Raw genomic sequence first — 288,358 nt, 5'->3', positions numbered from 1 at the left:
AGTGTACCCGTGTGTATATCTGTCTGTGAGAGAGTGTACGGCTGTCTGTGTGGAATAAGCCCTGTCTCAGTTGGGTGATGTGAGTCTGATGTTCTGATTTGCTGCAGGTTGAGCACTGGGCCCTGAGCCATGACCTGAATGGCTGCCGAGCCTGTGACTGTGATGTGGGAGGAGCATACGACAACCAGTGAGTAGAAAATTCATTCAAATTTAATATTCCTCAATAACGTATTTGAAAGGCTGAGATTTGTGAGTGGGATTCGGGAGAGAATCATCCATCCACAACGCAGCGAGGGAAGGAGTTTGAACGGTCAGAAATTGTTTGTGGGAGATTTCTGTTCTGTTTTCTGGTCAACTGCACGAGAAGATGAATGTGTTTCTTTAATTTGCTGAAACAATTGTATGATAATGTTGGTAACGGGAACTTTCCCCCTTTCGAGCACTACAGATCAAATCAAACACACTCGGGGATGGTACAGGAGAGGTAACGTACCTAAAAACATTAGAAATAGAAGCAATTCGGCCCCTCGAGTCTGCTCTGCCGTTCAGGAAGATGCCAGCTGATCCTCTATGTGAACTTCACTTTCCTGCCTATTCACATAGCCTTTGATTCTCTTCATACCTAAAAACCTATCGATGTCATCCCTGAATCTGTTTATTCTCTGAGCATCCAGAGATCTCTGAGGTAGAGAACATTCACAGCGCAGTGAGTGAATATCTCACCTTGCGTATGAACATCCCGATGAACAAGGATGAGGAGATGGCCATGCCCCTCGACCCTGCACCACTATTTAATAAGATCACAGCTGGTTGGCCAGTATTCTGAAACCTGCATCCTGCTTGCCCCCTTTGCTGACCGAGAATATATCCTCTGCCTCACAAATATTCAAACTCCGATTCCACCATCTCTTCAGAAAGAGTTGCAAAGAGTCACCATCCTCTGGGTGAAAATGGAGGCACAGTGGTTAGCACTGCTGCCTCACAAGCACCAGGGACCCGGGTTCAATTCCGGCCTTGGGTCATTGTCTTTGCACGTCCTCCCCGTGTGTGCGTGGGTTTCCTCCGGGTGCTCCGGTTTCCTCCCACAGTCCAAAGATGTGCGGGTTAGGTGGATTGGCCATGATAAATTGCCCCTCGTGTGGAGGGGCGGGGTGAATGGGAGGGTGGACCTGGGTAGGGTGCTCTTACGGTGGGTTGGTACAGATCCAGTGGGCCGAATGGCCTCCTTCTGCACTATCTGGTTTCTCTGATTCTATTAAAACAATTCTCCTCATCTATGTTTCAAATGAGTGACCCCTTGTTATTAAACAGTGATCCTAGTTCTCGATTCTCTCACAAGAGGATGTTTCCTCTCCACATCCACCCTGTTAATACCCCTCAGGATCTTACAGGGTTCAGTCAAGTCACACCTGACTCTTTCAAAATCTAGCGGACACAGGCCTAACCTCTGTGACCTCTCCTCATCAGACAACCTAGGGGCAGCATGGTAGCATTGTGGATAGCTTCACATCTCCAGGGTCACAGGTTCGATTCCAGCTTGTGTCACTGTCTGTGCGGAGTCTGCACATCCTCCCCGTGTGTGCGTGGGTTTCCTCCGGGTGCTCCGGTTTCCTCCCACAGTCCAAAGATGTGCAGGTTAGGTGGATTGGCCATGATAAATTGGCCTTAATGTCCAAAATTGCCCTTAGTGTTGGGTGGGGTTACTGGGTTATGGGGATAGGGTGGAGGTGTTGACCTTGGGTGGGGTGTGTTTTCCAAGAGCCGGTGCAGACTCGATGGGCCGAATGGCCTCCTTCTGCAGTGTAAATTCTATGATAACCCACCCAGACCTGGAATTAGTTTGGTAAACCCTCTCTGAACTTCTCCAATTCATCAAATCTTTCCTAAAATAAGGAGACCAATCCTGTGCACCGTATTCCAGGTATGGCCTCACTACTAATGTCAGCTTACATTCACACTGCAATGGAGTTACTGTGAAAATTCCCCACTGGCCACACTGTTTGACCAGCTTCCAGAGCATCTACACAACATACTCTGCCGGGTTTAAGCTCTCTGCCCTCAGTTAACCCGACAGTCCTCAGGGTTTGCTGGTGGGACCTGTTTTCTTTGTCTTCCACCTTCAATGAGCTCTCTCTGGGTTGTTACCAACCTTGCCACTTCTGCCCTCGAGCGAGGCGTCACCATCACTCTGGTCAGTGCCACTTTCTCCAGTTCCTGCACTCGCCTCCGCTCCGCGTGTCTGAGGTCTGGATCTTCCTCTACTAGCTGTGTCGTGCATGCGTGCCTGCCCATCAGTGCGCAACCCTGGAGCCAGGCGGGAAAGATCGCCCCCTCCTGACGTTAGCGTGCTCTCTCAGGAGAAGGTTTTTAAAAAAGTTTGTGCAATCTTCCTGCCTGATGGCAGAGAGCAGGTAACGCATCTCGAACATTGACGTCACGTGCTCTGGGCACGGGAGCGATTCCTCCATTTTATTCGCAGCAGGCAACAGGACTGAAGAATTTAAAATGGATCATTTTGTAATAAGGAAGAGAGGGTCAGGCACAAGAATGATCCCTGGAATGAAGAGCTTGCCGTATGAGGACCGGTTGAGGACTCCGGGTCTGTACTCGCTTGAGTTTAGAAGGATGAGGGGGATTTTATTGAAACGTACAAGATATTCCGAAGCCTGGATAGAGTGGACATGGAGAGGATGTTTCCACTTGTAGGAAAAACTAGAAGCAGAGGACACCATCTCAGACTGAAGGGACGATCCTTTAAAACAGGGATAGGGAGGAATTTCTTCAGCCAGAGGGTGGTGAATCTGTGGGACTCTTTGCCGCAGGAGGCTGTGGAGGCCAAATCACTGAGTGTCTTTAAGACAGAGATAGATAGGTTCCTGATCAATAAGGGGACCAGGGGTTATGGGGAGAAGGCAGGAGAATGGGGATGAGAAAAATATCAGCCATGGTTAAATGTGGAAGCAGGCTTGATGGGCCGAGTGGCCTAATTCTGCTCCTATGTTGTACGGTCTTATGGACACAAACAGGCCAGGATCATCACAACTAATTCTGCTGGAGAGAGCGGCTGGGGGCCTCTGGGGAGCAGCCCATTAAGAAGAAGCTGAGATCAGGAACAAAGCAGCATAAAGATGATTTCTTGAGGTATGGATTTGTTAATTGTGCCAATGCAAATCCGGATGCAAAACTCATGCGTGTTACAGGGAAGTACTGGCAAATAAAAGTTTAAAACCCTCAAAACTTCAAAGGCATTTGAAGACTAAGCGTGGCGAGTTCGAGGACAAACCTTTGGATTGTTTTCAAAGGATGCAGCGAGAACTTAAATCTTCGGCTGAAGTCCTCAGCAGGAATGTTACATTGAACGACAAAGTACAATTAGCCACTTACAGGATAGCTTACCGTGTAGCTAAAGAGAAAATGCCTCACACTGTAGCAGAGAGATTAATTCTCCCTGCAGCATTAGATATAGTTCGTACGGTCATAGATGAGAGGTTCATTGAAAAAGTGAAATGCATCCCACTTAGTGATAGCACAGTGGCTCGCCGAATTTCTGATATTGCTGAGAATTTAGAAGCCCAGCTTATTTCTCGTTTGAAATCAGCGCAGGCATTCTCAATACAACTGGATGCAAAGACGTTTCAGATTGTGAAACCTTGCTAGTTTACATTAGGTATGTTTGGCACAATGAATTTGTTGAAGATTTGCTGTGCTGTCTGAAATTACCAACCCGCACGACTGGCGCAGAGATTTATGAAGCAGCATTGAATAGTTTCACGGTTGGAAAGTGTGGACTCGACTAGGTTCATTGCAGAGGAATCACAGGCAATGAAGCAGCCAACATGATTGGGAAAAACAGTGTAGTTATGATAAGGATTAAAGAGGCAGCTGGTCAGGACATTATTTGGAATCACTATTCTATTCACTGCAAAGCATTGGCATTGAAAGGAATTTCATCCAATCTTGAAGTGAACTGTGAAAGTTGTGAATTTTGTTAAACGCAGCACACTCTATACCAGACTTTTTAACATTCTGTGTTCCGATATGAGGGCCGAGAACACATTTATTGTTCCACACAAAAGTATGTCATTTACATACATACATAGATACATAGAAGGTAGGAGCAGGAGGAGGCCTTTTGGCCCTTCCAGCCTGCTCCACCATTCATCACGATCATGGCTGATCATCCAACTCAATAGCCTAATCCTGCTTTCTCCCCATAGCCTTTATCCCATTCTCCCCAAGTGCTATATCCAGCTGCCTCTTGAATATATTCAATGTTTTAGCATCAACTACTTCCTGTGGTAATGAATTCCACAGGCTCACCACTCTGTGTGTGGAGAAATGTCTCCTTATCTCTGTCTGAAATGGTTTACCCTGAATCCTCAGACTGTGACCCCTGGTTCTGGACACACACATCATTGGTAACATCTTCCCTGCATCTACCCTGTCTAGTCCTGTTAGAATTTTATACGTCTCTATGAGATCCCCCCCTCATTCTTCTGAACTGTCCCACACAGAAGTATATTGGCTGTCGAGGGGTAGGGTGTTACTCAGAGTTTATGAACCAAGGTACCAAATCCACACTTTCCTCCTTGCGAAATTGTCCACTATCGCTGATTTGTTTGCTGATGAAACTTGGATGCTAACTCTGTCTGACCTTGCAGACATCTTTTCAATTCTAAATGAACTGACCCTCCAATTGCAAGGGAAGGATGATGATTGCTTTCAGCACTGTGAAGAAACCAAAACTTTCCAAAACTCATTGAAAGTTTGGCAATTGCGAATTCAAAGCCAAAACTGCTACAGGTTCCCCACACTGCTACGACACATCGAAGAAAACAGCGTTAGTAAGGGAACTGTCAGTAGACTGGCAAACCTTATTCAGTTGCATCTGGCTGCCCTGATCAATGGTTTTGTCTGTACTTTCCAGAGAAGTTTAGGATTTTGAGAGAGAAGAGGTGGGTGAAAACACCCTTTTGAGCCAGAGACTCCAGAATCAGTTGTTAACCTGCAGCTGACTCCAAATGAAGAAACTGAACTTCAGTGCCTCAGCTGTGACAGCACATTAAAAACACAGCACAGGTTAATGAGGCTGTCAGCATTCTGGAGCCGTTTCTCCAGGGAGTATCCAGTGCTGAGTAAAACAAGCATTTTGTTGTTTTTGCCCTTCACAATGTGCGAGGTTGGATTTTCCGTCCTCACAGGCCAGTGCAGAGGGAGCTTTACTCTGTTTCTAACCCGGTGCTGTACCTGTCCTCGGGGTTTTTCACTCTGTGTCTGTATTTTCTCCCTCCCCGCGGACACACACTGACTCCTGACCTAATCTTTCAGCTCACCCCCGCTCTGGGACGGTCAGTCCAGGGCCCCCAAAACAAGACCCACCTGAGCTGTTGCTGACGTGAATCATTAGTGCGATGGGCATAGTCCTCCTCCTGTGTTGACAGATCGCTCTTGTTTATGAACAATTTGTTTGTCTCTGTCCACACGCAGGTGCTCAATGGAAAGTGGCCAATGTCGCTGTCGGAGTCACATGGTTGGAAGACAATGTACCCAGGTGGATTCTGGGTATTTCTTCATGGCTCTAGACCAGTACACGTATGAGGCAGAGTTGGCTCAACACAGCATGGTGAGTACATCCTGTATACGGTGGAGGGTGCGGTGAGTACATCCTGTATACGGTGGAGGGTGCGGTGAGTGTGTGTCCTGTATACGGTGGAGGGTGCGGTGAGTACATCCTGTATACGGTGGAGGGTGCGGTGAGTGTGTGTCCTGTATACGGTGGGTGTTTCAGTGAGTGTGTCCTGTGTACGGTGGACTGTGCGGTGAGTGTGTCCTGTGTACGGTGGACTGTGCGGTGAGTGTGTCCTGTGTACGGTGGAGGGTGCGGTGAGTGTGTCCTGTGTACGGTGGACTGTGCGTGAGGGTGTCCTGTGTACGGTGGGTGTTTCAGTGAGAGTGTCCTGTGTACGGTGGGTGTTTCAGTGAGTGTGTCCTGTGTACGATGGGTGTTTCAGTGAGAGTGACCTGTGTACGGTAGGTGTTTCAGTGAGTGTGTCCTGTGTACGGTGGACTGTGCGTGAGTGTGTCCTGTGTACGGTGGGTGTTTCAGTAAGTGTGTCCTGTGTACGGTGGGTGTTTCAGTAAGTGTGTCCTGTGTACGGTGGGTGTTTCAGTGAGTGTGTCCTGTGTACGGTGGGTGTTTCAGTGAGTGTGTCCTGTGTACGGTGGGTGTTTCAGTAAGTGTGTCCTGTGTACGGTGGAGGGTGCGGTGAATGTGTCCTGTGTACGGTGGACTGTGCGTGAGTGTGTCCTGTGTACGGTGGGTGTTTCAGTGAGTGTGTCCCGTGTACGGGGGGTCTTTCAGTTAGTGTGTCCTGTGTACAGTGGAGGGTGCGGTGAGTGTGTCCTGTGTACGGTGGGTATTTCAGTGAGTGTGTCCTGTGTACGTTGGGTGTTTCAGTGAGTGTGTCCTGTGTACGGTGGGTGTTTCAGTGAGTGTGTCCTGTGTACGGTGGACTGTGCGGTGAGTGTGTCCTGTGTACGGTGGAGGGTGCGGTGAGTGTGTCCTGTGTACGGTGGACTGTGCGTGAGGGTGTCCTGTGTACGGTGGGTGTTTCAGTGAGAGTGTCCTGTGTACGGTGGGTGTTTCAGTGAGTGTGTCCTGTGTACGGTGGAGGGTGCAGTGAGTGTGTCCTGTGTACGATGGGTGTTTCAGTGAGTGTGTTGTGTGTACGGTGGGTGTTTCAGTGAGTGTGTCCTGTGTACGGTGGACTGTGCGGTGAGTGTGTCCTGTGTACGGTGGGTGTTTCAGTAAGTGTGTCCTGTGTACGGTGGAGGGTGCGGTGAATGTGTCCTGTGTACGGTGGACTGTGCGTGAGTGTGTCCTGTGTACGGTGGGTGTTTCAGTGAGTGTGTCCCGTGTACGGGGGGGTCTTTCAGTTAGTGTGTCCTGTGTACGGTGGAGGGTGCGGTGAGTGTGTCCTGTGTACGGTGGGTGTTTCAGTGAGTGTGTCCTGTGTACGGTGGGTGTTTCAGTGAGTGTGTCCTGTGTACGGTGGACTGTGCGGTGAGTGTGTCCTGTGTATGGTGGAGGGTGCGGTGAGTGTGTCCTGTGTACGGTGGGTGTTTCAGTGAGTGTGTCCTGTGTACGGTGGGTGTTTCAGTTAGTGTGTCCTGTGTACGGTGGGTGTTTCAGTGAGTGTGTCCTGTGTACGGTGGAGGATGCGGTGAGTGTGTCCTGTGTACGGTGGACTGTGCGTGAGTGTGTCCTGTGTGCGGTGGGTGTTTCAGTGAGTGTGTTGTGTGTACAGTGGAGGGTGCGGTGAGTGTGTCCTGTGTACGGTGGACTGTACGGTGAGTGTGTCCCGTGTACGGTGGACTGTGCGTGAGTGTGTCCTGTGTACGGTGGGTGTTTCAGTGAGTGTGTCCTGTGTACGGTGGGTGTTTCAGTGAGTGTGTCCTGTGTACGGTGGGTGTTTCAGTGAGTGTGTCCTGTGTACGGTGGAGGGTGCGGTGAATGTGTCCTGTGTACGGTGGGTGTTTCAGTGAGTGTGTCCTGTGTACGGTGGGTGTTTCAGTGAGAGTGTCCTGTGTACGGTGGGTGTTTCAGTGAGTGTGTCCTGTGTACGGTGGAGGGTGCAGTGAGTGTGTCCTGTGTACGATGGGTGTTTCAGTGAGTGTGTTGTGTGTACGGTGGGTGTTTCAGTGAGTGTGTCCTGTGTACGGTGGACTGTGCGGTGAGTGTGTCCTGTGTACGGTGGGTGTTTCAGTAAGTGTGTCCTGTGTACGGTGGAGGGTGCGGTGAATGTGTCCTGTGTACGGTGGACTGTGCGTGAGTGTGTCCTGTGTACGGTGGGTGTTTCAGTGAGTGTGTCCCGTGTACGGGGGGGTCTTTCAGTTAGTGTGTCCTGTGTACGGTGGAGGGTGCGGTGAGTGTGTCCTGTGTACGGTGGGTGTTTCAGTGAGTGTGTCCTGTGTACGGTGGGTGTTTCAGTGAGTGTGTCCTGTGTACGGTGGACTGTGCGGTGAGTGTGTCCTGTGTATGGTGGAGGGTGCGGTGAGTGTGTCCTGTGTACGGTGGGTGTTTCAGTGAGTGTGTCCTGTGTACGGTGGGTGTTTCAGTTAGTGTGTCCTGTGTACGGTGGGTGTTTCAGTGAGTGTGTCCTGTGTACGGTGGAGGATGCGGTGAGTGTGTCCTGTGTACGGTGGACTGTGCGTGAGTGTGTCCTGTGTGCGGTGGGTGTTTCAGTGAGTGTGTTGTGTGTACAGTGGAGGGTGCGGTGAGTGTGTCCTGTGTACGGTGGACTGTACGGTGAGTGTGTCCCGTGTACGGTGGACTGTGCGTGAGTGTGTCCTGTGTACGGTGGGTGTTTCAGTGAGTGTGTCCTGTGTACGGTGGGTGTTTCAGTGAGTGTGTCCTGTGTACGGTGGGTGTTTCAGTGAGTGTGTCCTGTGTACGGTGGAGGGTGCGGTGAATGTGTCCTGTGTACGGTGGGTGTTTCAGTGAGTGTGTCCTGTGTACGGTGGGTGTTTCAGTGAGTGTGTCCTGTGTACGGTGGGTGTTTCAGTGAGTGTGTCCTGTGTACGGTGGAGGGTGCGGTGAATGTGTCCTGTGTACGGTGGAGGGTGCGGTGAGTGTGTCCTGTGTACGGTGGACTGTGCGGTGAGAGTGTCCTGTGTACGGTGGACTGTGCGGTGAGAGTGTCCTGTGTACGGTGGAGGGTGCGGTGAGTGTGTCCCGTGTACGGTGGACTGTGCGTGAGTGTGTCCTGTGTACGGGGGACTGTGCGTGAGTGTGTCCTGTGTACGGTGGAGGGTGCGGTGAATGTGTCCTGTGTACGGTGGACTGTGCGTGAGTGTGTCCTGTGTACGGTGGAGGGTGCGGTGAATGTGTCCTGTGTACGGTGGACTGTGCGGTGAATGTGTCCTGTGTACGGTGGACTGTGCGTGAGTGTGTGTTCCCTTTGTGTGACACAAACCCAATAAGAGAAGGTCGCTCAGAAAAGAAAAAGTAGAATTGACTTCATCTGAATTTCCCATTATTTACCACCTACTTCCTTCGGATGCCAAATCTTGAGGTGGGCAGTGTTTTTGTTCATCGTCCCACCATCACCCTCTCGAGTGACCATTGTCCATTTGTGATCTCGGCTGGAACGAAGAGCTTCATTGTGTAATTTTTCCGTGAGGGAATCGGAATGAACCCATCTCTGTTCCTGCTCCATTCTCTCGGGAATGCAAACTCAGATACACACGCACGAACATACCTAATTACACATCTGACTGTCTTTATTTCACTGTTCTCAGAGACTAATTCTAACCTGACACTAACGTGAGACTGACCGGTCTGACCATGTCCAGGAAGGTCCACTCGGTGAATATCAATGTTTCATTGGCTCTTCCTCCTGACATTCAGACCAATACTCCCTCTGAGCTGTGCAGGGTACGTGACTGTCCGAGACTTGGGGATGTCCAGCACTGTGAACAAACAGGCCTTGCACAAACAACACTCCCGTTATTATGCCCATTAACACAGCCGTGTTTCAATTTTAAAGGGACCACATTCTGCAGCAAGTGAGCCTCACAGTAAACAGGAGTTACAGGCAACACAATTTGAATGTGCAAGGCGCGATTGTCTGTTTCGGGAATGTCTGCCTTCCAGTCTCGATCGGCAGCTCTGGGACAGGATTGACCGGAAATCCACACAGTAACAAGGCTGAATTTGTCTCACAATATTCCAGAGCAACGTCCCGCAATGTTTCAGAGGCTGAGAAAGCAGCTGGAACACAAAACGATTCTCAGTAATGATGACCATGAAACTAACGTTGATTGTTGCAAAAACCCATCTGGGTCACTAATGTCCTTTAGGGAAGGAAATCTGCCGTCCTTACCCGGTCTGGCCTACATGTCACTCCAGACCCACAGCGATGTGGGTGACTCTTAACTGCCCCTCAAGGGCAATTAGGGATGGGCAACAAATGCTGACTTTTCCAGTGACCCCCCCACATGCCGTGAAGGATTAAAGGATACAGCAAATTCCAACCACTGAGAGATAACGTGGAGCGACAGTGCGTTTACTGTCGTCTCTTTGTACCTCAGTCCCTCTAATCCCCTGATGCAGTCACAGGAGGTGTTTGATCTCAACTCTCTCTGAAAGGATTAACCTCCCTTTGTTGGGAGATCGGAATCAGATACAAAATCCACAGACTGGAAACGGTGACCCTCATTCTCAAACTAACAATATGTCAATTTAAACTTTCTGTTCTGTGACTGACTTCTTGGCTAATCACAGTGGCTGCTTGCTTTGCTCACTTAAATCCCCGATGGAGCTAAATCTCTCAAAACTTCCTAAATCTACCGACATTTCACAATTTAAATTCATTTAATGGAGGGAGTGGAGGGAAATGAAATGGAAACAAGAGTAAAAGACGGAGAGGGTGAGACAGCTGGAGTCGCAGTGGTCGAGAGAGACAGTCAGACAGACAGAGAGACAGAGAGAGATATTGAGAGAGAGAGAGAGAGATGCACCCACCATGCATCCTGCACACTCTCCCCATGCACCCTGCACCACACCCCCATGCATCCTGCACACTCTCCCCATGCATCATGCACACTCCATGCATCCTGCACATTCTCCCCATGCATCCTGCACCCCCCCCCCATGCACCCTGCACCACACCCCCATGCATCCTGCACACTCTCCCCATGCATCATGCACACTCCATGCATCCTGCACACTCTCCCCATGCATCCTGCACACTCTCCCCATGCACCCTGCACCACACCCCCATGCATCCTGCACACTCTCCCCATGCATCATGCACACTCCATGCATCCTGCACATTCTCCCCATGCATCCTGCACCCCCCCCCCATGCACCCTGCACCACACCCCCATGCATCCTGCACACTCTCCCCATGCATCCTGCACACTCTCCCCATGCATCCTGCACATTCTCCCCATGCATCCTGCACACTCTCCCCATGCATCCTGCACACTCTCCCCATGCATCCTGCACACTCTCCCCATGCATCCTGCACATTCTCCCCATGCATCCTGCACATTCTCCCCATGCATCCTGCACACTCTCCCCATGCATCCTGCCCATTTTCCCCATGCATCCTGCACATTCTCCCCATGCATCCTGCACACTCTCCCCATGCATCCTGCACACTCTCCCCATGCATCCTGCACACTCTCCCCATGCATCCTGCACACTCTCCCCATGCATCCTGCACACTCTCCCCATGCATCCTGCACATTCTCCCCATGCATCCTGCACATTCTCCCCATGCATCCTGCACCCCCCCCCCCCCCCCCCCCCCATGCATCCTACACATCAGTCCCGGTCCTGCCCAGGTGTAACCCTGGGACATCAGTCCCGGTCCTGCCCAGGTGTAACCCTGGGACATCAGTCCCGGTCCTGCCCAGGTGTAACCCTGGGACATCAGTCCCGGTCCTGCCCAGGTGTAACCCTGGGACATCAGTCCCGGTCCTGCCCAGGTGTAACCCTGGGACATCAGTCCCGGTCCTGCCCAGGTGTAACCCTGGGACATCAGTCCCGGTCCTGCCCAGGTGTAACCCTGGGACATCAGTCCCGGTCCTGCCCAGGTGTAACCCTGGGACATCAGTCCCGGTCCTGCCCAGGTGTAACCCGTCCAGTTTGTACTAGTCCGACCTCCCCATGTGGAGTGTCACAGGGATTGGTGCCAGGACCTCAACTAATTACAATCTATATGAATGACTTGGATGAAAGGGTCAATGTCTGGCTACTAGGTTTGTTGATGGCACACAGATAGGGAGGAAAGTAAGTTGTGAAGAGGACGTAAGGATTGGAGGTCAAGGGATGGAGGCAGGTGAGGTGAGTGGGCAAAATAATTTGGCAGATGGAACTTTAGAGGGAAAATGTGAACTTGTCCACAATGGCAGGAAGAGTAAAAAAGCAGCAATTTATTGAAATGGAGAGAGATTGCAGAACTCTGAGGTACAGAGGGATCTGGGTGTTCCGGTTCATGAATCACAGAAAGTTAGTTGAGCAGGATCAGCAAGAAGGCCAATGGAATGTTGCCATTTATTGTAAGGGAAATGGAATATACAAGTGTTTTGCTGCAGTTGTACAGGGCGTTGGGGAGATGACGGACAGAATCCTCTGGCGCTCGCTGGTGTCAGGATTCTCTGCTCCCACGGCTGGGAAGCTGGGAAGCTAGAGAATCCCATCCCCATCTGGAATGCGGTGTACAGTTTCAGGCTGCTTCTTTAAGGGCATGATTGGAATAGAAGCCGGTCAGAGAAGGTTCACACAACTGATTCCGCTCAGGAGGGAGCTATCTTTTGAGGAAAGGTTAGGTTGGTTGGACCTGTAATCTTTGGAGTTTAAAAGAATGAGAGGTGATGGAGTTGAAAGATATCAGATGCTGAGGTGGCTCGACTAGCGTGGATGCTGAGAGACTAGAACGAGGGGACACAGTTTAGGGTCTCCCATTAAAGACGCCGATAAAAACAATTGTGTTCTCTTACAGGGTCATTAAAAACTCCCTTCTCCAGAGAGCGGTGGAGGCAGGGTCAGTGAATATTGGTCAGGCTGAGCTACATAAGGTTCTTGACTAACAAGGGAATCACAAGATAAATGAGTCAGACGGGAAAGTGACGTTGAGGCCACGATCCAGTCAATCATGATATTGAACAGATTTGAGGGAGCGAATGGCCTCCTCGTGCTCTTAATCCATACGTTTGTATGTTCACATGAGGTGGAGTTTGATTTCTGGCCTGATGTATTGTGCGATGTTCTTAAGTCCTGTAACAATCCAACAATGTTTTGTTTGAACGATTGGCTGATAATCAGAGTAGCAGTTGTATTTCGCTGTATCTGTTTGCTTTGTTTTTTAACCATTAACTGTTTCTTATGATCAGGGAGCGACTGTTTCACATCGGGAGCACACGGGAAGTCACCCTGTCACCTGGACTGGATCTGGATTTGCTCGGGTTCCAGAACGTGGCGTGTTGCAATTCCAGATCAACAACATCCCGTATTCTATGGAGTACGACTTGGTGATTCGCTACGAACCACAGGTAATTAAAGAGGGAGTTACATTGTATTGGAAAACAGAAAGTGTCTCTGACACAAGTATGTAATGGGCGGATTCTCCCCTCTCGCCTGGTTGGAAATCTTGTGCACAGAGGCTGCTGGCACCACACCTGTGGGGCGCTGACATTGGGGCTGGAGGCTAAGGGCCTATGCCCAGGGGCAGAGATGGAAAACAGACCCACATATCGTACAGAGTAAAGCCCCCTCTATACTGTCCCCATCAAACACTCCCAGGACAGGGACAGCACGGGGTTAGATACAGAGTAAAGCTCCGTCTACACTGTCCCCATCAAACACTCCCAGGACAGGTACAGCACGGGGTTAGATACAGAGTAAAGCTCCTTCTACACTGTCCCCATCAAACACTCCCAGGACAGGGACAGCACGGGGTTAGATACAGAGTAAAGCTCCGTCTACACTGTCCCCATCAAACACTCCCAGGACAGGTACAGCATGGGGTTAGATACAGAGTAAAGCTCCCTCTACACTGTCCCCATCAAACACTCCCAGGACAGGGACAGCACGGGGTTAGATACAGAGTAAAGCTCCCTCTACACTGTCCCAATCAAACACTCCCAGGACAGGTACAGCACGGGGTTAGATACAGAGTAAAGCTCTCTCTACACTGTCCCCATCAAACACTCCCAGGACAGGTACAGCATGGGGTTAGATACAGAGTAAAGCTCCCTCTACACTGTCCCCATCAAACACTCCCAGGACAGGTACAGCACGGGGTTAGATACAGAGTAAAGCTCTCTCTACACTGTCCCCATCAAACACTCCCAGGACGGGTACAGCACGGGGTTAGATACATAGTAAAGCTCCGTCTACACTGTTCCCATCAAACACTCCCAGGACAGGTACAGCACAGGGTTAGATACATAGTAAAGCTCCGTCTACACTGTACCCATCAAACACTCCCAGGACAGGTACAGCACGGGGTTAGATACAGAGTAAAGCTCCCTCTACACTATCCCCATCAAACACTCCCAGGACAGGTACAGCACGGGGTTAGATACAGAGTAAATCTCCCTCTACACTGTCCCCATCAAACACTCCCAGGACAGGTACAGCACGGGGTTAGATACAGAGTAAAGCTCCCTCTGCACTGTCCCCATCAAACACTCCCAGGACAGGTACAGCACGGGGTTAGATACAGAGTAAAGCTCCCTCTACACTCCCCCATCAAACACTCCCAGGACAGGTACAGCACGGGGTTAGATACAGAGTAAAGCTCCCTCTACACTGTCCCCATCAAACATTCCCAGGACAGGTACAGCACGGGGTTAGATACAGAGTAAAGCTCCCTCTACACTGCCCCCATCAAACACTCCCAGGACAGGTACAGCACGGGGTTAGATACAGAGTAAAGCTCCCTCTACACTGTCCCCATCAAACACTCCCAGGACAGGTACAGCACGGGGGTTAGATACAGAGTAAAGCTCACTCTACACTGTCCCCATCAAACACTCCCAGGACAGGTACAGCACGGGGTTAGATACAGAGTAAAGCTCCCTCTACACTGTCCCCATCAAACACTCCCAGGACAGGTACAGCACGGGGTTAGATACAGAGTAAAGGTCCCACTTCTAGTGTACATAATTTTCTGTTTTCTGTCTCTTCACTGTTTTGTTTGGGATTAGAGAGAGGGAAACTAGTTTGCTAATACTTCCTGAACTATAGCCTTGGGCCATTCCCTGGATAATCTGAGTGCCAAACATCAGCCACATGGAGCTCTGCTTTCTCGCGGCATGTGAACAAAATCTGATCAAGAGCCCCACCCTGTGGATAAACTGATATTGCAACACCTTCTCTGGACTGGATTTGCAGGAGGAGCTTAGGTTACTGCAATAGTTGACACACTCCACCCAGGATGGTCAGTGAAAGACTAATTTCACCCCCGCAGCTGGTGCTGGGTTGGAACGCAGTCCCTGGTTTGAAAGGAGTGCGTTGCCTGTCGCAGCCCCTTCTGCACTGTAAATTCTATGATCTGTGATCAGTCCCTGATCTATCGGCACTGTGCACAGCGATAGACACTTTTACATTGTTCCCACAACCCCTGCATTCAGTAGCTCAAACGAACCTGGTTTCCTGATTAAACATTTTATAACCCTAATTATTCTGTAAATTTGGAATTTACAATCGGAACCGAATGCAGGGTGGATGTCCCATAATATCACCAGGGCTAAAACGTTTAATTAGGAGGAAAATTTACATATTCCTTTAGTACGATCCCAGACCATTCCACAACAGTTGCTAGGATACCTTCCAGAACCCCCAACATTTTATTTCATTGGTAGGATTGCGAAGAGAGGATAATTTGCTTCAGAAACGACTCCACGCACAAATAGAGACGTGATATATTAAAACAAATGTTATTATAAACACAGGATTAAACATTGTCCAAGAAATTACTTACAATTACCAGTTAAACAATGCTTGACAATAAAATGAACAACTTTAATTCCTTAACTGCTGTCTTTTTAAAATCTCCAATCAAGCAAAACCCATCTCAGGTCAAAACCCAATTTCAATAATAATCTTTATTAGTGTCACGGTAGGCTTACATTAACACTGCAATGAAGTTACTGTGAAAAGCCCCTAGTCGCCACACTCTGGCGCCTGTTCAGGTACACAGAGGGAGAATTCAGAATGTCCAAATTACCTAACAGCACGTCTATCAGGACTGTGGGAGGAAACCGGAGCACCCGGAGGAAACCCACGCAGACACGGGAAGAACGTGCAGACTCCGCACAGACAGTGATCCAAACCGGGAATTGAACCAGGGACCCTGGTGCTGTGAAGCAACTGTGCTAACCACTTGTGCTACGTGCTGCCTTTTTAAATACAGTTCGTATTTATATGAATACCTGCTGTATAGAGGCATCTTGGAGAAACTGTTTTGAGAGAGAGAGATCCTTCAGAGAGAAGTCTGCAGATTCCTGCTTGAGTCAAATGACAGTTAACTTCTGAGCATTTGGCAAAAAGCTCCAGTCCAGTTCACAAGAACTGCTACAGCCCCTGGGTCCTCCCATTAACTACATCATGTCTAGCCCACTAATGTGGTTCTGATCATCTTGCAAAGGCTAACCACGGGAGGTTGCTGTGTGCACATTGGCTGCCCTATTGCCTACAACACAACAATGATGACCCTTCAATTTGTGGTAAAGCACTTTGGAGCGTCCTCTGGACATATGTATGAAATAGGGACAAGAGGAGGCCATTCAGCCCCTTGATGCTATTCTGCAATTTGATAAGATCACATCTGATCTGATTGTGGCTTCGGCTCTACTTTCCTCTCTGACCCCTCATACCCTTTGGCTCCCTTGTCCAGAGGCCATCGAAATGTAAGTCTTCCTTTTAAAGTCGTTGATTAGACTTTTCTTAAAGCAAGTGCTTTATAAGACAATTCCAACAGAGATTCTGGACAAACCTCTTGAACCCGAGAATGGTGAGAGTGTGGAACTCACTCCCACAGGGAGTGGCTGACGTAAGAAGGATCGATCCACTTAATGGGCAAACGCGAGGGAGTGAGGAATAGCGGGAGAAGGAGGTAAGATGAAATGAAGTCGATTGGGAGGAAGCTCATGTGGAGTATGAATACTAGCATGGCCCTTTCGGGCTGAATGGGCTCTTCTCCTGCTGTAAATACTTGTAATTATGTGTCATTTTATGTTTTCTTATTACAGTTTCCAGAGGATTGGGAAAAAGTGTCTGTTTCCATTCTCCGACCAGGTCCAATTCCCACCAGCAGCCCGTGTGGGAATACCATTCCTGCTGATGATCTGTTAGTCACAACATTGCCATCAGGCTTCAGGTAAGGAACCTGAGGTCGTCGAAGGACTTCTGTCCGAGTTGGTGAATATTTGGGTGTGTGGGGTCACAATGTTTACAAATATCCGATTAGAGATTCCGTTAGTTTTCGAGAGCCTATTCTGTACTTCTCTCTCTCTCTCTCTTTTTCTCTCACTCTCGGCCTGAGGGACCCTCATTACCACAACTCTGAGGCTGAGGGACCCTCATTAACGCAGCTCAGTCTGAGGGACCCTCATTAACACAGCTCAGTCTGAGGGACCCTCATTAACACAGCTCAGTCTGAGGAACCCTCATTAACACAGCTCAGTCTGAGGGACCCTCATTACCACAGCTCTCAGTCCGAGGGACCCTCATTAACGCAGCTCAGTCTGAGGGACCCTCATTAACACAACTCTCAATCTGAGGAACCCTCATTAACACAGCTCAGTCTGAGGAACCCTCATTAACACAGCTCAGTCTGAGAAACCCTCATTAACACAGCTCAGTCTGAGGGACCCTCATTAACACAGCTCAGTCTGAGGAACCCTCATTAACACAGCTCAGTCTGAGGGACCTTCATTAACGCAGCTCAGTCTGAGGAACCCTCATTAACACAGCTCAGTCTGAGGAACCCTCATTAACGCAGCTCAGTCTGAGGAACCCTCATTAACGCAGTTCAGTCTGAGGAACCCTCATTAACGCAGCTCAGTCTGAGGAACCCTCATTAACGCAGTTCAGTCTGAGGAACCCTCATTAACGCAGCTCAGTCTGAGGGACCCTCATTACCACAGCTCTCAGTCTGAGGGACCCTCATTAACGCAGCTCAGTCTGAGGGACCCTCATTACCCTCATTCGCGTAGTTCTCAGTTACGATGTTGTTGCCACAATCTGAATTTATTTATTCTCAACTTTCAGATATGTGGTCCTCCCTCAGCCGGTCTGCCTTGAACGTTCAGTCAGCTACACAATCCGGCTTGAATTCAAACGTTACATTTCACGAGAAAGGATTCCTAATGCCTATATTCTTGTGGATTCTGTAAGTAACGGAATTGAATAGAGTCTGGTGTGTGTGTGTGTGTGTGTGTGTGTGTGACATGAAGAGAGTCTGGTGTGTGTGAAATGAAAATGAAAATCGCTTATTGTCATAAGTAGGCTTCAAATGAAGTTACTGTGAAAAGCCCCTAGTCGCCACATTCTGGCGCCTGTTCGGGGAGGCCGAATGGAGATGGTGTATGTATGTGTGATATGAATAGCAGCTGTTTATTCATAGAATTTACAGTGCAGAAGGAGGCCATTTGGCCCATCGAGTCTGCACCGGCTCTTCAAAAGAGCACCCGACCCAAGCCCATACCTCCACCCTATCCCCATAACCCAGAAACCCCACCTAACACTAAGGACAATTTGGACCCTGTGTGCAATTTAGCCTGGCCAATTCACCTAACCTGCACATCTTTGGACTGTGGGAGGAAACCGGAGCACCCGGAGGAAACCCACGCACACACGGGGAGAACGTGCAGACTCCACACAGACAGTGACCCAAGCCGGAATCGAACCTGCGACCCTGGAGCTGTGAAACATTTGTGCTAACCACTATGCTACCGTGCTGCCCTTTATATATATATATTTTTTTTTTAAGGGCCTAACGTATGTTTAATCATTTTTTCCTTTTATAAGATAAAGATGCATGGCATTAAGGGTAAAGTAGTAGCATGGATAGAGGATTGGTTAATTAATAGAAAGCAAAGAGTGGGGATTAATGGGTGTTTCTCTGGTTGGCAATCAGTAGCTAGTGGTGTCCCTCAGGGATCCGTGTTGGGCCCACAATTAACATAGATGATTTGGAGTTGGGGACCAAGGGCAATGTGTCCAAGTTTGCAGATGACACTAAGATGAGTGGTAAAGCGAAAAGTGCAGAGGATACTGGAAGTCTGCGGAGGGATTTGGATAGGTTAAGTGAATGGGCTCGGGTCTGGCAGATGGAATACAATGTTGACAAATGTGAGGTCATCCATTTTGGTAGGAATAACAGCAAACGGGATTATTATTTAAACAATAAAATATTAAAGCATGCCGCTGTGCAGAGAGACTTGGGTGTGCTAGTGCATGAGTCACAGAAGGTTGGTTTACAGGTGCAACAGGTGATTAAGAAGGCAAATGGAATTTTGTCCTTCATTGCTAGGGGGATGGAGTTTAAGACTAGGGAGGTTATGTTGCAATTGTATAAGGTGTTAGTGAGGCCACACCTGGAGTATTGTGTTCAGTTTTGGTCTCCTTACTTGAGAAAGGACGTACTGGCGCTGGAGGGTGTGCAGTGGAGATTCACTAGGTTAATCCCAGAGCTGAAGGGGTTGGATTATGAGGAGAGGTTGAGTAGACTGGGACTGTACTCGTTGGAATTTAGAAGTATGAGGGGGGAATCTTATAGAAACATATAAAATTATGAAGGGAATAGATAGGATAGATGCGGGCAGGTTGTTTCCACTGGCGGGTGAAAGCAGGGACATAGCCTCAAAATAAGGGGAAGTAGATTTAGGACTGAGTTTAGGAGGAACTTCTTCACCCAAAGGGTTGTGAATCTATGGAATTCCTTGCCCAGTGAAGCAGTTGAGGCTCCTTCATTACATGTTTTTAAGGTAAAGATAGATAGTTTTTTGAAGAATAAAGGGATTAAGGGTTATGGTGTTCGGGCCGGAAAGTGGAGCTGAGTCCACAAAAGATCAGCCATGATCTCATTGAATGGCGGAGCAGGCTCGAGGGGCCATATGGCCGACTCCTGCTCCTAGTTCTTATGTTCTTATGTAAATCTTGTTGGGAATTCAGATCAGAGGGGATGGAGGCTCGGGCAGTTGCATGCTCCTCCTGTAGGATGTGGGTGGTGAGGGATACCACTGGTGTCCCCGCTGACTATACCTGCGGGAAGTGCACCCAACTCCAGCTCCTCAGAGACCATGTTAGGGAACTGGAGCTGGAGCTGGATGAACTTCGGATCATCTGGGAGGCAGAGGGGGTGATAGAGAGGAGTTACAGGGAGGTAGCCACACCCAAGGTACAGGACAAGAGTAGCTGGGTTACAGTCAGGGGAGAGAAAACTAACAGGCAGACAGTGCAGGGATCCCTCGTGGCCGTTCCCCTTCAAGACAAGTATACCGTTTTGGAAGCTGTTGGGGGGATGACCTACCGGGGGATGGCCCTAGCGGCCAGGTCTCTGGCACTGAGCCTGGCTCTGTGGCTCAGAAGGGAAGTGGGGAGAATAGAAAAGCAATAGTAATAGGAGACTCAATGGTTAGGGGAATGGATAGGAGATTCTGTGGTCGCGAGCCAGACTCCCGGAAGGTATGCTGCCTCCCGGGCGCCAGGGCCAGGGTTGTCTCGGATCGTGTCTACAGGATTTTTAAGGGGGAGGGGGAGCAACCAGAGGTCGTGGTGCACATAGGCACCAACAACATAGCTAAGAAAAGGGATGTGGATCTAAAAAGTGATTTTAGGGAGTTAGGTTGGAAGCTAAAGAGCAGGACAAGCAGAGTAGTGATCTCAGGATTACTACCAGTGCCACGTGCAAGTGAGGCAAGGAACAGAGAGCGGGTGCAGCTGAACACGTGGCTACAGGGCTGGTGCAGGAGGGAAGGCTTCAGATATGTAGATCATTGGGATATCTTCTGGGGAAGGTGGGACCTGTACATGAAGGACGGATTGCACCTAAACTGGAGGGGCACCAATATCCTGGGTAGGAGGTTTGCTAGAGCTCTTCGGGAGGGTTTAAACTAGTTGGTTTAAACGTGTGTGTGTGTTGGTAAGGGACCAACTTGTGGTGAATCACAGTCCGTGTAGTTCACACTTATTATATATGATGTACTGTGTGTAAGCTCGGTATACGAGCAGTTGCGCGGCTCTGCCCCTAGGGGGAGATGAGGAGTTTGTACTGGGCTCCACTCTTGGCTCCGCCCATGGCTCCGCCCATGGCTCCTCCCACTAACCAGAAGTATAAAGCCCGGCAGTCTGAGCCTGCCTGCCAGTTCAGCTCGGCACAGGCAGGCTCCGTTGTAAGATCATTAAAACCACTGTTCACTTTCCAACTACGTGTCGTGTGAATTGATGGTCACATCACAACTCCAATTTACGCCGACGGGGCCTGCATAGAACGGGCGGGTCTTCGGCCCTTTGTGGGCTGTAGAATCGCCGGGCGAGGGGCGGGGGGGGGGGGGGGCGCCGACCGGCACGGTGCCATTCCCGCCCCAGCCACATCCCCGGCGCCGGAGAAGTTTGCAGCCGGTGGGATTCACGCCGTCCCCCGGCGATCCTCTGACCCGGCGGGGGGGGGAGGTTGGAGAATCCCACCCCAGAGATCATATCCTGGCCTCCTCCAAACCATATTACTGAGGTAATGGTCACTGGAACTGCTATCTTGTCAGTTCTTTGATGGAATGTTGAGAAGAAGCCACTCTGAGGATATTGTCAGTAGATCGGGACCACAGACTGTGGAGCAAAGAGAACTTCCAATGCTGTCATTTCTGTTTGTAGATTGTGCTGGTTCCTCGCTATTCCGCCATGGAGATGTTCATTGCTGGAGATCCTGCCTCCATCAGAAGGAAGGAGACATTCGAGCGTTATCGCTGCCATGACAATAGCATACCAGTTGTCACGCCAACAATGACTGACATCTGTGCCAAGCTGATCAGCAGCATGTCAGCTATAATCCACAATGGGGCACTGCGTAAGTACGAAGCCACGAGTCGTTTGTGTTGTTACAATAGACTGCAATCAAATGTGAATTAAACATCCCTTCCCTCCACCCCTGACACAGTCTGTCTGCAGCAACCTGTCAGGCCCTCCTCCGACAGCTCGTTCCAAACCCGTCTCCTCTCCCACTGAGAAGAAGTAGGGAAGCAGATACGTGGGAATAGCATCACCTACAATTTCCCATCCAACTCACTCAGGCTATCCTTGTCTGGAATGATGTCGCCGTTCCTTCTCTGTCACTGGGTCAAAATCCCAGACCTCGCAAACTAACAGAATGATGGGAAAACCTAAACTAGATGAACTGTTGCAATTCAAGAAAGTAGTTCATCGTCACCTTCTCCAGGGACAATTAGAGAGAGGCAATAAGTTCCGGCATTGACTCCCATATCCGGGGAATATGAATGTTTTTAAATGAGCAGACAGATGGGTCCTATTCAATTACTTCCCACAGATAGTGGCGATTGATCCTGAGGAAGATGAATATGGAATCATAAAATTGCTACACTGCAGCAGGAAGCCATTCGGCCCATCGAGTCTGCACAGACCCTCTGAAAGAACACCCTATCTCGGTCTGCCGAACTCCCCGCACTATCCCCGGAACTCCACCTAACCTCTGAACACTAAAGGGTAATTTATCCCTTGGGTTACGGGTATTGGGTGGATATGTGGGTTTGAGTAGGGTGATCATGGCTCGGCACAACATTGAGGGCCGAAGGGCCTGTTCTGTGCTGTACTGTTCTATGTTCTATGTAACCCCTGGTCCCCTTATTGATCAAGAACCTATCTATCTCTGTCTTAAAGACACTCAGTGATTTGACCCCACAGCCTTCTGCGGCAAAGAGTTCCACAGATTCACCACCCTCTGGCTGAAGAAATTCCTCCTCATCTCTGTTTTAAAGGATTGTCCCTTCAGCCTGAGATGGTGTCCTCTGTTTCTAGTTTTTACCACAAGTGGAAATGTCCTCTCCACGTTCCTGTAAGTTTCAACAAAATCCCCCCTCATCCTTCTAAACTCCAACTAGCACAGACCCAGAGTCCTCAACCGTTCCTCATACGACAAGTTCTTCATTCCAGGGATCATTCTTGTGAACCTCCTCTGGACCCTTTCCAAGGCCCAGCACATCCTTCCTTAGATACGGGGCCCAAAACTGCTCACAATACTCCAAATGGGGTCTGACTAAAGCCTTATACATCCTCAGGAGTACATCCCTGGTCTTGTATTCTAGCCCTCTCGACATGAATGCTAACATTGCATTTGCCTTCCTAACTGCCCACTGAACCTGCACATTAACCTTAAGAGAATCGTGAACAAGGACTCCCAAGTACCTTTGTGCTTCTGATTGCCGAAGCATTTGCCCATTTAGAAAATAGTCTATGCCTAAATTCCTCCTTCCGAAGTGCATAGCCTCACACTTTCCCACATTGTATTTCATTTGTCACTTCATTGCTCACTCTCCTAGCTTGCCCAAATCCTTCTGCAACTCCCCTGCTTCCTCAATACTACCTGTCCTTCTACAGATATTTGTACCATCTGCAAACTTAGCAACAGTGCCTTCAGTTCCTTCTTCCAGATCATTAATGTATATTGTGAAAAGTTGTGGTCCCAGCACAGACCCCTGAGGCACACCACTAGTCACTGGCTGCCATCCTGAAAAAGACCCCTTTATCCCCACTCTCTGTCTTCTGCCAGTCAGCCAATCCTCTATCCATGCCAGGATCTTACCCTGAACACCATGGGCTTTTAACGTATGTAACAGCCTCCTATGCAGCACCTTGCCAAAGGCCTTCTGGAAATCTCAATAAATCAGGTCCACTTGAAAAGGTCAAATTTGCAGAGCTGTATAGAAAGAGTAGGTGTGTTGGATTGGATCAAAATCCTGCAACTCCCATGGGTTTACCTACACCACATGGACTGCAACGGTTCAAGGAGGCAGCTCACCACCCCCTTCTGAAGGATATGCAGGGATGGGCAATAAATACTGGTCTAGCCAGGGACACCCACATCCCAGGAAAGAATTTCAAAAATTGGATAGCTCTCTCACAGAGTCAGCAGAAGTACAATGGGCTGGGTGACCTCTGCACTGTAAGATTCTGTGATTTATTGATGATAATGACGCATTGATTTTAAACTAGGCACAGGGAGTGAATGTCCTGATTGCTTTGTGTGATTTCAGCCTGTCAGTGTGACCCTCAAGGCTCTCTGAGTTTGGAATGCGAGTCTAACGGTGGGCAGTGCCGATGCAAGCCCAGAGTAATCGGCCAACGTTGTCAACAATGTGCTCCTGGGACGTACGGCTTCAGCACAATGGGATGCCAGGGTAAGGGATCCTGGGCATTTTGTGTTTGCGGTAACAATCTCCATTCAAAACTGCTGTGGTCTTTGTTATTGACCAGAATGTTGAGGTCAGTAGATTTTGTAGTTTGCCAATGGCATCATGGACAGTGCAGGAAGTTGAGGCACAAATCTACTGGATCACAAATGATCCAGTTCAATTGTGAAATGGGACCAAGGGGCTGAATGGTCTGCCACTGTCCCTCTGCACTGATCTTCCTGTGTAATTGTGTCCTTATGTGCTGCTGTTTTGATGAATAAACAAATATCAATGGATTCCTCTGACAGGTAAGCCTGCATTCAGAAGAAGCAAGGGCATGGAGGTTTAAGCTGATTGGTAGAGGGGACATGAGCAAAACATGTTTACCCAGAGGGTGGTGGGCGTCTGGAATTCACCGCCCGAGTTGCTGATTGAGGCTGAAACTCATGTCGGAGGTACCTGGACCTGCGTCTGAAATGCTGGAAGCTGTGGTCCAGGGGGCTGCAAAAGGGGATGAAAATGAGCGAGCTTGTTTTCCTTTTTTTGGGTCGGTGCAGAGGTGATGGGCTGAATGGCCTCTTTCTGCACCGTAACTCCTCTGTGGTTCTGTACAGCCTAAAAGAGGGGAGAGTGGGATTTACACGCACACTGAGCTGTTGCCTGAAGGGGTAGTAGAAACAGTTTCAACACTTTTTTAAAGGTGGGAATTGAAATAATATTTGAAAACTCCGGAGGAGGAGTAGGGGGAATGTGACAAACGAATGTGATGCCATTGGCAAACAACAAAATCTACTGACCTCAACATTCTGGTCAATAACAAAGACCACAGCAGTTTTGAATGGAGAATGGCTTCCTTCTATAAACTAATATTCAAAGCGATCTTCGCTTTGTGAGAATCTATGGTTTAATGGACAAACTCTTTTTCTCTCTGTCCGCAGCCTGTAACTGTCACCGGGAAGGGTCGGACATCACCATCTGTGACCAAATCAGTGGACAGTGCCAGTGCCGGATGGGGGCATTCGGCAGGCAGTGTAGCCAGTGCCAACCAGGCCACTGGGGCTTCCCAAACTGCCAGCCGTGTGAGTGCAATGGGCACACAGAGGAATGTGACCAACAGACTGGAGCTTGCATCAACTGTCGAAGTAACAGTTTGGGCCAAAACTGTGAGCGGTAAGGTCTCAATCCAACTCACTCATCTCCTTGGCTATACACGCATTGTGTACCATGTAGAGACGGAGGCTGCATCACCAACGGGATGTGGGTTACACCATTGAATGGTGAGGCTTCCACAACAGGAGAAGGCCAATGTGGCCATGCCAGCACTTGCTAAATCCAAAACTAATTCCTCTCTTCCATTCTCTCCTCATGGCCTTGTATGGATTCCAGACTTATCCCACTATCTATCCAGAGCCCTGACCAAGCCCAAACTAATCAAAGTGCCCTCAGAAGACTTTTGATAATGACGCACACAGGTTAGAAAGCAAATGTAGAGCACATGACTTAGGGGGTCTATATCGGCATTGATTGAGGATGGGGTAACGGACAGAAACTGAGAGTCTGCATAAATGGGTGTTTTTCTGATTGGATGTGACGAGTGGAGTCTCCCAGGGGTCTAAGCTGGGGCCTCCGCTTTTTACAATTTCCATCAATGACTTAGACGAGGGGAGTGAAAACACGGTAGCTAAATTTGCAGGTGGCGCAAAGATAGGTAGGAAAGTATGTTGTGAAGAAGACATACCAAGTTTGCAGATGGATAGAGATAGGTTGAATGAGTTGGTAAAACTCTAGCAGATGGAGTGTAATGTGAAGAAGTGTTCACTTTGGCAGGGAGAATAAATAGGCTGAGTATTACATCAATCAGACATGACTGCAGAATGCTGAGGTGCAGAGAGATTTGGGTGTTCTCAGGCATGAGTCACAAAGGTTAGTATGCAGATGCAGCAAGTAACCAATAAGGCTAATGGAATTGCAACTCTCTTCCCGCACCAGGCTAATGGAATGCTGTCCTTTATTATGAGAGGAACATAAAAGGATCTTCTACTTTGGTTGTACAGGCCATTGGTGAGATCATGGGTGGGGCGGAATTCTCCGCTCCCCACGCAGCCTGGGAGAATCGCGGGAGGGCCCCCTGACATTTTGCACGCCCCCCTGGCACCCCCAGCGATCCTCCCCCCCCCCCCCCCCCCCACGCTCGGGAAAATCGCCGCTCGCCGTTTTTCATGGCGAACGGCGATACTCCGAGCCCGATGGGCCGAGCGGCCAGCCCTTCACGCCCATTTCACCACAGCAGCAACCACACCTGGTCGCTGCATTCGTGAAACGGGCGCCAGATGCCCGTTCGGGGCATCTAGGGGCCCGATTGGCACGGGAGCACCACGACTGTGCTCGGGAGGGGACAGGCCTGCGATCGGTGCCCACCGATCGTCGGGCCAGCGTCCAAAACGGTCGCACTTTTTCCCCTCCGCCGCCCCGCAAGATCAAGCCGCCACGTCTTGCCGGGCGGCTGAGGAGAAAGACGGCCACCGCGCATGCACGGGTTCGTGCCGTCTGCGCGATGAAGTCATCCGCGCATGCGCGGGTTGGAACCGGCAACCCACGCATACGCGGATGACTTCACAAATGCGCCCGAAGCGCGTCATTCTCGGCGCAACGAGGTTGCTGCCGAGAAAGAAAATGAAATGAAAATCGCTTATTGTCACGAGTAGGCTTCTAATGAAGTTACTGTGAAAAGCCCCTAGTCGCCACATTCCGGCGCCTGTTCGGGGAGGCTGGTACGGGAATTGATCCCGCGCTACTGCGTAAATGTGCTCCCTGAAAGAGTGGTGGAAGCAGGTTCAACAGTAACTTGTGAAAGGAAATTAGATTAATAAATAATTGAAATGGCAAAACATGTTCTTTTAAAAGAGTTAGCACGATGATCTGAATGGCTTCCCAACTATTCTGCATTACAAGCCAGCTGTTTAGCCCACTGTGCTAAACCAGTCCCATGCAAATGGAACTGTGCTGCTAGCTTACCTTGGTCTGCCTTCAAAGCCAGCGATTAGCCCAGTGAGCTAAACAGCCTCTAAATGAAAATCGCTTATTGTCACGAGTAGGCTTCAATGAAGTTACTGTGAAAAGCCCCTAGTCGCCACATTCCGGCGCCTGTCCGGGGAGGCTGGTACGGGAAGACGGAGGCCCGCTCCTAGCCCCCCGGTTGGGGGTGAATTAGGTGCGGGGAGCGGGCTCCTAGCCCCCCGGTTGGGGGTGAATTAGGTGCGGGGAGCGGGCTCCTAGCCCCCCGGTTGGGGGTGAATTAGGTGCGGGGAGCGGGCTCCTAGCCCCCCGGTTGGGGGTGAATTAGGTGCGGGGAGCGGGCCCCAAGGCCGTCCTGAACCTCGGCCGAGTTCACGACGGCCTTCACCAATTCGGCCCCTTGCGGAGAATTCCGCCCCACATCTCAAATACAGTGTGCAGTTCAGGGCCCCTCATTTAAGGAAGGATGTGAATGAATTGGAGGTGGTTCGGAGTAGGTTTACTAGATTGATACCTGGAATGAGCGGGTTGTCTTATGCGGGAAGGTTGGACAGGCGGAGCTGGTTTCCACTGGAGTTTCGAAGAGTGAGGGGTGACTAGATTCATGTCTATAAGATTCTGAAATGTCTGGACAAGGTGGAAGGGGAAAAGATGTTTCCACTTGTGGGTGAGTCCAGAATGAGGGGGAACTGGTTTAAAATTAGGGGTCACCTCTATTGGACACAGATCAGGAGAATTTCTCTCTGAGGTTTGTGTGACTTTGGACCTCTCTGCCTCAGAAGGTGGTGGAGATGAAGTCCCTGGATATTTTTTAAGACGGAGGTAGATTGACTCTTGTTGAGAAAGGCTAGATGGGAATGTGGAACTCAACACAAACATATCAACCATGATCTTATTGAATGGCAGAGCAGGTTAGAGGGGCTGAATGACCTCCTGCTCCTATTTTGTATGTTCATAGATTGGGAAGTGTTGATGTCAAAAGGGTCCTGGGTGTCCGAGATCATCAGTCAGTAAAGCTGCAGGCAGAAGCAGCAACCAATCAAGAAGGCAAATGGTAAAGCAGCGACCGACATGAGCGACCAGGTCCCGGCCCTGGAGTGGGAAGTGGCGAGACTGGGCGCAACACAGGGGAGCCTGAAGGGCAGGGTAGACGACCAGGAGAACAGCTCGAGAAGGCAAAATGTTAGGATAGTGGGCCTGCCAAAGGGGACCGAGGGTAGAAACCCCACAGCATACGTGGCTGCGATGCTGGGCAACTTAGTGGGGAGGAACATTTTCCCCACCCCACCGGAAATGGACAGAGCACATCAGGCGCTGCGCCCGAAGCGCAAGGCAGGGGAACAACCGAGAGCAGTCATAGCCAAACTGCACCGGTACCGGGATAGGGAGACAATCCTGCGCTGGGCCAAGGAAAATAGAGCCTGCAAATGGGAAGGGCACACCATCCAAATTTATGAGGATCTTAGAGCAGACTAACTAAGAGACGGGCTGAGTTCAACAGAGCGAAAGCAGCTCTCTACAGGAGCAGAGTGCGTTTTGGTATGCTGTACCCAGCGAAACTCTGGGTCACATACCAAAACAGGGAATACTTCTTTACAGCCCCTGCTGAGGCGAATAGGTTCGTCGAGGAGCACGGGCGGGAAAACAACCAGCGGGGGGGGGGGGGGGGGGGGGGGGCGTAGGGACGAGGGGCCCCTGGTAAGGGGCAACGACATGCCGACAGGGGGGTGGGGAGGGGCGAGGCCCAGTGAAGAGATCTAGAGTCCTCACCCACCTCAGAAACATGAGGGCCGACATAGTCTTCCTCCAAGAGACGCACCTGAGAGAGCAGGACCAACTGCGGGTAAGAAAGGGCTGGGTGGGACAAACCTACCATTCCTGTTATGGGACAAGGGCCAGGGGGGTGGCGATCCTGATCGGCAAGAGGACAATGTTTAGGGCAACAAAGACGGTTACGGACCCAGGGGGACGGTATGTCATGGTCAGCGGGGCCCTGGATGGGGCGCCGGTAGTTCTAGTCAACGTGTACGCGCCCAACTGGGACGACACGAGTTTCATCCAAAAGACCATGGCAGAAATCCCGGACATAGCGACGCACCGACTAATCATGGGAGGGGACTTCAACTGTGTACAGGATCCAAAGACGGACAGATCAAACCCCAGAACGGGGAAAACCTCAAACATGGCAAGGGAACTCAGTCACTTTATGGAGCAGATGGGAGCAGTGGACCCCTGGAGATTCGCCCACCCGGGGAGAAGGAATTCTCTTTCTTTTCCCCAGTACACAATGTGTACACCAGAATTGACTTCTTTGTGGTGGGGAAAACGGTGCTTCCAGGGATAGACAAAGTGGAATATTCCGCAATTGTGATATCAGACCACGCCCCACACTACATGGACGTGCGGCTGGAGACGGGAAGGGCCCAGCGCCCCACATGGAGGTTGGACGGTGCCTTACTAGCTGACAAGGCCTTCAGCGAAAGGATAGCGCAGGCCATAGCGGAATACACGGAGATCAACCAAAACGGGGAGGTATCATCCTCCACGTTCTGGGAAGCGCTTAAGGCCGTACTAAGAGGGGAAATCATTGCCTACAAAGCGCAAAGAGATAGGGAGGAAAGGGTGGCTGGGCAGAAGCTGGTCGACTCCATACTGGAGGTAGACCATAAATACTCCGAGGCCCCGACCGTAGAGCTCCTGGCGGAGAGAAAAGAACTACAAAGGAACTTTGACCTGCTCTCCACCAGGAAAGCAGTACACCAACTCCGCCAGGCACGCGGGGCCCTGTACGAACACAGAGACAAAGCCAGCCGCCTGTTGGCACACCAGCTGAGAAAGCAGGCAGCCACCAGAGAAATTGCACAAATCAGGGGTACCGGAGGCACGTTGGAAACAGAACCAGAGAGGATTAACAAAATCTTCAAGGCCTTCTACCAAGAGCTGTACACCTCGGAGCCCCCAACGGGGAAGGCTGGGATGAACCGGTTTCTTGATGGACTGGACATACCAGTCGTGGGACAGGGCAGAAAACGGGATCTGGAAGCACCACTAGCACTGGGAGAGATCATGGAGCAGTATCAGCTCCATGCAGACGGGGAAGGCGCCGGGACCGGACGGATTCCCGGCGGACTTCTACAAAAAATTCGCGACAGCGCTGGCCCCGCACCTGCGGGAGATGTTCACAGACTCGCTAGCTAGGGGCACACTGCCACCCACGTTAGTACAGGCCTCAATCTCGCTGATACCTAAGAAAGACAAAGACCCAACGGAATGTGGGTCATACAGACCCATATCTCTGCTGAACGCAGACGCCAAAATACTGGCCAAAATCCTAGCCAAAAGGCTAGAAGACTGTGTACCTGAGGTGGTCACAGAGGACCAGACGGGCTTCGTCAAAGGTAGACAGCTTATCACGAACATCAGGCGCCTGCTGAACGTGATAATGACCCCCTCCGGGGAGAGAACACAAGAGGTGATTGTCTCCCTGGACGCAGAAAAGGCCTTCGACAGAGTCGAATGGAAATACCTCATAGAGGTACTGGAGCGGTTTGGGCTTGGAACAGGGTTCACCGCTTGGGTAAAGCTCCTATACAACGCCCCCATGGCGAGTGTACGGACCAACAATACCAACTCCCAATACTTCCAGCTGCACAGGGGCACCAGACAAGGATGCCCACTGTCCCCGCTGCTGTTCACACTAGCAATCGAACCGCTAGCAATCGCGCTCAGGGCAGCAAAAAATTGGAGGGGGATCCGAAGGGGAGGCAGAGAGCACAGAGTCTCACTCTATGCAGATGATCTGCTCCTCTACATCTCGGACCCACAAAGCAGCATGGACGGAATCATCGCGCTCCTGAAAGAGTTTGGAGCCTTCTCGGGCTACAAACTCAACATGAGAAAAAGCGAGATCTTCCCAGTACCCCCGCAGGGGGGGGGGGGGGGCAGCACTAAAGGGGCTGCCGTTCAAACAAGCCCGACACAAATTCCGCTACCTGGGGATCCAAATAGCCCATGAATGGAAAGGGATCCACAAATGGAACCTCACCAGCCTGACGGAGGAAGTTAAAAAGGACCTGCAAAGATGGAACACACTCCCACTCTCCCTCTCGGGGAGAGTCCAGACGATCAAAATGAACGTACTGCCCAGGTTCCTCTTCCTGTTTAGATCCATTCCGATCTACATCCCCAAGGCCTTTTTCAAAGCGCTGGACAAACATATCATGGCGTTCGTATGGGGGGTAAAAACGCTAGGATCCCAAAGAAGGTCCTACAAAAAACAAAATCCAGGGGGGGGCTAGCCCTCCCGAATCTACAATTCTACCACTGGGCGGCAACAGCCGAGCGAGTAAGGGGATGGATCCAGGAGCCAGAAGCCGAGTGGGTGCATGCGGAGGAGGCCTCCTGCATGGGGACCTCCCTCCGGGCCCTCGCCACGGCAGCACTCCCATCCCCACCCAAAAAACACTCCACCAGCCCAGTGGTGACAGCCACCCTCCAATCCTGGAACCAACTGCGGCAGCAATTTGGCCTGACCAAAATGTCGGACAAGGCTCCCATCTGCAACAACCATAGGTTCATACCAGCACTGACTGACGCCACCTTCAAAAGGTGGGGGCAGGACGGGGGGAACACTGACAGTCAGGGACCTATACACGGACGACAGGATCGCAACACTGGACGAACTGACAGAGAAATTTCGGCTAGCCGGGGGGAACGAGCTACGGTACCTGCAACTCAAAAACTTCCTACGAAAGGAGACAAGGACGTACCCACAACCGCCACGACAGACACTACTGGAAGACCTACTGGACGCAAGTATCCTAGAGAAGGGGAACTGTAGCGACATGTATGACCGACTGGTAGATAGGGACGACACAGTACTGGACGCAACAAGAATGAAATGGGAGGACGACCTGGGGATTGAGATAGGGTGGGGACTCTGGAGCGAAGCACTGCATAGGGTCAACTCCACCTCCATGTGCGCAAGGCTCAGCCTGACGCAACTAAAAGTGGTACATAGAGCCCACTTAACAAGAACCCGTATGAGTAGGTTCTTCCCGGAGGTGGAGGACAGATGTGAACGGTGCCAAAGAGGCCCGGCCAACCACGCGCACATGTTCTGGTCTTGCCCCAGACTTGTGGAGTACTGGACAGCCTTCTTCGAGGCTATGTCCAAAGTGGTGGGGGTGAGGGTGGAGCCATGCCCGATAGTGGCGGTCTTCGGGGTTTCAGAACAGCCAGATCTATTCCTGGGGAGGAGGGCGGACGCCCTTGCCTTTGCCTCCCTGATTGCCCGCCGTAGAATCCTGTTTGGCTGGCGGTCAGCACCACCACCCAGAGCTGCAGACTGGCTGTCCGACCTCTCGGAATCTCTCCAAATGGAGAAAATCAAATTTGCCATCCGAGGGTCGCACGACGGCTTCCACAGAACGTGGGAGCCATTCATGCAATTGTTCCGGGACCTGTTTGTGGCCAACGTACAAGAGGAAGAATAGTCGGGTGGCCAAGAATCAGGGGAAAATGGACGGGAATTGGTGGAAGGTAGCGGGGAGGGGGGGAGGGGGTGGAGAGGGCTACGGGTTCGTTATGGGGGTTTGATGGCAAGCTAAGGCCCAAAACCAAACTGTAAATAAATGCCTATAAACATGTGCCTCGGCCATATTGGGGATTGTAAAATATGTATGCCGGCTAAAGGGGGCGGCCACAGTTGTTATTATGAAGATGCTTACCTGTAAATATACATGTTAATTTTTGCGTTTTTTTTTCTAATAATTTGTCATTTGTTGGATATAAAATATGAAAACTCAATAAAAAACATTTAAAAAAAAAAAGAAGGCAAATGGTATAGAACATAGAACAGTACAGCACAGTACAGGCCCTTCAGCCCACGATGTTGTGCCGACCATTTATCCTAATCTAAGATCAACCTAACCTACACCCCTTCAATTTACTGCTGTCCATGTGCCTGTCTAAGAGTCACTTAAATGTCCCGAATGACTCTGACTCCACCACCTCTGCTGGCAGTGCATTCCACACACCCACCACTCTCTGTGTAAAGAACCGACCTCTGACATCTCCCCTATACCTTTCTTTACTCAGAGAGTAGTAAGGGCGTGGAATGCCCTGCCTGCAACAGTAGTGGACTCGCCAACACTAAACGCATCCAAATGGTCATTGGATAGGCATATGGACGATAAGGGAATAGTGTAGATGGACTTTAGAGGGGTTTCACAGGTCGGCGCAACATCGAGGGCCGAAGGGCCTGCACTGCGCTGTAATGTTCTATGTTCTATGTTCCTCCAATCACCTTAAAATTATGTGACCCTCGTGACAGCCACTTCCACCCTGGGGAAAAGTCTCTGGCTATCCACTCTATCCATGCCTCTCATCACCTTCTGCACCTCTATCAAGTCACCTCTCTGCCTTCTTCGCTCCAGTGAGAAAAGCCCTAACTCCCTCAACCTTTCTTCATAAGACATGCCTGGGTGGGAGGTTTGCTAGAGCTCTTCAGGAGGGTTTAAACTAGTTTGGCAGGGGGATGGGAACCAGGGCTATGGATCAGAGGATAGGGTATCTGTTAAACAGGCAGAAATAGTATGCAGCGAGTCTGTGAGGAAGGATAGACAGTTGTTAGGGCAAAGTTGCACTCAGTGGAATGGGTTAAAGTGCGTCTGTTTCAATGAAAGGGGTGTCAGGAATAAGGGAGATGAACTTAGAGCAATGTTCTTCAAACTTTTTTTCCGGGGACCCATTTTTACCAACCGTTCAAACTTCGCGACCCACGCCGGCCGACCTGAGCGACCCACGCCGGCCGACCTGAGCGACCCACGCCAGCCGACCTGAGCGACCCACGCCAGCCGACCTGAGCGACCCACACCGGCCGACCTGAGCGACCCACGCCAGCCGACCTGAGCGACCCACACCGGCCGACCTGAGCGACCCACGCCAGCCGACCTTAGCGACCCACGCCAGCCGACCTTCGGGACCCACGGCAGCCGACCTGAGCGACCCACAATGGCCGATCTGAGCGACCCACGCCAGCCGACCTGAGCGACCCACGCCAGCCGACCTGAGCGACCCACAATGGCCGACCTGAGCGACCCACGCCAGCCTACCTGAGCGACCCACGCCAGCCGACCTGAGCGACCCACGCCAGCCGATCTGAGCGACCCACAATGGCCGACTTAAGCGACCCACGCCAGCCGACCTGAGCGACCCACGCCAGCCGACCTGAGCGACCCACGCCAGCCGACCTTCGGGACCCACGGCAGCCGACCTGAGCGACCCACGCCAGCCGATCTGAGCGACCCACAATGGCCGACCTGAGCGACCCACGCCAGCCGACCTGAGCGACCCACGCCAGCCGACCTGAGCGACCCACGCCGGCCGACCTGAGCGACCCACAATGGCCGACCTGAGCGACCCACGCCAGCCGACCTGAGCGACCCACGCCGGCCGACCTGAGCGACCCACGCCGGCCGACCTGAGCGACCCACGCCAGCCGACCTGAGCGACCCACACCAGCCGACCTTCGGGACCCACGGCAGCCGACCTGAGCGACCCACAATGGCCGACCTGAGCGACCCACGCCAGCCGACCTGAGCGACCCACGCCAGCCGACCTGAGCGACCCACGCCAGCCGACCTGAGCGACCCACGCCAGCCTACCTGAGCGACCCACGCCAGCCGACCTGAGCGACCCACGCCAGCCGATCTGAGCGACCCACGCCAGCCGATCTGAGCGACCCACAATGGCCGACCTGAGCGACCCACGCCAGCCGACCTGAGCGACCCACGCCAGCCGACCTGAGCGACCCACGCCAGCCGATCTGAGCGACCCACAATGGCCGACCTGAGCGACCCACGCCAGCCGACCTGAGCGACCCACGCCAGCCGACCTTCGGGACCCACGCCAGCCGACCTTCGCGACCCACAATGGCCGACCTGAGCGACCCACGCCAGCCGACCTGAGCGACCCACGCCAGCCGATCTGAGCGACCCACGCCAGCCGACCTGAGCGACCCACGCCAGCCGACCTTCGGGACCCACGCCAGCCGACCTGCGCGACCCACCATTTTCTCTCACCTTGTTTGCTGCTGACAAAAATGGAGGAAATGGTTTTGGGTCCCTTTGGCCCTCATACACGCTCCTCCAATGGAACCTGTTGGATGAAGGTGAAGCCTTCCGGTGTCGGAAAGTATGGAGTCTCCATCTGTCCAAAGTTCTAAATTTTGTTCCTGGAAAATTTTATCAAATAAAACCCTCCCCCGGAACCTGTAAAAGAAAAAGCTGCGACCGTTTTAAAAAAATAGTGGCGTAGGAAGGGCCGGAGTCACGGAGAGGGGGAGGGAGCCAGGCACCGGAATGGGCACTCCGGGGGGAGGGCACACACTGGGTGGGGGCACACTGGGGGAGGGGGCACACTGGGGGGGAGGGCACACACTGGGTGGGGGCACACTGGGGGAGGGGGCACACTGGGGGAGAGGGCACACACTGGGTGGGGGGGGAGCGCACACTGGGGATGGGGGGGAGAGGGCAGGATGGGAGTGGGGGGGACAGGGCACACTGGGACTGGGGGCACACTGGGACTGGGGGCACACTGGGGGAGGGGGCACACTGGGGGAGGGGGCACACTGGGGGAGGGGGCACACTGGGACTGGGGGCACACTGGGACTGGGGGCACACTGGGGGAGGGGGCACACTGGGGGAGGGGGCACACTGGGGGAGGGGGCACAGTGGGGGTGGGGGCCGCACTGGGGGGGGGGGGGCACACTGGGACTGGGGGCACACTGGGACTGGGGGCACACTGGGGGAGGGGGCACAGTGGGGGTGGGGGGCACACTGGGGGAGGGGGCACAGTGGGGGTGGGGGCACACTGGGGGAGGGGGGGAGAGGGCAGGATGGGAGTGGGGGGGACAGGGCACACTGGGGGAGGGGGCACACTGGGGGTGGGGGCACACTTGGGGTGGGGGCACACTGGGGGTGGGGGGCACACTGGGGGTGGGGGCACACTGGGGAGGGGGCACAGTGGGGGTGGGGGGCACACTGGGGGAGGGGGCACACTGGGGGAGGGGGCACAGTGGGGGTGGGGGGCACACTGGGGGTGGGGGGGGGCCCTTAATTCCACCCGGCCGGGCGGCTGATCTGGGGAGAGAGGGGGATCGGCCCCGCCGAGAGGCCGGTGTGTTTGGGGCGGGGATGGACGGAGGTGGGGGAGCAGCGGGGCCGCCTGTCGCTTGGCAGCGCGGCTCTGGGATGAGGCGCCCCTGGGTCCGGGACAAACCCAAAACAATTCAGCACTGAGGCTTCGCTCACCACACACTGCAGCCGGAACCCCGGCCCCACTCCGTTCCCCGCCCGTTCATATACCTGCCCAGGTGCATCTTAAATGATGCTAACGTACCCGCCCCCACCACCTCCGCTGGTAAAGCGTTCCAGGCACCCACCACCCTCTGCGTAAAAAACTTCCCACGCACATCTCCCTTAAACTTTCCCCTCTCACCTTGAAATCGTGACCCCTTGTAACTGACACCCCCACTCTTGGAAAAAGCTTGTTGCTATCCACCCTGTCCATACCTCTCATAATTTTGTAGACCTCAATCAGGTCCCCCCTCAACCTCCGTCTTTCCAACAAAAACAATCCTAATCTACTCAACCTTTCTTCATAGCTAGCACCCTCCATACCAGGCAACATCCTGGTGAACCTCCTCTGCACCCTCTCTAAGGCATCCACATATTTCTGGTAATGTGGTGACCAGAACTGCACGCCGTATTCCAAATGTGGCCGAACCAAAGTCCTATACAACTGTAACATGACCTGCCAACTCTTGTACTCAATACCCCGTCCGTTGAAGGCAAGCATGCTGTATGCCTTCTTGACCACACTATCAACCTGCGTTGCCACCTCCAGGGTACAATGGACCTGAACTCCCAGATCTCTCTGTACATCAATTTTCCCCAAGACCCTTCCATTGACCATATAGTTCGCTCTTGAATTAGATCTTCCAAAATGCATCACCTCGCATTTGCCTGGATTGAACTCCATCTGCCATTTCTCTGCCCAACTCTCCAATCTATCTATATTTGTTGTATTCTCTGACAGTCCTCCTCGCTATCTGCAACTCCACCAATCTTAGTATCATCTGCAAACTTGGTAATCAGACCACCTATACCTTCCTCCAGGTCATTTATGTAGATCACAAACAACACTGGTCCGAGCACGGATCCCTGTGGAACACCACTAGTCACCCTTCTCCATTTTGAGACACTCCCTTCCACCACTACTCTCTGTCTCCTGTTGCCCAGCCAGTTCTTTATCCATCTAGCTAGTACACCCTGAACCCCATACGACTTCACTTTTTCCATCAACAAAGGTCTTGTTTATTGACGTTTTATGTGGTGCACTGTTAAACGAAATAAGGATATCTAAAGAATTATAATTTTCAAAATTTTAATTTCTCACACAGTAATTAAGTTTACTAATTTTGGAATTAGGCCTCCCATTAATTTATTTAAAATGTGTATCTTTAAGACAAGGGATACCATCCTAACCTTTAACCCTTCCTCCAACAGTAATATTGAAAAAGGTTTGTCAAATTGCTACTTTTCTCCATCCTTTCTTGACCAACAGATGTGCCTCTGGTTACTATGGAAACCCTGTCCTGGGCTCTGGAGGGCAATGCCGCCCTTGCCCATGCCCCGGAGGCCCCAACAGTGGCCGACATTTTGCCACCTCCTGTTACCAGGATGCTAGAATGAGACAAGTGGTGTGTAACTGCGACCAAGGATACACAGGTGGGTACGGGAGGAACGTGCCCTGGGTGCTGGGCGCTGGGACCTTCACTGCCCCAGAGAGGCTCAGGTGGGTACGGGAGGAACGTGCCCTGGGCGCTGGGTCCTTCACTGCCCCAGAGAGGCTCAGGTGGGTACGGGAGGAACGTGCCCTGGGCCCTGGGCGCTGGGTCCTTCACTGCCCCAGAGAGGCTCAGGTGGGTACGGGAGGAACGTGCCCTGGGCGCTGGGTCCTTCACTGCCCCAGAGAGGCTCAGGTGGGTACGGGAGGAACGTGCCCTGGGCGCTGGGCGCTGGGTCCTTCACTGCCCCAGAGAGGCTCAGGTGGGTACGGGAGGAACGTGCCCTGGGCGCTGGGTCCTTCACTGCCCCAGAGAGGCTCAGGTGGGTACGGGAGGAACGTGCCCTGGGCGCTGGGTCCTTCACTGTCTCAGAGAGGCTCAGGTGGGTACGGGAGGAACGTGCCCTGGGCCCTGGGCGCTGGGTCCTTCACTGTCTCAGAGAGGCTCAGGTGGGTACGGGAGGAACGTGCCCTGGGCGCTGGGTCCTTCACTGCCCCAGAGAGGCTCAGGTGGGTACGGGAGGAACGTGCCCTGGGCGCTGGGTCCTTCACTGCCCCAGAGAGGCTCAGGTGGGTGGCCTGAGGAACGTGCCCTGGGCCCTGGGCGCTGGGTCCTTCACTGTCTCAGAGAGGCTCAGGTGGGTACGGGAGGAACGTGCCCTGGGCGCTGGGTCCTTCACTGTCTCAGAGAGGCTCAGGTGGGTACGGGAGGAACGTGCCCTGGGCGCTGGGACCTTCACTGCCCCAGAGAGGCTCAGGTGGGTACGGGAGGAACGTGCCCTGGGCGCTGGGTCCTTCACTGCCCCAGAGAGGCTCAGGTGGGTACGGGAGGAACGTGCCCTGGGCCCTGGGCGCTGGGTCCTTCACTGCCCCAGAGAGGCTCAGGTGGGTACGGGAGGAACGTGCCCTGGGCGCTGGGTCCTTCACTGCCCCAGAGAGGCTCAGGTGGGTACGGGAGGAACGTGCCCTGGGCGCTGGGTCCTTCACTGCCCCAGAGAGGCTCAGGTGGGTACGGGAGGAACGTGCCCTGGGCGCTGGGCGCTGGGTCCTTCACTGCCCCAGAGAGGCTCAGGTGGGTACGGGAGGAACGTGCCCTGGGCGCTGGGTCCTTCACTGCCCCAGAGAGGCTCAGGTGGGTACGGGAGGAACGTGCCCTGGGCGCTGGGTCCTTCACTGTCTCAGAGAGGCTCAGGTGGGTACGGGAGGAACGTGCCCTGGGCCCTGGGCGCTGGGTCCTTCACTGTCTCAGAGAGGCTCAGGTGGGTACGGGAGGAACGTGCCCTGGGCGCTGGGACCTTCACTGCCCCAGAGAGGCTCAGGTGGGTACGGGAGGAACGTGCCCTGGGCGCTGGGTCCTTCACTGCCCCAGAGAGGCTCAGGTGGGTGGCCTGAGGAACGTGCCCTGGGCCCTGGGCGCTGGGTCCTTCACTGTCTCAGAGAGGCTCAGGTGGGTACGGGAGGAACGTGCCCTGGGCGCTGGGCGCTGGGTCCTTCACTGTCTCAGAGAGGCTCAGGTGGGTACGGGAGGAACGTGCCCTGGGCGCTGGGTCCTTCACTGCCCCAGAGAGGCTCAGGTGGGTACGGGAGGAACGTGCCCTGGGCCCTGGGCGCTGGGTCCTTCACTGCCCCAGAGAGGCTCAGGTGGGTACGGGAGGAACGTGCCCTGGGCGCTGGGTCCTTCACTGCCCCAGAGAGGCTCAGGTGGGTACGGGAGGAACGTGCCCTGGGCGCTGGGTCCTTCACTGCCCCAGAGAGGCTCAGGTGGGTACGGGAGGAACGTGCCCTGGGCCCTGGGCGCTGGGTCCTTCACTGTCTCAGAGAGGCTCAGGTGGGTACAGGAGGAACGTGCCCTGGGCGCTGGGTCCTTCACTGCCCCAGAGAGGCTCAGGTGGGTACGGGAGGAACGTGCCCTGGGCCCTGGGTGCTGGGTCCTTCACTGCCCCAGAGAGGCTCAGGTGGGTACGGGAGGAACGTGCCCTGGGCGCTGGGCGCTGGGTCCTTCACTGCCCCAGAGAGGCTCAGGTGGGTACGGGAGGAACGTGCCCTGGGCCCTGGGCGCTGGGACCTTCACTGTCTCAGAGAGGCTCAGGTGGGTACGGGAGGAACGTGCCCTGGGCCCTGGGCGCTGGGTCCTTCACTGCCCCAGAGAGGCTCAGGTGGGTGGCCTGAGGAACGTGCCCTGGGTGCTGGGTCCTTCACTGCCCCAGAGAGGCTCAGGTGGGTACGGGAGGAACGTGCCCTGGGCGCTGGGTCCTTCACTGCCCCAGAGAGGCTCAGGTGGGTGGCCTGAGGAACGTGCCCTGGGCCCTGGGCGCTGGGTCCTTCACTGTCTCAGAGAGGCTCAGGTGGGTACGGGAGGAACGTGCCCTGGGCGCTGGGCGCTGGGTCCTTCACTGTCTCAGAGAGGCTCAGGTGGGTACGGGAGGAACGTGCCCTGGGCGCTGGGTCCTTCACTGCCCCAGAGAGGCTCAGGTGGGTACGGGAGGAACGTGCCCTGGGCCCTAGGCGCTGGGTCCTTCACTGCCCCAGAGAGGCTCAGGTGGGTACGGGAGGAACGTGCCCTGGGCGCTGGGTCCTTCACTGCCCCAGAGAGGCTCAGGTGGGTACGGGAGGAACGTGCCCTGGGCGCTGGGTCCTTCACTGCCCCAGAGAGGCTCAGGTGGGTACGGGAGGAACGTGCCCTGGGCGCTGGGTCCTTCACTGCCCCAGAGAGGCTCAGGTGGGTACGGGAGGAACGTGCCCTGGGCGCTGGGACCTTCACTGCCCCAGAGAGGCTCAGGTGGGTACGGGAGGAACGTGCCCTGGGCGCTGGGTCCTTCACTGCCCCAGAGAGGCTCAGGTGGGTACGGGAGGAACGTGCCCTGGGCGCTGGGTCCTTCACTGCCCCAGAGAGGCTCAGGTGGGTACGGGAGGAACGTGCCCTGGGCGCTGGGACCTTCACTGCCCCAGAGAGGCTCAGGTGGGTACGGGAGGAACGTGCCCTGGGTGCTGGGTCCTTCACTGCCCCAGAGAGGCTCAGGTGGTAGTTGGGGAATCAGACGGCAGGTGGTCAGTGAAGACGAGCAGACACATTGGCCGTGCTCCTTACTGAAAGATTTGGTGGGATGATCCGAGGCAGTAAGTGGTGGTGATTGGCCGACAATACCAGATTTGCGGAGGATAAAACTGCAACATGATGCAACAATTTACAGAAACAACATTTAATGGACAGAACATTCTGGTTATTTTTACGCCCTTCCTCCTTTACTTCTGCCGCTCTCTCCGAATCATCATCTTTCCGATCTGTTCCATCTCACAATCTCATTCTCTCTCCCTCCATCTCATTTTTTTAGATCCTTTCTTCCTTTTCTGACACCCTCTCTGTCTCACTGTTCACATTTCTCGTTCCCTCCCCACCCCTTTCTCCCAAGTTCTGGATTTTCCGACTGCCCTGGTCTCTTCCATGCACACTCCTCCCTCACATCCCCCTCCCCCCACTCCTGGTTTAAAACTTTGGTGGGGAATCCATTGTCAGGGTGGTGGTGGGGGGGGGTTGCTCTGTCATAATTTCGTGTCCACATTACTGTTACTAGCCTGGAGGTGGGATTTGTGCTGCTCGGAGACAGGAATTCCACCTCAGGAAGTTGCTGGTCAGTCGGATGGCTGGCAGCTCTGTGGTCCCAGCAGAATCTGGTGGGAACGATGGCCACTCTGTGACTACCCGCAATCATAATAAGAGTTGGTACAACAGCTGGACAACAAGGTCAGTGGAGGGGATGGAGTCGAAGTGGTTCAGGAGGAGGAAGAGTAATCTGGAGGACAGTGCACTGATGGGCACAGGGAACACGCAAAAGTGGTTCCACATCCACCCGTACCCCAACCACCCGTACCCCATCCACCCGTACCCCATCCACCCGTACCCCATCCACCCGTACCCCATCCACCCGTACCCCATCCACCCGTACCCCATCCACCCGTACCCCATCCACCCGTACCCCATCCACCCGTACCCCAGTGAGAGTCAGTGTGTGGGACCCGTACCCCAGTGAGAGTCAGTGTGTGTGGGACCCGTACCCCAGTGAGAGTCAGTGTGTGTGGGACCCGTACCCCAGTGAGAGTCGGTGTGTGTGGGACCCCCCACCCCAGTGAGAGTCAGTGTGTGTGGGACCCGTACCCCAGTGAGAGTCAGTGTGTGTGGGTCTGCACCCCAGTGAGAGTCAGTGTGTGTGGGACCCGTACCCCAGTGAGAGTCAGTGTGTGTGGGACCCGTACCCCAGTGAGAGTCAGTGTGTGTGGGACCCGTACCCCAGTGAGAGTCAGTGTGTGTGGGACCCGTACTCCAGTGAGAGTCAGTGTGTGTGGGACCCCAGTGAGAGTCAGTGTGTGTGCGACCCGTACCCCGCTGAGAGTCAGTGTATGTGGGACCCATCCCCCAGTGAGAGTCAGTGTGTGTGGGACCCCAGTGAGAGTCAGTGTGTGTGGGACCCGTACCCCAGTGAGAGTCAGTGTGTGTGGGACCCGTACCCCAGTGAGAGTCAGTGTGTGTGGGATCCGTACCCCAGTGAGAGTCAGTGTGTGTGGGACCCCAGTGAGAGTCAGTGTGTGTGGGACCCCTACCCCAGTGAGAGTCAGTGTGTGTGGGACCCGTACCCCAGTGAGGGTCAGTGTGTGGGACCCGTACCCCAGTGAGAGTCAGTGTGTGTGGGATCCGTACCCCAGTGAGAGTCAGTGTATGTGGGACCTGTACCCCAGTGAGTCAGTGTGTGTGGGACCCGTACCCCAGTGAGAGTCAGTGTGTGTGGGACCCGTACCCCAGTGAGATTCAGTGTGTGTGGGACCTGTGCCCCAGTGAGAGTCAGTGTGTGTGGGACCCGTACCCCAGTGAGAGTCAGTGTGTGTGGGACCCGTACCCCAGTGAGAGTCAGTGTGTGTGGGACCAGTACCCCAGTGAGAGTCAGTGTGTGTGGGACCCGTACCCCAGTGAGGGTCAGTGTGTGTGGAACCCATATCCCAGTGAGAGTCAGTGTGTGTGGGACCTGTACCCCAGTGAGAGTCAGTGTATGTGGGACCCGTACCCCAGTGAGAGTCAGTGTGTGTGGGACCCGTACCCCAGCGAGAGTCAGTGTGTGTGGGACCCCTACCCCAGTGAGAGTCAGTGTGTGTGGGACCCGTACCCCAGTGAGAGTCAGTGTGTGTGGGACCCGTACCCCAGTGAGAGTCAGTGTGTGTGGGACCCGTACCCCAGTGAGAGTCAGTGTGTGCGGGACCCGTACCCCAGTGAGAGTTAGTGTGTGTGGGACCCGTACCCCAGTGAGAGTCAGTGTGTGTGGGACCCGTACCCCAGTGAGAGTCAGTGTGTGTGGGACCCGAACCCCAGTGAGAGTCAGTGTGTGTGGGACCCGTACCCCAGTGAGAGTCAGTGTGTGTGGGACCCGTACCCCAGTGAGAGTCAGTGTGTGTGGGACCCGTACCCCAGTGAGAGTCAGTGTGTGTGGGACCCGTACCCCAGTGAGAGTCAGTGTGTGTGGGACCCGTACCCCAGTGAGAGTCAGTGTGTGTGGGACCCGTACCCCAGTGAGAGTCAGTGTGTGTGGGACCCGTACCCCAGTGAGAGTCAGTGTGTGTGGGACCCATATCTGTGGGCCAGGAAGTGCCTGTGGGTCTATATTTTAATCTGGGTTTTGGAGTGATGAGATTAGCCTGGAACTTATTTGAATCGCTATTTATTGATCTCCAAGCTCCAGCCTCTGTCCAGTCTCCTGCCTTCCTTTACCCATCTCATTTTCTCACCCCCAGGGGTGGTTAAACGCTCCGGTGGCGGGCACCGTAAGTAATTGTACTTCTTGCACTGTTTATGATGCCATGCATGGCTCTCCATGTAGTAACTGCCTTGCTCGTTGGCCTGTAGGTTACTGCGTTAATGAGAAAGTCATTGTTTACTTGTTGATTCCTGTTATAAAGGCACATGGAACCCTGTAGGAGAAAGACTTTCCTTTAATGTAACACCTTTTGCAACCTCAGAATGTTCCGAATGCCTCACAGCCAGTGAAGTGTTTGGATGTCTGGTCATTGTTGTTCCATAGACAAATACGGCAGCCAATTGGACACACAGCTCCCACAAAGAGCTGTGTTGTATGGTCGGTTCAGAGGAACGCTTGGCCAGAGAGTGACATCAGAACCTTTTCTGTTGGAAAATGCAGAGGGAACCTGGGATTAACTCCCTCAGTTCTGCAGTGAGATTGTCAGTCTTGGGTAAGTGCTCAGATCTCTGGAATGGGACCTGCTGACTCAGGGGTGTGAGTGTTAGCCAGTGAGCCAGTGATACCTGCTGGATTCGAGCTCTGACCTCCCATTTATCCAGAAGCCGCCGTATTTGAAACTCAACAACAGCAAGTGTTTTGACAGCGTTAAAGGAATCTTTGGCTTGCAAGCAAAATGTTATCATCTGAGATGGTTACTGATAAACTAAAAATCTGAACATTTAACATTTTCTAGTGGGTATTGGCCGCCTTCATTTCAGTGTTTTTTGAGAAAGAGTGTAACATGATATTAACTCATTCCAATACCTAATTAATCAATGTTATAAAGACTGATGTGGAAGTCGATATCACATTTTAAGGTAACTGATCATCGCTGCACCCATCCCTGTAATTTCCCAAACTCGTTATTTGGACGGCTTCTGGTTCCGTTGTCTCGAAATCTTGTTTATTTCCCAAAGTTTTATCCAGTACATGCTGGGTCCAGTGTTACAGGGGGCTCTGCCTCTCCAGAGACAGACACAGTCACTGCAAAACGCCAGATGATTCACCTTCTGCTGATCACCTTTGACTGTGTGGGCGGACACCCCATGCCAGTGGCTTTGACCCCATGCCAGTGGCTTTGACCCCATGCCAGTGGCTTTGACCCCATGCCAGTGGCTTTGACCCCCATGCCAGTGGCTTTGACCCCATGCCAGTGGCTTTGACCCCATGCCAGTGGCTTCGACCCCATGCCAGTGGCTTTGACCCCATGCCAGTGGCTTTGACCCCATGCCAGTGGCTTTGACCCCATGCCAGTGGCTTTGACCCCATGCCAGTGGCTTTGACCCCATGCCAGTGGCTTTGACCCCATGCCAGTGGCTTTGAAGGCCACACCGGCTCTCAACATCTACTCACTTAGTTCTTCCCGGGGCTCAGTGGGGGATGTGTGGGCTGTCTCCCAATCAGCTGCACACAGTTCTGTCAACATGACGCCATCTTGAGACGCGTCCACACGTTTATCCATTACCGGACAGTCGAGGCCAGCCAGGCAGAGAAAGCCAGAGACTTTATGGTGATGGCTGGTTCCCCACGCCAGGGTGTAATGCCCGCAAAGACACCAACAGGTGAACCAGGAGCCTTTGTGAACCACAAGGCTTCCACTCAATGAATGTGCAGATTGTCAGGGACCACAATACACTTGCCGGGATGAATGTCGCTTGAACAACATTCAAAACACTTGACACCATTCAGGACAAAGCAGCCTGCTTGATTGGCATCCCATCCACCACTTAAATATTCACTCCCTCCGTCAATGCACAGTGGCAGCCGGAGGCACCATGCACAAGATGCAGGGCACACACTCACCAAGGCTCCTTCGGCAGCACCTTCCAATCTTGCAACCTCTACCACCTGGAACACCACCACCTGCAATTTCCCCGTTGTGACTATATAAAGTTCCTTCATTATCACTGGGTCATCATCCTGGTCCCCCCCTCACCCCCACATCCCCAACAGCACGGTAAGTCTACTCTTACACCACAAGGACAGTTTGGGAAATAAACAAGATTTCGAGACAACAGAACCAGAAGCCGGGCAAATAAGGAGTTTGGGAAATTACAGGGGTAGGGTGCACAGTTCATGAAGAAATCAGCAGCACCACCTTCTCAAGGACAATTAGCGATGGCCAGTAAATGCTGACCTTATCAAAGACACACACACATGGTATGAAGCAATAAAAAAGTCCCTTTGTCCAGACTCCCCAACCAGCAGGAAGTTTGTTTTTTATCGACACTAACTGTTCCCCTAATATTTAAATTATTTTGATAAAATCAACTCTTTCCCTTCTAAATTACAATGAATGTTTCTCCTGTGTAATCTCTCCTGGTAATTTAATACTTCAGTCCAGGTACCTATCTGATGAATCTACACTGCGCTCCCTCCAAGGTCAATATCTCTGTGATGCCCAGAACTGCTCTCACTATCCACACTGTGGTCTGACCAGGGAGCTGTGTAGATGGAGGAGGACTTCGATCGGCCCTCTTGTTATCCAGACCCCTCGATATAAACAACAACATTCCATGATCCTTTCTGATCATTTTCTGTGACAAATATCATAGTTTGTAACATTTTCAAGGCCTCTGTACCTTCACTTCCCAAGTCTCTCGGAGCTCCACTGTTTCTAGATTTTCACCATTTAGAAAGTCCCCTCTAGGGGGTATCATGACCAGTACAGGCTTAGAGGGCCGAAGGGCCTGTTCCTGTGCTGTATTGTTCCTTGTTCTATCTTTTGGGTCCAAATTCGATTACCTCACACTGAATTCCAGTTGCCACAGGTTTACCTGTTCACTTAATTATCAATATCTCTTTTTAATCTGTTGCTAGCATCTACATTGTTACTTATCTTTGTTTCATTGGCAAAATCTGATTTGTGGCATTCTATGTCGTCACCTAAGTCATTGATAAATCTGCTTAGTTCAGGCTGCAAAACAGATCCTATCAGGACACCAAAATGCCATGAATCTTTCTCCAAATATTAAATGTTAATTTGTGATTCACAAAGTTACAGAGATTAATCGCATTAGCACCACAACAATTGATGTTTTTTTTCTTCTTCCATGTGTACAATAATTAAAAAGCTAATTGTTATCTGTCCGGTTCCCCTGTTAATAAACTCTGCCTTGTGCCCCTTTATCAACCCAATTTGCTACGTCCACAAAAAGCTCGAATAAATTTATCAAACAAGGTTACGCTTTAGTGAAACCGTGTTGACTTGTTCTAATCAAACAATGCTTTTCTAACTGCATTGTTAATATTTCCTTATTAATAGATTACAGCATTTTTCCAATAACCAATCTCACGGTAACTGGCCTGTTTAAGTTTCACATTCTTGACTTTCAAAATTAACATAGATTTCAATGGTGTGATCACTATTTCCCGGAGGATCGTTTTTACCGTGACATTACTGATTAACCCTGCTTCATTAGACGATACTAGATCTAAGGTAGCTTGATCCCCATGCAGTCCCACAATGTATTGCTCCAAGAAACTCTCGGGAAAACATTGCCAAGCTCCTCTCCAAGACCAATTTGATTGTCCCAGTCTTTTTGAAGATTAATTGTTACTCTGCCTTTCTTAGAAGATCCAATCATTTATTTTTTTGTTCTCTGCGCAACTCTTTCACTGCTGTTAGGGGCCCAATAAATAAACTCCCACTGGTGTTTTCCGACTCTTGCTATTGTTATGAGCCAGAGCTTAGAAACTCCAAAGTGCATTATGAAGTTCACCTGACCTACAACCTTTATGTTGAATTTGGCCAGGATGAGCACAAGAGCCTTCACTGCAGGTGTGACTCATCAGTCTTCCTAAACACTTGTTATTGTTCACAATTTACATCGATGGTTTGGAGTTGGGGACCAAGGGCAATGTGTCCAAGTTTGCAGACAACACTTAAGATGAAAATGAAAAATGAAAATCGCTTATTGTCACGAGTAGGCTTCAAATGAAGTTGCTGTGAAAAGCCCCTAGTCGCCACATTCCAGCACCTGTTCGGGGAGGCTGTTACAGGAATCGAACCGTGCTGCTGGCTTGCCTTGGTCTGTTTTCAAAGCCAGCGATTAGCCCTGTGAGCTAAAGCAAACAGTGCAGAGGATACTGGAAGGCTGCAGAGGGATTTGGATAGGTTAAGTGAATGGGCTAGGGTCTGGCAGATGGAATACAATGTTGACAAATGTGAGGTTATCCATTTTAGTCGGAATAACAGCAAAAGGGATTATTATTTAAATGTTAAAATATTAAAGCATGCCGCTGTGCAGAGAGACCTGGGTGTGCTAGTGCATGAATCGCAGAAAGTTGGTTTACAGCTGCAACAGGTGATTAAGAAGGCAAATGGAATTTTGTCCTTCATTGCTAGAGGGATGGAGTTTAAGACTAGGGAGGTTATGCTGCAATTGTATAAGGTGTTAGTGAGGCCACACCTGGAGTATTGTGTTCAGTTTTGTCTCCTTACCTGAGAAAGGACGTACTGGCACTGGAGGGTGTGCAGAGGAGATTCACTAGGTTAATCCCAGAGCTGAAGGGGTTGGATTATGAGGAGAGGTTGAGTAGACTGGGACTGTACTCGTTGGAATTTAGAACTATGAGGGGGGAATCTTATAGAAACATATAAAATTATGAAGGGAATAGATAGGATAGATGCGGGCAGGTTGTTTCCACTGGCAGGTGACAGCAGAACTAGGGGGCATAGCCTCAAAATAAGGGGAAGTAGATTTAGGACTAAGTTTAGGAGGAACTTCTTCACCTAAAGGGTTGTGAATCTATGGAATTCCTTGCCCAGTGAAGCAGTTGAGGCTCCTTCATTAAATGTTTTTAAGGTAAAGATAGATAGTTTTTTGAAGAATAAAGGGATTAAGGGGTATGGTGTTCGGGCCGGAAAGTGGAGCTGAGTCCACAAAAGATCAGCCATGATCTAATTGAATGGCGGAGGAGCTCAAGTGGCCAGATGGCCTACTCCTGCTCCTAGTTCTTATGTTCTTATGTACTTTAATCAAAACCAGGTTTATTCTAAAAATGTAGTTAACACATATATATCTATAAACACAGCAAGAAGGTTTTTCAATTACAAACATAAAGACACCACACAGCTACAATAATCTATGTATCTAATACTTGATGAATTCCCCCTTTAGCTGTTCCAATTCAATAACAAAATCCAATAAACCAAAACCCCTTTTCAAGGGCGTGGCCCAGCACACTGTAATCTCATTTGAATGGGGATGGTCCTTTTCTTGAGATTCTGATCCAGTTCCAACTAGCAGATTTAAAATTCTTTCCGGAAGATGACTATATCTTTAACGTTACCGAGGCAGTTTTCCACAACCAATATGCTTTTTCCTGGAACAGCTTTCAAAATGAAAACAGAGGAAAACAGGGGGAACGCTTCTTTCTCTTTTTACCGTCCAAAGCAGTCAAACTGAAGCTGAAACCCTCTCTCACAGCCCCAGCCCCAGCCCAGTGTGCTACAAATCACATGATAAGAGACTAAACCTTTCTTAAAATGAATACTTTTCGTCAGTATTCACTCAGGAAAAAGATAATATTGTGGAGGAGAATGCTGAGACCCAGGCTATTAGAATAGATGGCATTGAGGTGCGTAGGGAAGAAGTGTTGGCAATTCTGGACAAGGTGAAAATAGATAAGTCCCCGGGGCCGGATGGGATTTATCCTAGGATTCTCTGGGAAGCCAGGGAAGAGATTGCTGAGCCTTTGGCTTTGATTTTTAGGTCATCGTTGGCTACAGGAATAGTGCCAGAGGACTGGAGGATAGCAAATGTGGTCCCTTTGTTCAAGAAGGGGAGTAGAGATAACCCCGGTAACTATAGGCCGGTGAGCCTAACGTCTGTGGTGGGTAAAGTCTTGGAGAGGATTATAAAAGATACGATTTATAATCACCTAGATAGGAATAATATGATTAGGGACAGTCAGCATGGTTTTGTGAAGGGTAGGTCATGCCTCACAAACCTTATCGAGTTCTTTGAGAAGGTGACTGAACAGGTTGACGAGGGTAGAGCAGTTGATGTGGTGTATATGGATTTCAGTAAAGCGTTTGATAAGGTTCCCCACGGTCGGCTATTGCAGAAAATACGGAGGCTGGGGATTGAGGGTGATTTAGAGATGTGGATCAGAAATTGGCTAGTTGAAAGAAGACAGAGAGTGGTAGTTGATGGGAAATGTTCAGAATGGAGTTCAGTTACGAGTGGCGTACCACAAGGATCTGTTCTGGGGCCGTTGCTGTTTGTCATTTTTATAAATGACCTAGAGGAGGGCGCGGAAGGATGGGTGAGTAAATTTGCTGATGACACTAAAGTCGGTGGAGTTGTAGACAGTGCGGAAGGATGTTGCAGGTTACAGAGGGACATAGATAAGCTGCAGAGCTGGGCTGAGAGGTGGCAAATGGAGTTTAATGTGGAGAAGTGTGAGGTGATTCACTTTGGAAAGAATAACAGAAATGCGGAATATTTGGCTAATGGTAAAATTCTTGGTAGTGTGGATGAGCAGAGGGATCTCGGTGTCCATGTACATAGATCCCTGAAAGTTGCCACCCAGGTTGATAGGGTTGTGAAGAAGGCCTATGGTGTGTTGGCCTTTATTGGTAGAGGGATTGAGTTCCGGAGCCATGAGGTCATGTTGCAGTTGTACAAAACTCTAGTACGGCCGCATTTGGAGTATTGCGTACAGTTCTGGTCGCCTCATTATAGGAAGGACGTGGAAGCTTTGGAACGGGTGCAGAGGAGATTTACCAGGATGTTGCCTGGTATGGAGGGAAAATCTTATGAGGAAAGGCTGATGGACTTGAGGTTGTTTTCGTTAGAGAGAAGAAGGTTAAGAGGTGACTTAATAGAGGCATACAAAATGATCAGAGGGTTAGATAGGGTGGACAGCGAGAGACTTCTCCCGCGGATGGAGGTGGCTAGCACGAGGGGACATAGCCTTAAATTGAGGGGTAATAGATATAGGACAGAGGTCAGAGGTGGGTTTTTTACGCAAAGAGTGGTGAGGCCGTGGAATGCCCTACCTGCAACAGTAGTGAACTCGCCAACATTGGGGGCATTTAAAAGTTTATTGGATAAGCATATGGATGATAAGGGCATAGTGTAGGTTAGATGGCCTTTAGATTTTTTTCCATGTCGGTGCAACATCGAGGGCCGAAGGGCCTGTACTGCGCTGTATCGTTCTATGTTAAAGGGACTCAGATGACAATATTCCTAATTTCCCACCCATACTGTTTCTACTTCCTGATCTGAGGACAGATCCCTTCTCACTAATGTACTTATGTTATCATTTACTATCAGGATGGCCCCACCTCCATTTCCATTTTCTGTCTTTCTGAAATATTGTGACCCTGGAACATTTATTGCTTGCCGTTGATCACATTGTAACCATGGGCGGGATTCTCCGCCCCCCGCCGGGTTGGAGAATCACCGGCTGCTGAATTCTCCGGCGCCGGAGATTTGGCAGGGGTGGGATTCATGCTGCGCCAGTCAGCGGCCGCTCACAGTGCCCCCCCCCGGCGATTCTCCAACCCGCGATGGGCCGCAATCCCGCTCGCTCTATGGAGGTCACGCCAGCGTAAATTGGACTAGGTCCTCTACCGGCGGGACCCGGCGGTGTGGGCGGGCTCCGGGGTCCTGGGGAGGGACACGGGGTGATCTGGCCCCGGGTGGGTGCCCCCACGGTGGCCTGGCCCGCGATCGGGATCCACCGATCCGCGAGTGGGCCCATGCCATGGGGGCACTCCTTTCCTACGCGCCGGCCGTGTAAGCCTTCGCGATGGCCACCGTGAAGATGAACCCCACCTGCACATGCGCAGGAATGGAGTCAGCAGCCACTGGCGCTCCCGCGCATGCACGGACCCGCGCCAGCCGGCGGAATCCCTTCGGCCCCGGCTGGCACGGCGCCAAAGGCCTTTCACGCCGGCTGGCAGGGCGCATACCACTCCGGCGCCGGCCGAGCCCCTGAAGGTGCGGAGGATTCTACACCTTTGGGGCGGGCCGACGCCAGAGTGGATCACGCCACTCCGTCCCACCGGGACCCCCTGTCCCGCCAGGACCCCCCGTCCCGCCGGGACCCCCTGTCCCACCGGGACCCCTCGTCCCGCCGGGACCCCCCGTCCCACCGGGACCCCCTGTCCCACCGGGACCCCCCGTCCCGCCGGGACCCCCTGTCCCACCGGGACCCCCCCGTCCCGCCGGGACCCCCGTCCCACCGGGACCCCCCGTCCCACCAGGACCCCCTGTCCCACCGGGTCCCACCGGGACCCCCCGTCCTACCAGGACCCCCTGTCCCACCGGGTCCCACCGGGACCCCCCGTCCCACCAGGACCCCCTGTCCCACCGGGTCCCACCGGGACCCCCCGTCCCACCAGGACCCCCCGTCCTACCAGGACCCCCTGTCCCACCGGGTCCCACCGGGACCCCCCGTCCCACCAGGACCCCCTGTCCCACCGGGTCCCACCGTCCCACCAGGACCCCCCGTCCCACCAGGACCCCCCGTCCCACCGGGACCCCCCGTCCCACCGGGACCCCCCGTCCCACCGGGACCCCCCGTCCCACCGGGACCCCCCGTCCTACCGGGACCCCCTGTCCTACCGGGACCCCCCGTCCTACCGGGACCCCCCGTCCTACCGGGACCCCCTGTCCCGCCGGGACCCCCCGCCCCGCCGGGACCCCCCGCCCCGCCAGGACCCCCCGTCCCACCGGGACCCCCCACCCCGCCGGGACCCCCCACCCCGCCGGGGACGGGAGAATCCCACCCCATCTCTCTCCAATGGTGATTAAATCTAAATCATTTATCTCGATTTGTGTCACTAGTTCATCTGTCTTATTGCAAACGTTTCTTCGCACATTCAAATAAAGAACCTGGAATTTCAATTGCTTTACTTCAGTTCCCTGCAATGACCTTATTCTTTAATTCTCATCCTTTCCTGTCCCACTCTGCTTGCCATTACCCACATCACAATATTCTTCTGGTGCCTCAACCTATCTATTTGGATTTATCAATATCCCATCACCTGCGCTCTCTCCCATCCCCCCCCCACTCTGTTAGATTAAAGTCTTGTCCGCAGCCCGTGTTATACAGTTCACCAGGACGCTGCTCCCAGCCCAGTTCAGATAACAATCCAGAGATGATTACCTCTGATATTCTGTTATAATATAGCGCAATCGGACGAGAGGCACATGACCAGCCAGAGCCAATGGGAAGCCAGTGCTCTGCACCAATGACAGTGCTCATCTCCTCACATTCTCCCAGCAGAACATCATTCCAGGTTTGATGTACCATCAATGATGTACCATCCAAAATTCTAGCAGATTAAATTGATGTACCATCAATTCAACTCAAGACACATTTAGGATCCGAATAGTGGCTTTAATCTGCTAATTGTTAGTTGTTAATCTGCTAGTTGCACACCTCGGAGGCGGGGCCTACTTGCCTCTCGACCAATTGGAGAGCAGTCACATGACTAGTCCCAACCAATTGGACGAGAGGCACATGACCAGCCAGAGCCAATGGGAAGCCAGTGCTCTGCACCAATGGCAGTGCTCATACCCATACCACCACAAGGTTCCCTCGCAAGATCCTGGGTCGTCCCTTCCCCCTCCAAGTTCTTCTCCAGCCACGAGCAGATGCCTTTCCCCCTGGCACCGGGTGAAAGGGCATCTTTGGCAAACACTCCATTAGAGATTTTAACGAGAAAAATCCAGTGACATTACCCAAGACAAAGGACTGTTGTCACCTTTAATAACCATACTCCACACAACTCCTCAGATGTGGAAATTCAAAACAAAGGTTCAGAAGCCGACTGCTTTCTGGAAACAAAGGCTTCACTGGCTTGGAAACTGGGCGGTTGCTTCAAATTCACACCTTCTCTGGGCACAGATCCAGGAGGATTCTCTGCTTCCCGCTGCTGGTAGCAGAGTTCCCAGAGAATCGCGCGCTGGGCGACAAACAGGATTAGCCCCCGCTCTGGTCTCCTACCGCTGGCTGCAGCAAGCTACCCACCCTGCGATGGTGGGACTGTGCAAATGGGTGGTTTGAACCATTTGCAGCCGATTAACGGGCTGGAGATCTGATTCTCCACGTCTCTGTGATGCCCCGGCCAGGATTCACACTCGTATGGATTGGTACAAGTATTAATAAGTGTGGCCCTGGTGCGGTGGACCTCACGGTGGGTCAAGGGGGTACGTATGTAATATTGGTGTCCCCAAAATCCATCACAGGGCCCCCACAATGCAAACTGTGCCTATTCCGACCCCCATATCACAGGCCCCACCATATTAGATACCCCCTATATCAGAGACCCCCCATATCAGAGACTGGCACCGTAGCACAGTGGTTAGCACTGTTACTTCGCCGCTCTAGGGTCCCAGGTTCGATTCCCGGCTTGGGTCACTGTCTGTGCGGAGTCTGCACGTTCTCCCCGTGTGTGCGTGGGTTTCCTCCGGGTGCTCCGGTTTCCTCCCACAGTCCTGAAAGACGTGCTGTTAGGTGAATTGGACGTTCTGAATTCTCCCTCTGTGTACCTGAACAGGCGCCGGAATGTGGCGACTAGGGGCTTTTCACAGTAACTTCATTGCAGTGTTAATGTCAGCCTACTTGTGACAATAAAGATTATTATAGTTGGAGAATTTTGTTTCATTTATAAAAATATGGAAATAGAAACCTGGTATCCGCCCATGAAGCAGCCAGATTGTCATTAAAATCACAACTGGTTCACTAACGTCCCACCGGGGATGGAGGTCTAATGTTACCTGGTCTGGCCTTGTGTCATTGTGTTTTACAGCACAGATAGAGGCCCTTCGGCCTGTTGGCCATCAAGCAGCTAACTATTCCTATCCCATTTTCCCGCACTCGGTCTGTAGCCTTGTGTACTGTGGGCATTTCAAATGCTCATCTCAATGCTTCTTAAATGTTGTGAGGGTTCCTGCGTTTACCACCCTTCAGGTCGTGAGGTCCAGACTCCCATCAACCCCGGGTGGAAATGTTCTTCATCAAATCCCCTCCACATCTCCTCCTCGCCGTAAATCTGTGACCCCTGGTTATCGGCCTCTCTACTAAGGGGAAAAGCTTCTTCCTGTCGACTCCAGCAAGGTCCCTCAGAATGTTGTCTGGCCCGATGAGGTCTCCCCTCAGCCTTCTCTGATCTGAGGAGAACGACCCCCCAGCCTTACCAGCCTCTCTCTGTAAGCTGAAAGCGAGGAGCTAATCCCTCTCCCTCATTTCTGTTGACAGGTTCTCGATGTGACGAATGTGCACCTGGTTACTACGGTAACCCCTCACTACCAGGCGGGAGGTGTCTGCCGTGTCGATGCCACAACAATATCGATGTCAGCGATCCCCAGTCATGTGATCGGCAGACCGGTCAGTGCTTGAAATGCCTATTCAACACGGAGGGGACTCGCTGCGAGCACTGTCGGTTCGGATACCATGGCGACGCCTCCCGACGCAACTGCAAAAGTAAATTTTACATTTTCATATCCAAGAGGTGACGTGAGGAGAATTGTTTTCACTTGGCCAGTTGTTGTGAACATATTGCCCCAGAGAGGGGCGAAAGGAAATTCAGTGATAAATTTCAAAAGGGAACTTGGTAAATACTGAGGAAGGAACCATTTGCACGTCTGTGGGTAATAGGCGGAGGAGTGGGTTTTATTGGGAAGTTGGACAAAGGAGCTATCAAAAACATGGTAGATCAAAGGGCTTCCTCGTGTGCTGCCTAACAGCCCAGAATTGTTCCCAGAATGATGGTGAGTTTAACAGTGCTTCAAATTACTAATGTGCCAATCATCCAGTAACCCATGACAACAAAGAGATGCCCATGAGCTGAGCACTGTTGGAAAAGCAAAATACTGCGGATGCTGGGAACTGGAAACAAAAACAATAAATGTTGGAAATACACGGCGGGTCAGGTAGTATCTGTGGAGAGGGAGGCAGAGTTAACTAGGCAGGTGGCTGACCTGAGATTCTGATGCTGTCTCTCTGCTGACTATTGTCAACATTTCTTTTTACCCCATGAGCTGAGAAATTCCACAAATTCTTTGAGGATTTGTTCCAGTCCACTGTTATCCTCAGCAGGGTGAGATCTTGTCATCAACCTTCCTGTGAATCCTTGCTGCATTTGTATATCAATTACCCATTAAACTCACCGTGTAAAGCTAGAGCAGAAACTGAACAACATAATAGAGTTTACATTGGATCCTACCATTGCCGCTCAGTACAGAGAACATTTAAACAGTGGAACCCCAATCTTGCAGGCTTCTCACACTTCTACTAAAGTTAAAGTGTTTACATACTTTCCTACTTTTCTCTTTTTTTCTCCTAATCAAATCTCTTTCCCTCTCTGTGAATACCCTTCCGGATATGATCTGATTCTCATGCGCACTATTTCCTGCTCTTCCATGTTTCTCTCTAACCTTAAATCCTGTTGGTTAAGGAGAGAGAGTGTTGGTTCCATGGTTCAGTGAGATCCCTGCTCTCCTGTTACTGTTGCTGTAACATTAGCTTTTCACATTTGCAACAACTTCCAGCACACCAGATTTGAAAAGTGAGGGTAAAAGTCTACCTCTCGGGGAATACTCTGTGATGCCCCGTTCCAGCAGATTCTGGGCCAGTGTTTTTGTGACATGTGACTAATTGTAAAATGTAAGTTTTATGGTTGGTCAAAATGAATTGAAGATTGCCGTGAACATCATTGCTTTCACTAAATAGTGTTTTGTTGCTTGTCACAGAGTGTACATGTAATCATCTGGGCTCCAGACGTGACCAATGCCCATCAAAGGATGAGTGTGCGTGCGATCGATCCACAGGGCAATGCTCCTGTCTGCCCAACGTGATGGGCCAGAATTGCGATCGGTGTGCTCCACACTACTGGAACCTGGACAGTGGGTCAGGGTGTGTGCCTTGTCGGTGTGCCAACATCAATTCTTTCGCCTCCAACTGCAATGAGGTGAGTCAGGGGAAGAAGTTATAGTTGCTGCAGAAATGTAAATTCAGACTAAGCGACACTGAGCTGATGGACCATTTCCAGAGTTATATCCTGTCCGTTTGGGGATTATTCCATCCAGTTTAATGACCCAGGGTTGCCTCTGAGTTAGTCGATCATTGGTTCAGTTAGAAGGTCATGAATCGAAGTCCCACTCCAGGACTTGAGCACAAAAATCCATGCTGCACTCCAGTGCAGTACTCCAGGCTGCACTCCAGTGCGGCACTCCAGTGCGGTACTCCAGTGCAGTACTGCAGGCTGCACTCCAGTGCAGTACTCCAGGCTGCACTCCAGTGCAGTACTGCAGGCTGCACTCCAGTGCAGTACTCCAGGCTGCACTCCAGTGCAGTACTCCAGGCTGCACTCCAGTGCGGTACTCCAGTGCGGTACTCCAGTGCGGTACTCCAGTGCAGTACTCCAGGCTGTACTCCAGTGCAGTACTCCAGGCTGCACTCCAGTGCAGTACTCCAGGCTACACTGCAATACGGTACTGCAGGTTGCACTCCAGGCTGCACTCCAGTGCAGTACTGCAGGCTGCACTCCAGTGCAGGTACTCCAGGCTGCACTCCAGTGCGGTACTGCAGGCTGCACTCCAGTGCAGTACTCAAGGCTGCACTCCAGTGCAGTACTCAAGGCTGCACTCCAGTGCAGTACTCCAAGCTGCACTCCAGTGCTGTACTCCAGGCTGCACTCCAGTGCAGTACTCCAGTGCAGTACTCCAGTGCAGTACTCTAGTGCTGTACTCCAGGCTGCACTCCAGTGCAGTACTCCAGGCTGCACTCCAGGCTGCACTCCAGGCTGCACTCCAGTGCAGGTACTCCAGGCTGCACTCCAGTGCGGTACTGCAGGCTGCACTCCAGTGCGGTACTGCACGCTGCACTCCAGTGCAGTACTCAAGGCTGCACTCCAGTGCAGTACTCCAGTGCAGTACTCCAGGCTGCACTCCAGTGCGGTACTCCAGGCTGCACTCCAGTGCAGTACTCCAGTGCAGTACTCCAGGCTGCACTCCAGTGCAGTACTCCAGGCTGCACTCCAGTGCGGTACTGCACGCTGCACTCCAGTGCGGTACTCCAGGCTGCACTCCAGTGCAGTACTCCAGGCTGCACTCCAGTGCAGTACTCCAGTGCAGTACTCCAGGCTGCACTCCAGTGCGGTACTCCAGGCTGCACTCCAGTGCAGTACTCCAGTGCAGTACTTCAGGCTGCACTCCAGTGCGGTACTCCAGGCTGCACTCCAGTGCAGTACTCCAGTGCAGTACTCCAGGCTGCACTCCAGTGCAGTGCTCCAGGCTGCACTCCAGTGCGGTACTGCAGTGTGGTACTGCAGGCTGCACTCCAGTGCAGGTCCTGAGCTGCTATCTCAGGAGGAGTTAAAAGATTCCAAAAGATATTTGGAAAAGAGGAGTGGTGTTACACTGGTGTCTTGGCCAGTATTGATCCCTCAGTCAACATCACACAAGAAAATTGTCTGGTTATTATCAAATTATTGTCTGTGGGATCTTACCATGTGCAAATTGGTTTACATGTTTACGAACACGGTGATTACATTTCAAAAGCACTTTGCTGCTGTAAAGCTGTGACCCGCAGTCACAAATAGAGCTATATAAATGCAGACTTTTCAGACCCCACTCCAGCAACTCTGATTATGAAGGCAGTACTGAGGGGATGCTGCATTTGCCAAGGTGCCATCTTTCTGCTGTGATGCTAAATCAAGGTCCTGTCTATGACTGAGTCGATGTAAAAGATTTGTGTAGCAGAGAAGTTTCCCCAATGGCCTAGTCAACATTTATTATTCAAGAAGCAACCTCAGAAGCAGATTCTCTGGCCTTTTTCCCCATTCTCTTGTTTTCGACATGTCTGGCAAAGCCATCCATTATTGTCCATTACTAATTGCCCTTGCAAAGTTGGTGGTGGGCCTGTGTCTTGATTCACAACAGTCCGTCTGATGCTGCCACAGTGAGGTTGGGCATCAGGATATTGACCCAGTGATGATGAGAGAGCGGCTAATGTACAACCTGCTCCTCACCAGTGGTCGGTGTTTACCAGAATCAAACTACCCCACATATAATGGCACATAATGGGAAAAATGCATTTGCACCTGCTCCAAACTAGATATGGTGAGGTACAAGTGGAGTCTCCAGCATCAGTGAGTACGGGGATATCAGACTGTTGGCTGGGGCAAATCACTGCAACCAATTCCCCAGAGTTCCTCATTGGGTCAGTTCAAGGAAATGTTGTCGGAACGGAGAATTGTCTATACCTGCTCCCCGTGAGAATTGTCTACACCTGCCCTCCCGTGAGAATTGTCCATACCTGCTCTGGTGTGAGAATTGTCTAAACCTGCTCTGGTGTGAGAATTGTCAATACCTGCTCTCCCGTGAGAATTGTCTATACCTGCTGTGGTGTGAGAATTGTCCATACCTGCTGTGGTGTGAGAATTGTCCATACCTGCTCTGGTGTGAGAATTGTCTATACCTGCTCTGGTGTGAGAATTGTCTATACCTGCTCTGGTGTGAGAATTGTCTATACCTGCTCTCCCGTGAGAATTGTCCATACCTGCTGTGGTGTGAGAATTGTCTATACCTGCTCTCCCGTGAGAATTGTCCATACCTGCTGTGGTGTGAGAATTGTCCATACCTGCTGTGGTGTGAGAATTGTCCATACCTGCTGTGGTGTGAGAATTGTCCATACCTGCTCTGGTGTGAGAATTGTCCATACCTGCTGTGGTGTGAGAATTGTCCATACCTGCTCTCCCGTGAGAATTGTCCATACCTGCTGTGGTGTGAGAATTGTCCATACCTGCTGTGGTGTGAGAATTGTCCATACCTGCTCTCCCGTGAGAATTGTCCATACCTGCTGTGGTGTGAGAATTGTCCATACCTGCTCTCCCGTGAGAATTGTCCATACCTGCTGTGGTGTGAGAATTGTCCATACCTGCTGTGGTGTGAGAATTGTCCATACCTGCTCTCCCGTGAGAATTGTCCATACCTGCTGTGGTGTGAGAATTGTCCATACCTGCTGTGGTGTGAGAATTGTCCATACCTGCTGTGGTGTGAGAATTGTCCATACCTGCTCTCCCGTGAGAATTGTCCATACCTGCTGTGGTGTGAGAATTGTCCATACCTGCTGTGGTGTGAGAATTGTCCATACCTGCTGTGGTGTGAGAATTGTCCATACCTGCTGTGGTGTGAGAATTGTCCATACCTGCTCTCCCGTGAGAATTGTCCATACCTGCTCTGGTGTGAGAATTGTCCATACCTGCTGTGGTGTGAGAATTGTCCATACCTGCTGTGGTGTGAGAATTGTCCATACCTGCTCTGGTGTGAGAATTGTCGATACCTGCTCTGGTGTGAGAATTGTCTATACCTGCTGTGGTGTGAGAATTGTATATACCTGCTCTGGTGTGAGAATTGTCCATACCTGCTGTGGTGTGAGAATTGTCCATACCTGCACTGGTGTGAGAATTGTCTATACCTGCTCTGGTGTGAGAATTGTCTATACCTGCTCTGGTGTGAGAATTGTCCATACCTGCTCTGGTGTGAGAATTGTCCATACCTGCTGTGGTGTGAGAATTGTCTATACCTGCTGTGGTGTGAGAATTGTCCATACCTGCTCTGGTGTGAGAATTGTCGATACCTGCTGTGGTGTGAGAATTGTCCATTCCTGCTCTGGTGTGAGAATTGTCTATACCTGCTGTGGTGTGAGAATTGTCTATACCTGCATTGAATGGGACTCATGTCGTGTTGGAGGCATAGATGGAGCAGAATTTGTAAGGAGCATCCAAGAGAGTTTTTTAGAGCAGTATGTAAATAGTCCAACTCGGGAAGGGGCCATACTGGACCTGGTATTGGGGAATGATCCAGGCCAGGTGGTTGATGTTTCAGTCGGTGATTACTTTGGGAATAGCGATCACAATTCCGTAAGTTTTAGAATACTCATGGACAAGGACAAGAGGGGTCCGAAAGGAAGAGTGCTAAATTGGGGAAAGGCAGTGTATAACAAAATTCGGCAGGAGCTAGGGAATGTGGATTGGGAGCAGCTGTTTAAGGGTAAATCCACATTTGAAATGTGGGAGTCTTTTAAGGAAAGGTTGATTAGAGTGCAGGACAGACATGTTGCTATGAAAATGAGGGATAGAAATGGCAAGATTAGGGAACCATGGATGACGGGTGGAATTGTGAGACTAGCTAAGATGAAAAAGGAAGCATACATAAAATCTAGGCGACTCAAAACTGATGAAGTTTTGGAGGAATATCGGGAATGTAGGACAAATCTCAAACGTGCAATAAAGAAGGCTGAAAGGGTTCATGAAATATCTTTGACTAACAGGGTTAAGGAAAATCCCAAAGCATTTTATTCGTATATAAGGAGCAAGAGGGTAACTAGAGAAAGGATTGGCCCACTCAAAGACAAAAGAGGGAATTTATGCATGGAGTCAGAGGAAATGGGTGAGATTCTTAATGAGTACTTTGCATCGGTATTCACAAAGGAGAGGGACATGATGGATGTTGAGGCTAGGGATGGATGTTTAAATACTCTAGGTCAAGTCGGCATAAGGAAGGGGGAAGTTTTGAGTATTCTAAAAGGCATTTAGGTGGACAAGTCCCCAGGTCCGGATGGGATCTATCCCAGGTGACTGAGGGAAGCGAGGGTCGAAATAGCTGGGGCGTTAACAGATATCTTTGCAGCATCCTTGAGCACGGGTGAGGTCCCGGAGGACTGGACAATTGCTAATGTTGTCCCTTTGTTTAAGAAGGGTAGCAGTGATAATCCAGGGAATTATAGACCTGTGAGCTTGACGTCAGTGGTAGACAAACTGTTGGAGAAGATACTGAGGGATAGGATCTATTCACATTTGGAAGAAAATAGATTTATCAGTGAAAGGCAGCATGGTTTTGTGCAGGGAAGGTCATGTCTTACAAACCTAATAGAATTCTTTGAGGAAGTGACAAAGTTAATCGATGAGGGAAGGGCTGTAGATGTTATATACATGGACTTCAGTAAGGTGTTTGATAAAGTTTCCCATGGCAGGTTGATGGAAAAAGTGAAGTCGTATGGGGTTCAGGGTGTACTAGCTAGATGGATAAAGAAATGGCTGGGCAACAGGAGACAGAGAGTAGTGGTGGAAGGGAGTGTCTCAAAATGGAGAAAGGTGACTAGTGGTGTTCCACAGGGATCCGTGCTCGGACCACTGTTGTTTGTGATATACATAAATGATCTGGGCGAAGGTATAGGTGGTCTGATTAGCAAGTTTGCAGATGATACTAAGATTGGTGGAGTTGCAGATAGCGAGGAGGACTATCAGAGAATACAGCAGAATATAGATAGTTTGGCGAGTTGGGCAGAGAAATGGCAGGTGGAGTTCAATCCAGGCAAATGCGAGGTGATGCATTTTGGAAGATCTAATTCAAGAGCGAACTATACGGTCAATGGAAGGGTCTTGGGGAAAATTGATGTACAGAGAGATCTGGGAGTTCAGGTTCATTGTACCCTGAAGGTGGCAACGCAGGTCGATAGAGTGGTCAAGAAGGCAAACAGCATGCTTGCCTTCATCGGACGGGGTATTGAATACAAGTGTCGGCAGGTCATGTTACAGTTGTATATGACTTTGGTTAGGCCACATTTGGAATACTGCGTGCAGTTCTGGTCGCCACATTACCAGAAGGATGTGGATGCCTTGGAGAGGGTGCAGAGGAGGTTCACCAGGATGTTGCCTGGTGTGGAGGGTGCTAACTATGAAGAAAGGTTGAGTAGATTAGGATTGTTTTCGTTGGAAAGACGGAAGTTGAGGAGGGACCTAATCGAGGTCTACAAAATTATGAGAGGTATGGACAGGGTGGATAGCAACAAGCTTTTTCCAAGAGTGGGGGTGTCAATTACAAGGGGTCACGATTTCAAGGTGAGAGGGGGAAAGTTTAAGGGAGATGTGTGTGGAAAGTTTTTTACGCAGAGGGTGGTGGGTGCCTGGAACGCTTTGCCAGCGGAGGTGGTGGAGGCGGGCACGATAGAATAATTTAAGATGCATCTAGACAGATATATGAACGGGTGGGGAACAGAGGGAAGTAGATCCTTGGAAAATAGGCGATAGGTTTAGATAAAGGATCTGGATCAGTGCAGGCTGGGAGGGCCGAAGGGCCTGTTCCTGTGCTGTAATTTTTTTTGTTTGTTTGCTCTCGTGTGAGAATTGTCTGTACCTGCTCTCCCGTGGGAATTGTTGATACCTGCCCTCCCGTGGGAATTGTTGATACCTGCCCTCCCGTGAGAATTGTCTGTACCTGCTCTGGTGTGAGAATTGTCCATACCTGCTCTGGTGTGAGAATTGTCTATACCTGCTCTGGTGTGAGAATTGTCGATACCTGCTGTGGTGTGAGAATTGTCCATACCTGCTCTGGTGTGAGAATTGTTGATACCTGCTCTGGTGTGAGAATTGTCCATACCTGCTCTCCCGTGAGAATTGTCCATACCTGCTCTGGTGTGAGAATTGTTGATACCTGCTCTGGTGTGAGAATTGTCCATACCTGCCCTCCCGTGAGAATTGTCTATACCTGCTCTCCCGTGAGAATTGTCTATACCTGCTCTCCCGTGAGAATTGTCCATACCTGCTCTGGTGTGAGAATTGTCCATACCTGCTCTCCCGTGAGAATTGTCTATACCTGCTCCCCGTGAGAATTGTCTATACCTGCTCCCCGTGAGAATTGTCCATACCTGCTCTGGTGTGAGAATTGTCCATACCTGCTCTGGTGTGAGAATTGTCGATACCTGCTGTGGTGTGAGAATTGTCTATACCTGCTCTGGTGTGAGAATTGTCCATACCTGCTCTGGTGTGAGAATTGTCCATACCTGCTGTGGTGTGAGAATTGTCCATACCTGCTCTGGTGTGAGAATTGTCCATACCTGCCCTCCCGTGAGAATTGTCCATACCTGCCCTGGTGTGAGAATTGTCTATACCTGCCCTCCCGTGAGAATTGTCTATACCTCCTCCCCGTGAGAATTGTCCATACCTGCTCTGGTGTGAGAATTGTCAATACCTGCCCTCCCGTGAGAATTGTCCATACCTGCTCTGGTGTGAGAATTGTCTATACCTGCTCTGGTGTGAGAATTGTCGATACCTGCTCTGGTCTGAGAATTGTCCATACCTGCTCTGGTGTGAGAATTGTCCATACCTGCTGTGGTGTGAGAATTGTCCATACCTGCTCTGGTGTGAGAATTGTCCATACCTGCTGTGGTGTGAGAATTATCCATACCTGCTCTCTTGTGTGGAGAGGACCCTCCAGACAATGGAAGATGCCTCACATCTTCATGTAGTGTATGGATCTGATAGAATGGGACAGGTTGATTTGGAATGTATTGGATCAGTGTCTGAGGGTGATTTGTGCTTTCTTTTTCTTTGCAGTTCACTGGCCAGTGTCAATGCCGCCCTGGGTTCGGGGGCCAGTCCTGCACAGACTGTCAGGAGAATTACTGGGGTGATCCCAATGTGCAGTGTCGAGGTAAGCGGCTGACTGGGCACCAGGTCCACAGAGAGGCCTAACATCGACAACAGGGCTCGGGGCGCAATTCCTCTCTCTGCCTATTTTCATTTTTGAAAAACAAGTGTATACAGTTCAAATGATGTCAGGCGAAGCTTCGAGACATAATCTACAGTGCAGTACTGAGGGAATGCTAGACTGCTGGAGGGGCTTTTTTCACAACAACCTCTGAACCAACACCATGTCTGCCTACTCGTGACAAGAAGCATGGGGCTGGTTTAGCTCACAGGGCTAATCGCTGGCTTTTAAAGCAGACCAAGCAGGCCAGCAGCATGGTTCGATTCCCGTACCAGCCTCCCCGGACAGGTGCCGGAATGTGGCGACTAGGGGCTTTTCACAGTAACTTCATTGAAGTCTACTCGTGACAATAAGCATTTTTCAGAAGCGATTTTCATTTCATTTCATTTCTTTACTGGGTATAAAATATCTCTGTGAGTCTTTGATAGAATAGTGGTAATACATGAGGTTTACAGAGGACAATCGGTCCCTCTCCATGAGAGAGAGAGATAATTAGTTATATAGTTTGAGGGGTAAGGACGCAGGCCTCCATGAGAGAGAGAGACAATTAGTTATATAGTTTGAGGGGTAAGGACGCAGGCCTCCATGAATAACCTCAGCTGAGGCAGGGATTGAACCTCTGCTGGTGGTGCCATTCTGCTTGAGCCAAATGAACTTCCCAAACACCACCAACAGTGGACAGAATAGTGTAGACTCTGTCTCTAAACCCTGCTGCATCTCCCCTCGGAGTGTTTGATGCTGACACCCGGTTTCCAATCCTCCACACTCATCCCTGGAGTACCAAAATTCAATTAATGACATCTGGCTGTTTGTGATTGGTGCAGTTGGAAATTTATACTGCGTTTCAGACATGGGCTAAGCAGGTAAATAGACATTGCTGATAGATATTACTGTACTGTGTTTCAGCACAGGCTGACCCAACTCAAACATATGAGGGCCCATTGCCCCATTGCCCCTCTGCCAGGCAGTGGGTGGGACCCATGCTTCCAAAGGGCATTGTGCTGTGCAGGTCTGAATCATCCAGGCTCTACCCCAGGTACTGCGGAAGGCCAGGTCTACAATGTGACCTGGTCATCATCACCGGCACACTGGCCATGCAGAAAGCCCCAAAGCCTAAAGATTGAGATGGCACAAAGGAAAGCTCAGTTGTTTAGGAAAGGGGCAGGCTGCCTGGAACCCTCCGCTCTTTATAAGCAGCGTCCCTGCATTGAGAGATTTGGTAGGTGGGCCAGGACCCTTCCTCCTCTCTGTCAATTTTTATAGTAATACTGCATCTGCACTAGCTACAGCTCCACCGATGATGGAGATACTGTAGCAGGCTTGGAAACCTGCCGTGCTGAACCTTCTCTGTCTTCCCCAGGCTCTGCAGAAAGGAAAATATGGCCCATCGGATTTTATTCCTGATTTTTTTCATTCACGTTTGCTTTAGTTCCCAGTGGGAGCAGTTCCTCAATGGACGCTACTTTTTCTCCAGCTTCTGAGTCTGAGGACCATGTGTGAAGTCCTATTTCAGAGGCCTGAGTCCACACTCTGTGCTGACATTCCTGGTGCCAGGACCGAGGGAGCGCTGAAACTGATTATTATCGCATTGCTGTATGTGGGATCTTGCTGCGCACAAATTGGCTGCTACCATTCCTACATTACAGCAGAAAGTATATTTCAAAAAAATACATAATTGGCTGTGAAGTACTTTGGAATGTCCAGAAATGGGAATTTTCTTTCTGTCTGGGGAAGCCTCTGATATCTCAGCACATTGACCCTCCGGCTGGGTGAAGCCTCTGATATCTCAGCACATTGACCCTCCGGCTGGGTGAAGCCTCTGATATCTCAGCACATTGACCCTCCGGCTGGGTGAAGCCTCTGATATCTCAGCACATTGACCCTCCGGCTGGGTGAAGCCTCTGATATCTCAGCACATTGACCCTCCGGCTGGGTGAAGCCTCTGATATCTCAGCACATTGACCCTCCGGCTGGGTGAAGCCTCTGATATCTCAGCACATTGACCCTCCGGCTGGGTGAAGCCTCTGATATCTCAGCACATTGACCCTCCGGCTGGGGAAGCCTCTGATATCTCAGCACATTGACCCTCCGGCTAGGTGAAGCCTCTGATATCTCAGCACATTGACCCTCCGGCTGGGTGAAGCCTCTGATATCTCAGCACATTGACCCTCCGGCTGGGTGAAGCCTCTGATATCTCAGCACATTGACCCTCCGGCTGGGTGAAGCCTCTGATATCTCAGCACATTGACCCTCCGGCTGGGTGAAGCCTCTGATATCTCAGCACATTGACCCTCCGGCTGGGTGAAGCCTCTGATATCTCAGCACATTGACCCTCCGGCTGGGTGAAGCCTCTGATATCTCAGCACATTGACCCTCCGGCTGGGGAAGCCTCTGATATCTCAGCACATTGACCCTCCGGCTAGGTGAAGCCTCTGATATCTCAGCACATTGACCCTCCGGCTGGGTGAAGCCTCTGATATCTCAGCACATTGACCCTCCGGCTGGGTGAAGCCTCTGATATCTCAGCACATTGACCCTCCGGCTGGGTGAAGCCTCTGATATCTCAGCACATTGACCCTCCGGCTGGGTGAAGCCTCTGATATCTCAGCACATTGACCCTCCGGCTGGGTGAAGCCTCTGATATCTCAGCACATTGACCCTCCGGCTGGGTGAAGCCTCTGATATCTCAGCACATTGACCCTCCGGCTGGGGAAGCCTCTGATATCTCAGCACATTGACCCTCCGGCTGGGTGAAGCCTCTGATATCTCAGCACATTGACCCTCCGGCTGGGTGAAGCCTCTGATATCTCAGCACATTGACCCTCCGGCTGGGGAGCCTCTGATATCTCAGCACATTGACCCTCCGGCTGGGGAAGCCTCTGATATCTCAGCACATTGACCCTCCGGCTGGGTGAAGCCTCTGATATCTCAGCTTATTGACCCTCCGGCTGGGTGAAGCCTCTGATATCTCAGCACATTGACCCTCCGGCTGGGTGAAGCCTCTGATATCTCAGCACATTGACCCTCCGGTGAGCTGACAGGGTCCAGTCTCCTTTCCCCGGGGGGGTTGGAAAAGGTTTTATTGGTAATTTTTTCCTTTTCTCCTTCCCTGTTACCCCAGTGTGTGATTGTGACCATCGCGGGATCCAGATAAGCCAGTGTGATCGAGCAAGTGGGCATTGCGTGTGTCGCCAGGGAGTTTCTGGAGTACGGTGTGACAAGTGCGCCCGAGGATTCTCGGGCCAATTCCCCGACTGCTACCCTTGCCACCAGTGTTTTGGAGACTGGGATAGTGTTGTGCAGGACCTGGCAGCTCAGACCAGGCGGCTGGTGGAGCGGGCGGGTGAGATTCGGCTAACCGGAGCCAGCGGTTTGTATGAAAGTAACTTCCGCAGCCTGGAGGAGAAGTTGCTGCAAGCACAAAGGATTGTAAACGCGCGGAATGCAACCGCTCTGGCAGTGACTGAGCTCATGAACCTGATAAGTGATCTTCGGTGAGTGACCCATTCTCTGCTCGGTGTCAGGTCAATATTACTCGCACATTCAGTGACTTTAAATCAAAGCTTTGATAAAAGGTTAAAAGATAAAACCCATGGATAGGATGGGTATGGAGGGATACGGCACTAGGGAGCGCTGAGAGTTTTGGCCAAGGGTTGGATCATGACTGGTACAGGTTTGGAGGGCCGAAGGGCCTGTTCCTGTGCTGTATTGTTCTTTGTTCTCTATGGGAAATTCAAATAATTTTCAAGTAATTGATTTAAATATCCCTGGCTATATACTAACAAAGAATTCACCTGAGGAAGGAGAAAGCTAGGGCGCGATTCTCCGCAAATGCGGAGAGTCGTAAAGGCTGCCGTGAAACCGGCCGTGTTTCACGGCCGCCTCCGCGCCCCCTCCCGGGACCCGATTCACCCCCCCGGTCGGGGCTAGCATCGCGGCCCCGGGAAGAACGGCAGCGCAGGCTTAACGAACGTTCGCTAAGCCCAGCCGCCAAGACTCACGGCGGCTGACTCGCACGATGACGTCAGCCGCGCATGCGCGGGTTGGAGCCGTCCAACCCGCGCATGCGCGGATGACGTCATCGCGCATATGTGTCAAACCCGCGCATGCGCGGTCCGGCACGCCCCTCAGCCGCCCCGCGGACTGATCCTGCGGGGCGGCGGAGGGACAAAGAGTGCGCGGGAATCGGACCCGCTGCCCGTGATCGGTGCCCACCGATCGTGGGCCCATGCCACCCTTGGCACGGCCGTGGTGCGGCCGTGCCAATCGGTGGCATGGTTGTGCAGAACGGCACTTTGCTGCCGTTTTCACGATCTGTGATAGCAGGTGTGTTTAAATTCGTGAAAACGGCCGTAAAGGCCTGGGAAATCGGCCCATCGGATAGGGGAGAATCGCTGCTCGCTGTAAAAAACGGCAAGCAGCGATTCGTGTCGTGGGGCGGCCGTGGGGGGGGGAGAATAGCGGGAGGTCGGGAAAAATGTCGGGAAGGCCCTCCCGCTATTCTCCGACCCGTCGTGGGGGGCAGAGAATCGCGCCCCTAGTGTTTGAAACAAACCTGTTGCACTTTAACCTGGTAGTGTAAGACTTCTTAAAGTTCTGGGGCCTGAGCTGGAGAGTGGGATTAGACTAGTTGGGATATTAAAGAGTGTGGGGAATGATCAAGATAATGGGATTGGACTCTGTGAATTAACCAATCTTTCCTAATCTGACACTGAAAGCTAAATCTCAAATCTTTTCCAGGAAGGGAATTACTGGGACCACGCACATTTTGAATGGACTGGAAGATGTTCTGACTGCAGTGCAAAACCAGAACAATGGGGCCAGTGTTGAGCTGAGTAACCTGGAACGTGAAGCAAGAGCTCTCAATCTCTCCACCCGGGAACTGTCCAGACAGTTCAACATACTGAAACACTCCAATTTCCTCGGTACACCCCTGTCCTCCCTCCTCATGTCAACAGATGGGCAGATTAACTGTGTTGGTTCATTGAGAGCTGAGTGACTTGATGCGGCCACATATAGCGTGAGACTAAACTAAACTAGAACAGGAAGGTGGGCAGGTTCCAGTTCTGAGGTGTTTAAAATGTGAGAAGTGTTTCAGAGGGTAGGTCGTCAGAGGGTATTTCCTCTGATGGAGGAATCCAGAACAAGGGGCTTAACCGTAAAGTTAGACTGTTCAGCAGGAAAATCTAGAAACACTTGATCATCCTGAAGGCTGTGAATCCTGGAGAACTGATGAAGCTTTCAGGACTACTTTTGGGTGGGGGGGGGGGGAACAGTACGGTGAATATGAAACACAGATGGCTAAATGGAGTAACGTTATAGATCAGCCATGATCTAACTGATTGGCAGAGAAACCTCCTGGGGTTAAATGTCCTCCTCCTATTGATATAGACATAGAACATACAGTGCAGAAGGAGGCCATTTGGCCCATCGAGTCTGCACCGACCCACTTAAGCCCTCACTTCCACCCTATCCCCGGAACCCAATAAGCCCTCCTAACCTTTTTGGAGACGAAGGGCAATTTAGCATGGCCAATCCACCTAACCTGCACGTCTTGGACTGTGGGAGGAAACCGGAGCACCCGGAGGAAACCCACGCACAGACACGGGGAGAACGTGTAGACTTCCACACAGACAGTAACCCAGCGGGGAATCGAACCTGGGACCCTGGCGCTGTGAAGCCACAGTGCTAACCACTGTGGTGCCATTCTGCCCCTTGTGCTACCATGCTGCCCCTTGCTGAGTTAGGATCCTATGACCATAAGCACTTGTGGAATCACAAGTTGCTTCACCAGCTGTTAAAAATCACCCATATTTCCCACTCTTGCCTGATATCCAGTAACCCTCTCATGGAATGCATACAACACAAGTGTTACAATGTGCATTATTGACCCCCCCCCCCCACCCCCACCCCACCCAGGCGGAGGTCTTGTGGCTCAGTGGCCAGAGATCCGAGTTCAAGTCCCGCTCCAGGGTTTGTTGGCCATGGAAAGAACGTTTATGATATGATTCAAACAGATGGTTAAATCTGCCTGTTCATTCTTCCAACTTTCCTTACCATTCCCCAAAGGAGGGGGGGGGGGGGGGGGGGGGGGGGCGGGGGGAACACACACAAGCAACCTCTAGCAGACTGGAAACCAGATAGAACTTTCAAAATGGTGTTTCAGGAGAATTCGGTAGGAAAGTGAGGTCGTTACCACAGTTTGGATTTGCAAACCACCTTTAATGTAATAAGATGCAGATGGTCTTCTGAACAGAGGGATTCAGGAAGCGAATTGGTGGCACCCGGCCGTGTTGATAAATAATAACTCCCAGGAATCGCTCCACACTGACTTCACTCTCCCCGAGATTTCCATTGAACCACCTTGTCCTCTGCTGGTGCTGTGGCCGAGAGATCCAGGTCACTGAACTGGGAAACCACAATCCCAGAGCAATGCTCCGGGGTCCCTGGTTCAAATACCACGATGGTGTATGGTTTCAGTAAAAATCTAAATAAATTGGCTGAGTTTCTCACTCCCTGGCTTTCACCCTGTCATAGTTTTAAAGACCTCAATTAGGTCCTTCTCTGCCTTCTCTTTTCGAGAAGAAAGGTACCCAGCTTTTCCTGATATAGTTGTTAACCCATCTCAGTTCTGTTGCCACCTTTGTAAATCGTGCCCACACCGCCTCCAGTTCTTTGGTAAAACAGTGGACGGCGCTCAAAAGTGAGTCGATACAAGGGGGATGGTTTCGCACAGTGGGCTAAACTGCTGGCTTGTAATGGAGAACAATGCCAGCAGCGCGGTTAAATTCCCGTACCGGCCTCCCCGAACAGGCGCCGGCTTTTCGCCCCTAGTCGCCACATTCCGGCGCCTGTTCGGGGAGGCCGGTAACTTTATTGAAGCCTACTTGTGACAATAAGCGATTATTATTAATATAACGGGGGCCGCACGGTGGCCTAGTGGTTAGCACAACCGCCTCACGGCGCTGAGGTCCCAGGTTCGATCCCGGCTCTGGGTCACTGTCCGTGTGGAGTTTGCACATTCTCCCCGTGTTTGCGTGGGTTTCGCCCCCACAACCCAAAAATGTGCAGAGTCGGTGGATTGGCCACGCTAAATTGCCCCTTAATTGGAAAAAATAATTGGGTACTCTAAATTTATAAAAAAAAAAATTATTAATATAACTTTTGCACTTCAATTCTGTTGCTGTAGGGGTGAACCTCACTGCTGGGTTTATATTTTAATTGCTTTATTAACTTACATTGCTACTCGTAATAATTCATCGCCGAGTAGCCCGAAATCTCCCCGCTCATCTTCCTCATTTTAGTGTTTTATTCACTTGTATTAATGACAAATGGCATGGTTGCCCCAGAATGACATTGTTTAATCTCACCAGGTGCCTATGACAGTATACGAGGCTCTTACGATCAGTCATGCCAGGCAGAAGCGACGGTAAATGGTTCCACTGTGACCTTTCCCAGTATTGTCAGTGTCTCTGCTGGCACCCGGCGTAAGGCAGAAGTCCTGATGAGGACGAGGAAGGATGATTTTAATCGGAAGAATGCTGCCAACAGACGTGCTCTCAATGACTTGGCTGCTAAAGTACAAACACTAAACCTGAAGAACATTAATGAAAAGGTTGGTTGGATTTGTTCTTCAGTTCTTTCACCGACCCACAGAGCTGCTGTTGGCGGAAGTCTTTAATGTTCCTTGTTGGTTCTCTGGAGAATTGGTTTCTCAATCCAGCCTGAATATTGAGAAGCTGCTTCCTGCGAGGTGAGTCGGGCAGTAACCAGCAGGCTGGGCTCAAGATCAACTCCATTGTTCAAAATTAATTTGGGTAGAATGAGTGTCCGTGTAAAGAACGGTATTTATTGTCTATCACAAGTCGCCACATGACAAGATGCTATTGGGCCTCCACTTTGAGCTGCTGCTTGATTTGAAGCTGCTCCCACCGTTTTGTTTAGTTAATCCGTTCCACAGTTTTGGCCGGTGACAATGAAGGAACAGCTGACATTTGTCTAGGTCAGGGTGGTGTTGGCATGTGCCCCTGCCTTTGTTCTTCCGGCTGATGGGATATTCCCACTCCCTTTCGATATTCTTTAGGTCTCGCGGTGAGTGCCCATGGAAGGGTTGGGGGTATGTAAAAGAGAAAAGGCAGGTAAATGAGAAAAAGAGTTGACTTGGCTCACAACCCGACCTGGCCTGACCCAAGGAACTGAGGGCAGGATTCTTGGCTGTGTTCGAGTACCTGTGGAAGGTGATCACATTCATTTTCAGAATTCTTCTGAAATAGATGCGTATAATTGTGCATTTCAGGTGTGCGGTGCTCCGGGAGATTTACCATGCGTGGACAGCCCATGTGGAGGAGCTGGATGTTACGAAGATGATGGAACTCGGCACTGTGGGGGTCTGAACTGTAATGGTGCAGTTGCAGTAGCTGACACTTCCCTCGATCGAGCCCAACAATCAGAAGAGGAGCTTCACATGGCAATGAATGAGGTGGAGGAGCTATTTCGCAAGGTGAGCAGGGAGAAATGATCTCCAAATCACAAGCTGTGACAGCTTTTCCTTTGTTTTTAGTTTTTAAAAATATTTTTATTCTCCTTTTTCACATTTTCTCCAAGATTTACACCCACCAACAATAAACAATAATCAGTAACGAAGCTATGTCAATCCCCATATCAACAACAACGATCCCATCCTCCCACCAAACCCCAAACATCAGCCCGCATGTTCACACAAACAAATAACAAAAAGGAATTAGGGATCATCCATAGTCACCATTAACACACACCGCCCCCCCCAACCCTCCCCCCCAACCCTCCCACCCACCCCCCAACTAATGTTCGATGTTGTCCAGTTCTTGGAAGTGCAAAATGAATAACGTCCATGAATTGTAGAACCCCTCCATCCTTCCCCTCAGTTCAAACTTAACCTTCTCAACAGTCACGAATTCCAACAGGTCCCCCCCCCCCCCCCCCCCCCCACCCCCCCCCCCCGCCACGCCAGGGTACAGGGTGGAGAGGCTGCTCTCCATCCCATCAGGATCCGCATTCGGGCGATCAACGAGGCGAAGGCTACAACATCTGCCTCCGCACCCGTTTCCAACCCCGGCTGGTCCGACACCCCAAATATGGCCTCCCGAGGATCCGGGTCCGGTTTAACGTGCTCCACTTTAGAAATTACCCTAAACACCTCCTTCCAGTAACCCTCCAGCAGGACCAAAACATATGAACGTGATTAGCAACCCCCGCCCCTCGCAACGTTTACACACATCTTCTACTCCCTCAAAGAATCGGCTCATCCTCGCCCTCGTGAGGTGTGCTCTGTACACCACCTTCAGCTGTATCAGCCCCAACCTCGCGCACGAGGTGGAGGCATTCACTCTCCGGAGCACCTCATACCAGATCCCCTCCTCCATATCCTCTCCCAACTCTTCCTCCCACTTTGCTTTGATCCCTTCCAGGGGTGCCTTATCCTCATCCAAAATAGCCCCGTAAACCGCCGACACTACCCCCTCCTCCAGCAATGTGGAAGCCGGCCCCACCGGGAGTTTTGTTTTTATTAATGTGAAGCTTCAGCAGAGAGTTTTCATTCGCCGGTGCATGAAAGATACCTGACCTGTCCACCTAATCCCATTTGCCAGCACTTCAATAGCCTAGAATGTTAAGATGTGTCAAGTGCTCATCCAGGTACTTTTTAAAGGATGTGAGGCAACCCACCTCTCCCACCCTCCCAGGCAGTGTGTTCCTGACCCTCTCCCACACTCCCAGGCAGCGCGGTCCAGACCGTCACCACCCTCCCAGGCAGTGTGTTCCTGACCGTCACCACCCTCCCAGGCAGTGTGTTCCTGACCCTCACCACCCTCCCAGGCAGTGTGTTCCTGACCCTCTCCCACACTCCCAGGCAGCGCGGTCCAGACCCTCACCACCCTCCCAGGCAGTGTGTTCCTGACCATCACCACCCTCCCAGGCAGTGTGTTCCTGACCCTCGCCACCCTCCCAGGCGTGTGTTCCTGACCCTCACCACCCTCTCAGGCAGTGTGTTCCTGACCCTCACCACCCTCCCAGGCAGTGTGTTCCTGACCCTCTCCCACCCTCCCAGGCAGCACGTTCCAGACCGTCACCACCCTCCCAGGCAGCGCGTTCCAGCCTCTCCCACCCTCCCAGGCAGTGTGTTCCTGACCCTCACCACCCTCCCAGGCAGTGTGTTCCTGACCCTCACCACCCTCCCAGGCAGTGTGTTCCTGACCCTCACCACCCTCCCAGGCAGTGTGTTCCTGACCCTCACCACCCTCCCAGGCAGTGTGTTCCTGACCCTCACCACCCTCCCAGGCAGTGTGTTCCTGACCCTCACCACCCTCCCAGGCAGTGTGTTCCTGACCCTCACCACCCTCCCAGGCAGTGTGTTCCTGACCCTCACCACCCTCCCAGGCAGTGTGTTCCTGACCCTCACCACCCTCCCAGGCAGTGTGTTCCTGACCCTCTCCCACCCTCCCAGGCAGTGTGTTCCTGACCCTCACCACCCTCCCAGGCAGTGTGTTCCTGACCCTCACCACCCTCCCAGGCAGTGTGTTCCTGACCGTCCCCACCCTCCCAGACAGTGTGTTCCTGACCGTCCCCACCCTCCCAGGCAGTGTGTTCCAGCCTCTCCCACCCTCCCAGGCAGCGCGTTCCAGCCTCTCCCACCCTCCCAGGCAGTGTGTTCCTGACCCTCACCACCCTCCCAGGCAGTGTGTTCCTGACCCTCACCACCCTCCCAGGCAGTGTGTTCCTGACCCTCACCACCCTCCCAGGCAGTGTGTTCCTGACCCTCACCACCCTCCCAGGCAGTGTGTTCCTGACCCTCACCACCCTCCCAGGCAGTGTGTTCCTGACCCTCACCACCCTCCCAGGCAGTGTGTTCCTGACCCTCACCACCCTCCCAGGCAGTGTGTTCCTGACCCTCACCACTCTCCCAGGCAGTGTGTTCCTGACCCTCTCCCACCCTCCCAGGCAGTGTGTTCCTGACCCTCACCACCCTCCCAGGCAGTGTGTTCCTGACCCTCACCACCCTCCCAGGCAGTGTGTTCCTGACCGTCCCCACCCTCCCAGACAGTGTGTTCCTGACCCTCTCCCACCCTCCCAGGCAGTGTGTTCCTGACCGTCACCACCCTCCCAGGCAGCGCGTTCCTGACCGTCACCACCCTCCCAGGCAGCGCGTTCCTGACCGTCACCACCCTCCCAGGCAGTGTGTTCCTGACCGTCACCACCCTCCCAGGCAGTGTGTTCCACACCGTCACCACCCTCCCAGGCAGTGTGTTCCAGACTGTCACCACCCTCCCAGGCAGTGTGTTCCTGACCGTCACCACCCTCCCAGGCAATGTGTTCCTGACCCTCACCACCCTCCCAGGCAGTGTGTTCCTGACCGTCACCACCCCCCCAGGCAGTGTGTTCCTGCCCGTCACCACCCTCCCAGGCAGTGTGTTCCTGACCGTCACCACCCTCCCAGGCAGCGCGTTCCAGACGATCACCACCCTCCCAGGCAGAGCGTTCCTGACTGTCACCACCCTCCCAGGCAGTGTGTTCCTGACCGTCACCACCCTCCCAGGCAGTGTGTTCCTGACCGTCACCACCCTCCCAGGCAGTGTGTTCCTGACCGTCACCACCCTCCCAGGCAGTGTGTCCCTGACCCTCACCACCCTCCCAGGCAGTGTGTTCCTGACCGTCACCACCCTCCCAGGCAGTGTGTTCCTGACCCTCACCACCCTCCCAGGCAGTGTGTTCCTGACCGTCACCCCCCTCCCAGGCAGTGTGTTCCAGACCATCATCCCCTCCCAGGCAGTGTGTTCCAGACCGTCACCCACCCTCCCAGGCAGTGTGTCCCAGACCGTCACCACCCTCCCAGGCCGTGTGTTCCAGACCGTCACCCCGCCTCTACCCCCCTCCCAGGCAGTGTGTTCCTGACCCTCACCACCCTCCCAGGCAGCGCGTTCCTGACCGTCACCACCCTCCCAGGCAGTGTGTCCCTGACCCTCACCACCCTCCCAGGCAGTGTGTTCCTGACCCTCACCACCCTCCCAGGCAGTGTGTTCCTGACCGTCACCATCCTCCCAGGCAGTGTGTTCCTGACCGTCACCACCCTCCCAGACAGTGTGTTCCTGACCGTCACCACCCTCCCAGGCAGTGTGTTCCAGCCTCTCCCACCCTCCCAGGCCGTGTGTTCCTGACTGTCACCACCCTCCCAGGCAGTGTGCTCCTGACCCTCACCCCGCTTCTCCCAGGCAGTGTGTTCCTGACCGTCACCACCCTCCCAGGCAGTGTGTTCCAGCCTCTACCACCCTCCCAGGCAGTGTGTTCCTGACCGTCACCACCCTCCCAGGCAGTGTGTTCCTGACCGTCACCACCCTCCCAGGCAGTGTGTTCCTGACCGTCGCCACCCTCCCAGGCAGTGTGTTCCTGACCGTCACCACCCTCCCAGGCAGTGTGTTCCTGACCGTCGCCACCCTCCCAGGCAGTGTGTTCCTGACTGTCACCATCCTCTGGGTAGAAAGGTTTTTCCTCAAATCCCCCTTAAACCTCCCGCCCCTCACTTTGAACTTGTGTCCCCCTCGTAACTGACCCTTCAGCTAAGGGGACAGCTGCTCCCTACCCACCCTGTCCCTGCCCCTCAGTATCTTGTCCACCTCGATCAGGTTGCCCCTCAGTCTCCTCTGCTCCAGAGAAAACAACCCAAGCCTATCCAACCTCTCTTCATAACTGAAACATTCCATCCCAGCAACATCCTGGTGAATCTCCTCTGCACCCCCTCCAGTCCAATCACATCCTTCCTGTAATGTGACAACCAGAATTGCACCCAGTGCTCCAGCTGTGGCCTTACCAATATTCTACACAACTCCAACATGCCCTCCCTGCTTCTGTAATCTATGCCCCGATTGATAAAAGCGAGTGTCCCATATGCCTTTTTCACCCCCCCTATTAACCTGCCCTTCTGCCTTCAGAGATCTATGGACAAACACGCCAAGGTCATGTTGTTCCTCGGAACTTCCCAGTGTCAGATCACTCATTGAATATTTCCTTGTCACATTACTCCTTCCAAAGTGGATCACCTCACACTTTTCAGGGTTAAATTCCGTCTGCCACTTTTCTGCCTATTTGACCATCTGGATATATCTCCCTGTAACCCAGGACACTCAGCCTCACTGTAAATCACCCGGCCAATCTTTGTGTCATCCACAAACTTACTGATTCTACCCCCCACATAGTCATCTATGTCATTTATATAAATGACAAACAATAGAGGGCCCAGCACAGATCCCTGTGGTACGTCACTGGACACTGGCTTCCAGTCACTGAAGCAGCCGTGATGTCATCACCCTCTGTCTCCTACCGCTAAGCCAATTATGAATCCACTTTATCAAATCACCCTGTATCCCATGTACATTTACCTTCTTAATAAGTCTCCCATGTGGGACCTTGTCAAAGACTTTGCTGAAATCCATGTAAATTACATCAACTGCACATACAATAGATATGTATCTGAAATTCCTACATTCATCACACATGGAATCCACAGGTCCTTGAAGGTGGAGGACCGGGTGGTAAAGGAGGCATTTGGAATGCTTTCCTTTATTGGGCGAGGTATTGAATACAAAAGCAGGGATGTAACGATGGAACTAAAATATATAAAATGCTGGCTAGGCCACAGCTGGGGTTTTGTGTATAGATCTGGTCAGCACATTAAGGAGGGACATAATTCTCTGGAGTACAGGGGAGATTCACAAGAATGTAGCCAGGGCTTGAAAATTGCAGCTTGAAAATTGCAGCTATGAAGAGAGATTGGATAGGCTGGGGTCCTTTTCCTTCGAACAGAGGATGCTAAAAGGTGACGTAATTGAGGTGTACAAAATTAAGAGGGGCCTAAACAGGGTAGACAGGAAAAACCTATTTCCCCCCTAACTGACGGTTAATTACCAGCGTTAATAGATTTCAAGTGGAAGGATTAGAGGAAACATGAGGAAAATCTTTTTCACTCAGAGAGTGGTGGGTGTCGGGAATTGACTGACTAAATTGGTGGTTGAGGCTGAAATGTTCAACTCATCTAAATGATACCTGGATCTGCCGCTGAAGAGCTGTGACCTGCAATGGCTGCCTGGGTCTGTTGGCCGACGACTCAGTTTAATCTGAACCACAAACTTGCTGTTTCGGTCATGAGGTACCCAAAACCACGTGTTTTGACTTGGGGTTGGGGATGAGATTAGCAACAGATTTCTTTGAAACAGCTTCTGGCTGAATGAATGATAAAGGGTTTCTCAGGACTGGCTAGCCTGGAATTTTTAACAAATATTCCTTCGCCCCTGCAGGCTGCAAGCTCTGCTTGCTGGAGTTGGACCTCTAAGTGAGATACAGTTTCACTGGTCGGCGCAACATCGAGGGCCGAAGGGCCCGTACTGCGCTGTAGTGTTCTACAGTGAGGTTTTATGCTGGAGTAAAACCTCTAACCCTTCGCTTCCAGGCCCTTCTCTCTCTCTCTCTCTTGAGCCTTTTCTTTTTGGAGAATTGTTTTCGCCTGTCGCTTCAGCTGGGAGTTTGCATCAGCTCAGAATCCGTTCAGACTGCCCATTTCCTTAGTTTTTCTTCATTCTTGTGAGGACCAGGTGTTTTTGATCCGGCCTGTCTTCATGAAAAACCCTGCTTCAGCCACCAAGAAATAGGTTCATAGTTTTGAGTATATATTTTTTAAACTTTCTTTTCCAATTAAGGGGCAATTTAGCGTGGCCAATCCACCTACCCTGCACATATTTGGCTTGTGGGGGTGAGACCCACGCAGACACGGGGAGAATGTGCAATCTCCACATGGCCAGTGAACGAGGCCGGGATCAAACCCGGGTTCTCGGCGCCATGAGGCAGCAGTGCTAACCACTGCACCACCATGCCGCCCTAGTTTTGTCCGTATTAACGACAAGTCTTTATTAACAATTCAGAACTATATACAGAGGATACAGTTGTGGAGCTGACTCCATTCTAGGTCTTTACACATCTCTGTCCACCTCTAGACTGTCCCTGGCTCCGGCTCATTCGCCAGTGTGGACGGTACTGTACTCAGTCTCACATTAACCCTGTGTCCGTGGTATTAAATAAATGAAATAAAATAAATAATTTTCATTGTCACAAGTAGGCTTACATTAACATTGCAATGAAGTTACTGTGAAAATCCCCTAGTCGCCACATTCCGGCGCCTGTTCGGGTACACGGACGGAGAATTCAGAATTCTCAGCTGGTACGGGAATTGCATCACAGACCGGCTGTTTAGCCCACTGAGCTAAACCAGCCCCTGATTATTCATAACAATCAGCATTGCTTGGGTTAATGTAGTGTCAAGAGTAGCCACAGGAGGGAGTCTCTGGATACAACTATATAAAGCAGTGATGCTGGACCTTCGGAGTGTACGCCAGACACAGCTGGTGAAGGTCATCAGAGCAGATGAAAAAATTAAATGAAAATCACTTATTGTCACGAGTAGGCTTCAATGAAGTTACTGTGAAAAGCCCCTAGTCGCCACATTCCGGCGAGGCTGGTACGGGAATCGAACCGTGCTGCTGGTCTGCTTAGTCTGCTTTAGAAGCCAGCTATTTAGCTGAGTGAGCTAAACCAGATAGTGTGAGTAAGGTTAGATTATAGTTTAATTAGTGAGATTGGCAGTAGATGAGTGTAGTTGGATGTTATTGATCAGTAGATGAGTGTAGTTGGATGTTATTGATCAGTAGATGAGTGTAGTTGGATGTTATTGATCAGTAGGAGTGTAGTTGGATGTTATTGATCAGTAGATGAGTGTAGTTGGATGTTATTGATCAGTAGATGAGTGTAGTTGGATGTTATTGATCAGTAGATGAGTGTAGTTGGATGTTATTGATCAGTAGATGAGTGTAGTTGGATGTTATTGATCAGTAGATGAGTGTAGTTGGATGTTATTGATCAGTAGATGAGTGTAGTTGGATGTTATTGATCAGTAGATGAGTGTAGTTGGATGTTATTGATCAGTAGATGAGTGTAGTTGGATGTTATTGATCAGTAGATGAGTGTAGTTGGATGTTATTGATCAGTTGTGTATTCTTAAGGACTGACTGTCAAATCCCAGTTTAGTAGTGTAAATAAAATCATAGCTTTGTTTGAGTTAAAAGTTATTCTGTGGTCATTGTGATCTACGCCAACCATCCTGAAATAAGCAACACAAAGAACCCCACAGTATGTACCAGAGCATACCACTCCGGGTGATGAGAAATGCAATCTGACACCCATTTCTCTCAAAAGGGGAGGGGGTGTGGCGTGCAGCGGAGATGTGGGAGGTGGCAGCAGCTCACCCAGATACCGGTAATGAGGCCAGAGGACCAAGCTCAGACAGGCCTCGGCCATCATAGTCGGATCACACACTTGTCAGTCTTCCGATAAAAGCTCACTGAGCTGAAACGCTGATTCTCCACCTCTCGCCACAGATGCTGCTGAATTTCTGAGTATTTCCAGCATTCCTGTCGGAGTGTCACTGGTCAGGGATCTGAAAATGTTCACCAATTTCCAGCCCACAAGTCGATCGTAGTTGGTCATTTGGTTTATTTATTTTTCGTGCAGGCATGATGGGCTGAATGGCCTCCTTCAGTTCTGCGTCATTCTGTGGTTTTGTTTTCAATATTAGAAAATGTCCTCACTGGTTTATTTTGTATTTGCAGGTTGCTTTGGCAAAGGTAAAGGCAAATGAGGCGAGGCACAGAGCTCAACTGACTCTGGACAAAGCAAATGATGCCAAGGACCGGATTAATCTCTCAAACAAAGAACTACGTGACCTCATAAAGCAGATCCGAGACTTCCTCACACGTAAGGGTAGAGCAGTAAATGGTCATGCCATCCGCAAAATCTGAAGCAGATTCATACCAGCGCTGCAGGGAACTACACTGTAACACAGTCATTCACCACAGACAAATTAATCTTTAGAGTGGCAGCTGACCCAAGACGGCTTCTCTAACATTCCTGCGGGAAAGGCAATCTGCCAGTTCTGCCTAGTCCGGGTGACTCCAGTCCGATTACTCCTACGACTGTGTGCTTTAGTGAACTCAGGGTGAATAAGGATGGTCAGTGCTGGTTTGACACACAAAAGACAAACAAAATAATAACCTTGGCAATCCAGCAGTGGATTGGGATAAATCTGCTTCACATTTTACCACCCCCCCAGCTGGGGTGGGGGGGGGGGGGGGGGCATGTAACATATAACAGGTGTTTAGCCCACCCCAATCTGGTCCCCGTAATAGAATAGGCAAGCGAGTAGCAAAACCAGCAGCCCCCCCCCCCCCTCTCCCAACCCCATTTTTAAAGATATCATTAACTCTGCTTGTTAACAAACCAATTGATTTTTTTGTTTTTTAAATTTAGAGTACCCAATTTTTTTTTCAATTCAGGGGCAATTCAGCATGGCCAATCCACCTAGCCTGCACATCTTTGGGTTGTGGGGGTGAAATCCACGCAGACACGGAGAGAATTTGCAAATTCCACACGGACAGTGACCCAGGGCCAGGATCGAACCTGGGACCTCGGTGCTGTGAGGCAGCAGTGCTAACCACTGCGCCACCGTGCCGCCCATGCTAGTTAACAAACCAATTGACCCGAATATTGTTTCCTGCACCATAACATGTTTGCCCAGGCCAGGTGGGTGGGAATGGCAGGCTGTGATTGGTAGCTCTCGGGAGTGGGACCTCCTCCTATTCAGTGGTGGATGTCCCACCCTCATCTCCCTAACACAGCCCGAAACGTAATGTTGGTCAAGGAAGGGGTGGGTGGTGGTGGCAGGGGAAAGCAATATGTCCCCCTCCCTCCATAAAATTCAGCCTGTAAACTTACAGGAGATAATGCCTTCTGTTCTTTTCACCCATCACTGAACAGAGGAGGGGGCAGACCCTGACAGCATCGAGATGGTGGCCACTCGCGTTCTGGAGCTCTCCATCCCTGCCTCCCCTCAGCAAATCCGCTACCTTGCCGAGGAGATCAAAGACAAGGTCAGCAGTTTGTCCAACGTAGACACCATCTTGGATCAGACCGCTGATGATGTGAGGAAAGCAGAACAGCTCCTTGTGGATGCCAGAAGAGCAAGGTATATTCACGGCAGTCACTGCCTCGGTCACGTCGGCAGTCACTGCCTCGGTCCCGTCCGGTCTATCAGAAGAGCAAGGTATATTCACGGCAGTCACTGCCTCGGTCACGTCGGCAGTCACTGCCTCGGTCCCGTCCGGTCTATCAGAAGAGCAAGGTATATTCACGGCAGTCACTGCCTCGGTCACGTCCGGTCTATCCACTTGGCTCAACACTGGTTGGGAACAAAACTGCTGCAGTTTTACGGGAATTGTTTGTAATTTCTGTCCGTGTATCAGAGCCCGTCTCCCGGAGTGGGATAGCGCAAGATTCTGCCCACCTTTCATTCCCGTACCACACACATGATTTTGCAAACACGTCAATATGTCCATGTATTTATGGACATACACACCTGTACATAGATATTCATACACACGAACATACATATTCATACACACGCACATACATATTCATACACGTTCACATATATATTCATATATAGACACATATAGGTAGTCATACACATGCACACTCACAGATATTCACACACACACATACATATTCATACACACGCACAAAGATATTCACACACACACATAGATATTCACACACACACAAAGATATTCATACACACACATAGATATTCATACAAACACATAGATATTCATACACACATAGATATTCATACACACATAGATATTCATACACACACACACACACACAAAGATATTCATACACACACACACACACACACATAGATATTCATACACACATAGATATTCATACACACTCAAAGATATTCATACACACAGATATTCACACACACATATTCATACACATGCGCAACGATATTCATACACACATAGATATTCATACACACACACACATAGCTATTCATACACACACACACACACTGCTCTATACTTTGTGCAACTGTACTTTTCCTTTTGCTGCCCGTCCATCTCATGCACATTTGAGAGTTTTGCAGGTCTTGTTGGAGTGAGTAGTATTAAAAATGATCATATTTGGAGAAATCTCATTGGAGTATTAAAACTCCAGTTTTATATTAGCCTTTAAAACACCTTGATATGTGGGCTCTTACCTGGCGGTTAGTTTTGTTGGGATGCAGGCATCACCCCAGGATTTAATTATTCAAATACGTGGCGAGATAGCGAGCTTTGTTTATTATCTGATTATCACCAAGCTATACAATCTTCATTAAACAGGAGACAGGAATTGAGAGTGGGAGCCATGGTAGATAATGCCCTCTGAAACTTTACTACCATTGGGCAGCACGATAGCCTTGTGGATAGCACAATTGCTTCACAGCTCCAGGGTCCCAGGTTCGATTCCTGGCTGGGTCACTGTCTGTGTGGAGTCTGTACATCCTCCCCGTGTCTGCGTGGGTTTCCTCCGGGTGCTCTGGTTTCCTCCCACAGTCCAAAGATGTGCAGGTTAGGTGGATTGGCCATGGTAAATTTCTCTTAGTGTTGGGTGGGGTTATGGGGATGGGGTGGAGGTGTTGACCTTGGGTAGGGTGCTCTTTCCAAGAGCCGGTGCAGACTCGATGGGCCGAATGGCCTCCTTCTGCATTGCAAATTCTATGATATGGAGGCAGTAGCGTAGTGGCATTGTCACTGGACTCGTAATCCAGTGACCCTGGGGAATGCTCTGGGGTCATGGGTTCAAATTCCGCCAGGGCAGATGGTGAAATTTGAGTTCAACAAAAATCTGGAATGAAAAGTCCAATGATGACCATGAAACCACTGTCAATTGTTGTAAGCCCTATCTGGTTCACTAATATCCTTTAGGGAAGGAAATCTGCTGTCCTTACCTGGTCTGGCCTACATGTGACTCCAGATCCATTGCAATGTGATTGACTCTTAAATCCCTCAGAGATGGGCAATAAATGCTGACCCAGCCCGCGACACCCATAACCCATGAACAAATAAAAAAACAAACATTCCTATCAATGGACTGCCTGAATTCTGTTTGATTTTGGTCCTTGGTGTATAATAGGGAGGGACAGTAAAAGGAACTCCAGTTGCAGATGGGATTATTTGGCTCGCTCTTTCCAAGAGCCATAGGGTAAATAATGAAATGAAAAAATGAAATTAAATAACTTCATTGTGTATAAAATTAATCAGCTTTGGTTTTAATTGAAGAGTTTAACATTGTTAGAAGTACAGGACAAATTTACAGGAGAACAAATTTATTGACAGTTGAAATAGGAAATGTTGTTCCAAACATCGTTTTTATAAATCTTTTGGGAAATATCAGTTGGTGTACAAATGAAAACTTACCATGACAACCGGAGCAAGGTCTTCCACATATTTTTACTCATTCTCATTCTTTTGGGGTTTTTTTGTAACTCGCCTCCTGACTCTCCAAAGCCTGTCCAACATCTACAAGGCACAAGTCAGAGATGTGATGGAATTCAGTCCAGGATGAAGCTGCCCATAACCAATCTCCCACCTTAAACATTCTCTCTGTCCACCACCACTACATAGTGGCAGCCGTATGTACCATCTACAAGATGCACTTTAGCAACCTGTCAAGATTTCTTCAACACCTTTCAAACCGATGACGTCTATCAGTTAAAAGGAAGAGTGGCCGGTCCATGGGAAGACCACCATGTCATACAGACTCCTCTGATTTGTAAATATACTATTATTCATTCTCCATCAGTGGGTTAAAAGCAAGGAACTCCCTATCTCTTCTCTCTGTTGGTGTACCTTCACCGCACATTCAGCAATGGTCAAAAAGGCAACACCATCTTCTCAAAGGCAGTTAGAGATGGGGAATAAGTGCTGGCCTTGTCTGTAATGCCCATTTCCTGTTCATTAAAAACTACACACTCGCAAACACGCATATGAACATTCTCTCGCGTACATACCCATACACACAGACCAACTTCACACACACATTCACATTGTCTGCCTTTCTCTGTCTCACTTTCACATGTCCTCTCTCTACTTTGTTAGAATCTTGCTGTGGTCTCTAATTCGGTAAATGCTCGACCCCAACTTTGTTCATTTGCCACAGACTTTTAATGCATCTTTATATTTCCTTCATTGCAAAGGAGCCGTGCAGAAAATGTTAAAAACACAGCCGAGGCAGTGAAGCAAGCCCTGGAGGAGGCTAGCCGAGCTCAGCACGCTGCGCAAAGTGCAATCAACCGTGCAAAAGGAGACATTGAGGAGACTGATCAGACATTGAATGGGGTAAGGAGGAAAAGTTCCAACATGGGAGTTTTTCAAACTATTTATCTTCCTTCTTACCTCCTCTGAGTTCCAGCACAAAACATAGGGACCGGTGGAGCCATTCATCCCCTCAAACCTGTTCCATAGGGACAGGAGGCCATTCATCCCCTCAAGCCTGTTCTATAGGGACAGGAGGCCATTCATCCCCTCAAACCTGTTCCATAGGGACAGGAGGCCATTCACCCCTCAAACCTGTTCCATAGGGACAGGAGGCCATTCATCCCCTCAAACCTGTTCCATAGGGACAGGAGGCCATTCACCCCTCAAACCTGTTCCATCGGGAGAGGAGGCTTTTCCACTAGGCTGTTTCATTGTTTTGACATGTTTGCTCCATCTCCGTTCATATCTTTACCCAATAAAAATCCATCAGTCGTGGTTTTAAGCTTTCAACTGACCCCCCCCCATCAGCTACAATCCTGTGAGGCGTGTTCGAGATTTCCACTTTGTTTTTAGTACTGATGGCATAATGACTGCCCTCAAATCCACCACTTATTGTGTGTGCTGCTCAATTAATTTGTGGCACCGCCTTAGCCGTATCCTAATGTTCACCCATATCCTTTTTTGTTACAGTTGATGAGTTGAGGAATATTATGATCCAGATGGCCTTGGTTCCAGTGACAGTGAACACTCTGCTTCTCTGTTTGCAGATACGGAGCCAAACGGTGAGTGCAGAGAGAGAGCTGATGAAGGCAGTGGACAGACTGACACAGCTGGACAGCAGAATCGATGCCCTGAAAATGAAACGTGCCAACAATAGCCTGGTGGCATCACGGGCAGAGGAAACGGCTAACATGGCTCGGGATAAAGCCAACGAAGCCAAACAGGTACAACTGAAAAACTCTCAAACGTGCACGAGATGGTCGGGCAGTGAAAGGAAAACTCCAGTTGCACAAAGTACAGAGCAGTGAGATTATTTGGATAGTTTTTTCCAATAACCGACATAGATGCGACAAGTTCACGTTCCGTATATTTTTCTGAGCTGGTCTGAAGAGCAGGTTAAAGCTGTAGCCTGTGAGAAGACAATGAGATGTCAGTGGGTGACTGTTTTAAGACCACCCCTAATAAATCAACGCTCTGTCTTTGCAGCATCTTATTTCATTTTTATTGAAGAAGATTCACACTGAGGCTGATTGCTCAGTCCACCTGTCAGTTTTGCCAACCAACCTTGCCTTGGGTGATGCTTCACAGTGCCAGGGTCCCGGGTTCGATTCCCAGCTTGGGTCACTGTGCGGAGTCTGCACGTTCTCCCCATGTCTGCGTGGGTTTCCTCCGGGTGCTCCGGTTTCTTCCCACAAGTCCCGAAAGATGTGTTTATTAGGTGAATTGGACGTTCTGAATTCGCCCTCTATGTACCCGAACAGGCGCCGGAATGTGGCAACTAGGGGCTTTTCACAGTAACTTCATTCCAGTGTGAATGTAAGCCTACTTGTGTCAATAATAAAGATTATTATTATTATGACTGTGAGTTTGCGTGTTAGTATAAAACGGGTGAATGCGAATCATCTTTCCTGACAGGCTGCAATAGAAATGTAAATGAAGACAGATGTAAAATGGGCTGCTGCCTCGCTATTACCTGTTCCACACTAGCACACAAAGCCAATTCAGTCTGTATATCTGCTGAGGGAGAGAGGAAGCGTTCAGTCACGAGTCTGCAGCCACCGCGAGGTGTAGAACAGGTCGGATGGACCAGCTGGGATCTTCCTGCCCATCAACGTCACACCTTTCTACGTGGTTACATTTATTTTTTTTTTGCTTCCAGATGTTGGAGGGACAGCTGGCAGACAAATATAAAATTGTGCACAGTGCTGTCGACCGAAAGACTGGCACAGTTTTCGATGCTAAACACAGAGCAGAGAGCCTTCGGAATGAAGCCAAGCAACTCCTGAGCGATGCACAAGACAAGCTGGAGAGACTGAACGGTGAGATGTTGACAAGTGAATTTTCTATAACAGATTTGCCAGGAAATGAGTGTGACATCTTTTTGGGGCTGGGACTGGGGCTGGTTTAGCACACAGGGCTAAATCGCTGGCTTTGAAAGCAGACCAAGCAGGCCAGCAGCATGGTTCAATTCCCGTACCAGTCTCCCCAAACAGGTGCCAGAATGTGGCGACTAGGGGCTTTTCACAGTAACTTCATTTGAAGCCTACTCGTGACAATAAGCGATTTTCATTCATTTCATTTCATTTCATTCATTTCATATTGGGTTAACTTCCAGGGAAAGCATTTTGTTGTGAAACATATGATGGATTTTCATCACAAAGTGCGGATTTTTTAGCAGTCCTGGTCAGAAAAAGGGCAAGACATGCATTTCGACAGTGTCTTTTATGGACTCAGGGGGCGCGATTCTCCGCTCCCGCGCACCATCGGAAAGCCGCTCCTCACACCCTATTTTTCTTTTTTTAAATTTAGATTACCCAATTATTTTTTCCAAGTAAGGGGGCAATTTAGCATGGCCAATCTACCTACTCTGCACATTTTTTGGGTTGTGGGGGCGAAACCCACGCAGACACGGGGAGAATGTGCAAACTCCACACGGACAGTGACCCAGAGCTGGGATCGAACCCGGGACCTCAGCGCCGTGAGGCAGCTGTGCTAACCACTCCTCGCACCCTATTCACCCCCCAAGGGGGCTAGGAGCGGCGCTCCGTAAATCTCGGCCGCCGGGTCTTGACGCACATGCGCGGTTGCCGTCTTCCCCTCCGCTGCCCCGCAAGACGTGGCGGCTTGACCTTGCGGGGCGGCGGAGGGGAAAGAGTGCCCTCCCGAGCACGGCCGTGGTAATCATTCCCGTCTCCGCCCCCCACAAGCCACAAACCAGGTGTGGTTGCCGCCGGCATGAACAGGTCGGGAACGGCGAGCGGCGATTCTCCGAGCGGGGGGTGGGAGAATCATGGGGGGTGCCAGGGCGGCGTGTCGTGAGTCGCCCGGCCCTCCCGTGATTCTCCCACCCGGCGTGGGGAGCGGAGAATCGCGCCCAGGGTGTCCTCAATGACATACCTTTGAAGGAATGCAGGAAATTTGGCAACTAACACAGCAAGCTCGCACAGAAATAGGCATTTACCCCAGCTGTATTTACTGATGATAATGCTCCACACCAGCCTGCTCCTTCCATATTTCACCGTAGCACAGCGGTTAGCACTGCAGCCTCACAGTGCCAGGGACGCAGGATCAATGGCGGCCTTGGGTCACTGTCTGTGTGGAGTCTGCACGTTCTCCCCGTGTCTGCGTGGGTTTCCTCCGGGTGCTCCGGTTTCCTCCCACAGTCCAAAGATGTGCAGGTTAGGTGGATTGGCCATGATAAATTGTCCCTTAGTGTCCAAAAAGGTTAGGTGGGTTTACTGGGTTATGGCGATAGGGTGGAGGCGTGGGCTTAAGTAGGCTGCTCTTTCCAAGGGCTGATGCAGACTCGATGGGCCAAATGGCCTCTTTCTGCACCGTAAATTCTATGATTCTATCCCAGCATAAATTTCTATTCCTTTCTCCCTAATGTATTTATCAAGCTTCCTCATAACCATCCTTAACAGTGTGAAATCTGACATCACCCAGTCAGGCTTTTATATACAATTATTACAACACAAATAAAATACTGCAGAAGCTGGAAAACTGAACTAATACTGGAAACACTCAGTGGGTTTGGCAACAAGAGAATCTCTCCAGCAACTGATTTCCAGCAGCTTCTTGCTTTCCGAATTTTTAGATGCAGTTTACAGCATCACCGCCTGTGCTCGCTGATCCACATTGACTCCTGGTCTGACAACACCTGGATTTTTAAAAATTCTCATATTGGGCTCGATTCAACTAAATGGATGAAAGTCCCGTAGCGATCACGTTTCGGCGCGTGGTCTCCCGCTCGCAGCCCGAGAAACACAGGGCTATTCAACAAGACCCGCGTTGTATAAGGGGCCTCAGCGGAGAACGCACGGCCGAGGCTGCACATAACCCCATTTTGTATAGTGGCAGCTCCACTCGCTGGAAAGCCCCAGTGTAGCGAGAGATCGGGACGCCATTTCCCGAAGAAATCACCGACTCCCCCTGCCAGCCTGAACACACTATGGGAGGGTCCTTGACCCCACCGCACCCCCCTGTATCCCTCTTCCCCCAACACAATGCACCTCCGGCCCGATCATGCATGTGCACAAAATGCCAGCTGAGTGCTATGGCAGTGCCCCCGTCAACTGGCAATGCCACCTGGGCACCTTGGCAGTGCCAGGCTGGCACCCAGGGGGCGCTGCCAGGGTGGCCAGGTGGCACAAGCAGTGCAAGGGCACCACCCTGCCCAAAGAGCATACAGCTGGGGGCCTCCGATTCCCTGGGAGACCCCCACGAGTGCTGTTCCATCTGGTCCCCTTTGTGGGGAGCAGTACTGAATGACGCTTGTCTGAGGTGAAGGGGATGAATCCCAAAGTCTCAGATCCTTTGGGAAACTGCTTACTGCCTCGCTCTGACATGCAGATTTGCCAAAATGTGAACCCGCCCACATCAGGCGGGATTTACATCACAACGTCTCGTGAGATCGTGTTGGATCTTGTGAGGCATTGCTAACCGTGAAGATCCCGGGAGCGAGTTACCCGGCTTTTATCAGCCACGCTGCATCGCAGCAAGCTGCCTCTCGACACAGCGTGGCCATTGGATCGCGCCCTTTGTTTTCAAACTAACCAATGGCCTTGCTCCCTCTATCACTGCAGGCTGTGATAGATTCCCAGATTTCTGCATTCCTACAATTCTGGCCTCTTGAACATCCCTGATTTTTATTGCATCAGCTTTGGCATGGAGGCCTCCAGCGGCCTGCGCCTGCAGCTCTCCTGTGCACAATATGAATTCAAATAACCGTCCTATGAACTTCCTTGGGATGTTTTACCACATTTAAGGTATTATAAAATTGCAGGATGTGCTTATTTTCACAACTAACTGGATGAACTTTCTCCTATGCAACAGATCTTGAGGATCAATATGAAGCAAATGAACAGGTTCTGGAGGAAAAGGCCCATCAGCTGGATGGTCTGGAAGAGAAGATGAAAGAGATTTTGAAAGCCATTAACCAACAGATCCAAATCTACAACACCTGCCAATAAATGAACAGTTGCCAAAATGAAAATACCCTTACCTATAAATACAAGCGCTCGTATAATAAAGCCTTCAAAACACCCATGAAAATATCACATTATCCAGCTGTTAAGTGCTACATCACAATCTGGCTTTTCTTATGCACAATACATCTCCTTCATGCCCATTACCCACCCCTGCCATCTCTTCTTCTTAGTTTCCCGATGATTCTCTGAGGTACAGAGCCCAAAAGCAAAAGTGCACCGAGGTTGTCAAGCAGGTAATGACCCTGCTTCATTGAATACTAAAGAAATAGATGCTTAGATGCCATTAAGCCCCTTGAGTTAAATCAGACGTGAACATTACTTGAGTGGTTCCTGCAATTTGTGAAAAGATTATTAATGGCAGGTTTAATCCAATTTAAAACTTGATTTTTATCAGGTCTTAGGTTCCATATGAAAGCATATAGGGGAGAAAAAAAGGGTAAAATCACTTATTTTATATTTTGGGTGTCACTCCGACTCAAGAAAACAAGCAAAGGATTTACAGTCAAATTAAATGATTCTCCAGTTGTTTACCATTTGTAAATGGGCCTCATCATCAGAGATCCTCATTTAACCCTTAAGATGTTCTTAAAAGTCAAAGAAGATTGTTTATTGTCTGCCTCACACCTTTGACAATGATGCCGATATTTTCAAAGTTGCTGGAGATTATGCACAGAGAAAGGAGTTCCAATCTTACCTGGAGTAAAGTTAAGGAGAAAATGCCAATTCATCACTTGAAAAGAAAGCTTGAATTTTCAGGTGGAAAACACTGGAACTAATTTTAATGATTCCTACATTTGCAGCAGCATTTGTCAATTTGAGGCAGTAATTTGTTCTCAGATGTCCCAAACCCTGTTGTAATTGGAGAATTTTCCTACTTTCCTTCCAACTTCAATGTTTTTTTCATTCTGTATAAAATTATCACAGTGCAGCATTTAATCTAGTTTCCTTTGGTTGGTTACTGTGGGAGCAATATGGAGTTTTCTCATGCTGTTACAAATACATCGGAGGTCCTTCCCTGAGTGGATTGTTGTTAGCAAGCCTGCCCACACCGCCTATTTAAACTGCTTTGAATTGTAATAATGATAATAATGCAAGAGTTGTTGATTTGAATGATCTCTTGTGAAAACAGTGCCACTCCTTCATTTGGAGAGATCTCAGAGCCTCCTTAACAATGTTGTCAGCCATGGCCCTCGCTGAACTGGAGCCAATGGGAATCAGGAGGAAAGCTCCGCTGGTTAGAGTCATACCCGGCACAAAGGAAGATGGTTGTGGTGGTTGGAGGTCAATCATCTCAGCTCCAGGACATCATTGCAGGAAATGAATATCACTTATTGTCACGAGTAGGCTTCAATTAAGTTACCGTGAAAAGCCCCTAGTCGCCACATTCCGGCGCCTGTTTGGGGAGGCTGGTATGGGAATTGGACCGTGCTGCTGGCCTACCTTGGTCTGCTTTAAAAGCCAGCAATTTAGCCCAGTGTGCTAAACCACCCCCTGTAAACCAGCTCCTCAGGGTAGTGTCCGAGGCCCAACCATCTTCAGCTGCTTCATCAATAACCTTCCCTCCAACATAAGGTCAGATGTGGGGATGTTTAGTGCCATTCGCAATGACTCAGATAATGAAGCAGTCCATGTCTAAATGCAGCAAGACCTGGACAATATCCAGGCTTGGGGCTGACAAGTGGCAAGTTACATTTGTGCCACCAAGTGCCAGGCAATGACCATCTTCTGCAAGAGGGAATCTAACCACCGCTTGACATTCAATGGCATTTCCATTGCTGAATCCCCCACTATCAACATCCTGGGGGTTACCATTGACCAGACACTGACCTCGACTAGCCACATTAATACTGTGGCCACAAGAGCAGGTCAGTGGCTAGGAAGCCTCCAGCGAGTAACTCACCACCTTACTCTCCAAAGCTTGTCCACACTGCACTGAGGAACTCCTGCTGTAATGTCCTGGGACTGACATGACTGACCTCCAACAATTACAACTATATTCCTTTGTGCCAGGTATGACTGCAACCAGTGGAGAGTTTCCCCCTAATTCCCATCGACTCCAGTTTTGCTAGGGCCATGGCTGACATCATTGTCAAGCATAGTTAGGAGTGTAATGGAAGACTCTCCACTTGCCTGGATAAGTGCAGCTCCAACAACACTCAAGAAGCTCAACACCATCCAGGACAAAGCAGCCCACTTGATTGCTCCCCCTTTCACAAACATTCACTCCCTCCACCACTGGCATAGAGTAGCAATAGTATGTACCATCTACAAGATGTCCTGCAGGAACTCATCAAGGTTCCTTCCAAACTCACAACTAGTAACATCTAGAAGGACAAGGGCAGCAGATACACCATCACCACCTGGACGTTACCGTCCAAGTCACTCACCACCCTGACTTGGAAATATATCGTCGTTCCTTCACTGTCACTGGGTCAAAATTCTGGAACTCGATCCCTAAATGCACTATCGGTGTACCTACACTACATAGACTGTAGCAGTTCAAGAAGGCAGCTCATCCACCTTCTGAAGGGCAACTAGGGATGGGCAATAAATGCTGGTCCAGCCAACGAAACCCACATCCTGTAAAAATAATTTTTAAAAAGTACCACTCCTGACTCTGAGTTAGAAGGTTCAAGTCAGATTCCAGGACTTTTCTGCAAAAATCAATGCTACCATTGCAGTGGAGTAGTACTGAAGGAGTGCTCGTGCTGTTGGAGGTGCTGTCTTATCGATGAGATGTAAAACTGATGTTCTACCTGCCCTCTCTAGGTGGATATAAATTACCTGATATGGCCACTAGTTTGAGGAGCAGAAGAGTTATCTCCACTGTCCTGGTCAATATTTATCTCTCAATCAACATCATAAAGACTAGTCATTACCAAATTGCTGTACACAAATTAGCTGTTGTGTCACTTGTATACTACAACAGTGACCTCATTCAAAAAAGTACTTAATTAATGGTAAAATTCCTGGGGCTGTCTATTGGTAAAATAGCAAGAGAAAAAGCAGTGTGTGCAAAGGTTTTTCAATTGTGGCAGCTTTAACCCCTTGGTTACAGAATGGTGGGAGATGTTTTCAAATACACATATGAAGTACATTTGCCTAGATTGAATGTAAAGTGTTTGCTACTAAAATCAGTGAATGTGGCTCGAATAATGTGACCATCCCCACACCAGGGCAAGACAGTAATTTCTGATGGACAACACTACCCTAAGATAACGGAGTGAATTCCGAACCTTTCTCCCACAGCGCTCTGATTAAAGTTACTATGGGTGCGTGAAGTCTGATTCCTATGTAAGTTGCAGGAGTTTTAATTACAAGCCAATTATGATGTTTTGAGCAATTGGCCAAAGTCTCATTCACCAAAAGAATAACAGCTGAATAAAGTGCGATCCACAACACTAGTGTGGATAATGTGGACTCTTCTAACAGACTTATTTTCATGACAGCATTCTGCTTTTTTTCTGTAGTTATGTTAAATATGCTTCTATAAGCACTGAATAAATACTAACGTCCTCCCTGTTTACTCAATGCTTCATCTGCTTTCTATCCCATTGTACTATTTAAAGAACAATACAGTAGACAATTTGAGAATGGTAGCATAGGCAACAGTAGCATAAGTTATTTTTCTGGTTCAGTAATCTCCAGGTCTGGACTGATGCACCAGAGATCCCATCCCACCATGAAGCTGGGGAATTTAAATTCAATTAACTAAATTAAGCTGGAATTTTAAAAAACCCAAGGGGGAGATCGATAGCCTTGTCGAGCCTGACTCGGAGACACGATTTGTGACCCTCGGAACGCCTCGTGAGATCCAATGAGACATCGCGAGAGGTCGCAATCTGGATCTCGCCCAGCAAGATGAACATACTTAAGTGAAACATTGGGCTCATTTAAATATGTCTGCGCGCGATTCTCCCGAGGACTGGGATCTAATGCCTGAGCCTGGGAGACTTGGCCAAGGCTCCTCGCCAAGGCACAATTTAGCACTGGTACACACAAAGGTGGGCCAGGTGTAACGGCACTTGGGACAGGTCTCCCAGGCCATCGGAGTACCCGAGTTGGCAGTCCCACTGGCACCCAGGGTGGCACTGCCAAGCTGGCATCTTGGCACTGCCTGGGTGCCAGTATGACAGTGCCAGGTTGCCCATGCCAGGGATCAGGCCCAAGGGTGCCCTGCCCTTAAGAGGTGGGGTGGGGGGGGGGGGGGATGTTCGAGGAGCTCCAAAGAGGTATGTTGGGGCAGCGGGTGTGTCCGGACACTGTGGTGGGGTGTCCGAGGGGGTTGAGTGATCAGGGTGTCATCGATCTCTTCCTGCAGCGAGCTGAGCTGAGCTGGTCGGTGCAGGAAGTGAGGTAAAGTTCAGCCTCGATGGGGTGATCCCAACCCAGGCCGTTTGATAGCGTGCGGCGAGAAAGACCCCGCTATACCCGCCCAAAACAGGACTCTGTTTTTGTGCGTTAAAATCCCGCCCCAAATGTCAGTAATGGTCAGCACGGCACTACTGGATTTTTGTAAAAATCCACCTGGCTCACTCACTGATGCCATTTAGGGAAGAAAATCTACTTCATTCTTACCTGGTCTGGCCTACAAATCGATATGGATTTGTTGAGAGAAATAAGAGCCAAATACTGCAGATACGGCGATCTGATATAAATACGGACGGTGCTGGAGATAAAAGGCTTGGTGTTAATAGCAGAATAATGGTTAGCTCAGTCTCAAAGCAAAAACATGAGAAGATACAAACTAACTCTTGGTGGGTGGCAGGGAATCTTTATTTTCAGTACCCATTTTGGTCCACGTTTTTATTGGTACATCAATGACTACATTGCTGCCGTTCTTGCTGTCATCGAGAAATGGAAAAATTCATCAATTTACTTCTAATGTCCACTCTCCTCTTTTTGGTATTTAATCTCCTTGCCCTCGAACCTTTGTCTAAAATTCCCCTTTGCCCCACCTGACTGACTCTCCCAGCCCCACTTTGTCAACAGTTTAAAACCCAGCAAATTCCTACCTCTCTTCACCTCTGAAGAACAAGCATATTGGGCTTGTAATGTTGACTCTGTTTCTCTCTCCACTGTTGCTGCCAAACCTGCAGTTTTTCTGTTGGTTGGAGTCATACCTGGAACAAAGGAAGATGGTTGTGGTGGTTGGCGGTCAATCATCTCAGCTCCAGGACATCACTGCAGTAGTGTCTCAGGGTAGTGGGCAGCACGGTAGCACAAGTGGTTAGCACTGTGGCTTCACAGTGCCAGTGTCCCAGGTTTGATTCTCCGCTGGGTCACTGTGCGGAGTCTGCACGTTCTCCCCGTGTCTGCGTGTGTTTCCTCCGGGTGCTCCAGTTTCTTACCACAGTCCAAAGATGTGCAGGTTAGGTGGATTGGCCATGTTAAATTGCCCTTAGTGTCCAAAAAAGGTTAGCAGGGGTTATTGGGTTACAAGGATCGGGTGGAAGTGAGGGCTTAAATGGGTTGGTGCAGACCCGAATAGCCTCCTTCTGCACTGTATGTTCTATGTTGTAGTGTCCTAGGCCAAACCATCTTCAGCTGATTCATCAATGACCTCCCTTCCATCATAAGGTCAGAAGTGTGGATGTTTGCAGATGACTGCACAATACTCAACACCATTCACGACTCCTCAGATAATGAAGCAGTCCATGTCCAAATGCAGCAAGACCTGGACAATATCCAGGCTTGGGGCTGACAAGCAGCAAGTTACATTCATGCCACAGAAGTGGCAGGCAATGACCATCTCCTACAAGAGAGGATCTAACCATCATCCCAGGCATTCAATGGCATTACCATCGCTGAATCCCCCCCCCCCCCCCCCCAATCAACATCCGGGGGATTTACCATTGGCCAGAAACTGAACTGGACTAGCCATATAAAAATGGTAAAAAGCAAATTACTGCGGATGCTGGAATCTGAAACCAGAAGAGAAAATGCTGGAAAATCTCAGCAGGTCTGGTAGCATCTGTAGGGAGAGAAAAGAGCTAACGTTTCGAGTCCAGATGACCCTTTGACAAAGATTTTCCAGCATTTTCTCTTTTATATAAAAATGATATTTTATTCCAATAACGGGGAGGCATTGTAACAACAGCTAAATATAAAATAAACAGTCAATAGTTTGTTCAATTACCCCCTTTAATCCCCTCTTCCTCCTCCATCCCCGCAACAAACAACTCCTCAAATACCGTCATGAAAAACCCCCACCTCAGGCAGCACGGTGGCTCAGTGGTTAGCACTGCTGTCTCACGGTGCTGAGGACCCGGGTTCAATCCCGGCTCCGGGTCACTGTCCATGTGGAGTTTGCACATTCTCCCCGTATCTGCGTGGATCTCCTCCCCACAACCCATGAAGATGTGCTGGGTAGGTGGGTCAGCATACGGCTCACCTTCTGTCCGTGCTCATACTGCACCCCCCCCACCCCCCCCCCCCCCCCCCCCCCTCACCCTTCGCAGCTGCCCCACTGCTTTGCCCATCATCAACCTCTTCCTCTCCGCCAACAACTCCTTAGTGGGGCCCCCGGGCCTCTGCTGTCCACCTCAACCATCTTGTTCAGCAGCTGTCTGTTATTCTCCATCCTTTTCCTATCCTTGCGAGCCTTGAACGAGATAATCTCCCTTCAATGACTCCCCGTTATGATTAAGCTCCACATAATTCCCAATCGCCTGTCCCACCTTTCCACAAAATTCCTTATCTGCCAAGGCACCCGAATCTAACCTCCACCCCGACCTCTGCACCCGCCCTCAGCTAAGCCTCACCTCCAGCCACAATTCCCACAAACTCCACCCCACCAACACCTCCCAACTCACCACAAAGAAATTGATTCTAGAATACACCTTATACACGTGCGAGAACATAGAACATAGAACAGTACAGCACAGAACAGGCCCTTTGGCCCTCAATGTTGTGCCGAGCCATGATCACCCCACTCAAACCCACGTATCCACCCTATACCCGTAACCCAACAACCCCCCCCCCCAAACCTTACTTTTATTAGGACACCGGGCAATTTATCATGGCCAATCCACCTAACCTGCACATCTTTGGACTGTGGGAGGAAACCGGAGCACCCGGAGGAAACCCACGCACACAGGGGGAGGACGTGCAGACTCCACACAGACAGTGACCCAGCCGGGAATCGAACCTGGGACCCTGGAGCTGTGAAGCATTTATGCTAACCACCATGCTACCCTGCTGCCCCTGTCCTTGAGAAGGAGTGCAACTTCCCCCCACCCGCCCCCAACAGGTTCCTGAACCTCCATGGGTCAACTATTTCCATTCGCTGTATAAACCCTACAACTCCTTCATCATTCTCAACCTTCCTATCGACTTGGGGCTTGACCTGTCCATCTTCGGCTCCATCACAAAATTAAAATCTCCACCCAGTATGCATATCCAAGTCCGGGAATGCTCCCACTAATCCCTCTACAAACCCAGCATCGTCCCAGTTAGGCGCATATAGCACCATCGGCGTCCCCTCCAGCACCCCACACACTATCACATATCTTCCCCCCAGGTCTCGCTCTTCCCGGGCCCCCATAAACCCTGTCCTCTTTCACAACGAAAAGCCATCTTCACGCGGAGATGCATCACCTGTCGAAAAAACACCTCCGGTCTCACCCGAAGTGTGCAAAAACCCAGGACATCTTGACCAGTCCATTTAGCACCCACACATTCCAAGTCACGACTCTTACTGGAGGCTTACAGCTCCATTCCCCCGTACCGTCCACCATCATTTCCCACCAGTTCTGCCTTAATTCCGCCCTAAGCCTGGTCCATCCAAGATGGCTCCCCTCTCCATCTATGACTACGCCCAGCCTTCAACCCTGCCATGTCGCTATCCCACACTACCCCCCCCCACCCAACCTGACCACCCCTTGCGACCTCCTCCCCCACCTCACCTCCATTCATTGCATTACTTGCTAGCATGGTAACTCACGCCGAAGGCCCCCCTTGCACACCCCCCATCCCTCCCCCACCAGTCCCTCCTTAGCCTGTGCAAGCAGCCCCTTACCCCCTGACTCCCGACAAAACTATCACCCCCACCCAAAAGGCCCCATCATAAACACCCCTCACATGAAAAAGAAAGCACTCAAATTCACAAATCACCTCCTCCCAAAAATCACGACAAAAAGCGGGGGGGGGGGGGGGGTGCAATTGCCCACCCACCCCTTACAAACTTACAACTCCCCAAAAAATTCCCTCCCTCCAGCAACACAAAACAATCACAACACCCAACTTTTGTGGACTTAACTCCTCCACCCCACACCACCCCTCAGTTCTCCCCCAGCGTAGTGGAGAACATGCCCGTCTACATCAAGGGGAACAAAGTAGAAAGGGTCGAGAGCTTCAAGTTTTTAGGTGTACAGATCACCAACAGCCTGTCTTGGTCCCCCCATGCCAACACTATAGTTACGAAAGCCCACCAACGACTACTTTCTCAGAAGACTAAGGAAATTTGGCATGCCAGCTACGACCCTCACCAACTTCTACAGATGCACCATAGAAAGCATTATTTCTGGTTGTATCACAACTTGGTATGGAGTCTGCTCTGCCCAAGACCGCAGGAAACTACAAAAGGTCGTGAATGTAGCCCAGTCCATCACGCAAACCAGCCTCCCATCCATTGACTCTATAATTCCCGCTGCCTCAGAAAGGCAGCCAGCATAATTAAGGACCCCATGCACCCCGGACATACTCTCTTCCACCTTCTGCAGTCAGGAAAAAGATACCAACGTTTGAGGTCACGTACCAACCGACTCAAGAACAGCTTCTTCCCTACTGCCATCAGACTTTTGAATGGACCTACCTCGTATTAAAATGATCTTTACTCGACACCTTGCGATAACTGTAACATTATATTCTGCAGTCTCTCCTTCCTTCCCGATGTACAGTACGCATTGTTTGAACAGCATGCAAGAAACAATACTTTTCACTGTATACTAATACATGTGACAATAATAAATCAAATCAAAATTAAATCAAATCAAAGTTTATGAACAAAGAACAAAGAAAAGTACAGCACAGGAACGGGCCCTTCAGCCCTCCAAGCCTGCGCCAATCATGCTGCCCGTCTAAACTAAAATCTTCTACACTTCTTGGGTCCGTATCCCTCTATTCCCATCCTATTCATGTATTTGTCAAGACAACCCTTAAATGTCACTATCGTCCCTGCTTCCACCTCCTCCGACAGCAAGTTCCAGGCACCCGCTACCCTCTGTGTAAAAAAACCTGCCTCGTACATTTCCTCTAAATCAGGAGTTCTCAACCTTTTTTAACCCATGGACCCCTTTTCCTCTTAATTTTTTTTGTGGACCCCCATAGCCATTCCACAGAAAAAAAAGCTTCTTATATGCGTGGTAAACTAATCCTTATATTTTGTCCGATGACTAAAGTCCATCTACCTTACCGCGAGGGTTGGAAACGGATTAGCGGTATTTTCGTACGTTCCCAAACTTATTCTAATATGAAAAGTAATGAAAAAAACTTTTTACTGACTAAATTGAATTAAATTACTCTAAAAATAACCAATTCATATCAAATATACACAGTTTCTAGTGATTACTGTTATAAATCATTCATTAAACTTGTCAAGGAGAAACGATGGGTGATTTTCACCTCCGTTTGTTCTAGGTAACTTTAAATTTACGACACTGTCAAATATAAAGTTTTTTTCTTCTACTTGATTGCCATAAAAAATTCATAGCTACATGAATATTTCTACTTTTAGTATTTTAATATGGCGTAGATTACTGTAAAAATTTAATTCTCAGTAATAACAGTTGTTCTGAAGTAGAATTGCTCTATGGACCACTAAAATATCACCGTGGACCCCCAATTCGGTATTTTTTTTGTGTGGACCCCCAGTAATGTTACATGGACCCCCAGGGTCCATGTGGACCCCGGTTGAGAACGTCAGCTCTAAACCTTGCCCCTCGCACATTAAACCTATGCCCCCTAGTACAAACAAAGAAAAAGTACTGCACAGGAACCGGCCCTTCGGCCCTCCAAGCCTGCGCCAATCCAGATCCTCGATCTAAAACTGTCGCCTATTTTCTAAGGATCGGTATCCCTCTGCTCCCGCCCATTCATGTATCTGTCTAGATACATCTTAAATGTCGCTATCGTGCCCGCCTCTACCACCTCCGCCGGCAATACGTTCCAGGCACCCACCACCCTCTGCGTAAAGAACTTTCCACGCATATCTCCCTTAAATTTTTCCCCTCTCACCTTGAACTTGTGACCCCTAATAATTGAGTCCCCCACTCTGGGAAAAAGCTTCTTACTATCCACCCTGTCTATACCTCTCATGATTTTGTAGACTGTTTGTAAAGTCTTTTGTCTCCTCTGGTGTCTCAAAATATCGTACACCCGGCCGGCGAATATAATCCAAAGTCTCGCTAGATACAGCACCCCAATACAAATCTTCCGCGATACAAAACAGCCTTGGCTATGTTGAATCCCGTGCATCTCTTCGCCAGCTCCATGCCACGTCCTGGCATATCCAGACTCAATTGCCCTCACATTCTCAGTCTCGCTTCGCCATGATCCACGTCAGAATCTTTTTCTCCACGAACTTGTGCAACCGTACAATCACCGCCTGCGGCTCCCCTGGGCTCTCGCCTCCTGCCTCAAGGACTTGTGGGCCTGATCCACCTCTGGGGCCTTGTTCAGCACCTTCTCCACCAGCCCAGCCAACATCCTCGAAACGTACTTCGTGGCTCTCGTTCCTTCCACACTCTCTGGCAGATCCACAATTCACAAGTTCTGCTGCCTGGACCTGTTCTCCTGCTCCTCCACCTTCACCAGCAGCGACCTGCATAGAACCCCAAGGGTCCCCACCTCCACCTCTAAGGACACAATCCGATCGCTCTGATCAGACACCACCTTCTCCACCTCGCGTATCATCACCCCTTACGCCTCAAGGCACTTCTCCACCCAGTCCAGCGATCCTCACAGAGGTGCCACTGCTCCTTCAACCAGTCCCCGAGCATCTCCTTCTTATGCAGTTGAAATTCCTCCTTGCTGAAGCTCATCACCTGCTCCATTTGGGGCTTTCCCACTGACGACGACCCTTCTCCCTCCGCCATTCTCACAATTGGTGCTGAGCAAGAGGTCTCCTCCAACACCTTAGCCAGGTCTTTAACTGTCCTCTTCCGGGTCTGATTGCAAGTAGACACGCTAATCTTGGGGAGAATCGCCTCTCTTACGCCTTCTCTGCCACCTTTCTTCCGAACTACCCCACTACCAGGTGTTAAGTGCCCAAACCAACGCCTTCGAGCCGGAGCTGCCCCGTGCGCGACCATTCACTCCACGGCTATCACTGGAAATCCGGACTAGCCACATTAATACTGCGGTTATCAGACCAGGCACAGGAGAGGAATCCTGTGGCAAGTAACTCACCGTCTGACCCCCCCCCCCCCCCCCCCCCCCCCCCACCCAAAGCCTGCCCAGCACAAGTCAGGAGTGTGATGGAATACTCTCCACTTGCCTGGATGAGCGCAGCTCCAACAACACTCAAGAAGCTCGACACCATCCAGGACAAAGCAGCCCTGCTTGATTGCTCCCCTTCCACAAACATTCAAACCCTCCACCACCGACGAACAATAGTAGCTGTGTGCACCATCTACAAGATGCACTGCAGTAACTCACCAAGGTTCCTTAGACCAGTGTTTTCCAAAGTGGGGGGTCATGACCCGCAGGTGGGTCGCGGGATGGTGCCATAAAGGTCACCAGATATGATCCCCAAAGATCCCCTGATCATTTTTCCAGTTTTCTCCCTGGGTAAACTCTCTCTGCAGTAAAGTGTGTGACCACATGAGGCTGAAGTAGAACCCGTTGTCCTGGACTTTCTGCCTCCCTGGGTCACTGTTACAGTTCTGAAACAGCCTCCAGCAGCAACTCCCGTTTCTGCTGAGCTGATCATCCAGGTTAGTCAGCACCTAAAACTGAAATGTTCAAAAGAAAATCAGTTCCCTTTAAATTTCTTTCCTGAAGATGCCCCTTCTCCACAGAGTTAGTTACCAGTAGAACATCACTCTTTTTTGCCAGGCCTGCATCTCCCACCCAAAACCAAATGACTATTGACTGGAATATACCCCAGTCAGCAACTCGTAGCTGGAGGATTCCCACATACATGATTTAGCAGATAATTCCTGGGCATTCTGTGGGTCTCCTTCTTGTCTTTCAATTGGTCCATAGGTATAAAGCTGATTCATGTTTGCCCCATTCTAAACTGGGTTCTGAGGGACCGGGTGTGGTGTTGGGAACTCCATCCATCCCCGTCAAGGGAAAAATCACCTGTTAATTGCAAAGCATTTCGATCTCCAATATTAAAATATTTTTATTTACAATTTTTACATTTAATACAGAAGTGCCAACAATGAATGTGACATTTTTAAAAGTAACTATGGAGAGCCTATTTTGAACATGGAGTGAGATGCGAGAGTCGGCCATCTTATAAAAGTGGGTCGTCAGAAAAAGTTTGAAAAACTGCCTTAGGCAGCACCTTCCAAACACATAGCCGCTACCACTGGAAGAACAAGGGCAGCAGCTAGTTGGAGACCCCACCACCTTGAGGTTCTCCTCCAAGTCACTCACCATACTGACTTGGAAATATATCGGCCACTCCTTCACTGTCGCTGGGGTAACATCCTGGAATTCACTCCCTCACAGCACTCTGGGTGTATCTACACCACATGGACTGTAGCGGTTCAAGAAGGCAGCTCACCACCACCTCCTTCTGAAGGGCAATTAGGGATGGACAATAAATGTTGGTCTAGCCAGCGACGCCCACATCCCATAAACAAAATATTAAAAATACCCCTCAGGATCTAATAGGTTTCGATCAAGTCACCTCAAGTCTTCTAAACTCCAGTGGGTAAAACCTAACCTTGCCAACCTTTCCTCATAAGACAACCTGCCAATTCATGATGATAGTCGAGTAAACCTTCTCTGAAATGCTTCTGATGCACTTACATCTTTCCTTAAATGAAGAGACCAATAATGTACATAAAGTTCCAGGTGTGATTTCAACAAGGCCCAGTACAACTGAAGCATAACCTCCCTACTTTGTAATCAATTTTTCTCACAATAAATGATAACATTTGATTAACTTTTGTAATTACTTGCTATAGCTGCATGTGAGACATGGACGAGGCAACCAGATCCCTCTGTACCTGAGCTCTGCAATCTCTCAACATTTAGATTTTTTATTCTTCCTGCCAAAATGGACAATTTCACATTTTCCCACAAGATACTCCATTTTCCAGATATTTTCCCACTCACTTAACCCATCTATGTCTCTTTGTAGCCTCCTTACATCCTGTGGTAGTCGGTATTAGGGGTATTACGGTACCCAGGTTGAGGCTGTAAGACCATTGGTGTGGGAGGTACCTGAGACAGTAAGTTCATTGGTGAAGCCTGCCTGCTGGGTCTGCCCAGTAAGGCGGAGTATAAGAGCCTGTGTCTCCCCAGCTGCTGCATTCTGTACCTGCGCTGCTGGGGGAAACATCTAGTCCAATAAAGCCTTCAATTGTCATCAAATCTCGCTTCTGGAGTCATTGATCGAGCATCAATTTATTGGACTAGATTTTAAAGAATGAAGCTCCGAATCAAGCCGGAGTGTCAGCCCCCACGCGGCAAACTCAGCGGCAACCTTCAAACACTGGCTGGTGTGCTTCAACGGGTACCTCAGGACGGCCACAACTACACCCATGGAGGACCAGAAACTGCAAGTTCTCCACTCGAGGGTAATCCCAGAGATCTGCACCCTCATCGAGGATGTGGACAATTTCGAGGCTGCGATGGCCCTGTTGAAAGGACACTATATTCGCCCAGTAAACCAGGTCTATGCCCGACATCTGCTAGCGACGAGGCGCCAAATCCCCGGGGAATCGCTGGAGGAATTCTACCGTGTGTTCCTGGTGTTAGGTAGGAACTGTGACTGCCCGCAGGTTTCAACCAGCGACCACACAGAACGTTTAATCTGGGACGCATTCGTTGCAGGTATGCTGTCCTCCCAAATCCGCCAGCGGCTGCTGGAGAAAGAGACACTAGGCCTCAAGGAGGCACAGGCCCTTGCTAGCTCCCTGGATGTGGCCTCCCGAAACGCCCGCGCGTACGTCCCCGACCGCGCGTCAGCAAAATTAGCAACCATCCCTTGAGGAAAAGGTGTAAGATCCTTTAGATAAGCAGGCAGTTACATCAGGATGAGCACACGCCTCTAACATCACAGACTCATTCCACTCTAACAAGCATTTTTAATCTGACCGAGTGGAACTTCTGGCCATGATGGGGAGAGTGGGAACTAAGAACTGGATAATGCATTTCAGGGAGGCATAAAAGCACTCGGTGTTCGACAATGAATACAACATTTCCCAAAAAAACCACTGCCATAAAATAAATGGCATTGCAAAGTACACTTGAGAGAAAAGATTCTAACGTTGATTGTTACATCAGTGCGATAGCAGCAGGATAATTCCTAACCTTGATGGGCAATTCTCCTGAGGCCAAATCATGTCTGACCGTGAGCCAAGGGTCACAGGTGTACCGTCCAGCCATCGTTCTCAGATATGAAATGTTTGTTTGTTCATGTCGACGATGTGGAAAGAAAAGCTAATCACTGTGTTGAGATTAAGTGAAAGTTAATGGAACTGAGGGTCCAGATCGGAGCTAATGGGCGGGGGGGGGGGGGGGGGGGATTGGAATCGTGCATCACAATGATTAGCCATTTAATAACTGAGACCTGGAGAGGATCAGTGCAAATTATACTAACAATAGTGAAGAGTATATACGTGATTGAACTGTACCACCGTGCATTCAAAATTCATTAATGTTGTGTACTCTGCCACTAAATCTAGGTGCAGCTGCAATATCCACAGCTGCGATGGAGCCAGCCTGCAGACTACTATATTGTCTGAGATGACTTTGGCGGATGGTCTCTGGTGGATCAAGGCTTGTCGGGCCCAGGCCCCTGAAGGGTCTCCTGCTCTGGGGCAGGCACACCCTTGTCAGCCTGACCTGCTGGAGTTGATGGAGTCACTGTAAGAGGGATTTGGAACTGCAGGACATGCTTGCAGCGTCTTGTGTGGATGCCTCCCGTGTGTCTGGTTGGCGTTTATTCCTTTGGGTCCCCGGGCGCCACTCACTAACTCCTGGACAGAGGCCACGGTGCCCCATCCCTATTTGCCTAGCCATTACCGGAACCCGCCCATGGCTAAAGCGAGGTGCAGTCCTCCCACCATCAGGGCCGGGTCTCCAGCAGTCTTCCCACCATCAGGGCTGGGTCTCCAGCCTCCCACCATCAGGGCCGGGTCTCCAGCCTCCCACCATCAGGGCCGGGTCTCCAGCAGTCCTCCCACCATCAGGGCCAGGTCTCCAGCCTCCCACCATCAGGGCCGGGTCTCCAGCAGTCCTCCCACCATCAGGGCCGGGTCTCCAGCAGTCCTCCCACCATCAGGGCCGGGTCTCCAGCCTCCCACCATCAGGGCCTGGTCTCCAGCAGTCCTCCCACCATCAGGGCCGGGTCTCCAGCCTCCCACCATCAGGGCCGGGTCTCCAGCAGTCCTCCCACCATCGGGGCCGGGTCTCCAGCCTCCCACCATCAGGGCCGGGTCTCCAGCCTCCCACCATCAGGGCCGGGTCTCCAGCAGTCCTCCCACCATCAGGGCCGGGTCTCCAGCAGTCTTCCCACCATCAGGGCCGGGTCTCCAGCCTCCCACCAGCAGGGCCGGGTCTCCAGCCTCCCACCATCAGGGCCGGGTATCCAGCCTCCCACCATCGGGGCGGGGTCTCCAGCCTCCCACCATCGGGGCCGGGTCTCCAGCCTCCCACCATCAGGGCCGGGTCTCCAGCAGTCCTCCCACCATCAGGGCCGGGTCTCCAGCAGTCTTCCCACCATCAGGGCCGGGTCTCCAGCCTCCCACCAGCAGGGCCGGGTATCCAGCCTCCCACCATCAGGGCCGGGTATCCAGCCTCCCACCATCAGGGCCGGGTCTCCAGCCTCCCACCATCAGGGCCGGGTCTCCAGCCTCCCACCATCAGGGCCGGGTCTCCAGCCTCCCACCATCAGGGCCGGGTCTCCAGCCTCCCACCATCAGGGCCGGGTCTCCAGCAGTCCTCCCACCATCAGGGACTGGTATCCAGCCTCCCACCATCAGGGCCGGGTCTCCAGCCTCCCACCATCAGGGCCGGGTCTCCAGCCTCCCACCATCAGGGCCGGGTGTCCAGCAGTCTTCCCACCATCAGGGCCGGGTCTCCAGCCTCCCACCATCACGGCCGGGTCTCCAGCCTCCCACCATCAGGGACTGGTATCCAGCCTCCCACCATCAGGGCCGGGTCTCCAGCCTCCCACCATCAGGGCCGGGTCTCCAGCCTCCCACCATCAGGGCCGGGTCTCCAGCCTCCCACCATCAGGGCCGGGTCTCCAGCAGTCCTCCCACCATCAGGGACTGGTATCCAGCTTTATTCCCACCATCGGGGCCGGGTCTCCAGCAGTCCTCCCACCATCGGGGCCGGGTCTCCAGCAGTCCTCCCACCATCAGGGCCGGGTCTCCAGCCTCCCACCATCAGGGCCGGGTCTCCAGCAGTCCTCCCACCATCAGGGCCGGGTCTCCAGCAGTCCTCCCACCATCAGGGCCGGGTCTCCAGCCTCCCACCATCAGGGCCGGGTCTCCAGCAGTCCTCCCACCATCGGCCTGGTCTCCAGCAGTCCTCCCACCATCAGGGCCGGGTCTCCAGCCTCCCACCATCGGGGCCGGGTCTCCAGCCTCCCACCAACAGGGCCGGGTCTCCAGCAGTCTTCCCACCATCAGGGCCGGGTCTCCAGCAGTCTTCCCACCATCAGGGCCGGGTCTCCAGCCTCCCACCAGCAGGGCCGGGTCTCCAGCCTCCCACCATCAGGGCCGGGTATCCAGCAGTCCTCCCACCATCGGGGCCGGGTCTCCAGCCTCCCACCATCGGGGCCTGGTCTCTGCAGTCCTCCCACCATCGGCCTGGTCCGACAGTGCCAATCTTCTGCAGCCCATGACGGTTTACAAAAGGTTTACTCGCGCTGTTCTCTTCCCATTCTGGGTTGCATTCGAGGACTTTTGCTCACTTTCCTTTCCTGGAGAGCTCAGCACATACATAACCACTACAGTCAACACATTACTTTACCCGTGTCCAGTAAGAAGTCTTACAACACCTGGTTAAAGTCCAGTAGGTTTGTTTTGAATCACTAGCTTTCGGAGCGCAGCTCCTTCATCAGGTGAATCCCTTTGCTAGTGTGTCATTGAAAATATGGAAAGATGTGTCATTTGATACATGGAAGTCTGGCAATATCTGGTCTGAGAGAAACATGAGAGAATACAGGGCAAGATCCCACAAAGGGTTAACAGCAGCTGCAAAGAGCAGGATTATAAAATGCAGATTCCTTCTCCCAAATAAACAAAACAGGATTTTTGTATGAAGCTAAAAACAATGGCTCACATCTTCATTGAAAGTAACTATCTTAGTAAGCCTCTGGAAAAGCATGGATGAAGATTTCAGTTGAATTAAGTGACGAATGTTTAAAACAGGCAGGTCTTTCAAGTTCGATGTTGTGGCCATTTCAGAGACATGGATAGAGCAGGGACAGGAATGGTTGTTGCAGGTTCCGGGGTTTAGGTGTTTTAGTAAGGTCAGAGAAGGGGACAAAAGAAGGGGAGGTGTGGCGCTGCTAATCAAGGACAGTATTGCGGTGGCAGAAAGGATGCAAGATGGGGACTCTTCTTCCGAGGTAGTATGGGCTGAGGTTAGAAACAGGAAAGGAGGTCACACTGCTGGGAGTTTTCTATAGGCCACCTAATAGTTCTAGGGATGTAGAGGAAAGGATGGCGAAGATGATTCTGGAAAAGAGCGAAAGTAACAGGGTAGTTGTTATGGGAGACTTTAACTTTCCTAATATTGACTGGAAAAGATATAGTTCGAGTATATTAGATGGGTCGTTCTTTGTACAATGTGTGCAGGAGGGTTTTCTGACACAATATGTTGACAGGCCAACAAGAGGTGAGGCCACATTGGATTTGGTTTTGGGTAATGAACCAGGCCAGGTGTTAGATCTGGAGGTAGGTGAACACTTTGGAGACAGTGACCACAATTCGGTGACCTTTACATTAGTGATGAAAAGGGATAAGTATACCCCGCAGAGCAAGAGTTATAGCTGGGGGAAGGGCAATTATGATGCCATTAGACATGACTTAGGATGTGTAGGTTGGAGAAGTAGGCTGCAAGGGTTGGGCACACTGGATATGTGGAGTTTGTTCAAGGAACAGCTATTGCGTGTTCTTGATCAGTACGTACCAGTCAGGCAGGGAGGAAAGGGTAGAGCAAGGGAACCATGGTTTACCAAAGAAGTGGAATCTCTTGTTAAGAGGAAAAAGGAGGCCTATGTGAAGATGAGGCATGAAGTTTCAGTTGGGGCGCTTGATAGTTACAGGGAAGCGAGGAAGGATCTAAAGAGAGAGCTAAGACGAGCAAGGAGGGGACATGAAAAGTCTTTGGCAGGTAGGATCAAGGAAAACCCAATAGCTTTCTATAGGTGTGTCAGGAATAAAAGAATGACTAGGGTAAGAGTAGGGCCAGTCAAGGACAGTGGTGGGAAGTTGTGTGTGGAGGCTGAGGAGATAAGCGAGATACTAAATGAATACTTTTCGTCAGTATTCACTCAGGAAAAAGATAATATTGTGGAGGAGAATGCTGAGACCCAGGCTATTAGAATAGATGGCATTGAGGTGCGTAGGGAAGAAGTGTTGGCAATTCTGGACAAGGTGAAAATAGATAAGTCCTCGGGGCCTGATCGGATTTATCCTAGGATTCTCTGGGAAGCCAGGGAAGAGATTGCTGAGCCTTTGGCTTTGATTTTTAGGTCATCATTGGCTACAGGAATAGTGCCAGAGGACTGGAGGATAGCAAATGTGGTCCCTTTGTTCAAGAAGGGGAGTAGAGATAACCCCGGTAACTATAGGCCGATGAGCCTAACGTCTGTGGTGGGTAAAGTCTTGGAGAGGATTATAAAAGATACGATTTATAATCATCTAGATAGGAATAATATGATTAGGGATAATCAGCATGGTTTTGTGAAGGGTAGGTCATGCCTCACAAACCTTATCGAGTTCTTTGAGAAGGTGACTGAACAGGTAGACGAGGGTAGAGCAGTTGATGTGGTGTATATGGATTTCAGTAAAGCGTTTGATAAGGTTCCCCACGGTCGGCTATTGCAGAAAATACGGAGGCTGGGGATTGAGGGTGATTTAGAGATGTGGATCAGAAATTGGCTAGTTGAAAGAAGACAGAGAGTGGTGGTTGATGGGAAATGTTCAGAATGGAGTTCAGTTACGAGTGGCGTACCACAAGGATCTGTTCTGGGGCCGTTGCTGTTTGTCATTTTTATAAATGACCTAGAGGAGGGCGCAGAAGGATGGGTGAGTAAATTTGCAGACGACACTAAAGTCGGTGGAGTTGTAGACAGTGCGGAAGGATGTTGCAGGTTACAGAGGGACATAGATAAGCTGCAGAGCTGGGCTGAGAGGTGGCAAATGGAGTTTAATGTGGAGAAGTGTGAGGTGATTCACTTTGGAAAGAATAACAGGAATGCGGAATATTTGGCTAATGGTAAAATTCTTGGTAGTGTGGATGAGCAGAGGGATCTCGGTGTCCATGTACATAGATCCCTGAAAGTTGCCAACCAGGTTGATAGGGCTGTGAAGAAGGCCTATGGTGTGTTGGCCTTTATTGGTAGAGGGATTGAGTTCCGGAGCCATGAGGTTGTATTGCAGTTGTACAAAACTCTCGTACGGCCGCATTTGGAGTATTGCGTACAGTTCTGGTCGCCTCATTATAGGAAGGACGTGGAAGCTTTGGAACGGGTGCAGAGGAGATTTACCAGGATGTTGCCTGGTATGGAGGGAAAATCTTATGAGGAAAGGCTGATGGACTTGAGGCTGTTTTCGTTAGAGAGAAGAAGATTAAGAGGTGACTTAATAGAGGCATACAAAATGATCAGAGGGTTAGATAGGGTGGACAGCGAGAGCCTTCTCCCGCGGATGGAGATGGCTAGCACGAGGGGACATAGCCTTAAATTGAGGGGTAATAGATATGGGACAGAGGTCAGAGGTGGGTTTTTTACGCAAAGAGTGGTGAGGCCGTGGAATGCCCTACCTGCAACAGTAGTGAACTCGCCAACATTGAGGGCATTTAAAAGTTTATTGGATAAGCATATGGATGATAAGGGCATAGTGTAGGTTAGATGGCCTTTAGTTTTTTTCATGTCGGTGCAACATCGAGGGCCGAAGGGCCTGTACTGCGCTGTATCGTTCTATGTTCTATTATAACCAAGTGAATTTTTAGCATACAGCTAAAAGCAATGTTTCACACCTTCATTGAAATTAACTCTCTTAGTAAGCAGCTGGAAAGGAAAGGATGAGGTTCAGTTGACTTTGTTGACAATTCTAGGTGTGAAATTCTGCTAACACCAAGTAAATTAAAGAAAATTGGTGACTATCGGTCTACGAGAAACATAATTTAGAGCCAAAATCAAAATTATGAGCTGGGGACACAATTGGAAAATAAAACTATAGAAATGACAGGGACCAAAATTCACACCCCTATTGAAACCAAAGCATTTTTGAATATCACAAAGGAACTTTGAACATCACAAAGAAACAATGTAATCAGAGACATGGGGCGGAATTCTCCGCACCCGGGAAAAATCGGCAACGCCGTCGTGAACTCGGCCGAGTTTCACGACGGCTCCCCACGGCCTCGTTCCCGAGCGATTCAGACCCCGGAAATGGGCTAGGAGCGGGGCCGCGGGAAACACGTGGCGATGACACCAGAAGCGTGCGATGCCCGAATGACGGCGGTATGACGCCGCTCCACGTCGTAAAAAGGCGCGGGCGACGAGGTCACCAGACGGAGAGGGAGGATGACGGAGCCACGGAGGGCCGCCCCGAGGTTCGCAGAGAGTGACCTGGAGACCCTCCTCGATGCGGTGGAGCAGCGGAGGAGCATAATTTGCCCTAGAAGAGGGCATCGCCACCCTGCCAGTGTTGTGCGACGGGCCTGGCGTGAGGTGAGCACGGCGTCAGTGCTGTGGGGCAGACCCCTCGCTCTGGGGAGCAGTGCCGCAAGAAGCTGCACATCCTCACCAGGGCTGCCAGGGTAAGTGCCAAGAGGATGCCCCCGGGTCACAACAACCACCTCCCCCCACCAAGTCCCTCATCACCCACCTCCCACCCCGGGCACGATGGGGAGGGGGTGCGAGAGTGAGTGGAGGGTGGTTAACAAAGTTGTCACAGACCCACATGAGCGCTGCGACCCCCTGGAGAGATGCCATGGTTTAGCTGCAACTTTCCCCCCAACCTGTGCCAATTTCTGAACGGCCTGCTGATACCTGCCGAATTGTGATAATCTATCTATGCCCCCCGAACAGGACAAGACTGCGTACAACAACCGGGAGCGTAACAAGACCGGAGGGGGTTCTCCCATAATGCACCCCCTGACCGCCTTTGAGCAGAGGGCTCTGGATCTTGCTGGGGGATCTGGCACCCGAGAGGTCGCGCAATGCGAGGTTGTCCCAGACGTTGCCCGGGTTCCTGGATTTACTCGAGCCACCCGCACACCCGATGCATTTTCAAACCCAGGGACACAATGACGGCTGTCTTCCAGCAGCTGCAGACACAGTTAGAGGAGTCAAACCGCGTCCAGGAGCCGGGAGTGGTGCCGCTCATGGCAGCCACCCAGGCCGACACCGCATGGGAGGCATCCGCGGTGGAGGCAATGGTTGAAACGGTTTCGGCCATGGGTCAGATTATGCAAGACGTTGGGCTTAATGTGCAGGCATCATCCATGGACAGGGTTGCCCTCGCACAGGCAGCAATTCGCCAGAGCCAGCATGACATTGCCGGCGCGCTACGGGCCCTGGCCGAGTCTCAGCAGGTCATGGCCCAGTCGCAGCAGCCAGTCGCGGAGAGCATCAACCACCTGACACACGTGCTGGATGGCGTCGAGCACTCACTGGTTGAGGTCGCACATTCCCTGGCGGGAATGTCTCACTCCCTGGACTCCGTCTCTGCGAACATTCGGACCCTGGTCGATACGGTTGCAGGCCTCCAGGACTGGCAGCGCCAGATGTCGGTGGGGCGACGGGGCACGTCCCTACTCACACCTCCATCCCACAGTGAGGCCTGGGGGCCACCGGGCTCCCCGAGGGAGGAGGAGGTTCCGGGGCCCGTCCCATTAACCCCATCATGGGACGTCCCGGAACTCTCGGCCTCGCCCCGTCCCATCCCTGGTGCATCGGGTGGGCAGCAGGCAGAGCAGGGTGGCACCATGTCATCCGAAACGCCCGCAGAGTAGCCTGACTCAGCAAAGCCGGGTCGCCCCAGGAAACGAGTGCCGACGGGGAGACATGTCACGCGGCGTGATTCTCAGCAGTCCGCCTCCACTCCTGCTGTACCATCTGGGGATCCACTTAGACGTAGTGGCTGGCTGCCACCAACGCGTCGCGTGCCCGCTGTCCTTGCCGGTGCCGTCGTGCAGCGTCCTGGACATCACCAGCACCCGGGTCCTGTCTGCGTGCTGCGCCCGCCACTCCACAGACCTCCTCCTCCACCTCCTCCGTGTTGGCACCACTGCCACTGGCTTCTCCCACCGTCTCCTCCACCAGGGCATCTCCCCTCTGCATCGCGATGTTGTGCAGCGCACAGCAGACCACGACAATGCAAGCCACACTCTCAGGCTGGACTGCAGGGCCCCTCTGGAGCAATCCAAGCATCTGAATCGCATTTTCAGCAATCCGAAGCAGCGCTCCACCACATCCCTGGTTGCTGCACGGGCCTCGTTGTAAAGGGTCTCCGCGTTGGTCTGAGGCCTCCGTTTAGGCGTCATCAGCCACGACCTCAGCGGATAACCCCTGTCGCCCAGCAACCAGTCCCTCAGCCGGGGGGGGGGCCTCCCTCAAACAGAGCAGGGATGTACGACTGCGCAAGAATGTACGCATAATGCATGCACACTCCCTAGGAACCTTGCGCGCACATGCATGATCCTCATGTGGGGGTCGCATACCACCTGGATATTCATGGAGTATGTCCCCCTCCTGTTTGTGAACACCTCCCTGTTGTCTGCAGGCGGGCGTATCGGGACGTGAACACAAACGATTGCCCCCTGCACCATCGGTATCCCGGCCACGTTTGCAAATCCACAAGCTCGTGAATCTTGACTTGCTCGGTCCTCGGGAAAGGTGATGTAGCTGTCGGCGATGGCATAGAGGGAGTCGGTCACATCCCGGATGCACCTATGCACCGATGACTGCGAGATCCCGGAGAGGTCCCCGCTCGGAGACTGGAAGGAGCCGGTTGCATAAATGTTCAGTGCAACCGTCACCTTGACGGCAACCGGGATCGCGTGACCTCCTCCCGTTCCACGTGGGGCGAGGTGCGACACGAGTTGGCAGATATGCGTCACCGTCTCTCTGCTCAACCGGAGTCTTCTCCTGCAGGTGATGTCTGGCAGTGTCTGGAATGGGATCTGGGCACGGTACACCCTAGGCCTCGGACGTCGCCTCTGGCGCCTTGGCTCCACCATCAATGCCTCCTCCTCCTCCTCCCCCCCCATGCTGCTCGATGACGGGCAACTCCTCGGCCATTCCCTCTGATCCCGCAGCTGGCCCTGCATCCACTGTGGGATGTGGCTGTGGACGCTGCTCCATCTCCAACTGCAGTGCAGCGGCCCCAACCACTGCGCTGAACATAGTTGTTATGTTTGAATACATTTTGCTCACCTACAGAAGGGTGGTGGGGGGGCAGAGAAACAACATGATAGACGGAGGTTAATCGACACCTCGGCAGCCGCCTGCCACGGGATACCTGTGTGTCCCGGTGGCCTGGTCGCGCTGCTGACACACGGCCAGCCTAACCCCTGGTCACTTTCTGCGACCAACAGGCAGTTAACAACACTTCCTCCTCACCGGTGCGTCAGTGTCCTGTGGCCAGCCACAGGGCAACCAGCGGCCGTGTCCTCGTGACCGTCCTGCAATGGCAGGGCGGCTGACATGTTGCATCCGGGGGTGGACGAGCCCATCCACTCCGCTCACTCCTCGCTATCCCTCGCCCCTCCCACTTGTCCCTCTCTCTCTCCCCCCTCTCCCACTTGTCCCTCTCTCCCCCTCCCACTTGTCCCTCTCTCTCTCCCCCCCCCCTCTCCACCCTCTCTCCCTCTCTCCCCCCTCCCCCCCCCCCCCCCCCCCTCCCGCCCCACTGGCCGCAGCGTTCTCGGGATGCCTTCCTCAGTTTGCGGAGACTCCGGGACGGTCCGCTCACCTCCTAACTCCTCGTCAGCCAGCACGACTGGCTGGCGACTTTTAAAACCAGGTGTGGACGGCGACGTCGTGACATGGCGTGACGCCCATCCGGGCCGGAGAATAGCGGGGGTGCTGGAGAGTCGCCATTTTGCCTCCGTGGTTTTCCGCGAGTATCCCGACCACGGATATTTGGCCGATGGGGAGAATAGCGGGAGCGTGTTGGAACGGTGTCGCAGGAAAAAACGGCGCGGCCCGCTATTCTCCGATCCGGCGTGGGAGCGGAGAATCGCGGCCATGAAAGGTGAGGTCATGTCAAAATGAATACTTAGTTGTATTAGAATGTTTAGATCAAAGGTACTTTTTATAATCCAAGTGAAATAAAAGTTACTTTACAATAAAGTCATAAAAACTAAATTACTGTTAGAAAGAGAATATAAACCCAGAGACAAGTTTAGGAACTACCAGAACTCAGAGAGAAGCAGAGAAGGAACAAGAGAAGCAAACAGAGTCAGCTTACAGCCAGCTCGGTCATGGGAAAGATAAGACATAGCAGCCGAGCTAAAACAGCTAATACATCTAAGGAAGACTAGAATTTAAAGAGGAGGCAGAATCAGCTCAGAGATAGCCAGCAGAGCCAGCTCTCACAGCTCGGTACATGGGAAAGATAGGACATAGCAACCGAGCTCACCAGCGTATACATCTAAAGACCAGATTTTAAAAAGATTAATTGTCAAATTGGGCCTGAAGGTCCCTTCAACCAACCAGAAGGATCCAGAAGCAAGATCTTTTTACTTTTCTGTAAAGACAGTGATTGCATATTTTAAAAGAAAAAGAAAATAATAAAATAACTTAAAAGTTTTAACCTGAAACTGGTTATTAGCCTACTTTACTTACTTAGCAAAGCAGGACCCAGGATATCAATGCTACTAAGGGGTAAGTAGGTAAAATTCTTCGGTGAAGGTATGGGTTATACCTGGGGGATAACTTGAAAATATAGTTTGACCTGAATAGCACCCACCGAAGCCTGCATCGGGGTCAGGGAGTGAGAATCCCTGTTCACCATTTAGAATATCGACCCTTTTTGATATAGGGGGAATTCTAAGAATAGTGGTGAGTTTTTAACTTCAAGTGTCATCATTGCGATCATCATTTTGTGAGCAAAATTGCAGCCACTTCTACACGCAAGGTCCCACGAATAGCAGGGAGACAGAGAGATGAGCAGTTAATTTGTTTTTGAGATCATAGAATCCCTAAAGCGAAGGCCATTCAGCGCAGTGAGTTAGCGCCAACCCTTCGAAAGACCATCCTATCTTGACCTCTACCTCTGCCCTATCCTTGTAATCCTTGTGCAGGGTGGCACAGTGGTTAGCACTGTGGCTTCACAGCTCCAGGATCCCAGGTTCAATTCCCCGCTTGGGTCACTGTCTGTGCAGAGCCTCCCAGTCCAAAGATGTGCAGGTTAGGTGGATTGGCCATGATAAATTGCGCTTAGTGATCAAAAAGGTTAGGGGGGATTATTGGGTTACGGGGGTACAAAGATGCAAAGAAAATTACAGCACAGGAACAGGCCCTTCGGCCCTCCCAGCCTGCGCCGATCCAGATCCTTTATCTAAACCTGTCTCCTATTTTCCAAGGTCTACTTCCCTCTGTTGCCGCCCGTTCATATACCTGTCTAGATGCCTCTTAAGTTATGCTATCGTACCCGCCTCTACCACTTCCGCTGGCAAAGCGTTCCAGGCACCCACCAGCCTCTGCGTAAAAAACTTTCCACGCACATCTCCCTTAAACTTTCCCCCTCTCACCTTGAAATCGTGACCCCTTGTAACTGACACCCCCACTCTTGGAAAAAGCTTGTTGCTATCCACCCTGTCCATACCTCTCATAATTTTGTAGACCTCAATCAGGTCCCCCCTCAACCTCTGTCTTTCCAACGAAAACAATCCTAATCTACTCAACCTTTCTTCATAGCTAGCACCCTCCATACCAGGCAACATCCTGGTAAACCTCCTCTGCACCCTCTCCAAAGCATCCACATCCTTCTGGTAATGTGGCGACCAGAACTGCACGCAGTATTCCAAATGTGGCCTAACCAAAGTTCTGTACAACTGTAACATGACCTGCCTACTCTTGTACTCAATGCCCCGTCCGATGAAGGCAAGCATGCTGTATGCCTTCTTGACCACTCTATCAATCTGCGTTGCCACCTTCAGGGTACAATGGACCTGAACTCCCAGATCTCTCTGTACATCAATTTTCCCCATGACCCTTCCATTGACCATATAGTCCGCTCTTGAATTTGATATTCCAAAATGCATCACCTCACATTTGCCTGGATTGAACTCCATCTGCCATTTCTCTGCCCAACTCTCCAATCTATCTATATTTTGTTGTATTCTCTGACAGTCCTCCTCGCTCTCTGCAACTCCACCAATCTTAGTATCATCTTCAAACTTGCTAATCAGACCACCTATACCTTCCTCCAGGTCATTTATGTAGGGTAGAAGTGAGGGCTTAAGTGGGTCGGTGCAGACTCAAAGAACAAAGAAAAGTACAGCAACATGCCCTTCGGCCCAGCAAGTCTGCGCCGACCATGCTACCCATCTAAACTAACATTTTCTACACTTCCGGGGTCCGTATCCCTCTATTCCCATCCTATTCATGTATTTGTCAAGATGCCCCTTAAACATCACTGTCGTCCCTGTTTCCACCACCTCCTCCGGCAGCGGGTTCCAGGCACCCACTACCCTCTGTGTAAAAAACTTGCCTCGTACATCTCCTCTAAACCTTGCCCCTCGCACCTTTAGCCTATGCCACCTAGTAATTGACCCCTCTACCCTGGAGAAAAGCCTCTGATGATCCCCTCTGTCTATGCCCCTCATAATTTTGTAGACCTCTATCAGGCGCCCCTCAACCTCCGTCGTTCCAGTGAGAACAAACCGAGTTTATACAACCGTTCCTCATAGCTAAATGGGCCGAATGGCCTCCTTCTGCACTGTACGTTCTAACCCCACACAACCTTTGGACACTAAGGGGCAACTTAGCATGGCCAATCCGGCTAGCCGGCAAATCCCCGGACTGCGCCCGGAGGAAACCCAGTGTGAAAGTGCAAACTCCACACAGAATGGAACCCGGGTCCGTGGTTAACCACTGAGCCACTGGGTGACACAATGGGCCGAATGGCCTCCTTCTGCACTGTATGTTTTCTGTTCTTGGTGCTCATGGTTGAGATATGACACCTGGAAAATGCCCTTGTTCTTCAGCGAAGGGCATTCGGGGCAGCAGGGTAGCATGGTGGTTAGCATAAATGCTTCACAGCTCCAGGGTCCCAGGTTCGATTCCCGGCTGGGTCACTGTCTGTGTGGAGTCTGCACGTCCTCCCCCCTGTGTGCGTGGGTTTCCTCCGGGTGCTCCGGTTTCCTCCCACAGTCCAAAGATGTGCGGGTTAGGTGGATTAGCCATGCTAAATCAATAGTGAGATGAGGAATAGGGAGAGAGAGCAATTAAACACGTGGCTACAGGGATGGTGCAGGCGGGAGGGATTCAGATTTCTGGATAACTGGGGCTCTTTCTGGGGAAGGTGGGACCTCTATAGACAGGATGGTCTACATCTGAACCTGAGGGGCACCAATATCCTGGGGGGGAGATTTGTTAGTACTCTTTGGGGGGGTTTAAACTAATTCAGCAGGGGCATGGGAACCTGGATTGTAGTTTTGGGGTGCGAGAGATTGAGAGTAGAGAGGTCAGGAGCACAGTTTTGACTTCGCAGGAGGGCGGCAGTGTTCAGGTCTGTGGTTTGAAGTGTGTCTATTTCAATGCCAGGAGTATACGAAATAAGGTAGGGGAACTGGCAGCATGGGTTGGTACCTGGGACTTCGATGTTGTGGCCATTTCAGAGACATGGATAGAGCAGGGACAGGAATGGTTGTTGCAGGTTCCGGGGTTTAGGTGCTTTAGTAAGGTCAGAGAAGGGGGCAAAAGAGGGGGAGGTGTGGCGCTGCTAGTCAAGGACAGTATTACGGTGGTAGAAAGGATGCAAGATGGGGACTCTTCTTCCGAGGTAGTATGGGCTGAGGTTAGAAACAGGAAAGGAGAGGTCACCCTGTTGGGAGTTTTCTATAGGCCACCTAATAGTTCTAGAGATGTAGAGGAAAGGATGGCGAAGATGATTCTGGAAAAGAGCGAAAGTAACAGGGTAGTTGTTATGGGAGACTTTAACTTTCCTAATATTGACTGGAAAAGATATAGTTCGAGTACATTGGATGGGTCGTTCTTTGTACAATGTGTGCAGGAGGGTTTTCTGACACAATATGTTGACAGGCCAACAAGAGGTGAGGCCACTTTGGATTTGGTTTTGGGTAATGAACCAGGCCAGGTGTTAGATCTGGAGGTAGGTGAACACTTTGGAGACAGTGACCACAATTCGGTGACCTTTACGTTAGTGATGAAAAGGGATAAGTATACCCCGCAGAGCAAGAGTTATAGCTGGGGGAAGGGCAATTATGATGCCATTAGACATGACTTAGGATGTGTTGGTTGGAGAAGTAGGCTGCAAGGGTTGGGCACACTGGGTATGTGGAGCTTGTTCAAGGAACAGCTATTGCATGTTCTTGATAAGTACGTACCAGTCAGGCAGGGAGGAAGGGGTCGAGCGAGGGAACCGTGGTTTACCAAAGAAGTGGAATCTCTTGTTAAGAGGAAGAAGGAGGCCTATGTGAAGATGAGGCGTGAAGTTTCAGTTGGGGCGCTTGATAGTTACAAGGAAGCGAGGAAGGATCTAAAGAGAGAGCTGAGACGAGCAAGGAGGGGACATGAGAAGTCTTTGGCAGGTAGGATCAAGGAAAACCCAAAAGCTTTCTATAGGTATGTCAGGAATAAAAGAATGACTAGGGTAAGAGTAGGGCCAGTCAAGGACAGTGGTGGGAAGTTGTGTGTGGAGGCTGAGGAGATAAGCGAGATACTAAATGAATACTTTTCGTCAGTATTCACTCAAGAGAAAGATAATATTGTGGAGGAGAATGCTGAGACCCAGGCTATTAGAATAGATGGCATTGAGGTGCGTAGGGAAGAAGTGTTGGCAATTCTGGACAAGGTGAAAATAGATAAGTCCCCGGGGCCGGATGGGATTTATCCTAGGATTCTCTGGGAAGCCAGGGAAGAGATTGCTGAGCCTTTGGCTTTGATTTTTAGGTCATCATTGGCTACAGGAATAGTGCCAGAGGACTGGAGGATAGCAAATGTGGTCCCTTTGTTCAAGAAGGGGAGTAGAGATAACCCCGGTAACTATAGGCCGGTGAGCCTAACGTCTGTGGTGGGTAAAGTCTTGGAGAGGATTATAAAAGATACGATTTATAATCATCTAGATAGGAATAATATGATTAGGGATAGTCAGCATGGTTTTGTGAAGGGTAGGTCATGCCTCACAAACCTTATCGAGTTCTTTGAGAAGGTGACTGAACAGGTAGACGAGGGTAGAGCAGTTGATGTGGTGTATATGGATTTCAGTAAAGCGTTTGATAAGGTTCCCCACAGTCGGCTATTGCAGAAAATACGGAGGCTGGGGATTGAGGGTGATTTAGAGATGTGGATCAGAAATTGGCTAGTTGAAAGAAGACAGAGAGTGGTAGTTGATGGGAAATGTTCAGAATGGAGTTCAGTTACGAGTGGCGTACCACAAGGATCTGTTCTGGGGCCGTTGCTGTTTGTCATTTTTATAAATGACCTAGAGGAGGGCGCAGAAGGATGGGTGAGTAAATTTGCAGACGACACTAAAGTCGGTGGAGTTGTAGACAGTGCGGAAGGATGTTGCAGGTTACAGAGGGACATAGATAAGCTGCAGAGCTGGGCTGAGAGGTGGCAAATGGAGTTTAATGTGGAGACGTGTGAGGTGATTCACTTTGGAAAGAATAACAGGAATGCGGAATATTTGGCTAATGGTAAAATTCTTGGTAGTGTGGATGAGCAGAGGGATCTCGGTGTCCATGTACATAGATCCCTGAAAGTTGCCACCCAGGTTGATAGGGTTGTGAAGAAGGCCTATGGTGTGTTGGCCTTTATTGGTAGAGGGATTGAGTTCCGGAGCCATGAGGTCATGATGCAGCTGTACCAAACTCTGGTACGGCCGCATTTGGAGTATTGCGTACAGTTCTGGTCGCCTCATTATAGGAAGGACGTGGAAGCTTTGGAACGGGTGCAGAGGAGATTTACCAGGATGTTGCCTGGTATGGAGGGAAAATCTTATGAGGAAAGGCTGATGGACTTGAGGTTGTTTTCGTTAGAGAAAATAAGGTTAAGAGGTGACTTAATAGAGGCATACAAAATGATCAGAGGGTTAGATAGGGTGGACAGCGAGAGCCTTCTCCCGCGGATGGAGGTGGCTAGCACGAGGGGACATAGCCTTAAATTGAGGGGTAATAGATATAGGACAGAGGTCAGAGGTGGGTTTTTTACGCAAAGAGTGGTGAGGCCGTGGAATGCCCTACCTGCAACAGTAGTGAACTCGCCAACATTGAGGGCATTTAAAAGTTTATTGGATAAGCATATGGATGATAAGGGCATAGTGTAGGTTAGATGGCCTTTAGTTTTTTTTTTCCATGTCGGTGCAACATCGAGGGCCGAAGGGCCTGTACTGCGCTGTATCGTTCTATGTTCTATGTTAAATTGCCCGTAGTGTCCTAATAAATGTAAGGTTAAGGGGGGGGGTTGTTGGGTTACGGGTATAGGGTGGATACGTGGGTTTGAGTAGGGTGATCATGGCTCGGCACAACATTGAGGGCCGAAGGGCCTGTTCTGTGCTGTACTGTTCTATGTTCTATGTTATTGAATGCTCACTTCAGTAGGTAGACAGGGTGAGCCTGAGGCCCACCCCGGGCGGTGAGGCCCACCCCGGGCGGTGAAGCCTGAGGCCCACCCCGGGCGCTGAGGCCCACCCCGGGCGGTGAAGCCTGAGGCCCACCCCGGGCGCTGAGGTCCACCCCGGGCGCCGGAGCCTGAGGCCCACCCCGGGCGGTGAAGCCTGAGGCCCATCCCGGGCACTGAACCGATCCGGTGTCACCTACTTGGCCCCGCCCAGCTAATCTCAATATGCAAATCGTTAACGGCTCATTTAAATGCCCGGAAGCCGGTATCCGCCCTCCCAAGATGCCCCGCCCACAGGCCGCGCGCTCCCGGCTCCGTGGTCACGTGGCGGTCCGGGGCGCGCACGGCCCTCAGTCGGTGACGTATTTCCGGTACCGGAAGTTTGGGATTGTCCGCCTCCCGGAGCAGCCCCGAGGACAGAGGGACAGCGGAGCGACCCCCCCTCCCCCCCCCCCACCCGGGACCCGACCCACCCCCAGCCGGACCCCCCGGGACCCCCCGGGACCCCAAACCGGCAGCCAGGGCCGGGAGGCGGCGCTGAGCCTCAGGCCGGTGTCCGGGCCCCGCGGAGTGTTGGAGCCCAAAGCAGAGGTAGGAGGGGAGGGTCTGGTGACGGCTTGGAGGGGGGGGCGGGGGTTAGTATCCTGGCCGGGAGGGTGAGGCCTCCGGATTGAGGGTGAGGGGGGGGGGGAGTTCCGAGTGAGGGGAGGGGCTCTGGATTGACGGGGAGGGGCTCTAGGTTGGGGTTGGGGGGAGGGGCCTCTGGGTTGGGGGTGAGGGGGGGGCCACTCTGGGTTGGGGGTGAGGGGGGGGCCACTCTGGGTTGGGGGTGAGGGGGGGGGCCACTCTGGGTTGGGGGTGAGGGGGGGGCCACTCTGGGGGGGGGGTGAGGGGGGGGGCCACTCTGGGTTGGGGGTGAGGGGGGGCCACTCTGGGTTGGGGGTGAGGGGGGGGGCCACTCTGGGTTGGGGGTGAGGGGGCCACTCTGGGTTGGGGGTGAGGGGGGGGGGGCCCTGCGTTGGGGGTGAGGGGGGGGGCCCTGCGTTGGGGGTGAGGGGGGGGGCCCTGCGTTGGGGGTGAGGGGGGGGGGCCCTGCGTTGGGGGTGGGGGGGGGGGGGGGGGGCCCTGCGTTGGGGGTGAGGAGGGGGGGGCCCTGCGTTGGGGGTGAGGGGGGGGCCCTGCGTGGGGGGTGAGGGGGGGGGCCCTGCGTTGGGGGTGAGGGGGGGGCCCTGCGTTGGGGGTGAGGGTGGGGGCCCTGCGTTGGGGTGAGGGGGGGGGGCCCTGCGTTGGGGGGTGAGGGGGGGGCCCTGCGTTGGGGGTGAGGGGGGGGCCCTGCGTTGGGGGTGAGGGGGGGGGGCCTGCGTTGGGGGTGAGGGGGGGGGCCCTGCGGTGGGGGGGGGGGGGGGGGGCCCTGCGTTGGGGGTGAGGGGGGGGGGGCCCTGCGTTGGGGTGAGGGGGGGGGGCCCTGCGTTGGGGGTGAGGGGGGGGGCCCTGCGTTGGGGGTGAGGGGGGGGGGCCTGCGTTGGGGGTGAGGGGGGCCCTGCGTTGGGGGGTGAGGGGGGGCCCTGCGTTGGGGGGTGAGGGGGGGGGCCCTGCGTTGGGGGTGAGGGGGGCCCTGCGTTGGGGGTGAGGGGGGGCCCTGCGTTGGGGGTGAGGGGGGGCCCTGCGTTGGGGTGAGGCCCTGCGTTGGGGGTGAGGCCCTGCGTTGGGGGTGAGGCCCTGCGTTGGGGGTGAGGCCCTGCGTTGGGGGTGAGGGGGGGGCCTCTGGGTTGGGGGTGAGGGGGGCCACTCTGGGTTGGGGGTGAGGGGGGGGCCACTCTGGGTTGGGGGTGAGGGGGGGGCCACTCTGGGTTGGGGGTGAGGGGGGGCCACTCTGGGTTGGGGGTGAGGGGGGGGCCACTCTGGGTTGGGGGTGAGGGGTGGCCACTCTGGGTTGGGGGTGAGGGGTGGCCACTCTGGGTTGGGGGTGAGGGGTGGCCACTCTGGGTTGGGGGTGAGGGGGGTCCTCTGGGTTGGGGGTGAGGGGGGCGCCTCTGGGTTGGGGGTGAGAGGGAAGCTCTGGGTTGGGGGGTGAGGGGGGGGGCCTCTGGGTTGGGGGGTGAGGGGGGGGCCTCTGGGTTGGGGGGTGAGGGGGGGCCTCTGGGTGGGGGGTGAGGGGGGGGCCTCTGGGTTGGGGGGTGAGGGGGGGGCCTCTGGGTTGGGGGTGAGGGGGGACGCTCTGGGTTGGGGGTGAGGGGGGGCCTCTGGGTTGGGGGGTGAGGGGACGCTCTGGGTTGGGGGTGAGGGGGGCCTCTGGGTTGGGGGTGAGGCCCTGCGTTGGGGGTGAGGGGGGGGGCCTTGCGTTGGGGGTGAGGGGGGGGGGCCTGCGTTGGGGGTGAGGGGGGGGGCCCTGCGTTGGGGGTGAGGGGGGGGGGGCCCTGCGTTGGGGGTGAGGGGGGGGGGCCTGCGTTTGGGGTGAGGGGGGGCCCTGCGTTTGGGGTGAGGGGGGGGCCCTGCGTTTGGGTGAGGGGGGGGGCCTGCGTTGGGGGTGAGGGGGGGGCCCTGCGTTGGGGGTGAGGGGGGGGCCCTGCGTTGGGGGTGAGGGGGGGGGGCCCTGCGTTGGGGGTGAGGGGGGGGGGCCCTGCGTTGGGGGTGAGGGGGGGCCCTGCGTTGGGGGTGAGGGGGGGGGCCTGCGTTGGGGGTGAGGGGGGGCCCCCTGTGTTGGGGGTGAGGGGGGGGGCCCTGCGTTGGGGGTGAGGGGGGGGCCCCTGCGTTGGGGGTGAGGGGGGGGCCCCTGCGTTGGGGGTGAGGGGGGGGGCCCTGCGTTGGGGTGAGGGGGGGGGCCCTGCGTTGGGGGTGAGGGGGGGGGGCCCCTGCGTTGGGGGTGAGGGGGGGGCCCTGCATTGTGGGTGAGGGCCTGCGTTGGGGGTGAGGGGGGGGGCCTGCGTTGGGGGTGAGGGGGGCTCTCTGGGTTGGGGGTGAGGGGGGTCCTCTGGGTTGGGGGTGAGGGGGGCCCTCTGGGTTGGGGGTGAGGGGGGCCCTCTGGGTTGGGGTGAGGGGGCCCTCTGGGTTGGGGGTGAGGGGGGTTGGGGGTTGAGGGGGGCCTCTGGGTTGGGGGTTGAGGGGGGCCTCAGGGTTGGGGGTTGAGGGGGGCCTCGGGGTTGGGGTTGAGGGGGGCCTCGGGGTTGAGGGGGGGCCTCTGGGTTGGGGGCTGAGGGGGGCCTCTGGGTTGGGGGTGAGGGGGGGGCTCTGGGTTGGGGTGATCGGGGTCTCTGGGTTGTGTGAGAGAACCTCTGGGTTGGAGGTGAATGGGAAGGGGCTCTGGGTTGGGTTGGGGTGAGGTGAAGGGGGAGGGGCTCTGGGTTGGGGGTGTGGTGAAGGGGAGGGGCTCTGGGGTGGGGGGGAGGTGGCTGTAGCTTTCCTGGCTACTGGGAGGGGGTCCCAGCCTGTTGTGAAGGACTGCGTGTCCTCCCAGTGAAACTGTCTGAATTCCGGGAGCTGGAGGTACAAACTCTCTCGGAGGAGGATCAGAATGATGGACCGGGACTGAGAACTGCCCCTGTCAACCTGAACTGGGGCCTGTCAACATTGACATTGCTGCCCTGCCCCTGCCCTCCACCCCAGGAGCAGCACCGCTGAGGGAAGGCGGCAGTGTCTGCACCACCTTCTGCAGAGGGAGACCAGTATCTGCTCGGCACGCGGGGGATTGGTTTCATCATCAACAGCTTCCCATCAGCATCAACAAGCTCCTCATAACCCTTCATCTACACCTTGCCAAAAACCAGCAGGCAATGGTCGTGAGTACTGCAGCTCGACCCTTGATGCCAATGAAGAGTCCAAAGAGTGTTTTTACTCCACCCTGGCCACCACACTGTCTAACATTCCTTTCCTAAGGATAAGATCATCCTCCTTGGTGACTTCAACGCCAGGGTTTGAAGGTACTCCCAAATCTAGAAAGGAAGGTGTTGTAAATTTCAACTCCCAACGGGACCTTCCTCACAAAATGCACAGAACACCAGCTTGTCATCACTAACGCACTTCCACTAAAAAGACAAGTTCAAGACTGCTGGAGATATCCACGATCAAAGCACTGGCACATGATCGTCATCTGATCCTGGGATCAAAAGGATGTCCTCGTCACCAAAGCTATGACCAGTGCAGATGACTGCGGGACAGACATCATGCTCATCCGCTCCTCTATGTCCATCAAATTCGCCACAGGCAGTGGAAGCTGAAGCTCAGAAAGGTGATCAACATTGAGCGGCTTCAGGAGCCGAGCATGCCAGTCAACTTCCAACAACGACCTCTTCAAAATTTCTAAAGTGTCCATTCTAATGGGTTGGAGGAAAAGAGCTGACCACTGCCATCATCTCAAGCTGTGAATGAACCATCGGCTGCAAGACCAGGAAACACCAAGGTTTAGTTCAGTGAGAGAATCCACACCACCCAAGGCCTCATCGGCAAGAAGAGGAAAGCTCCCTGCGCCTGGCAAAACAACAAGGCAAAGAGGAGAGTTCAGCAATCAGCCAAGGCAGAGGTACACGAAAGAAATGGGGAAATCAAAAGCCAATGGTGGTCCAAGAAAGCGAAGGAGCTGCAACTCCACTGACGAGAATGAAGCCGAGTTTCCTCAGTGCCACCAAGGCAATATATGGACCCAATACCTATCATCGCCTCCATCATCAAGAAAGGAAACAAAGCGGACTGTGGGAAATACCGAGGAATCTCCCTACTTTACATCACCGGGAAGATAATCGCCCAAATCCTCGCTCGCCTCACCTTCTCCCAGATAGGTTCTTGATTAATAAGGGAATCGAGGGTTATCAGGAGAAGGCAGGAGAATGGGGATGAGAAAAATATCAGCCATGATTGAATGGCGGAGCAGACTCGATGGGCCGAGTGGCCTAATTCTGCTCCTATGTCTTATGGTAGCACCATCCCAGGGACAGTGTCTCACACAGAGGGTTATAATGCACAGGACCTGCAGGCCATGTTAACCCTGCAGCATGTTTGTCACTCAAGGTTTGTTATTCAAACTAATCACCTGTTGTGATTTGATGGCCTTGCTGTTTGTTCCTGTGTTGTGCCTGCTTCTCACTGCTTTGATGGACTAGCTGGTGTTTCTCGTCAGTACTGTAGAATTGCCCTGTTCTCTCACACACACCCTGAGTGAGTGTTCACAATAGCATCCTCCTGTAAGTGTACTGGGTTCACATTGGACAGGGACTGCGATTGAGGATTGCTGGTTATTTTCTAAGTTTCTTGCAGATTTTATTTTCGAATCAGCGGAAGGATTGTTTTTAAGTGGTTTATTTCTGAGTCTTTCCATTTTAACTTTGCTCTTTTTGTTTTTCTAGGTTAATTTGAATCTGCTTCGTTGTCCAATGTTACTGTCTAATATGCTTCACCGTTCCCAATTTATGAGCAGCAGACCTACCCCACAGTCTGAACCACGGTTCAACTGCTGACTGAGGTAAGTTTTCCCTTTCACCCAAGAACTTTTTTCAAATGTGATGTGCTTGTAAATTCTCTCTGCCCTGTTCAAACGAAGTGTCAGTGCCTTAAGAGAGCACAGGTTCACAAGAGTACTCACTTGGCGTTAATGTTTTCTCCTTGTCGTACGACCCTGCTTTTAAACGAGTTGTAATAAGTGTGTGGTGTGCAAAGTCTGATTCTGCTTTTAATATCTAAAGAAACTCTTGCGTTTCTGTTCGGCCCTTTGCAAACTCAGGACGTCCCAAAGGGCTTTGCTGCCAACTAAGTGCCTTTGGAGTGTAGCCACACTGTTGTAATGGGAAGCATGTTAATACAGACAACTACCCTAAGGTACAGTGAACTTAGTGTATTTTTACAGGGTAGGTAGATTGGCCATGATTAATGCCCGAGTGTCTAGGGATGTGCAGATTAGGTTATGGAGCTTGTCGGGATGTGGATGGATATGGGAGGAGTGCTCATTTGACGGGTCAGTACGGACTTGTTGGGCCGAACGGTCTCCTTGTGCACTGTAGGGATTCTACTCTTATTGTGGTTTTGGAACATTTATCATGAGAAGATTTTTGTCTGACCACAAGTTCATTTACCCAAACAATACTACTGTCACTAAAATAATAAATATCTTCATGCAAAATGCTCTTGGAACTTGGACTGAGTGCAGTTAACATCTTATTAGCTAGTTCAGATCCTGTAGCACCCTCTACCCTTTACTGCCAATTATATTCCCCCTCGCTGCTGAGGTGATGGCAAGTCAGAGTAATCACCCTCCACTGGTGTGGCTCATGTGGACGGGTGTAAGGATTTCTTAAATAATACTTGGTTAGATCCCTGACGTCAAAGCAGTTCAGAGCAATGATGTGTTCCGCAACACAGGGTGCTAGAATTCTGAAATAAAGATGGAATATGCTGGAGAAACACAGGAGCAGGTCAGACAGCAGCGAAGGATAGGAGAAAACGGCTTAGTTTAATGTTTCCAGTCAATGACCGTCCCGTGTGAGAACAGGTCAAGGACCTGAAATATCAACCTGCTTCCTTTCTTCCACAGATTTAAATGGCCTAATGAACTTTTCCAAAATGTTTGTTTCTCATGCAACCGATTACTTATACTGATAATAAATCCAGTAATTAACATTCTCTTCCTTTTACTCTTTCCCGATTACCTATCTGATACTGATGCACTGTTTCCTCAGCCAAAAGCCGGTCAGCTCTCAATAAGTAACTGGGTTGCTGTATTTGCAGCTCCAAATCTGGGAAATTGATACGCTAAGAATCTCGCCTCTCTCCTCCTTTTAAGACATTCCTTAAAATACCTACCTCTTTGATCATTTGTTTTAATAACTGCTCATGTGGTTCAGTGTCAGACTTTGTCAGAAGCAGCATGGGCTGTGTTGCTGTATTAAAAGGAGCTGCAAAAATGCAAGTTGTTGATAGTCATTCCATGTGTCCTTCCACACCATCTTGTTTTAATCATCTTAACTGACAGCATTGTGCAATGCATTCTAGAACCCCCCCACACTGTTCCAAAGCATTATTCGGGTGTTGCAGCGATACCGGTGTTACACCTTCAAACAATAACCAGGTGGTGTGACATGTCAGCCCAGCTGCAGGAAGGTAGACGGACATTGCCCCTGCAGGGGTATGGGTACAAGGTTCACTTTATTGGTGTGCAAAACAAAGCCCCCAAAAATAAGATGCATGCTTCATGTGTAACCATTTGATTAGGGGCAGCACGGTAGCATTGTGGATAGCACAATCGCTTCACAGCTCCAGGGTATCAGGTTCAATTCCGGCTTGGGTCACTGTCTGTGCGGAGTCTGCACATCCTCCCCGTGTGTGCGTGTGTTTCCTCCGGGTGCTCCGGTTTCCTCCCACAGTCCAAAGATGTGCGGGTTAGGTGGATTGGCCATGATAAATTTCCCTTAGTGTCCAAAATTGCCCTTAGTGTTGGGTGGGGTTACTGAGTTATGGGGATAGGGTGGAGGTGTTGACCTTGGGTAGGGGGTAGGGTGCTCTTTCCAAGAGCCGGTGCAGACCCAATGGGCCGAATGGCCTCCTTCTGCACTGTAAATTCTATGTAAATATTAGCAAAGCGTGAAAGAGGAATTCACAAAATTGATCTGCGTAAAAGTGTTAACTGTCGGGAAGGGTTCTAATTAACAGCAAAATTCAAGTCGGGCGGAACTTTTTCACCAAATTGAGTTGTGATTATTATACGGGAGGGTTGTTGGAACAAAAAACAAAGTGGGTTCAACTGGCAGCTCCATGCATATCTGGTGAAGGATTAGCAGGGGGGTTGATCTACACAATAAGAATTTTCAGTTTAAATTGTCTTTTGATCCAACAAATTCCTGTGTTAATCAGTTTTGTGTACTTTTCTGGTGATCAGATCAAAGTATTCAATATATTAGCGGGGAAAGACAGGGTGGATAAAGATAAACTATTTCCACTGGTTGGAAATTCTAAAACTATGGAGCATAGTCAAAAAGTTAGGGCCAGACCATTCAGGAGAGATGTTAGGAAGAACTTCATTCAAAGGGTGGGAGAGGTTTGGAAGTCTGTCCCTCAAATAGCAGTTGAAATGAGATCAGTTAAATTTAAATCTGAGATGGATAGATTTTTGTTAAGTAAAGATATTAAGGGAGACTGGCCAAAGGCGGGTAGATGGAGTTAGGTCACAGATCAGCCATGATCTCATTGAATGGTAGGACAGGCTCGAGGGGCTGAATGGCCTACTCTTCCTATGTATGGTCTGTGAAGATGTTGGATTGCTACAATTTATACTGCAGCTACTGTTTTTTCTCCTGTTTGGTATCCATGTTGTCCATTTGGTTTTAGCTAACTGGATTCACAGAATTTTTTACCTTAAAATTTTTACTAAATTGGGCTGAGATCCCGGAATCTATTTTTGAAATGATTGTGGTAAGATGTGTAAATTCATTGCTCAGCCTCAAAAGGGAAAATAGCATTTTAGACTGGAATAATAGCACAATAGACTTCTACAAGAAGTTCTCTGAGATATTGGGCCCATTGCTGGTGAAGACATTTAATGAGGCAAGGGAGAAGGGAGTCCTTCCCCCAACAATGTTGCAGGCCTCATTGATTCTGAATCAAGCACAAGTAGCAAGTGTGCATGCGAATCGGTGGATGTCAGGCTGTTTTAAACTGCACCGAGGGACAAGGCAAGGGTGTCCCCCTCCCCGCTGTTGTTTGCTCTGGCCATAGAGCCATTGGCTATTGCATTAAGAGCTTCCAAAAACTGGAAAGGGTGGGGGAGGAAAGAGGGGGAGTGGGGGGGGGGGGGGGGGGGGGGGGGGGAGAGGAGAGAGAGAGAGAGAGAGAGAGAGAGACGATTTGTGTGCACTCTTGCTACTGGTGCCTGATACAGCAACCGCACCCACTGAAGCCCTGACCAAACCCGAGCCTTCCTAACACCTCCCACAAATAATTCCACCCGATCAAAGACCTTCTCCGCATCCATCGCAACCACCACCTCCATCTCTCACTGCTCTCAGGGCATCACATTTACGAGCCTTCTGACAAACACATTTCCCTCAGGCCATGACATCTGAACTGCGAGTATCATAAACACATCCACATAATGCATTTGATCAGCCATCCAAAAATACTTCCCGTCACAAAAGCACGGTAAATAGGATTGTGAATTTTCATTCATGGGATGTGAATGTGCTGGCAAAGTCAGTATGCGTTGTCCCAACTGCCCATATTCCAATTATCACATCTTGCAGAGAGAACCGTGCTCCCCAATAGACAACTTACATCCCTGTTCAGCAGCTACATCAGCAACATAGCTCGGGAGAGATTTGGAAGGCCGAGTTGGAGTCAGCATGCAGCAAGATATACCCAGCTGTTCAATTTCACATCGGCATCCTGCAATCGACACCAGGCCCCAGTACACATCACAAAATCTGCCACCACATGCTTCAAACTAGTCAGCCAATGACCACTTGTTTCAGTTTTATAATAAGTGGCACTTCCGGTCTCAACTGGGCACAGGTGGTCCCATTTTATTTTCTCATTCTTTTATTGAACTGACCTGGCATTTATTGCCCAACCCTAATTGCCCTTTAACTTCATGGTTTGCTCGGCCATTTCAGGGTCAACCACATTACTGTGGGTTTGGGGTTGCATTGGCCAGACAAGGAAAAGATGGCAGATTTCCTTCCTCGTAGGACATGAGTGAACCAGATGGATTTTCATGAGGACCTATTAGGTTTCATTTTCATCATAAGTGAGAGTAGCTTTCAGTTCTATATTTTTACTATTTTTTTTCTTTAAAAACATTTTATTAGGATATTTGTAGTTTTTATAATAATAACGATAACAGTGACATAAACATGGTACATAAAACATTTCCATCCCCATCACGTTCTTTGCAACCCCAATAATGAAACAATAGCCTAACTCTTCTCCCCCCCCCCCCCCCCCCCCCCCCCCCCCCCCCCCCCCCAAAGATGTCTGTCTCTGCTGACATTTAAATTTTCTCCGATAAAGTCGACAAACGGCTGCCACCTCCGGGCGAACCCTAACATTGACCCTCTTAGGGTAAACTTTATTTTATCGAGACTGAGAGACCCAGCCACGTCACAAACCCAGTTCTCTCATTTTGGGGGCTTCGAGTCCCTCCACATTAACAGTATCCGTCTCCGGGCTACCAGGGAAGCAAAGACCAAAACGGCAGCCTCTTTCTCCCCCTGGACTCCCAGCTCTTCCGACAATCCAAAGATCGCCACCTCTGGACTCAGCACCACCCGTGTTATATGTACCGTGGAAATTGCCTCAGCGGAACCCTGCCTAAACTCTCTAAGCCCAAAACATGTGGCCATGATTTGCTTGACCTCCCGCGCACCTCTCACTCCTCTACCCCAAAAAACTTGCTCACCCGGGCCACAGTCATGTGTGCCCAGTGGACTACCTTAAATTGTATCAGGCTAAGCCTGACACATGATGAGAATGTGTTAACCCTGCTTAAGGCATCCACCCACAGACCCGCCTCTATCTCTCCCCCGAGCTCATCTTCCCACTTGCCCTTTAGTTCCTCTATCCGAGTTTTCCTCCGACTCCATAAGTTCCTTGTAGATATCCGAGACCTTCTCCACTCCCACCCATGTTCTGGACCCATCGGGTCTGCACCGGAGGGCCAATTTAGCATGGCCAATCCACCTAACCTGCACATCTTTGGACTGCGGGAGGAAACCCACGCAGACACAGGGAGAACATGAAGACTCTGCACAGACAGTGACCCAAGACGGGAATCGAACCTGGGACCCTGGAGCTGTGAAGCAACAGTGCTAGTCACTGTGCCGCCCACAGGTTACAATGACGATTAGCCTTTGCCTTGAGTAGGGAGCAGGCAGAATGTTGGTTGGAGCACAAGCTGAACTAAACGGTGAATGTAATGCCGTTCTACAGTTTGTTAGCAGCCTAAGTTCCCATAAGTTCTTCAAATCTGGTATCTCAAAGATGTGAGTTTAAGCTTTAAAAGTCTGCTCAAACCTCTTTAAAGATGGGAATAGATTATTCCTCATGGGTCAGTAAGTGGGCCATGTTGCAGCAGTGAGGGGTTAATGTGTACATATGTTGTTTTTCTACTGTAATGATTTCAGTACCAGGCAAAGCCTAGCATTAATCTGTACGAGCATAGTTTAATCACAAATTCACGCTCCTTTCTAGACAAGGATTCCTGTTAGAGAGTGTCACCTGATAGCTATAGGTTATTGCACCCAGAGGTGACTGGCTGTCCCATCTCTATCATTCTATTCATTTTTATTTCTCATTGTGTTTACAAATAGGAGTTGATTTGTTTTTACTAGTATTGCTTGACATGCACATTTGTTGAATAGTTTGCACTTGAATAGAGTTTTAATTTGTGCTCGTTGAGATGTTATTTTGAAAGATATTTTTAGGGAATATTCTGTGAAGTCTGTTTGAATGATTTAATTAAGCTGGGAAAGATTAATGGAGTCAGCTTGTCTGAAGACTTGAGAGTAAAGGTTCTAAGTGCGTACGTTTGTCATGAAACTATGGTCGTGGTTTTATAAGTAAATAAGTAAAAGGCTTTTACGGCTTACAAAGGTGTTATAAGTGAACAAGTGAGGGATATTACATTTATTTGTTCCCAAAAGTGGGGGTAATAAGAAAGGCTTGATATATTTTGGAAGGAAGTTAAGTCCTGAGAACAATGGAATTGAAGATGGTAGAGAAGAAGGATATGTTGAGCTGATTTGGTGTCGTCCTGGAAGCAGCCCAGGGCTGGGAGAAAGTAAAGTTTAAATTAGCCAGAAAAGTCTTGAGTTGCAAAATAGTCTATTCTAGAAGTTTCTTGGGTTTCCACAGCAGAGTAAGTACGTTGGAGAGGTCGTGTGGCATAATTTTATTAAAGTGACAGCAATTTTGTCCCTGGTGATACTGGATTTTTATAGTTAAACATCTATAAGGTAGCGTTACCCAGAAGGTGTTTACTTGTGAGACTGGCCAAGTAGAGAGTCTTTTGGGAGACTATTTTCTAACACTAATTTTAACTGTAATCTGGCCTGTTTAATTTTTCTTGTTAATAAACCTTTCCCTTTTAATTTCCCAAATCCCCAAAGTGTTACTGGACCTGTATGACCTGTAAACAGTTTCCCCCTGAGTTGGTTTGCTCAGCAGCTTACACTGCTGTGATTGTAACAAGATGTAATTACTGAGGAACGGAACATTGAAGTTTGTACATGTATAGAATATTCCAGAAGGCAGCAAAATGGTACACATAACCTCGGAGTGTTCATGACTTAGTGTGATTTCAATTTCTTACATTAACAAGATAACCATAGGGGGCAACATAGTGGCGCAGTGGTTAGCACTGCTGCCTCACGGCACCAAGGTCCCAGGTTCGATCCCGGTCCTGGGTCACTGCTTGTGTAGGTTTTTCCCCCACAACCCAAAGATGTGCAGGGTAGGTGGATTGGCCACATTAAATTGACCTTTAACTGGAAAAAATGAATTGGGTACTCTAAATTTATTTATTTTTTAAAACAAGATAACTATTGATGGTCCTCATAAAACCTGTGAAATAAATTGGTATTAATATAAAGGTTGTATAGCACTTTTCACATTCTCACATTACCCCCCAAAGTACTTATGAACACACAGTACTTTTGCCTTAGCCATTTGTAACAGCAGGTTCACACAGACAGCTGTGTGATACTGACCACATAATCCTTAGTGATCTTTTGGTGATGATTTTAATGATCTTTACTCCACCTGCACCATTTACCTCCGAGTCTCCCATGGATCTATATTTGTTTTCCTTGTTGCGATATTGACAAAGCCAGAAGTGAAACTGTTAATGCTGAAAAATGTAGTGGTTGCAATAACATTTCAAAAAGCCTGGTGCTAACTGTTGAAAGCGCTTTTCTATTCTAGCACATAGTGAATAACTTGTCCATAACTCTTCTTGCAGTCTGACTTTGTGCGTCCAGGCCAGTCTTTCATTATCCAAGTGCTCATCCATTCAGAACCGCCAAAATAGCTGGACCAGGCAAGAAACGACAAAATCCTGAGCCCGACCCCATCAGTGACGCAAGCAAAGCTCCCGTATTGGCCAAGAAACTGAAAATGGCCAACACGGCTGAGAACAACAGGAGGAAATTGGGATGGAATCAGGAGGAGGCCACAAACAAGAAGAAACTGAAGGACAAAGTCAACCAAGAGAATAAGGATGGGAAGACGACTGTCAGTGGTGAGCCTAAGAAAGGTAAGGAGGTTTGAATTGGAAGAGATGGTCCAGTCTGAGTTGGGACAGTGGTTCCTCGTAGCATGCTGTTACCCTGAGGTTGTAATAGATTTGCAGATTTTTGCATTTACCTGTTGTTGGGCTGTTCAAGCTGCAGCCCTGGGCCTCCTTCAACTCTGATCTCTGGCAATCTGTCCGTGTAACTCAGGGTCAGCAATAACTTGCATTTATGTAGCTGTGATGTACTAAAATTAACAAAGGGGCTTTACAGCAGCATTATCAAACAAAATTTGACTCCCAAGCACACAAGGAGATGTTGGGACAGGAGACCAGGGGTAGGTTTTAACAGACATCTTATTTAAAAATAAATTTAGAGTACCCAATTTTTTTTTCAATTAAGGAGTAATTTAGCATAGCCAATCCACCTACCCTGCACATCTTTGGGTTGTGGGGATGAGACCCACGCAGACATAGGGAGTGAGAGGTTTAGGGAGTTAATTCCAAAGCTTGGGGCCTAGTCAGCCAATCGCGGACACTTGAAATTGGGGATGCACGAGATCCGAATAGGTGGAGCACCGATCCCAAAGGGTTATAGGGCTGAGAGAGAGAGAGTTGGGAAGTAGTGAGCTCGTGGAAGGATTTGAAAACACATGAGGATTATAAAGTTGGCATTGCCGGACCTGGAATCGACCTAACTTGCAAACATCGATAGAGGTGGGTAAATGGGACTTTACACCAACTTGAATAAATGCAGAAATCTCTTTATGCCTCTGCATTTTTAGTTTGCTAGTTTGTCCTCTTTGACTTCAAACTAAATAAATTTACTGTGCATGCGTAAGTTGAAATGTATGAATCCTTGTAGCAATTTCTCCTGTGTGGGCTTAAGTTAGACTTTCTGGATTCTTTAACCAAATAAAACATCACATGCACCTGCAAGTTATTCATTATGGGTGGAAGAGCAAAAACTCATCATACTTTTGAGAACTTGTATAATGTTAATGCAAGGCCTCTCTTAGTTTTTCCAAATGTGGAACATTCTTACTGGCATTGCAATATCAGAGCAATCGAATCACACAATATTATGGGATATATGGCACACGCTATTCGGCTCTGCCTGTTTAAGCTCCACTCCAACCCCTTCCTATTTTTCCTCATCTCAATCTATCATTGGAGCCACCTATTCCTTTCCCCCTCAGATGCCTTTTTAGCTTCCCCTTAAATGCAAAGAAGGATCATATTGGACTTGAAACATTAACTCTGTTTCTCTCTCCACAACTGCTGAGTTCTTTCAGCATTTTGTTTCACTTTCCCACCTAGTTTTGTATCAGCAGCAAACAATATTTCATTTGGTCCCCACATCCAAATCATTGGTACTGATTGTGAAATGCTTGGGCCCAAGCAACAATCCTTGCAGGACCTCACTATCACAGCCTACCAAGCTGGGAATGACTCATTCATTCCTATTTTTTCTGTCCATTAACCAGTCCTCAGTGCATGTCTGTATATTACCCCCAATCCCATGGCCACAATAGAAAATGTTCTCTCTGTCCACTCTATCAAAGCCTTTCAGAATTTTCAAGACTTCTATTAGGTCACCCCTCGGCCTCTTTGCACGGGAAATGAGACCCAGCCTGCCAATTCATAGCTGATTTGGATACCTATAAATTTCTAGTATCTCTTCACTGTCTTGATGTCCTTTTCATCATACGGTGAACAGCTGCAAGCTGTACTCTAGTGCGGAAGAGCCTAAGTTTGATGCAGGTTTGACATTAATTCCCTACCTTTCAGTTCTATCCCCCAAACGAAGCCTATTCTTTGCTTTTGTTTGCAGCCTTGCTGTGGGGTAATTTTTAGTGAATGGTGTATTTGTTCCTCTGCCCCACCCAGACTTTCACCTTCCAAGTAATAAGTGACCTTTATTATATTAGAATTATTGGGGAGCCATTCTGGTCACAGCTCACGTCACTGACTCCTGACCACTCCACCCACTCTGAGGGACAGGGGAGAAAGATGGGAACAACAGCCGTCAGTGTGTTGCTGAACTTCCCTGTATTTGTTGCACAGCTGTTGGTGGTCTTAGATCAGCGTTCAAAAGGGCGGAAAAGAAGTAAATGGGAAAAATATGAATTAAATTTGCCTTTTCATGCCACTTTTATACACACCAAGCAATTAACATGTTTTGGGTTGTTGATTTGAGTTTGGCTTGGGAAGTTTGTGTAGGTGGTGTTTCACTGTTGAGCATTATTGTTGGAGATGGTCAAGGATGGAAGATTTTTTTTCTCTCCTCGCAGGTCTGTGACCCCTTACTACATTACCGTTGCACAGGTGATAATTCCTCGGCACCCGCGCTCCCTCCCTGCTGAGCTGGTGGGTGTCGGGAAAGGGGATGTTGTGTAGTGCTCACTGTACACCGTGTCTGACACACTGCGACTGGCCTGGAAAATGCAAACTTATTGATCTTCCAGTTGGTTTGGGGAGAAGGAAAAATTGTGCCCCTTGAACCTATCTGATCCACTGAATCTGTTTCTGTATATTAGATTTGCCAAGTAATGAGGATGCATTGCAAAGGCTAGGCAGTAATGGTAAGTCGTGGAATGTGCCTGTGTTCTGACTGTTCTGTCGCTGATTGTGTTTAATAGCAGAGGTGTGGAACTGTACTAAGTGCTCCTCATTTTTGGTATGAATGTTACCTGCCTTTTGTGACTCAAATGCATCAAATTGCTTCAAGGCATATTATCTTTCAATTTAAATGCATTTTGAACAGAACCGAGCAGTGGACTAGTTGGGGGGGGGGGGGAGGGGAAACAAGGAAATTTGCATCGGGAGTTCGGTAAAGTGGGACAGGATAGAGTGTGAAATTCAGGAGTAAAAGAAGTACACTTGGCATTGCATTTGTCGTTTCTGTGCCTCTAAACTGGGTTGTATCTGGAGGAGCTATGTACAGCTGTGCTGAATTGCTGAGTTTTACCTCCGATCCCCTTGTTCCAGGAGCAGTTTGAGGTGACGAACCAGGCCTATTGTACAGCATAACAGATTACCCAAGTGGCATCCTCTTTCTTCCTTTTAGTATTCATGCTCTTTGTTAATTAGGTCTTTGGCCTAACTCAGCTCACAAACAGCTAAACATTACCTCCTCGCTTTTGTATGCTGTGCCTCTAGATGCAAATAAGAGTTCTTCACTTTATAATCCCATCAAATTTGTGCAATTTACATTGACCTGTGTACCTGCACACCAAACTTCATTTAAAATCTTAACATTTAAGATGTACTTCTGTTTCCTGTTTTTCCACAAATTTTATTGTTGGTGTGTGCCTAAAGGATGATCCATTTTGGTTCTGCACTCTGTGGGAATGCCAGAGAGTTGATGAGCTGTTGATTTGGTTGATGTCACAACGACATTTCTGCTTTGAACGAAAAAACTTTTGAGGGATGCACCCTAACTCTTGGGTCCACCCCAGGGAGTGATCTGTATCGCAGTCAGTGCTGTGGTAGCTGTGTGCGTTGGGAATACTATTCAGAGAGTCACGTCTAGTGACGATCAGATCCAGCTGTTGCCAATTCCCTGATCTTGGATGTCTCCAGGGCATCTGGATGGCAGTAAAGCTCAAGCAGTCTCTGTCCTTTCTCATTCATCTTTCCCAGCATGGTGTCTGAGACAGGAGGTTCAGGCCTCTGGGTCTGTCACCACTCTGTGCTCTTGTGTTAAAACCCCCAGTAGGTAAAGATGTTCTGACTTTGGGGGGAGGGGGTTTACAAGAGCACAGGAAATAGGAGCAGAATTAGACCATGCGGCCCATCGAGCCTGCTCTGCTGTTCAATATGATCATGGCTGATCTTGGGCTTCAACTACATTTACCCGTCCGTTCCCATATAGGACAGCAGAACCTCCCGATTCCCTGGGGAAATCAAAAATCTGTCTGTCTCAGCCTCTAGTGAAACACAGCAATGGAGCATAGAAACTCATGAGGTTAACTGACCTTGTTTGATTTGACGGGGATAGAGGGAAAACATTCTGAACCTTTTTTATTGGCTTACATCATCTAGAGTTTCGTTCCTTACCATGAAGCCGATGCCTTGCCCACAAGTTCTTACCCTGTCAAATGATCTGTTCATAGCTTCCCTACAAGAGATGAAATTAGCAATGCTCAGTTCAATGTTCATTTTATCAAGATCCATGTCAATCATAGCTGTCTTGTATGTATGTGCTCTCGTTCAGCTGCTGGCCTGCTGTCAATGTTATGCTAATGTTCCAGTTTTTCAGTAGAAGAGTTGGTATCTTTTGTTTGGGTTGTTTGCCTTGTGTGATGGATTCCATAGAGCAGAGACTGTAAGCTCCAAGCACCCATTGAAGCAGATGGGCCATGGCGAGTCAGACCTTGCTGCTCAACTTGAGGTGGGTGGTGGCTGACCAATTGGACACTATTTTCCTTCCCACCAACAGAGATGGTCCATAGCACCTGTTCTCTACACCAGTCGAGTTGGGTTTACTCCTTCAGCCATCAATTCTCTCGAGGTAGCCACAAAGCTGTGGGGCTTTTTGCCCGCCAAGGAGAGTTTGGTTGGCGTGTCCACATGCAAATTAACCTGCACACTGCATGTCTGGGTGGGTGGAAGAAACCTCTGAAGCTTTAGCATGTGACCATGAGGGACCCAGTCTGTGCTGCCATGAGGCAGTATAGCTGAGAACTTGACAATGGGGCGGCTGCGTGCTGACAGCGAGAGACCTGGACATTTTGTCTCTTTCGTAGAATATTGTTTTCATAGAATTTACAGTGCAGAAGGAGGCCATTCGGCCCATCGAGTCTGCACCGGCTCTTGGAAAGAGCACCCTACCCAAGCCCACACCTCCACCCTATCCCCATAACCCAGAAACCCACCCAACACTAAGGGCAATTTTGGTCACTAAGGGCAATTTAGCATGGCCAATCCACCTAACCTGCACATCTTTGGACTGTGGGAGGAAACCGGAGCACCCGGAGGAAACCCACGCAGACACGGAGAGAATGTGCAGTCTCCGCACAGACAGTAACCCAAGCTGGGAATCGAACCTGGGACCCTGGAGCTGTGAAGCAGTTGTGCTAACCACTATTCTACCGTGCTGCCGTCACATTGCTGCTAGTCAGCAGTGTAGGCTGAGAATGAGAAACACACAGTGCACACAAGTGGAAAGCATGCTAGCTCTCTTCACCCACATACTAGGTACAACATGACGGCCTGTTGGACACCCTTAAAAAAAACGTTTAGTAGCTAAACTGTCCCTCTCCCTCCAAACATTGAGCGCTATGCTTGAGCAATCAACGTCAACCATCATATTAATGGCAAGTGGCACTATTAAACCATTGTTTCTGTTACCAATGTGTTTTAAATTTTGTGCAATGCTTGGCCATTGAGGCGTTAACATGTTAAACTGATGTTTGTGTGGCCGGGGACAGCTGATAGGTTTATAAATGGGTACAGCCATAATAAAGTTTGGGAATTTCTACAGTAGAGTTTTGGAGGAGGATTGTGTCAGTATGAAAATATAAAGATGGTAATTTCATTCAATTTCCTTCAAAATACTTGTTTCAGTTTGTAATGATTCCTTTTTTAAATCCGTAGACGAACCAGACTGCCTGATTTGCTTTGCTTGTTTATCTGTTGCATTAGTTTTGCTCTGCATTGTGTAAGATCAGATGTGTTGCACGAGTAACTATTTTGAGTTTGAAAATACTGGGTCCTTCCTGCTTTTAAGTTGACTGGAATAATCTCTGGCTGTAACCCAGATAAATTACTGGTGCCAACTTAATTGGAGTGTGTCTCTACATAATACTGATCTTGGGTGAAACCATTTGCAGTTTTTTTAGAATTAGAACAGTACAGCACAGAACAGGCCCTTCGGCCCTCGATGTTGTGCCGAGCAATGATCACCCTACTCAAGCCCACGTATACCTATACCAGTAACCGAACAACCCCCATTAACCTTATTTTTTAGGACACTAAGGGCAATTTAGCCTGGCCAATCCACCTAACCCGCACATCTTTGACTGTGGGAGGAAACCGGAGCACCCGGAGGAAACCCACGCACACACGGGGAGGATGTGCAGACTCCGCACAGACAGTGACCCAGCCGGGAATCGAACCTGGGACCCTGGAGCTGTGAAGCATTTATGCTAACCACCATGCTACCGTGCTACCGTTATGCTACCGTTAATCAGTTTCTTTCCAATCAGACTTCAATATGCGTTTGGGTTCCGAAAGCCAAGTGTCCAGCTTTGGAATGTTTCAAATATGTGACCGACTGTAATGTGGGGCACCGTGCTGTTCATTCACATGAAGCGCGCACCACCTAGATCATAGCTACCCCCTGACTAGTCGAGTGAATTCTTTGTGATTTTAATGGATTTGTACAATGTAGGGGTTGCTGGTAATGCCAGCATTTATTGCCCTTGGGAAGGTGATATCAGAAGGTGATACCACCTTCTATACAGCTGCAACATGACTTGCCAATTTTTATACTCAATGCCCCGGTGATACCACCTTCACAAGGGCACAGTGGTCAGCACAGTTGCTTCACCACGCGCGCTTGGGTCTCTGGTTCGATTCTCAGTTTGGGTCACTGTCTGTGCGGAGTCTGCACGTCCTGCCCGTGTCTGCGTGGGTTTCCTCCGGGTGCTCCGGTTTCCTCCCACACTCCAAAGATGTGCAGGTTGGGTGGATTGACCATGATAAATTGTCCTTGGTGTCCACAAAAAAGATGAGGTGGGGTTACGGGGATAGGGTGGAGTGTGGGTTTAAGTAGGGTGCTCTTTTGCAGGGCCGCGCAGACTCGATGGGCCAAATGGCCTCCTACTGCACTGTAAATTCTATGAAACTAAATGGCTTGCTGAACCATTTCGGAGGGCAATTAAGAGTCAACCACATTGCTGTGGGTTCTGAATCACGCAGGCCAGATTGGGTAAGGACAGCAGATTTCATTCCCAAAAGGGTAATTGTGTACCAGGTGGGATTTTACTACAAGCAATGATGGTTTTCTTGATGCAGTGTCACCTAAACGGACTTGAGCAAAGCTATAGCTCATGGAATAAAAGGGACAGTAGTGATAAGGAATTGGCTAGGCAACTGCAAATAGTAATGGTTAAAGAATGTTTTTTGTGCTTCATGTGTCAGTGTCAAAAGAACAAAAAACAGTACAGCACAGGAACAGGCCCTTCGACCCTCCAAGCCTCTGCCGACCATGCTGCCCGTCTAAACTCAAATCTTCTACAGTTCCGGGGTCCGTATCCCTCTATTCCCATCCTATTCATATATTTGTCAAGATGCCCCTTAAATGTCACTATCGTCCCTGCTTCCACCACCTCCTCCAGCAGCGTGTTCCAGGCACCCACTACCCTCTGTGTAAAAAAAAAAACTTGCCTCGTACATCTCCTCTAAACCTTGCCCCTCACACCTTAAACCTCTGCCACTAGTAATTGACCCCTCTACCCTGAGAAGTCTCTGACTATCCACTCTGTCTATGCCCCTCATAATTTTGTAGACCTCTATCAGGTTGCCCCTCAACCTCCTTTGTTCCAGTGAGAACAAACCGAGTTTATTCAATCTCTCCTCATAGCTAATGCCCTCCATAGTAGGCAACATCCTGGTAAATCTCTTCTGCACCCTCTCCAAAGCCTCCACATCCTTCTGGTAGTGTGGCAACCAGAATTGAACACTATACTCCAAGTGTGGCCTAACTAAGGTTCTATACAGCTGCAACAGGACTTGTCAATTTTTATACTCAACGCCCCGGCCAATGAAGGCAAGCATGCCGTATGCCTTCTTGACTACCTTCTCCACCTGTGTTGCCCCTTTCAGTGACCTGTGGACCTGTACACCTAGATTTCTCTGACTGTCAATACTCTTGATGGTTCTACCATTCAATGTACACTGTATTTTCCCTATGTGCATTAGACCTTCCAAAATGCATTACCTCACATTTGTCCGGATTAAACTCCATCTGCCATTGCTCCGCCCAAGTCTCCAAACGATCTAAATCCTGCTGTATCTGTTGACTGGGTAGCACAGTGGGTAGCACAATTGCTTCAGAGCTCCAGGGTCCCAGGTTCGATTCCGGGCTTGGGTCACTGCCTGTGTGGAGTCTGCACGTTCTCCCCGAGTCTGTGTGAGTTTCCTCCGGGTGCTCCAGTTTCCTCCCACAATCCAAAGATGTGCAGGTTAGATGGATTGGTCATGATAAATTGCCCTTAGTGACCAAAAAAGGTGAGGTAGGGTAACTGGGTTTCGGGGTTAGGATGGAGGCATGGGCTTAAGTAGGGTGCTCTTTCCAAGAGCCGGTGCAGACTTGAAGGGGCGAATGGCCTCCTGCACTGTAAATTCTATAAAAGGGCAGCACGGTAGCACAGTGGTTAGCTTTGTGGCTTCACAGCACCAGGGTTCCAGGTTCGATTACGTGCTGGGTCACTGTCTGTGTGGAGAGTGCGCGTTCTCCCCGTATCTGCGTGGGTTTCCTCTGGGTGCTCCGGTTTCCTCCCACAGTCCAAAGACGTGCAGGTTAGGTGGATTGGCATGTTAAGTTGCCCTTAGTGTCCAGAAAGGTTAGGAGGGGTTATTGGGTTAAGAGAATAAGGTGGAAGTGAGGGCTTAAGTGGGTCGGTGCAGACTCAATGGGCCGAATGGCCTCCTTCTACACTATATTCTATGTTCTAGACAGTCCTCATCATTATCTGCAATCCCACCAACCTTTGTGTCATCCGCAAACTTACTAATCAGACCAGTTACATTTTCCTCCAAATCATTTATATATACGACGAACAGCAAAGGTCCCAGCACTGATCCCTGCGGAACACCACTAGTCACAACCCTCCAATTAGAAAAGCACTCTTCCGTTGCTACTCGCTGCCTTCTATGACCTAGCCAGTTCTGTATCCATATTGCCAGCTCACCTCTGCTTCCGTGTGACTTCACCTTTTGTACCAGTCTACCATGAGGGACCTTGTCGAAGGCCTTACTGAAGTCCATGTAGACAACATCCACTGCCCTACCTGCATCAGTCATCTTTGTGACCTCCTCGAAAAACTCTTATCAAGCTGGTGAGACACGACCTCCCCTTCACAAAACCATGCTGCCTCTCGCTAATACGTCCACTTGCTTCCAAATGGGAGTAGATGCTGTCTCGAAGAATTCTCTCAGTAATTTCCCTATCACTGATGTAAGGCTCACCGGCCTGTAGTTCCCTGGATTATCCTTGCTACCTTTCTTAAACAAAGGAATAACATTGGCTATTCTCCAGTCCTCCGGGACATCACCTGAAGACAGTGAGGATCCAAAGATTTCTGTTGGGACCCTTGCTTTTCCTGATATATATTAACCATCTAGACCTTGGTGTACAGAGCATAATTTCAAAGTTTGCAGACAATATGAAACTTGGAAGCACGGTGAGCTGTGTGCCGGGTAGTGTTGAACTTCAAAAGTCCTTTAAGGAATGGATGGGCAAGTGACAGGCAGGTGAAGTTCAATGCAGGGAAATGTGAAGTGATTCATTTTGGTCGAAGAATATGGCAAAACAATATAAAAAAGGGTACAATTCCGATGGTGGGTGGGTCCGGGGGGGGGGGGGGCAGAAGCAGAGGGACCTGGATGTATATGGGCATAGATCATTTAAGGTGATAGCACAGGTGGAGAGAGCAGTTAATAAAACAGTTAATGTCAGGGGGGGCCTGTGAACAACTCCCACAAGTGACTTCTCGTCTTTACCATTTCTTATTTCTACCTAAACTGTTTCCACATCCTGGTTGGCTGAAGTTGGTTCATCCCTCTCTATTGTGCTCACATCACCAGAGCCACTCCTCCCCTTTTCCTCACTTCTTCTTAAATATCCTGTACCCCTCAATATTCGGGTCCCAATCCATGAACTGCAAGCAAATCCGCGGCAAATAAAATAGAGGTGCTCTGAACTGCCAGAATCCAGTCTCTGCAGACTTCCTGTCGCTGTGCCAATCAGTGCTCTGCCAATCAGTTACAATCTGCTGCTGAATCCGACGATGCTGGAGGGATTTATGAAGGAATCAAAAAAGCAACAGGCCTCGCAGCAAACAGATCACCCTCCTTGAAGACAGACTGGGATGATCATCACTAAACCTAGCAAGCAGATGGGTTGTGGGTGCAGAACTATCTTGAACTGTACAGAACGGAGATGTTGTCAGTGTAGAAGCTCCCAGCGCCGTTCCAGAACTTATTTTGTCATGGTGGACACTGAGCCCACCATAGTTGAGCTCAATAAGGCCATTGGCCATCTTGCCAGTGGTAAAGACTAAAGGAACAATGGGATTCCACATGAAAGTATCGAAAGTCTCCATGAACCTTTTGTGTATGTTTAAAAAAAAAAAAAGGATTTGTGCCTCGATGAGTGGTGCAAAAATAGTCACCATGGACCAGAATGGGATTGCAGTGACGAACAAATATTGAGGCATCTCTTTGTTAAGTATTGAGGGGGGGAGGTCTTTGCTCATGTTGCTCTGACCAAATTGCAGACCCTGGCATCACACACCTACCCTGTGTCACAGTGCGGCTTCACAGTTGCAGGCGAAGTGCCGTGAGCAGCTCGGACCACTTTACATTACCCTCATAGACCCCTGCAAACCTTCAATCTCGTCAGCAGAAATGGAAAATAGGCTGCCTGTCTGGACTCGGCGTAATTTCTTCTATCAAGGAGAATATGCAGTTTTATCAGTTACGATGGGGCATCATTAGAGGTTTCCGAGATTATGGGAAGGGGGAAAGGGCTGCATTCTGGCACCTGCTGACTAGTATATATTTCTCCATGATGCTAATTTTCACTTTTGGTGATACCAACAAGGGTGTCTATCTGCACGCCACAGCTGATGGCAAGCTGTTCAACTTGGTGCACAAAGTGTGTTGTGTCCTCGTTTGTGAGTTGCTGCTTGCTGGTGTCTCTCTACTGGCAGCCCACACTGAAGCTGACTTGCAGCAGCTTGTATATCAGTTCTGCCGGGTCTGCAAGGAGTTTGCACTGACGATCAGCATCAGGAGGACTGAGGTTATGGACCCGGATGTAGAGATCATCGACAGCTTCACATATCTTGGATCGGCAATTGGCACCAACCTGTCCCTTGAGGCTGAAATCGGAACCAGGATTGCCAAGACTGCAGCCGTTTTGCCAAAGTTGAGAAGTCAGGTATGGACCAAAGCAAACTAACTGAAAATACAAAGTTCCACTCCCTCCTTTGCAATTGTGAGGCCCAGGCAGCTTATGCAAAGCCAAGAAAAGTGACTGAGTGGCTTCCACCCACTGCCTCTGACAAATATTGGGCACCTCATGACAAGGCAGTGTGCGGGGATCCACAGCATGTTTGCTGCCTTTAATCAGTAGTGACTCCGTGGACTGGGTTGTGCAAGCCAAATGGATGGCGGCTGAAAAGACTTGCTTTGTGGCGAGCTTGCTATCGGCACAAGACTCATTGGTCACCCACGCCTGCGACACAAGGATGTCTGCAAGCAAAACCTGAAGTTGACCAGGATCGGAGTCGGTGAATAGGAAGTCTTTGCTGCTAAGTGGAGTGCCCGGAGACAAGCAGTCAGGAAGGACATGGGCAAAGCAGAGGACAAAAGAATGACTAGATGGTGGTAAAGAGAACCCACTAGAAGGAAAAAACATCAGACTAAGGCTATTCATCTGTGTCAGCCGAGGGAGCTGCCATTCATGGATCGACATTCACAGCCACAGCATGTGATGGCCAATACAGAAATTACACATACCCTGAGCAGTCTAACATTTTCTGAGACTGACAGATGTCCCAACAATTAAAGCAAGGGCTTGAAAAGTGATGATTTCCTGAAACAAGACACATTTTTGTCCAAATTCATGAAAAATAAAACAGCAGGATTGGGTGGGGGTTTTGGGTACTGGGTGGGTTGGATGGGGTTGGGAAACCGTCTGGGAATGCTGGAAGCAGTGGCAAATAATCTGAGGCTGAAAATGATTATTATAATAATTATCTTTCATGTCACATGTAAGCTTACATCAACGCTGCAATGAAGTTACTGTGAAAAGCCCCTAGTCGCCACACTCCGGCGCCTGTTTGGGTACACAGAGTGAGAATTCAGAATGTCGAATTCACCTAACAGCACGTCTTTTGGGACTTGTGGGAGGAAACCGGAGCACCCGGAGGGAACCCACACAGATACGGGGAGAACGTGCAGACTCCGTTCAGACAGTGACCCAAGCTGGGATTCGAACCTGGGACCCTGGCACTGTGAAGCACAAGTGCTACACAGTGTGCTACCGTGCTGCCCTATGAGAACTGCCTGGTGTGATAGGGTAAAACTTTAAAATGCAGCACCCCAACAGTATTAGGTCGAGATGATTAGACAGGATTGGGTTTGCTATACAGGTTTTATACAGTTTAAATAACTTTAAATAACTTTTAAGGGCAGCACGGTAGCATTGTGGATAGCACAATCGCTTCACGGCTCCAGGGTCCCAGGTTGGATTCCGGCTTGGGTCACTGTCTGTTCGGAGTCTGCACATCTCCCCGTGTGTGTGTGGGTTTCCTCCAGGTGCTCCGGTTTCCTCCCACAGTCCAAAGATGTGCAGGTTAGGTGGATTGGCCATGATAAATTGCCCTCAGTGTCCAAAATTGCCCTTAGTGTTGGGTGGGGTTACTGGGTTATGGGGATAGGGTGGAGGTGTTGAACTTGAGTAGGGTGCTCTTTCCAAGAGCCAGTGCAGGCTCGATGGGCCAAATGGCCTCCTTCTGCACTGTAAAATTCTATGTTACGAGTCACGTGCCGATTTCAAGCTGATTCCTAACTGTGCAGTATTCTTGCTGTGTGTCAGCATTGGAATCATAACTGGCGTGAGATGCTTTTATTCTGCCAGCTTTCGTGAAGTTGTTGATTTTGTTTGTAATCGCACTCCGAGCCTCTACCCTGGGGAAAATTAAGCAAACTTCCACCTGAATTGACATTGTGTTCATGTGAAATGTTTTGCTCAATTCCTAGTTGATAACATTTATCCTAATAACTAGTTGTGTGCCAATTCATTTAATTTTGAGCAGTACCAGCTAAATGGCTATGCTGTTCACAACACCCTCCATTTGGTTGCATGCTGCAGATGCTGTGCTGGAAATCATGGCTGTTTGAGGATTATTGCGGCATTCAAATTAGCTGCATGTTTCATGCATCACAACAGTCACTAAACTTTTAAAATATTTTGTTGTCTGTATAGTGCTTAGGGACACAGTGAGGTCGAGAAAGGAACAGAGAGATGGGAGGAAGCCAATTCAGTCTTTGCATAGAGTTCCACGAGATTATGGCTGAACTGTATTGTAACTCCATCCACCCATCCTGGCTCCAGATCCTTTAACACCCTGGGCTGGCAAAAAAACCTAAAACACAGATTGAAAATATGAGTTTGGCTCGAATCTACTGGCTTTTATAGTAAAGTATTCCACTCTTCATTGTCCTGTGCATGATCGTCTCCCGGGCACTCTGGTTTGAAGGTTGTGGGATAATATTTTGGGGGAATTTGAAAGGAATTGACAAAGTTGATAGAAACCCTTTCCATTGAGGAAGTCTACTATTGCTACTTTGTTGGTTCCTCAAAGGTATTTGTCCAGAAAACCATCCCTTGCACACTCCAGAAATTCTTCCTCCTATTGCATTGTGACTAATTTGAGTCACTCAATCTATATGCAGATTAAAGTCATCCATAATCTCAGATGTTCCTTTATCACATGCATCTCTGATTTCCTGTCGAATGCTATTCCCAAAATTACCCCAACAAATGTTTTTTGCCCCTTACCTTGACCCAGACAGATTCCATATAATCTACCAATATTTTTCCTCAATATTGTATTAATATCTTCTTTAATCAACAGTGCAACTGCACCACCTTTTTCTCTCTGCATTTCGTTCCCAAAACCTGGATAGCCCTCAATGTTAAGCTCCCATCCTTGGTCACCTTAAAGCCATGTCTCTGTAATCCCAATTATATCATATCCTTTGACATCTATCTGTGCAACTAATTCATCTATTTTATTTTGAATGCTCTGTGCGTTCGGGGACAAAACCATCAGGCCAGTCTTTTTGAAGTTCTTTGACCTGTCCCTACTGTTTTTTTACAGTGCCATTATCTGATCCAGGCCTTGATTTCTATACCTCTTACCTTTCTTATTCTCATTGCTGTCTTTTTCTTGTTCTTGGTCCCCTTGCTCTGAATCCTTGCATATGTTTCCCCTACCATACTAGTTTAAATCCTCCCCAACCTAGCAAGTACCCTCCCCAAGGACATCAGTCTCAGTCCTGCCAGAGTGTAACCCGTCCAGTTTGAACTGGTCCCAATGCCTCGGGTATCCAAAACGCTCTCCCTCACACCATCTTGTCAGCCACTTATTCATCCAACATACCTGCTATTTCTACTCTGACTAGCATGTGGAACTGGTAGTAATCTTGAGATTGCTACCTTTGAGGTCTGGCTTCTCAACTTTCTTCCAAGCTCCCTATATTCCGCTTTTAGGACCATATCCTTTTTTACCTATGCCGTTGGTACCAATGTGCACCCCAACAATTGGCTGTTCACCCTCCCCCTCCAATATGTCCTTGAACCACTCTTGAGACATTTTTGAGCCCAGCACAAGGGAGGCAACATACCATCTGGAGTCTAAGTTGCGGCTACAGAAACACCCATCTACTCCCCTTACAATTGAATCTCCTAAACTATTGCATTCCCACATTTTTTACTCCTCCCCTCTGCAGCAGAACCAACAGTGTGCAACAGATTTGGCTGTTGGCTGCTTTCCCCATAGAGGTGGGTCAGTAAATTTGCAGATGATAAGATTGGTGGAGTTCTGGATAGTGAGGAGGGCTGTTATCGGCTGCAAAGAGACATAGATAGGATGCAGAGCTGGGCTGGGAAGTGGCAGATGGAGTTTAACCCTGAAAAGTGTGAGGTTGTCCATTTTGGAAGGACAAATATGAATGCGGAATACAGGGTTAACGATATGGTTCTTGGCACTGTGGAGCCGCAGAGAGATTCTTGGGGTCTATGTTCATAGATCTTTGAAAGTTGCCATTCAAGTGGATAGAGCTGTGAAGAAGGCCTATGGTGTAGAACATAGAACATAGAACAGTACAGCACAGAACAGGCCCTTCGGCCCTCGATGTTGTGCCGAGCCATGATCACCCTACTCAAACCCACGTATCCACCCAATACCCGTAACCCAACAACTCCTCCCCCCCCCCCCCCCCAACCTTACTTTTTAGGACACTACGGGCAATTTAGCATAGCCAATCCACCTCACCCGCACATCTTTGGACTGTGGGAGGAAACCGGAGCACCCGGAGGAAACCCACTCTCACACTGGGAGGACGTGCAGACTCCGCACAGACAGAGACCAAGCCGGGAATCGAACCTGGGACCCTGGAGCTGTGAAGCATTTATGCTAACCACTATGCTACCGTGCTGCCCTATGAATGTGCTAGCATTCATTAGCCCAGGGATTGAATTTAAGAGTGGTGAGGTGATGATGCAGCTGTACAAAACCTTGGTAATGCCACATTTGGAGTAGTGTGTGCAGTTCTGGTCGTCTCATTTTAGGAAGGATGTGGAAGGTTTGGAAAAGGTGCAAAGGAGATTTACCAGGATGTTGCCTGGAATGGAGTAGGTCTTACGAGGAAAGGTTGAGGGTGCTAGGCCTTTTATCATTAGAACGGATTAGTTCTATAGCTCGATCTTGGTTTTGGACAATGCTCGGCACAACATCGAGGGCCGGAGGGCCTATTCTGTGCTGCACTGTTCTATGTTCTAATGGAGAAGGATGAGGAGAGACTTGATGGAGGTTTATAAGATGATCAGGGGAATAGATAGAGTAGACAGTCAGAGACTTTTTCCCCGGGTGGAACAAACCATTACAAGGGGGCATAAATTTAAGGTGAATGGTGGAAGATATAGGGGGGATGTCAGAGGTAGGTTCTTTACCCAGAGAGTAGTGGGGGCATGGAATGCACTGCCTGTGGAAGTAGTTGAGTTGGAAACATTAGGGACCTTCAAGCGGCTATTGGATAGGTACATGGATTACGGTAGAATGATGGGGTGTAGATTAATTTGTTCTTAATCTAGGACAAAAGTTCGGCACAACATTGTGGGCCAAAGGGTCTGTTCTACATAGAACATAGAACACTACAGCGCAGTACGGGCCCTTCGGCCCTCGATGTTGCGCCGACCTGTGAAACCATCTGAAGCCTATCTGACCTACACTATTCCAGTGACCACTTAAATGCCCTTAAAGTTGGCGAGTCTACTACTGTTGCAGGCAGGGCGTTCCACACCCCTACTACTCTCTGAGTAAAGAAACTGCCTCTGACATCTGTCCTAGATCTATCACCCCTCAATTTAAAGCTATGTGTCCTCGTGTTGGTCATCACCATCCGAGGAGTCTCACTGTCTACCCTATCTAACCCTCTGACTATCTTATATGTCTGTATTAAGTCACCTCTCAGCCTTCTCCTCTCTAACGAAAACAACCTCAAGTCCCTGAGCCTTTCCTCGTAAGACCTTCCCTCCATACCAGGCAACATCCTAGTAAATCTCCTCTGAACCCTTTCCAAAGCTTCCACATCCTTCCTATAATGTGGTGACCAGAACTGCACGCAGTACTCCAGGTGCGGCCGCACCAGAGTTATGTACAGCTGCAGCATGACCTTGTGGCTCCGAAACTCAATCCCCCTGCTGATAAAGGCTAGCACACCATATGCCTTCTTAACAGCCCTATTAACCTGGGTGGCAACTTTCAGGGATTTATGTACCTGGATGCCGAGATCTCTCTGTTCATCTACACTACCAAGAATCTTGCCATTAGCCCAGTACGCTGCATAACTGTTACTCCTTCCAAAGTGAACCACCTCACACTTTTCCGCATTAAACTCCATCTGCCACCTCTCAGCCCAGCTCTGCAGCTTATCTATGTCCCTCTGTATCCTATAACATCCTTCAGCACAATCCACAAAGCCACCGACCTTCGTGTCATCTGTAAATTTACTAACCCATCCTTCTACACCCTCTTCCAGGTCATTTATAAAAATGACAAACAGCAGTGGCCCCAAAACAGATCCTTGCGGTACACCACTAGTAACTGAACTCCAGGATGAACATTTGCCATCAACCACCACCCTCTGTCTTCTTTTCTGTGCTGTATTTTCTATGTTCTATGTTATTCCCCTCCATAGTGTCCAAAGTGGTATATCTGGTTTGCAGTGGAATGGCCATAGGAGATTCCGGCACTGTTTTCCTAGCTCGCTTGCTCTGTCTGGTGGTTCCCCCATTCCGTTCTTGTCTGTGGAATCTGAGCATGCGATGTGACAACCTCTCTATACTTGTTGTCCACGAGACTCTGCCTTGCGGATGCTCCACAGTGTCCCCAGCCGCCCGCTTCAGCTTCGAAACCTGAGCTTGCAGGAACTGTAGATGGAGACACTTTCAGCGCACATGCTGGTCCCGGGTACTGGAAATGTTCCTGGCTTCCCACATGAAGCAAGAGGGGCAAATCAAGGATTTGAGCTCTCCTGCCATGACTTATCCCTTTAATTTAAAGCTTTGGGAGATCCTTGATATTACCTTTTATCCAATTCTCTTGGCCCTTCTTTCCATGTCCTCGTTGTGAAGGAACTGGCGATTGGTTCAGTTTTTTTCAACAAACCGTTAGTAATTGTCAGGAATAGAACATAGAACGATACAGCGCAGTACAGGCCCTTCGGCCCTCGATGTTGCACCGACATGGAAAAAAAAACTAAAGGCCATCTAACCTACACTATGCCCTTATCATCCATATGCTTGTCCAATAAATTTTTAAATGCCCTCAATGTTGGCGAGTTCACTACTGTTGCAGGTAGGGCATTCCACGGCCTCACCACTCTTTGCGTAAAAAACCCACCTCTGACCTCTGTCCTATATCTATTACCCCTCAATTTAAGGCTATGTCCCCTCGTGCTAGCCACCTCCATCCGCGGGAGAAGGCTCTCGCTGTCCACCCTATCTAACCCTCTGATCATTTTGTATGCCTCTATTAAGTCACCTCTTAACCTTCTTCTCTCTAACGAAAACAACCTCAAGTCCATCAGCCTTTCCTCATAAGATTTTCCCTCCATACCAGGCAACATCCTGGTAAATCTCCTCTGCACCCGTTCCAAAGCTTCCACGTCCTTCCTATAATGAGGCGACCAGAACTGTACGCAATACTCCAAATGCGGCCGTACCAGAGTTTGGTACAGCCGCATCATGACCTCATGGCTCCGGAACTCAATCCCTCTACCAATAAAGGCCAACACACCATAGGCCTTCTTCACAACCCTATCAACCTGGGTGGCAACTTTCAGGGATCTATGTACATGGACACCGAGATCCCTCTGCTCATCCACACTACCAAGAATTTTACCATTAGCCAAATATTCCGCATTCCTGTTATTCTTTCCAAAGTGAATCACCTCACACTTCTCCACATTAAACTCCATTTGCCACCTCTCAGCCCAGCTCTGCAGCTTATCTATGTCCCTCTGTAACCTGCAACATCCTTCCGCACTGTCTACAACTCCACCGACTTTAGTGTCGTCTGCAAATTTACTCACCCATCCTTCTGCGCCCTCTTCTAGGTCATTTATAAAAATGACAAACAGCAACGGCCCCAGAACAGATCCTTGTGGTACGCCACTCGTAACTGCACTCCATTCTGAACATTTCCCATCAACTACCACTCTCTGTCTTCTTTCAACTAGCCAATTTCTGATCCACATCTCTAAATCACCCTCAATCCCCAGCCTCCGTATTTTCTGCAATAGCCGACCGTGGGGAACCTTATCAAACGCTTTACTGAAATCCATATACACCACATCAACTGCTCTACCCTCGTCTACCTGTTCAGTCACCTTCTCAAAGAACTCGATAAGGTTTGTGAGGCATGACCTACCCTTCACAAAACCATGCTGACTATCCCTAATCATATTATTCCTATCTAGATGATTATAAATCGTATCTTTTATAATCCTCTCCAAGACTTTACCCACCACAGACGTTAGGCTCACCGGCCTATAGTTACCGGGGTTATCTCTACTCCCCTTCTTGAACAAAGGGACCACATTTGCTATCCTCCAGTCCTCTGGCACTATTCCTGTAGCCAATGATGACCTAAAAATCAAAGCCAAAGGCTCAGCAATCTCTTCCCTGGCTTCCCAGAGAATCCTAGGATAAATCCCATCCGGCCCCGGGGACTTATCTATTTTCACCTTGTCCAGAATTGCCAACACTTCTTCCCTACGCACCTCAATGCCATCTATTCTAATAGCCTGGGTCTCAGCATTCTCCTCCACAATATTATCTTTTTCTTGAGTGAATACTGACGAAAAGTATTCATTTAGTATCTCGCTTATCTCCTCAGCCTCCACACACAACTTCCCACCACTGTCCTTGACTGGCCCTACTCTTACCCTAGTCATTCTTTTATTCCTGACATACCTATAGAAAGCTTTTGGGTTTTCCTTGATCCTACCTGCCAAAGACTTCTCATGTCCCCTCCTTGCTCGTCTCAGCTCTCTTTTTAGATCCTTCCTCGCTTCCTTGTAACTATCAAGCGCCCCAACTGAAACTTCACGCCTCATCTTCACATAGGCCTCCTTCTTCCACTTAACAAGAGATTCCACTTCTTTGGTAAACCACGGTTCCCTCGCTCGACCCCTTCCTCCCTGCCTGACTGGTACGTACTTATCAAGAACATGCAATAGCTGTTCCTTGAACAAGCTCCACATATCCAGTGTGCCCAACCCTTGCAGCCTACTTCTCCAACCAACACATCCTAAGTCATGTCTAATGGCATCATAATTGCCCTTCCCCCAGCTATAACTCTTGCTCTGCGGGGTATACTTATCCCTTTCCATCACTAACGTAAAGGTCACCGAATTGTGGTCACTGTCTCCAAAGTGTTCACCTACCTCCAGATCTAACACCTGGCCTGGTTCATTACCCAAAACCAAATCCAAAGTGGCCTCACCTCTTGTTGGCCTGTCAACATATTGTGTCAGAAAACCCTCCTGCACACATTGTACAAAGAACGACCCATCCAATGTACTCGAACTATATCTTTTCCAGTCAATATTAGGAAAGTTAAAGTCTCCCATAACAACTACCCTGTTACTTTTGCTCTTTTCCAGAATCATCTTCGCCATCCTTTCCTCTACATCTCTAGAACTATTAGGTGGCCTATAGAAAACTCCCAACAGGGTGACCTCTCCTTTCCTGTTTCTAACCTCAGCCCATACTACCTCGGAAGAAGAGTCCCCATCTTGCATCCTTTCTACCACCGTAATACTGTCCTTGACTAGCAGCGCCACACCTCCCCCTCTTTTGCCCCCTTCTCTGACCTTACTAAAGCACCTAAACCCCGGAACCTGCAACAACCATTCCTGTCCCTGCTCTATCCATGTCTCTGAAATGGCCACAACATCGAAGTCCCAGGTACCAACCCATGCTGCCAGTTCCCCTACCTTATTTCGTATACTCCTGGCATTGAAATAGACACACTTCAAACCACAGACCTGAACACTGCCGCCCTCCTGCGAAGTCAAAACTGTGCTCCTGACCTCTCTACTCTCAATCTCTCGCACCCCAAAACTACAATCCAGGTTCCCATGCCCCTGCTGGATTAGTTTAAACCCCCCCAAAGAGTACTAACAAATCTCCCCCCCAGGATATTGGTGCCCCTCAGGTTCAGATGTAGACCATCCTGTCTATAGAGGTCCCACCTTCCCCAGAAAGAGCCCCAGTTATCCAGAAATCTGAATCCCTCCCGCCTGCACCATCCCTGTAGCCACGTGTTTAATTGCTCTCTCTCCCTATTCCTCATCTCACTATCACGTGGCACGGGCAACAACCCAGAGATAACAACTCTGTTTGTTCTCGCTCTGAGCTTCCATCCTAGCTCCCTAAAGGCCTGCCTGACATCCTTGTCCCCTTTCCTACCTATGTCGTTAGTGCCAATGTGGACTACGACTTGGGGCTGCTCCCCCTCCCCCTTAAGGACCCGGAAAACACGATCCGAGACATCACGTACCCTTGCACCTGGGAGGCAACATACCAAACGTGAGTCTCTCTCGCTCCCACAAAATCTCCTATCTGTGCCCCTGACTATTGAGTCCCCAATTACTAATGTTCTACTCCTTTCCCCCCTTCCCTTCTGAGCAACAGGGACAGACTCCGTGCCAGAGGCCCGTACCCCATGGCTTACCCCTGGTAAGTCGTCCCCCCCACAAGTATCCAAAACGGTATACTTGTTACTCAGGGGAACGACCGCAGGGGGTCCCTGCACTGACTGCTTCTTCCCAGTCCCTCTTACAGTTACCCATCTATCTCCAGTCTTTGGTGTAACTACTTCCCTGAAGCTCCTATCTATGACCCCCTCTGCCTCCCGAATGATCCGAAGTTCATCCAGCTCAAGCTCCAGGTCCCTAACACGGTTTTTGAGGAGCTGGAGTTGGGTGCACTTCCCACAGATGAAATCAGCAGGGACACTGACGGCGTCCCTCACCTCAAACATTCTGCAGGAGGAGCATTGTACTGCCTTCCCTGACATCCCCTCTAGATTAAAAAAAAAAACAAGAAAAAGAAAAAGAAAGGAAGAGCTTACCTGATATTACCTCAAACCCTGATCCCGCTGAAAGGTAAGCAAATTTAAAGGCACTCACTCACCTTCACGACAGGCCCCTGCTCCCGCTTCCCAACCACCGTGGGGTGGGGGGGTTGGTTAGAGGAGGAGGTAGGGTGGGAAACACTCACAAAGTGTTTCGGGTTTAACTGTCACTTGCCAACAGCCCCTCCACAAACCACCTTCAACTTAGGCTGACCGCACTGCACGTATGCAAATTTCCCCAGAACAGCTGATCAGTAGCTCTGCTCTGCTGCCCTCTGCTGGTTGCTTGCCTTTACTCAAACTCCTTGGGTCTTCTTCGCAGGTTCACCTTCAACTTAGGCTGACCGCACTGCACGTATGCAAATTTCCCCAGAACAGCTGATCAGTAGCTCTGCTCTGCTGCCCTCTGCAGGAATATTGCTGGCTGTTCACAACCTGACTGCTTCTATATTCTGTGAGCCACATACAGTTACTGTAAGGGAGCCAGGTACTCCAAATTTCTTACTTCAATTCAGATTTGCATCAACATTTGATGTGGATCCAAGTAAGTACCTGTTTTACGTTTGACAGACATTAGCCGCAGCCTGATAACAGTCAAAAGCTGCAGAATCTTGTTGACTTCATGTTGCGAACCATGATCTTTCCTTATCTTGATCTTTATGTAACTCACAGAAGTGAAGTAGTTAAGCACACAGCTTATCCTTTTCACTAAAGATTAAATAGAACCCAACCTCGGAAACATGTTCGAGATGGCTTTGTTCCTATTTTTGGAGGTTAGCCATTTACTGCATTATTTTATAGGGCCGTTTTTTTTAAGACTTCTGAAGCTACAAAAATGTACTTTGGCAAAGTAAGCTTGCTCTTTTTAATAGATCAACCCTATTGCCCCGAAGACTGCCACCAATGGCATGGTTTCATCTTAACCCCCACGACCTTGGACATGGCCTCGAAGAATGTGGTCCAGAATCCAATAAGTCTTCCGCAAGGACTAGAACATGTGGGAGTGGTTGGCCGGGTGTTCCCCTCACAGCTGTCTTCCACACCTGCGAAGATGCCGCTCATGCGTGTCCTGGTCAGGTGTGCCCTGTGCACCACCTTCAGTTGCATCTGGCTCAGCCTTGCACATGAGGAGGTGGATCTGTTGATCTGTGCAAGATCTCACTCTATAGTCCTCGCCCTAGCTCGAGGCTTAGTTCTTGCTCCCACCTCTCTCATTTTGTTAAGTAGAGCCCGCACCTACTCTAGCAGTCGTCCATATATGTCCACACTTTCCCTTCCCTAACTCCTTTGATATTAGTCTGTCTAACAGGGTGTGCCTGGGTAACCGGGGGAACGATGGGGCCTCCTTGTGGAGGGAGGCCTGTATCTAAAGATACCGAAGCTGCTTCCCTTTCGGGAGTTAGTTCCTCCAGAGTTGCCACTCTCATCTACAATCATGTGCCTGACCCTCAGCACCCCCTCCTCCCCTTTCCATGTTTGGATGTGCGTGTCCATTCTGGCCGGGATGAAGCTGTGCTTTTTATAGATAGAAGCCGAGACGGACATGTCCCTTAGCTTGAAATGATGCCTGAGCTGGTTCCATGCTTTCAGTGAACCTACCACCACCGGGCTCATCGAGTACCCAGTGCCCGCAGGGGCGTCCCTACACAGGAAGCAATGAAGATTGCTAATGATCTAAACACAGGAACTTTGGCAGGACGTTCATCTTTATCATCTGTAGTGTCCCTTCCAGGGAGAGGAGCGGGAGTGAATCCCACCTCCGCAGATCTCCCTTCACCACCACCTCCAGGCTAGACAGGTTCCAGTTGTGGAGCTGAGCCCAGTTGTGAACTATCTTGTAATAATCTTCACCAGTGTCACAAGTAGGCTTACATTAATGCTGCAATGAAGTATCTGCATCCACAGGTATCTGAACTTGGTTTGGACCAGTTTGAACGGCATTGTTCCCAGCTCTGCTCCTCCCTGGGTGTTCACCAGGAAGATTTCGCTCTTGCTCGGGTTTAGTTTGTATCCTGAGAACGCGCCGAACTCTCAGGAGTTCCATTATCTTACCCATGCTGGTTAGGAGGTTTAAGACAGAGCAACAGGTCATCTGCATAGAGCGAGACTCTGTGCTCCCTGCCTCCTCTCCGCATGCCCCTCCACCCCTCCGCTGAGCTGAGCACGATAGCCAGTGATTCAATTACCAGAGCAAACAGCAGCAGGGACCACGACAATCCTCCCTCTGTGCAGCTGGATGTAATTTGAGCTGGTGGCATTTGTCCATAAGCTCGCCATCGGAGTGCTCTCCAGCAGCTTCACCCACGAGGTGAACACTGGCCCAAACCGTTCCAGTACCTCACTGAGGTACTTCCACTCCACCCAGTCAAAGACCTCCTCTGCGTTCAGGGAGATGATCACCTCTGGTGTCTCCTCCCCAAGTGGAGACATGACCGCGTTCAGCAGGCGTCGGATATTTGCCATCAGCTGTCTGCCCTTGACAAACCCGGTCTGATATTCCACCATCACATCTGGCAAGCTACTCATCAGTCATCTTGCTGAGACCTTTGGGTCAGTATTCCGGAGTGAGATGGGTTTGTTGAGCCACACTCCGCCGGGTCTTTGTCTTTCTTCTGGATCAGTGTGAATCGATGCCTGTGCCAGCCTGGGTGGCAGGGCCCCCCCCCCCCTCGACATCGAGTCGTTGAACATCTCCCGCAGGTGCAGAACCTTCTGTTTTCTACCCTGAAAGGCAGGAAGTGGCACTGTTAGGCTAAGATGCTGAAGCGAAAATTAATGGTCCAATTTATTTACACAACAAATACTAGACAACTAGAAAGACGTGACGTGGGACTTGTCCAACGGAATGCTGACAATATCCAGCAGATTGAACAGCAGCTGTGACCAGAGAGTAAAAACATCAGAACTTCAGCATGAAGCTGGTCGCACAGTACTTGGCTTCAAAATTCATAATAAAGATAAAGACCATTCTTTATGTTGGTCTTGACTCTGCCTTTTCATGAGTTTTCATAGATGGTGGTCGGCATTTTAAGAATCTCACAGGGTGCAGGCAACGCTAAGCTTGAAAATGAAAAGGGCTAGAGGGACAGCAATGTTCTCGGTGATCTTTCTGCTCCACTCACTGCTTGCTGTTGGCCATTGAAACCACATCGATGCTTTGAAACTGTGACCTATACCGCTTTTAATAAAAGCTTTCTTGGTGCCAACTATTTAAGATGTGCTGAACTCATCTGGAAACTTGCTTTAACTCTTTAGTAGCAGAGCCGACTTTTGCCTCATTGCCGATGTTGCCACCTCCTGAGTCAGGAGAACGTTACTGTGGGTGCTGGAAATCTGAAATAAAACTAAAAAATACTTCTGCTGAGTACTCTAAACATTCTATTTTCATTTAAGTCGGCAATCCTGGATTTGAACCCATCTCCAGGTGACATCCAGCAGATACTTGCGTTCCATTACATCACTCCCCCACGGGATGAGCGTGAAACATATGAAAACAATAACAATGCCAGACTATTGATCAGCCTGTGATTCTTTCCACTACGTCACACTATTCTCAATGGGACAGATACAAAAACAACACTAGCAGTTCAAACCAGTCTGCTATTGCAGTTTATGTATCTAATACCATTTTCGTTCAGCGTACCAGCAATTTGAATAACACCTAGCGACCAGCTCCTTCATCCAGATCAAAGAATCGGCCTGTGTTTGCAGATTGGTGGACTCCAGTTACCAGTTTGGAGTTTATCAACAAATGACTGCTTCCATTTCTGCGTTGCACCATTCAAAATTATAGACCAGTAAAGCTTAACGATGTTTCCTTATCTGTAACTTTTGTCCCCCTTAATTTGCTCATTTATCGTTTTATTTCTCTCCTGTTTTTACATTGTGCTCTACATTGTCCACTTTGAAAAGCAGTATGAATTAAATGGAACCATATCTTGTAAAGTTCGCTGGGTTGGATTCGGATTGTCTGTCTTTTCAGTTCAGAATAATGCTAATACAGAGGATTTAGTCTTTGTTGAACCAGCTCCAGAACTTCTCGTTAAATTGATATTATCTGGAAAGGTATTCCTGACAAATACTCGTTTTGGCATTTTTACATATTGCAAACATTCCACTTTTTAAGGGATGTGCCCATTGCTGGGTAGGCCAACATTTATTGCCCATCCCTAATTGCTCTTGAGAAGGTGGTGGTGAGCTAAACTGGAACTGCTGCAGTCCATGTGTTGTAGGCACATCTACAATGCTACTGGGGAGTTCTCGGATTTTGACCCAGCAACAGTGAAGGAACGGCCGATTATATTTCCAGGTCAGGATGGTGAGTGACTTGGAGGGGAGCCTGCAGCTGGTTGTGTTCCAAGGTATCTACAGCCCTTGTCCTTCAGGACAGTAGAGGTTGTGCGTTTGGAAGGTGCTGTCTAAGGAGCCTTGGTGAGTTCCTGCAGTACATCCTGAAGATGGTGCGCACCGCGGATTCGGTAGTGTGGACTAAATGTTTGTGGACGGGGTGTCAACAAGTGGGTTGCTTTGTTTTGTGGAGCTTCTTGTGTTGTTGGAGCTGCACTCATCCAGGCAAGTGGAGAGTATCCCATCAACTCCTGACTTTTTGCCTTGTAGCATGTGGACAGGCTTTGGGGAGCCAGCAGGTGAGTTACTCCCCAAAGGATTCCGAGCCTCTCACCAGCTCTTGTAGCCACAGAATTTATATGGCTAGTCCAATTCAGATTCTGGTCAGGATGTTAAAAGCGGGGGATACAATGGTAATGCTATTGAATGTCAAGGAGCGATGGATAAATTCTCTCTTGTTGGAGACGGTCGTTGCCTGGCACTTGTGTGGCACAGATTTTACTTGATGTTTGTCAGCCTAAACCTGGATATTGTCAGGTCCACCTGAATTTTGACATTGGCTGTTTCATTGTACATTGTCCAATCATCAGCGAACATCCCCACTTATAAGACATGGGAGCAGAATTAGGCCATTGGGCCCATCGTGTCTGCTCTGCCATTCAATCATGGCTGATATGTTTCTCATCCCCATTCTCCTGCTCTCTTTCCCCCCCCTCTCTCCCAATAACTCCAACCCCCTTATTAATCAAGAACCTATCTATCTGTCTTAAAGACACTCTAGTGATTTGGTCTCCACAACCTTCTGCGGCAAAGTGTTCCACAGATTCACTACCCACTGGCTGAAGAAATTCTTCCCCATCTCTGTTTTAAAGGATCATCCTTTTAGTCTCAGGCTGTGGCCTCTGGTTCGAGCCTCTCCTACTAGTGGAAACATTTTCTCCATGTCCACTCTGTCCAGACCACGCAGTATCTTGTAAGGCTCCGTAAGACCCCTTCACCCATCTAAACTCCAATGAGTACAGACCCAGAGACCTCAACTGCTCCTCATATGACAAACTCTTCATTCCAGGGATCATTCTTGTGAACCTCCTCGGGATGCTTTTTAAAGCCAACACATCCTTCCTTAGATACAGGGCCCAAAACAGCTCACGGTACTCCAAATGGGGTATAACCTTATGATGGAAAGAAGGTCATTGATGAAGCAACTGAAGATGCTATCCTGAGGAACTCCTATAGTGATGTCTTAAAGCTGAGATGATTGACCTCCAGCAAATACAACAATCTGCCTTTGTGCCGAGGGACACAAATTCTGGAGCACAGATCTTCAATATTAGTGCTAGAATCTTGTCAGGGCCCAGAGCCTTTGCATCATCTAGTAACTTGAGCCGTTCTTGATAACATATGGCGTGAATGGAATTGGCTGAAGACTGACATCTGTGATGCTGGGGACTTCTGGAGGAAGTTGAGAGGGATCATCCGCTCGGCACTTCTGCTACAATCTTCAGCCAGATGCCAAGGGCCTTATTTTGCTCTGTTTGTATCCGTTTAGCTACTGTCTCTGGCAGCAGTGTGCATTATGTCTACAGGATGCACTGCAGTAACTCAGCAAAGCTCCTTCAACGGCCCTTTCAAATCTACTGCCTAGAAAGACAAGTAGCATGTGAACACCAGCCCCTGCAAGCTTCTCTCCAAGATACACCTAATCCTGGCTTGGAACAGTATTGCTGCTCCTTCACAGTTGCTGGGTCACAATCCGTGAACTCGAAATCCTACCTACGCCACGTCTACTGCAGCAAGTTTAAGAATACAGCTTGCTCTCAGGATAATTCGAGATGGGCAATAAATGTTGGTCTAGCCAGCGACGCTCATATCTGGTGAATTAATAAATAGAAAAACATTTTTATTTTCAAAGTAAATAGTCAGTGAAATGAGATGACAAGCTCTAGTTTCTAGCTTTGATGTTTCGATATGTGCCATATAACTTCCTAACTACTCTTCTTCCTGCAGACCTGTTTTTTGACTGGAAGCAGAATGCAGATGAGATTATTGTGAAGCTGAAGCCAGGAGCGGGGAGCCTGAAACTTGATGAGGTTGATGCAGCTTTCACAGACACAGACTGTGTGGTTACATTGCCAGGTGAGTGCAGAAATTGTGGCTGGTCTTAATTGATCTCTCCTGGAGAGGGGGGGGTCGTGTCCTGGACATCGTTGTGTGTACATATGTGGCCAAGATCCAGTGCCTTAACCTAGGTATCATCATTATTGGCCCTCCAGTCCAACGTATCTTCAGCCTTCACCCCTCAGACTCTCGCATCTAGTATTCTGATCGTTTTTGTCAAGACTACTGCTGTGATATTGACCTTGTTTTTGCCACTCTCACTACTTGCTCTAATGAATCTTCTTATAACATTAGCATCATTGTAAAACCATGGCGCTGCTGTTGTCTGGAGGACAGGCTTAAGTTCTCCTGAGGCCAAAACTAATTATCTGACTGCTCCTAACTTCCTACTGAATTATACCAAATCCCAAACACACAGCTATTAATTTCCAGACTGTGACTAATCCCTTTGAGTAGTTCTTCGCCACTGTCACTGCCTTATCCCTCACGACCTGTACAGTTCATTTTGGCTTCCTTTTCCCAACAATGCAGTACAGGACTAAATTGATGGGCTTTATTCCTTTTCTTTTTCTATGCCATTGAAATAATTCCCTCTCGTCCGCCTGGTGTTGCCCTGCCCCCGAAGTATGTATAGAATCTAAAGCAGAGACCTCTTATGATTTGTACAAATAAATACTGTACGAGTATCAGCAGAAGCTCCTCTGCATAAAGTTTTGAATTATTATTTATTTTATTGCGGTAATCCAATTGTGGCATTCAAGTGACTTCCTGAGGTTTGCTGTAGTGCTTTATAATGACCTGGAAGACAAGATGAGGGCCAATCATTATCTGGAGGTGATGGGAGTTAAGAGGGCGATATATCACCTAAGCAGGATGCTCAAACATAATTCTGTACCTATTTTAATATCATGCATTCTGTCCTTGTTTATATAGAACATAGAACAGTACAGCACAGAACAGGCCCTTCGGCCCTCAATGTTGTGCCGAGCCATGATCACCCTACTCAAACCCACGTATCCACCCTATACCCGTAACCCAACAACCCCCCCCCCCCTTAACCTTACTTTTATTAGGACACTACGGGCAATTTAGCATGGCCAATCCACCTAACCCGCACATCTTTGGACTGTGGGAGGAAACCGGAGCACCCGGAGGAAACCCACGCAAACGGGGAGGACGTGCAGACTCCATACAGACAGTGACCCAGCCGGGAATCGAACCTGGGACCCTGGAGCTGTGAAGCATTTATGCTAACCACCATGCTACCCTGCTGCCCCTAATATAATTTGATTTTTTTGTTAATTATATTTAAATAGCTAAACTTGTTGGAAGAACTGTACACTTTTATCCTGCGCTTTTAAAAAAACTTTACTTTTTTTTTTCTCGTTTGTAATGTAGATGGACGCCAGTGGAGTTGTCAGTTCCATGAAGAGATTGAGAGTTCATGCAGCAAACTGCAGTACAAGGAGAAGGGAAACTTCCTCCAGCTCATTATGACAAAAAAAATTCCTCTACACACATGGCCTGCCCTCATGGTACAGTAATCACCAATATGTATTACAACTGCTCTTGTTTCTAACATGAGAATAGGCATTTCACACACACCCTCTGGGTGCTACACAGAGTTATCACATTGTCCTTTCACAGGGACTGGGTGTTACATTGAGATAGCACCATGTCCTTTCTCACACTGACTGGGTGTTACAGTGTGTTATCACATTGTCGTTTCACACACTGACTAGGTGTTACAATGTGTTATCACATTGTCGTTTCACACACTGACTAGGTGTTACAATGTGTTAACACATTGTCCTTTCACACACTGACTGGGTGTTAGTGTGTTATCACATTGTCCTTTCACACACTGGGTGTTACAGTGAGTTATCACATTGTCCTTTCACACTGGGTGTTAGTGAGTTATCACATTGTCCTTTCACAGGTACTGGGTGTTGGTGTGTTATCACATTGTCCTTTCACACATTGTCCTTTCACACACTGACTGGGTGTTACAGTGAGTTATCACATTGTCCTTTCACACACTGGGTGTTACAGTGTGTTGTCACATTGTCCTTTCACTGGGTGTTAGTGAGTTATCACATTGTCCTTTCACACACTGACTGGGTGTTACAGTGAGTTATCACATTGTCCTTTCACACACTGACTGGGTGTTACAGTGAGTTATCACATTGTCCTTTCACACACTGACTGGGTGTTACAATGTGTTAACACATTGTCCTTTCGCACACTGACTAGGTGTTATAGATCGTAGAATTTACAGTGCAGAAGGAGGCAATTCAGCCCATCGAGTCTGCACCGGCTCTTTGAAAGAGCACCCCACCCAAGGTCAACACCTCCACGCTATCCCCGTAACCCCACCCAACAATAAGGGCAATTTTGGACACTAAGGGCAATTTATCATGGCCAATCCACCTAACCTGCACATCTTTGGACTGTGGGAGGAAACCGGAGCACCCGGAGGAAACCCACGCAGACACGGGGAGGATGTGAAGACTCCGCACAGACAGTGACCCAAGCCGGAATTGAACCTGGGACCCTGGAGCTGTGAAGCGATTGTGCTATCCACAATGCTGCTGTGCTGCCCCGTGTTAACACATTGTCCTTTCGCACACTGACTGGGTGTTACAATGTGTTAACACATTGTCCTTTCACACACTGGGTGTTACAGTGTGTTATCACATTGCCCTTTCGCACACTGACTGGGTGTTAGTGTGTTATCACATTGTTCTTTCACACACTGGGTGTTACAGTGAGTTATCACATTGTCCTTTCACACACTGACTGGGTGTTACACCTAGCTGCACCCTCGATATATACACACGCGCACACATCCAAGACAGACAAACACTGGGGGTGGGGGAGAGCGGGGATTGGTTGGAGAATGTATATGAAAGAGAAGAGCCTTTGGTTCTGATGATGGGTCCTTGCAGGCTTTCTCCACAGTGAGCTTGGGAATTGCAGTCCTTGTTTTACAGCCTGTATTCTCAATGTTCCTGATGAGACCTAGTCCCTGTTTCGTCAGGCCTTGCTGTCAGTTTGCGAGTTTGTGGCCTGCCTTCAGGAATCCAACACCCACAGGCTTATTGGAGTGAGAGAATTAACTGGATCATTTCTGGAGAGGCTTAGCTACAGTTTTCTGGAGAGGATTGTTCTGGATCTTTCATCTCTGCTGATAGAATCAAGCATGAAGTTAAAATGGAATCTTGTGGTTCTGAAAACATTCCAGAGAGATAATATCCAATCACCACCTGTTACCGGGCAGAGCACAGCCTTTTGGGCCAATCCATTGGCCACCAGCCACATCAATCAAACCGAGTCATCACTGACACCAGCCAGTCTCCAATCACCAGTCTAAAACAGCACAGCCGTTGGTTACCTGCTGTTTGAATTAATTATAATGAGCTTTATTGTCACAAGTAGGCTTACATTAACATTACAATGAAGTTACTGTGAAAAATCCCCTAGTCGCCGCATTCGGCACCTGTTTGGGTATACGGAGGGAAAATTCAGAATGTCCTTTTCACATAACCAGCACAACTTTCGGGACTTCTGGGAGGAAACCGGAGGAAACCCAAGTAGACACAGGGAGAATGTGCAGACTCAGCACAGACAGTGACCCAAGCCGGGAATTGAATCCTGGTCCCTGGCTTTGAGGCAGCAGTGCTAACCACTGTGCCACCGTGCCGCCATTGCGTTCGGCTTACAGAGATGAGGAAGTTAATGGGAGGAACTAGGGGTTGAAGCAATCAGATATTTTCAATTTAGGATTTGGATGCGGACACGAGGTGAAAAGCTGCTCTCAATATGGTTCAGTTGAAGATCTGTCTGTGGACAGACAAGAAGCAGCTCATCTCAAGACATTGAGTTAGCTAGTGAACAGGGTAGGCAGTTAAACAGTGAGTTGAGACGGGAAGAATCTGTAAGCTGGGTCCTGAAGGATATCACTTTCTCAAAGTGGTTTATCTAAAATGTCTCTTTACAGCAAGTATTCCTGAGTTAAACTGTGTTTAACAATAGGTTTTGGTTTGAGATGGATATTGTTTGAGTGGTAATAAAGATAGCAGTTAAGTGTTATTGTGTCATTGTATGATAAGAATTGTTTAACTGGTAATTTGTATTTGTACGGTTAAAGTTATTCATACTGTGTTGGTAATAAAGTTTGTTTTGATGTGCTATGTCCCTGTTTGTGCGTGGAATCACTCCTGTAAGTATCCTTTCCTCACAATTTTACAAATTAAATAAAATATTGAGGTTTCAGTCCGGTAATCCTCTCACATTTTAGGGTTTGGCCTGGGATAGTAATAAACTATATTAGCTTAACAATTATCAGTTAAACATTTCTTCATCAGAAGCAAAAACTTAAATTTACCACCTATACCTGCTACTATATCCAATTAAGCAACCCAATGCAGTTCAAATGGCACTATAAATAACGTTTTAAAGAAATGTAGAGTTTCCCATTACGGGTCAATTTAGCGTGTCCAATCCACCTACCCTGCACATCTTTGAGTTGTGGGGGGTGAGACCCACGCGGATACAGGGAGAACTTATAAATAAAGTTAACAAACAAGTTATTTGCTTAGTTGTATAGACTTTTAGAGAAGCAAACCCTTTCAGAAGCAGAACCAGTACACCTCTGCTCAACCTAGCAGCATTTAACAAAACTGCTGCTCAACTTAAAATCCTTCTATCTTGTCAGACGGCGAACTGCAAAACTACAGACAGACCTGACTCCTCCCATTAATTATATCTGTATCCTGCTAAGATGTCGCATGACCTGTTTAGCTGGGAGTAAATGCAACCCCTTATAAATGACCCACTCTTCAGGGAATCTCCAGCAATCATATACCATTAATCTTTTATCTGTAATCAAGTTGGAACAAACATGATCTTTCCTTTTACAACTCTTAATCACAGCTTCAGCAGACACGCAGTCTGGATACCTTAACCTAGTTTCTTTAATATTACTGCAACAAATATATACCTTAACCCAGACTTTTAAAAACCTGACCAACAGATATACAATACAATATCGATACCAATTTCTGCATTCAGTCTACCATGATTGATGGCCTAGGTAGATGAGCTGATCTGGCAAACTATGATCCTTCCTGACCTGTCTGACTAGGTGGGCATTGCACTTGGCTGTAAGTCTGCCTTGGTGATCTGTTTTTGCCAGTAGAAAATTGGCCTCTTTATTTGCGACCGTGATGGAGATTTTACAAGGAAATTCTATGCTAGTTTATTAACTGAGCCAAGTTATGCAAGTACTGTCAGCAATTATAAAATGACCCAAGGTGCTTCATGTCGGAGTAAGTGAAAGCTAAACAGTAGCGGTAAAGTTGCCGTAGTCCCAGATGACCATAGGCTGCTTGCCCCTGAGCGTCACCACAACTCGGGTGAGATTAAAAAAGCGGTACAGGGATTAAACCTGCGCTGATGGCTTTGGATCATAAACCAACTGTCTAGCCAAGTGAGCTAAACCAAAGAGACGGAATTGGTGGATATTGAGTCTGGAGAAGGGTGTGTAGATAGCCTGAGTCACATTGAGATCCAAAAAGACGAGGTGTTGGACGTCTTGAAAAATATTACGGTAGATAAGTCCCCAGGGCTGGATGGGATCTACCCCAGAATACTGAAGGAGGCTAGAGAGGAAATTGCTGAGGCCTTGACACAAATCTTTGGATCCTCACTGTCTTCAGGTGATGTCCCAGAGGACTGGAGAATAGCCAATGTTGTTCCTTTGTTTAAGAAGGGTAGCAAGGATAATCCAGGGAACTACAGGCCGGTGAGCCTTACGTCAGTGGTAGGGAAATTACTGGAGAGAATTATTCGAGACAGGATCTCTTCCCATTTGGAAGCAAATGGATGTATTAGCGAGAGGCAGCACGGTTGTGAAAGGGAGGTCGTGTCTCACTAACTTGATAGTCTTTCGAGGAGGTCACAAAGATGATTGATGCAGGAAGGGCAGTGTATGTTGTCTGTATGGACTTCAATAAGGCCTATGACAAGGTCCCTCATGACAGACAGGTACAAAAGGTAAAGTCACACGGAATCCGAGGTGAGCTGGCAAGGTGGATACAGAACTGGCTAGGTCATAGAAGGCAGAGACTTGCAATGGAAGGGTGCTTTTCTAATTGGATGACTGTGACTAGTGGTGTTTCGCAGGGATCAATGCTGGGACCTTTGCTGTTCGTAGTATATATAAATGATTTGGAGGAAAATGTAACTGGTCTGATCAGTAAGTTTGCAGACGACACAAAGGCAGGTGGAATTTCGAATAGCGATGAGGACTGTCAGAGGATACAGCAGGATTTAGATCGTTTGGAGACTTGGGCGGAGAGATGGCAGATGGAGTTTAATCCGGACAAATGTGAGGTAATGCATTTTGGACGGTCTAGTGCAGGTAGAGAATATACAGTGAATGGTAGAACCCTCCAGAGTATTGACAGTCAGAGAGATCTAGGTGTACAGGTCCACAGGTCACTGAAAGGGGCAACACAGGTGGAGAAGGTAGTCAAGAAGGCATACGGCATGCTTGCCTTCATTAAGAATTGTCATGTTGCAGCTGTATAGAACCTTAGTTAGGCCACACTTGGAGTACAGTATTCAATTCTGGTTGCCGCACTACCAGAAGGATGTGGAGGCTTCAGAGAGGGTGCAGAAGAGATTTACCAGGATGTTGCCTGGTATGGAGGGCATTAGCTATGAGGAGCGTTGAATAAACTCGGTTTGTTCTCACTGGAACAACGGAGTTTGAGGGGCAACCTGATAGAGGTCTACAAAATTATGAGGGGCATAGACAGAGTGGATAGTCAGAGGCTTTTCTCCAGGGTAGAGGGGCCAATTACTAGGGGGCATAGGTTTAAGCTGCGAGGGGCAAGGTTTAGAGGAGATGTACGAGGCAGTTTTTTTTTACAGAGGGTAGTGGGTGCCTGGAACTTACTGCCGGAGGAGGTGGTGGAAGCAGGGATGATAGTGACATTAAGGGGCATCTTGACAAATACATTAATAGGATGGGAATAGAGGGATACGGACCCAGGAAGTGTAGAAGATTTTAGTTTAGATGGTCGGCATGGGCTTGGAGGGCCGAAGGGCCTGTTCTTGTGCTGTACTTTTCTTTGTTCAACCGCCCCCACAAGCTAAATAGTAGAAGAATTGAAAGATAACTGATAGCAATTGTCATGGTGTTCCAACCCAAGGATATCCTTCTATTACAGTAAGAAGTCTTACAACACCAGGTTAAAGCCCAACAGGTGTTGTAAGACTGCTTACTGTGCTCATCCCAGTCCAACGTCTGCATCTCCACATCATGGTCCTTCTATTAAACCTTTTCTGTCTCCCAAACTATTTCGCCCACCTGTGAGGATGTCTTCTATTCCAGGAGAACCATCCAGAGAGAGCCAGCTGTTGTTTAACTGATACATGCAGATATCTCTATGTAGCAATTATCATGCTGTAATACATGACTGATGTACCAGAGGGGAAATTGGGTGTTTATTTTTAATGATTTATGCTCAGGATGGTACTGTCTGAAAGGGTGGTAGAAAATGATGCAACGGTAAATTTCAAATGAGAGTTGGATGAATCATTGAAAGGTTTGCAGGACAAAGGGGAACGAGCAGGGCAATGAGACTAAAACGTAAGCCAAATACTGCGGGTGCTGGAAATCTGAAATAAAAACAAAAAATGCTGGAAAACCTGTGCCAGTCGGGCAGAATCCGTGGAGAGAGAAACACAGTTAATGTTTCAAGTCCATTGTGACACTTCAGGACAACCTAGTTCCAAAGAAGAGTCATGTTGGTCTTGAAAGGTCAATGTTGTTTCTCTTCCCACAGGTGCTGCCAGACCAGAGTTTTTGAGGCACTCTCTGATTTTATTTCAGGGCAGTGAGACAAATCGACTAGCTCTTTCAAAGCGGCATGATGGATCGAATGGCTTCCTCTTGTGCAGCAAGCTTCTGATTCTTTGCAATGTATTGGGCCAATACGTGTTTTATATTGACTTCCCTGATTGGTTTTGCAGAAGAAAGGACAAGAACAGACTCTGGTGATTCTGCCCAGAGACACCGGAAAGAAGATCTTGTTGAGTGAAGATCTCGCAGAGGAGGTGAAACACGGGGAATCACCCAGCAGCATCGAGAAGAAGAAAACAAAAGCTGAGCGTGGAGTTAAACGCCCGATCGACGTGAAGGTGTCAGGAAAGACTGAATCACCGCCTGAACCTGGCGTAAAGCGCACCATCCAGTGCACAGATCCCAATAACACTCCAGTCATCCCTACGCCGGTTGCAACTCAAACTGTCTTTGTGAAGTCTCCAGAAGGAGCTGACACTTCTCCTCTTGAGCAGGACGCAAGATCTGTAGTATGTCCAAAAAGCTTAGCAAGCGAGCTGAGCACCCGTGATGCTAACGGAGGCCCGTCTGATCCCATAGCTGAGAGTAAAGTAACGAAGAACGGTCGAGGCCCCCAAGGAGACTGGCACGTGGAGGATAAGAGTGGTACCACAAACACGGTTCAGACATCAGCTGAGAAAGCTGAGGTATGTTGTCTGTGATTGTTTTTGTTTTATGCTGCACTTTAACAGCTTTGGAAGTGATCCTTTAGTTAGTATTAGATCCGAGGAAGAGGCATACAAATCGGCCAGAAAAAACAGACCTGAGGATTTGGAGCTGTTTAGAATTCAGCAGGGGGATTTATTAAGAAGGGGGAAAATAGATTCAAAATAAGTTTACGGGGAACATAAAAACTAATTATATGTTTCGATAGTTAAGAGAAAAAGATTGGTGAAGTCGAATGTAGGTCCCTGACAGTCAGAAACAAAGAAATGGCTCAGCAACTAAATACATACTGTGGTTCTGTCTTCACAAATGAGGACACAGATAACGTACCAGAAATGTTTGGGGACGCGGGGTTAGTGAGAGGGAGGAACTGAAGGAAATCGGTATCAATAAGGAAATGGTGTAGTGAAAATTGAAGGGATTTAAGGCCAATGAATCTCCAGGGCCTGATTATCTACATCCCAAAGTTCTTAAGAAAGAGGCTCTAGAAATAGTGGATGCATGGGTGGTCACCTTCCGGAACAGTTCCTGCAAATTGGAGGGTAGCTAATGTAACCCCACTATTTCAAAAGGGCGATAGCGAGAGAGCAACTATAAGCCACTCAGCCTGACATCAGAGAATATGCTAGAATTCATTAGATAAGATTTAATAGTGGAGCAAAGTTGCAAGATTATACAGAGTTAGCATGGATTTACAAAAGGGAAATGATGCTCGACCAATCTACTGGAATCCACTGAAGATGTATCTAGTAGAATTGATGAGGGGGGACCAATGGATGTGGTTTATTTGGACAATGAGAAGGCTTTCGACAAACTCACATGTATGAGATTAGCGCGTAAAATTAAAGCGCTCGGTATTGAGTTAGTGTATTGAGATGGATAGAAAAATGTTTGGCAGCCAGGAATGGAAGAGTAGGAATTAACAGGTCTTTTTCCAAATGGTAGGCAGTGACTAACGGGGTACTGCAGGGATCGGTGCTGGGACCCCAGCTATTCACAATATATATTAATGATTTAGATGAGGGAAGTAAATGTAATATCTCCCAAGTTTACAGGTGGCACAAAGCTTGGTGGGAGGATAAGCTGTGAGGAGAATGCAGAGGTCCTTCAGTGTGATTTGGACAAGTTGAGTGGGTAAATGCATGGCGGATGCAGTCTGATGTGGGTAAATGTGAGGTTATCCAGTTTGGTAGCAAAAGACAGGCAGGCAGACTATTATCTGAATGGCCATAGATTGAGAGTGGAATGTGCAATGAGATCTGGGTGTCCTCATGCACCAGTTGCTGAAAGTAAGTATGCAGGTGTAGCAGGTGGTAAAGAAGGCAAATGGTTATCTTGCCCTTCATAGCACGAGGATTCAGCTACAGGTGCAGGGATGTCTTGCTGCAATCATACACGGCCTTGGTGAGGCCACACCTGGAGTATTGTGTGCAGTTTTGGTCTCCTAATCTGAGGAAGGATGTTCTTGCTCTTGAGGGAGTGCGGCAGAGGTTCACCAGACTGATTGCTACGTTGGCAAGACTGATGTATGAGGTGAGATTGAGTCGGTTTGGATTGTATTTGGTGGTGTTTATAAGAATGGAGGGGGGCATGGAAGAGAGATATCATAGATACTTATAAAATTTGAACAGGACTGGACAGGGTAGATGCAGGAAGGAAGTTCCTGGTGGTGGGTGTCCCCAGAAGCAGGGGTCACAGTCTGAGGATATGGGGTAGACCATTTTGGGCAGCAATTAGGAGACATTTCTTCACCCAGAGTGGTGAGCCTGTGGAATTCGCTACCACAGAAAGTAGTTGAGGCCCAAACATTGTATGTTTTCAAGAAGGAGTTGGATATAGCTCTTGGGGGTTCAAAGAATATGGGGGAGGGGGGGGGGGGGGGGGGGGGGGGAAGCGGCACAGGTTATTGATTTGGATGGTCAGCTATGATTATGAATGGTGGAGCAGGCTTGAAAGGCCTACTCCTATTTCTATGTTTCTTTTACACATGGATACAAATCTGATAATGTGGGAAAGATATCACTGAATTAGTAATCCAAATACTGAGATTAATTATCGGGAGAATGAGTTAAAATTCCACCAAGGCTGTTCGAAAATGTTTATGAACAAATGCTGGGACCAGTAAAAGTGACCAGGAAGCTGCCTGATTGTGGTCAAAGTATCAAAGTTCCCGTACCAACCTCCCCGAACAGGCGCCGGAATGTGGCGACTAGGGGCTTTTCACAGTAACTTCATTAGAAGCCTCCTCGTGACAATCAGCGATTTTCATTTCATTTTTTTTTCAAAGGGTTCGCGATTGCCCTTTAGGGAAGGAAACTACCACCCTTATCTGATCTAACATCGTGATTCCAGTCCCGCATCAAACGTGTTTGACTCTTTACCCTATGAAGTGACCAGACAGGCAGTACGCTATATCAAAACCATCATCATCATCACCACCACCACCTCTGGATAACTAGAGATGGGTAATGCTGATCTTGCCAGCAGCTCCCACACCATGAGAAGTCTTTTTTTTTTTGAAGGGGTTCAATTTGCTTAAATTTTTTATGCTGCGATATAGGTAAAATGGGCATTCAATTCGATGTAAATATAACGACAAAGTATTGCATAAAGGAAGTAAAAGATGGGCCACAGGTACTCGATGTCACAAAATAGCTGTCGGTCAAGAGGAAAGAGACCCCAGGATTTTAATTAACTGGTCAATCAATATGTCGAATTACTTCAGGGCGGCTATGAACAAATAGAAGAACACTGAACCACTTGGCCACAGCAGTAAATTAAAACAACAACTTGCACTTGTATCACACTTTCAACATAAGTAAGTGTTCCAAGGTACTTTGTAGAAATATAATCTGACACGGTCGTCACTAAGCCAAATCATAGAATCTCTACAAGTGCAGGAAGAGGCCATTTGGCCCTCCGAGTGTACACCGACCCTCTGAAAGAACACCTTGCCTGGGCTCACTTCCCCCGGAGCCTCACCTAACATTTGGACACTGAGGGGCAATTTTAACATGGCCGATCCATCTCACCTGCACATCTTTGGACTGCACAACCGCATATCGAATCTGCACCGATCTACTCTGCCCTATATCTGTAACCCCATAACGTAACTTGCACATCCCTGGACATGAAGGGACATTTTTGCATGGCAGTCCACCTTTCATGCATATCTTTGGACTGTGGGAGGAAACCGGAGCACCTGGAGAAAGCCCACGCAGACACGGGGAGAAAGTGCAAACTCCACACAGACACCCAAGGTCAGAATTGAATCCGGCTCCCTGGTGCTGTGAGACAGCAGTGCTAACCAAATGGGTGACAAAATAGCTTGGTTAATGAGGGGAAGGAGGTGGTGGCTTTGAAATTTGGGAGGGAAAGCCAGTGATTGGTGCCTAAATAGCTGAGGAAAAATTGCCAATAATGGGGCAGAAGCAGTTGGGGTTGTACCGGTAGCTTGTGCTGGTGACTATAAGACCATAAGACATACAAGCAGAATTAGGCCACTTGGCCCATTGAGTCTGCTCCGCCATTCAATCATGGCTGATATTTTTCTCTTCTCCATTCTCCTGCCTTCTCCCCATAATCCCTGATCCCCTTATTGATCAAGAACCTATCTATCTCTGTCTTAAAGACACTCAGTGATTTGGCCTCCACAGCCTTCTGCGGCAAAACGTTCCACAGATTCACCACCCTCTGGCTGAAGAAATTCCTCATCTCCGTTTTAAAGAATCATCCCTTTAGTCTGAGATGGTGTCCTCTGCTTCTAGTTTTTCCCACAAGTGGAAACATCCTCTCCACATCCACTCTATCCAGGCCTCGCAGTATCCTGTAAGTTTCAATAAGATTCCCCCTCATCCTTCTGAACTTCAATGAGTACAGACCCAGAGTATTCAACCGTTCTAAATACGACAAACTCTCCATTCCAGGGATCATTCTTGTGAACCTTCTCTGGGTCCTTTCCTGATGGTCGAGTATGGTTTGGGATGAGCTGATGTGTGGAATGATCTGGACGAAGGTATAAGTGGTCTGATGAGCAAGTTTGCAGATGATACTAAGATTGGTGGAGTTGCAGATAGCGAGGCGGACTGTCAGAGAATACAGCAAAATATAGATAGATTGGAGAGTTAGGCAGAGAAATGGCAGATGGAGTTCAATCCAGGCAAATGCGAGGTGATGCATTTTGGAAGATCTAACTCAAGAGCGGACTATATGGTCAATGGAAGAGTCCTGGGGAAAATTGATGTACAGAGAGATCTGGGAGTTCAGGTCCATTGTACCCTGAAGGTGGCAACGCAAGTCGAGTGGTCAAGAAGGCATACAGTATGCTTGCCTTCATCGGACGGGGTATTGAGTACAAGAGTCGGCAGGTCATGATACAGTTGTATCGGACTTTGGTTCGGCCACATTTGGAATACTGCGTGCAGTTCTGGTCGCCACATTACCAGAAGGATGCGGATGCTTTAGAGAGGGTGCAGAGGAGGTTCACCAGGATGTTGCCTGGTATGGAGGGTGCTAGCTATGAAGAAAGGTTGAGTAGATTAGGATTGTTTTCATTGGAAAGACGGAGGTTGAGGGCAGACCTGATTGAGGTCTACAAAATTGAGAGGTATGGACAGGGTGGATAGCAACAAGCTTTTTCCAAGAGTGGGGGTGTCAATTACAAGAGGTCACGATTTCAAGGTGAGAGGGGGAAAGTTTAAGGGAGATGTGCGTGGAAAGTTTTTTACGCAGAGGGTGGTGGGTGCCTGGAACGCTTTGCCAGCGGAGGTGGTAGAGGCGGGCATGCTAGCTTCATTTAAGATGCATCTGGACAGATATATGAACGGGCGGGGAACAGAGGGAAGTAGACCTTGGAAAATAGGCAACAGGTTTAGATAAAGGATCTGGATCGGCGCAGGCTGGGAGGGCCGAAGGGCCTGTTCCTGTCCTGTAATTTTCTTTGTTCTTTGAATGATGAGGCTGATGAGCAGAGCATTGGAATGGAAATAGTCAAGTCTGGATTAGTGTTTCCACAACTGATGATCTGAGTTGGAGGCGGTTATGGTAGAGTTAAAAATAGACTATCTTTGTGAATGAACATATATGGGATGGAAAAAAATTGGATTTAACCCAAGACAGTGGCTGGGACCAGTGGCAAGGATTGCGGTTGAAGCTGTGGATAATGTCTTCAAGCTTTTTGTGTTGACTCATGTACTAGAAAACCAGAGCTCAGCATGAGCACAGCTGGGTCTGGGTGGGATTGGATGCCTGACCTGCAATGTGCTAGATACGGATTTAATGAGACCGCTCAAAGAGAAGAAATTCCTCCTCATCTCGGTCTTAAATGGGTGACCCCCTCACTCTGATATTCTGCCCTCTGATCCTAGACTCTCCCACATGAGGAAACATCCTCATCATTCACCCTGTCAAACTCCCTCAGAATCCTATATGCCTCAGTAAGACCAACTCTCATTCTTCTAAGCTCCAATGAGTACAGACCCACTGTACAGTGAACCTGCTCTGGACTGCCTCCAATGCCAGTATATCCACAAGCTTATCACCTTGCCTGGAAGAGTGATCTCGGAGACACCTTAATTGTGACCATCTTCAAGAAAGGAGACAGTTCCGACAGTGGAAATTACAGAGGGATTTCCCTACACTCTGCCACGGATAGGTCATCACGAGAATCCTCCTCACCCGCCTCCCAGTGGCTGAAGAGCTCCTCCCTGAGTCTGTGTGGCTTCTGCCCATCAAGAGGCTCAGTGGACATGGTCTTCACGTGACAAATCCAGGAAAAGTACAGGGAGCAGCATCAATCTCTGTACATGGCCTTCTTGGATCTCGCAGGGGCCTTCGACTCTGTCAACCATGAAGGTTTGTGGTACATCCTCCTCAAATTCAGCTGCCTGCAGAAATTTGTCACCATTCTCCGGCTGCTCCATAATAACACGCAAGCCGTGATCCTCATCAATAGAACCACCACAGACCCAATGTGGGCAAACTGGGGTCAAACAGGGCTGGGTCATCGCACCAACGCTCTCTCCATCTTCCTCACAGCAACACTTCCCCCTGTCACCATGAAGCTCCTGCTGGAGTGGAACTAACCTACCAGACCCGTGGGAACCTGTTCAACCTGCGACGACTCTAGACCAGAGCCAAGACCACCCCAACTCCTGTCATAGAGCTGCAGTACGTAGACTATGCCTGTGTGTGCACACTGAAGCCGAGCTACAAACTATCATCGATGCATTCACCGAGACACATGAGAGAATGGGTCTCAGACTAAACATCCAGAAAACAAAGGTTCTCTTCTAGCCCGCTCCTGCTACAGGAAACTGCCCCCCCAACCATCAAAATCCCCCAGGTGAGCCACTGGACAATGCGGATCATTTCCAATACCTCGGGAATCTCCTCTTGGCGAGGGCAGACATCGCCAATGAAATCCAGCATCGACTCCAATGCGCCAGTGCAGTCTTTGGACACCACCGCAGAACTCCCCCTCCCCAGAGTGGACGCAAGTCATCCTCGATCCTCAGGGACAGCCCAAGAGCCAAGTTCTTTCCTTGGATAAGGAGACTGAAGCAATTCACAGTCTTCCAGGCGTGGTCTAAATAGTGTCTTGTATAGTTCTAACAAGACTTCCCTATTTTTATAATCCCTTTGAAATAAAAGCCAACATTCCATTTGCCTCTCCAATTACCTGCTGAACTTGCATGCGAGCTCTTTGTGATTTATGCACGAGTTGCCCCCAGGTCCCTCTGTGCTGCAGCTTTCTGCAGTCTCTCCATTTAAGTAATATTCAGTTTCTTTATCCTACCAAAGTGCATCACTTCACATTTTCCTACATTATATTCAATCTGCCAAGTTTTTGCCCACTCACCTGACCTGCCTATTTCCCTCGGTAGGATCTTGCATCCTCACCACTTGCCTATTTTTAAATAATCTTTATTATTGTCACAAATGGGCTTACATTAACGCTGCAATGAAGTTACTGTGAAAATCCCCAAGTCGCCACATTCCGGCGCCTGTTCGGGTACACAGAGGGAGAATTCAATGTCCAATTCACCTAACAGCACGTCTTTCGGGACTTGTGGGAGGAAACCGGAGGAAACCCGCGCAGACACGGGGAGAGCGTGCAGACTCCACACAGACAGTGACCCAAGCCGGGAATCGAGACTGGGACCCTGGAGCTGTGAAGCAAAAGTGCTAGACCCTGTGCTACCGTGCCGCCCAGTACTTGTGTCAGCCGCAAACTTGACAATAGTAAATTCACTTTCCTCATCCAAATCATTAATATATATTGTACATAATTGGAAAATAAGTCTATAAAATTCTGTATCGGAGGTAATCTATAAAAGTTAAAACTTGTTTCATTTTGATGTCAGTAGGATGGTATTCAAAAGAAGAGATTGGTCTTCGAACTGATTTGTTAGCCTGCTGCGTTGACAGAGTATTTGTTACATTTATGGGACAGCAGAGTATTTGTTATCCAGCAGCTGTCTCCATGTGCTGGGGGAAACCATTGGCGGAATAATAGTCAGTCTGCTAATGATGGTGCCGTCTCCAGCGGACAGCACCTGGTCAGTGTGGGATGTTCAGAAGATCGCAGCCATGGTAACAGCACAACAAACTTTTTCCTGCCTTGCCTCTTTCAGTTGTTGTGGCTATATTGTACATCACAGCAGCTCAACTAACGTTCATTCTCCTTTGTTTGTATACTTGCCTGGTGAGGTATTTTATTTCATTTTCTCTTTTTTTTTAAAAAGTGGCTCGAACTGGATACTGGCCGAATGGAAGATTTTCCCAACGATCGTTCTGCCTCAGTGGTTGCTCCTCGGTTTCCCCATTAGATAACAATGCTTTTTATTTAGGTTTTGCCTGTACTGCCTACGGTCAATTAGCTTTTAAGCTAATGGTATATTTTGACTGTGTTAGAATAATGTTCGTTGATGAATTGAGCCAGGGATTTCTTTATAATTCTGTTCCCTGGGCAGTGTTGTCGAGGCCGCACTCTTTGCCAATTCCGAGATGCCCTGGTCGTTGGCCACTTCAGAGGGAATTATCACAACCTCACAGCGTGAGCTAGAGTCTCGTGGAGACGCACAGGATAATGATATTGGTGAACCAGCTGCCGTTCTTCAAAATCCAGTAGCGTTCACTCTCATTTTTCCTTGTGAAAGTCGGATTTTATTGACTTAGTCTCAAGTTATGATGGGATCTGAATTCACGACCTCTTGGTTGCTGGTCCAGTACTGGAACCAGTTGAATGGGGTCAAAATGACTCTCTTTCAGGCTTCTGGTTAGACTGATCAGAGATGAATGAAATTCATCAAGGCTGTATCTTGGTATTAAAATTAGAAGATGCACATTCTCCACAGCCTGGAAAATACTTGCCCAAACAAGATGTTGAAGTGTTTGTTGGCTTGTCACTTAGCTGATCCAAACAGTGAGCTCCCAATAAATAAAGCAGATAGAGATTGGACGGTAAATGCAGATCAGTTCAGATTCCTGAGGTAACGCTGAAGTTGAACATAGCCATCCCTACCAGGATACGCCTGAAATGCTGGGTACAGTCCTGGTCTCTGCAATATAGAGAGGCTGTCCAGATCCGAGAGACATTGCAAAAGGAAACAGTAAAGCTTCTTGTCCGTTCACATCCAATTTTAAAACTCAAACTTCAAAACTGAAAAACTCGACGCCTGACTGTTTCAGCCCCTAGCTCCTCCCATTAACTAAATAATCAACATAAGCTGAACAAACTCTCTAATTTTCTACGCCCCAGGGAACCCTCTTAATATAAACAAAAGTCCACTAGCCTACATTCCTTAAAGGCTGGTAAAGCTGGAGTTGTTTTCCTCAGTGCAAAGAAGACTGAGGGTGGAATATAATCAAGGTATACAATATTATGAAGGACGCAGGATAGCTGGGAAGAAACCTTTCCCCTTAGTAGAAGGGTCAATATCCAGGGGGCATAGATTTTAAGGTAAGGAGCAGGAGATTTGAGGAAGAACTTTTTCACCAGAGGAAATCTGGAACTCAATTGTCTGAAAGTGTGTTAAAGGTGGGTGGTGGAGTGCTGTAAAACCCCTTGACTCAGTGACACTCTCGTCCCCTCTCTGAAAGCTTCTCCTTTCGCTCTTGTCATAGAATCATAGAATTTACAGTGCAGAAGGAGGCCATTCGGCCTATCGAATCTGCAGCGGCCCTTGGAAAGAACAGTCTACCCAAGCCCACACCTTCACCCTATCCCTGTGACCCAGTAACCCCACCCAACCCAACATTTTTGGGTACTAAGAGAAAAACGGCGCACCTGACGGAAATCCACGCAGACACTGGAAAGACTTAGCACAGAGAGTCACCCAAGCCAGGAATAGAACCTGGGACCCTGGAGCTGTGAAGCAACTGTGGTAACCGCTGTGCTACCGTGTCACCCTAATTCAGGAAGCAAGAGATCAAATGAGTCAGCGTTTCTTCATCTGGACTGATTTTGTGAAGCTCCAATTAAATTGCCTTTGACACTAAATGTCGCAATTTTGATCAGGAAATTAATTACAGCAGTAAGGGGGACAACACCTTGGAGAAGGCTCCTCAACTGAAGCCGTATGGGTAGAACTTCAAAATCCAAAATGAGTAATCACGTTGCTGCGCGTGTTCTCTCGGCCCCCTAACAGTCCGAGAGAAAAAGAACAGCAGATATTTAGGCAGATTTCTGAAGTGTAAAAGTAATAAGGTAGTGATAGTGGTGAATTTCAACTTCCCCAATATTAACTGGGGTAGCCATAGTATTAGAGGGAGTGGCATTCTTAAAATGCATCCAGAATTTTTTAAGCCAGTACGTAGAAAGTCCTACAAGAGAGTGGGGGGGGGGGTCCCTGGACTTAATTTTCGTTATCAAAGCTGGGCAAGTGGTTGAAGTATCAGTGGGGGAGCATTTTGCAGATAGTGATCATAACTCAGTGAGGTTCAAGATTGAATAAGATCAGATATGATTTGGTCAGTGCGCACTGGGAGCCGACACTTTTAGGTAAATCTGTGCCAGAACAGTGGGACCCATTCAAGAAGCAAATAGGGAAAGTACAGGGCCAACATGTTCCAATCAAGAAAAAGGGTGGGACCAACAAATACAGTCAACCCTGGATATCCAGGCAGATACAGCACTGGATCAGGAGCAAAAGGGAGGCTTATGGCAGATATCAAGGACTCAAAACAGCAGAAGCCCTAGGGGAGTATAGAATGTGCAAGAGGGAATTTGAGAAGGAAATTAAGAGAGCCCAAAGGGGACATGAAAGGATACTGGCAGATAAACTAAAGGGAAATCGCAAGTTTTTTTGCAAGTACATTCAGGGTAAAAGGATAACTAGGGAAAGAGTCGGGCCCATTAAGGGCCACAGTGGTAATTTTTGTGTGGAGCCAGAGGGCACAGGGTTCCAAATGAGAGGGACAGTGCGGATATAGAAATCGGGCAGAAGGACTGTAATAAAATGAAAGAGATTAACACAGACAGAGAGGAAGTTCTGAGTTGTCTGGCAGGCTTAAAGGTAAATAAATATCCAGGGCCAGATGAAATGTATCCCAGGCTGCTGAGCGAGGCAAGGGAGGAAATTGGGGTGCTGGCAATAATTGACAATTCCTCTCTGGCCACAGGAGAGGTGCCGGGGGACTGGAGGACAGCCAATGTAGTTCCATTATTCAAGAAGGGAGGAAGGGATAAACCAAGAAACTACAGGCTGGTCAGCCTAACCTCAGTGGTGGGGAAACTATTAGAGGCAATTCTGAGAGACAGAATTAATCTGCATTTGGAGGGACAGAGATTAATTAAGAATAGTCAGCATGGTTTTGTAATGGGGGGGGGGGGGTCATGTCTGACCAACATGATTGAATTTTTCGAAGAGGTGACCAGGTGTAGAGAGCGGATTTCATTAAAATAAGCAGGATCTGGTCAAGGTAGACTAGAAAGAGTTACTTGTTGGGATATTTACAGAAGAGCAGTGGGGGGGGGGGGGGGGTTCAAAAAGGAAATAGGGAGGGTACAGACGCAACATGTTCCCTCGAGGATGATAGGAAGGAGTAACAAACCCAGAGAACCATTGATGACCAGAGACATTCAGGATACGATGAGAGGGAAAAGAGGCTTTTTAGCAAGTACAGCAGGAGCAAATGAACTGAGGCATTAGTGGAGTACAGAAAGAGCAGGATGGAGCATAAGAAAATAATTAGGAAAGCAAAGAGAGGATATTGAGAAAGCTCTGGCTGGTAAAAGCATGGAAATTCCCAAGATATTCTGTAAATTTCTCAATAGGAAGAGGATAACCAGGGAAAGAGTTGGGCCCATTAGGGACCAAGGGGGGAATCTGTGGGTGGAGCCAGAGGACATTGGTAGGGTATGAACGAATATTTCACATCTGTCTTCACCCAAGAGAATGAGGAGGTGTATATGGAACTCGGGGTGGGAGTGTGTGAGGTTCTTGAGCAAGTTGTCATCAGGAGTGACAAGGTATTGGAGATGTTGGCAGGTTTAAAAGTGGACAAATCTCCAGGTCCGGATGAATTTTGTCCCAGGATGCTGTGGGAGGCGAGTGAGGAGATTGCAGGAGCTCTGATACAAATTCTTTATTCCTCTCTGGCTTCGGGGGAGGTGCCAGAGGGCTGGGGAACAGCTAATGTGGTCCCACTATTTCAGAAAAGTTGTAGCAATAAGCCAGGGAACGAGAGATTTGTGGGTCTCGCGTCAGTGGCAGGGAAACTATTGGAGAAGATTCTGAAGGAGAGAATCTATCTCCACTTGGAGAGGCAAGGTCTGATAAGGGCAGCACGGTAACATTGTGGATAGCACAATCGCTTCGCAGCTCCAAGGTCCCAGGTTCAATTCCGGCTTGGGTCACTGTCTGTGCGGAGTCTGCACATCCTCCCCGTGTGTGCGTGGGTTTCCTCCGGTTTCCTCCCACAGTCCAAAGATGTGCAGGTTAGGTGGATTGGCCGTGCTAAATTGCCCTTAGTGACCAAAATTGCCCTTCGTGTTGGGTGGGGTTACTGGGTTATGGGGATGGGGTGGAGGTGTTAACCTTGTGTAGGGTGCTCTTTCCAGGAGCCGGTGCAGACTCGATGGGCCGAATGGCCTCCTGCACTGTAAATTCTATGAAAACTATGAATAGTCAGCATGGCTTTGTCAGAGGGAGGTCATGCCTAACAAATTTGATTGAATTTTTGAGCATCTAACTAGGTGTGTAGATGAGATTAGTGCAGTTGATATCGCTTACATGGATTTCAGCAAAGCTTTTGACAAAGTCCCATATTGGAGACTTATAAAGAAGGCAAATGCATATTGGGATACAGGGAAACTCGAGGTGGATTCAAAATTGGTTCAGCTGCAGGAGACAAAGGGTGATGACATCACGGCTGCTTCAGTGATGGAAGCCAGTGTCCAGTGACGTACCACAGGGATCTGTGCTGGGCCCTCTATTGTTTGTCATTTATATAAATGACATAGATGACTATGTGGGGGTAGAATCAGTAAGTTTGTGGATGACATAAAGATTGGCCGGGTGATTTACAGTGAGGCTGAGTGTCCTGGGTTACAGGGAGATATATCCAGATGGTCAAATAGGCAGAAAAGTGGCAGACGGAATTTAACCCTGAAAAGTGTGAGGTGATCCACTTTGGAAGGAGTAATGTGACAAGGAAATATTCAATGAGTGATCTGACACTGGGAAGTTCCGAGGAACAAGGTGACCTTGGCGTGTTTGTCCATAGATCTCTGAAGGCAGAAGGACAGGTTAATAGGGGGGTGAAAAAGGCATATGGGACACTCGCTTTTATCAATCGGGGCATAGATTACAGAAGCAGGGAGGTCATGTTGGAGTTGTGTAGAATATTGGTGAGGCCACAGCTGGAGCACTGGGTGCAATTCTGGTCTCCTCACTATAGGAAGGATGTGATAGGACTGGAGGGGGTGCAGAGGAGATTCACCAGGATGTTGCTGGGATGGAACGTTTCAGTTATAAAGCGAGGTTAGATTGTTTTTGCTGGAGCAGAGAAGACTGAAGGGGCGACCTGATCGAGGTGTACAAGATTGAGAGGCAGGCACAGGGTGGGTAGGGAGCAGCTGTTCATCTCGGTTGAAGAGTTGGTTACAAGAGGACGCAAGAGGGGCAGGAGGTTTAGGGAAATTTGAGGAAAACGTTTTTACCCAGAGAGTGGTGATGGCCTGGAATGCACTGCCTGGGAGGGTGGTAGAGGCCTCGCATGAAATGAAATGAAAATCGCTTATTGTCACAAGTAGGCTTCAAATGAAGTTACTGTGAAAAGCCCCTAGTCGCCACATTCCGGCGCCTGCTCAGGGAGGCTGGTACGGGAATTGAACCGTGCTGCTGGCCTGCCTTGGTTTGCTTTCAAAGCCAGCGATTTAGCCCAGTGTGCTAAACCAGCCCCAAGAAGGAAAGGCGTGTGAAGGTTTCAGCGTGCTGAAAGTCGAGGGATGAGAATGTGAGGCAAAAGGCTGGGCAACTTGACAGATGGCAAGGAACCGCAGCACCCGGTGGGATGGCGAAACCCAGGATTGAACCAGGGACATTTAGATCTTCAGTCTAACGCTCTCCCAGCTGAGCTATTTCGGTCTATTAAAAGGTACCTGGATGAGCACTCTGGTGTTAAGTGTCTTTCATGCGTCGGTGCGGTCTAGATGGGCCGAAGGGCCTCTTCACTATTATTCTGTGGTGATATGGAAATTGGTGGACTGGTAAGTAGCGAGGAGGATATCCTCCTGTAGACAGGCTGGCCAGATGGGCTGATCAGAGACAAATGGAATTCAATCTGGGCTGGACAAACAAGGCAAGGGAATACATGAAAACATGACATTGGGCCCTTAAAGTAGCAGAGCAGGTGGATACAGTGGTTAAGGAGGCATATGATATAATTGCTTTTTGTTAGCCGAGGCATAGAGTTTAAGAGCAGGGAGGTTATGCTGGAAGTGTATAAAACATTGCTTCAGCCGCAGCTAGGGTATTGTGCGCAGTTTGGAATCCACATTATAGGAGGGATGTGATAGCGCTGGAAAGGGTGCAGAGGAGATTTACCAGGATGTTGCCTGGGCTGGAGAGTTTTAATTATGAAGAGAGATTAGATAGATTTGGATTGTTTTCCTTGGAGCAGAGGAGACTGAGGGGGGACATCATTGAGATGTATAAAATTATGAGGGGCACAGATAGAGTAGACAGGAAGCAACTTTTCCCCTTAGTGGAGGGATCAATGACCAGGGGGCAGAGATTTAAGGTAAGGGGCAGGAGGTTTAGAGGGGATGTGTTTTTACCCAGAGGGTGGTGGGAGTTTGGAGCTCGCTCCCTGAAAGGCTGTTGGAGGTAGAGACCCTCATAACATTTCAACAGTATTGAGATGTGCCCCTTCGATCCCAGGGCAGACACGGCTATGGGCCAAGTGCTGGGAAATGGTATTAAAATAGTTAGGTGGTTGTGTTTGACCAACACAGACGCGATGGGCCGAAGGATCTTTTCTGTGGTGCAGACCTCTTATGATTACAACTAATACCTTTATTTTCTTTCCAAAAGATGGAAGTGACGGAGAAGGAGAAACTGCTGCCCAAGAACCAGGATATCGATGTTGCAGCACCTGGGTTACTATGTGAAGCTGTGGCAAAGGCTTCAGCAAGTGTAAGTGTTCCTATGGAACAGATAGTGAGTGCAGCAGTGGGTGAGATTCCGGAACCTGTTGGCGATGGGCTTCGGGATGCTGAAACAGCAGAGAGGGGGGCACCTCTGGCTCAAACCCCTCCTCTGAGTGAGAACTTTGTGGGAAGATCTGTTGGGAAGCAAGCGGGCTCTGCTGAACAGATAACTGGAGAAACAGTGCCAGTGGAAAGATGCCCTGAAGAAAGCACATCACTGCATTGCTCGCCTGTGGAAAAAACCGATACGACAAAGGAGGAGCCTGCTGTGGAAACGGTTGAAGGTAATGGGCTAAAAACTAGAATTAAAGCAGTTCTGTTTTTTGCCATATTCTGACTGTTCTTAATACAAAAAAATGTTCAGAACAGAAGCAGGCTGTTGAACTCAGATGGTCTGTGCTGGTCTTTATGCCTCACATGAGCTTCTTCCCAACCTTCTTCACCTAACCCCATCAAAATATCCTTCTACTCCTTTCTCCCTCATGTATTTACCTGGCTTCTTAAATACATCTATGCTATCTTGTATTCATGGCCCCCAGTTTTGGGGTCTCCCACAAGTGGGAAGGCAGTGATGCAGTGGTATGTGGTTTGACTAACAATCCAGACAGTCGGGTAGATGATTTGTTAGATGGTGGAATTAAAAGTCTGATGTTGACCGTGAAACCATTGTCGATGTATAAAAACCTACCTTGTTCTCGAATGTCCTGTCGTCCTCATGTCCTTCCTCCTTACCTGGCCTGACCACATGTGACTCCAGATCCACAGCAAATGATTGACTCTTAAATGCCCTCTAAAATAGCCTGGCAAGCCAACATGGACTCTGGACCCCATGAAGTCTCATGGCACCAGGTCAAGCATGGGAAAGGATACCTCCTGTTGATTGCCATGTACCATCCACACTCAGCTGGTGACACCATTCAGCTGATGAATCAGTACTCCTCCACTGAGATAGCATTAAGGGTGGCAAGGGTGAGGAGTGTCCTATGGCGGTACCACCATAGATCAAGCTGGCTGGGTCCTAAAGGACATAACTGCTGGACTATTATTTGGCAGGTGGCGGGGTGGGGGACCTACAAGTGGGAAAGAAATACTTCCATCTCATCCTCCCCAACCTGCCTGTTGTGGGTGCATTTGCCCTCTGAAATGGCCGAACAAGCCACTTGGTTGTATTCAACCGCTTCAAAAATACAAAAAGGAATGAAACGGGACGGACCACTCGGCATCGAACCAGGCACCAGAAACGACAACGGCAAACCCAGCCCTGACGACCCTGCAAAGTCCTTACTAACATCTAGGGGCTTGTGCCAAAGTTGGGAGAGCTGTCTCACAGACTAGTTAAGCAACAGCCTGACACAGTCATACTCACAGAATCATACCTTACAGACAATGTCCTAGACACCACTATCACCATTGCTGGGTATGTCCTGTCTCACCAGCAGGACAGACCCAGCAGAGGTGGCGGCATGGTGGGATACAGTTGGGACGGAGTTGTCCTGGGAGTCCTCAACATCGACTCTGGACCCCACAAAGTCTCATGGCTTCAGGTTAAACATAGCCAAGGAAACCTCCTGCTGATTACCATGTACTGGCCAGTGCTGATGAATCAGTACTCCTCCATTTCGAACACCACTTGGAGGAAGCATTGAGGGTGGCAAGGGCTCAGAATATGCTCTGGGTGGGGACTTCAAAGTCCATCACCCAAGGGTGGCTGGGTAGTACCACAGACCGAGCTGGCCGGGTCCTAAAGGGCAATAGCTGCTAGACTGGGACTGCAGCAGGTGATGGAACCAACAAGAGGGGAAACATACTTGACCTCATCCTCACCAACCTGCCTGCTGTAGATGCATCTGTCCATGACAGTATCGGTAGAAATGACCACCGAACAGTCCTTGTGGAGACAAAGTCCCGTCTTCACCTTGAGGATATCCTCAATCGTGTTATGTGGCACTACCACCGTGCTAAATGGGACAGACTTTGAACAGATCTAGCAACTCAAGATTGGGCATCTATGAGGCTCTGTGGCCATCAGCAGCAGCAGAATTGTGTTCAGCAGCAATCTGCAACCTCATGGCCCGGCATATCCCCCACTCTCCCATTACCACCCAGCCAGGGGATCAACCCTGGTTCAATGAAGAGTGCAGGAGAGCATGCCAGGAGCAACATCAGGCATGCTGAAAAATGAAGTGTCAACTGGTGAAGCTACAGCACAAGACTACTTGTGTGTCAAACAGCATAAGCAGCAAGTAGTAGAGCGAAGAGTTTCCACTACGAACGCATCTGGTCCTGCCACATCCAGCCGTGAATGGTGATGGACAATTAAACAACTCATTGGAGGAGTCGTCTCCACAAATATCCCTATCCTCAATGATGGAGGAGCCCGGCACATCTGTGCAAAAGACAAGGCTGAGGCATTCGCAACAAATTTAAGCCAGAAGTGCTGAGTGGATGATCCATCACGGTCTCCTCCGGAGGACCCCAGCATCATGGTGGCACAATGGTTAGCACTGCTACCTCACAGTACCAGAGACCCGGGTTCAATTCCAGCCTTGGGTTATTGTGTGGAGTCTGCACATTCTCCCCGTGTCTGTGTGGGTTTCCTCCGGGTGCTCCGGTTTCCTCCCACAGTCCAAAGATGTGCAGGTTAGGTGGATTGGCCAGGCTAAATTGACCCATAATGTCTAAAAGATTTTGTGGAGTTACGGGGATAGGATGGAGGAGTGGGCCTAGGTATGACAGATGTCAGTCTTCAGCCAATACGATTCACTCCACGTGATAGCAAAAAATGGTTAAAGGCACTGGATACTGTAAAGGCCATGGGCCCTGACAATATCCCAGCAATAGTACTGAAGACTTGTGCTCCAGAACTTGCCGCACCCCTAGCCAAGCTGTTCCAGTACAGCTACAACACTGGCATCTACCTGGCAATGTGAAAAATATCCCAGGTATGTCCTGTACACAAGAAACAAGATAATCCAATCCAGCCCATTACCGCCCTATCCGTCTACTGTCCATCATCAGTAAAGTAATGGAAGGAGTCATCAACAGTGCTGTCAAGCGGCACTTAATCAGCAATAACCTGTTCACAGACGCTCAGTTTCGGTTCCTGACCTCATGGTCAAAAGAGCTGAAGTCAGAGGTGAGGTAAGAATGACTGCCCTTGACATCTAGGCAGCATTTGACCTAGTGTGGTATCAAGGAGCCCTAGCTAAACTGGAGTCAATGGGAATCGGGGGGGGGGGGGGGGGGGACTCTCCGCTGGTTGGAATCATACCTTACACACCATGGTTGTGGTGGCTGGAGTCAATCATCTCAACTCCAGGACATGTGAGGTAATGCATTTTGGAAGGTCTAATGCAGGTAGGGAATATACAATGAATGGTAGAACCCTCAAGAGTATTAAAAGTCAGAGAGATCGAGGTGTACAGGTCACTGAAAGGGGCAGCACAGGTGGAGAAGGTAGTCAAGAAGGCATACGGGGGCAGCACGGTGGCACAGTGGTTAGCATTGCTGCCTACGGCGCTGAGGACCTGGGTTCGAATCCCGGCCCTGGGTCACTGTCCGTGTGGAGTTTGCACATTCTCCCCGTGTCTGCGTGGGTTTCACCCCCACAACCCAAAGATGTGTAGGGTAGGTGGATTGGCCATGCTAAATTGCCCCTTAATTGGAAAAAATAATTGGGTACTCTAAATTACAAAAAAAAAGAAGGCATACGGCATGCTTGCCTTCATTGGCCGGGGCATTGAGTATAAGAATTGGCAAGTCATGTTGCAGCTGTATAGAACCTTAGTTAGGCCACACTTGGAGTATAGTGTTCAATTCTGGTCGCCACACTACCAGAAGGATGTGGACGCTTTAGAGAGGGTGCAGAAGAGATTTACCAGGATGTTGCCTGGTATGGAGGGTGATGGAACCATCAATTCAGCGAACACGTGTAGTTGGATCTGAACAGAGGCTTTGATACACTTACAATAGAGCCAGCCTATTCATCTTTGAACTTCAGGTGAACTGGCAGGCTGGCTCTAAGGCACTGATCGTTATACATCGGTCCCAGGGGGAGGAGTCCTGGGCGGAGCCAAGGGAGGAGCCCAATACAAACTCTCGCATACTCCCCGAGTGACTTCCCCTGGTGGCCAGATAGTGCAACTGCACTTACAATGGGTAGATAACGAACATATATACATGGAGTGATATTGGCAACTATATATAGTGTGAATCACATTCACCACAGAGGACATTAGCTATGAAGAGTGGGGGTGTTTGCGGGTGGTGGGAGTGGGGGCGTTTGTGGGTGGTGGGAGCCCGTGGAGGAGTGGGGGCCCGTGGTGGGAGGGGGAAGGGGGACATTGGCATGTGGTGGGAGGGGGAAGGGGGACGTTGGCGGGTGGGGGAGTGGGATGTTGGCGCATGGTGGGCGGGAAATTGAGCTCAGTGGAAGCAAAACTGAACAACTTAGTGTACTCTGTACTTTAAGAGCACACTGTGAACATGACTTTGTAACTTGTATATTCTATCAGTGTCTAGTTTGAGCTGTGCTGAAGAAAAGCTTAATTAACGTTGACGGGTTTTGGTGGAGTAAACAAGGGGAAATTGTTTCCACTGGCAGGAGGTGCCAGTAATCAAGGAGACAGATTACTTCATTGACAAAATGAGCACGGGGAATGAGATTTTTTTAAAAACATTGTGAGTTGTAATCCAGAAGCTGCTGCCTGAAAGGATGGTGGATGCCGATTCGATAATAACTTTCAAAGGGGATTTGAACAGATATTTGAAAAGCATACATTTGCAGACAATGGGGGGGGAAAACAGGTTTGGGGCCAATTGAATAGCTCTTTTAACGAGCCCGTGGTTTTGTTCGAAATAATGATGCAGGCATGTTTCTCTTGACTTTTCCACACCCTTGGAGATGCTATCAGGTGTTTCCTTCTGGGAGTATTTTGAATGTTAAAAGAGCTGAGAAATTAGGAAATTATGAAAATAAAGCTGTATGGCTGCAGTCCAGAAAGGACTGGGAAAGCGTCTCAAAGCTAGCGGTAGTAATGTTGTCCCAGCTAATTCAAAGTATGATGAGGCCGACTGCCTTGCTACTCGCCTCGATGGCATGGCCACAATAAGCACACTCCCAACGTTTCAATGTGAAGAACTGGCACAGAGTCTCCCCTGGGTCTGATGTGCTTCAAGGGCAGCCGTCTGGGCACTTGTCAATTTTCCAAATTACGCACTTGGAGAGTAATTGGAACTGGAGCTTGTACAGGATGTGGCATACAAGGACTGGTTTCTTATTGCAAGGTTGTGGAATTACTCGAGGTGAAGGACAAGGGCAAGTGGCAATAACTCATGTCATTCACTTGGTTTCAAAAACTCAATGCAAAATGCTTGTGCTTGCAGACTGTGCCCACATGGGGAGAGAGACAGTAAAACTGAATCACAGAATAAATTGGATAAAATGTGTCGGCAGCATAGGAAGCACACCATTGAAAAACATTCAGAATGGAAAGGACAATCTGACGACAAGTGTGGCCCATAAAATTGGATTGCTTTATCACAGAAAGATAAAATGGATTGAATTATCACAGGAAGAAGCCAAAATAAGCTCAGGAAAGTCAAAACACAACATGTTCAACAAATACAGAAAAGCATTCAATAAAAGGAATAGCCAAAATAGTAGAATGCCGAATAAATACATGATCAAACTGGAGCTTGAATGCTGGGTCCTGACACTGAGATAATAATAATAATCTTTACTATCACAAGTAGGCTTACATTAACACTGCAATGAAGTTACTGTGAGAAGCCCCTAGTCGCCACACTCCGGCGCCTGTTCAGGTACACTGAGGGAGAGTTCAGAATGTCCAAATTACCTAAAGAGGGCCGCAGAGAAGTCTTCAACAGGAGATTTTGTGTGGCAGTCTGATAAAGATTGAAAAGATGGTGGATTGGAAAGTGGTAAATCCAGAATACTTCAAATTGCAAGTAAGATATAAGGGTCAAACTAGTAAAAGATGAATCAGGAAGTTCTCTTGCAAATGGTAATCATCACTTGGGCTGGATTCCCAAGTAAAGTTATGGATGTATAAAACACTGGAAACATTTTAAGATGCAGTTGGACACTGCAATGAAGAGGGGGAGACCAGACCTCTGGATGGCCCCACAATGGTATTCCTCATTTGTAACTTACTTTGTGATTCTTGGCTTCAGATCCTTTAAAACTGTTCTTTCATGGGATGCGAACATTGCTGGTAAGGTCCAGCATTATTGCACATCCCCAGTTGCCCTTGAGAAGGTGATGGTAAATCACCACCTTAAACTGCTGTAGTCCATCTGATGAAGATACGTCACGGTGGTGTTAGGACTTTTCTCTACCGAGGTTGTACAACTGAGTGGCTTGCTGGACCGTTTCAGAGTGAATTTAAGTCAACAAATTGCTGTGGGTCTGGGTCACATGGAGGCCAGACAGGGTAGGGACGGCAGATTTCCTTCCCTAAAGGACATTCGTGAACCAGATGAATTTTTACTGCAATCAATAATAGTTTCATCATCGTTGTTACTGAGACTAGCTTTCAATTCCAGATTTCTATTAACAGTATCAATTTGAAGAGCTGATGTGGTGGAATTTGGGTCTTTGGGCAGCATGGTAGCACAGTGGTTAGCACTGTGACTTCATAGCGCCTGGGTCCCAGGTTCGATTCCCCGCTGGGTCACTGTCTGTACAGAGTCTGCACGTTCTCCCAGTGTTTGCGTGGGTTTCCTCCGGGTGTTCCGGTTTCCTCCCACAGTCCAAAGACGTGCAGGTTAGGTGGATTCTCCATGATAAATTGCCCTTAGTGTCCATAAATGTTAGGTGGGGTTATTGAGTTACGGGCATAGGGTGGAAGTGTGGGCTTAAATGGGTCGATGCAGACTCAATGGGCCAAATGGCCTCCTTCTGCACTGTATGTTCTATGGATCACTGGTTGAGTGTCATTACCAGTACACCATCTCCCCATATCAGTCTAAGATTGTGAAAAGTGTTCAGCACCAACTGCAGCGATGAGCAGAAAGTATTGTACTGAAACCACGTGTGTGACTTAAAATTGCATTGGCACTTATTGTTTTTTCTCCTTCAATGTCTCGCAGTTCCGGATAGTTATCTGAATTTGAGCTTCGTTAAGTATGACTCTTATGAGAAAGGAGCCGATGCTATGGTCGTGCATGTGTACGTGAAGGAGATCTGCAAATCTGTGTCCAAGGTTCTTTTCCGAGAACAAGACTTCACACTCATTTTTCAAACCAGGTGAGAACCAAGTTTGGTGGTTGGAGGATTTTCAGAGGGTGAAATATTTACTATCCATCAGGACGGAGAACATGCAGGGTGACGTTAGAGAATTTGAAACCCAATTTTAATCATGTGCTGTGGTGTGTTTGCCTTGGCTTGGGAGGTTGCATCCTGACCTCTGAGTTGGAAGGTTGTGTGTTCAAACGGGATTCCATAGATTGAACACACAACCCAGGTTGAGGCCCTTAAACTGATGCTCCGTCCGGTGGAAGTAAAAGATCCTGGTGGCATGGTGGCACAGTGGTTAGCACTGTTGCCTCACAGTGCCAGGGGTCAGGGTTCAATTCCAGCCTTGGGTGACTGCGGAGTTTGCCCGTTCTGCCTTGTCTGGTTTAGGTTAGGTGGATTGGCCATGCTAAAATTGCCCCTTAGTATCAAAAGATGTGCAGGTTGGGTGGGGTTGCGGGAATAGGGTGGGGGAGTGGGCCCAGGTAATCTGCTCTTTCAGAGGGTCAGTGCAGAGTCAATGGGCTGAAAGGCCTCCTGCACTGCAGGATTCTGTGGTTTGCCGAGGTTTCTTCCGGGTGCTTGGGTTTCCTCCCACAGTACAAAGATGTGCAGGTAATGTGGATTGGCAATGCTAAATTGCCCATTAGTGTCTAAAGATGTGCAGATTAGGTGGATTGGCTATGATTTTATGGGCAGGAGAGTGGATTTGGGTAAACTGCTCTTTTGGAGGGTCAGGGCAGATTCAACGGGCTAATTGGCCTCGTTCTCTGTAGAGATTCCTCTATTCTGTGGTATGAAGATGTATCAAGGCTCCAGAACTGGGAAGTTTGTTCTCAGCTGACTTGCTTATTCTAGTCTGGGCTGAGGTACAGCAGGGTGGGACTGTGGTTAGCACTGCTGCCTCACAGCGTCAGGGACCTGGGTCTAATTCCGTCCTTGGGTCACTGTCTATGCAGATTCTGCACGTTCTCCCCGTGTCTGCGTGGGTTTCCTCCGGGTGCTCCGGTTTCCTCCCACAGTCCAAAGATGTGCAGGTTAGATGGATTGCCGTGCAAAATTGTCCCTTAGTGTCCAGGGATGTGCAGGTTAGGTTATGGGATTACGGATATAGGGCAGAGTAGATCATTGCAGACTATGATCTATGATTCATACAAGGACGTTAGGTATGACAACTTAGGAACTGGGAGATGAGGTGGGACCAAGGCTCCAGCAACTTTTCTGGTGGTTGGCATCAGTGGTGGATCTTTAATTTTCTCCTTCTCTTTCCCCTTCCCTTCCATGTTTGGGGTAGAGTTTTCCTGTTCTAACTCAAGAAATCTGCTCTGGGAGGCCTTAGTGAAGCTTGCCAGCTGGGTGTTGGTCCGACTCCCATTAAGGCCACGCACACACTATCTGACTGCTGGGACAGAATCAATATCCTTGCAGTACTGAAATTCTAGATCCCGTTACTTTTTTCCACAGCAGTAGAGAGGGGCCCTGGTGTTCCCTCGATGTGGTAGTTGTGTGCTGTATTGAGCCAGGGAGTGCAATGCTCACACATCTGTGCCAAATGTGCTAATGACTTCTCTTTGGGATCAGCCATCTTTCACAGCTGTTGGCCATGGGCTGCAGCAAAGCAGGAAGTCTAGATTAATCATCATTGACTCTCACTAACCGTTCAGTTCAGGCTTTCATGGTCCAGTTAATTTTGTCAGCCGCAGGGAAAACATTCAGAAGTTGGTTTTCACTGTCACTTTGCTATTGTGCTCTTTAACTTTGAGACTGGGATTGAATTTAAACTCATATTCCCTTGTAATGCCCGGCATTTCCTGCTGAGTGAGATCGTGCGTCAACACTATTTTCAGTACATTTTGCCTTCCACTTTAGCTGGTATTGATGAATTATAATGTTACGGTGCAATTGGTTATGAGGCAGATTGTATTTTCTATGTTACTGTTCTGATTTTGTTTTAAAGCCACGAACCATTTCTTCGCATCCACCCTGACTGTGGACCAAACACCGTCTTCAAATGGCAGGTTAAAGTTCGGTAAGAGCTGCTGTAATGTTCTCAGTGTTTGCCACATATCACTCACTGGTTATGAATGGGTCTACATTTAAAAGTTATAAATCATTTCACTTGAGGCAGAGCATTCTGCAATGGTACAAGAACTTTATTTAAATGAACAAGCAATGCTCCTTGGCATGCTCTGAGATTTCATTATTGCCAAGTGTTTGGAGTGGTCTCTGCTGTTTCCCAATGAATGTCACTCCAACAAACACTCCATAATGAGCGCTAGTCAGCAGTGTTAGGGTCGTAGAGATGGATGGAACCAGTAGCACCATACGCTCCAGCATTGCTGGCCTTTACTCATGCTATACACAGAATTGAACCCAACTCCAAAAAATAACCTGTTTTATTTTTGTTAGAGTGAATTTCCAATATGGAATGGGCCTTTTGTTGTGAAGATTTGGCCTGATCAATGTTCTTGCCCAGAGTAGAGCGGTTTCCAGTATAAAAGCCCATTCAGGATCTGGATGATGTTGGACGCTGAAAGCTCACTCTACTGTCCTATACCAAGCACTCAACTCTGGTCCAGTACTAACTGCAAAACCAACTAAAGCTCCTTCTACACTCCTCCACAAGTGTTTCCATTTCTTTCACCAGCTTTCCTGCCTGAATGAGATTTTTGACTGTAGACATTGACAAAGAGTCATCCAGACTCGACACGTTGGCTCCCTTCTCTCTCCACGGATCCTGCCAGACCTGCTGAGATGGTCCAGTATTTTCTGTTTTTGTTTCAGATTTTCATAGAATTTACAGTGCAGAAGGAGGCCATTCGGCCCATCGAGTCTGCACCGGCTCTTGGAATGAGCACCCTACCCAAGCCCATACCTCCACCCTATCCCCATAACCCAGTAATCCCATCTAACACTAAGGGCAATTTGGACCCTGAGGGCAATTTAGCCTGGCCAATTCTCCTAACCTGCACATCTTTGGACTGTGGGAGGAAACCGGAGCACCCGGAGGAAACTCATGCAGACACGGGGAGAACGTGCAGACTCCACACAGACAGTGACCCAAGCCGGGATTCGAACCTGGGACCCTGGAGCTGTGAAGTATTTATGCTAACCACCATGCTGCCCTATGATTCTAGGATCCGCAGTAATTTCCTGTTATCTTTCTAATTGAATTAATTTGTCAGTTTCTGATTTAGTCCCACATGATGTAACATTGAAACTTCATAAGAGACTGCCTCTGGATTGCAATCCAGGTTCTGGACAGAAAGCAAACCCACTTGTGCCACCCTCAAATTTGCTATAGCACAACTGTTTGTTTTGAAACAACTGCAGTAATTCTGTGTGATGGGTCTGTTGTTGGATGGCTGCAGATTAAATGTTTGCTTTTGGCAGATGTCCTTGAATCTCGATCTGACTGTCAGTTGACATTGAGCAACTCCAAATAAGTTCAGCTATCTAATATAAATCTTCCACGCACCTGTTGCCTCTGAGCCCACTGGCCTCGATTTTCTATTTCCCCGTCCCCAAGTGTACGTGACCAGAAAATCCTTGTTCTTTGCTTGTAAAAGCTTCACTGCAGTCTGCTGCTTCAGACTTCCTCAACCCTATGTCTTGGTACAAATTCTGTACTTTCCAACCATGGTCCGAACTCCACTTGGCCACCAGTAACTATTGCCAGCCACCTCCTGTACTATCACCAGCTTCATGCTCAGTGACCTCCAATCTCCTGAGAAGCTCCCTGTTTTATCGAAGGTCCACATGGCAATTGTATTGGAAGAAACATTTAAAATCAAATAATCTATTATTGTCACAAGTAGGCTGACATTAACACTGCAATGAAGTTACTGTGAAAAGCCCCTAGTCGCCACATTCCGGTGCCTGTTCAGGTACTCAGAGGGAGAATTCAGAATGTCCAAATTGCCTGACATCCCGTCTTTCGGGACTTGTGGGAGGAAACTGGAGCACCCGGAGGGAACCCGCGCAGACACGGGGAGAACGTGCAGACTCCGTACAGACAGTGACCCAAGCCGGGAATCGGACCCTGACACTGTGAAGCAACAGTGCTAACCACTGTGATACACTTTGTTTGGAATATTGACAGTCAAGGTGGATTAGAATTTTAAATTTAAAGGGAGCAATTCTGTTGTAATCCATCCCTAGAATGGTATGTGGACCATCTCATTCTGCTTGACTGCATTATTTAAATTAAAACTGATGGAGGAATGTACAGGGCCAGTGAAGACAGGTGCGGCTGAGTTGGATAGATTTTGATAGATGCGGGAGTTGACGGCTATGGGGGGCAGACAGGAGAGTGGGGTTGAGACAAAAGCCAGATCAGCTAAGGTCTCATCGAACGGTGAAGCAGGTTCAAAGGGCGGCATGATGGTTAGCACTGCTGCCTCACAGCGCCAGGGACCCGGGTTTGATTCTGGCCTTGGGTGATTGTCTGTGTGGAGTTTGCACTTTTCCCCTTGTCTGCGTGGGTTTCCTCCCACAGTCCAAAGAGGTCAAATGGATTGGCCATGATCAATGCATGGGGTTACGGGGACGGGATTTGTGTGCTCTTTGAGGGTCAGACTGGAGGAATTCTATGAATGGCCTACTCCTCCTAATGCCTCTGTTCTAGCAAACCACGAGACAGGTACAAACGCAGTTTTCCATTCCAACATACATGCTTCCCAAACCTTTTTTCTGCTGTGGCCCCATTTTAATAATAATAATTGCTTATTGTCACAAGTGGGCTTCAATGAAGTTACTGTGAAAAGCCCCTAGTCGCCACATTCCGGCGCCTGTTCGGGGGAGGCCGGTACAGGAATTGAACCTGCGCTGCTGGTCTTGTTCTGCATTACAAGCCAGCTGTCTTAGCCCACTGTGCTAAACCAGCCCCTGGTTTCACACTTGGGTATGACCCAGGGTAAAAACTGAGGGTTAGGGTGAGTGTTCAAACAGTCGGGATAAAGGCATAACAAAAATAAAATACTTATCGCTTTGCAGATTCTATTGGTGTCAACAATCCAGCCTCAAAGCTCATTTAGATTAGGCTGCGTCCATGAGCTAAAAATAAACACTCACATTTATAAAGGCCTTGCACCTGATTCCAGGACTGTCAGATTTGAGGCTCTGCTTCACAGCTGCCATTGCTGCTTCCGAGCTCGTGACCCAATTGCACATTCTCCACAGTTTGGGAACCCTTGTGCTACCTTCTCATCTAACCCATTGCACTGCTTCACAAAATGGAACAGAGGAGGAAGGCCACACTGTTTGTACCTACAGGATAAGATCTAGTTCCTGGTGACAGCATTTTTCCAGCTGATTCCAGGGTTTTTGCTTCTTGTACTTAGGGAGTCTGTTCCGTGTTGACCACTTTATGGTTAGAACTTGTTGACATTAGTCATAAATTGGTTCATTCCAAATTGAGCTTTGTCCATCCGTTCCCTCCCCAATCCACCCTTACCACAGCATTGCCTTTTGCCACCTCCTTCCGCGCTATAACACCCAAGTTCATCTAGTCTTTCCTTATGTAGATATAAATACTGTCTGACCCCTAGAAGCAAGGGAAACAAAACTACAGAACATTTTATCCATTCACCCCATCACAATGTCTGGTCAAATATCTGAAACTTCTGTAACTCTCCTGATTACCTTTGCTTTATTTCCCAGCCCAGCTGCTTTTTAAATGCCAGCTCTGCTGCTTTTGCACAATTGCTGCTGAGAAGCATTCCCAATCAAACAGCCTCTTGGCCTCTGTCAGGCTCTGTAATTGCTCTGAGATGGAAAATCAGGTGACATAACACTGGCTAAAGGCAGCAATGGCAAATCTGGCCAGGAAGAGAGTGCTGTGGTGTCTCTGTGATCCTCTGACGGTATTTTCTATAATTACTGTGTTTTGATCTTGTCTTCTCCCCCAGGAACCTAATTAACCCAGAGCAGTGCCAGTACACCTTCACAATGTCACGCATCGATATCAGTTTGAAGAAGAGACAGAATCAGCGCTGGGGAGGACTTGAAGCTCTCGCAGCACAAGGTCTGCAGACTGACATGTTAATAATTTGAAATGATTAAATCGAAGCCAGGTCGGTCAGCACTTGGCAAGAAATTAGATCTTATGATGACGGATGCGCGCAGCATCAAAATGCTCTGTTTCTCCGGATGCTGACTGACCTGTGTCTTTCCAGTGTAGTTACTGTTCTTATTCTGCGGTGTGGGCTAAGCTAGCCTGCTGGTTGGCCTCGCTCAGTAATTGCTCTTCATTAATTATCATCTCAGAAGAATATATGGTGTGCAAATGATGCTGTGAGGATTTTGAGTTCCGCTGGCAGTGTGAAATTCTAACCTTTGGAAAAGAACCAGCAGTGCTGACCATCAATCTATATTGATTGGAAGAAGCAGCTTGGGTTCTGTGACACAGGGAAACTGTACTGGTGGGGACGGGTCTGTCACTGTATAACACGGATACAGTACTGGTGGGGACGGGTCTGTCACTGTATAACACGGATACAGTACTGGTGGGGACGGATCTGGCCCTGTATAACACTGGGGTATAGTACTGATGGGGACGGTTCTGGCCCTGTATAACACTGGGGTACAGTACTGGTGGGGCCGGCTCTGTCACTGTATAACACTGGGGTACAGTACTTGTGGGGACGGGTCTGTCAGTGTATAACACTGGGGTACAGTACTGGTGGGGGCGGGTCTGTCGCTGTATAACACTGGGGTACAGTACTGGTGGGGACGGGTCTGGCCCTGTATAACACTGGGGTACAGTACTGGTGGGGAAGGGTCTGTCACTGTGTAATGGGGGTACAGTACTGGTGGGGACAGGTCTGTATAACACGGGTACAGTACTGGTGGGGACGGGTCTGTCACTGTATAACACTGGGGTACAGTACTGGTGGGGATGGGTCTGTCAATGTATAACCCTGGGGTAGAGTACTGGTGGGGAGGGGTCTATCACTGCATAACACTGGGGTACAGTACTGGTGGGGACGGGTCTGTCAATGTATAACACTGGGGTACAGTACTGGTGGGGACGGGTCTGTCACTGTATAACACTGGGGTACAGTACTGGTGGGGACGGCTCTGTCACTGTATAACACGGGTACAGTCCTGGTCGGGACGAGTCTGTCACTATAAACACTGAGGTACAGTGTGTTCGGCTCTGTCACTGTATTACAGTGGGGTACAGTACTGGTGGGGACGGGTCATAAGCAGCAAGAGAGAAGCAATGCTGGAAACACAAGGGAACGAATGAGCTTGTGAGGCCACCACTGCAATGAAATGAAAATTGCTTATTGTCACAAGTAGGCTTCAAATGAAGTTTAAAAGCCCCTAGTCGGCACATTCCGGCGCCTGTTTGGGGAGGCTGGTACGGGAATTGAACCGTGCTGCTAGCCTTTTTTTGTCTGCCTTCAAAGCCAGCGATTTAGCCCTGTGCTAAACCAGCCCCTGCGGAACCCCAGGACTCGGCCACACAATGGAGCCTGCTCTCCAGTCATCTTGGATCCTGTTTCCACTGGACGACGGCTGTGCTCCATCAAGCCCGCGTGGTCGCTACCGTGCAACTGCCACACCACGTTGGAAGAACTCCGGCACAGGCATCTTCCATCCCTCGGAATGAAGTTTAGGACCAGGAATGTCAGGGCCCTCATTGACAACCCCAAAAGTGACAGACAGGAACGGTGTTCTGCAATCGCTGCCTGGGAGCCCGAGAAGTTTGACATCGCCACCCTATGCAAGACCTGGTGGGCAGGGGAAGGCCATCTCAAGGATCAAGGTGACGTTTACACTGTCTTCTGGAAAGGTAAACCAGAAGAAAATGGCCACCTCCATAAGGTTGGCTTCACCATTAAAACCAAACTAGTTGGCCGTTTCTGGACTCTCCTTGCAGGATAATCGAACACTTCGCAACATTCACTCATCCCAGCCTAGAACCAATCCGCTACAGTCCTCTGTGCGTAGGCCCCAAAACTGGAAGCTATAGACACGTCCAAAGATGAAATTTTACTCCAGCCGTGAACAATCTTGTCTCGTGACCCATCGGGTGGCAAGCTGATCCTCCATGATGACTTTACCACAAGAGTTGGAAAGGGAACAGATCTCTGGAGAGGTGTAATCGGCAGAGTAGGGTTAGGGAAATCCCACACCAACGGTACCCAGCTCCTGCTGATGCCTACATCATGGCTTTGTTATAACCTTGTTATTTCAGAGATGAGTACAAGGCCTCGTGGAAGCACTCTCGCTCCAAGTACTGGCACTTGCTCGATTATATTCAGTTTTGGTCTCCATACCTGAGAAAGGACGTACTGGCGCTGGAGGGTGTGCAGAGGAGATTCACTAGGTTAATCCCAGAGCTGAAGGGGTTGGATTATGAGGAGAGGTTGAGTAGACTGGGACTGTACTCGTTGGAATTTAGAAGGATGAGGGGGGATCTTATAGAAACATTTAAAATTATGAAGGGAATAGATAGGATAGATGCGGGCAGGTTGTTTCCACTGGCGGGTGACAGCAGAACTAGGGGACATAGCCTCAAAATAAGGGGAAGTAGATTTAGGACTGAGTTTAGGAGGAACTTTTTCACCCAAAGGGTTGTGAATCTATGGAATTCCTTGCCCAGTGAAGCAGTTGAGGCTCCTTCATTACATGTTTTTAAGTTTAAGATAGATAGTTTTTTGAAGAATAAAGGGATTAAGGGTTATGGTGTTCGGGCCGGAAAGTGGAGCTGAGTCCAAATAAGATCAGCCATGATCTAATTGAATGGCGGAGCAGGCTCGAGGGGCCAGATGGCCTACTCCTGCTCCTAGTTCTTATGTTTCTTGTATCATTGAGGGACAGTAAGGACGTGTGTATTACCTGTGACATGACAGGAGCCGACGACTGCTGGACGGACCACCGTCTAATCCGCTCTTTGATCAATATCGATGTAGCCCCAAAGCAGCGACAGAAACAGAAATAATGTCGCAGGAAAATCAACACTGAGGCACTCAAAGCACCTCACTGCCAACCTGACGTCTGCCAATGTTCCAGAGAGACAGTGTCCACCGAGCCTGACCTGTCCCTCAGATAATCAACACCTCTGGAGAGACAACCTCGTTCCTTGGCCAGGAAGCACCAAGACGTGTTCAGTGAGAACGTCCAAAAGATCCAGGAGTTGATGAGCTGCAAGCACAAGGATTTTCTGAATCTGAAACAGCAACTCAACGCGGGAACAAGAAAGCAGACAGCTGAGGCCCAGCAAAAACCCATGATCTAAAGATCAGATGGTGGGTGGAGAAAGCGCAGTAAATCCAGTAGCTAGCTGACAACCATGAGGCTTGTGGTTTCTTCAGTGCAGTGAAGACCACCCATGTCCCAAGGCCCTACCCCACTGCTGGCCAAGAATGGTGAGGTGCTCATCGTAAACAGAGAGATGCCCGACGGAAGGAACACTGTGAAGACCTTGAAAGAAACTCTGTCTTCAACGCAAGTGCCCTTGACTCCATCCTGCAGCATGCATCTCGCCTCAACCCAACCTGGCATGAGGTCGGAAAGACCATCTGACAGCTGAAGAAGTGCAAGGCACCAGAAGCATGTGCAATCTCTGTCAACGTATAAAACATGACGGAGAAGCACTATTGGTGTGAATGCATAATCACATTTCCCTTATCGGAAGGAGGAGAATGTGCGAGGAGCTCTCTGAGACACTAATTGTGACCATCTTCAAGAAAGGCGACAAGTTCACCTTCAGAAACTGCAGAGGAATTACCCCGTTGTTGGCAACTGGGAAGGTCATTGCAAGAGTTCTCCTTAATCGGCTTCTCCCTTTGACTGCAGAGCTCCACCCAGAGTCTCAATGAGGATTCTGTTCACTAAGGGGCACAACGGACATTATCTTTGTGTGGCAACTACAAGAGAATTGCAAGGAGCAGCACTAACCCTTGTACGTGGCTACCTTTTGACCTCACAAGGGCCTGTCGACTGCGAGGGATTAAGTGTGTCCCCTTCTGTTTCGGCTGCCCCCAAAAGTCTGTCCACATCCTTCGCTTGCTCCACAATGACGTGCACCCTGATCCTGACCAATACATCCACCACAGACCCATTGACATTCAGACTGGAGTCAGGCAAGGCTGTGTCTTCACAATGATGCTCTTCACGATCTTCCTTGCTGCAATATTCCATCTTGCCCTCAGCAAACTCCCCACTGGAATGGAGCTAAACTACAGGCCAGATCCAAGGTCATCCCATCTTGTATTGAATTTTGCAGTATGCAGGCAATGCCTGTGTCTGTGCACATTCTCCGAAGCTGAGCTCTAAGCCATCATCAGCACCTTCACCAAGGCATACAAGAGTGTCGAAAAAAGCAAATTACTGCGGATGCTGGAATCTCAAACGAGAAAATGCTGGAAAATCTCAGCAGGTCCGGCAGCATCTGTCTGGCAGCATCCTGTACACACATGACTGCGTGGCAAAACTTGGTTCCAACTCCATCTACAAGTTTGCTGACGATACGACCATAGTGGGCCAGATCTCAAATAGCGATGAGTCCGAATACAGGAGGGAGATAGAGAACCTAGTGGAGTGGTGTAATGACAACAATCTCTCCCTCAATGCCAGCAAAACTAAAGAGCTGGTCATTGAATTCAGGAAGCAAAGTACTGTACACACCCCTGTCAGCATCAACGGGGCCGAGGTAGAGATGGTTAGCAGTTTCAAATTCCTAGGGGTGCACATCACCAAAAATCTGTCCTGGTCCACTCACGTCGACGCTATCGCCAAGAAAGCACAACAGTGCCTATACTTCCTCAGGAAACTCAGGAAATTCGGCATGCCACATTAACCCTTACCAACTTTTACAGATGCACTATAGAAAGCATCCTATCGGGCTGCATCACAGCCTGGTATGGCAACTGCTCGGCCCAGGACCGCAAGGAACTTCAGAGAGTCGTGAACACAGCCCAGTCCATCACACGAACCTGCCTCCCATCCATGGACTCCCATCTACACCTCCCGCTGCCGGGAGAAAGCGGGCAGCATAATCAAGGATCCCTCCCACCCGGCTTACTCACTTTTCCAACTTCTTCCATCGGGCAGGAGATACAGAAGTCTGAGAACACGCACGAACAGACTCAAAAACAGCTTCTTCCTCATTGTCACCAGACTCCTAAATGACCCTCTTGTTGACTGACCTCATTAACACTACACCCTGTATGCTTCATCCGATGCCAATGCTTATGTAGTTACATTGTATATCTTGTGTTGCCCTATTATGTATTTTCTTGTATTTTCTTGAATTTTGTTTAATTCCCTTTTCTTCCATGTACTGAATGATCTGTTGAGCTGCTTACAGAAAAATACTTTTCACTGTACCTCGGTACACGTGACAATAAACAAATCCAATCCAATCTGCAGGGAGAGAAAAGAGCTAACGTTTCGAGTCCAGGTGACCCTTTGTCAAGGCTCAAGACAAAGGGCTTGACAAAGGGTCATCTGGACTTGAAACGTTAGCTCTTTTAACTCCCTACAGATGCTGCCAGACCTGCTGAGATTTTCCAGCATTTTCTCTTTTGATACAAGAGTATGGGCTTTACACTAAACACAACGTTTGATAAAGGTCTAAGAAGGAGGATTAAAGTTGATTGCGTCACACTAGAACAAGTAGATAAGTTGTCTCTTTAGGACAAATGACAACACAATATAGCAAATGTGATGCAGAAGTGAAAAGTATTGCAATATCGGGAAGTAATTTTGTGAAACTGAAGGATGTGTTAATAACAAAACTCAAACTTGTAACAAGGAAAAAAAATCATGAACCGCTCCATTCCATCCACTTTCCTGTCGGCTTCAGACACCTGGACAATGAGTAAAGCTCTGGAAGAAAGTGGAGGCTAAGGCATTTGCTAAAAATCCCATATAGAAAGCAGAGGGCAAATGAAAAGGTTCTTGAACAAGGATTTGGAAAAAGTGACATCCAGAAAAGAAAATGTCAGTGTTTTGACCATTTGATCAAAGCTGAAAAGTTAGAGATCTCTCCGAGAGGGCAATGTGGAGGAGAGCGGAAAGTGGGGTGACTGAGGCATAGTTAGATGACGGGCGTCACAGAGCGGTTGCAGATGAGCTCCGTGGGATGAGTGAGGATGGTGAGAGGCAGAGGAGCTCGGGATACGATGACCGATCTCCTGATGAGAGTCACTGCAAGCAGCAGCAAAACAGCCTGATCAGCATATTCCAGAATATTGCACAGCTCCACGTGGTCAACCAAATTAAAAAGACTCCTTGTTGTAATCGGATCGCACTGCAGGCCAGCCACCAGCCTGCCAGCTTGAGGTTCTGGGATTGAACCAGTTCAGACTGACCACAAGGACAACATGTAAAATGAGATTGAAGAATCACAAGACTGAACTCTCCCTCATTCCCCAGTGACTTTATTACTCGAAAGACACAGCATGATCTCTGTAGAAAACCTGAATATCGTTGCACTTCCTCTGATGGCCATTTTAAATGTTTGTAATGTTCTTTCACTGATTTTACAAATGAAGTGTATTTTTGTGACACAAAAAATATATAAACACAAGTTGTTAAATAAGGGGGCCACAGGATGGTTGGGAAATCGAAAAAACCAAATGGGGTTCTATACAGAGTCTGTTTCTGACTTTGAGGCTTCATCGTGGTAATTATACAGTGTAGAGGTAGCTACACTCTGTATCTAACCCCGTGCTGTACCTGTCCTGGGAGTGTTTGATGGGGACAGTGTAGAGGGAGCTTTACTCTGTATCTAACACCGTGCAGTATCTGTCCTGGGAGTGTTTGATGGGGACACTGTAGAGGTAGCTACACTCTGTATCTAACCCCGTGCTGTACCTGTCCTGGGAGTGTTTGATGGGGACAGTGTAGAGGGAGCTTTACTCTGTATCTAGCCCCGTGCTGTACCTGTCCTGGGATTGTATGATGGGGACAGTGCAGAAGGAGCTTTACTCTGTATCTAACCCCGTGCTGTACCTGTCCTGGGAGTGTTTGATGGGGACAGTGTAGAGGGAGCTTTACTCTGTATCTAACCCCGTGCTGTACCTGTCCTGGGAGTGTTTGATGGGGACAGTGTAGAGGGAGCTTTACTCTGTATCTAACCCCGTGCTGTACCTGTCCTGGGAGTGTTTGATGGGGACAGTGTCGAGGGAGCTTTACTCTGTATCTAACCCCGTGCTGTACCTGTCCTGGGAGTGTTTGTTGGGGACAGTGTAGAGGGAGCTTTACTCTGTATCTAACCCCGTGCTGTCCCTGTCCTGGGAGTGTTTGTTGGGGACAGTGCAGAAGGAGCTTTACTCTGTATCTAACCCCGTGCTGTCCCTGTCCTGGGAGTGTTTGATGGGGTCAGTGTAGAAGGAGCTTTACTCTGTATCTAACCCCGTGCTGTACCTGTCCTGGGAGTGTTTGATGGGGACAGTGTAGAGGGAGCTTTACTCTGTATCTAACCCCGTGCTGTACCTGTCCTGGGAGTGTTTGATGGGACAGAGTAGAGGGAGCTTCACTCTATTTAATCCAGGGTGAGAAAGGTAGGAATTCAAACCTTTGTAGCGGTTGTTGCCTTGAACAATGCTCGAGTGTGTGTGTGTTTTCACTGGACCTTCTAAACATAAGCCTTGTGCTCCCCTGTTTAAGGTGCAGTGGGGGGTGCCAAAGTAGCTATGCCTGCAGGCCCAACTTCATTGGATAAAGCACAGCCTGGGAGCAGCCAGCACACACTTCCTCCCAAGGAGGAGTCACGCTCGAATGAGAAAGAGAAACTGCGCACAGAGGAGACCAACCTCGAGTCAGTGGCAATCAGGTCAACACCCGAGAACATCCAGATTAAGCAGGACACACTTGTAACATCGGTAAGTAAGACCATAAGATATAGGAGCAGAATTAGGCCATTCGGCCCATTGAGTCTTCTCTGTCATTCAATCATGGCTGATATGTTCTTCATCCCCATTCTCCTGCCTTCTCCCCATAACCCCTGACTCCCTTATTAATCAAGAAATCTGCTTATTAATCAATAACACCAGATTTGTGTTTGAGGTGCTGTTACCTACAGTGCTCCGACCAAGAGCTGGAAGGTGGAATTAGACAGAATAGTTCTTCCTTAGGACATAAGAATTTGGAGTCGGCAATTTAGCCTCTCTGTCCCGCTCCACCATTCAATACAATCATGGCGGATCTCATCCTGGCCTCAACTCCTCCACCCTGCCCGTTCTCAATAACCCTTCAACCCATTACCAATTAAAATCTGTCTAACTCGCCCTTAAATTTACTCTCTGCCAGCATCCATCGCACTCTTGGGTAGTGAATTCCACAGATTCATGACCATTTGGGAGAAGTAGTTTCTCCTCAAATCTGTTGTAAGTTAGACCTCTCGTTCTAGAATGCCTCACAAGAGGAAGCATCTGCTTCACATCTACTTTATTCACACCTTTCATCTTGTATACCTCAATTAGATCTCCCCTCATTCTTCTAAACTCTCGAGAGTATCGGCCTAAATTGTTCCATCTCTCCTCGTACGACAAACCCCTCATCTCAGGAATCAATCTAATGACCCTCCTTTGAACTGCCTCCAATCCCACTACATCCTTCCTCAAATAAGGGGACCAAAACTGTGCACATTACTCCAGGTGCAGTCTCACCAAAACCTTGTACATTTGCAACACTTCCTTGCTTTTATGCTCTATTCCTTTAGCTATAAATGCCAATATTCCATTTCTTTATTACCTGCTGTACCCGCATGCCAGTTCTCTCTGACTCATCAACGAGGACCCCCAGATCCCTCTGCACCGGAGCTCCCCAAAGTCTCTCCTCATTTAGATAATAAGTTGTTTTTCAATTTTTCTGACCAAAATGCATGACCTCACACTTATCCACATTAAACTCTATCTGCCACATTTTGCCTCACTCTCCTAACCTATCTATATCCATTTATAAGGTTCTTATTTCCCTATTGCAACTAACTGTCTCACCTATTAAGTGTCATTAGTAAATTTGGCACTAGAACCTTCTATTCCTGTATCCGAGTCGTTAATATAGGTTATAAATAGTTGGGGCCTAAGAACCAAACCCTGTGGCACCCCACTAGTTATATCTTGCATCCAGAAAAATACCCATTTATCCCGACTCTGTCTTCTGTCCATCAGCCTGGACAGTCATCTAATCAAACTAATAAATTATCCCTAACCCCATGTGATCTAATCTTGTGAATTAACCTTCTGTGAGGCACCTTATCAAATACCTTTTGAAGTCCAGATATACTCCATCTACAGGATTCCCATTATCTACTTGGCTTGTTACATCTGCAAGGAACTCTAGCAAATTAATCAAACATGATTTGCCCTTCATAAAACCATGCTGACTCTGGATAGCATTTTGACTTTATAAATGTCCTGATGTTAATTCCTTAGTAATGGATTTAACAATTTCCCAACAAAAGATGTTAAACTAATCCGTCTGTAATCTCCCACATTCTGTTTCCCTCTCTTTTGAATAAGGGTATTAGCATTTTTCCAATCCACTGGAACCTTTCCCGTATCCAGGGAAGTTTGGAATATTATAACCGATGGATCCACTATCTCTGCTGCCACTAACACTGTAGGATGTCGGCCATCGGGCTCTGGGGACTTGTCTGCCCTCAATCCCAATAGTTTGTTGAGTACCATTTCCCTATAGATGCTGATTGTTCTAAGTTCCACTCTGGTGCTGGAACTCCCTCTCTAACAGCACTGTGGGTGTACCTACACCATATGGACTGCAGCGGTTCAAGAAGGCAACTCACCATCTTTTCAAGGGCACCTAAGGATGGACAATTAACGCTGGCATAGCCAGTGACACCCACATCCCAAGAATGAATTTATAAATAGTGCTGTGGGATTGGATTCATATATACGCCCCCACTGGCTAAAGGTAGCAGGTTTCTGTCGTTGAAAATGACATTCGTGAACTAGTTGGTAACTTCAATCTGAGCAATTGTATGTTTCCACTCCAGGCAGTTACATCCTGAGATAGACCTGATGATCCAGGCACACTGGGAGGCTGTTGAGAGAAACATAGTTAATGTTTCAGGCCAATGATCTTCAGTCAGAATTAGGATTTAACAGTTTACAAGCAAGTACAGAAAAAGAGATAAGCAGAGAGAAATCACCAAAGGGGAAGGTCTGTAATAGGGTGGGGGGCAGGGCTGATTACACCACAACCTGAAATAACAAAAATATAAGATGTTCACAAAATCTGCACAGACTGTCTAAAATATGGAACTCGCTGCCTCACTGAGTAATTGAGGCAAAAGAACTAGCTGCATTTTACACGAAAGCTAGATTAACACATCAGAGAGAAAGAAGTATGAGGATATGTTGATAGCGTTAGGGAGTGAGGAGGTTAATGTGGAGCATAAACACCCAGAATGGAGCATTGGGCTGAATGGCATTTTTCTGTAATCTCTGATTGTATGTTGGAGTGCAGCGAACTTTCACCTTGTGTTTTGTGCTGAAGCCTAAGCCGACCTGCATGGTGACGCCGATGACTCACAGCGTGACGAACCCTGAGAACACTGAAGAGGAGGAAGAGGAGGAGGAGAAGAAGGTTTGTCTGCCAGGGTTCACTGGGTTGGTCAACCTGGGAAACACTTGCTTCATGAACAGTGTTATTCAGTCACTGTCCAACACAAGGGAACTCCGCGACTATTTCCACGGTGAGTGCAGGGAGGTTACATTCTGCTTCCGAGAAACCGTGCCAGTCACTGTTAGGTGTAGTGAATAGTGTGCGCTAGTCTGTGTCGGGACATGGTGGGTTAAAGGCCCAAAACAGACTTCAACCCTGTAATCCAGGCTGATACTGCCAGTGTCAGTGCTGAGGGAGGAATCCTCTTTCAGGTGAGATGAGAAACCTACCTGCTTCCTCAGGAAGATGTGAAAGATCCCAGGCTCCTATTTCACTGTAGAGCAGGAGAGTTCTTCCCAGCAACTTTGGCCAATATCTATTCCTTAACCAGCGACAGTAAACCAGATTACCTCACCATCACCATGTTGCTGTTCTTGTGACCGTGCTGTGACAGCACATTTGCCGCCACATTCCTACATTGCAACAGTGACTTTGCTTTCACACCTGCTTTATTAACGGCTTTGGGGTTTCCCACAGTTGTCAAAGGTGCTAAATAAAAGCAGGTTCTTTCAACCACCCTAATAAACTGATGAGCTAGTTAATTAACAGAATGCCTTTTATGGGCTGATAAAGCTGCAAAATATCTGTTGTATTTAGGGGCGGCACGGTGGCACAGTGATTAGCACTGCTGCCTCGCAGCACCAGAGACCCGGATTCAATTCTTGTCTTGGGTGGCTGTTTAGAGTTTTCCCGTTCTTCCCGTGTCTGCGTGGGTTTCCTCCGGGTGTTCCGGTTTCCTCCCACAGCCCAAAGATGTGCAGGTTAGATGGATTGGCCGTGCTAAATTGCCACTTAGTGTCCAAAGATGTGCAGGGTAGGTGGGGCTATGGGACTTTTTGGGGGGGTGGGGGGGGGGGGTGGACTGTGTTCTTCCAGAGTATCAGTGCAGACTTGATGGGCCGAATGGCCGCCTCCTGAACTGGAGGAATTCTATGGTCTACGTAACTCACTGTGCCTGAGAGTAATTAATTGGATTCAGTGCCTTGATTCAGTTATCTGACACATTAATATGAGCTTCTGCTGAAGAGTAATTAACCCCCTCACTGCAAGTTAAAGCCTGAATATCTCTGTCTCTTTCTACATATGACCAGATCGATCTTTTGAGTCTGAATTAAATTACAACAATCCTCTGGGGACTGGTGGCCGCCTGGCCATTGGTTTTGCCGTTCTGCTGCGGGCTCTGTGGAAGGGGACGCACCACGCTTACCAGCCATCAAAGTTAAAGGTGAGTTAGCCAAAGTCCCCTGCTGGGTTTCTGAATAAATTGGCAAACTGGTCACCGATGGAACCTTTTAGCCATGTTCGGAACAGGAGGTGACCATTCAGCTCTTTCACTGGGTGTTTCCTATGTGGAGGGAAACGTTTGGCGGGGAAGCCCTTTAAAGATACGTTAATTTATTGCAATGAGGTTCCTGGCCATCCTGTCTGGGCTCCTCGCGGTAAACGCGGGTGCAAAATCCTGGCAAACATATCCGTTCGAAGATCTGTCATTGGAAATGGGCACCTTCGGGTGCTTTGCCCGATTGGGTGCTGTACCCTGCCAGAGAAGGGTGCCCTTGGGCACTGTCCCCACTTCCAGAGGAGAAGTAAATTACCGGAGGATAAAAGGAACCTAACTTTGTTGGCTATTATTTTCAAACGAGGTTCTGAATCGGTTTCGTGTGTGACTTAAATGCATTCAGTTTTATTTATGGCTGCAGTGTATGTGCTTTGCTACATGACGTGTATCTTTTCTATTAGGCTATTGTGGCCAGTAAAGCGAGCCAGTTCACTGGCTATGCACAGCATGATGCCCAGGAATTTATGGCGTTTCTGTTGGACGGCCTCCATGAGGACCTCAATAGAATACAGAATAAACCGTACACTGAGACAGTGGATTCTGATGGGCGGCCAGATGAGGTATGTCACACTACAGGGTAACCCTGTGACCTGTAACTCCAGCTGTTGCCTTATTGGTGTCCCAGTAGTAAGTAGTTGGGTCTGGCTTTTGCTTATGCACCACTTTGCAGTGCAATGGACCTTTCCTTTTTGAATGTGATGTTCTATCTTTAGTTAACCATTGGTCAAGTCCTAGATAACTTGTGCAGTTTTGGGCATTCAAGTTGTACAGATTGTATTAATGGTACAGAGTGTACAGTGCAAATGCACCAAGGTATCTCTGGCTATTTGGCGAGGCCTCAAAACTGTTTCCGTTAAAGTCGACACGACTAAAGAGAGAACTGGCCGTAACTCCCTTGTGCCAATGACATTTAATCTGTGTCCTTTGCTTGATGACCCACCGACCACTGGAAATAATTTCTCCCTACTTCCTCAAACAGCCCTTCACTTAATACATCACCATTAAACTTCCCGAGCTTCTCTGCTCCAAATAGAACAATCCCAACTTCTCCAGTCCCTCCGCACTGATTGAAATCCCTTGTCCCTGTAACCATTCTATTTAATCTTCCCTGCACCCTCTCGAAAACCTTAACATCTTTTCTAAAGTGTGGAGTCCAGAATTGGATACAATAATTCCTTGATTTTTGCTCTGACTATAAAGCTAAGGATCCCATATGTTTTTTAACCTACGTTATCATCTTGTTCAGCCACCACTTGTTGAGTTAACTCTATGGCCTACTGCCAATAACACTGTCATCTACTGATACTGAAAACGCAGACAGATGCTCCATTTATTCCTATATGTAGTTTGTACATTTTCTACCACTATTTTACGATACATTCCGATATAGTTGTAATACACACAAATAACTATAGATGGCAGTGCTGTGCCTGTTCTTAGTCCCATGCAAGTTCTTGTTGCAATCATGATATCCAACGCTATGAAGTATTAGAACAGTGAAAAATACTTTGGCTGGGGGCTGAGAGACTAACTGGAGAATCCCAGAGAGCGGGACCAGGCTGAGAAAAGAATTACAGAATGTTGCAATGCAGAAATGTGCCTGTGCTGGACCTTTGAAAGAGCCAAGCCAATCACCCCATCCTACCAGCTCCACCTCATAATTGGGGCTAATGAATAAAATGTTGCTTTCAATTTGTAACTCCTCTCCCACCTAGTCTATAAAAAGCATCACCTCAGAAAGGCGCCAGTGGCACACACGACTGGCAGAGTTGATTTGTGTTTGAGAATCTGTGCTCAGTCCCACTGTGTTAACACACAGCTAACGCCCTGCAGGCAAGCAGACTTTCTCGTCACAGTTCAATTTACATTATTCTTCTACTCCTTCCACATTGCTGTAGAAATAACCCGCAGAGCAATGTTCCGACCAGGTGAGAGGGTTGGACTGGTTCCCCTCTATTTAACCTCCTTGGTTTTTCAGGGCAAAGGGTAATGTTTCTTTTTCACAAGGGTACATTCTTCGAATCCAAATAAAGAACAAAGAAAGGTACAGCACAGGAACAGGCCCTTGGGCCCTCCAAGCCTGTGCCGACCATGCTGCCCGTCTAAACTAAAATCTTCTACAGTTCCTGGCTCCGTATCCCTCTATTCCCATCCTATTCATGTATTTGTCAAGATGCCCCTTAAATGTCACTATCGTCCCTGCTTCCACCACCTCCTCCGGCAGCGAGTTCCAGGCACCCACTACCCTCTGTGTAAAAAAACTTGCCTCGTACATCTCCTCTAAACCTTGCCCCTCGCACCTTAAACCTATGCCCCCTAGTAATTGATCCCTCTACCCTGGGGAAAAGCCTCTGACTATCCACTCTGTCTATGCCCCTCATAGTTTTGTAGACCTCTATCAGGTCGCCCCTCAACCTCCATCGTTCCAGTGAGAAGAAACCGAGTTCATTCAACCGCTCCTCATATGTAATGCCCTCCATACCAGGCAACATCCTGGTAAAACTCTTCTGCACCCTCTTCAAAGCCTCCACATCCTTCTGGTAGTGTGGCGACCAGAATTGAACACTATACTCCAAGTGTGGCCTAACTAAGGTTCTATACAGTTGGAACATGATTTGCCAATTCTTATACTCAATGCCCCGGCCAATGAAGGCAAGCATGCCGTATGCCTTCTTGACTACCTTCTCCATCTGTGTTGCCCCTTTCAGTGACCTGTGGACCTGTACAAGTAGATCTCTCTGTCAATACTCTATCATTCACTGTATATTCCCTACCTGCATTAGACCTTCCAAAATGCATTGCCTCACATTTGTCCGGATTAAACTCCATCTGCCATCACTCCGCCCAAGTCTCCAAACTATCTAAATCCTGCTGTATCCTCTGACAGTCCTCATCGCTATCCGCAATTCCACCAACCTTTGTGTCGTCTGCAAACTTACTAATCAGACCAGTTACATTTTCCTCCAAATCATTTATATATACTACAGTAGTCCCCCGTTATACCGCGCTCCGCAATACCGCGGTTCGCGATATACCGCGGGGGGCTTATGGACCCCAACTGTCAGTTGTGTCAATTTCAGCGGCCGGCTCACTTTGATCCGGAGAGGGAAGCTGCTCTCTCACTGAAGCAATCAGCCGGCCGCTGAAATTGACACTGCCCACTGCTCTCTCCCTCCAATCCAATCCAACTTTTAAGTTTTAATGTTTCTGATTGGAGGGAGAGAGCAGCGGGCAGTGTCAATTTCAGCGGCCGGCTGATTGCTTCAGTGAGAGAGCAGCTTCCCTCTCCAGATCAAAGTGAGCCGTCCGCTGAAATTGACACTGCCGGCTGCTCTCTCCCTCCAATCAGAAACATTAAAACTTAAAAGTTGGATTGGAGGGAGAGAGCAGCGGGCAGTGTCAATTTCAGCGGCCGGCTGATTGTTTCAGTGAGAGCAGCTTCCCTCTCCGGATCAAAGTGAGCCGGCTGCTGAAATTGACACTGTTTTAATTGGATCCACGATGGGGGTTTTAAATTTATTTAAAAATCTATGCTAGCGCTTCCCATTGTGAGTCTACGGGGGTCTGACCTCTCCCCCCGCCCCCCCCGTAGACTCTCAATGGGAAGCGCTAGCATAGATTTTTAAATAAATTTAAAACCCCCATCATGGATATCCGCGGCTCGGATACAACGCGGGTGGCTGTCTTGGACCCCAACACCCGCGTTATAAAGGGGGACTACTGTACGAACAGCAAAGGTCCCAGCACTGATCCGTGCAGAACACCACTTGTCGCAGCCCTCCAATTTGAAAAGCACCCTTTCATTGCTGCCCTCTGCCTTCTATGACCTAGCAGGTTCTGTATCCATCTTGCCAGCTCACCCCTGATCCCGTGTGACTTCACCTTTTGCACCAGTCTACCATGAGGGACCTTGCCAAATGCCTTACAGAAGTCCATGTAGACAACATCCACTGCTCTACCTGCATCAGTCATCTTTGTGACCTCTTTGAAAAACTCTTATCAAGTTCGTGAGACACGACCTCCCCTTCACAAATCCATGCTGACTCTCGCTAATACGTCCATTTGCTTCCAAATGGGAGTAGATCCTGTCTCGAAGAATTCTCTCCAATAATTTCCCTACCACTGACGTAAGGCTCACCGGCCTGTAGTTCCCTGGATTATCCTTGCTACCCTTCTTAAACAAAGGAACAACATTGGCTATTCTCCAGTCCTCCGGGACATCACCTGAAGACAGAGAGGATCCAAAGATTTCTGTCAAGGCCTAAGCAATTTCCTCTCTAGCCTCCTTCAGTATTCTGGGGTACATCCCATCAGGCCCTGGGGACTTATCTACCTTAATATTTTTCAAGATACCCAACACTTCATCTTTTTGGACCTCAATGTGACCCAGGCTATCTACACACCCTTCGCCAGACTCAACATCCACCAATTCCTTCTCTTTGGTGAATACTGATGCAAAGTATTCATTTAGTACCTCGCCCATTTCCTCTGGCTCCACACATGGATTCCCTTGCCTGTCCTTCAGTGGGCCAACCCTTTCCCTGGCTGCCCTCTTGCTTTTTATGTACGTGTAGAAAGCCTTGGGATTTTCCTTAACTCTATTTGCCAATGACTTTTCGTGACCCCCTTTTCGCCCTCCTAAATACTTGCTTAAGTTCCTTCCTACTTTCCTTATATTCCACACAGGCTTCGTCTGTTTCCAGCCTTCTAGCCCTGACAAATGCCTCCTTTTTCTTTTTGACGAGGCCTACAATATCTCTCGTTATCCAAGGTTCCCGAAATTTGCCGTATTTATCCTTCTTCTGCACAGGAACATGCCGGTCCTGAATTCCTTTCAACTGACACTTGAAAGCTCCCACATGTCAGATGTTGATTTACCCTCAAACATCCGCCCCCAATCTAGGTTCTTCAGTTCCTGCCTAATATTGTTATAATTAGCCTTCCCACAATTTAACACATTCATCCTCAGACCACTCTTATCCTTGTCCACCAGCACTTTAAAACTTACTGAATTGTGGTCACTGTTCACAAAATGCTCCCCTACTGAAACTTCTACCACCTGGCTGGTGTCATTCCCCAATACCAGGTCCAGTACAGCCCCTTCCCGAGTTGGACTTTCTACATATTGTTTTAAGAAGACCTCCTGGATGCTCCTTACAAACTCTGCCCCGTTTAAGCCCCTAGCACTAAGTGAGTCCCAGTCAATATTGGGGAAGTTGAAGTCTCCCATCACAACAACCCTGTTGCTTTTACTCTCTTCCAAAATCTGTCTACCTATCTGCTCCTCTATCTCCCGCTGGCTGTTGGGAGGCCTGTAGTAAACCCCCAACATTGTGACTGCACCCTTCTTATTCCTGATCTCTACCCATATAGCCTCGCTGCCCTCTGAGGTGTCCTCCCGCAGTACAGCTGTGATATTCTCCCTAACCAGTAGCGCAACTCCGCCACCCCTTTTGCATCCCCTCTATCCTGCCTGAAACATCGAAATTCTGGAACGTTTAGCTGCCAATCCTGCCCTTCCCTCAGCCAGGTCTCTGTAATGGCAACAATGTATTTAACCATTTAAGCTATAAGCAACAAGGAGACGTTCAAACAAGATTTTCTCGAGTCCAGGAGCAAATCTGTCAACCGCTAAACCCAACCCCATGCCACACATGCAGTATAAGAAATAAGGCAAATTAAAGTCCAATTTTTAAAAACTATTTGAAAGAACAGATTGTCCTTGAGACCTGGATTTTAAATGTTGTGGCCAATTTCGGTTAGCTTCGTGGATGTGGTTAGATCACAGAATCGCAGAAAAATATAGCACTGAAAAGGCCCTTCGGCCCATCGAGTCTGCACTGCTGCATGAAAAGCATCTGATCTGCCAATCATAATCCCATTTACCAGCACTTGGCCAATAGCTTCTTGAAATTATTACGTGATCTCGGTTTCCTGGTAGATTTCTAGTAATCATAGGATTCCTGGAGGCAGGAGGCCGTTCGACCCATTGAGTTAGCACTGACCCTTCAAATGAGCACTCTACCCATGTCCACACCTCCATCCATCCCACCCTATCCCTGTAACCCCATGGCCTAACCTGCACATCCTGGACACTTGAGGGGCAATTTATCATGGCTAATCCACCTAACCCGCACATCTTTGAACTGTGGGAGGGAACCGAAGCATCCGGAGGAAACCCACGTAGACACTGAGAACGTTCAAACTCCATACAGATAGTAAAGTTGGCTTCAGAACTGGATAATGCACCTATTACAAAAGAGAGAGAGGAAGAGAGCCCAGCTTGTTTCCTCTGCTGAAAGCTTTGTTGCAATCTCTGCAACAGTGGCAGGCTGGTTTGAAATACTTCACCCATTGTGTATTTCCAAGGGGTTAAGATGAGTCCCCCTGTGGAAGCCATTGTTTCAATATAATTTTAATGTCTCTTCTTAGTTCGATGGACCTCTGAATTATAGGAATTGTCAGTCTCTTCGCACTCCCCAGATGGTGATTTGTTTATTTTTCACCTTCACCTTGCAATGTGGATGTTCATTTTTAAGTAGGTTATTCTGTCCTCGTATTTCAAATGGCAAAATTTCCAGTCCGTTGAAAGTTGAAAAATCGTATTTTCAAAGATAAAGGAGCATAGTCATGTGACACCAAGTAAAACTGATTGACACTTTTTCGTGATTTGACTATCTGTTCTGGTCTAAATCATGGAAATTTATTTCACAATAAATAGCAAAATTACAGTACTGGAAGGAGGTGTTTAGGGTAATCTCCAAGGTGGTGCATGTGAAGCTGGACCCGGGCCCCCGGGAGGCCATATTCGGGGTGTCGGACCGGCCAGGGTTGGAAACGGGTGTGGAGGCAGATATCGTAGCCTTCGCCTCGTTGATCGCCCGAAGGCAGATCCTGCTGGGATGGAGAGCGGCCTCTCCACCCTGTGCCCTGGCGTGGTGGGGGGGGGACCTGTTGGAATACTTGACCCTTGAGAGGTTAAGTTCGAACTGAGGGGAAGCTCGGAGGGGTTCTACAAGTCATGGGCACTATTTATTATGCACTTTCAAGAACTGGATAACATCGAACATTAGGTGGGAGGGGGGGGGGGGAGAAAGAGGGTGGCTGGGGTCCGGGGGGAGGGGGGCTGAGTATGTTGAAGATGGCTATGGGTAATCCCGGATTCCTTTTTTTCTTTGTCATTTGTTTATGTTAACATGCGGGCTGATGTCTGGGCATGGTGGGAGGATGGGATCGTTGTTACTGTTATGGGGTTTGAGATATTTGTTGTTGGTTATTGATTGTTGGGTGTAAATTCGGGAGAAAAATTGTGAAAAAGGAGGAGAATAAAAATATATATTTTTAAAACAGCAAAATTACTGAGAATGCACAACGTGACTGGCAGAGTTTCGGGTGATTACCTTTGATAACTGGGAAAAGCTGAAGATGTAAGAGCTTTTAAGTTCTGCAATTTGTGTTGCAAAAACTCCTGTTCCTTAACTATAAACTTAACGTTGTGTTGGATAGGTCGTGGCAGAGGAGGCCTGGGAGCGTCACAAGATGCGAAATGATTCCTTTATCGTCGATCTATTCCAGGGCCAGTACAAGTCCAAGCTGGTGTGCCCCATGTGTTACAAGGTGAGACACGAGCCGGTTAAACAGTATTCTGGGGGTGCTTGGTGGCCCAAACCCTCAAATGACTGTACCCTGAGGGTGAAGGCCAGCGCTGTCTTGCAGATGAGACATAAAAGTGAGGCTCTGCTGCCATGTCAGATGGATGTAAAAGATCACCATTCAAAAGATCTGAGGAATTGATAGAGTGAAACTATGGTGACGGGAGTGCAGAGCGAGGGGACAGGACCTGAAAATTCTGTGTTGAGACCAGTTCTCCTACAGTGTCCCGAGCCAAATTTTTTATTACTTAACCAATCAACGGGGACAGGAACGGGGTTTGGGGGGGGGGAGAATATATATAAAGAAAGACGAGAGAAAGAAATGGTAAAAAGTAGTTAAAATGTAATGGGATGAAAACAAATGGGTCGAGGTGGCGTAGAGCTAATCATCTGAAGTTGTTGGATTGGCCATGCTAAATTGCCCTTTAGTGTCCAAAATTGCCCTCAGTGTTGGGTAGGGTTGCTGGGTTATGGGGATAGGGTGGAGGTGTGGGCTTGGGTAGGGTGCTCTTTCCAAGAACCGGTGCAAACTCGATGGGCCAAATGGCCTCCTTCTGCATTGTAAATTCTATGATCCAAGATGTCGAGACCGGAAGGCTGTAGCGTGCCTAACCGGAAGATGAGATGTTGTTCGTCCAGTTTGCGTTGAGCATCACTGGAACATTGTAGCAGGCCAAGGACAGACATGTGGGCATGGGGGCAGGGTCTTGTATTAAAATGGTAAGCAACGGGAAGGTCAGGGTCCTGAATGTGCACAGACCGCAGTAAGCTCAAGGCAAACAGCAGGAACAACATCTCACCTTCCGGTTAGGCACGCTACAGCCTTCCGGCCTCGATATCGAATTCAACAGCTTCAGATGATCAGCCCCACCTCAACCCATTTGTTTTCATCCCATTTCATTTTAAGGTTTTTACCATTTCTTTCTTTCTCATCTTTCTATATATATATATATATATATATATATTCACTCCCCCCCCCCCCCCCCCCACATCTTATCCACCTTTCGTTACCCCTTCTCCCCTTTGCTTCCCCCTTCCGCTCCCCCCACATCTACATCTGTCACAGTTTACCCTCTATTGTTAGTTTCTCTGCAGTTTGGCCTTTGACACCTTTTGTTCTCTCTGGGGACTACCGTTAGCACTCTTTCCCTTGCTTTCTGTGGCTATTAGCACCCCGTTTCCCTGGGTTTCTGTGGCTAAGACTCATCTTTCATTTTCACTCCACAGTATAAATATTTCCCATTTTCTCTGTCTTTGACAGAAATCTTTGGATCCTCACTGTCTTCAGGTGATGTCCCGGAGGACTGGAGAATAGCCAATGTTGTTCCTTTGTTTAAGAAGGGTAGCAAGGATAATCCAGGGAACTACAGGCCGGTGAGCCTTACGTCAGTGGTAGGGAAATTACTGGAGAGAATTCTTCGAGACAGGATCTACTCCCATTTGGAAGCAAATGGATGTATTAGCGAGAGTCAGCATGGTTTTGTGAAGGGGAGGTCGTGTCTCACGAACTTGATAGAGTTTTTCAAAGAGGTCACAAAGATGATTGATGCAGGTAGAGCAGTGGATATTGTCTACATGGACTTCTGTAAGGCCTTTGACAAGGTCCCCCATGGTAGACTGGTACAAAAGGTGAAGTCACACTGGATCAGGAGTAAGCTGGTAAGGTGGATACAGAACTGGCTAGGTCATAGAAGGCAGAGAGTAGCAATGGAAGGGTGCTTTTCTAATTGCAGGGCTGTGACTAGTGGTGTTCCGCAGGGATCAGTGCTGGGACCTTTACTGTTCGTAGTCAATATAAATGATTTGGAGGAAAATGTAACTGGTCTGATCAGTAAGTTTGCAGACGACACAAAAGTTGGTGGAATTGCAGATAGCGATGAGGACTGTCAGAGGATGCAGCAGGATTTAGATCGTTTGGAGACTTGGGCGGCGAGGTAGCAGATGGAGTTTAATCCGGACAAATGTGAGGTAATGCATTTTGGACGGTCTAATGCAGGTAGGGAATATACAGTGAATGGTAGAACCCTCAAGAGTATTGAAAGTCAGAGAGATATAGGTGTACAGGTCCACGGGTCACTGAAAGGGGCAACACAGGTGGAGAAGGTAGTCAAGAAGGCATATGGCATGCTTGCCTTCATCGGCCTGGGCATGAGTATAAGAATTGTCATGTTGCAGCTGTATAGAACCTTAGTTAGGCTACACTTGGAGTATAGTGTTCAATTCTGGTCGCCGCACTACCAGAAGGATGTGGAGGCTTCAGAGAGGGTGCAGAAGAGATTTACCAGGATGTTGCCTGGTATGGAGGGCATTAGCGATGAGGAGCGTTGAATAAACTTGGTTTGTTCTCACTGGAACGGCGGAGGTTGAGGGGCGACCTGATAGAGGTCTACAAAATTATGAGGGGCATAGACAGAGTGGATAGTCAGAGGCTTTTTCCCAGGGTAGAGGGGTCAATTACTAGGGGGCATAGGTTTAAGATGCGAGGGGCAAGCTTTAGAGTAGATGTACAAGGCAAGTTTTTTTACACAGAGGGTAGTGGGTGCCTGGAACTCGCTGCCGGAGGAGGAGGTGGTGGAAGCAGGGACGATAGTGACATTTAAGGGGCATCAGGACAAATACATGAATAGGATGGGAATAGAGGGATACGGACCCAGGAAGTGTCGAAGATTGTAGTTTAGACGGGCAGCATGGTCGGCACGGGCTTGGGAGGGCCGAAGGACCTGTTCCTGTGCTGTACTTTTCTTTGTTCTTTGTTTAGCTTTGGCAAAGGATCATCTAGACTCGAAACGTTCACTCTTTTCTCTCCCTACAGATGCTGCCAGACCTGCTGAGATTTTCCAGCATTTTCTCTTTCGTTTCAGATTCCAGCATCGCAGTAATTTGCTTTTAGCCCAAGCAGCCTCCTGGTGAATCTCTCCAATGCAGTCACATCCTTCCCATAGCCTGATCCCCATTGCCTCTCCAATGCAGTCACATCCTTCCCATAGCCTGGTCCCCACTGCCTCTCCATTGCAGTCACATCCTTCCCATAGCCTGGTCCCCACTGCCTCTCCAATGCAGTCACATCCTTTCTATAGTCTGTTCACCACTGCCTCTCCAATGCAGTCACATCCTTCCTATAGTGTGGTCACTACTGCCTCTCCAATGCAGTCACATCCTTCCCATAGTGTGGCCCCACTGCCTCTCCAATGCAGTCACATCCTTCCCATAGCCTGGTCCCCACTGCCTCTCCAATGCAGTCACATCCTCCCCATAGCCTGGTCCCCACTGCCTCTCCAATGCAGTCACATCCTTCCCATAGTGTGGTCACTACTCCCTCTCCAATGCAGTCACATCCTTCCCATAGCCTGGTCCCCACTGCCTCTCCAATGCAGTCACATCCTTCCCATAGTGTGGTCACTACTCCCTCTCCAATGCAGTCACATCCTTCCCATAGCCTGGCCCCCACTGCCTCTCCAATGCAGTCACATCCTTCCCATAGTGTGGTCCCCACTGCCTCTCCAATGCAGTCACATCCTTCCCATAGTGTGGCCCCACTGCCTCTCCAATGCAGTCACATCCTCCCCATAGCCTGGTCCCCACTGCCTCTCCAATGCAGTCACATCCTTCCCATAGTGTGGCCCCACTGCCTCTCCAATGCAGTCACATCCTCCCCATAGCCTGGTCCCCACTGCCTCTCCAATGCAGTCACATCCTTCCCATAGTGTGGTCCCCACTGCCTCTCCAATGCAGTCACATCCTTCCCATAGTGTGGTCACTACTCCCTCTCCAATGCAGTCACATCCTCCCCATAGCCTGGTCCCCACTGCCTCTCCAATGCAGTCACATCCTTCCCATAGTGTGGCCCCACTGCCTCTCCAATGCAGTCACATCCTCCCCATAGCCTGGTCCCCACTGCCTCTCCAATGCAGTCACATCCTTCCCATAGCCTGGTCCCCACTGCCTCTCCAATGCAGTCACATCCTTCCCATAGCCTGGTCACCACTGCTGTGACCTAATGATCATTTTGTCCAGCACCATAACCTCCATCTCTTATATTCTATGTCTCGGGTAATAAAGACAAGAATCCAATATGCCTTTTAATCATGTTATCTACCTGTCCTACTAACTACAGGGATCTTTGGACATTCACCCCAAGGTCCCTCTGGTCCTCTGCACACCCGAGCATCCTATCGTTCATTATGTATTCCCAAACCTTGTATATCTCCTCAAAATGCATCATTTCCCACTTTTCAGGTTAAATTCCATCTGCACCTGTTCTGCCCATCTGACCAGCCCGTCTGTGACATCCTGTAATCTAAGGCTTTTCCTGCTCACTATTTACCACACCACCAATTTTCATGTCAAATGTGAACTTACGGATCATACCTCCCACATTCACGTCTAGATCATAATGTACACTACAAACAGCAAGGGGTCCTGCACCGATCCTTGCGGTGCAAAAGCAGACACTGTCTTCCAGTCACAAAAGCAACCTTCAACTAACGCCCTCTGCCTCCTGCCACTAAGCCAGTTTTGGATCCAAATTGCTCTGGTTCCCATGCACACTTAGTTCTTGACCAGTCTCCCACAAAGGACCTTATGAAAACCTTTACTGAATTCCCATGTAGGCTACATCAACTGCACTGCCCTCATTTATACCTATTCACCACCTCAAAAAAATCAATTAAATTTGTTAGACGTGATCTCCCCCTTAACAAAGTCTTAATCCTTGCCTCTCCAAGTAGAGATTAATTCTGACCCTCAGAATTTTTCTAACAATTTCCTGACTACTGATGTTGGACTCGGTCTGTAATTACCTGTTTTTTTTCTGAATAATGGTACCACATTAGCTGTCCTCCAGTCCCCTGGCACCTCTCCTGTGTCCAGAGAGGATTTGAAAATTAGCATCAGACCTCTGCAATCTCCTCCCTCACTGCACATCCTGGGGATTGTCCTATGATGAGTGGCTGAGTAAATTGGGCTTGTATTCTCTGGCGCTTTGAAGAATAAGAGGTGATCTCAGTAAAACCGACAAGATTACAGTTGGGCCTGACAGGGTGAACCCTGAGAGATTGCTTCCATTGGTCGGATAATCTCAAACATGTGTCCGGAGTCTCAGGATAAAGAGCTGATCACTTTGGACTTAGATGAGGAGAAATTACTTCACTCAAAGTGTTGTGAATCTTTGTAATTCTCCAGTCCAAATGGTTGTGTATCAGAATAGAATTGTAAAATCCCTACAGTGTAGAAGGAGACCATTCAGTCCATCGAATCTGCACCAACCCTTTTAAGAACACAAACATAAGAACTAGGAGTAGGCCATCTGGCCCCTCGAGCCTGCTCTGCCATTCACTGAGATCATGGTTGATCATTTTTGGACTCAGCTCCACTTTCCGGCCCGAACACCATAACCCTTAATCCCTTTATTCTTCAAAACAACTACCTATCTTTATCTTAAAAATATTTAATGAAGGAGCCTCAACTGCTTCACTGGGCAAGGAATTCCATAGATTCACACGCTTTGGGTGAAGAAGTTCCTTCTAAGCTCAGTCTTAAATCTACTTCCCCTTATTTTGAGGCTATGCCCCCTATTCTGCTTTCACCTGCCACTGGAAACAACCTGCCCGCATCTATCCTATCTATTCCCTTCATAATTTTATACGTTTCTATGAGATCCCCTCGCATTCTTCTAAATTCTAACGAGTACAGTCCCAGTCTACTCAACCTCTCCTCGTAATCCAACCCCTTCCGATCTGAGATTAACCTAGTGAATCTCCTCTGCACAGCCTCTAGCACCAGTATGTCCTTTCTCAGGTAAGGAGACCAAAACTGAACACAATACTCCAGGTGTGGCCTCACTAACACCTTATACAATTGCAGCATAACCTCCCTAGTCGTAAACTCCATCCCTCTAGCAATGAAGGACAAAACTCCATTTGCCGCCTTAATCACCTGTTGCACCTGTAAACCAACTTTTTGCGACTCGTGCACTAGCACACCCAGGTCTCTCTGCACAGCAGCATGCTTTAATATTTTATCATTTAAATAATCCCTTTTGCTATTGTTCCTACTAAAATGGATAACCTCACATTTGTCAACATTGTATTCCATCTGCCAGACCCTAGCCCATTCACTTAACCTATCCAAATCCCTCTGCAGACTTCCGGTATCCTCTGCACTTTTGAATGACCACACTACCTAGACCCAATCCCCCGTCCTATTCCTGCAACCCAACCCTAAGAGGCAATTTATCACGGCCAATCCGTCTAACCTGCACGTTTATGGACTGTGGGAGGAAACCCGAGCACCCGGAGGAAACCCACGCAGACACGGAGAACGTGCAGACTCCACACAGACGGTTACGCGAGGCCGGAATTTAACCCAGGTCCCTGGTGCTGTGAGGCAGCAGTGCTAACAATGGTGCCGCCCCCGTGCTTCAACGTTGAATATATTTACGGCTGGGATTGAAAGATTGTCTGTGTCTCGAATTAAGGAATATGAGGAGCGGATGGGAAAATGCAGCTGAAGCCCAAGATCAACCTCGATGGGCCGAATGGTCTATTCTTCCTGTTTCTTGTGCCACTGAAAATAGATATCTGGTTAATAGATATTGGGGACCTTCCCAAGTGAAAATTGGCTGCCATTATTCCTACATTATAACAGTGACAGCACGGTGGCACAGTGGGTTAGCACTGCGGCCTCATGGGGCCGAGGTCCCAGGTTCGATCCCGGCTCTGGGTCACTGTCCGTGTCGAGATTACACATTCTCCCCGTGTTTGCGTGGGTTTCGCCCCCATAACCCAAAAATGTGCAAGCTGGGTGGGTTGGACAAGCTAAATTGCTCCTTAATTGGAAAAATGAATTGGGTACTCTAAATGTATTAAAAGAATAACAGTGACAACACGAGGGTAGGTAAGGTAAAGTCGCCATAGTCCCAGGTGAACATCAGCCGAGAGGGAAAGCTGACTGCTGGTGGTTTAACCGGAGGGTCACCACATCTCAGGCGAGGGAAAGGTTGAGAAGGTGGGGCCTTCATGAATAACCTCATCCAGTATGGGAATTGAGCCCCTGCTGCTGGACTTTCTACATCACAAAACAGCTGTCTAGCCAACTGAGCTGAACTAGTCCCATTGTTGAGTACCTCATTAACTGGAACATCCTGAACTTGTGAAGGGTGTTACTGAAATGCAAATCTTTCTTTCAGAATTGAATGAGGTGCCAGGTTGAGGTGGGCAGGACTATGCACAAAGCTGCAGAAGCTTGTTTGGTTGATAACTTTAAATTTAGGATTTACAAACCCTATATCTTGGAAACTAGGGATGGTCACTCTAGTATGAATCTGCAATTCGGCGCTGAAGTTATTGAGAGCTTGGAATTGCAGTCTTGTACTGAACTATGAAATACTGCTGTAAGTTTCAGCAAGTGGGGAATGATGGATTTTTCAGTTTGTAAAGTATTTGAATAAAATGTTCTATAAGAGTAGAAAGTCCAGGAAAGCGAGGCGGCAGGAACATGCCAGGATTTATGATCCTGTTAGCAGCTGCATCTTTTCCCGATGAACTAGGAATATAATGACTTGTTCATTCCACATATAACAGAAGGTGGCAACATTCCCCAGAAATAGCTGCTTTAAAACTTGGTAAAGATTTAAACAGCAACAAATATTTATACAGAGCCTTTCATGTCAGAAAAAGCAATTCAGGGACATCATAAAACAAAGTGCAGCACCCACCCACGCAGCGATATTCGGCCAGATGACCAAAGGCTTGGTTGAAGAGGTGGTTTTAAGGAATGAGAGAGGGGTTTAGGGGACTTGGGACTCGGACATGTGAAGGCCGGACTGCCAGTTGTGAGTTTGATTAAAATGAGGGATACTCAAGGTCACAAATGGAGCAACTCTGACATCTGCGATTTTGCGTCGCTGGAGGAGTTGAGGTGTGGAGGGATGAGGTCATGGACAGATTTGAAAACAAGAATGAGAATTTTAAAATCAAGACTATGGCTGTGATCCACCGGCCGTATCACGCTGTCCCTTCAGCACGGTGCAGCCGATGGATGCCGGGAGAGCCCTCTTGCGGGATTCACCCAAGTCCCCCGAGGCATCGGTGATCTGAGACATGCCCACAAGGGGCGTGACCAAACTGGCACTGCCAAGCTGTCAGGAGCACTGCCCAGGAGCCAGGATGGCACTGCATGGGTGCCAGGGTGGCACAAGGGCCAGGAGATGAGGGGCCCATGCCCACGAAAGGAGAGTGGATTGAAGAATGGGTGTGTGCAAGGCAGGTAAGTCGGGGCCTCTGGGTGGGTGATGAGTGCGGGTCCTTGAAGGGACGGAGTGCTGTAAGGGAGCTTGGGGGGCCTGACGTGGGGGGGGGGGGGGGGGGGGGGGATCGCTTCCTGTGGATCGCCCCAGCTGTGGTGCTCATCGGCCTTCTCGGCAGGCGAGTGGCCTCGGCTGGCACCTAGCAGCTGAATTAGAACTGGTGCGGACCAGGGGAATCCAACTGTTTAATTAAAACAGACATTAGCAGTGTTGGCTGAGGTTGTTTTTCCATCACTTACCTTCAACATGACAGTGCTGGAGTCTTGTTACTCTGACTGGAGCGGTCCCGAATTCGAGTCAATTATTAGTAAGATCCTCCTCGATATGAGGCCTCAAACTCAGTGAATTCATCTAGTTTCAGCACAGAAAGGCCTGTTGTCTGTTCCAATTGTACATTCTTTCCCCTCATGTTTTTTTCTGTCATTCTCTCTGCTCTGTGTTTCCCTGTATCTCAGACCCTTTTTTTTTGTTGTACTCCTACTCTTTTGGAACCCTTCATATTGTTACTATCTCAGTCGAATGTTCTGTTTTCCAGGTGTCGATCACGTTCGATCCTTTCCTCTACCTTTCCGTCCCCCTCCCACAGAAACAGAAGTTGCTGACTCTTTACTTTTTTGCCAAGGAGCCTCATAAGAAACCGGTAAAGGTAAGGATTACTTTTCTATTAGATACTGTGTACGGCGCTTGTCAAACCCTAGCGGGGTATGTGCCATTCACCCATTCTCCTTGAGAATGGAGCTATGAAAATTATCCGGTATGATGGAAATTTAAGTGATGAAAAAAAACAAAATGTCGGCTGTATTTTCTTTGGGAAAGAGGCAATTTTTAACATTAAGATTCAGAAATAGACCACGATAATGATTACTAACCACACGCCCTCGACCTCCCATCGCCCCCACATTGTCATCATGTAACGCTCTTCATACATAGATTGTCTTGGAGCACTTCACCGATACAACTCGATGTACTCATTTGTAATGGTAAAAACATGGCAGCCAACAATCGCACAGCAAGCTCCCAAATAACTGAAATGAAGCACCAGTTTATATGTTCCCTAATGTTAGAGGGAGCAGTTCTGGTCAGGAAGCTTCAGCGATAACTATCAGATCTTGATAATGTGGATTTTTTTGTGAACCTACTGTGTTCCATTTTGAGATTTTTTTCTCAATTGTCTCAAGCTGCGATCTCGATAATGGTGACCACGAAACCATTGTTTGTGGAAAAAACATTCTCTAATGTCCTTTAGGGAAGGCAATCTGCCGTCCTTACCTGCTCTGGCCTACATGTGACTCCAGACCCACAGCGATGTGGTTGACTCTTATCTGCCCTTGGTCCTAGACATAACTTCATTCAGCTGCTTCATCAATGACCTCCCCTCCATTGAAAGGTCAGATTGGGGGATGTTTTCGCTGATGCACAATGTTCAGTATCATTCGCAACTCCTCAGATACTGAAGCAGTCCATATCAAAATACAGCAAGACCTGGACAATATCCAGGCTTGGGCTGACAAGTGGCAAGTTACATTTGTGCCACACGACTGGCAGGCAATGATCATCTCCTGCAAGAGAGGATCTAATCATCGCCCCTTCACATTCAATCACCATCACTGAATCCCCACAATCAACGTTCTGGGGTTACCATTAATCAGAAACTGGACTGGACTAGCCATTTTAATACTGTGGCTGCCAAGGCAGGTCAAAGGCCCGGAATCCTACGGCGAGTAACTCATCTCCTGACACCCCCACCCCCCCACCCCCAAAAGCCTGTCCGCCATCTACAAGGCACAAATCAGAATTGTAATGGAATAATCTCCACTTGCCTGGATGAGTGCAGCTCCAACAAAACTCAATAAGCTTGAAACAATCCAGTATGAAACCTTGATTGACACCTCTTCCACAAACATTCACTCCCTCCACCAGTGATAAACAGTGGCAGCTGTATGTACCATGTACCTGTAGAAACTCATGAAGGCTCCTTGCAAACCCATGACCGCTATCATCCAGAAGGACAAAGGTAGCGCACATGGGAACACCACCTGGAGGTTCTCCTCCAGGTCACTGACGACCCTGACTTGGAAACATACCATCGTTTCTTCACGTCGCTGGGTCAAAATCCTGAAGCTCTCTCCCTAACAGCACTGTGGGTGTACCTACATCAGGACTATAGTGGTTCAAGAAGACAGCCCACCACCACCTTCTCAAGGACATTTAAGGATGGGCAATATATGAGGGTATTGCCAGCGGTCCCCACATACCGTAAGTGAATTTAAAAATTGCCTCGCAAGATACTCTGTTGTATCAAACCAGACAGGCCAGCAGGCATCAACTAGCACTGGAAATTACAACAGTAAGCTCAGCTCTGTCGAGCCTGCAGAGTTCTCCTCACGAACACCTGGGGGCTTATGCCAAAATTGGGAGAGTTGTCCCACAGAATAGTCTAGCAATAACCTAACATCTCCATCCTCACGGAATCACACCTTACAGACAGTGTCCCAGGCACAATCCCCGTCCTGGGTCTGAATGTCTCACCGGCAGGGCACAATGGTATACAGTCATAAGGGAGTTGCCCAGGGAGCCCTCATCGACTCTGGATCCCATGAAGTCTCATGGCATCATGTCAAACATGGGCAAGGAAATTTCCTGCTGATTGCCACCTAGCCTCAGCTGATGACTCCATGTTGAACATCACTTGGAAGCCCTGATGGTGAGGGCACTGAATATACTCTGAGGGACTTTAATGTCTATCACTAAGAGTGGCTCAATAGCACCACATAACCCAGCCACCTCATTGAGTAAAGGTCATAGCTACTCAACTGGGTCTGAGCCTGGTGGTAAAAAACCAGAGGGAAAAAACTACCTTTTATGTGAATTGTCTCAAGCCAGTTGGCTCAGGTCTCACGACATTTAACTACGTTTAACCCCCCCCACCATCTGGCCTGGGCTTGCGATCCTATCAACTGTCCTGGTTTGAGACAATTCACACCTCTTTAACCTGGGATTATCCCTCTCTCCAGTTGCACCGTCTGGACCTGTAAAGACTTAATTACCTGCAAAGACTTGAATTCAAAGTATAATCTTGCATCATTGGCTTTGTCTTTATTGTTGCGTTTGTGTAACCTACCTCTTCATTCACCTGAGGAAGGAGCTGTGCTCCGAAAGCTAGTGATTCGAAGCAAACTTGGGCTTTAACCTGGTGGTGTAAGACTTCTTACTGTGTCCACTCCAATCCAATGCCGGCATCTCCACATCTTAATTTTCTTGGTTAACCGTGATTTATCTCCTTCCCAGAATTCTTCTTCCTTCTTCCTCACTGGGATATATCTTTGTCAGTCATGAATTAATTTCATTTAAGCCTGTCATTGCAGGGCAGCACGGTGGTGCAGTGGTTAGCACTGCTGCCTCACGGTGCCGAGGTCCCAGGTTCGATCCCGGCTCTGGGTCACTGTCTGTGTGGAGTTTGAACATTCTCCCCTTGTCTGCGTGGGTTTCGCCCTCACAACACAAAGATGTGCAGGGTAGGTGGATTGGGCACGCTAAATTGCCCCTTAATTGGAAAAAATTAATTGGGTACTCTAAATTTAAAAAAAACGTCTGTCATTGCTGATCAACTGTCTTTCCTGCTAAACTCCTTTCCCAGCCCACTCCAGCCAACCATGCCCCATTCCTTTATAATTACCCTTGTTTAAGTTTAGCACAGTTGTTTCTGACCCAAACCCCTCCCCGATGAAAATGCATTCGATGCTCGGTTTGAGCAGGTAACCAACAATCCGCTGTCGAGTGCCCCAGCAGCCCATAATTCACCCATACTCACCATCACAGTTTCCGAAGTCAGATCGGCCTTCCTGAAAGTGAACCCATGGAAGGCGACGGGCCCGGACGGGATCCCTGGTCGTGCACTCAGAGCCTGCGCATACCAGCTGGCAGATGTATTCACAGACATCTTTAACCTATCCCTACTCCACTCCGAGGTCCCCACCTGCTTCAAGAAGACCACCATCATACCGGTACCAAAGAAGAACCAGGCAACGTGCCTCAATGACTACCGCCCGGTGGCCCTGACGTCAGTTGGAATGAAGTGCTTCGAGAGGCTGATCATGAAGCGCATCACCTCCATACTCCCGGAACGCCTTGACCCACTTCAATTTGCATACCGTCGCAACCGGTCCACATCAGACGCCATTTCTCTGGCCCTACACTCATCCCTAGAGCATCTTGAAAACAAGGACTCCTACATCATTCTCCTATTTATTGACTACAGCTCCACCTTCAACACCATAATCCCAGCCAAGCTCATATCAAAGCTCCAAAACCTAGGACTTGGCTCTCCACTCTGCAACTGGATCCTTGACTTTCTGACCAACAGACCACAGTCAGTAAGAATGAACACCAACTCCTCCTCCACAATAGTCCTCAATACCAGTGCCCCGCAAGGCTGCGTACTTAGCCCCCTACTGTACTCCCTGTACACACACGACTGCGTGGCAAAACTTAGTTCCAACTCCATCTACAAGTTTGCTGATGATCTGACCATAGTGGGCCGGATCTCGAATAACGACGTGTCAGAATACAGGAGGGAGATAGGGAACCTAGTGGAGTGGTGTAACGACAACAATCTCTCCCTCAATGCCAGCAAAACTAAAGAGCTGGTCATCGACTTCAGGAAGCAAAGTACTGTACACACCCCTGTCAGCATCAACGGGGCCGAGGTGGAGATGGTTAGCAGTTTCAAATTCCTAGGGATGCACATCACCAAAAATCTGTCCTGGTCCACTCAAGTCGACGCTATCACCAAGAAAGCACAACAACGCCTATACTTCCTCAGGAAACTAAGGAAATTTGGCATGTCCACATTAACCCTTACCAACTTTTACAGATGCACTATAGAAAGCATCCTATCGGGCTGCATCACAGCCTGGTATGGCAACTGCTCGGCCCAGGACCGCAAGGAACTTCAGAGAGTCGTGAATACTGCCCAGTCCATCACACAAACCTGCCTCCCATCCATGGACTCCATCTACACCTCCCGCTGCCGGGGGAAAGCGAGCAGCATAATCAAGGATCCCTCCCACCCGGCTTACTCACTTTTCCAACTTCTTCCATCGGGCAGGAGATACAGAAGTCTGAGAACACGCACGAACAGACTCAAAAACAGCTTCTTCCCCATTGTCACCAGACTCCTAAATGACCCTCTTATTGACTGACCTCATTAACACTACACCCTGTATGCTTCATCCGATGCCAGTGCTTATTTAGCACTGGGCTAAATCGCTGGCTTTGCAAGCAGGCCAGCAGCACGGTTCGATTCCCGTAACAGCCTCCCCGAATAGGCGCCGGAATGTGGCGACTAGGGACTTTTCACAGTAACTTCATTTGAAGCCTACTTGTGACAATAAGCAATTTTCATTTCATTATGTAGTTACATTGTATATCTTGTGTTGCCCTATTATGTATTCTCATGTATTTTCTTGAATTTTGTTTAATTCCCTTTTCTTCCATGTACTGAATGATCTGTTGAGCAACTTGCAGAAAAATACTTTTCACTGTACCTCGGTACACGTGACAATAAACAAATCCAATCCAATTCTCAAACTGAATGCTAAATTCTCCAATGTTATGATCACTGTTTCCTGGGGGATCTTTTACTCAGATTGTTTATTAAACCTGCCTCATTACCAGATCCAGAATAGCCTGATCTCCAGCTGTGTTCTAGGAAACTGTTCTGAATACACTCTTATTATTTCTTCCTCTTGGCTACCTCTGCCAATTTGATTTTCTCAAACTGCACAAAGAGTGAAGTCGCCCATGATTAATGTGCTGCCTTTGGTACATGCCCTCATTATCTCCTGATTTGAAATGAATGCATGAATGAAATTCGCTTATTGTCACAAGTAGGCTTCAAATGAAGTTACTGTGAAAAGCCCCTAGTCGCCACATTCCGGTGCCTGTTCGGGGAGGCTGGTATGGGAATTGAACCGTGCTGCTGGCCTGCCTTGGTCTGTTTTAAAAGTCATCTCTGTGTAGCTACTGTTAAGGGGGCCGATAGACCACTCCCACCAGTGTCATCTTACCCTTGTTATTCTTTACCTCCTCCCATATAGATTCTACATCATCCGATCCACGATCATTTCTTTCTATTGTGCTTATTCCATTTCACACTAACCTCCCCCACCACCCCCTCCTTCCTGCCTGTCCTTATGAAAAGCCACAAATGAATACTAAATTCCCAGCTTTGATCCCCGTAACCATGTCTCTGTAATGGCTATAAGATCAGACCCATTAATCATGTGCTGTTCATTTACTTTGTACCGAATACTATGTTCACTTAAGGAAAGAGCCATTAATTTTGCCTTGTTACCAGTTTTTACCTTTTTGATCCTATTTGTTGCTTTTTTGCTTTTTTTTGCTTTTCCTGTGAAACGCTATGGGGCATTTTAAAGGATGTTATATAAGTATGAGTTGACAAATGAATTGCTGCCTTCTTCTTTCCTGCTGCCAGATCTTAGTGAGTGTCAGTAAGGAGAACGCAAGGGCCAGTGACGTACTCGATGCTATCTCCCGAAATATGAAGGTCAAAGCTGATGCACTGCGAATGGCCGAGGTGAGTCCCTCAAACTGAGCACAGGTGCCATTGCTTCATAACAGAGTGGGCAGCTGGATGGGACATGGATTTAACCCTGACCTTTCACCAAGCTTCAAATACAGCCCTGAGTACAGAGGTGCCAGCCCACTAGGAATGTCCTGGGGTCCCCAGAGATAAAAGATTAATTTCCAGGATGTACCTGTCAGCAAAATATCAGAGACTCATTTAAACATTCTCATTGGTTGTTGGATTTGGCAGTCGGAGGGAGGTGGGAATGAGTGGCAGAAAATCATGCAATGAAACTGAATAAAATATGTCTAATCAGAGTGGGAAGTGGCAAATGTCGTGCCCCTGTTCTGTGTGGAGTGGAATGTCTGTGTGGAGTCTGCACATCCTCCCCGTGTGTGCGTGGGTTTCCTCCGGGTACTCCGGTTTCCTCCCACAGTCCAAAGATGTGCAGGTTGGGTGGATTGGCCATGATAAATTGCCCTTGGTGTCCAAAATTCTATGATTAACCTAGGACAAAAGTTCGGCACAACATCGTGGACCGAAGGGCCTGTTCTGTGCTGTATTTCTCTATCTATCTATCTTAAGTAAGCAGACCACAACTGTACACAGTACTCCAGATGTGGTCTTACCAGTGTCCTCTACAGCTGTAGTAAGAACATCCCCACTTGTTTGTCCATTCCCCTTGCAATAAATGGCATAATTCCATTTGCTAACTTTCCTTGATTCATTTACCAAGTCACCCAGATCCTCTGCACAGTAGAGTCATTTTTTAAATGCATTAATGGAATGTGGGGTGTAGCTGACTAGTCCAGAATTTATTACCCATCCCATCATCCAGACAAGTGGAGAGTATTCCATCAGACTCCTGTCTTGTGTCTTGTATTTCATTTTCATTTCATTTTCAATGTAGGTGGTGGACAGACTGGGAAATCAGGAGATGAGTTATCGCCAACAGAATTCCCAGCCTCTGACCTGCTCTTGTAACCATAGTATTTTACATGGCTAGTCCAGTTCAATGGTAACCCCTGGGATGTTAACCTTGAATGTCATGGGCGATGGTTACATTCACTCTTGTCGGAGATGGCGTGAATGTTGCTTGCCATTTGTCAGCCCAAGAGAAATATCTCCATTTAAATAATCTGCTTTTCCATTCGTCCTGTGGACAAGTTCATATTTTCCCACATTGTACTCCATCTGCCATATTTCCGCCCACTCACTTAACCTATCTCTGTCCCTTTGCAACCTCGCGATCTGCTCTTCACATCCTACTCTCCTGTCTTTCTTTGAGCCATCAGCAAATTTTGCAACCAAACGTTTGGCCCTTCATACAAGTCATTAATATAGATTCTAAATATTTGAGGCCCCAACGCTAATCCCCCATGATTCCAGCTTGGAATTTGTGCCGTTGTGGATATAGGCTGAGTAATGGTTTGACCTCGCTGAGATGCTCCATGTGGCGAATAACCTACAAATCCTCACTCCGAATTAGTGTTGACTTTTAAAGAGTCCTGGATTGTGTACTGATTTCTGATCTCTCATTTTGCTTGACTTTTCCTGTAGGTTGTGAGGAATAGGTTCCACCGGCTATTTATACCATCTCAGTCCTTGGATACCGTGTCCCCCAGTGACACACTTTTCTGCTTTGAGGTGCTGACGAAAGACCTTGCAAAAGAGAGAGTTCTTGAACTGCATGTACAACAGGTACTTTCTTCACTTCTTACTGCTTGGTCCTGCCTTTAACACTGGCTAGTCAACATTTGATGTCATGTCTGCAAATTTCTGCAGGTTTGTGCTTTACCAGACATTTACCAGGCAGCACCCTGGGCTGCTGGCCGAGGGTCAGTGCTCTCCCTCCCAGGGCTGCTGGCCGCGGGTCAGTGCTCTCCCTCCCAGGGCAGCACCCTGGGCTGCTGGCCGAGGGTCAGTGCTCTCCCTCCCAGGGCAGCACCCTGGGCTGCTGGCCGAGGGTCAGTGCTCTCCCTCCCAGGGCTGCTGGCCGAGGGTCAGTGCTCTCCCTCCCAGGGCAGCTGGCCGAGGGTCAGTGCTCTCCCTCCCAGGGCTGCTGGCCGAGGGTCAGTGCTCTCACTCCCAGGGCAGCACCCTGGGCTGCTGGCCGAGGGTCAGTGCTCTCCCTCCCAGGGCTGCTGGCCGAGGGTCAGTGCTCTTCCTCCCAGGGCAGCACCTGGGCTGCTGGCCGAGGGTCAGTGCTCTCGCTCCCAGGGCAGCACCCTGGGCTGCTGGCCGAGGGTCAGTGCTCTCCCTCCCAGGGCAGCTGGCCGAGGGTCAGTGCTCTCCCTCCCAGGGCTGCTGGCCGAGGGTTAGTGCTCTCCCTCCCAGGGCAGCACCCTGGGCTGCTGGCCGAGGGTCAGTGCTCTCGCTCCCAGGGCAGCACCCTGGGCTGCTGGCCGAGGGTCAGTGCTCTCCCTCCCAGGGCAGCACCCTGGGCTGCTGGCCGAGGGTCAGTGCTCTCCCTCCCAGGGCAGCACCCTGGGCTGCTGGCCGAGGGTCAGTGCTCTCCCTCCCAGGGCTGCTGGCCGAGTGTCAGTGCTCTCCCTCCCAGGGCAGCACCCTGGGCTGCTGGCCGAGGGTCAGTGCTCTCCCTCCCAGGGCTGCTGGCCGAGGGTCAGTGCTCTCCCTCCCAGGGTTGCTGGCCGAGGGTCAGTGCTCTCGCTCCCAGGGCTGCTGGCCGAGGGTCAGTGCTCTCGCTCCCAGGGCAGCACCCTGGGCTGCTGGCCGAGGGTCAGTGCTCTCGCTCCCAGGGCAGCACCCTGGGCTGCTGGCCGAGGGTCAGTGCTCTCCCTCCCAGGGCAGCATCCTGGGCTGCTGGCCGAGGGTCAGTGCTCTCCCTCCCAGGGCTGCTGGCCGAGGGTCAGTGCTCTCCCTCCCAGGGCAGCACCCTGGGCTGCTGGCCGAGGGTCAGTGCTCTCCCTCCCAGGGCCGCTCCCAGGGCTGCTGGCCGAGGGTCAGTGCTCTCGCTCCCAGGGCTGCTGGCCGAGGGTCAGTGCTCTCCCTCCCAGGGCTGCTGGCCGAGGGTCAGTGCTCTCCCTCCCAGGGCTGCTGGCCGAGGGTCAGTGCTCTCCCTCCCAGGGCAGCACCCTGGGCTGCTGGCCGAGGGTGACATTTAAGCAACTGCATATCGGCTGGACATGGTCATGCTTCTTCCTGTCCTAGTGATCCAGAGGCTTAAACTAGCAACCAGGAGAACGAGAGTTCAAATCCCACTATGACATTTTTAGAACTCTTTGATGTAAAATCCTGGCAACAGTAAAAACCACCATGAAATTGTTGGGTTGTCATTAAAAACCCCCATTGATGTTCCTCGATGAAATAAACTTGCGGACTGAGTTGTATTAACTGGAACAAATTCAGTTTTCATTGTTGACACCTTGTTAAAGACTGTTTACCAGGCTGATGTTGTTGTGGTCTTATGACCGTGTTTAGTGACTGCTGAATATGATTGATCTTTTGATCTCACCTAGTAATGAGCTCTGAACACATTAGCTGTCCTCCGTTGCTGGTCTTATTACTTGTGACTTTTAATTATGCATTGAATGTCTCTGCCAGCTGGTTTGTATGTCTGACTTGCTGCCTCTCTCTGTCTGTAGCGGCTGTTAATCCCCAACATCCCGATCAACAAGTGTGCCGCATGTCAAAAACCACAGCAGCCCGATGAAAAGCTGCGGCGTTGCACCAGTTGCTACCGAGTCGCCTACTGCAACCAGTGAGTCAGCTCTTCAAATCCGCACACAATGTTGATATAAGCACCACTCTGGCCAATTACTTTCTTTCTCATTTTCATGTCTGTTCGTTCCTCCCTGGTGGAATAGTGAAAGTTGTGGCTGGATTCACTGGCTGAGGAACAGAGTAGTGGAAAGATTACAAGTTGATTAATAGTCGTGCAGACCACTTTGTGAATGTTCCTTCCATGGCTGTGTCCGACTTTATCTACCACAGCCAATTGGGAAATTACTCCAATGTAGAGCATGTACAATGAGGGGTGGATGGAGACAGCCATGGCCACTGGACAAGAGTGTCCAATGAGAATTGCAAGCCTGGACTGGGATTGAAGCCGGGTCTATCATACTCTGAAATGGACATGCTGCCTTTGTTGACAGAAAGGACCCTGGTTTTGGGTGTTTGAATTCTATCCATTCCGCTACAATCTCCACAACACGGATGAGGTGGAAATATTGGCCCAACATCTCAGGCATTCTTCCTGCTCTTTGACTAGCACCAGGACTAGCATCTGCCTGAACAACTGGGATACCAGACAGGACCTTGGTTTAATGCTTGACCCCAATGATTGCAGCTCCCACAACACTGGAGAGTGCTCAAGTTTGAGAATGACATAAACTTCCTTCACATTCTTGCCCTGTGAGCATTGCCAGTGAGGCCAGCATTTATTACCCATATCTAGTTGCTCTATATTAGTTTGGTGCAACTTGCCAGCCTGAATCAACGGCAGTTAAGAGTAAATTGCTGAGTTGTGGGAATGGAGTCAGACTGGGTAAGGAAGCATGGCAAGTTTCCTTCACTAAAGGATATTTGTGAACCAGTTGGGTTTTTATTGAACAATTTAACAGTTTCTTGCTGACTTCTATGGAAACCAGTGTTTCATGGAGTCACCTGGTACAGGAGGAGGTAATTTGGCTGTTCCGCGAGTGCCAATTCTTTGAAAACGTTCTTATTTAGTTGAGCTCCTCTTAAAAAGTAATCCAATTACTTCCTCAAAGTTATTCCCAGATTGCCTTTTTAAAACAGAATTCAAATTCTCAAACTGCAAAGGGAATTGAACTCCTGTTCACTGGATTATTAATCCAGGTCTCTGCCTTACTGGCCCCGTAATGTTACCACTACATCTGGGCCAATGTGTGAGCCAATCTGCCACGCGAGAAAACATCATCAACCTCCCAACCAGAGTATGGTTGCTTGGCAGAAACGTTATTTTCAACATTGCAAAGAATTATTTTGCTCTATCGCTTGGTAGCACAGAACTTGAAAATTGGTGAAATGTTGCCAAAGCTTATCGTATTACACATCAGGACAAATGCAAAAATGCCAAATTTCAAATGATTACAACTATTTGTATTACAGGAGAAAAGGGTGCTGGTTAATTGGCTGATTGGCCGAGTGTTGCCATGTGGGAAGCAATGGGGAAACTATACCCCCCCCCCCCAACGTTCTTGGGTATTTCAAAAAAGGCACAAGGATTGAACGTATTCCTTTTGTTTGCAAAGAACCAGTTGCTGCATAATGGAGTCACGTCACGAAAAGCTTCGGCAGCATGACTCCCTTTTCAGTTATGTTTTAGAATTGAACGTTATGTGTGAAGACTCTCATGTGCAGGCAATGAAAAATGACCATTTGGTGACATCAAACTCGTGCTTTAAAAATTACTTTCTTCTCTTTCTTCCCCCACCAGGACTTGTCAAATGAACCATTGGTCAGATCATAAAAACCAGTGCAGAGCAGAGAACATCGGTTGCCCCTTTATAATCAGTGTCCCCGAGTCACGACTCTCATACTCCAGGCTCTCTCAGCTGCTGGAAGGATATTCAAGGTACTGTGATTTTAAAAAGGAAAATGAGCTGTGTAGATTAACACAACACTGGCTTCAGGTAAGAGCTGCCCCTTACTCCCACTGACTTGGGAAACAGAAGGTTTAACAAACTCGCATGCCTTTTGCATTCCCTCAACATTGCTGAGGGGTTTTCTGAATTATCCGGATAGTGGCAATACAAGAAGGCTTTTAGTGACTGGGATGTTTTTTTCTTTGAGCTGGTCATGTGGCAGGCTGCTGATTGCATTGTTCCACCAACGCCGTGACTTTGTGGTGTGAATGTAAATGCCCATGAACTGTGTCCAGCCTGTGCTGAGCTAGCTGATCATAATCGATGGCGGAGTGGGTGGGTGTGTTGCCATTTAACTTTGCGTTCCTGGGCTGGTCTGATGTGAAACAGTGCAGTGTGCAGAATAGCATTAAAGATGCTTGCTGACCTTCACCGTCAGGATAAACCAGACTGGATTCAAAGGAACTAGCTGCACTCCATCCAGCTTCTCTCCGATGTTTCCTCCCCTCTTACTGCTAAAAAGGGGATGGGATTTACTCAGTCTGATAATGAAGTATAATATACTTGCTGCTCTGGCAACACCTGATTGGTTTATAACCAGTCCAGCAGGCGGCAGAGTCAGGATAGCCGCCCCCACGACCCCGCTCTGGTATTTTGGGTATAGCCTACTCCCCCCCCCCCCCCCCCCCCCCCCCCCCCCCCCCGGCATGCACCCCATATACTCACCTGAGTACACATGAACATTAAGATAAAACAACAGATGCTAGAATCTGAAACAAAAACAGAAGATACAGAACAATCTCAGCAGGTCTGACAGTATCTGGACATTAGGACAGCACTGTCGCTTCACAGCTCCAGGGTCCCAGGTTTGATTCCCGTCTTGGCTCTGTCTGTGTGGAGTCTGCACGCTGTTCCGGTGTCTGCGTGGGTTTAACCGGGTGCTCCGGTTTCCTCCCAGAGTCCAAAGATGTGCAGGTTCGGTGGATTGGCAATGCTAAAATGCCCTTTGTGTCCAAAAAAGGTTGGGTGAGGTTACGGGGATAGGGCGGAGGTGTGGGCTTAGGGTGCTCTTTCCAAGAGCCGGTGCAGACTTGATGGGCTGAATGGCCTCCTTCTGCACTGTCAATTCTATGATCTGTGGAGAGAGAGAGAAGGAAACTAACCTTTCGAGCCTGGTATTCCCATACCTAATAAGAATTTATCTGCCTCTGCCGTAAAAATATTCAACAATCCCGTTTCCACCACTTGCTGAGACAAAGGGTTTCAAAGTAGTTGAGATTTACTGCGCTAAAAGAGGCGCTTTGGCCATTGTGCCTGTGCCGGCCGCTGAGAGCCTATCTATTCTAATCCCATTTTCCAGCACTGGGTCCATAGCCTTGTGTGCCAAGGCATTTCAAATGCTCATCTACATGTTGTTCACACAAATAAGAAAGAAATTCTCCCGATCTCTGTCCTATAGGGGCAAGTAGGCTTCAATGAAATTACTTTGAAAAGCCCCTAGTTGCCACATTCCTGCGCCTGTTTGGGGAGGCTGGTACAGGAATTGAACCTGTGTGCTGGGCTTGTTCTGCATTACAAGCCAGCTGTTTGGCCCACTGTGCTAAACCATCCCCAGTATTTACTGGGCAGCTAATGGCCAAATTTTGTGTGCTGTTCTTTTTTTTTAATAATCTTATTGTCACAAGTAGGCTTGCATTAACACTGCAATGAAGTTACTGTGAAAAGCCCCTAGTCGCCACATTCCGGCGCCTGTTCGGGTACACAGAGGGAGAATTCAGAATGTCCAATTCACCTAACAGCACGTCTTTCGGGACTTGTGGGAGGAAACCGGAGCACCCGGAGGAAACCCACACGGACACAGGGAGAATGTGCAGTTTCTGCACAGACAGTGACCCAAGATGGGAATCGAACCTGAGACCCTGGTGCTCTGAAGCAACAGTGCTAACCACTGTGTTACCGTGCTACCCACCAAAAATTTCTTGTTAATTTCAGCTGTGTTGTGACTCCGTGGCTGGAATTGACCGCGCACTAGCCGAGTTCTGGCCAAACCATCTTCATCTAAAAGCTCAAACAGTCCAAGGAGCCGTGAGCTGTGCTCTGTCATGGTTTTGAGCTGCCTGTTGACACTGGGTGCTTGAGCACTCTGCTGTGATGATACACGAGTGGTGCAGCGACCAAGTCTCAGTTCATGTGGCAGGCTGTTCACTCGAGTTTCATCCAGGCTTGGCAAAACAAAATCCTGCCTTGTGCACGGTGAAAGCAGTACCATGAGAGTTGTGTTCACCTCTGACTCGTGTGTCCTTCACCTTCCAGCTAACACTGATTAACACCCCACCCTGACAATACATCAGAGTGGGACTCTGCTGACTGCTTGGGAAATTGCAAAGTCTTTCTAATTATGAGGGAGTTTTCTTGACTGAACAAAAAAAAGTTCCTCTGACAGTATGGTCAGTAACCAGAGGACAGACTTATCAAAAACAAACAGCAGGGAGATGAGAGTTCTTTTCACATGTGTTTTATGATCCAGAATGATCACCTTCAAAGGGTGATGGAAGCTAATTCAATAAATAACTGGATAAATAATTGAAGAAATGTGCATGGTTATGGGGAAAAGCAGAAAAATGAGATTCATTAACTCCTTTCAAAGATGGCTTGCTTGGCAGCTGGCTTGTAATGCAGAACAAGACCAGCGCAGGTTCAATTCCCATTCCTGCCTCCTCGAACAGGTGCCGGAATGTGGCAACTAGGGGCTTTTCACAGTAACTTCATTGAAACCTACTTGCCCCTATAGGACAGAGATCGGGAGAATTTCTTTGAAATTTAATTGAAGCCCACTTGTGACAATAAGTGATTATTATTATTATAAGATCCAGCACACACACTGGGCTGAATTACCATTTCCTGTGTTGTCAAACTGTGATTCCACACTGGCTGTGGTTACATATGTGCCTTACTGCACACGGTGAGATTAATATTCTTGTATTCTGCGACAGATATTCAGTCAACGTGTTCCAGCCTCCATTTCAGCCAGGGCGAATCTCACCAGACCCACCTCCTGGTAAGATGGAAAATGTGCAGCCCACCCCCGGGAACACTACCAGCTCTGAGATTGGGGATGGAAAGATGCCCTTGGAGGTCCAGGAGAGGGACTTCAAGCCTGTGCACCGGACCCAATTAAGCAGCTCTGTTTCTGAGCCCCTACTGGCCTCTGCTTTCTCGAAGGGGATGAGTATGCCAGACAGAGACAAAGATTCCATTCACAGCTACGACTCCGGATTCTCGGAATTGAGGCCACTGTCACGGGACACCGGATCCGAGAAGGAAACCTCTTATGAGAAAGCTCCAAAGCCTGAAGGTGATGAGTTTTTTCTCTTAGCAAATCCCTCTTGATAAAGTGGAATCATACAGAAATCCCAGTTACAAATAACCATGGAACCTCTTGTCTGCACACATCAGTTCCACTGTTCCACTTCCAGAGTAAGATACGAGCGCAGTAGAGCTGGTCAGTGTTTACAATGTTGCCCCTCCCTGAATCTGGGTGCAGAGGTTTTCTTATCATGTGATTTTTATCACGGGAATATAAAGCAAGGTCTTAATTAGCAGAATTAAAACCACAATGCTCAACCAGTTGGACACCGTCATTGGAGAGGGAGGGAGGGCGCCAATGTTTCCACTTTATATGCTTTCATCAGAATGGGCCCAGTATACTGTTCGAATTGGTTATGATTATCTGAAATTTGCTGTGGCATTCAGCTATTGCACTACTGCACCAAGTTAATACCCACCCCTATTATGTTCAAGGAAAATTTTGTACAGTGCTGAGTTTCCTGATCTTGGCCTTGAGGCTTCCCGTAATGGACTAGCAACCCCCAGGGGGGTTGGTGAAGGGTGCATGATTATCAGTCGAGGGCAAGATCAACTTCTAGACCCAGTGCTTAAGCATTGTTCCTCATTAGCCCAGTCACCTTACTCTGCACTTTTTCATTAGCGTATCTAAATGCAATCTGGACCTTGTAAATCTTCAGTGTAGATTTGTGAAATGAAATGAAAAATGAAAATCGCTTATTGTCACGAGTAGGCTTCAAATGAAGGTACTGTGAAAAGCCCCTGGTCGCCACATTCCGGCACCTGTTCGGGGAGGCTGGCACGGGAATTGAACCGTGCTGCTGGCCTGCCCGGCTCTGCTTTCAAAGCCAGCGATTTAGCCCAGTGAGCTAAACCAGCCCCTATGCTTCATATTGCTCCATGCTTCTGGTTGTAGTATTTATAAAATTGGACTATGAAAGGTGACAAATCTGCCTTCACTCCCACCGCCCTATTGCTGATATGAATCAGAAAATGCTGAAAGCTGGCAACATAAGTGGAGAGAGAAACAGAGTTAATGTTTCAGGTCAATGGCCTTTCATCTGGACCCAATGAGAGTCCTCCACTAATTCAATCCCAGTTGTTGTCTATTTTTAAAACCTCTCTGTAATACTCTGCAATTACCGAAAGACTTCATTCATCATCTGTGTAATAGCATATTCCTTTTTATAAACCTTTTGCTGCTTTTATCTATGTGTACAGCTCTCGTTCCCATTTTAAATTAGCGCATTTCAACAAATTACTGTTTGAAATCTACAACCAGCTATTGAAAATAGATTCGAAAACAAAGGGTGCTGCAGCACACTCCCCCTTGGAAGCTTGAGCCATCTTCCAATCTCCACAATTACACTAATAATCCTCGCTTCCTGCAACTTTTACTTTGACTAGAAGTTTTTCCTTGGGAGCTTCAAAATTATACCCGAGGTAGTTGCCCTGTCAACTTTATCTGATGGTTTTGAAACTAAGGTGATTTTATCAGACAGTCTTTTAGTTCTTAACAATTCTGCAGTTAGAGTTTTTGCACACTTTAATCATTTGCAGTGTTCTTTATTCCCCCCACCCTCATAGCTGCAGTCCCTGGTTACCAGCAGCCAACTGAGTCTGTGCACTTCCACACCCCACAGTTTTACATCAAGATCATTGATTCTTCCAACAAAGAGCAGAAAATGGAAGACAAAGGTGAGGCCAACACTATAATCAGGCTTGAATCTTGCAGTGAGACGGTTAAGCATAGTTTTTTTAATACATGTACAGTATTGTCAGCTGCTACTCAAAACCAGGTTGCAAAGCAAAATTGAATGCTTGTTTTTAAATGTAGAGCAGCTGCAGCTATTTTGGAGATATTGGTCACTGAGCATCTTTATCTCCAGTTTAATCCAGTTGCTTTTAAATCCTTCTGCGTGGATTGCACCTGGGCCTCGCTGAGACTACATAACCCTTTGAAACACACATTCTGTTTTGGTTATGGCAGCTCTAACTCTGCCCCTTGGCCTGGTATGTGCTATGGTGAGAAGGGGTAGGCTGTGGTGGGCAGTATGTTTGCACAGTTAATTGTTGTCGGGCACATCATGTAATTGACCACGAGGCGGGCTTAAAGTTGGCCCATTGTTAATAAGGTTAGGCTCTCCAAACAGTCAGTGACATCTGCTGCAGCACTCACTGCCAGAACCAGGAGAACCGCTTCAAAAGGGTTCAACAAGGCAAGCCTTCAGTGTACACACTCAAAGGGTGGTACCATCTGTTAACTGAAGTGCTCTGTGTCTGGCAAAGAACATAAGACAATAATTCAGTCTCTATTTAATCAGAAATTGTATATTGGGAGGCTGATGAGGAAAATAATCAATAATCAGCCCCCTGATCCTTATACCCATTCCATTTACAACCAGACAGCAGGAGCATTGACTTCTGAAAATGGGGCTGGTAGCAGAGAAAGAGGTAGAGAGTCGGTGTTTTATTCCCAATCACTAACTGGAACTGCATGACCCAAATACCTGTGTATGTAAAGGTATAGGAGGGTGCTGGTGTATCAAAATGCATCAAAGACGCACAGAACAAGAGATGATGGCTTACCTTTGTCACAATAACAGTGGATGTCATTTGTAACTCTGAAGTACTGAGGGAAAACTGCACTGTTTAAGGAAAGCTGCACTGTTGAAAGAAAGCTGCACTGTTGAAAGAAAGCTGCACTGTTGAAAGAAAGCTGCACTGTTGAAAGAAAGCTGCACTGTTGAAAGAAAGCTGCACTGTTGAAAGAAAGCTGCACTGTTGACGGAACGCTGCACTGTTGACGGAACGCTGCACTGTTGACGGAACGCTGCACTGTTGAAAGAAAGCTGCACTGTTGAAAGAAAGCTGCACTGTTGACGGAACGCTGCACTGTTGACGGAACGCTGCACTGTTGACGGAACGCTGCACTGTTGACGGAACGCTGCACTGTTGACGGAACGCTGCACTGTTGACGGAACGCTGCACTGTTGACGGAACGCTGCACTGTTGACGGAACGCTGCACTGTTGACGGAACGCTGCACTGTTGACGGAACGCTGCACTGTTGACGGAACGCTGCACTGTTGACGGAACGCTGCACTGTTGACGGAACGCTGCACTGTTGACGGAACGCTGCACTGTTGACGGAACGCTGCACTGTTGACGGAACGCTGCACTGTTGACGGAACGCTGCACTGTTGACGGAACGCTGCACTGTTGACGGAACGCTGCACTGTTGACGGAACGCTGCACTGTTGACGGAACGCTGCACTGTTGACGGGTCAGTCCAGAGGGTGCAATGTGTCAATGGATCAGCACTGAGGGAACACTGCATTGTTAAAGGGTCAGTACAGAGGGCGCAGTGTGTCAAAGGGTCAGTACAGAGGGCGCAGTGTGTTAAAGGGTCAGTACTGAGGGTGAGCTGTGTGACAGAGGGTCAGTACTGAGGGAACACTGCACTGTTGAAGGGTCAGTACCGAGGGCGAGTTGTGTGTCAGGTCACTACTGAGGGAGCACTGTGCTGTTGGGGCCGCACCAAAGACGTGCTGCAGTGTCAGAGAGGCAGTCTCTGAAACTGGTTTTAAACGAAGGCCTCAATTTCCTCTCAGATGAATAATTTTGAAGCGCATCAGTGTTTTCTCTGGGTAGTTATACGTAACCAACATTTAGGTTGAACAGTGAATTTCATATTGTAAAGCATTTTATGTAGAGCCACTAAAATTTATTGATGTTGTTTCTAATCAGGGTGCCCGTGTTTGTAGGGCTATGTACAACAATCTTACAAGTAATAATAATCTTTATTAATGTCACAAGTAGGCTTACATTAACACTACAGTGAAGTTACTGAGAAAATCCCCTAGTCACCACATTCCGGCGCCTGTTCGGATACACAGAAGGAGAATTCAGAATGTCCAATTCAACTAACAAGCACATCTTTTGGGACTGTGGGAGGAAACCGGAGCACCCGGAGGAAACACACACAGACACGGGGAGAACGTGCAGACTCCGCACAGACAGTGACCCAAGCCAGGATTCAAACCCGGGTCCCTGGTGCTGTGAAGCAACAGTGCTAACCACTGTGCTACCATGCCACACATGTTTTGTATATAACCTAGATCATTCGATTTCTTCAGATCATTTTGGCTTCTCTCCTGCATAGGTGATGCTCCATTGGAGCTTGAAGACAGTGTCACGCTAGCAATGGTGTGGAAAAACAATGAGCGACAGAAGGAGTATGTGCTAGTGGAATCCAAGGAGCTGGAGTATGTCGAAGATCCTAGTTCAGCCAATGAAGCAGCCAGAGCTGGCTACTTCACACTGGAACAGTGCCTGAATCTCTTTACCAAACCTGAGGTGCTGGCGCCTGAGGAAGCGTGGTAAGTCTCCTCTCCCTCACCACAGTTCTATCTCACCCTTTCCTGCCAGAAGAGAGTGTTAACTGTGGGTAGGATTCTCACCTCCAAGTCAGTAAGTTATGCTTTGAGCTAGTCAGGAAATTTGCGAGTATAATCCAAACTGTCCCAGTGCAGTGCTGAGGGAATGCTGCAGGTCACCGGATTGGACATTACCCTTCCCACTCAGTTAGACATTAAGGACCCCGTAACTTCTATTCCAAAGAAGAACAGTGGAGTTCTCGCCAATATCCGACCAATATTTATTCCTCAACCAACATCACTAAAACAAACTATCTGCCAATTTATCTTGTTTGTGGGATTGTGCAGTTGGCATATTGGCTGCCACCTTCCCTGCTTTTGGCTGTGGCACACTCTGGATATTCCTGAAATGCTGGAAGGTGCCAGGAAAAGGTGGCTCACCATCTAAAGGGGCAAATGAGGATTGATGGTGAATGTGAGCTTTGCTGGGGCTGCCCAAATCCTGAGAATTAATTAAAGTTTGATTTCAGTATCCAGAATTGCAACACTTTGTTTCTGTTGGGCTGAGATGAATTCAAGAGCTGGGCAGGTTTCCTCTGTCTTGATGGTGATTATGTGCATGCAGGTAGCCTGAGGTTTGGCACTGACAGCTGCTTCTGACCATTGCAGGTATTGTCCCGAATGTAAACAGCACAGGGAGGCATCCAAGCAGTTGATGCTGTGGTGGCTTCCAAACGTACTCATTATTCAACTGAAACGCTTCTCCTTTCGTAACTTCATCTGGAGGGACAAGATCAATGACATGGTGGAGTTTCCCATCAGGTGAGCAACACACACTAAAACTTCACTGCCTTTTATTTTATTGCTTTTAAAGCCTGGGGTTGCCTGCTTATACCCCATGTTCCAATTTATTGCCTTCTAAAATCACACAGCACGGAGAGAGGTCATTCAATCCAGTGAGCCTTTTTCCAGCTCTTTGGGGAAAAAATGTAGTAATGAAGGTCAATTCTGCCTGCAGAACCCAAAGGAAATCATTTTAGTCCAGCACCCCACCCTGGGTGGGGGTTTATATACTACACCACAGTACCATACCATACCCAGCACTCACCCTGGGTGGCGGTTTATATACTACACCACAGTGCCATACCATACCCCCAGCACCTTACTGGGTGGGGGTTTATATACTACACACAGTACCATACCATACCAGCACTCACCCTGGGTGGGGGTTTATATACTACACCACAGTACCATACCCAGCACTCACCTGGGTGGGGGTTTATATACTACACCACAGTACCATATCATACCCAGCACTCACCCTGGGTGGCGGGTTTATATACTACACCACAGTGCCATACCATACCCAGCACCCACCCTGGGTGGGGGTTTATATACTACACCACAGTACCATACCCAGCACTCACCCTGGGTGGGGGTTTATATACTACACCATTGTACCATACCATACCCAGCACTCACCCTGGGTGGGGGGTTTATATACTACACCATTGTACCATACCATACCCAGCACTCACCCTGGGTGGGGGTTATATACTACACCACAGTACCATATCATACCCAGCACCCACCCTGGGTGGGGTTTATATACTACACCACAGTACCATACCCAGCACCCAGGGTTTAGATACTACATCATCGACCTTCAATTTAAAACTGTTCCCCAAAAATCTGCAGAGTGACATCTGGAGGCTATGCGATAACTGGTGGGAAGATACGAATTGGGAGCAGGGGTGGGCTACTCAGCTCTGCCGTTCATGGTGATCTGATGGAAAGCTTCTGCAGACCCCCGGTCACCCCTTCTTTTGCTATAATCAGTCTGGCTCTGCCTTAAAAATATTCAGAAACTAACCTTCACTGCCTTTTGAAGAAGAGAGTTCCAAAGACACTGGAACCTCATCTCTGACTTAAATGGGCAACTTCTTATTTCTAAATTCTCCCACGAGAGGAAACCTCCTTTCCACATCGATCCTATCAAGATCCCTGAGGACTATATGGTTTAATCAAGTCGCTTTTATTCTACTCAACTCCACCAGATACAAGCCTAACCTCCAACCTTCCCTCATCAGGCAGTCTGCCCATTCCAGGTATTAGTCTAGTAAATCTGCTCTGAAGTGCTTCCAAACACATCACATCCTTCATTAAAATAAGGAGACCAATATTGTACATAATATTCCAGACATGGTCTCACCAATATCCGGGACAAGTAAAGCATAACCTGCCTACTTTTCTATTCTCTTTCCCTCACAATAAATTATGCCATTCTTTTAGTTTCCTGATTACCTGCTGTACCTGCCGCATTAGTCTTTTGTGCTCATGCACGAGGCACCAAACCCCTCTGAATCTCTTGCCATTTCGGTGATAAGCTTTTTTTATTCTTGCTGTCAAAATGGACAATTTAATATTTTCCCATATTATGCTTCATTTGCCAGACCTTTACCCACCCACCTAACCTATCTATATCCTTTTATACCCTCCTTGGGCCCTCGTCACAACTTGGATTCCTGCAGAAAGATGTAACAATGCAGTAGGGGTGAACTTGATTGAAGTACTTGCTCAGAGTCGGGATAGTGTACTCAAAACTATTCTCTCTACGTGTCTGAGGGGTGTTTGTAACAACATAGAGATAGAAGAAGCAGGAGTGAACCATGAAGCCTTTAACCTGCTCTGCCGTCCAATACAAACATGTCTGATCTTTACCTTCAGCCCCACGTTCCTGCACTCTATCCTCATCCCTTAATTCCATGTGTGATAAAAATCTATCTTTCCTATCCTTGAATATGTTTACTCAATGATCAAGCATCCACAATCTTTGCTAGCCTTCAATTACAGGAAGATACAGACGGGCTAATCAGTGGTAAATGGAATTCAATCCGGATAAGTGTGAGGTGATGCACTTCGGCAGGACAAACAGGGCAAGGGGGGTACATGATAAACGGCAGGACCCTGGGAAGCAACGAGGATCAGAGGGACCTTGCTGCGCATGTATACCAGTCCCCGTAAGGTAGCAGAGCAGGTGGATACAGTGGTTAAGAAGGCAGATGGTAAAATTGCCTTTATTAGCCGAGGCAGCGAGTTTAAGAGCAGGGAGGTGATGCTGGACTGTATAAAATGTTGGTTAGGCCACAGCTAGAGTATTGTGCGCAGTTCTGGAATCCATATTATAGGAACTCATGCTGGAAAGGATGTAGAAGTGATTTACCAGGATGTTGCCTGGGCTGGAGAGTGTTAGTTATGAAGAGAGATTGGATAGACTTGGGATTGTTTTCCTTGGAGCAGAGGAGACTGAGGGGGGACAGGATTGAGATGGATAAAATTATGAGGGGCATAGATAGAGTAGACAGGAAGCAACCTTACCCCTTGGGGGAGGGGTCAATGACCAGGGGGCAGAGATTTAAGGTAAGGGGCAGGAGGTTTAGAGGGGATGTGCGGAGAAACCTTTTCACCCAGAGGGGGGTGGGAGTCTGGAACTCGCTGCCTGAAAGGGTGGTGGAGGCAGAGACCCTCATAACGTTTAATAATAATAATAATCGCTTATTGTCACAAGTAGGCTTGACAAAGTTACTGTGAAAAGTCCCTAATTGCCACATTCCGGCGCCTGTTCGGGGAGGCTGGTATGGGAATTGAATCCACGCTGCTGGTCTTGTTCTGCATTACAAGCCAGCTGTTTAGCACACTGTACTAAACCAGCCCCTAGTATTTAGAAGTATTAGATGTGCCCTTGCAATCCCAGGGCAGACACGGCTATGGGCCAAGTGCTGGAAAATGGGATTAGAATAGTTAGGTGATTTTTGACCGGCGCAACTCAATGGGCTAATAGATCTATTTTGTGCTGTCGACCTCTATGACTCTAATCCTCTGGGGTAGAGAATTCCAGAGATTCACAACTCCATGTCTTTTCATTGCAGTCTCTTATCCTGAGACTGTTCCCCTGAGTTCTAGATCTCACAGCCAGTGGAATCAGCCTTTCTGTATACCTTGTCAAGGCCCTTGAGTGTGGGATAGTACAAAGGAACTTCATTCTGTATCTAATCCTGTCCTGGGAGTGTTTGTGGGAAATCTCCATTTTGAGCATTTAAGCATATAAGAAAATCAGAGAGCCAGGGTTGTTTGAGAATGGGAAAACAGCACAAAAACTCAAAAAACGCTTCTTCCCTGCTGTTACCAGACTCCTAATCGACCCTCTTATGGACTGACCTCATTAACACTACACCCTGTATGCTTCATCTGATGCCGGTGCTTGTGTAGTTACATTGTATACCTTGTGTTGCCCTATTATGTATTTTCTTTTATTCCCTTTTCTTCCCATGTATTTAATAATTTGTGAGCTGCTAGAAGAAAATATTTTGCACTGTACCTCGGTACCACGTGACAATAAACCAATCCAATCCAATCCAAGAATTGTGCATTAAATGTTCTGTGTTAATCACTTTTTTACCTCAAAAGAATCTGGACCTGAGCAAGTTCTGCATTGGTGTGAAGGATGTTCGTCAGCCCCCTGTCTACGATCTGTATGCAGTGATCAATCACTATGGTGGAATGATTGGGGGACACTACACTGCTTATGCACGTCTACCCAATGACAAAACAGCCAGCGCAGTGATGTGGGTGAGTTGGTATTCACCAGAAATCATGCTCGAACTCAGGCTCCTGTTAATATCCTCCTGTCCAGGTCCTTGATTCAGTGCATCAGCAACATGAAAATGAAATGAAAATCGCTTATTGTCACGAGTAGGCTTCAATGAAGTTACTGTGAAAAGCCCCTAGTTGCCACATTCCGGCGCCTAGTCCGGGGAGGCCGGTACGGGAATCGAACCGTGCTGCGGCCTGCTTGGTCTGCTTTAAAAGCCAGCGATTTAGCTCAGGGAGCTAAACCAGCCACTCTTCAATTGGACCCTAGTACTGACCCCCGAGTTACCTAAAGCTAGAACCAGCCATACAAACAGTTTGCACCCCTAGATAAGCTCCCCCCTCCCTGGGAAGGGGGGGTGGGGGGGATTTACTGGACGGCCCTTCCTTTTCAGCTGTACCTTGAAAAGAGCCAAACGCCCTCAACCATTCCATTCTGTCGACCATGGTGGGTACCAGGTCCGTCACACAAAGTAAGAGATGAAATGAAATGAATGAAATTAAATAAAAATCACTTATTGCCACACCGTAGGCTTCAATAAGTTACTGTGAAAAGCCCCTAGTCGCCACATTCCAGCACCGTTCGGGGAGGCCGGTATGGGAATTGAACCCGCGCTGCTGGCCTTTTCTGCATTACAAGCCAGCTGTTTAGCCCACTGTGCTAAATCAGCCCCTCCTCATCACATACAGGGGCACCCTATGCTCAACCCCTCCATATGAGTGGAGATAAAACCACCAAAATATAACCTCCTCGCCGCCCCCCTATACTGGCTCCCCCATTTACCCCAGTGGAACACTTACACGGCAAACACTTGAAAAATTGTGCAGTGGTAAGATTTTCTGATGTCTGCGAACTTTACTCCAGCAAGCAGTCAAGTGAAAATAGAAACCTTTAAAAATAAGTGATGAAAATGTAGTCATTCTTTTTCCTGAGAATTAGTAAATGAGGTTTATGAAAAGCATAATTCCAGTGTGTTGTCTTTGTGCAAAATAGTAATGACATTTGGGATGTTGCAACATGTGACAACATGAAGGATTCTCACTGCCCCCCCCCCCCTCACCAACCATCCCTGTGCATTCAGTGTGTCCCTCAGTTCACTGTCTTGAAGTACCAATTGTCTCAACTCTGCCACTGTGGTAACCACCTCTCTCCTGTGCAGGTTGGCGCCTCTTTGATGACAGTACTGTCACGACGGTCGACGAAAGCCAAGTCGTCGCACGACATGCATATGTACTGTTCTATCGTCGTCGCAATTCTCCAGTGGTAAGGCCTTCGCGGACGAGAGCTGCAACGCGTGGAACAGAGTGTACAGCTGAAGCAGAAGGAACAGCCTCCCAGGTTTGTAGTGAGGGGGGTGGGGGGGAATTCTCGTCCCTAGCTCTTCAGTCTTTCGTATCAGAGAGAGAAAAACAATGTATTGTTTGCGACTATCTCTACAGACTGATACAAAGGTTACTAAAGCCCTCGGTGCAATTAGTGTTCTCTTCCTCCCTGCATATTCGGGAATGTGCAGATATCCGATTGCCAGTTGACTGTATGTTCTGTGCAAATCTCTGAATCAGTACTCTGCCCAAAGATGTTGCATAAGAGTTGGCCAAGATGCTTGTGGCGACAAGTTCAAATGACCAATAAATCCAGAGAACCTGGACGTCGAGGGATATACAGCATTAGATACGGGGGGGAAAGGGAGGCTTATGGCAGATACAGGGGGCTAAAAACCATGGATGCCCTCGAGGAGTATGGAAAGTGCAGGGGGGTGTCTGAGGCATACAGTGAATATTTAGCACCTGTGTTCACTCTGAAGAACAACAAAGAAAATTACAGCACACACAGGAACAGGCCCTTCGGCCCTCCCAGCCTGCGCCGATCCAGATCCTTTATCTAAACCTGTCGCCTATTTTCCAAGGATCTACTTCCCTCTGTTCCCCGCCCGTTCATATATTTGTCCAGGTGCATCTTAAATGATGCTATCGTGCCCGCCTCTACCACCTCCGCTGGTAAAGCGTTCCAGGCACCCACCACCGTCTGCGTAAAAAACTTTCCACGCACATCTCCCTTAAACTTTCCCCCTCTCACCTTGAAATCGTGACCCCCTTGTAACTGACACCCCCAATCTTGGAAAAAGCTTGTTGCTATCCACCCTGTCCATACCTCTCATAATTTTGTAGACCTCAATCAGGTCCCCCCTCATCCTCCGTCTTTCCAACGAAAACAATCCTAATCTACTCAACCTTTCTTCATAGCTAGCACCCTCCATACCAGGCAACATCCTGGTGAACCTCCTCTGCACCCTCTCCAAGGCATCCACATCCTTCTGGTAATGTGGCGACCAGAACTGCACGCAGTATTCCAAATGTGGCCGAACCAAAGTCCTATACAACTGTAACATGACCTGCCTACTCTTGTACTCAATACCCCGTCCGATGAAAGCAAGCATGCTGTATGCCTTCTTGACCACTCTATCAACCTGCGTTGCCACCTCCAGGGTACAATGGACCTGAACTCTCGGATCTCTCTGCACATCAATTTTCCCCAAGACCCTTCCATTGACCATATAGTCCGCGCTTGAATTTGATCTTCCAAAATGCATCACATCGCATTTGCCTGGATTGAACTCCATCTGCCATTTCTCTGCCCAACTCTCCAATCTATCTATATTTTGTTGTATTCTCTGACAGTCCTCCTCGCTATCTGCAACTCCACCAATCTTAGTATCATCTGCAAACTTGCTAATCAGACCACCTATACCTTCCTCCAGGTCATGTATATCACAAACAACAGCGGTCCGAGCACGGATCCCTGTGGAACACCACTAGTCACCCTTCTCCATTTTGAGACACTCCCTTCCACCACTACTCTCTGTCTCCTGTTGCCCAGCCAGTTCTTTATCCATCTAGCTAGTACACCCTGAACCCCATACGACTTCACTTTTTCCATCAACCTGCCATGGGAAACCTTATCAAACGCCTTACTAAAGTCCATGTATACAACATCTACAGCCCTTCCCTCATCAATTAACTTTGTCACTTCCTCAAAGAATTCTATTAGGTTTGTAAGACATGACCTTCCCAGCACAAAACCATGCTGCCTATCACTGATAAGTCTATTTTCTTCCAGATGTGAATAGATCCTATCCCTCAGTATCTTCTCCAACAGTTTGCCTACCACTGACGTCAAGCTCACAGGTCTATAATTCCCTGGATTATCCCTGCTACCCTTCTTAAACAAAGGGACAACATTAGCAATTCTCCAGTCCTCCGGGACCTCACCCGTGCTCAAGGATGCTGCAAAGATATCTGTTAAGGCCCCAGCTGTTTCGACCCTCGCTTCCCTCAGTAACCTGGGATAGATCCCATCCGGTCCTGGGGACTTGTCCACCTTAATGTCTTTTAGAATACCCAAAACTTCCCCCTTCCGTATGACAACTTGACCGAGAGTATTTAAACATCCATCCCTAGCCTCAACATCCGTCTTGTCCCTCTCCTTTGTGAATACCGATGCAAAGTACTCATTAAGAATCTCACCCATTTCCTCTGAGTCCACGCATAAATTCCCTCTTTTGTCTTTGAGTAGGCCAATCCTTTCTCTAGTTACCCTCTTGCTCCTTACATACGAATAAAATGCTTTGGGATTTTCCTTAACCCTGTTAGCCAAAGATATTTCATGACCCCTTTTAGCCCTCTTTGACCCCTCAAGAAGGACGATGTAAGTTCAGAAAGCGGGGAGGGAGTGTGGCCCGGTGGCGCAGTGGCTAGCACTGCTGCCTCCCGGTGCTGAGGACCCAGTTTCGATCCAGCCCCAGGTCACTGTCTGTGTGGAGTTTGCTATTTCTCCCTGTGTCTGCGTGGGTCTCACCCCCATGACTCCGAGATGTGCAGGGTAGGTGAATTCGCTGTGCTAAATTACCCCTCAATTGGGAAAAAAAGTAAGTGGGTACTCTAAATTTGTATTTAAAGAAAAGAAAGCAGGAAGTGGGACTGTGATATAATTGAACAGATTAGCATTGAGAGGGATGAGGAGTTAGCGGTTTTAGCAGGCTTAGAAATGGATAAACCTCCAGGTCCAGATGAGATGTATCCTAGGCCGCTGTGTGAAACAAGAGAAGGAGATTGTAGGGGCTCTGACATTAAGTTTCAAACCCTCCCTGGCCACAGGAGAGGTTCTGGGGGAATAATGTGGTGCCATTATTCAAGAAGGGAAATGGGGGAAAAACAGATAATTACAGGCCAGTGAGCCTAACATCAGTGGCAGTGAAATTATTCAAACAAAATGCTGAGGGACAGAATTAATCTCCTCTTGGAGAGGCAAGGATTTGATTGACTTTTTGAGGAGGTGACTAGTGTGTAGATGAGGGCAGTGCAGTTGACGTGGTCTACATGGAGTTCAGCAAGGTCACGCTTGGGAGAATGAGCAAGAAGGTGAGAGCCCAGGAGATTCAGGGCAATTTGGATCGAAAATTGGCTTTAGTGACAGGTGGCAGAGGGTGATGGTTGAAAGTGACTAGAAGCCTGTGTCCAGTGGTGTTCCACAGGGATCGGTGCTGGGCCATTTGCTGTTTGTAGTGTACATTAATGATCTGGATGTGAATGTGGTGGTTATGATCAATAAGTTCACAGAAGACTTGAAAAATGGTAAATACTGAGGTGGAAAGTCTTAGATTACAGGTTTGGGCTGGTCAGACGGGCAAAACGGTGGCAAATGGAATTTAACACAAATGGTGAGGTGTGTATTTTGGGAGGACTAACAAGGCAAGGGAATACATAATGAACGGTAGGACACTGGGAAGTAGAGAGAACCAGAGGCACCTTGGGCTGAATGTCCAAAGATCCCTGAAGACAGCAGGGCAGGTAGACAAGGTGGTGAAGAACGGATATGAGTTACTTGCCTTTATTAACCGAGGCATAGAGTACAAGAGCAGGGAGGAGAGCACTTTTGGTCACCACACTATAGGAAGGAGTGTGGTTGCACTAGAGATGGTGCAGAGGAGATTCACCAGGATGTTGCCTGGGATAGAGCATTTCCTCCATGAGGAGATGCTATGAAAATGGGATTAGAGTAGAATCATATCCATAGGATCCCCACAAAGGAGGCTATTTGGCCCATTGAGTCTGCACCGCCCCTCTGAAAGAGCACTTCCCTGCCCAATCCCCATAGCCTCATGCATTGATCATGGCCAATGCACCTAACATGCACATCTTTGGAGGAAACTGGAGCACCTGGAGGAAACCCATGCAGACATGTGCAAAGTGAATGTGCAAACTCCACACACAGTCACCCAAGGCTGGAATTGAACCTGGGTCCCTGGTGCTGTGAGGCAGCAGTGCTAACCGCTGTGCCGCACCGAGTAGCAAGGGTTTTGGTGGCTGGCACAGACACGAAGGACGTCTTTTTGTGCTGTAAACAACCTCTTACTATGATGTTTGCTTTACCAATTCGTGTTCAAGATGACTTAGAACATAGAACACTACAGCGCAGTACGGGCCCTTCGGCCCTCGATGTTGCGCCGACCTGTAAAACCATCTGAAGCCTATCTGACCTACACTATTCCATTTTCATCCATATGTCTATCCAGTGACCACTTAAATACCCTTAAAGTTGGCGAGTCTACTACTGTTGCAGGCAGGGCGTTCCACACCCCTACTACTCTCTGAGTAAAGAAACTGCCTCTGACATCTGTCCTATATCTATCACCCCTCAATTTAAAGCTATGTCCCCTCGTGTTGGTCATCACCATCCGAGGAAAAAGACTCTCACTGTCCACCCTATCTAACCCTCTGACTATCTTATATGTCTCTATTAAGTCACCTCTCAGCCTTCTCCTCTCTAACGAAAACAACCTCAATTCCCTGAGCCTTTCCTCGTAAGACCTTCCCCCCCATACCAGGCAACGTCCTAGTAAATCTCCTCTGAACCCTTTCCAAAGCTTCCACATCCTTCCTATAATGTGGTGACCAGAACTGCACGCAGTACTCCAGGTGCGGCCGCACCAGAGTTATATACAGCTGCAGCATGACCTTGTGGCTCCGAAACTCAATCCCCCTGCTGATAAAGGCTAGCACACCATATGCATTCTTAACAGCCCTATTAACCTGGGTGGCAACTTTCAGGGATTTATGTACCTGGATGCCGAGATCTCTCTGTTCATCTACACTACCAAGAAACACTACCAAGAATCTTGCCATTAGCCCAGTACTCTGCATTCCTGTTACTCCTTCCAAAGTGAACCACCTCACACTTTTCCGCATTAAACTCCATCTGCCACCTCTCAGCCCAGCTCTGCAGTTTATCTATGTCCCTCTGTATCCTATAACATCCTTCAGCACTATCCACAACTCCACCGACCTTCGTGTCATCTGCAAATTTACTAACCCATCCTTCTACACCCTCTTCCAGGTCATTTATAAAAATGACAAACAGTAGTGGCCCCAAAACAGATCCTTGCGGTACACCACTAGTAACTGAACTCCAGGATGAACATTTGCCATCAACCACCACCCTCTATCTTCTTTCAGCTAGCCAATTACTGATCCAAACCGCTAAATCACCTTCAATCCCATACTTCCTTATTTTCTGCAATAGCCTACCGTGGGGAACCTTATCAAACACCTTACTGAAATCCATATACACCACATCAACCGCTTTACCCTCATCCACCTGTTTGGCACCTTCTCAAAAAACTCAATAAGGTTTGTGAGGCATGACCTACCCTTCACAAAACCGTGTTGACTATCGCTAATCAACTTGTTCTTTTCAAGATGATTATAAACCCTATCTCTTACAACCTTTTCCAACATTTTACCCACAACCGAAGTAAGGCTCACAGGTCTATAATTACCAGGGTTGTCTCTACTCCCCTTCTTGAACAAGGGGACAATATTTGCTATCCTCCAGTCTTCCGGCACTATTCCTGTCGACAAAGACGACATAAAGATCAAGGACAAAGGCTCTACAATCTCCTCCCTGGCTTCCCAGAGAATCCTAGGACAAATCCCATCTGGCCCAGGGGACTTATCTATTTTGACATTTTCTAAAATTGGTAACACCTCCTCCTTTTGAACCTCAATTCCATCTAGCCTGGTCGACTGAACCTGAGTGTTCTCCTCGACAACATTGTCTTTCTCCAGTGTAAACACTGACGAAAAATATCCATGTAACGCTTCCCCTATCTCCTCTGATTCCACACACAACTTTCCACTAGTATCCTTGATTGTCCCTAATCTTACTCTAGTCATTCTTTTGTTCCTGATATACTTGCTCTGCTTTTGAAATTGCCAGCTCAGCTAGTTTTGTGACCACATCACTGAAGCAGCTTCAAATGCACTGACCTCCTGAAGGGACATGGGCTGATTTCCTGCTGATTTTACCCAGAGAATACCTTCCCAATGTATTTTCCCTTGTGCTCCTAGAGATGGATTAGTGACCAAGGAAGGCAGGATGCTTTTATAACAGAAATACCCATTGGTGGGTTTAACTGTTTATGCATTGCTTCTTTAATCCAATCCTCCACGTGAAGCATGACTGCTAACCTGATGCCCTCTCCTCATTCAGTGCCCTCGTGTACACACTTTCCAGCAAGAATCACTGAGTCATTACCTAAAGCCGTTCCTTTTGTCCCCCAGCCCAGTGATGGTCAGGCCCAGTGTAGTAGCTCCCACCGCCCCGATCAATATCCATAAACCCAGCAAAGCCTGGAAATCTATCCTCTCTCCAGCACATTTTTGCGTGTTTTGGACTTGATGCCATGGCTAACATCTGATGGAGTCACCGCTCAGGATAGAGTTGTAATCTCTTGAGCTGAGAGGGTTAAGGGGGCATTTGATCAGTGTTCAAAGGACTGGTAGGTTATTCTGAGAAGAGGTTTCTGAAGCCTTCATCAGGACAAACTCAAGAATACCAAATTTCAAACAATCACTACAGGAGAAAAGGCTGCTGAGTAGTTAGCAAGTGGACTCTGGCTAAGGTATTGCCAGAAACATTTCTTTCAGACATGTGGTGCCTGGCATTGAACAGATTTACACGAACAGAACCAACCAGAGCTTTATACAACCTTTAGCATAACTCCCATTCCTTTCAGATGAAGGCCAGTGTTTCATTAGTCTTCACTTTTTTATTTATTTCTGCACTTAGACCTCTAAATCTCTTTGTTTCGGTATAGTTCCTAGCTTCTCTCAATTTAGGAAATGATTTGATAATTTTTCTTGAGCTCAAAGTGGATTGAACTCCATCCGCCACAGTTCTGCCCATTCAGTCAGTCGTTACTCCCTTGCACCATTCTGCTCCAATCTGTCCCACTTACTTTGTCACGTAACCCTTGTCAGCAAGCTTGAATATTGGTTCTTTATTTCTTCATCAAAAGCATCGCACTCTTTGCCACTTTGGAACATCCCTGCCTGTTTTAAATATTTGCAGTTTGATTTTAAGGATTTTTTTAAGCATTGTGTATATTAATGTAATGCCTGACACTCAACCAGGTGGCAAATATATACTGTTCCCTTGGAGGTACCTCCTTGGGTGTTGGGCCCGTTTAACCAGTTTATCAGCACAGGTGTGGGAGCTGCAACTAAAATAAAACCAAAATCCAGTTTTGCAACTTTGGCTGAGTTAATAAAGTTAAACATCTACGTATGCAGAAACTAAAGCGACATTGTCTGCAAATCTGCTCTAGTACAAGTTTCAATGAGAAATTGTTTCATTTTCATGCTTCTTTCTCTGACTCCTTGATGGAACATCCCAGATAAAGCCCCCAAATGACCTTGCCCCTGAATAGTTGCTTTAGAAATTTAAAAGTTTGCAAATGAAATGTGGCAAGCCTCCCAGTTGAACAGCTATCTTCGTGCTGTGCTGAAATTCCTTTGCTGAAATATGACTTCTTGTGGTCTGGAACCATGTCTACCCTCCCCAGCTCAATGCAAAGGATTATTTTGCTGTCATTATTTTGGAACAGGTGAAGGGACAGGAGAGCACTGGGGCTGAAAGAATAGAAGAAGACTTTGTGTTTCGGTGACACCATACTGGAGTGTTTGGATGTTTGTAGATTGTTGGAGAAAGGCAAGATTGAAGGAAGAGTTTGCTGAGAAACTGAGCAATAGGCTGCAAAGAGTTATTGCAACAGTGAGAACAAAGATGCATTTTTATTTGTTCCTTGAAAATGGGTGTCATTGGAAGGCAGTATTTCCCTTCCATCCTTTGTGACACCATTGGTATTAAGAGTGTGGGACTGAAGTTATGTGGGCTGGTTAACAGGGTCTTGGTGAGACCACACCTGGAATATTGGGTGCAGTTTTGCTCTCCTTATCTGAGGAAGGATGTTCTTGCTGTAGAGGGAGTGCAGCTAAGTTTTACCAGACTGATTCCTGGGGTGTCGGGACTGGCGTATGACGAGAGATTAAGTTGGTTAGGATTGTATTTGCTGGAGTTCAGAAGAATGAGGGAGGATCTCTTAGAAACCTATAAAATTCTAACAGGACTGGACAGGGTAGATGCAGGAAGGATGTTCCCGATGGTGGGTGTGTCCAGAACCAGGGGTCACAGCCTGAGGATATTGTGTAGGCCATTTAAGACTGAGATGAGGAGATATTTCCGCACCCAGAGAGTGGTCAGCCTGTGGAATTCGCCAACAAAGAAAACAATGGTATGTTTTCAAGAAGCAGTTAATAGACTTGGGGCAAAGGAGATCAAAGGATATCGGGGGAAAGTGGGATCAGGTTATTCAGTTGGATGATCGGCCATCATCATAATAAATGGCCTCCCCCTGCTCCTATTTTCTATGTTTCTTTGTGAAGAGAGCGTACATGGCTCCCAATGCCTCCCCTGTCTGACCCTTCAAACACCACATGCCCCACATGTGACATAGTCTGTAGATCTTACCATCCATCTCAGAACTTATCCAACCAGGTGAAAGCAAGTTATCCTTGATCCCGAGGGAGTATTTAGGAAGGAGAATAGGGAGAAGTTATAATACTGCTCCAGAACCCTAGATGTTGCCAGCTCCAATCGCACCATGGCAAGTTAGGAACAGAATCCATTCCGCTCCTTGAACCTGTTCTGCCATTGTGAGATCATGGCAGATCTGTACCTGAGGGCCATTAATCCACAAACCTACAAATTTGAACCCTCAAGCCTGCTTTTCCAGTAAGATCATGGCTGACATGATTGTGGCATCATTCCATTTTCCTGCCCCCCCCCCCTCATTCTATTTGACTCACTTGTCAACCTTCCTACCGCTTCCTTAACATTTAATGGTCCTACCTCCACCACTCTCTGGAGTATAGAGTTCCACAGACTCAGCACACCTCTTATTATATCTTGCCCACCTTTTTAGAAAGGTTTCCTAAGGCCCACAACCCTACAAATTCTCCTCATCTCTGGCTGAAATCGACCCCATTTTTTTAACAGTGATCCCTCGTTCTAGATTCCCGGACAAGAGGAAATATCCTCTCCGCATCCACTCGTCCCCTCAGGATCTTGTGTTTCAATCAAGTCGACTCTTTACTGTTCTTAACTCCAGCGAATACAAGCCTAGCCTGTGCAGCCTTTCCTCCTAAGACAACCCACCCCTTCTGGTAAACCACCTCTGAATTGCTTCCAACTCATTCACATCCTTTCTCAAATAAGGTGACCAATACTGTACACACTACTCCAGGTGTGGTCTCGCCAGTGCCCTGCATAAGTGAAGCATAATCTCTCTATTTTTGTGTTCCATTCCCCTTGCAATAAATGATAACTTTCTATTAACTTTACTAATTACTTGCTGTAACTGCAAACTAATATTTTACAATTTATGCACTCGGACACCCAGATCCTTCTACATCTCACCATTTAGTTGCATGTTTACTTTTTAATCTTACTGCCAAAATGAATAATTTCACATTTTCCCACATACCCCATTTGCCAGATCTTTGCCCGCTAATTTAACCACACGTGTCCACTCTTTGAAAGAACAATTTAATTTGTTCCACTCCTTGCTCTTTCTCCAGAGACCTGCAGCTTTTTTCCCCTTTTCAAATATTTAGTGGATTCCCTTTTGAAACTTGCTGTTGACTGCTTCACTTTCAGGCACTTCATTCCAGATCATCATAAACTGCTCTGCCTTCCCCAGTCACTTTAAATCTGTTTCCTCTAGTTACTAATTTCTGACATTGGAAACAATTTCTGACTATCTCCTATGTGGAATCCCTTGCATCCAAATTAATGCACTTCTTGCCTGCCTATTACAGAACATTTCCTTGGGCCACTTTTAATATCAGAGAATGCCGGAAATACTCGTTCGATCAGGCTGTATCTGTGGAGAGAGAACGAGAATGTTTCAACTTGATGACCTTTGAGTGGAGCAACATCAAATGAAAAGCTACCATCTGGAAAGGTTAGCTCTCTTTCTCTGTCCACCGATACTGCCAATCCTGTGGAGTATTTCCAGCATTTTCTGGTTTTATTTCTAATTTCCAGCATCTGCAATATTTTGCTTTTATATAAAAGTCCAGAATTGGAGCAGAAGCTGTTCAGCCCTCGAGCTTGCTCTGCCATGCAACAAGATCGTGGCTGATTTGTCTGTGATTCGAGTTCCACACTCCCTTCAACCTTCTATTAATAATTTCCACTATGCTTAACAGCCATTTGGTTGTGGACTGTGAATTGGCAATGGACTCTGTGGGAAGGACAGGGCATCATTGTTTTCTCTCTCTCTGTCTCTCCCCACACACACACAGGATTTTGTGCATCTAATTTGTCAGACTAAGACAGTCTAAATTTTCAGAACTCCCTCCACTGCTCAGCAGCCAGAAAGCATTCAAATTTCACACTTGCTGCTTCCAATGTTAACCCCCAGTTTTCTCTTGTTACCGAGTTCCAAACAGTGATACCATCTCTTGTTTTTCAAAGCTCTGCCTGTTGTAATCCATGTGCAGATGGGGACATGCATGCTTCCTTCTTGTTTACTGAAGGCTCTTTAGAATGATTCAACGGTGACTTTTCTTTACATAACCTTGACGTTTCCTGCTTTCCTGGCTTTTAGTTGATCTGTCTCCTTTGTCCCTGCAAGCAGCTTTGTGTGTATACACTCTGGGTGCTCTCTGGCACCACAGTCTACAAAGTCACCACAGTCCCAGATGATCATAGGCTGCTTTCCCCTTTGAGAGCTGACTGGTGGTGGTTTAACCTGAAGGTCACCACACCTCAGCCGGTACAGGAATTGAACCCACACTGCTGGCCTCGCTCTGCATCACAAACCAGCCGTCCAGAGTATGTAGGGACTGTAGGATGAGGGTGATTTTATAAATACAATCAAGAGGAAGCTAAAATTAAAACCAGAAATGCTGCAACTAAACAGATTAGTCTGTGTCTGAAGGGGGAATAAAAGAAAAGGTAGGCTTCATTGGAGTTTTGAAGAAGGCACCCAAAATAGCTCAACGCAAACTAGAGGAACAGCATCTCATCTTCCGGTTAGGCAGGCTACAGCCTTCCGGTCTCAACATCGAATTCAACAACTTCACATGATTAGCTCAACCCCATTTTTTTTTCATCCCATTTAATTTCAACTGTCTTTTACCATTTCTTTCTTGCTCGTCTTTCTTAATATATATTTAACCATCCCTCAATCTTATCCACCTTTCGTTACCCTTTCTCCCCTTTGCTTCCCCCTTCCCTTCCCCCTACATCTCCATCTGTCACAGTTCACCCTCTGATGTTAGTTTCTCTGCTGTTTGGCCTTTCACACCTTTTGTTCTCTCTGGGGACTGCCATTAGATCTCTTTTCCCTTTGCTTTCTGTGGCTATTAGCACCCCATTTCCCTTGCTTTCTGTGGCTATTAGCACCTCATTTCCCTGGGTTTCTGTGGCTGAGACTCATCTTTCATTCTGAATGAAATGAAAAATGAAAATTGCTTATTGTCACAAGTCGGCTTCAAATAAAGTTACTGTGAAAAGCCTCTAGTTGCCACATTCCGGCATCTGTTACGGGAATCGAACCGTGCTGCTGGCCTGCTTGGTCTGCTTTCAAAGCCAGCGATTTAGCCCAGTGCTAAACAGCCCAGTGCTAAATAAGCATTGGCATCGGATGAAGCATACAGGGTGTAGTGTTAATGAGGTCAGTCAATAAGAGGGTCATTTAGGAGTCTGGTGACAATGGGGAAGAAGCTGTTTTTGAGTCTGTTCGTGCGTGTTCTCAGACTTCTGAATCTCCTGCCCGATGGAAGAAGTTGGAAAAGTGCTGCTGGCCTGCCTCGGTCTGCTTTCAAAGCCAGCGATTTAGCCCAGTGTGCTAAACCAGCCCCTTTTCTCACTCCAGAGTATAAATATTTCCCACTTTCTCTGACTGTTAACTTTGATAAAGAGTCATTGGACTCAACGTTTGCTCTTTTCTCTCCCTACAGATAATGCCAGACTTGCTGCGATTTTCCAGCATTTTCTCTTTCGATCCAAGAGATTAACCTGCCTTCACCTTCCTTTCTCACTCTAGTGTTGGCTTGATTCATAACGTGATCCAACTCTCTTTCTTTCCCCCCCAACCTCCTTCACTTGGTTCTGATGTAGCCTGGGTCAGTCTCCTATCCAGGTAACCTGCAGTGCAGCACAGTGACTGTGTTTTCAAATCCCACTGCTGCCTCCATATTGTCTCACTGGGGAAGAGTAGTCTCAAGCTGTGTGAAGATTTTATGCTCCATGACCTTGGAGGATTTGTAAATGTTTCTGGAAACTCTTGGACTGAAATTGCAGTGCTCCAAAAGGGCCCAGCCTCCTTTTTTATTCATTGGGGGATGTGGGTGTCGCTGGTTGGGCCCAGCATTCAAGAACATAAGAACTAGGAGCAGGAGTAGGCCATCTGGCCCCTCGAGCCTGCTCTGCCATTCAATGAGATCATGGCTGATCTTTTGTGGACTCAGCTCCACTTTCCGGCCCGAACACCATAACCCTTAATCCTTTTATTCTTCAAAAAACTATCTATCTTTACCGTAAAAACATTTAATGAAGGTTCCTCAACTGCTTCACTGGGCAAGGAATTCCATAGATTCACAACCCTTTGGGTGAAGAAGTTCCTCCTAAACTCCGTCCTAAATCTACTTCCTCTTATTTTGAGGCTATGTCCCCTAGTTCTGCTTTCACCCGCCAGTGGAAACAACCTGCCCGCATTTATCCTATCTATTCCCTTCATAATTTTAAATGTTTCTATAAGATTCCCCCTTCATCCTTCTAAATTCCAACGAGTACAGTCCCAGTCTACTCAACCTCTCCTCATAATCCAACCCCTTCAGCTCTGGGATTAACCTAGTGAATCTCCTCTGCACACCCTCCAGTTCCAGTATGTCCTTTCTCAAGTAAGGAGACCAAAATTGAAAACAATACTCCAGGTGTGGCCTCACTAACACCGTATACAATTGCAGCATAACCTCCCTAATCTTAAACTCCATCCCTCTAGCAATGAAGGACAAAATTCCATTTGCCGCCTTAATCACCTGTTGCACCTGTAAACCAACTTTCTGTGACTCATGCACTAGCACACCCAGGTCTCTCTGCACAGCGGCATGCTTTAATATTTTTTGTTTAAATAATAATCCCGTTTGCTGTTATTCCTACCAAAATGGATAACCTCACATTTGTCAACATTGTATTCCATCTGCCAGACCCGAGCCCATTCACTTAACCTATCCAAATCCCTCTGCAGACTTCCAGTATCCTCTGTACTTTTCGCTTTCCCACTCATCTTAGTGTCGTCTGCAAACTTGGACACATTGCTCTTGGTCCCCAACTCCAAATCATCTATGTAAATTGTGAACAATTGTGGGCCCAACACTGATCCCTTATTGTCCATCACTAGTCGCCCTTCAGACGGTGGTGGTAAGCTGCCTTCTTGAACCGCTGCAGTTCATGTGGTGTAGGTGCATCTAAGCTGTTAGGGAGGAAATTCCGGGATTGTGACCCAGTGACGGGAAGGAACGGAGATATATTTCCAAGTCAGGATGGTGGGTGGCTTGGATATGCTGCAGTTGTGCGTCAGTCAGGAAGGGAGTGAATGTTTGTGGAAGGGGGAGCAATCAAGCGGGGCTGCTTTGTCCTGGATGGTGTTGAGCTTCTTGAGTGTTGTTGGAGCTGCGCTCATCCAGGCAAGTGGAGAGTATTCCATCGCACTCCTGACTTGTGCCTTGAAGATGGTGGAAAGGCTTTGGGGTGGGGGGGAGGTCAGGAGGTGAGTTACTTCCTGCAGGATTCCTAGCCTTTAACCTTCTCTGGTAGACACAGGTTTAATGATTTTAGATTTTTAGTGAAATTGTAATTATGTTTTAAATGTAAATTTGTGATTTTGCTACAAACAGCATCACTGGAACCTCCTCCATCATGGCAAGCCAGATAGTGCCTGCTCCACATTGGATATCTATTATTTTTCCTGTTCTCTACCAATCCCCTCAGTGCTGACTGCGTCGGCATTAGCTCTATTCTGGCTCAAGCCACATTTTCTGCCTAGATGTTGAGAGTTGGTTATTCAACAATAAGAGGCCATCTGGTTCTAGCCTCGTGCTGCTCTTACCCTGACATTCAAACACCTGCACTTTCCAACAGTAATTTGTGCTGAACAGCATCACCAAGGTCTGGTTTAGCACAGGGCTAAATCGCTGGCTTTTATAGCAGACCAGGGCAGGCCAGCAGCACGGGTTCAATTCCCGTACCAGCCTCCCTGAACAGGTGCCAGAATGTGGCGACTAGGGGCTTTTCACAGTAACTTCATTGAAGCCTACTGGTGACAATAAGCGATTTTCATTTCATTCCATTTCATTGCCCCCCCACCACACACACCACCACCACTGTTTTACCCCAGGAAAGCTGTGCCTGCCTGGTGCGCACATGCTGGTTTGTCCATGTGGTGTATACTATGGGGAATTGGCTGTTTAGCCACTGAATGGCATTATATCTGACCATTGCCCCTTAATTTATCTTTTGAGATTAGCAGGCGAAGTTTTTCAATTACATGTTAAGGCTTTAAGCATGTGTTTAATATTTTTATATTGTGTATAGAGCTCGCAGTGATAATTGAATATATTTTATCCTGTTGTGTTTGCAAAGTTCTGTTTTTCTCTGTTTTGAAATAGTGGTAATTTCAAACAAGCTAACTTGAGAGTACTGCTGCTTTTTGAACCCTTCCGATTGGTGTGAGTTGTGGGGTTGGGGAAAGGCTAAACGCAACCAGTTAAATGTAAACTTGCAGCATCAGCCTGTGGTGCTTCATTCACATTGTTCATTAGGAGCCTGTTCTCAAGTATGCTTGTCCTAAATTTAGTCAGTTGCAACTTGGAATGTGCAAAATGTTCTGGGGGAACAGTTTACAATAAGTAACCTGTTGGAAATCGACTCCCTCATTTAATATGGGCTATGTTAAAATTATTATTTCAGGAAACCACTCCATTTCACCCAATCTCTGTCAAAGCTGCTCCACTCTGAAACTTGTGCCTCCACTGACTGTGGAAGGCATCTGCTTTGAGACTAGCCCTGTGTCTGACAAAGCAGCACACACTCTGATTCAGGAATGGTGGTTCAGAGTAAGGCTGCTCAATGATTTCTAACCTGCATAATTGTGATTGCTCTTTAAAGTAATTCAATGCATGTTGGGTCAATAAAGAGCAATCTTATTGAAAATTCCCCTCCCCCCCCCCCCGGGCCCCGGGCCAGAGCTACTTTCTGAGCACAGATTAGGGATGCAAACTGAAGCCTTTTTTGCACTGCATGGCTCATTACTAAATGGGGCAGAGTGTAAAACATCACCTTTATTCACAAAGCTATTCCCCTACATTTGGTTCTAACATTAGTTGTCCTGGTGTCTTTCACACCAGCAACCAACCCATCGCAATACCACACATAGATACACACTTCCGTGCGCTCACGCAAGCGTCACATGCTCATGCCCTCGTGTGCACGCATACTAGTTGTACCTATCACTTAAACATGAGCGCATGCTTTTCCAATTTTTCCTGAAGTATAAATATTCAACCTATCACATTGTTATTGCTTCACTGTAATTGCCCCAGAACCTCTTGCACATCTCCTGCTTACTGGACCACAAGGCAGTTTTGTGTTAAATCAGGAGATTGAGTTAGAGAAGGCCTGTATTACACTGTTCTTTTGCGAGAGGCTGATGGGAGTTTCCACAAATCGCAGGCTTCTCTAATATGGCAGGAGTTGGAGGCAGAAGAGACTGGGGAAGAGGCACCACGCACACCAGGCAGGCATAATCAGGGACTTAGGCCACTGCAGTCTCGGATCAACGAGGATTTCTCAGGAACTCAACTCACAGACTACTCAGACCAAGATTGCATCCGATACTTTGTTCTCAGCACTTTGGCTGCAATACTGGCTCTCTTTGTAAATGTCCTGTACCCACTGATCATTTAGGGCAGGCAGATCACAGCAGTAGAGGACGGCACTGCTTGTTCACACAGCTGCCCAACAACTAATCTGCAACACTAGTCCTTCACAACTTCTCAACATGTCTGTTTTCCCTTTTGGTGGAGCTATTTCTTTTTTAAATGTATATGACAGGTCCGCCCTGTAAGTGCCTGAGGCTTTTTCACCTACTCCCAGTTCCACAGCACACTGCTATCTTAGGAATCAACAAATTATTATTTTTTTTTAATAGCAAAACTTAAAAGTGAAGAATTGCAGATATTGCATGTTCCATCCATGAGCTTTTTCAGAGAAGGTCAGAGTTAGCGATAACTTTTCACTGCTCATCAAATCATCTTCCACCTTGGTTCTTACAAATGAAAAATAAAAGTTTAATACTGGTAGTCTTGGACCTCCGACTGTTGTTTGGTATTAGTGCCTCTTTGATTATGAATAATTCATTTATTAAGAATTTCCAGTTATCCCCAAAAATAAGCGCTCAGAAGCAATGCAGGTTTTTTTAAAAATGTGCTAAACTTGGTCAGTGGGCTGGTTTGTTTCTGCAGCCGAGAGACTCGGGCACGAGCTCGCTCGCAGTCTGCATCTCACCCACGAGCTCGCTCACATCTTGCCCATGTAGCTGAAGCCACCAACGTGGTTTAATTTCCCAAAGGAAGGGCGGTATGGGTAAAGCTAACTCTGATTGTCTTCGAGGCAATGTTGGCAGCCACTCAGAGAGCAGCATCGCTATCTCTTTCTCTTCCTCACACTTTTTCTCTCCAGACCAGGGAAATTTCAAAATGAAGGGACCGAAAATTGAAAAATGCCAGAACAAGAGAATGCATTAATTATGTCTACGATGTTTTTGTAGAGAGAGGCAGTATAACCCATGTAATCCTTTGTTATCCTTCACAAATTGAAATGTGTTGACTGTATCTTCGCAGGATGTTGCAAATCTTAACACTATTAGGATTAAAAATCCTTTGTCCATTCATACCCTGTTGTTCTTTTAAACAAATATCTAACATTGTATCTGAAATGTTGCTGTACAAAGGCTGCTGACTATAAGGATATTGTTTTGCCGTTGTACAGAGGTGGGAGTTACACAGGGCTCTCTCCCTCTCTCCCTGCACACTGTACAGTTCTTAAGATTGAAAGCATTGTAATGTTAATGTGTTTAAAATATGTAAAACTTGAGAGTTTAAACCTAATTTTCAATTTTGAGTACTTGAAGATTCATTTTACCTCGCTGATGGTGAAAACATCAGCTTGAGATTTAAATATGTTTCACAGAATTTACTGGTGCAATTTAAAAAGAGAAATATAATAAATTTTTATTGTACTTTTTCAGCCGATTTTGAGTTGAACGGCACTTTTGTACCTTTTTTTTGTCCTAAATCTTGGGATTGATATATTTGCAGGCTTCTAGTCAGGCAGCACGGGGAGCAGATCTGGACCCCGAAGAAGCTCCCCAGCTGACTCCGGACTCGGTGTCTAACTTGTTCACACGTCCTGCGGACCACTGCACCCCAGCGTATGGAAACGTGGAAGAAGTAGACTGATGCTTGGTCTGATCATGGGGACTGTGATTAAACTGCATGTTGCAGCAAGGAGCCTGCCACTTTGGACAAAAAAATATATATGTTCAACCCCTCAACTCATAAAACTAATTTATTCCCCATCCTCCCCCACACCACACCTTCTCCCCTCTCCTCTCTGATGGGTCCTTGAATTATAGTCGCTAGGAATGAGCTGGCTGGGGATGACTTGTCTAGCTGTTTTTGTCTCATTAATGCCATTCTGGGAGTGAAGATGCTTCTGAAATGGGCTTTTAAAGGTGATGTGAACAAATGCATTTGATTCATGATTCTGTCGCTATTGTGCGTATTATGGATCAGTGAGACACATGATTGTGGCAATAACACCTGGGCCACCTGTTTGCAATTGTTGTTCCTCTTTATTTTTTAAAATAGATCTCTCTTCAAATCTGCTTTGTATAAAATACGTCCTTGGATTTGTGTAACATCTCCTGAATCTTTTCCAAACAAAAAATACAAATGGAAATACTTTTTGTCAATTTGCAAATTGCAGTGGTGGTAGTTATGGGGTTGAGGAGCTTTGCCAGAGGTTCTGTGGTGCTCATCAGTATCTGCCTCGAGCACTGCTGAAATCGTAGTTTGAATGAGGAAAATGGGCTCTGAGGAGTCATGTTTCTGGAGTGGAGGATGTTGGAGTTGAGATCTATCAATTAAACGACTTGCTGGATGAGGAGAGAGTGGAGTGGGCTTTTCTTTTGGGGGTGGACTCTGCTCTAGTAGCTGGTGTGTTACGTTTTGCAAGAAAGCTCATTTGTTTTCCATACCCTCCTTTGGAAAATGTTATTAATGTTATGCTGGTCCCTGGCTCAATGATGTGTTTGGTATTGGGGACCTCTTCTGCCAGTGGCACTGGGACTTTGCGCGTGTGTGTCCAAGTCGGCAACTGAAAAAAAGAAATGATTTGAGGTCCACATAACAGACTGTGCTCAATCCCCCAACATCTTCATGCTAACTACTGCGTGTTTCAACACACTTTGCATTTAATAATTGGGGGATTTCTTGCAGTGCAGTTAGTCAAAATGACTGCCATGCATATCTTGTGACTAGCCTCTTATCTAGTACCCGGAGATCCATTTCATCCAACTGGTTGAGATTTGAAGGTGCTGACTGACTGCTGCTATCTTGGTAAAGTTTAGAGATGTTTATGTAATCTTACTCCCAGGTTAAGATCGGAAGATTGGGTATGAAGTGTCGTGTTTACAACCAACAAAGAGCACAATCAGCTTCAATAGTGTTCACTTCCTCCTTAACCAATTGTCATTATATATCTTCCTCCCATTTCATTGCATTCAAGATTGGATTTGAGAAGCAGGAACATTTGAGGGCAACGCGAACGTTCCTGCCCTCCCCCACTTCCCTGTCCATCCATCGATGTCTCTGCACTTTGGTGTTTCGTGCAAAACCCATCAAACCCCCACGTCCTGGCTGAGTGAGGCAGGTAAAGGTCCATCTCACAACCATTTTATCTTGTCTTTGGAGTGTTCAGGGTTGGAGAGTTTTTTTCGTTGGCAGCAATACATTTGTCCACTAGTTCAATTATTTGGCTGTGAGAACCCACTGTTGAAGTAGTTACCAGAATTCCTGAAGAGGTGGGGGGGGGGGGGGAGAATTGGAAAATCCTGAGATACCTCTTAAATCTGACACAAAAACAAATTATTGCAGACGCTGGAAATCTGAAATAAAAGCAGGAAATGCTGGAATTCAGCAAGTCTGGTAGCATCTGAGGTGTGAGAAAGTTAATTTTCAAATTTAAGATCGATGACGTTTCGTCTTACCTGGTAGAATTTCAAGTTAACCTGATGTACCTTATATGCTGAAAAGGAGATTGATGATTAAGCCAGCCGCAGTATTGCAGTCAAGTCATGTTACTGGTGCAGGAGCTGTATACCCGGTGGTAACAGTCGCAGCATCACAAGTGCAGATTATACAGATTTTACTCTGCTTTCATCTTGCCCTAATTGGCATCCTCCTATAATCATAAACATAATCAGCAAGTACAAGTCAGAACCTAAACTCCAAAGATAGCAAATCACAGCAACAGGACCTGTGTAAATGGTGAGCTGGACCCACACGACTCTACAGATCAAGTGTGCACGATTAGGTTCTGCTCTTGTGTACTGAATCCAAAGTTGGAGTAGCTGAAAACTTGTTCATGAAAACTGCCAGGTGCGGTGATACTTGGTCAGTATGCCAATGCGCCTGTATAGAGTGCAAATTCAATTAGCGTTTCAGATTTGTTTAACTCCTCCAATTCAAAGTGACCCGGTATGTTGCTTAGCAGGAACAGCCAATTTTACACCCCCCGCTATTGGTGCAATTAGGTGACTTAAGGGAGTTCAAATGGACCACGGAGCAGAAAGCAGGGTGACTCCTAGAATGTGTGCCAGTATTGGGCTAGAATATATTTGGATTGGTTTAGACACACTGGTAAAACTTTTATCTTCTGCCGGGCAGAGATTGATGTAGCAAGGAGCAGAGAAAATACTCGCCATCCCTGAATTCCCGAACACATTACCCCCTTATTCTCTCCCCCTCCCATCTGATCTGTGGAGTAGTGTGTCATGGATTGTACCAATGTTGATGTGATCAGCACATCCTTCTCTCATTATTCTCCCAGTGGTGGAAATTTGTCTTTGACGGGCCTCCCTTTTCCAAGTCCACACAAAGGTGAGGTTTGACTATTTCTCATATTTGACACAGTTTTCTATTGGTGTTCTGAAACGCATCTTGCAGTTGTTGGGCGTACAGCATCATCTTCTCAGCTAAAGAGAAACCCAATACCTCATTGCTCAATTGGAAGATATACTGTTCACATCACCTTTAAGCGTGTGTGTGTGCTCTAATTGCTGAATCACAGGCTGATTCAAGGTTTTTCTTTCTGATATAATTTCATCCAAAGATCTTTTCCTCCAGTGAGTTGTTTTTTTCTGTTGGATTATTGTGGTTTACTTACCACAATACATTGCATACCAAACTCCAGTCTCATTATTTGGGCCCAGTTCGTGAGTGGATGCATTTAAGTCAATTTGACTTGACTTTTCCACTGGCTTGTTGAGTTTATCCATTGGGTGGAGGTACAGTGTAAACTAGTACCAGTGCCATGTCTAAGCTGGGTGCCAAAATTGGATTTCACCCCCCCCCCCCCCAACTCCATTCTCAATATGGGCATCTTGGGTAACGCCAACAATTGTTGCCCATCGCCCTAGACATCTTCAAGTAGGTGCTGGTGAACCATTTTCTCGAGCCACTGCAGCCTTTGTGGAGTAGGTGCTCCCACTGAACTGTCATGTCAGGAATTCCAAGACTGACCCTGCCTCAATTTTCCCTGCAATTGGGAAGGTGTTCTTAATATCCTGTATCCCACTGTATGCACATGACTATCTGTGAAGATATACAGGGGCTCGGTTGTGACTGTCTCCTCTCTTCCATCGGAAACCTTTCTGAATAATAACCCGATTGAGTCCATGCCTTTGGGTGAAGTGGGAAGCTGGCTGGAGCAATGGTGTAGAGCTTAAATATTCCCAATGTCGACTCTTCTACAGAAATCCACTGTGTGTCTGCATTTGGAATTGAGAAAATGAATGAGTGAAATGCTTCACGTTTTGAAAAATGCAAGTTTACTTAATTGTGTTTTAGAAATGCTGTACTCTCATAAATTATAGGGCACGTCCTGAAGCTCTGTTTATGCCTGTCCTCTCAAGACTGGTGATGGAGCCTGGGAATGGGTCAAGCCAAGGACTAGGTGCATATTGACACTGCTTTCCTAAAGTGCACTTGGACTATTAAACAAACCTAACAAAATGTTTCTATTCGAGTTCTTTGAATAGGAAGATTGTTAACTTTAAGTGGGCTTTTTGATAAGTGTATGCTTTAGTGAGTGACTCTTTTATATGTTTTCTGTGTTACCCTCCCTGCCTCTCACTGGCTCACATCACCTTTTTCCCCAGTCCTGCTTGTTTTCATAAAAAATCTCTCATTCTCTTCACTTTCCCTGTTGTTCTGTCCTGTCAATCTCCGTTACTCTGCCTCTCGTCCCTTTTCCCCCTCAATTTTCCACCGACCTCAACTCTTTTCCCCCCCCCACCCCCTGCCCATGATTGCTTTCTAATTCCCCCCCCCCCCCCCCCCGCTCACTCAATCAAGCATCATCTTTGTTGAGACCTTTCCTTTTTCCTATCGCTGTCTCGCAAAACAAATTCGTTGTGAAATGTGAAAGTGAAATGTTTGCATTTCAGTTTGTTAATTTCACCATAATTAAAAACGAGAGTTTTGTTTTTGTCTGCTGTGCTGTATTTTGTTGGTTTTATTCCATGCTTTCCAAGAATTTTCTTTTTAAACCACATCCGGATGTGCCAGGGCCTTCATGCTGCATTCCTGACTGCCATTTGACCCGATATTGTTGGGGTATTGCTTGCACCAACTCAGACAGGCAATCCAGTGTAAATCTGCCGCAGGAACTGGAACTCCTGGACTAAGTAGGAAGGGTTTTTGATTGCTGGGAGTTTGATGCAATGATTCTTCTATTTTAGGTGTAATTGTGACAAACATCCCTAACTGTTCTAATGCCTTTGCTGTTTTCCTATTCGCTGTCCTTATTATCAACTGCGCTGTAATTTCCAAATATTACATTTTAGTTTGAAATTAGATTGAATCTAAAATCACTGCCCAATAATTCCCGTTTCTCATTACCCAACAGTACTTGTGCTTCTTTCCCAACTCCTGTTTTAGTATTTCTCACTGATCTATTGATATTTTTCTTTGCCTATTTTTCCTTCTATTTAATTGAGTTGTTTTTAATCTTGCTCAAATTCCACTTTTTTTTTAATGCCCATCGCACTTTCTCCTTAGCCTTGCACATTTTCCTTTTCAAGTATTTATCTAATAGCGCTTTGGAAATTACCGCCCTGGCCAACATTTATCTGTTAATCAACATCACGAGTAGAGTTTGCAGAGTTATGGGCAGGAGAACAACACTGAATTGCTCATTCAGAGGTGGCACAGACAGTGGACCAAATAGCCTCCTATGGTGTAACAATCCTGAGATCATTAACCTGTCAATGAAGCACATTTTATAAAAACATACTGAGACATCTGGTCATGAAAGGTGCAATAGAAATGCAAGTTTTTTTAAATTTTCACTCCCCTTTAAGGCTATGTGTTCCAAATCGGAACAATTCAGTGGAAAAGCATTTCTTATCACTCTTCTGGTTCTATCTCAGCTGCACTCTGTCTCGGTCTTAACATCTTTGCTAAAGCGTGATGACCAGGAATGGATATACTTTTCCAGCTGGATGATAGTAATCCACATGAATTACTGCCCATAATCCAGAACTAACCATCAGAAAGCACGCCTGGAGCCTAATGAGGACCTTCAGGCTACATACTTGCATCACAGCCTCTTGATCAAATCACCAAAAAGCTGATTTACCTAGAGAAATGGCAAAGAAAAAGCTGCGCACTAGGACTTTGATTTCCAGAGTCCCTTTCACACCAGACCATCCCAAAGTGCCTTGTGGGCAATTAATTGTTTTTGAAGAGTGGTAACCTGTAATGAATTTGCACGCAGCGAACTCTCTCGAGCAGCGTTCTGATAACGGCCCAAAATTCTGTTTGTGATGTTGATTTAGGGGGTGAATATTGACCCTTGAAATCTGGAAGACCACTCCAGCCCCTTGTCAAACAGTGCTAGATATTGCATTCACCTGAAGAGAGGGGTGATCTTTCCTTAACATCTCAACAGAAAAATGGCACCTCCCCCAGTGCAGTGCTCCCTCCGTATTGTGCGGGACTGTGTGTTTCAGTTTCTGTCTTTGGGAACTTCAACCCACAATCTTCACCTCAGAGATTAGACAGTGCTGCTAACCGAGTCTTGCCTGATGCCTTGGGTATCAAAATCAGTCTGACCCTAATCTGTGGCCACTGCTCAAAGCCAATAACCTGTTACCCCCATTTTAATTATGCCAGAAAAGTTCTTCACTGGAAAGCACTGACACTTTCTGGGTTATGCAAGGAAGTTACAATGAACGTTTATAGAACCTTATAAAACATTGGTCAGGCTACAGATGGAATACTGTGTGCAGTTCTGGTCACCTCACTATAGGAAGGATGTGATTGCACTGGAGGGGGCGCAGAGGAGATTCACCAGGATGTTCCCTGGGATGGAAAATTTCAGCTATGAGGAGAGACTGTACAGGCTGGGTTTGTTTTCCCTGGAGCAGAGGAGGCTGAGAGGGATCAGATAGATCGATATAAAATTGAGAGGGTAGATGGCAAGAATCTTTACCCCATGGCAGAAGTTTAAGGTGAAGGGTAAGTGTTTAGAGGGTACTTGAGAAAACATTTTATTCACCCAGAGGGTGGTGGGAAAATGGAACGTGCTGTCTGAGAGGGTGGTGGGAATCGGGAATGTGCTGCCGGAGAGGGTGGTGGGAATCGGGAACGTGCTGCCGGAGAGGGTGGTGGGAATCGGGAACGTGCTGCCGGAGAGGGTGGTGGGAATCGGGAACGTGCTGCCGGAGAGGGTGGTGGGAATCGGGAATGTGCTGCCGGAGAGGGTGGTGGGAATATGGAACGTGCTGTCTGAGAGGGTGGTGGGAATCGGGAATGTGCTGGCCTGACAGGGTGGTGGGAATCAGGAACGTGTTGTCTGAGAGGGTGGTGGGACTATGGAACATGCTGCCGGAGAGGGCAGCACGGTAGCATTGTGGATAGCACAATTGCTTCACAGCTCCAGGGTCCCAGGTTCAATTCAGGCTTGGGTCACTGTCTGTGCGGAGTCTGCACATCCTCCCCGTGTGTGCGTGGGTTTCCTCCGGGTGCTCTGGTTTCCTCCCACAGTCCAAAGATGTGCAGGTTAGGTGGATTGGCCATGATAAATTGCCCTTAGTGTCCAAAATTGCCCTTAGTGTTGGATGGGGTTACTGGGTTATGGGGATAGGGTGGAGGTGTTGACCTTGGGTAGGGTGCTCTTTCCAGGAGCTGATGCAGACTCGATGGGTCGAATGGCCTCCTCCTGCACTGTAAATTCTATGAATATGGAACATGCTGTCTGAGAGGGTGGTGGGAATATGGAACGTGCTGCCGGAGAGGGTGGTGGGAATATGGAATGTGCTGCCGGAGAGGGTGGTGGGAATATGGAACGTGCTGTTTGAGAGGGTGGTGGGAATATGGAACGTGCTGTCTGAGAGGGTGATGGGAATATGGAACGTGCTGCCGGAGAGGGTGGTGGGAACATGGAACGTGCTGCCGGAGAGGGTGGTGGGAATCGGGAACGTGCTGCCGGAGAGGGTGGTGGGAATCGGGAACGTGCTGCCGGAGAGGGTGGTGGGAACATGGAACGTGCTGTTTGAGAGGGTAGTGGGAATATGGAACGTGCTGTCTGAGAGAGTGGTGGGAATATGGAACGTGCTGTCTGAGAGGGTGGTGGGAATATGGAACGTGCTGTCTGAGAGGGTGGTGGGAATATGGAACGTGCTGTTTGAGAGAGTAGTGGGAATATGGAACGTGCTGCTGGAGAGGGTGGTGGGAATATGGAACGTGCTGCCGGAGAGGGTGGTGGGAATATGGAACGTGCTGCTGGAGAGGGTGGTGGGAATATGGAACGTGCTGCCGGAGAGGACGGTGGGAATATGGAACGGGCTGCCAGAGAGGGTGGTGGGAATATGGAAAGTGCTGCCGGAGAGGACGGTGGGAATCGGGAACATGCTGCCGGAGAGGGTAGTGGGAATATGGACCGTGCTGTCTGAGAGGGTGGTGGGAATATGGAACGTGTTGTCTGAGAGGGCGGTGGGAATATGGAACGTGCTGTCTGAGAGGGTGGTGGGAATATGGAACGTGCTGCCGGAGAGGGTGGTGGAGGCAGGAACAACATTTAAATATCTGGATGAGCACTTAAATCGTCAAAGCAGAGCAGGCTATGGAGCAAGTGCTGGTAAATGGGATTAGTACAGGTTATTATTTGATGGTCAGTATTGACATATTGGGCCGAAAGGCCTGTTTCTGTGTGGTATGACTCCTATGACTAAGTGGAGCATTCTTTCTAATTCTTGGCACCACATTTTAGGAAGAATATGAAGGCATTGGAGAAGATGTGGAAAATATTTTTGAAAATGGTTCCAAGGTTGAGGGGCTTCAGTTACAAGGATAGATGAGAGAAGCTGAGACTTTAGAGGAGAGGTTGAGGGCTGAGTTGATAGAAGTATTCAAAATCACGAGGGGTCTGGACAGGGTAGATATGGAGAATCCCCAGTTGGCAAAAAGGTTGAGAATCCAGACACAGATTTGAGGTAATTGGGCAAAAACAAAACCAGAGGAGACATGAGGAAAGTATTTTACACAGCGAGTGATTAGTTCCTGACTGGCTGACTGTGGTGGAGGCAGTTTTAATCAAGGCTTTCAAAAGGAAATTGGTAATTATTTGATAAAATGTTTGCAAAGCTAAGGAAAAGAGTAGGGCGTGGGACTAGCTGCCCTTGCAGAGAGCTGTCATGGACATTTGTGAAAGTGCAAGTGCTTTCCCTTGAGGCTTACACACCTCACCTGGATGGTCATGTCCACCATGAGTCACTCATCCAGTTTACAGAACACCATTTCATCCCCACCTCCAGTATGACTGAACTTCTGAGACTCCATCCACCACGTATTCATCTTCAAGTTGCCTGTTATCAGATTTGCTTCTTGGTTTTGTGCAAGAGCAGAAAGTAAGAGTAGGCAATTATTTTACATTTGTGTATATTTTGTTTCAACTTTGCTCCATGTTCCATTGGAAGAGTGTGAATAGTTCCAGATAACATTGAGATAGTTTGAAATACAGTGTAACAATTACCCAAAAACATTTCCTGACATCACACTCCCACATTCCCAGATAGCCTTGGAATTTGACATTTTCTCAGTTCAATTTAATCTTCCTATTAGTGGCTGATTATAATTTTACAAGTAAAGTTCTTCATACAGATAATCAGCACTGTGGATAAGTCGAGTGTCTATCTGGGATTTCTGAGCTCTGTGTGAACTCCAATAACCATTTGGATGGTTGTTAAACACTTGAAGGAGAAACATTTGCAGGGTTATGGGTAAAGGGAAGTGCGACTAATTGCACAGCTCTTTCAAAAAGCCAACATAGGCATGGTGGGTCCAATAGCCCTGCTCTGTTCTGTATGGTCCTCCTGTACCATGAGGCAAACCATTCAGTTCCATTGTCATCTGTCTGGAGTGAGATTTCTCATACTGATGGCACTATCATCCCAGTTACATCCAGCAGATTGTCATTCTCCACAGCTACTGATTGATGGACTCCTCTCCCTGAGCTGAACAGGTCTTTAGTGTGACTCTCAACATTGGGGACTTTATTTCTGGCTTGGGTAGCCAAACCAGGAGTTATACTCTTAACAATACAGCTCTGTGGGTCATAGGAGCAACTGCGCCCGCTCCCTCCCCCAAATTCACATGAAGGTACAATCCTTCCAACTTTGATACCAGGGTACAAAACAACTAAGGTTGAACTCTGAACATTCAAAACTCTGATTCTATGTGAAATGTGCCTGCAGCCTATCTGGGTACTAGTGACAACCTCTAATTTGACAACAATTGGTAATCTTAGTCTTAGGATGGTCCAGCACGGTAGCATTGTGGATAGCACAATTGCTTCACAGCTCCAGGGTCCCATGTTCGATTCCGGCTTGGGTAACTGTGAGGAGTCTGCACATCCTCCCCGTGTGTGCGTGGGTTTCCTCCGGGTGCTCCGGTTTACTCCCACAGTCCAAAGATGTGCAGGTTAGGTGGATTGGCCATGATAAATTGCCCTTGCTGTGCAAAATTGCCCTTCGTGTTGGGTGGGGTTACTGGGTTATGGGGATAGGGTGCAGGTGTTGACCTTGGGTAGGGTGCTCTTTCCAAGAGCCGGTGCAGACTCGATGGGCCGAATGGCCTTCTGCACTGTAAATTCTATGGGGGAAAAAAACTCTGAGCAGGGAGACAGAATCCCTGGCAGAGCGGAGCACTAAAATTGCATTAGCACAGGAACAGGCCATTTGGCCTAATGTAGGTATTGTTCCACAAGAACCTTTTACTTCATCTCCGCATCCATAGAATCACGACATATACCTTTTCCTCACCCTCATGTTTATCCATCTTAAGATCATAAAGAATAGGAGCAGCAGCAGATATGCTCCATATCCATTTCCAATGTAACCCTTCACTCCATTATCAATGAAAAATATGTCTGAATTATTCTTGAACATTTCAATTACCCAGCAATACTGCTCGCTGCAGAAGAGAATTCTAAATATTAATGATACTGGGAAAATAAATTCCTCCTTACCTCCATCTTAAATGGGAAAGTCCTTATTTTGAAACTGGCCTCTAATTCTAGATTCTCCCACGAGAGAACATTCTCTAAGCTTCTATCCTGTTAAAACCACCTCAGAATCTTGTGTATTTCTATAAGATAACCAATGGTTCTTCTCCGCTCCAGTGAGTATAGGCCAAACATATTCACTTTTCGTCTTAGGGCAACCCCTTTTTCCCAAGAATTAGCCTAGTGAACCTTCACTGAACCTTGTCCCTAAGTAAGGAGGCCAAAATTGCAGTGCTCCAGCTGTTGTCTCATCAATGCCCTGCACAGTGGTAGCAAGACCGTTTATATTCCATCCCGTTTGCAATATGAAAATGAAAATCGCTTATTGTCACGAGTAGGCTTCAAATGAAGTTACTGGAAAAGCCCCTAGTCGCCACATTCCGGCGCCTGTTCGGGGAGGCTGTTACGGGAATAATGGACAACATTTCATTTACTTTCCTAATCACTTTGTTTTATCTGCATTCCAAAGTTTTGTGATTCATGTCCCAGAGCACCCAGATCCCTCTACACCGTTGAGTGAATTTCTCTGGGTTTAAATATTCTTCCTGCCAAAGCTGACAACCTCATTTCCCACATTATACTCCAATATTTGCCCACTCACATTATCTACATCTCTTTGCAGCCTCAATCCACCTCACAAATACTTTTCCTATCAACTGTGTCTACTTGAGGGCAGCACGGTGGCCTAGTGGTTAGCACTGCTGCCTCACAGCACCGAGGTCCCAGGTTCGATCCCCGCTCTGGGTCACTGTCCGTGTGGAGTTTGCACATTCTCCCCGTGTCTGCGTGGGTTTCGCCCCCACAACCCAAAAATGTGCAGAATAGGTGGATTGGCCACGCTAAATTGCCCCTTAATTGGAAAAAATAATTGGGTAATCTAAATTTATAAAAAAAAAAAAAAAAAACTGTGTCTACTTGGCCACTTCATCGAAACTTTTTTATTTGTTCATTGGATGTGGGTGTCGCTGGGCCAGCATTTATTGCCCATGAGGGGACAGTTAAGAGTCAACCACATTGCTGTGGGTCTGGAGTCACATGTCAGACAGACCGGGTAAGGACAGCAGATTTCCTTCCCTAAAGGAGATTAGTGAACCAGATGGGTTTTTTTCGACAATGGTATCACAGTCATCATTACACAATTAATTCCAGATTTTTATTAAATTCAAATTTCACCATCTGCAGTGGCGGGATTTGAACCTGGGTCCCCAGAGCATTACTCTGGGTTACTAGCCCAGTGACAATACCACTACGCCACCGTCTCCCTCCCCATATTAATGTAGGTAGCTCACCATCACCTACACAAGGACAATAAGAGATCGGCTGATTTTGCCCAGTGTCATCCTCATCTTGTGAATGAATTGAAAAAGCTGACCACAATAAAATTCTGCATAATTTTCAGGAGGACATGTGCCACCAGAGGTAAGGAACAGTTTACAGCTGGGTTTTTTTTTTCAGATTTGTTCTCTCCCCATCTCCGCTGAAGATGCTGACTCTGGCTGGGACACGGTTCCAAGGGTGTTACCAATCTCTGAGATATCAAACAACTGATTATCCAAACAATCTGCTCTGGAGCAGCATATAGAGATAGATATATTTCTGATTTTTTTTTTAATGGTTAAAGGGATATGGACAACAGGTGTTGAGGTGGATTTGAGACCAGGAAGAGATCAGCCAGGATCTGATTGAATATCGGAGCAAGCTCCAAGGGCTGAATTGCAGATTTCTAACTCCTGTGTTCCTATGGCAGCTCCAGGACAGTCCAGCAGAGGGAGTATTGTCACTGAAGGTGCATTTAGCTTCTGTAACTCCAAGAGAACAATGGTGTTTAATATGCTGTTATTGCAGCTCTCAAAGAAGCTGATGGTGCAAATGGAGGGGAAATGACAACTCGGTAATGCCAAAGGACAAAAATTAAAGTTATTGTATGAGTTTGTGTTACTCTCATACCGTGATTTTCACTCATTGCATCTACATTGTGGTAAGAGTTATGGGACTGCTTGCTGCAGTGTTTCAGCACAGCCTGATACTCCCATTAGTGCGGGAGAAAGAGGATGTCACGGGGGTCAAGAACAGAATCTATCTGAACAGAGCTCAAGAACAAAAAGGCTGAAATTACATTGCTGGGTCTAGTATATAGATCACCAACTAGTGAGAAAGATGTAGAGGAACAAATTTGCAGGGAAATTACAGAGAGATGCAAACATTAGAGAGCAGTTATAATGGGGCATTTTAATTACCTGAATGTTATTAAAATCCCAGACCAGACCCCAACAGTTGCTAGGATACCGGACAAAATCCAATATTTATTTAACTCCTTTTCTTTTTACTCTCCGTAAGAGCCAATCTCGCCTTTTCTTTCATTTCCAATTTCTTCAATTCTATCTCTTTTCATCTTTTTCCCTCATTTCTAATTGTTTCATTTGTAATTGAATTCTAACTAATTCTAATGATTCAGGCTGTGTTTCCAGCAAATTTAAATGCTGAGCTATTGTTTGTGTTATCTCCATCTTCCTCACCCCTTCAGGTAAAGTCAACTGCAGCTTGACCACCAAACCAAAAAGTTTTGTTTTAGTCACCCTTTGTAAACCGGCGCGAGTGTCGTCTTCCACACTGAGGAATTTTGATTCAACAGACAGAACCATTTTTCAGTCACTTCCTTTTTAAACTTCAACACCCAAAATAAAGCAGCAGTTCCTCACACACTCACTGTCTTTAAATTCAATGATGTGGAGATGCCGGCATTGGACTGGGGTGAGCACAGTAAGAAGTCTTCCAACACCAGGTCACAGTCCAACAGGTTTGTTTCAAACACTAGCTTTCGGAGCGCAGCTCCTTCCTCAGGTGAATCTTTAAATTCAATAATCCCAAGTGAAACAAGGAATTATACTTTATAATCCTGGTGCAGTCCAAAGATGTGCAGGTTAGGTGGCTTGGCCGTGATAAATTGCCTTTCATGTCCAAAAGGGTTAGGAGGGGTTATTGGGTTACGGGGATAGGGTGGATTTGGGGGCTTGACCTCCTTCTGCACTCTATGTTCTATGTTAAAGAGCACCCAATATTATCATGATCCCAGACCAGACCCCAGCAGTGTCTAGGATACTGGACAGAAAGCCCAATATTTTATTTTAATTTTTTAAGAGTGTGAGGAAAGGATATTTCACTCCAGACAAATTTCACAGACAAATAGGGATATGCTATATTAAAACAAACTTTATTACACACACAGTATTACTAACATTAACATCAGAAAGGCAAATAGCTTTCAATTACCAGTTAAACAACGCTCACCAATACAATTCTAACTGCTATCTTTTTCTCCACTCAAATAAAACCCATCTCAGGACAAAATCCACCTTTAAATACAGTTGGCCAACCTAGAAGTACTTGCTCTAAAGAGATATCTTGGATAAACCACTTTGAGAGAGAGATCCTCCAGGAAACAGCTTGCGGATTCTTGCCTGTGTCAAACTACTGTTTAACCTGCCAGTCTTTTCAGAAACTGCTGCTATGTTCCTCCAGGAAACAGCTTGCGGATTCTTGCCTGTGTCAAACTACTGTTTAACCTGCCAGTCTTTTCAGAAACTGCTGCTATGTTCACAAGAAAAATCTTTTGAACTAAACTGCTTTGAGAGAAGAAGCTAATCTGTTCATATTCAGATCCATACTGAACTGAAACTCAAGAAACTGCTTCATTCCCTAGTTTCTCCCGTTAACGACATCATTTCACTGAACAGAATGGGCGCAGTCTACCCGAATGGGAAGAGAGTCCCGTAGCGTGCACGATTAGCCAGGTGTTTCCCGGCATTTGGAGCGCCAGGAAACCACGCTATTGAACGGCCATTCAGATAGATTGGAGCCCGCAGTGGGGAATGCATGGCCGAGGCCACATTTTGTCCTGTTTACTTCACTGAGAAGCTCCGCTCTCCGTAACTCCTTAGTGCAAGATGAGATCGGGACACCATTTTTAAATGGCACCCTGATCTGTCCACCCCCACCCCCGATGCAACTCCTGACCCCCCCACCCAAGCCCCAACCCACCTATAATGGGGTCATCGGGCACCCCCACACATCTCTGCACCCACACAGGGCACCACCAGTCTCCATCCCATCACAGGAAAAATGCCAAACCTTAGCACTTCTGGATGGCATCCTGGCTGTATCCCTTCCAACAGGCAGTTCCACCATGGCTATGCTAGTACCTAGGTGGCACTGTCAGTGTGCCAGACTGGCACTTCCAGGGTGCTCAGCTGGCAGTGTCAAGGTACCTAGTTGGCACCAGAAGTGCAATGGTGCCACCCTGCCCAGAGGGAAAGCACCTGGGAGCCTCCACAACAAGTACTGGTTCTGGCTGTGGAGACCAGCACTGAACGGCACTCGTCCGAGATCGCCAAGGTGAGGGGGTTTAGATCTCACACCTTAGGTAGATTGTGGGAATGAACATTATAGTGAGACTAGCTGTCTCACTATAATATGCAGATTTGCTAAAATGTGATCCCACCCACAATGGGCGGGATTCACACCAGATTCCAGAAGAGGGATCTGAGGGCATCTATCGGACGCGTTGCACCACGCTGCCTTTCAGGTGTAACATGACCGGTTGATCTCGCCCGTGTCTCTATAACTATCTACTTCACAGGGAACACTTAAAATAAACAAAATTCAGGGGCAGCACGGTGGCCTAGTGGTTAGCACAACCGCCTCACGGAGCTGAGGTCCCAGGTTCGATCCCGGCTCTGGGTCACTGTCTGTGTGGAGTTTGCACATTCTCCCCGTGTCTGCATGGGTTTCGCCCCCACAACCTAAAAATGTGCAGAGTAGGTGGATTGGCCACGCTAAATTGCCCCTTAATTGGAAAAAATAATTGGGTAATCTAAATTTATTTTAAAAAAAATAAATAAACAAAATTCCATTCCCAATTTCAGTAAACAATATCCCTGGCTGGAATGAATTATAATCTTACTTTTATGATGCTTTAATTGTCCTCTGTCTCCAAAGAGTCTAGCTGCCTTTCAAACTAGGATTTTTTTAAAAACATGACTGCAGCAGTTACACACACTAACCCAGACTTTTAACCCTTACTGCACCAAATACACATAATACAATGTATCTGAAATTGCCACATTTGTTACACTGCAGACAGGGACAATGGCGGAATAAAGGGTAGGGAGGAACAAACATTCCTAGATTGTGTTCAGGAAGATCTTCTAACAATTCTAATAATCTTTATTGTCACAAGTGGGCTTACATTAACACTGCAATGAAGTTACTGTGAAAAGCCCCTCGTGTATTGTGTGTGCAGTCCACCAAGAAAGGACGCGCTGTTGGACTTGGTTCTTGGAAATGGGTTGTGCCAATAGAACAAGCATCAGCGGGGGAACATTTAGGATATAGTGATCATTGTATCATAAAGTTTAGGATGATGATAGAAAAGGATAAGAGGTAATCCAGAGTTAGAATAATGAACCGGGAGAGAGCCGACATCAATGGGACAAGAACAGAGCTGAACCGGATAGACTGGGACAAAAGGTTGGCGGTAAAAACCCGCTGAGCAATGGGCGACCTTCAAACCTGAAATGGTTTGGACACAGTCAAGGTATATTCCCTTAAAAGGGAAAGGGGGGGGGGGGGGGGGGGGGTGAACAAATCCAGAACTCCCTAGATGAAAAAGGCATTATAAATTAAGGTAAAGAAGAAAAAGTGTGTTTATGACAGGTGGAAAATACAATTGAGAACCGGGAGGAATAGGGAAGGTTCAGAGAGGAGGTAGAAACCGCTTTAGAGAAGCAAAGAGGGATCATGTGAGAAGATGCAGCCACCATATAGATATAGATATAGAGAAATACAGCACAGAACAGGCCCACGATGTTGTGCCGAACTTTTGTCCTAGGTTAATCATAGAATTTTGGACACTAAGGGCAATTTATAATGGCCAATCCACCCAACCTGCACATCTTTGGACTGTGGGAGGAAACCGGAGCACCCGGAGGAAACCCACGCACACATGGGGAGTGTGTGATGTGGTGATCTGCATCACTGTAAGTACACAAGGGGTTAATGTAAATACACATAGACTAGCTAGACACTAGAGGGAGCACCAGAGACATGACACACAGACATTCAACCAATAGGTCAGTAAGATAGGACACGACCAATGGGCATTCACGATACACACAGAGGTGACACTACCACAGAGGGCATTACACCAACCCATATATAAAGGACACAGCATACATGATCTTCCTCTTTCCAGTGGAGACACTCAGTGAGTACAGACACAGGTTTGATTCAACATCATACCCACCACGTGGATTGTAGCAGACTGGTTTGTCAGTCTGAGTAGCTATAGCAGGATTAACAGTCGTGGCAAATCTGAGTAGGAGAATTGTAAATAGTTTAATAAACGTGTTGAAGTTATCTCCACGTCTGAACCTTCCTTTGAACATCAAGGAAGCAGCTTATGCTACGCCAGAGCATAACAAGACAACGTAAAGTGGAATTGCAAAGTTTTCCAAAGGTAGATCAATGGTGAAAGGAGGAGGCGTTGGGCCGAAAAGGAACCTTAAAGGGAATTTGCACAAGGAGACAAAGGGCATGGCTGAGGTAGTAAATAAAAACTTTGCATCAATCAGGAACTAGACACTACACAGGACATGGTGACAGATGGGAATAATCAGTCCCTAGGGGGGTTCCAAACTGATGAGGAGGAAGTGTTGAATAGACTGTCTGTAATAAAACTTGACAAGACACCAGGACCAGGTGAAACACATCCAAGGATATTGAAGGGAATGTGAGTGAACATTTCAGGGGCTCTGACCAAAATCTAGACTAAGGGGAGGTGTCAGAGGACTGGAGAATTGCAAAAGTTATGCTCTTGGTCAAAAAAGATTTAAGGATAACCCCAGCAATTATAGGCCAGTCAGTTTAACACTATGGTGGGGAAGCTTCTAGAAACAAATATTTGGGATAATAGAAAAACATGGGTTGATTAGAAAGAGCCATCATGGATTTCTGATGGGAAAGTTGTGTTTAACTAACTTGCTGGATTTTT

General features: G+C 48.5%; 3 protein-coding genes and 1 non-coding gene across 4 annotated transcripts in view; 2 read left to right on the top strand and 2 right to left on the bottom strand.

The window, feature by feature from the left end:
• LOC119973626 (laminin subunit beta-1-like) overlaps positions 1 to 5,419 on the bottom strand; it is a 90,583-nt gene extending 85,164 nt beyond the window's left edge. The window contains exon 1 of the mRNA XM_038812007.1: positions 5,380 to 5,419. Coding sequence (XP_038667935.1) covers positions 5,380 to 5,419 — 40 coding nt within the window. The remainder of the gene's footprint in view (positions 1 to 5,379) is intronic.
• On the top strand, positions 98 to 91,434 carry LOC119973711 (laminin subunit beta-2-like). The gene is made up of 22 exons (XM_038812100.1): positions 98 to 187; positions 5,488 to 5,623; positions 12,904 to 13,062; positions 16,768 to 16,895; positions 17,789 to 17,909; positions 21,392 to 21,584; positions 23,785 to 23,928; positions 24,861 to 25,092; positions 37,567 to 37,730; positions 54,792 to 55,016; positions 56,285 to 56,502; positions 63,931 to 64,027; positions 67,206 to 67,578; positions 68,825 to 69,009; positions 71,458 to 71,699; positions 72,381 to 72,584; positions 80,767 to 80,911; positions 81,971 to 82,178; positions 85,239 to 85,380; positions 86,067 to 86,243; positions 87,179 to 87,338; positions 90,355 to 91,434. Exons 2-22 carry the CDS (start codon positions 5,495 to 5,497, stop codon positions 90,489 to 90,491), a joined length of 3,783 nt encoding a protein of 1,260 aa, XP_038668028.1. The 5' UTR covers positions 98 to 187; positions 5,488 to 5,494; the 3' UTR covers positions 90,492 to 91,434.
• Positions 91,435 to 122,180: 30,746 nt separating this feature from the next.
• Positions 122,181 to 270,713, top strand: usp19 (ubiquitin specific peptidase 19). The gene is given in 30 exon segments (XM_038812099.1): positions 122,181 to 122,280; positions 127,026 to 127,141; positions 134,621 to 134,914; positions 137,431 to 137,475; positions 162,913 to 163,041; positions 164,422 to 164,558; positions 171,067 to 171,582; positions 186,142 to 186,541; positions 193,371 to 193,527; positions 195,473 to 195,544; positions 199,425 to 199,540; positions 207,151 to 207,359; positions 209,998 to 210,196; positions 211,257 to 211,390; positions 211,906 to 212,064; positions 219,011 to 219,121; positions 227,997 to 228,107; positions 233,958 to 234,059; positions 235,611 to 235,751; positions 237,656 to 237,771; positions 239,473 to 239,610; positions 242,614 to 242,975; positions 244,553 to 244,663; positions 247,130 to 247,346; positions 248,013 to 248,165; position 248,985; positions 251,811 to 251,949; positions 251,952 to 251,972; positions 253,154 to 253,332; positions 269,134 to 270,713. Coding segments are annotated over 28 exon segments (4,548 nt in total). The 5' UTR covers positions 122,181 to 122,280; positions 127,026 to 127,141; positions 134,621 to 134,775; the 3' UTR covers positions 269,368 to 270,713.
• Positions 185,121 to 185,193, bottom strand: trnaf-gaa. The gene has a single exon. It is a non-coding gene; the product is annotated as a tRNA-Phe (tRNA).
• Positions 270,714 to 288,358: the final 17,645 nt, after the last annotated feature.

This window comes from Scyliorhinus canicula, chromosome 11 (assembly GCF_902713615.1).
Source record: "Scyliorhinus canicula chromosome 11, sScyCan1.1, whole genome shotgun sequence".
Lineage (NCBI taxonomy): Eukaryota > Metazoa > Chordata > Chondrichthyes > Carcharhiniformes > Scyliorhinidae > Scyliorhinus > Scyliorhinus canicula.
Note: the sequence above shows the minus strand (reverse complement) of the source record. Positions and strands in the feature narration are given on the sequence as shown.

Coding starts and splice junctions, on each gene's coding strand:
- LOC119973711 (XM_038812100.1), top strand. CDS start 5,495: ATGGAAAGTGGCCAATGTCGCTGTCGGAGTCACATGGTTGGAAGACAA. Junction 37,731..54,791: donor CTGCGACCAAGGATACACAG/GTGGGTACGGGA, acceptor TTCTGTTGACAG/GTTCTCGATGTGACGAATGT. Junction 82,179..85,238: donor GTGGATGCCAGAAGAGCAAG/GTATATTCACGG, acceptor TTCATTGCAAAG/GAGCCGTGCAGAAAATGTTA.